The sequence below is a fragment of the Amblyomma mixtum genome, chromosome 2, assembly GCF_055824585.1.
Source record: "Amblyomma mixtum isolate Tamu chromosome 2, ASM5582458v1, whole genome shotgun sequence".
NCBI classification, from domain to species: Eukaryota; Metazoa; Arthropoda; class Arachnida; order Ixodida; family Ixodidae; genus Amblyomma; species Amblyomma mixtum.
Window position 1 is genome coordinate 58,800,359 of NC_143013.1, and position 288,358 is coordinate 59,088,716.

Here is a 288,358-nt window from a genome sequence, read left to right on the forward strand (position 1 = left end):
CAGGTTCCTGATAGACCCCAGTAAGTCCAAAACGCCAACATAGAATAGGTCAAGGCGAGGTATAACTTTAAAAGTACGGACAAACAGCTCATCGAGAAGCTAAAGTCCACGTACGTAGCTTCCCCCGCCACAGCGCATTACAGAGATTACAACGGACCGGCGAACAGCGAGCTTGACGCGCCCATAACTGTGGCAGAAGTCAGAGTGGAGCTGCACGGCCTAAAGAGACGATCGGCCCTCGGGCCGGACCTCGTTAATAACAAGATGCTCGGAAATCTGGACGACGAATCGATCAGAGCCCTAACCAGATACCTAAATCAGGTGTGGGAGAGTGGCCAAGTACCCAAAGAGTGGAAGAGGGCTAAGATCACCCTAATCCACAAACAGGGAAAACCACCGGGCTTAGAGAATCTCCGCCCAATATCACTAACCTCCTGCGTAGGCAAACTACTGCGTAGGCAAACTACGTACATCAAATCCAGGCTCCAAGAGGCAGCAGATATAATCAGCAAACACGGAGAGGACGTAGGTCTGTGCTGTTCGCCAGAAAAATCGGAGCTCCTGGTAATGACCAGCAGTAGCGGGAAGATAACTCCAGATATCAAAATTAAAGTCAACGGGAATGAGGTCCCGAAAGTAGATGAAATTAGAATATTAGGTATGATTATCAACCGCAGGGGTAGTAACAAATGCCTGATTAAGAAATTAAAGGACCAGACGGACCTCGTAGTTCGAGTTTTTAAGAAGACGTCCAACAGAAGGAGTGGCCTCACGGAGGCTAGTAGACTCAGACTCGTACAAGCTTTTGTCACGAGCAGAATCTGCTACGCGACTCCATTCCTAAGTATCAACAAGAGCGAAGAACGGGAACTAAACACCATAATTAAGAGATGCACGAAGTGCGCTTTAGGGCTCCCCATAACTACTTCTAACAATATTCTAGAGAAAATGGGGTTGCATAATGAGTGGAAAGAGCTGGCTGAGGCGGTCAGGATATCCCAGAGAGAGCGACTCGCAGGAACGACGGCAGGTAGACAAATCCTCGACTGGGTAAACCTACTAGCGTACGGGGAAGGCGAAAGTGTCAGGGAAAGCATAGATCGAGAAATCAGAAAGCATCTAAACGTCTGCCCCATACCGAAGAATATGCACTCCGTACACGACGAAGGGAGGAGGAAAAGCAGAGCTGAGCACCTCGCTAACAATTTGGACAAACTCCCGCCGAGATCGGTCGCCTACACCGATGCAGCGATCGGGAAAGAAGGCGACGTAACCTTAGTCGCCCTATTAGACACTGGGATCGCCATAGGAATAGACCTCTCCTCGGGTACGTCACGCGAGGCGAGTGACGTCATGGCGATGACGTTTCCGGCTCACGCCGGGAACCCGATGGGCAAAACAGTCCTCCGTTTGCGTGCGATCCCGTATAGTTTTGCTGGGCGAGCAAGTAACCTATCGCAGTGCGGGCGCTGGAACCCGTGCCTCAGCCGCCTAAAGACCCTTTTTTAACAGACCCGGCACCGCACGGTCATGAGCGTTTTTTTTTTCGCAATGGCTCTGAGCAGTGACCGCGCAGAGGGCACAACAGTTAGAGCAGATTCTCCCCCAACGAAGCGACAGTCAGCGTTCTCAGCTTCAGCCCCGTCGACAAGCGGCCGAGATCGAATCAGCGATGCCATGCGGCGGCGGTTGCGATACAGAACTGGATAACACAATCAAAATATAAGACCTCGCATGCACTAACACAATCAAAATATATGACATCCTACGCACTGCATTATTGTACGCTGACTTCACACGTGAACAGTATTCTGACGTGACGGTTAGCGTGTAATGCATTTCGAATCTACCGCATCCAATTATCTTTCCGCTGATCAAGGTAGCGTGTTAAAACGCTGTTGTTCGACATCACGCCGAACACTTGAACTTATTCGGCCATGCATGTGCAGTGAGCTGCCTGTACGCTTCCTTCTTCTCGCAAAAGCGTCCACGCTTCGTACAGCTCGCCGGTGGTCCTCTGCGACGGGGTCACTTTTGCTTTTAAAAAGCAGCACTCTAAACCAAAATCGGCTGCCAAAACTTGGCGCACGTGCCCTTCCGCTGCAAGAACGTACGCCTTCAGCGAACAGTAGCACTTCATGCTCTCAGTAGTGTAAGGGCCAGGCGTCTGAACGAGATAAACGTATATGTCGCCAAAATGCACGTTTGGCCACAATTTCGGGTCGTTTCTCCAGTCCTTCAAAACGAAGAGGTCAGGGTACTGTTTCCCGTCGACTTTCAGCTTTTCAACATATCGCTGCCGGGCGATTTCAGGCAGTGACTTCGCGTACTCTGACAGTTCCATCGCTTCCGAGGCACGTACGAGAGCGTTGGAAGCCAGCCGAAGAGAGCGTTTTGCCCATCGCCGCTAGGAAGGAGAGCGCTGCAGTCGCTGCACGTGCGTTCCGTGACGTCACGTTGTTTACTCGAGTGATTGAGTGAGTGAAAACTTTATTTGATCTTTCAAGGGATTCGCGGTTTTGAAGTCTCCGTCGTCTTCTCTGACGCTGGCGACTTGAGGCTTCTCGTCAGCAAGGGTGGGCCCCTATTCCAAGGCTCCCCTGAGTCGTGCTGCATCAGTCGCGTGCTGCACTAAGGCCCTTTGGGTCGCGAGCTCGCCGCTGGTGAGCCGACTCTCCCATTGCTCCGCACTCGGGTGTTCGTGTTGGTGGAATGCTTTGTTGCGTTCGCATTCCCACTTGATATGATAAAGTGTAGTTGTGGCATCGCACCAAGGGCAGGTGGCTCTGTATTGTGTCGGGAACATCTTATTAGTATGTGTAGGTTAGGAAAGGAGTTGGTCTGTAATCTGCGCCAGCCGGTCGCTTCCTCCTTTGTTAGGGCTTTGTGTGGTGGTGGATATCTAATTCTAGCTCCCCTATGCAAGTGCAAGGTCTCTGCGTATCCCCCCTCGCAAGCCTGCAGGCGGATAGGATAGGATAGGATAGGAAAACTTTTATTGTCCAACAGAAAGAGGGTAGCCAGAGGGCCACCCGCCTAGACGACGGCCGAAAGGTCTTGACTCTCGGCGGCGGCTTCGGCCAGTCGGACGAGTTGAAACTGAGTCGCCGGGTCGGAGCTCAGTAATAAGGTCTCCCACTGATCTTTTGTGTTTATACCTCGTCCCTCCCGGGGGGCATGAGGACATTCCCATAGTATGTGGTCCAAGGTGGCCCTAAGTTGGCAGTTTGCGCATTTTTCTGAAAATTGATCTGGGTACATAAGACTCCAGAGGGCCGGGTTTGGAAAGGTGTAAGTTTGTAACCGGCGCCAGTTGATGGCTTGGTATCTGGACAAGGATATATACACTGGAGGAAGTCTAGCTCGTTGCAAACGATAGTGTTGTGTAATTTCTCTGTAGGTCACCATGCGATCCCTGTCTGTAAAGACCACCTCGCTCGGGTCCGCCCGGAAAGAAAAGCCTCGGGCGAACTCGTTCGGAGCTCCGGAGCATTTGAATGCCCTGCTCGGAATGCGTTACCTCGAGCTAGGCTGTCTGCCCTTTCGTTCCCCACTATGCCCGCGTGGCCCGGGATCCAGATTAGGTTATGCCTGGGTTTCTCCTCGGCGGAGGTTACCCCGCTGAGTATTTTAAGGGCTGTTCTGCTGATCCTGCCCCTCGTGTAGTTCCTCGAGGGAGAGGTCTATTGAAAGAAACCGAGATCTACCGCCGGTAGAGGCGGAGGAGATTGCAATAGCCATTGCCATTGCATGACCAGGCGTGAAACACGTCGTCAGCGATAGCAAAGCGGCGGTTAGGAATTTTAACAAGGGTAGAGTCAGCAATCGTGCTGCCAAAATTCTGAATGAGTCGTCTCTCGCCAAAAGCGTGACTATAATCTGGACCCCAGCACACGCCGGTCTCGCCGGCAACGAGGCTACCAACATGCTCGCCCGCTCCTCATTACCTCGGGGAGCTGCGGACGCCTCCACAACATCATCTAAAAGCAAAGAAGGTTTTGGTACGTTTAGGGATGTAACCGAAAATCTAAAGAAAGACCGGAGGATATATCCGCCACCGGATAGATCCCTGAGTAAAAAGGAGTCGTAGACTGGAGAAGATTCCAAGCTCGAAATTTCTTCTCGCCCCTGTGGAGGCGTTTGATGGGTGCCAGAAGGTGGAAGAGGGACGGTGCAGAAACCGAAATTTGTAAATTTTGCGGCCACGTGGCAACATTAGATCACATAACTTGGAGATGCGTTCGTGCCCCAGGCCACAACGCGATTAAAACTAGCGATGAATGGGAGACCACGCTGAGAAGCTCCGACGAAAAAACTCAGCGCTTCGTCGTCCACCTGGCGGCCGAGGCTGAAGACCTCTTCTCCTAGACGGGGTCGGATGTCCTCCGGCCGCGGTGCGACAGACTGCCTCCCCGGACGCCTGCGTACGGACCCGGAGGTGGCTGCCGCGCCATATTCGGCGGAAAAAATTCAGGGGGCACTTTGGCTGTCTAAAGTGGGTAGAGGCGAAAGCGTTTTCCGAACCACTTTCGCTGCTTCTGTGGCACTGGTGGCGTCACATATAATTGAGTACTAATTACTAAGTGAGGACAAATCATTAATTACTGGGTAATTACTGATTAATGCTTGAATTCTAATTAACTGCTAATTAATGACGCTTAAGCTTCGCCTTTAGGAGTGGAACGCGACAGCGTGTTGTAGCGCTGCCAGGGAGTCCACGGAACGCCACCACCCGTTCGGCGCGATGCCTTGCCCTTTGAACGCAACGCTTTTTGAGGAAAGGAAATGGCGCAGTAATTCTCTGTCATCTCGGTGGACACCTGAACCGCACCGTAGAGGAAGGGAGGAAGTGGGAGTGAAAGAAGACAAAGAGCGCCCGTAATGAAGGAAATGAAAATTGTATTTGAGGAAAGGGAATTACGCAGCCACTGTCTCACATATCTCGGTGAACACCCGTCAAAATTCAGGGGGCACTTTTTTTACCTAAAGTGTGGTCACTGATGTGTGGTTAAGATGTTAAGCTTCGCCTCTAAGAGTGGAACGCGACAGCATCTTGCAACGCTGCCAGGGAGTCTATAGAACGCCATTGCCCATTCGGTTCTACGCCTCGCTCGTCGGTAAATTCGTTTTTGAGGAAAGGAAATCTATCTGTCTCTCATATCTCGGTGGACACCTAAACCTCTCCGGAAGGGAAAAGAAGAGGATGGGAGTGAACGAAGACACCGTATTCACTAAACGCGCCTTTGTTCATTCCAAACCATCGAGCTGGCATGGCGGAGTGGATAGCATGCTCGTCTCGCACGCCGAAGACCGGGGTTCGATTCCCGAGCTCGACCAATTTCCTACTCCGTTTTATTTATTTATATGGCCTGACTAGACAAGTTAATTAGGATAATTGGGCAATTAGGCAATGAACTAAGCTCAGTCCCACTTACTTGGAGCATCACTATACGATCCCTTCAATTGGTTGCATGGTTACTAGGGAAAGTACAATTGGCCCCGTTTGAAATTCGCGCACTGTGACGTCACGGCCGTTTCGACCAATTGAAAAGCGTGACATTTTCTGTCGACAACTGCTGCTTACAACGATGAGGCATTAAAGGCTTTCGCCTTAATAAATGTTCTTCCTCCTCCTCCTCCGACCCACCTTGGCCCCCTGGTAGGTGGCAGTTAATGGTTGATCCCGAGACATCGCTGACCGTTTCTGCGCTAACGCATGCAGGCTACATCTCTCTCTCTCCACCCCAAGTACCTATAAGCGCGATCCAGGCGTCGAGGGACCCAGGAAGCCACTTATGCGCACTTCCTTTCCTTACAAAAATTGGAGTGTAAAACGCTGCCAACGCCAATGAACACAACAAACGCCGACGGCCTATGGCTTCAGCGCGGCGTTTCTGGCAGAACGTTGTCAATGCCAACACATGCAGCACACATCTGTCACTACCGCCACGTAGTTTAAGGCACGATTGAGGTGTCCACTGTTCCAAAAGGGCAGTTATGCTCCTTCACTCTGGTTCAGGTGTCCACCGAGATGTGTGACAGATACTGCGACTTCCTCTCCTCCAAAACCAATTTGCCCGTAATACCCTCTGCTTTCCAAGCTCCCGCTCTAGTGGTCTCGCAGCTTAAAGCGCGGCTAAGGTGCCCACTGTTGGTTACAACAGACAACGGCGGCGGCGACACCGCGAAACGGAGAAACGGGTGCCAAAGTATAGTTAGTTTAGTTTACGTGGTTTAACGTCCCAAAGCGACTAAGGCTATGATAGATGTTGTAGTGAAGGGCTCCGGAAATTTCGACCATCTGGGGTTCTTTAACGTGCATTGACATCTCACAGTACACGGGCCTCTAGAATTTTGTCTCCATCGAAATGCGACCACCGCGACCGGGATCGAACCCGCGTCTTTCGGGTCAGCAGCCGAGCACCTTAACCACTGAGCCACAGCGGCAGCCGAAACGGGCGCCAAAGAGCTGTGCTCAAAAATAATTTATCGGCACGCGACCAGGAGAAGCAAAAGTACCGAGAAGCTGAGTTTTAAGTATGGTAGATTTTGACTGTCATAGATATTGCTTTACGAATGCTGATGATGAAACCATTTTAACTGTAACTCATAGCCAGCAGCGCTGCACGAAAGCATTTTTATATGGGAAAGAGTCTTAATCTTGATCCTTGTGTGCTCACCTAAATCAGCAATTTCCTTATCAATCGTCTCCAGTTTGTTGTCGCCAACTCCCTTTCATCCACTCTCTCCCACTGCCGGTCAGGTGTTCCCCAAAATACTGTAATGGGCCTCCTAATTTTTCTCTTTCATATTAGCGACCTACCGCACGACGTAATAATATCTAACATACGCCTGTTTCCCGGCGATTGCGTGATATTTTCTTTCATATGTAACTTATCTGATGTTATCGCCCTAGAGAACAATCTCATCGAAGTGGAAGAGTGGTGCGACATCTGGCTCATGAAACTAAATGTCAATAAACCCTTTTTAATAAGTCACACACCTATTCGGGTTCGGCAACACAAGCACTGCTCGAAACGAAATTATGGAAGTACTGCCAGAATCTGGCACTGTACAGGAATCTTCACCCGAAAGGGAGGCTGACTGCACACGTTAGTGCTCACAGTCTGCTGAAGCCTACTGGAGTGAGCTCACCAAACTCGCTTATAGCGGAATGGAATCCGCAGGGTTTGGCACTGAGGTTCATAACCTGACCGTGTGAAAATGACACTACAGCTGAGTTGCAAGTACTGTAAGTGATGCTAAATTGTCCCTGTGTGAAAGTGTAGCTTAGTGCATATCTACAAAGCCGTCTGAACCGAGGCTGCTCTCCGAAGCTCAGAGGACGAGAAAAAAATTGGGAGTGGCTTAGCTCGGCTATGCCAGGATATACGTAGCGAAAGTGGCACTCAGGTCTCTCCTCCGGCTGCTGTCGCTGCTGCTAGAGGTCGAGGCATCGGACGTTAAACGTGCCTGTCTAGCGGCGGCATATTCACGACGTTCAGCCAGTTGTTCGGCGCGCTGTTCTTCTGTTTCCTGGACGATTCGTTTCCTCTTCGTCTCGTTCCGAAGTCGATTTCAGGCCTACTTCTGCTTAGCAGACTTGTCACCGTCCATACTGCCGCCTCAGTTGTGGTTGCGGCGCAAGCGAGCTCTCTTTTTCAATCCTCCGACATGCCATCAGGTATGCGACACAGCTAGCGAAGCGAACGCAGGCGAGCGAAACGACGAGGCGAGCGGTGTGACGTCATGCCAGATGGCGCGGCGAGCGCGGACATCCGCCAGCTGCGGCGGTTGCTAGGCAACGGCTGAAGGTCGGTCTCTGTGCCTCCTCGAAGCACCGCCACATCGAAATCGCAAGTTCACTGCCAATGTAGCTTTCACTACAAAAAAAAAAAAAACTAACAGCGATTTAACTGCGTTGCACCCAATGGTAAAGCTAAAGCTGTTACTAGTCGCTTAGGCGAATACAGGTAGACGACATGCTTTTGATTCCGTTCAAATGTCAAGGCGTCTCAAAGGTCAAACCAAGCTCGAACCAACGGAGTGACTAGGGTTCAATTAGGGTAGACTAGACTTGGTTCAATTTCGAGGAGGTCAAGTTTGGGGTGTGGGCGGTCCAAATTTTTTTAGAGACCTGGGTCAAAAGTGCAGATTACCAAAATGAGAGATTTCCAGCTAGGGGGGCCGGCGAGTGCGAACGCGCTACGCATCGGCTCTGGAAAAACACGGCGATTTCTTGGAATTACAATCCACGCAGTGCCCACCTCTTCACCGCACCGTTCTTAAAGGTGGGCGCTACCATCAGTTCTAAATTGGTGGCCGACGGTGCATCCTACGAGGGACCACGGGCCGCAAACCGCCCCTAACCGACCAGCTGCCGCAGTAGGCCTCGCGCCACCCTGCGTTCCCTACCACCTCACCCACAACGAGATCATGGACGTCCACGTGCTCGGAGAGACCATCAACCCCAAGGACTATGATCCCAGGGACTGGACTCATATCCTGAACGTACCCGCCCGTCAAAAAGATGCGCCGAAGATCCAGGACCAGGCGAACGCCAGCGCCGGCTCGCGACCTGCAGATACCATACAACAAGCGTCCAAGCTGCGAGCGGCGCGTCTCGTGGCGCAAAGGTCGCAACGCCAGCCACCATTACCTGTGGGCGATTACGAGATTGTCTGCCGCTTCGAGCAACAAATTGAAGCGGCATTTACGCGCATGATGCACACCCTAGAGGTGAGCCTTGCACAGTACGACGCCCGCCTCCAAACAATAGAGCAGGCCCTTCCCTCGCTACACCTCAGTCTGCCACATCAATCCCGCCCACCTACCCCACTGAATTCCCCAACCAACCCACCTACCCTCACCCCACCAAAGCTCCAGTATGGCGGGGCCGCCTCCTAATTCCTTATCAATTCTGCAGTGGAACTGCCGCCGCTTGCGGGACAAGCGCGCACCCCTACAACTTCTCCTCCCCACAGTTCCCACGCCCCATATCCTTCTCGTTCAGGACACACATAGCTCTGCCACACTTCCTAGCTACACATCTGCTCACTCAGACGCCACGAATACACTCAGGGCGTCCACACTTATACATCGCTCCATTACACACCAAACCCATCGCATCACTTCAGAGACGCCCTGCGTAATCACAGAAATCATACAAGATACACACTCAATACGATCGATTTTTATCGCCAATATATGCCACCCACCATCTCACCCGATGGCTTCATTGGAAACGCTATTGCGTGATCTCCATCGTCTTGCAGGCAAGCATCCGTTGATTATCGGAGGGGACTTCAACAGTCAGCATGCTGACTGGGGCTACCGCACCACCACTGGACGAGGCCGGCGTCTCTGGTCCTTGGTACAAGAGCTGCACCTCACAATGCAAGACAACTTTAACACCCCCACGAGGATTGGCAAAAGTGTCAGCGCGGACACCAATACGGATTAGACAGTGAGCCGCAACCTTGTTGGTATCACGTGGACCACAACACGTTATACATTAGGAAGCGATCATTACATCCTCTCCGTTACAGTACCGTACAAACAAAGAAAGGCCCCTCACCTAACACACAAAATTACTAACTGGGATGCTGTCCGCTCCGCACGGGTGGCCCTCCCTGACGCTCCCCTTACAGACATCGACCAGTGGGTGGCATCACTTATGAACGATGTCTCCACACACACGCGAACCCTAGTAACAACATCACACACGCCCACCCTTGACACTCACCTGTCCTACCTATGGGAGGCCCACCATAGTATCCTAGAGCGCTGGAAAGGGCAAAAACTCAATCGGACTCTTAAAAAGCGGCTGGCCGCGCTGCAAACACAAATTACTGAGTAGGCTGAGGAGCTCTGCCGATAGAACTGGGGTCAGATTTGCGATAGTTTGGCTGGCAATCTGTCCTCCAAACGTACCTGGCAACTCCTCCGTCACCTAATTGACCCCACGCAGTCCAAAACAGCCACACAACACCACGTCACACGCCTTTTACACAAGACCTATCTTTCCCCGACGCACTCATCAATATGCTTAGAAAAACGCATACAACTCCCGGTACCTCAAACCCCCTGCCCCCCTACACAGGCGCTCCGAATGCCAACCTCGACGCAGAAGCAGAAGTCAGAGCAGCCATCCTGACTCTCCGCTCTAACTCCACCCCAGGCGTTGACCGGATTTCGAATACTATGCTCCGCAATTTGGACGATCAGTCGATCACCCATATCACGGGGTACTTTAACAAATGGTGGCAGGAAAGCACTCTCCCCCAATCCTGGCGTCACGCCAAAATCTTGTTCATACCAAAGCCCCACAAACCTCCTCTTACACCCTCAAACCTCCGTCCATTTCACTAACCTCATGCCTAGGCAAGCTTTTCGAGCACGTCGCACTCGTCCGACTCTCCCAACACATGGCGGAGCAAGATCTCTACCCGCACAGCATGGTGGGCTTCCGTCCCCATCTGTCAGCACAGGACGCCATGCTCCAACTCACGCAGGACATTTTCGATCGCCTCATTCCGAGTCACAAAAAAGCTGGCCTAGCCTTGGATCTCTCCAAGGCCTTTGATCGCCTAGACCATCAAGCGATCATGGCAACCCTGTCCCCCTTGAACATAGGCGAACGTATGCACACCTATATTCAAGCATTCCTTACTAACCGCATGGCCGAAATTCACTTCGGTCCCTACATATTCCACCCCATACACCCTTAGTGGGGTTGGCACGCCCCAGGGATCCGTCCTCTCCCCTTTTCTCTTCAATGTCACTCTCATTCCTCTTGCCCGCAATCTACAAACCATCCCTAACCTTCGTCATACACTTTATGCCGATGACATCACGCTATGGATCACCCATGACAGTGATGGAGACAGAAAATAAATACTCTACAATCGGCAGCTAACATCACCCAAACACGTGCGCGGAGTATCGGACTATCCTACTCTCCGGAGAAGTCGGAGCTCCTTATTATCCGCCCCACAACCCGAAACTGCCCCACAGCCCCCATCATGGTGACACTGGAAAACCCCGGAAGTAAACTTCCTCCGGGTACTGGGCCTCCATGTACAGAAAAACGGGAAAAACACACTCACCATACGGAAACTCAAGCAGACAACGATGTCAGTATCCCACCTAATCCGCCGCGTTTCTGCACACCACCGGGGCATGAAGGAGCATGACCTATGTCATCTCATTCATGCCTTCGTCCTCAGCCACTTTCTCTTCACGCTCCCCTACCTGAAACTCCAGGCCGAGGAAATCTCCACCTTGGATGCCATGATCCGAACAGCATTTAAGACAGCACTACACCTACCCTTAAATACTTTAACCGCAAACCTCCTCCAACTAGGCCTGCACAATACGGTAGGCGAGGTTATCGAGGCCCACCGAGAGGCACAATACATAGGTCTCGCGAAAACCACCACCGGCAGACACATCCTACACACTCTCGGTATCCGCCTATCAGCCACGGATCCCACACAGCTCCAGGTCCCCCGCCACATTCACCGCGAATTATTTATTAATCATCATCATCATCAGCCTGACTACACCCACTGCAGGGCAAAGGCCTCTCCCATGTCTCTCCAATTAACCCTGTCCTTTGCTAGTTGCCGCCACTGTATCCCCGCAAACTTCTTAATCTCATCCGCCCACCTAACTTTCTGCCGTCCCCTGCTACGTTTGCTTTCTCTTGGAATCCACTCCGTTACCCTTAAGGACCAGCGGTTATCTTGCCTTCGCATTACATGCCCTGCCCAAGCCCACTTCTTCCTCTTGATTTCAACTAGGATGTCATTAACCCGCGTTTGTTCCCTCACCCACTCCGCCCTCTTCCGATCTCTTAACGTTACACCTATCATTTTCCTTTCCATAGCTCGCTGCGTTGTTCTTAACTTAAGCTGAACCCTCTTTGTTAGCCTCCACGTTTCTGCCCCATGGGTGAGTACCGGTAGGATACAGCTGTTGTATACTTTTCTCTTCAGGGATATTGGTAAGCTACCATTCATGATCTGAGAAAACCTGCCATATGCGCTCCACCCCATTCTTATTCTTCTAGTTATTTCCCTCTCATGATCTGGATCTGCGGTCACTACCTGCCCTAAGTAGACAACTTGTGCTGTGTCAAACGGCTGATTCGAGCCGATTGTCACATTCTACATCCTACATCCACAAACACATCCACAAACACAGACGGCCAGACACTACATTGGCCAAACTCCGAAAGGTGGGGGACCAGGTGGGCCGTATGGTCCGCCGGGTTTCCAACAAACGCGGGGGGTTACGAAGTAAGGATACCTTGCGGCTGGCAAACGCCTTTGTAACCAGTCGAATTCTCTATTCGACTCCTTATCTCCACCTACGGAAACAAGAGGAGGATGCGCTTGAGGTCATCCTTCGCAAAATTATTAAGCGTGCCCTTGACCTCCCCATCACTACTTCAAACAGCCGGCTTATGGCTCTTGGGGTGGTGAATACTTTCCGGGAGCTCCGGGAGGCGCACCTTACAAACCAGTACACGCGCTTGTCGCTAACGGAGTCGGGTCGCCGCCTTCTTGCTCGACTCCATATCCAACACACCCCTCCAATGGAAGACAGGTTTCGCATCCCAGAACTGTGGAGACGTGCCCTCCACGTGCGGCCTCTTCCAGCAAACATGTCACACGAAGACCATAATGGTCGGCGCCTGGCACGAGCGGAAGCGCTAGCCCGACATTATGGCAACAAAACAGGTGTATACTACGTGGACGCCTCCGGTCCTCACCACGGGGGATGGTACACGGCCGCGGTAGTTCACAACAGCAAAACAGTTAACGGCCTCACCTTCAGAGCCAGAAGTGCAACACAAGCAGAAGAGGTCGCGATTGCTCTCGCGGCCTCACATTCCGATTCAAAATACATAATCAGCGACTCGCGAGGGGCCTGTCGGAACGTCGAACAAGGCTGCACTCCCTTCCTAGCCTATCGAATATACCAAAATTGCATACGGGATACGGACCCCGCACACCGTTACATTATATGGGCCCCTGCTCACCAGGGGTTGGCAGGAAACGAGGCAGCAGACGCAGCCGCCCGCGCGCTCTCTCACCGGGCTGTTTTCTCCCCACCCGATCAGGAACCCGATTTTAATCCGGTGTATACATTCAAAGAAATTACAGCCTACTATCAAAACAGTCATCGCCTTTACCCAAGCCCATGTAAAGGCCTCAAGAAGGCGGATGAGCGGCTCCTTCTCCGCCTTCTTACCAATACATTACTGCGCCCGGCAGCACTAAAGCATTTTGACCCCTCCTGTAACGGCAGCTGCCCGCACTGTAGTGCGGTGTCTTCTGACACCTATCACATGGTGTGGGCCTGCCCCTCCAACCCGGCTATTCCCCCCATCCCCAACCCAACCCGGGAGGACTGGGAGGCGACCGTGCTCGGCTGCCAGGACTTACAGGCCCAACAAGCCTTAGTCGGGCGCGCCCGGGCGGCGGCCACCGCCACTGGGGTCCCATACTAGGGACCTCCACCTAGTGTTTGTAAGGATCGGTCCCTTACGGGCTGATCCAAGCATACCTCCTGTCCTTTCTTAATAAATGTTTTCACCACCACCACCCCATAGGTGAGTACCGGTAGGATACAGCTGTTATATAATTTTCTCTTCATGGATATTGGTAAGCTACCATTCATGACCTGAGAGAACCTGCCATACACGCTCCAGCCCATTCTTATTAAACCTCTCCCCAAAAACATGTACCCCACCTACCACGAACCCCACCGCACAGCTCGCGCACGGGCACCCCACAAACACTATGGCACGGAACCGTATGCTGTGTTGTTGTGACTGAGAGAAAGATGAAAAGGAAATTGCACGGGCCTTTCTACTGGCTCGAGCCAAGCCACCACCGCTGCCACGTGTAGATAGAGGAGAGTTAAAAGATCAGAGGGAAGAGAAAAAGGAAAGAAAAGACGCGCGTCGCAGCAACAACTGCGTCCGCCGGAGCGGACGCTGCTGAAAAAACAGATAAGCGGCCGAGCGACAGATACAACTCCCGTGTTTAAAATGCCGTTTGGGTGGATGCCGCATCCACGGGCAAGGACACGGTTGTAGCCATCACGAGCCTCTCCCTCCAACCGATTGCCACCCTTCATATAACCCCTACTGCCACTTCGGAGGAGGGCGAAGAGGCCGCCATTGCCCTGGCCATCACACGCACGGAGGCCCGATATATTTTATCCGACTCTAGGGGACGCTACATGGCGGCTCAAGCAAGCGGACGCGCGTCGCATCGGTTCCGCACATTTTGACCAAATTCGACCGGACCGAATCATTCTCGCCACCAGATTTTCTTCGGAACGGAAAGATATCAAGTGCTGGATCCCCAGGATAGAAATTTGAAGCGGTAGGACCAGTTTTCGGATTTCTACCGGACTTGAAAGTTATACAGCGGGCGCCGGCCCGCTAACCCTAACGGGCCACCCAGCTCGACATCGTGAGAGCATGGGCCGCTAACCTTCTCGACGACGCCGACGCCTAGCATCGACGCCGTTTCAACGACAGACCAAATGGCGGGGCCCAGCCAAGACAACGATGTGCCACTACAATCAGCAAACGTCCTTCTCAACGAATTCCAAGAGATGGATGAAGACGACTCCGAAGACGCCGACTTCGGAAGTGAGGACGAGATCCCGTCCGACTCCTCGTCGAAGCCAGCCGGGTACAACAACGATGCCAGCTGGGAGCTTGCACAATCCAAGCGCCAGAGAAAACTTCAAAGGCGAAAAGAACGCAAAGGCATGGGAACGGGCCCGGCCGCCAAACCTCACGATGGAAAATTACCGGGTGATGCGACCGGCTGCAACAACAATGGATCAAGGGAGCAGAGCAGGCCTAGGCGAAGAATGCCGCCACTCCCCAGAAGCGACTACAAGATCATTATTCGACCTAAGAAAGGACTCAAGGTGAAGTCCCTCACCACCCACCAAGTAGCGCGCTCCATTGTCACGGCGTGCGGCCAGCAATGCAAGGACGATGACCTACTTGTAAGGCTTCGCACCGGATCCAATATCATTATCGTTAGCACCCCGCACGAGCAAACGGCACAGCTAGTGCGGCACATTACCCGTTTCAAATTCGACGGAAAGACTTATGAAGTAAACGTTTACGTGGCAGCACCGGAAGACGTCCTGCGCGGCGTGATCCACGGTGTAGACCCAGGTACCCCTCCTGAAGAACTCAAAGCACACTTACGAGTCAGAACTCAAGGAGTGACCATACTTCAGGCAAGGATGCTCGGAAAATCCAAGACGGCAGTGCTCACGTTCGACGACCCGGTCTTGCCGAAATTCGTCATATATTACGGAGGAGAAGTACCATGCTACCAGTACCGCCCCACTAGGCAAGTGTGTTACGTCTGCTTCCAGCAAGGACACCGCTCCGACGTCTGCCCCACACCGAACATTATTGTGTGCGGACTGTGCGGAGTTTCAAACCCGCCCGACGACCACGAGTGCGCGCCCAAGTGCATAATCTGTGGCGAGGCACACCGGACCGGATCCAAGGAGTGCCGAGAGAGATTGAAAAAAGCAAGGCCAAAACCCACAGGAGGAAGAGGACGGAGCGACCAACGCGGGCGACCACCCAAGCGCTGGCTCAGCTCAGAGGGAGAGACATCGAGGAGCCGATCGAGGTCCAACTCCTTCCCGACTCTACCACCAGCCGGCCCACAGGAGGGGGAGAAGCAAGAGAAAAAGAAAAAGAAGAAGCTTTCCCAGACAAGCGGCGGCAAGGTGAGGCTTCTACCACTGCTTCGCACTCGGTAGGAAAGGGTAGCGACATAAACAATACAAACAACAAAGACAGTCGTGTCACAGAACCGAAGGACGCGAACAGCGATGCGCTCAGACGCGAGCTAGAACTGGCTCGAATCAAACAAAGCGAGCTCGAACGCAAAGTTGAGGAACTCACAAAAACACTAAAGGAACAACAGCGGGAACTCGACACGACTAGAGCCCTTCCAAAACGACAACCACAGGCATCGAACGAAGGAGACCTTGAAACACGAATGCAACAGATGATGCAGCAGTTGATGCAGGATATGATGCAGCAAATCCAATCGCAAATGCAACATATGCAAGTACAATTCCAAGGGCAAATCTCAGAGATCAGAAGCGCTTTTCGAAAACAAATACCGAAAACATTAGGGAAAGGGCGTACAACCGTCCAGCGCTAACAGCTTTCGCAAGCGAACAAGGCAACAGCAGTAACGCGTAAACATGATCAATACGTATCGGCAAGAACAGGAATACTTAGATATTAAGGCGAAAGCCTTTAATGCCTCATCGTTGTAAGCAGCAGTTGTCGACAGAAAATGTCACGCTTTTCAATTGGTCGAAACGGCCGTGACGTCACAGTGCGCGAATTTCAAACGGGGCCAATTGTACTTTCCCTAGTAACCATGCAACCAATTGAAGGGATCGTATAGTGATGCTCCAAGTAAGTGGGACTGAGCTTAGTTCATTGCCTAATTGCCCAATTATCCTAATTAACTTGTCTAGTCAGGCCATATAAATAAATAAAACGGAGTAGGAAATTGGTCGAGCTCGGGAATCGAACCCCGGTCTTCGGCGTGCGAGACGAGCATGCTATCCACTCCGCCATGCCAGCTCGATGGTTTGGAATGAACAAAGGCGCGTTTAGTGAATACGGTGTCTTCGTTCACTCCCATCCTCTTCTTTTCCCTTCCGGAGAGGTTTAGGTGTCCACCGAGATATGAGAGACAGATAGATTTCCTTTCCTCAAAAACGAATTTACCGACGAGCGAGGCGTAGAACCGAATGGGCAATGGCGTTCTATAGACTCCCTGGCAGCGTTGCAAGATGCTGTCGCGTTCCACTCTTAGAGGCGAAGCTTAACATCTTAACCACACATCAGTGACCACACTTTAGGTAAAAAAAGTGCCCCCTGAATTTTGACGGGTGTTCACCGAGATATGTGAGACAGTGGCTGCGTAATTCCCTTTCCTCAAATACAATTTTCATTTCCTTCATTACGGGCGCTCTTTGTCTTCTTTCACTCCCACTTCCTCCCTTCCTCTACGGTGCGGTTCAGGTGTCCACCGAGATGACAGAGAATTACTGCGCCATTTCCTTTCCTCAAAAAGCGTTGCGTTCAAAGGGCAAGGCATCGCGCCGAACGGGTGGTGGCGTTCCGTGGACTCCCTGGCAGCGCTACAACACGCTGTCGCGTTCCACTCCTAAAGGCGAAGCTTAAGCGTCATTAATTAGCAGTTAATTAGAATTCAAGCATTAATCAGTAATTACCCAGTAATTAATGATTTGTCCTCACTTAGTAATTAGTACTCAATTATATGTGACGCCACCAGTGCCACAGAAGCAGCGAAAGTGGTTCGGAAAACGCTTTCGCCTCTACCCACTTTAGACAGCCAAAGTGCCCCCTGAATTTTTTGGCAATGGAACTGCAGAGGCTACCGCAAAAAGCAGGCCCTCTTAAAACAATATATAAACACACAACTCACACCTCCTGATGTAATTGCGCTCCAAGAGACCGGAATCAAGCCGACCTTACAAGGGTACGAGGTTTACGAGAGTCAAAACGAAGGTAAAGCGGCCATCCTAGTCAGCAAAACCATTACCGCCATCAGGCACGATACCATCGCCGACACCGACGTTGAACACGCGCTTGTTGAACTTATTCCGAAAAAGCGAAAGGGACGCAGCACGTTCTTAATGAACGTGTACAGCCCGCCGAGACAAAGAAAAGCCAAACTCTTCGAACTGTTTTATGGAGCGCACAAGCTGGCCAAAGAAAATGCACTCATCATCGTAGGAGATTTCAACGCCATGGACAGGAGTTGGGGATACCAGAAACAAGACATCAAGGGAAGAACATTAGTGGAAGTAGCGGAATACTTTGGCTGCAGTCTAATCACAGATCCTGCGACCCCCACGAGAATCGGGAATAGCGTGAGCACGGACACATGCCCGGACCTCACCTTCGTAAGGAACAGCAGGGAGTCACAGTGGGAAAACATGATGGAAAATCTAGGCAGCGATCACTTTATCCTCCGGACACGAATAGCATCCGACACCATAAGACGCCAGATTGGACAGGCGAAAATCACTGACTGGAACGCGTTTCGCGGGGCTTGCAACAAATCTGAAGGCGGTATCCAATCACTGGAGGAATGGAGCGGCATGCTGAGAGAAACGGGACAACGATGCACAAAAAGTCTAAGGAGAACGACAGCAACGCCTGAAGTAGACGCCCACCTCCTCAGACTATGGGAAGCGAGACGCAGTCTCACCAAAAGATGGCGGAAGCAAAAACACAACAGGAAACTAAAACTAAAGATAGCAGAAATTACGGCAAAGGCGGAAGAATACGCGATGCAACTCGCGAAACAAAATTGGGAACAACTCAGCGACTCACTTAGGGGAACTCTAGGCGCGGCCAGAACCTGGAATCTCTTAAGGGCACTAATCGATCCGACCAAAATAAAATCAGAAAACAATAAATCCATCCACCGGTTCATCCACTCCTTCGAGGGTTCAGACATCGCCCTACTGGAGAAGGCACGAGAAAAATGTTTCGGCGATCACAACCCCCCGCGATACCAAGGAACGTATCGAGGAGCCGAAAACGATAAACTTGACCGCCCCATAACTGTGGAAGAGGTTTACGCGGCCATATGAAACACCACCAGAAACACGGCAACCAAGTTTTCACAAAACCGCTCCTGTACCCTCTGCCACCAACCCAAAGCCACTCTAGACCATATTCTTTTCCTCTTTCCGGCGGATCTTCCTCCACGGGGCCTGGAGCATCTTACCACTTGGGGTCTTGGGAGACCCTACTGCGTTCTGAGGACCCGGCCGGGCTGCCAGCGTCATGAGCCTCGAGTGCATGAACGTTTGAGTGCAGTGGGGCCGTGCGGGGGCCCACGGACCTGTGTGTCCCAAACTCCCCAGTTGTAAATAAAGTTTTCGCCACCACCACCACCACCATCATGACGCCCTTTGTTAAATTCGTCTGGACATCATTTCTGGTCCAAATCGAAGGAGCTTAAATTTCAGTAGCCGGCGAAATTTAGGCGCGGCACGAGTCGCATTTCGAGACTACCATCCTATGGTACACATTCAAATTAACTGGGGCATCGATTTTGTTCTACATCGATGAACATCAGTTTTCGAGTTTTCGGTGGGCTAAGTTTTGAGAGCAGCCCCGGTAACATTTGGAGACTACTATTGTACTGAGCAGATTCAGATTAGCATAAACATCGATTTAGTTCCAAATAAAATGAGATCAGATTTTGAGGGTGGGATGGTGTGGTGGGTGGGTAGGATGGCCAACATTTTTAAGCGACCCGGATCTAATTTCGAGACGCCATCGCAAAGGCAATAAAGTGCGCTTCGGCATCTGACTTAAGGCTGCTGATATGAAATCGCTGAGTTCGATCCTCACTTTAAAGTCATATGTGACCAGACTGAAAATCTAGTTTTGCACAGAGTAGAGGTATCGTTCTAAATACTTATATTCGTCGCATTAGCTATAGTTCTAAATTCTTGAATACTTCTTACAAACACCTAAAGGTAATCAGAATCGAAACAAAATGTCGCCTGTGAGCACCAACTCTCGTTGTGTTAGAGAAACTTCATTTTCATGCGTGTGGATTTTGAGTTAGAGCGTTCGCAATGGCTTCGATTCCTGCAGTTTGGAAAATTTATGTACCAAGCGGCGATATTTCGAGCAACTATTACGCTATCCTCCATGATAATGGCTGCGTCATTAAATGCTTATATTACTCGAACAAACTGCAGCATCTCCTAGACACAGGAAGGACAGTGGGTTTTAATGTCTGTAATGTTGCAAGTTTTGTTTACTGAAAGAACACTTTGCGCCAAAAAAGGGAACAGTTCACTGGATGGCATTTCTATTGCTCAAACATTGGCCAAGCAGCACAAGTAATTAGCCCAAAAAAATTCAGAGGGCAATTTGACTGTCTAAACTGTGTACAGGTGAAAGCGTTTCACACGCCACTTTGACTGCCTCTGTGGCACTGATGACGTCACACATAATGACGAATTACTAAGTAATGACAAATTACTAATAAATTGCTAATTACTGATAATGACGAAACACTAATTAACTTCAATTAATGACGCTTAAGCTTCGCCTTTAGGAGTGAAGCGCTACAACGTGTTATAGCGCTGCCAGGGAGTCCACGGAACATCACAACCCGTTCGGCGCGATGCCTTGCCGGTTGGAAACACCTTTGAACGCAACGCTTTTTGAGAAAAGGAAATGGCGCAGTAATTCTCTGTCATGTCGGTGGACACCCAAGCCCCAACGTACAGGGAGGGAAGAAGTGGGAGTGAATAAAGGCAGGGAAAGAGGAGCCGTAATGAAGAAAATGAAAATTGTACTTTAGGAAAGAACATGCGCAGTATCTGTCTCACATATTTCGGTGCACACCCGTCATCCGTTTGTACAGGAAGGAAGGAAGTGGGAGTGGAAGAAGAAAGAGAAAGAGGAGCTGTTATGAAGACAATGAAAATTGTATTTGAGGAAAGGAAATGACGCAGTAACTGTCTCACATATCCCGGTGGACACCCGTCATCCGTTTTTAGAGGAAGAGAGGAAGTGGGAGTGAAAGAAGAAACAGAAAGAGGGGACCCTTCATCCGTTTGATTCCGTCAGCTCCGCTAGATGTAACGCCGTCGGACGGGCGGGAGAATGAGCCATTAAAGGCTTCCGTCTTAATATTGTAAATGGATAGGTTTACCGTGGTCCTCTGTAGGACCAATACATTTCCAATGCTGGGTAGATAACCAGTGCTGCTTGGGCTCTCCTATATGAAAGACGCACCGCTCTTTTATTGAATGTGGATATGAAAAGTAGAAAATGTCTGCACGAATATTTACATCATTCACAGCAAAGCAGGTGAAGAGCTGAGCGTCTAAGAAAAGAAGTTTGCAGCGGTTAGATCCGCAATTGTTCCGCAGCAGTTAGCAGCACCCTGGTTTCATCATGCGCCATAGTTGACTGTGTGTCCCCATGAAGGGAAGCTCAAATAAATCATTGCAGACTTTGAAATTTTTCTCTGATGCTCTGAAACCAACCTAGACTTTAAAAAAAAATTCAGGGGGGCACTTTGTTGACCTAAAGTGCGGTGAGGCGAATGCCTTTAGCGTGGTACTGCTGCTTGTGTGACTGATGTGTGGTTAAGATGTTCATTAAGTACCCAATTGTTTTTGAATCTTAAATGCCGGAGACACTGGAGGGCGTTTGGGAGACATCTGTCAGATTCGCCGCCTTTCTACAAACACTCTCCAGCGTCCTAGACAAGAACTACATATGCGTTGGCAGGAAGTAGCATAGCCATTAGCACGCTCGGCTGCGGAACGGAAGCATGGTGCTTAGCATCCCATCGTGCACAAACATTTTTTTTTCTGGTCTGACTAGAAAAAAGTGTCACACCTCTGCTGACAACCTTGTGCTGACAATCTTCTCTCGACAACGATCAGGCATTAAAGGCTTTCGCCTTAAAAGAAGCTTCCTGAGGTTTTCGTTGGATAATTCTGTATAATATTCTTACGCGTAGCTACATTCATATCACAGGAAATGAAAACTATTGCCGATGGGGCTTTATTTCTCCTATTTGTCGATTCATTATTAACATACAATACTCATGACTTCATGCGTTGTATCTGTAGCAGTAGATTTAGCTCAGACGAGGGGGAAGCTTGCGTCTGTGGCGATGCCGCAGTGGTTGTTCAAGTCGCGAGAAAGGAGGAAGTAGCCGTTCAGACCCCAGTCTTGACCCCAGCTGGAAGGAAAAGATAGGAACGTTTTGTGCAACAACTCCATGACTGTTCATAAAGGTTGTCAAAGTCAATAGAATAATTAAATTGGTTCACATTGCGTTTCGAAGCGACTGCAACAAAGTAATTCTAGTTTAGGCCGACCATAATGAGAATAATTAACGAAAGGCAATCACCGTTAATTCTGGCGATCTGAGGCACAGCGGTGCTAGCTCGTCTTTTAAAAATACAGAATAGTTTATTTTGACTGCATTACGGTAAATACTACAGGAGTGTAATAGTTTGCATGGCGAAAAGCTTTACTTATGTTGGGGTGCCCGCTGCGCCGCGGGTTACAGCGGGGCGCTTGTCTGACGCATTTTGCCTTCGAGAGAAAACGTGGTTGGCTAAAACTGAGATGTGTATCAATCTGACAAAAGTGGTATTTTGTGCTCACACTAGAGTATATTTTCGCTTTAACCACAATTTAACGCTCTGCTGACGGCGAACGGCATAGGCTATGGCGCTCTTCTTCCTTGTTCAAGGCTATCGATGACTTAGTTTTAAGCGCTGCTATTGGCCGGCGTCTGCAAACACTTCGGAATTCGTCCGGAATTCGTCCGAAGCTCGGCGTCAATGCGGCCAGTCCAGATAGGCGGTGGCCGCCCCAAAAACGCCATTATTAGGAGTTCGTCCCTTGTTCATTACAAGTTCGTTTCACTTGTTGAGACCACATAACCTGGTCGTGCTATCAGGCTTTTCATAATGGCAGCGCAGAAAAGTACCATTGAGCTATACTGACTATACTAACCTTCATCTTGCTCACGACACTTAAGGTCGTCAACCGGCCAGTTAAATCAGTTGACAACCTCGTTTTCGCTTCTTACTCATGGTGGTGAAAATATTTTAATAAAATAGTTTAGAAGGCTGTAGCGGCGGTTGGGGCTCCCAGTAAGGAACCCCATTGGCGTAGGCTGCTGTCCGGGCTCTTTCGATGAGTTGCTTTTGACTCGTATCGTCCGAGCTGGTCAGGGCTGCGTTCCACCCCTTCTAGCCGGAAAAGTTGGTTCAAACTACCCATGGTGTGGCCACTCCATAACATAAATGCGTCGCTGCAATCGCTGCAATTTACATTGTGTATAAAGGACAAAGGATTAGGTAAATATATTCTAGGCTCGAAACACACCGAAGTCCGAAAAATACTAACCCGGACGTAGTAAGAATAGTGGACGAGCGCTCATGCTGTTCCCACACTTCTTACGGGTTCGTACTTTTTGATCTCCGATCTCTTTCTTGAATATGCAACAACGGGTCCAGCTACAAGTACTTATAATACTTAGGCAGCTTTAGAAGCAGCAGGAGGCGAAATTACATGTATTTTCCCCCCATATTACTTCTTTAACTTTAAGGTGAGCTTCAGAGGGGCTTTACCTGTTTTTGACGAGCCAGTATCTCCTGCCATCCTGGACACCGTAGCCCACGACTAGCACAGCGTGGTCCACATCCTGGCTACTGCACATAGGTTCGTAGTGCACACCTGCGATTTAAGCGCAAAGCAACTGTAAATTGCAGAACAGCTACAGATCAGACGCCAGAAACAAAAGCTCAAACTTCCGCACTAATTATACTCGGTAGGCATTGATAAGCAAGAACATCTCAAATCACATCGCTTGGTTTCAAACAGCAGGAACCACACTCTTAATATACCTGAAATTACCTGAAAAATAAACACCATGAAGTGCTTGTTTTTCTGCGTAGTATTTCTTAGTAGTATCAGTTCCGGTAAAAATTGTCAAATGTTCATCCTGATGTGTCATCAAGGCTTATCGATGATTTTGATTGCACTGCTCTCGTACAGCACTGATTGTAGACTGAATTTCTTGTTCTTCCTATTCTTGCTTACATTTGCATATCGCCATTCTTGACGTATTGCTGATTTGTACGCCCTGCCTTTTTTTCGTGTGATTTTACCTTTTGGCTCGTAACTTTGTTTTTGTACCCACTACCCTGCGGAAATGCTTCAGCGCTGCAGAATGTACTGAAGCTACAGGGCGATAAAAATTAGCCTTCTACGATGTCTGCAAGTTACACACTAAGGGGTGTGTGAAATTCACCTATACGCGTAAGCTATTCGGCAAGAGGGACAAAAAGTAAGTTCATAATGTCCACTGCCAGGCGTCTCATTGACTCAAATAAATTATTCACCTTTTCAGCCATCACGGCTGGAGTGAGTCTTCATATCGCAAACATAGACTCTGTCGTATCTCTAGACTACTCCATTCAGGAGGATTGTTCCAGAGCACGCGCTTTCCGAGATATTCGCCCTCAAAGTTCCCACTCATATAGCGTAATTACGAATGCACGGCGGTGGCGGCCGACGCGAAGCCCTTCCCTATTGTGACAAAGCTGTTGTGTCGGGGTTGGCACCGCTGAAAGAGATAAAGTAATCTGCTTCACCGGTTGCTGTACGCCGTTAGCAGGGAAAGGAGCAGTTTCGCACCAATTGTCACTGGCTTGTATGTGCAATTACGAGGTTCGAGCTGAAAATTTGGGCAAGAATATCTCGTAACAGAGGCGTGCTGGAGAATTGTACAAAACAGAATTGCCTAGAAATACGACGGCCTCTTAGTTTCCTTCATAAACATGCCTGCTTACTGGAGGAAGTAAAAATTCAATAATCGATAATATTTAATAAGGTGCCTTACAGTAACAATGATTATGTCACTTTGTGTCCCCATGGTCGCATAAATTATATGCAGAGGCGGATCTCCAGCACTAATGCATGCCTAGTTATAAGTAATCATTAAGCTTGACTTTGAACGCCCTATCTCAGTAGGTAAACCAGTAAATCTCGAGCTTTTATTTGTTGCGTTCAGAACCTGCCCCACAATATACAGTAATTTAAGCTGCTGGGAGAGCAGAAACAACTTTTTCAATGAGGTTGCACTTTATGCAGCTATCTTAAGCTTAAGGGATAAGCTCCCTGACTGACATTAAATTATGAAGTGCAATATACATGTACATGTTTTTTTTTTTTCTCTAATGACTGTTGCGTGTAGAATCAGCTGCAATTGTGTTGTGGGAACGTAAAAAATTGCGATGCGATCGCCTTCTGGTGCACTTTCCAGCTGAAGACTGCAATTCTCTTTAACGAGCCTGCAGCGGGCAACCTCAGCGTGAGTAGAGAGACAGGAGGACAGGAGAGAACGACACAGGGCACGCAGCGAGTACAAGCGGCTGGTACAATCAACGCCAGAAAGGACAAGCGGAGAGTAGCTGAAGAAAAAACAAGTGCGAGAAATATTTCGTTTCTATCACATTTTTGTAGCCTGTCAGAGTAATACGAGTGCAGTTAGCGACTTAAAGTTTCCCTCAGAGTTGATTGAACAGTTAAACCCACAAAGGCGGGTCATCAGTTTTGGTGTTCGGCTGCTGATGCAAAACAAAATGTACCGAATCCTAGCCGCTGTCGCCCTAATTCGATGGGAGGTAATTACAAAACGGCTCTGCGTTGTGCGGTGTCAGCGCAGGCTATAGATACCGATGGGGTGGAAATTTATCCAAAACTTCTCCACTGCTGCGTCCCTCACGACCTATATGTTATTTCGGGACGGTAAACCCCTATTTTATCATCTGCATAACACCTGTAGATTTCCATAAATATTTCGGCTGTTTACATACTTGCTTTGTATTCTTTGTAAGGTTAGAATGTGTGCGAAGACCATAATATTTTTCGTTTTGGGGGTGGGACGGGGGCGGGGGGGGGGAGTCGGGTTCTAAATCTGTGGAGAGCGAACTACCGGGAGGAACCCTAGATGCATTTTCAACTGACCAGTTTGCCTTCTCTAGTTTTTTTTTCTGTACTTATGGTCTAGTTAAGGAAGAGTGTTATGGAAAAGCTGACTTTGTTCTCAATATGACACGAAGCATTTGTACTCGCCGCGAACGTTTCTAAATATGTGTATATCAGCCTGGAATGAAGACAGCATAATGTTGCGTATTTTACAGATAGAGGCATACAGAGGCAAAGTTTTTTATGGTCCTTTTTCTTCCTTTGAAAGAGATCTAAGGGACTAGGCATCATGAAAATGAGCCTAAAACACGAGTTATCCGCATAAAAAATTAATCACAAGTGGTTTTGTACAAAAAGATTCGGCCTCGGTCGGCGGTAGCCCTTAAGTGTACACTGAGGTCATGCTAGAACGGGTAAGCTGAACTAATGCATTTCTGATTACGTCGATGTCGCCGGAAAGCTTTGGTTTTTCACAGGCTGCTTCGATGAGGCCTCAGAATTTGAGGCTAGTCCATTTTAATGCCCCTGAATACAGGTGGAAATGCTGAACGGATTTTCATAAGGCATTCAGAAGCATATTGAATAGAGTACAATTACACACCTGTGACTGAAACTTGTTAGAAAGCATCTCCTACACCCTTGAAGACATCATATTTGTTCGCGTTTGTCATTTTGTATCGGTACACTTTATGGAAACGTAACTGCACACAGTATTTTAAACCGATGAGAAGAAAAATCTTTACCTCTACGGTAAAACTGGAAGCTAGAGTGGTTCGCATCGATAGCAGCAGAAATGGGACCAACAATAGCCACCGCCATCTTCAGGTAGTCTTCGGAACCACTTGGAATGACGCTGTGCCCTGTGCAAGTCGCCGCAACATACTCTCTTCTGAAAAAGCAGGTTTGTTCCTGCGCGAAAAAAATGTTCGCTTTGAATAAGCCACCACTTTCGGAGCAGTTTTGCTGTTCAGAGCAGGAAGCGCAGGAAAGCAATGGCGGCTTGCGTGGTAATTCAGCGGACAGTGGTCATTCAGCGGACGCAGTGTTCGGTTGCTGAGCAAGATTTCGGGGTTTTAATCCCGGTCACAGTTGAGCAATTTAGGGGGTGGAGAAATGAAAAAGCACCTGTGTGTGGAGGTTTGCATGCACCTGAAGGAATCTTAGGCAGTCGCAATTATTTCGAAGTCATCCACTTCACTCCAACCGACGGTCTGCCATGCTACGTTGTTGCGTGAAAACAGCAACCACTCAGTAAATTTAAGTGTGCTGATCGAAATCAACATAGCTAGTTTCGAAAGGATAATTCTTTCGTTGAAAGCTGACTTGTTTTCAAGCACATAAATGTCATTTACTGCCCTGCTAGTTTTGGAAGGGCAATTTTTTCGTTGGAAGCTCGCTTGTTATCGACCACATAAATGTCATTTAGTGCGCTAAATGCTGATATTGGGTGGTCACATAAGTGAAAGCAAATGCGGACACCGACTTTCTCTAAAACCCTGTAATGCAAAACCGTAAAGTAAAAGTGTCTCATAGATGCCCCGAATACCTCCATGCAATTTATATAACCTATGAAAGACCGTCGTTGGCTCTCTTTGGTCGAAACGTTGGTCGAAACGTTGGCTCTAGCAACCTGAGGTTTTCCCCTCCCTTGTTCATATTGTGATCTCTTTGGTGAAGTTAGTTTAGCATACAGCCGGTCTTTGCTTAGTAAACTGCCCTTACATCTCCTCATCCCTTAAGCAATCTCGTCTTGTTGCACTGTGTATTTTTATTACCCGTGAGGTGATTAGAACCGTGGCCGGAACTTACCATGCCCACGTATGGGTAGCTTTCATCGCTGTCAATGCCTCCGTTAGCGGCAATGTGCCTAAAAGAATTGGTCATTTTGCCTCCATCGCAGCCGCGGTTGCCAAAGAAGCGTGAGCAGTCGACCAGGTTTTGTGCACTAAGTGAGACGAGGTATCCAGTCTTGCGAAAATGCTGGCCTTCCAGAGATCCGGCCTGCTTCGCGAAAAAGACAAAATTGCAATTCAGATATTTAAAAGGTTAGAACAGTTGGCCGCACATAGCTAGTGTGCACGAAACCTCCCTGGTGAATTCTATTATAAAAACAGTCCACAGAATGCCATCCCAACAATGTTCAAAAAGGACAACTTCCAGTGCGCTGAGAAAAACGATTTTATTTAGACTTTAACAACTGATCCTTCGTCGTGCCTGTCGCGTTAATAAATGCTGCAAATGGACTTCGCTGTTAATGTATAAATCTGTGCAATGCAGTTTCAGTTTGCCTACACCTAAAGTTATCCCCACAGCAACTTGACGCACACTTCACCTGTAGAAAGCCCTATAGTGCATCGATATCATGTCAGTTTGGGTACACCCATGGTAAGGCCAGCATCCATTCAGTAGAGCCCTGCCATTATGATGGGTGCAGAATAAATATGTCGATGTCTGGCCTACTTGCTTACGCTGGCATTCGTCTAACAATGGCTACCAATATGAGTTGCTTCTCAAGCAGAAACGAAGTTATTCTTCTTTCCATTGGGCATTGGGAAGCCGAATGGCTTTTTTGGTATAATAATCTAAATAACATAATAATACCATCCTCATAAAAGAAGCCAGCAGTCAGCGCTGCTGGCTTCTTTTTTGACAGTCTCCTAAAACATATTGGTAAGTATTCGAAAGCTGCAGTGCAGAACACAAGCAACCTTGCAAGAATCTCAAAGGGGCAGTGTAGTACTGGGAATAGTGAAACATTACCGCGCTGAAGGCCCAGCAGGAGCCGCAATGACCTTGGTTTTGCACGGGAGTCACGGCCCCCATTGCACGCCAGTCAACCATGACGGGAAGGCCGGTGTCAATCACATTCGCTGGAGGCAGGTACCTTCTTCTTCTTCTTCACCGTATGAAAATGGCCAAGGTACGGTGGTGAATGCCAAGGAAAAAAAAGCGGGGAAAAAAAACTAAGTGAAATAGTACAATGTTTGAAATTAGAAAATATGTATGAATTGTTAGAAAATTTTAATAAATAAACATATTAGATATTTCAGGAGTAAAATAACCGAATGTCCAAAAAAAAGCAGGTACCTGGCCCCACCACTTCCTCTTCCATTTGCGCGGTAGCCATTCATCCTCTGAACGAATTCCTCCGGACGCTGCGACGAAAGGATAAAAGTTAAACTTTAAACCTCAATCGCTTTATTCCAAGCAAAAGGTGTAGCCCAAGCGAAGGCTTATAAGGCAATCAGTTCGGGTGTTCATCGAGACATGTGAGACACTTACTGCGTCACTTCCTTTCCTCAAAAACTAGCTTTCAATTTTCAATTTCGATGGCCTCTTTGTCTTGCTTCCTCGCGCTTTATTGTGCATTGATGCATGAATAAAACGGTGAAATTGGGAAGGCTAATCACGACAGCGCTGCTGGTGTAAACTAACGGGCACGATGTGGCATTGTTATTTATCTTTACTGCTATAACAATATGTTATGGCTTAAGCCGTGAGGTAGAAGCACCTTTTTAAACAGCACAAACAACTTTCGGTTACACTCTACGGAAGTAGTAGCCGATATCTTCATAATAAAAAAAGCTTGTTTATTTTTGTCCTGCTATCTTTATCAACCTGCCCATAGAGTTTCCAAGAAACCTGTCCCTTCCAACTACGCGAAGAGACCAGTGCTGCAATTTTTTTTCCCCAACATTGTACATATATTCTTTAGAGAGAGGGCAGGTAGTTCGGTTTCATGACAACAAACCACGTAGGGTGAATGAATTTATCCGACGTCGATTTCACAAACTCACGCGGTGTTTTTACGAGCAGCAAAGACTTAGCCAGGTGTATGTGCTCTGCTTTTCGCCCAATGTTTAAGCAATTCGAGAATTTAAGCCTTTAAAATCATGCAAAAAAAAGAGAAGACCGTCTTCGACACATAACTGTTTATCCTTTGGTTCTCGGGTGCAAAGTGTGCAGAGTGTAACATTTGTATTGTTGAAGATGGGCCACGAATTTGCTTTGACTAGTTTCACAAGTAACCCGGTGTTCCTAGTGCACGCGTACGTGTATACTTTATTTATGGACAAACAAAGTCAAGGTCAGCTACATTCTTGTTTTTGTGTTTTCATTTCAGCCTGAACTGCACATGAGTATTAAAAATTTCAGTTGCGCAAGCATATGCATCAAAGCAAACACCCCAGCTAATACACAATCTGGGGCCCTGTTGGTCCCACTTGTGCAAGTACGGGTGGCACAGCCCCTTTAATAACTACGTCAGTCCAATGGGTAATACTTCGGACAAGCACCCTGTTGATTCTACACAGGGTCATATATCGGTATCGCTAGGGCTAACTCCGACCATTATCCTGCCTCATCGGTCTCTTGTAGAGAACTTCAGGGCGGATGCAACATAAACGTCGGCTCTATGTGAGAAAAATTTTCTAAATACCAAATGCGGCTGCCCACACTAAACTGCTTTGGATACCGCATCGACCGTGGCTGGGCTCGAAAATGAGCGTGCCCACCTGCTGCCCACATATTTACCTTTTCGGCTATTTGAAGGCAGGTGCAAAAAAATCAGGGGGCACTTTGTTGACCTAAGGTGCGGTGAGGCGAACGCGTGGTAGGCGCAGTGCTGCTGCTTGTGTCACTGATGTGTGGTTAAGATGTTAAGCTTCGCCTCAAAGAGTGGAACGCGATAGCGTCTTGCAACGCTGCCAGGGAGTCCACAGAACGCCATCGCCCATTCGGTTCTACGCCTTGCTCGACAGTAAAATGGTTTTCGAGGAAAGGAAATGTATCTCTCTCGCATATCTCGGTGGACACCTGAACCTCGCCGTAAAGGAAGGGAGGAAGATGGTAGCGAACGAAGACGCCGTATTAGCTAGACACGCCTTTGTTCATTCCAAACCATCGAGCTAGCATGGCGGAGTGGTTACCGTGCTCGTCTCGCATTCCGGAGGCTCTGGTTCGATTCCCCAACTCGACCAATTTTCTGCTCAGTTTTATTTATTTATATGGTCTGACTAGAAAGGGTATTTAGGCTAATTGGCCTTCACTATTGCTCTAATGCCATCCATCATGTCCTGTCAAGTGATGGAACTGTCTAGAATGTTCGACACAATGTGTATAAACGTCTAGAAACGTCCAAGTATTAATGATGGTTAATGATAGTTAAGCATGACTTGCACATTTCCTGATACTAGTTAATGTATGGTTAGGGTTAGTAAACGTACCCTAAATAGTACACATATTAATTAGTGTCTGCTAGGGTATACCCTAACAAAGCGCAGTGCACGGTCCCACATGCCACTTCTTAACTACTACTAATTACCAAATAGTCATTAAGTCATTAGGCACAATGATATAATCGTGAACTCCCTTTATATCATGCTACAATCTCTTTCGATTGCACCCGATTAAGTATCGATTGGCTATTGATTGGCATATGCCCACATAAAGCATGCATACGAAACGCGGGCACATTTGCTAACACGTCACGACAGTACGAGGCATTAACAGGCTTCTGCCTTAACAAATCCATCTCTCTCCAGGAAAAACCTCCTCAAGCCCAATAAGGGCTGTTCACAGAAAACCGTTGTAGGTACCGCATGGCCCGGGCCGGAGCTGCAAAAGGCGTGTGCCCACATTTGGCTACATCGGTCTTGTCGTGGATTTCATGGCCGATGAAACATAATCACGGGCTGTATTAAGTTGGTTTTGTTGTTGTTGTGACTGAGAGAAGGCACGGGCTTGCCTACTGGCTCGAGCCACGCCACCACCGCTGCCACGTGCAGATAGAAGAGAGTTAAAAGATCAGAGGAGAGAGAAAAAGGAGAGAAAAGACGCGCGTCGCAGCAACAACTGGGAGCCTCGGAGCGGACGCTGTTGAAAAAACAGATAAGCGGCCGAATCCGTGCTCGCCGAAGCGAGAACCGCTGTATTCAGGAGTGGCAAGCCGATATGGGGCAGCGGATGCAAAGCCCGTCCCGAATTAGCAATAGCGGAGCTGCACGCTGAGATGGGCCTTTATGCGATCATACATGCGTCCTTTCATTTTGCAAATTTGTATTCTGCATGCTTACAACTTGTTCTTATAAATGTGTTGTATAAAAATATTTGGCATCTTTATATGACTGCAAAAATTAGTGTGGGTATAAGTTTTGCCCTCCCGTGAATTGTGAAAAATTACGCGAACATACTCAGCCACAGCTGTGCCACCTTAGCATGTTGCGCTGTACTACCAGCGAGTCAAAATATTTCTTTCTATTTTTTTTTAGGAGCGAGCACGGCTTTGGCCACTTATCTGTTTTTATTGCGAAAGCAATAATAGTTGCACTTTCAGCCGGTCGCGTAGCGAGGCCGGTAGCTACCAATGACCTTTAGCATGACCCCCTGCTGTGACGTCATGCCATCTGCCCCAAAACCAGGGGCCCAACTCGCGCCGTCGCGTAGCGAGGCCGCAGCTACCAAGCGCGGCCGAACTCCCGCTCCTGCCACGCGCGGCGCGCTTAGCGCTCTGACGTCATGCCAACTGCCGCAAAACCGGGCGCGCAGCGCGCCGGCGGCCAGACGTTGCAATGCCGCCTACCGCGAAAGCCGTTCGGCAGAATGCAAAGAGGAAGCAACAGCGAGCTACAGAATCCGAAGAAGAGCGTGAACAAAGACTTTCTAAGCGGCGTGCCCAGTATGCAGCTCGGCGACAACGTACAGCCTCTGTGGAAGAAGCCGTTGCAGCCGGTGCCGGAACAGCAGTTGCGCACTCTGCATTAACCCCACCAGCAACCAACTACATCAGTGCAGCCACAGCTCTTCTCGCCTCGCTACTAGTGCATAGAATAACCAGGTAACACCTTTAATTAAAACACCATGCCGTATCCAGATTGAATCACTGTATAACCGATGCATCACCACAAGTCTAACCACAACTACACTACCAGCTGAGCCATGGCGTAGCTACGGATATTGCTTTCGCAATTACCGGGCTTAACGAAGCTAAGCCACAGCCATTTTATTTTTGAGCCAGCGTCCGCTTCGGCGGACGCGGTTGTTGCTGCGACGCGCGTCTTTTCACTTCTTTTTCTCTTTCCTCTGATCTTATAGCTCTCCTCTATCTGCACGTGGCAGCGGTGGTGGCCCGGTTTGAGCCAGCAGGCAGGCCCGTGCAATTTCCTTTTCATCCTTCTTTCAGTCGCAACAACAATAACCACTATATTTTAGGTGGTGGTGGGGTATCTGTTGCAACCAGTGCCTCCGCATAGGCGGACGCGGTTACACGTTTCGCGTCTTTTCTTCTTCTCTTGCTATCATATATTATGCGAAGCATATTACTAGACCTTCACTACAGCCCGTCGAGCGCTGCGGTGGAGCTACCATTGACCTTTAGCGTGACCACGTGACACCACGTGACAACATGACGTCACAGCATAAGAGAGATGGGCTGCCGGCTCGCGCGGTTGGCCGCGGCGGTGAAGGCTCCACATCAGAGGCGCGGCGGCTGACCACGTGACAACATGACGTCACAGCAGAGGAGAGATGGGCTGCCAGCTCGCGCGGTTGGCCGCGGCGGTGGAGGCTCCACATCAGAGGCGCTGCAGCTGACCACGTGAGGCTACAGCAGCGGTATAAAGCTGAGCAATCTACGCGAGACAGCCTCTACAAGCTAAAGTTGTGACTCCTCCACTACCGATGGAACGAGGAGAAGCTATGTGTGTGGAGATTTCAGCCTTGGACTTGGTTGTGTCAGGTGTATATATCGCACCCCAGATGTCCAATGAAGAAGTATTCAACCAAGGAAAGCCATGTATTACCAAGCCTAGCCATCAATATGCTTCGCATCTGACTGGGCTTAACCTTAGCTAAGCCTCAGCCATTTTTTTCAATTCTCCTCTGTCTGCACGTGACAGCGGTGGTGGCTCAGCTGCAGCCACTCGGCAGGCCCAAGCAGTTTTCCTTTTCATCCTTCTCAAGTCAGTCAAATTCTCTTGTGTCTGCACGTGACAGCGGTGGTGACTCAGCTGCAGTCTGTCTGTCTGTCCGGTCTCAGTCTTAGTGAGTCATGTTTTAAATTTGAAAACGAGTGGGGAGATTTAAATTTTAAAAGGTGTGGGGAGATCTTGGGATATTGTTGTTTCAGCCAGCGCCCCCGTTTCGGTGGACGCGGTTATGTCGACGCGCGCCTCTTCTTCCACTCTGACCTCTTATCTTTGCCAGTTATAATCTTTTAACTCTTTCTCCTCTATCTGCTGCCCCAAAATTACACATATCGGCCACGTGTGGGAAAAATTTACGTAAGAACCGGCATCGCTCCCATTGCATTATTGGAGGGGCTAACCGATTTTACATCTTCAGTGGCTGCGCATGTCTGACCAAAGTAAGACCACAGGGGAAGCTGCGAGCTGCCCATTTGCGTAATACAGGTTAAATAGGATCAGCCCAACATGCAGTACCTGCATCGATCCCAAATAGGACAGGTAGAGATATTTGTGGGCAGCCCACTTTTAGACCCATAGGAGTCCCGTTGCAGAATCCACATTAAGCCCATAGGGGCTTGTCAGCTTTATCCACATCCGACGCACTGGACGCCACACTTTGCAGCCCCCTTTGCGCTACTGGGGAAAGGCTAAACATTTCAGCTTGCACAAATGGTAAACCTTAGGTTTTTGAATTCGAGAGCGTTACATATCCCATTAGCACAAAAGCCTGCGTCAGTCGCCGACCATGGCTAAAAATTCTCCAATGACGTCACCATGCTCGAGAGGGTCGTCACCAGTCTACCACGGCACCTACAGCAGAGAAAAAGTCTTAAGGATTCGAAACCATGAGTTTAGCCTGATTGGCTAATAGCTTTGCTGGGTCGTCGGCACATCTGGCGGCGATATTACACTCAGGTTATACTCTGATCGAGATTCAGCTTATCTGATCCCTTCGCCAGTAATATGCGTCTTGGGGCTAGTTGATCCATTCTCAAAGATCGTATTGCACACACAATGGCGGCACAATTAGGACAAGGAAGACAGGCTGGGGTGTAACTTGCGACTATTTTATTAACAAAAAGAAAGGTTATATGCCTTCTCTTTTTCGGTATATAAGTCGTCTGTTTTTTTTTATGAATACAATAGTTGAAAGTTGTGCCCTGTCCTGTCTTTCTCGTCCTTATTGTGGCCATTTTTCGTGCGAAAAAAAAAAACTCTGGCATCATTTCGCACCGCAGATGGAAGGTGAAGAAGGCGACGATGTGCAAAGCACAACGCGAGATTCGAGAGTTTTAGTATAGCGTACGTAAGCATACGCAGAGGCATAGCGAGCGCTATAAAAAGCTTCATTCGTACTGCGCATGCACCAAACGCTATTTCAAACCGATGTTTTACGCGTCACGTGCGCTATTTTTGGAATTTAGCGTGCGTACTGTAGCGAACGCAAGAAAAAATAGCGTTGTCAATATGGCGGCGCCCACGTCGCCCGCTGCGGGGAGAAATTATCTATGTTATTGGGTTTTTAGACATATTCCTTGCCTTTAAATTAATTAACCTCTGACGTAGCAACCGTCACGGTGGACACCTGAACCGCTCCGTACAAGAAAGGAGGCAGTGGCAGTGAAAGAAGAAAGACGAAGAGGAGCCGTAGTGAAGAAAATGAAAATTTTAATTGAGCAAAGGAAATTACGCAGTAACTGTCTCGCATCTCTCGGTGGACAACCGTCATTCGTTTGCAGAGGAAGGGAGGAAGTGGGAGTGAAAGAAGGAACACAAAGAGGGCCCGTAGTGAAGAAAATGAATTAGAGGAAAAGAAATTACGCAGGAGGTTGCACAACTGCGTGGAGGAGAGGCCACAGTTGGCACGATTCCAGCGCAAGGACGGACACCATGAGCATGGACGTACCTCGCGGGACGGACGCCGCGAGCACGAACGGACACCGCGAGCAAGAGCCATTAAAGACTCATGCTCGCGCCATTAAAGACATTAAAATGAATTAGAGGAAAGGAAATTACCTACAGGCGCTAGTGACATTATAGCGTGATGTCATACCAAGAGGGAGAGACGGGCTACCAACTCGGCTTGTCGGTTACCGGCGGCCGCTTGCCACGGCGCGCCGCGCTCCTCTCGCTAGAGGCGGTAGTGACGTTATGGAGTAACATCATACCAGGAGCGAGAGACGGGCTACCAACTCGGCTTGTCGGGTACCGGCGGCCGCTTGCCACGGTGCGCCGCGCTCCTCTCGCTAGAGGCGGTAGTGACGTTATGGAGTAACATCATACCAGGAGCGAGAGACGGGCTACCAACTCGGCTTGTCGGGTACCGGCGGCCGCTTGCCACGGCGCGCCGCGCTCCTCTCGCTAGAGGCGGTAGTGACGTTATGGAGTAACATCATACCAGGAGCGAGAGACGGGCTACCAACTCGGCTTGTCGGGTACCGGCGGCCGCTTGCCACGGTGCGCCGCGCTCCTCTCGCTAGAGGCGGTAGTGACGTTATGGAGTAACATCATACCAGGAGCGAGAGACGGGCTACCAACTCGGCTTGTCGGGTACCGGCGGCCGCTTGCCACGGCGCGCCGCGCTCCTCTCGCTAGAGGCGCTAGTGACGTTATGGAGTAACATCATACCAGGAGCGAGAGACGGGCTACCAACTCGGCTTGTCGGGTACCGGCGTACGCTTGCCACGGCGCGCCGCGCTCCTCTCGCTAGAGGCGCTAATGACGTTATGGAGTAACGTCATACCAGGAGCGAGAGACGGGCTACCAACTCGGCTTGTCGGGTACCGGCGGCCGCTTGCCACAGCGCGCCGCGCTCCTCTCGCTAGAGGCGCTAGTGACGTTATGGAGTAACGTCATACCAGGAGCAAGAGACGGGCTACCAACTCGGCTTGTCGGGTACCGGCGGCCGCTTGCCACGGCGCGCCGCACTCTTCCCACTAGAGGTGCTGCATATGCAGTATAAAACACCTGCTTTCGCAACCTACCAAGCTTAACCAAGGCTAAGCCACCGCCAATTTTTTTTCAAAACTCAGCGGGCTTTTGTTTTTCACGAATAAAAACGGCCACGCTAAGTCTACCTCGTTGGAAGTGCCTAGGTTGGTCATTATTTGTGGAGCTCCACAACTTTCCTATTGATGCCTGAACGTTTCAAGCTATATTTAACAAGCTATAACAAGCTATATGCTCCAGAAGAGGGGGCAGTGACACGAGGATTGGAAGTAGAAGAAGAAAGCGATCGCAGCGGGTAGATGTAGACGACGCTGAAGTTTAGGTCGGTTTCTCTGGTGCCCTCATTCAGCCGCTGCAGTTCCTTTTCAGTGTAACAACTGTGACAATATTACAAAAAAAAAAACGTTTATTACTTTTTAGCTAGTATAATTATCGAGCTATTCGACGCATTTATTGTCCGTCTTGCCGTACAATCCACTGGCATAATTTATTTTTGCCGCCGCGGTGGCTCAGTGGTTATGGTGTTCGGCTCCTGACCCGAAGACGCGGGTTCGATCCCGGCTGCGGCGGCTGAATTTCTTTGGAGGAGAAATTCTAGAGGTCCGTGTACTGTGCGATGTCAGTGGACGTTAAAGAACCCCAGGTGGTCAAAATTTACGCAGCCCTCCACTACGGCGTCTCTCATAGCCTTCGTCGATTTGGGACGTTAAACCCCATAAACCATAAACCAATTTATTTCTCGAAGACTTCGAAATAAAAATCTTTACCAGTAAAAAATTACCGCATATAAAAAGCCACATTTGCGCCTACTAGGCTTGTAACTGCGGTTGTAGGAACTGACATAATCCTTAAAGAAATCAATGAGGCAGTCTTGCCTAATTAAAACTTGTACGCTTTTCTGAGCTTCTGTACGTTAAAAACGGTTTGGCAAAGGTCCTGCGTTTACTCACCATGTCTCCAAACTCGTTCATGGCGAGTTCAGAGGAGACTTCACCATTTGCAAAGTTTTTGTTGTGGCCATCGAATTACTTTTTGTTAGCAGCAAATGTCATGTATTTTTCTTCTTCTTCTGCAGCAGATTTGTATTTGCGTCCTGGAAGTAGAGTGAGCGGAAATTTCTGTTCGTTCACTTTCATCCCCTTAGGGCTGCTGGAAACTAAAATCATTGGACGAAATTATTTTCTTCATGGAATTTGCGTTTTTAGGTTTGTACGTAATAATGACTTGAGTATCTTCAAGTGTCTCATTTGGCTGTTTAAAAAGATGATGATATTTGCAGATATTTTACTCGCTTCGCACTTGTGCTTGCAATACCTTTTTTCTTTTCATGGGCCATTCTTGCATAGTTGATGGGGAAATAAAACATTTGTTTATGTTCAGAGGAATTTTATACTGTCATTGGCTGAGAACTCAATGCATATTTGAAGAAATTTTTAGGCTTATGCTTGCTATTTCATGTAGCGTATAAGAAGGTAGAACATCGGCAAGTTTTTGTTCATTGGCGCAGAGCTCTGACGGTATTTGCCCTTTGGCAGCAGTAAATTGAATTTAATCCTATTAATCTTCCCGACGGTATCATTGCCGTAGCTATCGAAATAAATATAATTATGTAGTGCGAAATAAAGTACTCACCGTATTTTGCTTTGAAGGCCTTCCATTCATTTCGCATAGCTTCGTCGTCTACAGAATAAGCAATGGAGACAATAGGCAATAGGATCAATGGATGCATCACGTTGAAGATGATGGAGCGAGTTGCAAATAGGAAGGGCGGACATATAAAGATTTTCCTATGTTCGCAGGGGAATTAATTATTGCGTAGAGTTTTCCACAGGGCAAAACGTGTATTGTTTTAGCATGATTTTATTTCGGTCTTTTGTTCATCGAAAAGAACTTCCTTTGAAAAAATTTATGATGTACCTTCAAATCGCGTGATTTTAAATCTTTTTAAACTTTTCTCCTCAGAAACGAAACTCACACTTTGTATTGCTGACCACATCACACTTTGGAAGAAAAGAGATTTGCGACCTCTTAGGATTCTTTCTCATGTTGCTTGGTATTCACGACATCCTTGCTACATTTTCGATCCATTTAAGTTCTCGCCATTGAACGTTTATGCCAGTACGCCTGTGCACAACGCTAAAGTCAAGAATTACAAATGGCGCCCATTAGAGCCTCAGACCCTTTGGGTCATTAAAGGCCGCTTGTTCAGATCTGTCTGTAATTCTCTTGAGCGTTACTAAAGGGGTTGTACACTTAGCTTAAAGGTGGACGAAAGAGGAATCTGGAATCGTCTTTTTGCCGCGAAAACTCCATCTGCACTCTCAGAGCATTCTCGGAAACTTCGAATTATTCTCCTGTGCGGCCGATTCCGCTCTCAAATCGAATTAAACGTCCCTGCTCTCGTCTTTTTTTTTCCGTTTACTCAACTTCGATAAGGAGAGGAGTCAGCCAACGCGTGGAGTTCCTTTCATCCAGTCGTGTGGCGGCATCGCTTTCTCTTTTAGTTTGTTTTGAGGTTTCCATGATTTGCTTCAGTCGCAGTCTAAATAGCCCCAAATAAGGCCCGCGGAAATAAAGATACGCGTGGAGTCATTGCTTTCGCCAATCCCTGCGTATCACTCCGCCGATGGCAGAGCGGAAAGCTGCCACGTGGCTGACTGAAAGGCCCTCCACGCGTTGGCTGACGAAGATGAGTTGGAGAAAAAAAACGAAAAAAAAAACACGGGAGCTGAGTCGTTTAATTCGCTTTAGTAGAGAAATCGGCTGCACATGACAATAATTCGAATTTTCTAAGACTGCTCGGAGCATGCAGGTCGAGTTCCCGCTGTGCAAAGACGAGCTCAGGTTCCTCTTTATGGCATCTTTAAGACTCAGACCACCACGGTCCACAGATAAAAGCGCACATGTAAGCTCCAAGACTGGTACTATTTCATGGTTCTGATACTAAGTTTTTCAGCGAAAGAAAGGAGGGTTTACTTCCAGACGGCTCTTTGAGTGGCCTTTCGCTTAAGAAAAACTCTAGTACTCATGCACGACACTCGAGCAGAATTGCTTTAATCGCAAGGACGTGTTTTAAGTGTATTTCTGCACTATAACAAGTGCCGTTTCCACACGTACATGAGTTATTCGCTTGCTTTTAAAGCACAGCGAGAAGCTAAAATTTCTTTGGACTGAGCTAATATTGGGGGAGTGTGATCCACATAACATGCCCAGTTTGCGTCACTTCATGCGTGTTCTAAATTGTTCAGCACCACAAAATAACCGCAAAATACGCAAGCACCAATATCACAGGTAAGGTCAAAGTTCGGACAAAGCCAAAATAGCACAAAAATAGAAAAAATTGTGTGAACGCAAAGAACGGGGATTCAGGATACAAAAGCCGCACCGAAAAAAAGAAAAAACGAAAACAAGAGAGAGAGAGAGAAAGGGACGAAAAGGCAGGGAGGTTAACCAGGCGATGCCCAGTTGGCTACCCTACATTTGGGGAGGGGAATAAAGGGGAAAAAAGAGCGGCAATGAAATGAATTTTCTAAGTGTCCAGCGACCACCATGTCACGGGGACAGAGGGCGCGCACTGAAAACTTAAAGATTATAGACGGGAATTCAACCCCGAGTCCCTTAAGAATCTCAGGAGCGGTTTCACTGCTTTCTTTTGTGAGGAAGGTTGTGTCCAATGCCCTAGAACGTTGGAGCACAAAAAAAAAAAATGCCCCCCCCCCCCCCCTCCCCCAGAAAAAAAAGAAAGATTGGTTGGTTTGTGCGGTTTAACGTCCCAAAGCGACTAAGGCTATGAGAGACGCCGTAGTGGAGGGCTCCGGAAATTTCGACCACCTGGGGTTCTTTAACGTGCACTGACATCGCACAGTACAGGGGCCTCTAGAATTTCTCCTCCAAAGAAATTCAACCGCCGCGGCTGGGATCGAACCCGCGTCTTTCGGGTCAGCAGCCGAGCACCATAACCACTGAGCCACCGCGGCGGCAAAAAAAAAAGAAAGAAAAGAAGCACATTTTACCTTCTCACAGACATATCACATTGTGATGTGTGTACACCGCATTTCTTTAAATTTATCGGGTTCAACTTCGGTACCAATATCAGATGGTTGGTTATTCCAATCGATTGTGGTTCTGGTTATGAGTAATTGCGCGTAGAGCTGATCGGTATGCTCGCCGTTTGTCATTGTAACCGTGGTCACGGCGGGGGAAATTGGCAGAGGATGATTAAAAAAATTGTTTGTGATTTGGCCAATGGCCATCCCGAGTAGTATTGCGGAAGCAACGGCGCGGCAATCGCAGCGGCGGCGGCATCTCAGGGAGCACTTTGACTGTCTAAAGTGCGTAGAGGCGAAAGCGCTTTCCGCACCACTTTGGCTGCCTCTGTGGCACTGGTGACGTCACCACTGGATGTAGTCACACATAATCAAGTAATAATTACGAAGTAATGGCAAATTACTAATTAATGGGTAATTAAAAACTAATTAACTGGTAATAAATGGCGCTTAACCTTCGTCTTTACGAGTGGAACGCGACAGCGTGTTGTAACGCTGCCAGGGTGTCCACGGAACGCCACCACTAAGGCACGGCCCCATTCGAATACTCAATGGAGCTGTCGGGGGCTCCGGTCCCGCTCCAAGTGGGCCGACGTCCGGCTTTTCCTTCCAACCTTTGAGCATTTGCCAGCCGTGGTTGCCCTCCAAGAGCCAGGGAAAGGCGCCATACTAACAAATTATACGACGTTCCAGCAGGACCCCTCGTCTTGCCTATGCGTCCACAGAAATTATACAGCCAACCAGGTCGACTTAGACATGCAACTTGAATACTCCTATGCAATGGTGATCCTCTTCCCACTTCGCAATCATGACCCACCGTAACACATGCACAATGTGTACTGCAATCCGAAATTGCCGAATGTATCACTCGCGGGCCTCTTTAGCCGCGCGCTTAGAGTTGCGAATTGGGACCCCCTCCTGATTGTGGGCGATTTCAACGCTTCCGCTCGGATGTGGAGTTACTTCCGTGAAGAGAAGCGGGGATGCAATTTGGCGGAGCTTGCGTCAATGCTCGGCCTCACTCTTCACACTGACCCCGTCCCCCCAACTCGTATAGGCTACTCTGGGACTAAGGATACATGTCCGAACTTGACCTTCACCCGCAATATTCAGTGTGCAGACTGGGTCAACAGCGAGGAAATCCTCGGCAGCGACTACTGCCTCCTGAACACTATGATTAGGACCCATCCCTTCGCGCGACCAGCAACTTAATCCTGACTCCCAGATTGGACCATGTTCAGGCAAAATTATAACACTGCTCCAACCATACAGGAGCAAGGCTACGAGTCTTGGTCACACCAATTGGTCTCTGGCCTTCGCACCTCCGAAACTCGAATTCAGCTCTCAGAGGCGGTCTTGGGTGTGGACAACCACCTTCTCCACCTCTGGGAGGCCCGGCATTGCCTCGTCCGTCGGCGGCGCCGGAAAAAGCACAACCGTAAACTTAAAGCTCTCATCGCCGAGCTCACTCAACGAGCGGCTGAGTATGCGGGCCAGCTGGCCGACTCCAACTGGGTAGTCCGATGCAATACGGCCGCGCGGCAAATGTCAATCCGGAACACGTGGCGGCTCTTTCGCGCCCTAATTGACCCAACGCAAACACGAACCGAAACTCAAAAACACCTCAAAGCTGCAATACACAGCTTTCAGGGCAACGCAACTGAGTTGGCGTACAAACTCCGGGACCAGTACTTGTGGACCACCCAGGACCCCCGCGGGCCGGCGTACTTTTATTCAGGCTCTGAGAACGTTGAGCTGGATCAACCGTTTTAGCTGCATGACCTGAGGGTGGCCCTCGCAGAAATGAAACGTGGCACCGCTCCGGGTCGGGACAAAATTACAGTCAAATTGTTAGCCAACCTCCCCGGCCTCGCATACCTGTCTTTATTGAATTACATTAATTCAATCTGGCTTGGGAAAGTGCCACCCCCCTCCCCTGGAAGACCGCATCAGTCACCTTCAATCCTAAAGCTGGCAAGGCCATCAACACGGACAACCTCCGCCCGATCTCTCTGACTTCCGGTGTGGGCAAACTCATGGAGACGATTGTGCGCGACAGGTTTTCTGAGCTCATGGAATCCAAACACCTTTTCGCAGACACCATGTTCGGGTTTCGCCCACACAGATCTGCACAAGATGTCCTGCTACAACTAAATCGGACTGTCCTCGACACCGTCGAATGCCCTCACAATAACAAGGTCGTACTCTCCTTGGATTTGAAGGGAGCAGTCGTCCAAGTGGACTCTCTGCCACGGTGAAGTGGGCCATGACCAGCGATGAAGCGGAGCTGGTGCCAGTTCGTTGAACTACTGCTGACACTCTTGACATTTTTTTACCTGTTGCTCCAAGTCGGTGTCAATGCCCGGCCACCAGTCTTAGCTCCTCGCGAGTTCTTTGCTTCTCGTGATAACCGGGTGACCCTTATGCAATTGTTAAGTAAGAAATCCCGTTATTTTGCAGGCCCGACTACTCTCATGCCGTACATCAAACAACCCTGATAAACTGTAACCTCCAAGCGCTTTTCAAAGAAAGATTAGAAGTACTTTTCAGAGACGCGCACCGGCTAGGCAATAATTGCGCATTGCAGTACCTTGTGGAGCAAAGGGTCACGCCTAGTTTCACTAGCGATGTCTTTCCCTGTGACAGCCAACGCTTCTAAACGAAGCGAGTACAAAGTCTCGCTTTCTGCTGCCGCTTTATTTTTATTGCTGTCGATCGGCAACCGCGATAAGCAATCCGCTTCCGCGTTATCGCTAGATTTCTTGAACTCAAGGGCGTAGTTGTAGGCGGACAACGTCACGGCCCAGCGTTGCTTGCGCGCCGCTGCCATCGCGGGAATGCCTGCTTTCGGCCCAAAATTTGCTTGTAGTTGTCTGTGGTCGGTCACGAGCGTGAAGAACCTTCCGTACAAGTAGAAATGAAACTTTTTAGGACAAGGGCTTTTTTCTTGATTTGACTGTGATTCTTTTCGGCAATTGTTAATGTGCGGGATGCATTGGCGACTGGTCGCACCGAACCATTGCTCATTCTCTGCGAAGGAACTGCCCCTATGCCGTACTAAGATGCATCGCAGGCGACTTGAAGAGGTTGTCTCGAATCATAATGAGCTAGAACTGAAGGGGGAGCTATAGCTGCTTTTATATCTTGGAAAGGAAGCTAGCAGGACTCATCCTAGGACCATTCCGTTGCTTGCTTCAGCAACCTGTATAAGGGGTGTGCCAAAGTAGGAAGACTCTGAACAAACTTTCCGTAATAGTTGATTATCCAAAGAAATGACTGCAGTTGCTGCCTATCCCTTGGGGCCGGTGCATTTAGCAGTGACGATACCTTCTTGGGGCACAGGCGCCGCGGTGACTCAGTGGTTATGGCACTCGGCTGCTGTCCCGAAAGACGCGGGTTCGAACCCGGCCGCCGGCGGCCGAATTTCTATGGAGGGGAAATTGTAGAGGCCCATGTGCTTTGCGATGTCAGTGCACGTTAAAGAACCCCAGGTGGCCGAAATTTACAGAGTCCTTCACTACGGCGTCCCTCATAGCTTGAGTCGCTTTGGGACGTTAAACCCCATAAACCCTAAACCCTAAACCTTCTCGGGACATGCACAAACACCATCGGCGTTGAGAACATGGCCCAGATAACGGAGCTCCCGTTAAAAGAAAGAGAACTTATCGCGCCGGATACGGATACCATGTTCTAGCAATGTCCACAAGACCGCTTCCAAATTGCGGAAGAGCTCATGCTTTGTCTTGAGTGTGACCAGAATGTCGTCAAGATAGCAACTGACGCCTTACAACCCCTTCAGCATGTTGTCTATGATTTTCTGAAATATGCTTGGGGCGGACAACATGCCGAAACCCAGACAGTTCATGGTGCACAAGCCCTTGTGTGTGTTTAGCATCAGTAGCTTCCGGGAACTCTATACCATAACTACTTGTTGGTAGGCACTACTAAGGTCAATTTTGGAAAACTCCGGTTCCCCTGAAAGAGCTGCTAGAAGGTCATCTATCCGAGGCAGCGGGTAGCGGTCTACTTCCAGACGGGGATTGACGGTGGTCTTATAATCGCCACACAGCCGAAGCCTTCCATCCCTCTTCACTACCGGTACCAAGTGTGTCGCGTAGTCGCTTGTAGCCACAAGCGTTATGATGCCAAGCTTCTCCTTTTTTGCAACCTCACTTCTACTGCGCCTTGTAGAGTAAAAGGAACGCTTCGTGCCTTTGCGAACTTCGGCTACGACCTTTCGCGAAGGACAAGCACAGCCCGCTCTTCCGTGCATGTGCCTAGCTCATCCTTGGAAAGTTCCGAATGGCTGTCTAGCAAGGCTTCCAGCTTTTCTTGCCAGAACCTCGAATTCTCTTAAGGACTAAGGTGCTTCACAAAAACGAGGTTTTCCAGTCCAGCCATACCTTGCAGCCATTCACTGCCGAGAAGTGCAGCTCCTGAAGTGTGCACGACGTATGAGGGTAACTCCACGGTCTGGTCGTTGTGGTTCAATACCACTTTCGGCTTACCCTTCGGTTTCCGCATAGCCCCAGTATATGTGCGCAGCTTCAATGGAGCTGGATGAAGTTGCTTATATTGAAACAGCTTCTTGAATTCGTGCCACGATATCAAGGATACGGCTGCGCTGGCGTCAAGCTTTATAGTTAGCAGGACGCCTTCAACGTTCAGAGGCACAGTAAATGGGGCAGACGACTCGTTTCGAACGGACTCCAGCATCTTCACTCGTTTCAGAGGCTTCATCTCCGTAGCTTTCCCATTGCGACTGACGCGTTGAATACGCCCTTTGCGGTTACATTTTTAACATTTATCTCCGCTATGAGGGAACGCTTCGTTTGGATGATGGGGGGATCCGCATCGGAAGCAGCTTCGCAACGTCGCTGGATCTTTTTCTCCTTGTACTTTGTTCACTTCTGATACCGTGAGTATGCTTTTCTCGTTAAACGCTACGCTTTCTGTCACGGTTTCCATGGCTACAGCTTTATCTACAGCCTTCCGGAGGCTTAGCTTTTTGTCTTCCGTGAACAACACGCGCTGAATGTCTTCGTGGAGCAGGCCGCAGATGACACAGTCCCGGAGCGCTTCATACAGGAAAATTCCAAATTCGCAACTCAGCACCAGTTTTCGAAGCTCTGCGACAAATTCGGCACATGTCTTACCACTTCTTTGTGACCGCTTGTAAAACTTCACTCGCTCTGCGATGACAGACGGCCGCGGTTCCAGGTGATCGCGCAGGAGTTTCAGATGATCGTCAAACTCTCGTAAGGTTGGTGCGTCCGGTGCTGTCAACGGCTTCAGCAGCGAGTAAGTCTTCGCGCCGATGAGACTCAGGAAAGCAGAAACTCTCTTTACTACGCAAACGTTGTTGGCGAAAAAGTAAGCCTCCAACCTTTCCTTGTACGAGGGCCAATCGATCGTGGTCTCGTCGAAAGCTTCAATGCGGCCGTTATGACTCATGACTCACTGGAAACTTCCGTCGGCGCGATGGCGACTTCAGGTATTCCGTGGCAGGTCAATCTTCGAGGCAGGACGCTCTTCGCAATGAAGACAGTTTCCTTATGCCGCGAATTTCGTACGGCGGTAATCCCATCCACGTCGCCAATATGGTCGGGCTGCTAACAACTGGGCCGCGTACACTTAGCATCGAAGGAACGTTTATTTCTGCTACTTGGCAGGAATCAAGCAAGTTATACTTAGCGCGGTTGGCGCGTGCAAGTGATATTTTAAGGCCAGCACGGCTATCAGATTAGCGATAGCCGAAGACTGGGCTTGCAGTACGCGATAACACGATGACGTGATTTGGCACGCACATAGCATCCGGCGTTCCTTCTCTTGCCTACCCCCTCAGCAACGAGGCGTTCAATCGCTTCCATAAGTTGATATATTTTTTAAATATTTATCGACTGTGCGAGCATATTAGTAGCACCATGGTCAGTTCTAATTTGCACTTGTGCCAGGGGAATGGATTCCATGCGCCCACTTACGTCTGGTGCACCAGGGCTTTGGGGGATCCCACACACCATCCTGGCAGCTCAGAGGAGCTTCTTCTCTGCCCGTGCTTCGAAGCGACTCCTGTGTGAAGTGATACCCGTCTAGGCATTTCACAACGAGGCTGTTGTCATGTTCTCTCACTTGGGTATTGTTTTCTACAGGCCACTGAAAAAAAAAAAAACAAAAGAAGGTAAGAGCACGCGTCTGCTGTTCTCAGTATGCACCTCGATCTGTTGCCTTCAAATCAAGTACGCCTTTCATCCTTTCAACCTCAACCCAAGAGGCTACTCCTATTGGATGCATGGTGAACGCTTTTTTTATCAGCGGAGTTTATAATAGCAAACTTGATAACACTCCGCTCTTTTAAATGTTAATACTTTGAATCACCTGAAGAATTTTAAAGCTTCACTATTTTTTCTTTTTTGCATGCATTGTACACTTTTCTCGCAGTTCTCACACTGACCGTTGCTCGTTCCTTGCGTCCACTTGAAAGCCATGTTCATGACCAGTCCACGCCAAAGGTGCCACAGGTGGGCAAATGCACGCATTTCTGCTTTTGCTTCTTTACTTTTAAAATCTTGTCTCTTCCTCACTCTCATATCGTGAAAAAATATCTCGCCTCCAACGTCCGCACCCTGTCTGTGAGAAGCTTTCATGGACACATGAAAGCTTTTGGACATATAAGTAGCGGTGAAGCCAGCCAAATCACAATTGGTTCGTACGTGCCCTCAACAAGTTCATGCGCACTCCATATACACAGGCATCAGGTTTATTCTGCGGCCAACTATTCAGCCCGCGTGCCTCCTCTGTCGCTCTTTCTGGGGAGATCCGTTTACTCTCGCGACCGCAGGAGAGGAAGAGAGAAAAAAATACAAGACGGCGGAGTTTCTCTAAACCAAAAAGTACGAAGGCAGGGTAAAATTAAAGCGAGTGCGCACGGTACGCCTCGTGAAAGGTCCTTGAGCATTATGACAGTAAGCTTCTTACGAAACAATTTTGAGCGCTGTAACCACTTCAAGAGGGGCTGCCGGAACTGCCTCAAATGTCGGTTCCCAATGGCATCCCGTACAGTCCAACATAATCTCTAAATGCGGTGAGCTTCCTTCCCATACTCTAATACAAAGGGCTCCTAGATGCCTCATGGCGGCTGATGTGAAGGCCATGGAAGGTGATCGCGTGTAGCTGACGTAAAATAGCGGGCACATCGAGACACAGAATTTCTAAGATTCGAAGCACGATTTCATGCTTTGCTAAGGAAAGAGGCTCCTAGGATTGTAACCTGGGACTGTAGTCTTGCAATATTGTAAATCGCAAGCAATGATTCATTTATCGTTAGACCAGCTACAGCTATGGGAAAGAGATGAATCCGCGAAGCACATAATTTAAATGTTTGCAATTTTAGTAGCGGCAGCCCTTTCAGGACCGGGAGAGCAGTTTTTTGTCCATATGGCATAAGATAAACGTGATTACCTGTGATGAACGTTTGTGATTCATATCAAAAGTTCCCAAAGGAATGCTGTCAAGAACAAAGCGCGCTTTGGAAGAGATATTTTTGGTTGTTTTGCTTTAAAAATAGTTCTTAAATACATAAAAAAAATGTGGTTTAAAACAAAACTACACTGGCGACTGCAGTGAAGCGCATATACTGCCAGGTTTGCAGAGCTACCAAAATTATAAAAAGAAAGAAGACGTTTGCCTGTTTCTCACGGTATCTGCTGACAGCAACAGCAAAATGCTAAACGCCTATTTGGGGCTTCTGCTTTCGTGCTTTTATGACTATAGCCTTCGAACACAATGCAATGGCACTGAACACTACGGCTTTCAACAGCATGTTTCCTACCCTTCGATTGCAGGGCCAAGCAGACATAAAGCCCGTTGGTGCTCATCGCCGAAATAAAAGCGATACATACGGTACATACTGTCTTGGATTCATAAAGAGGCCAAAAAGAAGACAGTCGAGGGGGACCAGCTCACAGAGGACACACACATTGCATGATGCTATTTCGTGCCTCTAGGTGCTTCGTACGATGCTAGTTATGCACACTGTTACGTACAAAGTAGTCTTCACCTTCGGAACTATAACTGGTGGAGATATTAGCACCCCGTCTGCTAGGGTGGTCTGACGTCAGAACTGTGCCGCCGTCTGTGCATGCCTATTATATTGAATTCATGTTCACATTTTTACCCGCAATTGGACATATTTCTTAGTATGAAAAATAGAAGAAAACAGGCTGCCACTTTAGGATGAACGGCTCAGGAAAACAAAGCATGGCTATACGCAGATGTAATCTGAGGGTTTATCTTAATTCTAGCTCCCGTTAATTAGGGCGACTATGAAAAGCAATACTGGAAGCGAAAAGTTTGTTTACCCGTACCCGTGATCCACAAGAGGTGTTGCGAAGGACATGAAAGCCGGGCCCAGTGCGTATGACACATTTGGCTGGAATGCAAGAAGGGAGACATTAGTCTCTTTGCTCTTTCTTCCCGCACAATGATCCCTTCGCTCGAGTGTTTTGTCACCGCTTGTGCAGTTACCCAAGAGATTATTCACTGACTACCATTACAGCGGATCATGTTACATATTACAAAACATTGTATTTGTTCTATTCGCCTACAATAACACTGTTTTAAAAGGCTGTACTCACCAAAGACCTCACTTCTTTTGTCATTATGCACGGTGACAGCAATCAAATGTAAACTCAGTGATTACCCTCTTAAGACGTCGAAAGCTGTGCTACTATTTAGCGTCTTTACAAATAATAAAGTTGGAACGCGGAGTCGTTTTCGTGTCGCAGAAAAAATATTAGGCTGCAGCAAAAGAAGAATGGTTTTTAGTTTTTGACGTCCCTTAACGACTCATTTATAAGAGACAGAAGAAGTGGAATGAAAAAGTGAAAAAATGCAAGCGTCACATTTGTAAAAAATAAAAAAAAATGTTTCGCTTCTGCATCATAATTATTACTGATACAGCGACAGAAGATTTCTTGCATTTACAATAGCCAAAAAATTGCCAGTATGCTTCAAAAGCTAGAATGCTTAAACGTCCTAATTCTCCTGGAACGCAAGAAAAAAAGGGCCTTGGGTGTATTTGCTTGAACCGGCGCGAATTCAACCGCGCTGCCTACATTACCTAAGATTCATCAGCCTGAAGCGTTTGGGGACTCCACTATCATCATGAGAAACCGCTTTCTGTCTATGAAGATCAAAATTCTTTATAGCAGCGTTGGCTGAGAGCTCTATAATCAGCTTTTGCTTTGAAGCATCCGTGCTAACGCCTACAGCCCCTTTCTTGCGCAAAATCAAGCACTAAAAATAAGCCGTCCAAAGCAAACCTAAGATCTTCGTATTGTATAATGTCAAAAATAGAAAACGTCATGCTTATGCCGCCTCAAAAGGACCTGTTTTAACATATTTGTTGAGAGAACCACTGCGTGAATTTGAAATAAGCTTCGTGTGTGTCCACATAGATTAGGCTGCACACTTACCTTCGCAATGCGGAGATTCACCGGACCATCTGCCGTCGGCGTCACAGGAGCGTGTGCTGTTGCCGACCAGCGTGAAACCTCGGATGCACGAGAATCTGGCCTTCGAACCGAGCACAGTTCCCGAAAGGCGCAGAAAACCGTTAGCTATGCCTTCCAGGTCACCGCAATCCACGCCTGCGCCAGAGAGCATCGGCTGAGGTCTAATGCAGCAAGGTTGTAGCAGCTTGATATTTCAATTGCGAAAAAAGGGGGTCACATAAAAACTTTCGCATGATAACAGTGACTCACCGATGAAACGCTCCAGCCCAACTATATCTACCGCATCATCAAACAATGTGCTAATTTCTTTTCTTCGGATGTTGGAGCTAAGACCACAAGCCTAAGAAACATATTATACGATAATTAACGGTGCAATGTTAGCTGCTTAAAATCGAGAGGAAGCAATGAAGCTCAAAAAAAAAACTTAAGAATGCGGCCCATTTCATTGTTGCGTCAGTCATCTGATCCTCTTGCAGAGTAAAAAGGCAAGAGTTATTTAAAATGAATTTTCAGATCCCGTTTGGAGAAGTGCAAAAAACAAAGTAGGAGGAAAAGGGGCAGGAACAAAGAGCAACCAGCATTTAAGCGGCCATGGCACTTGGATAAAATGTATGCACTAATATTCGAGAAAAGCGAATCAGACATCACCAGAAAATAGAGATGTAAATAAAAACAAGCGTCGGTGGTCATTCAGTTGCCATTCCATTCGCCAGACGACCTTACGTTTTACTGGTTAGCCAACCAGTCTGTGTGGTCGCACACAAATTTTTCTATGTCTTATGTTCAGCGATTCAGCTCTTTCTGATTCCCTTAGTGTACTTTAGCTTTTATATGGAGCGCACGCTTTTTCAAACTAAGGCAATCACAGTCGCATACTATCAGCCTAAATGGCCTCCCATAGCGCTCCTTGTGGTATTATGCCCTTAGTCCAGCATTCAGGAATTCCCTCTCTTCGTAGATGCACCTTCTTAGCGAAAAGATCCAGGCTGTATTGACCGCGCAGGAGCAGTGGTGCTGCGCTCGCTGGCCCTCGTCGGCTACGAGCCTAAGCGATCGAACGCCCTTCACATTTATATATATTTCCGTGAGTGTCGCTCCTTATTAGCAAGTGTCCTTTTCGTGTCTATATATATTTCTTTTTCTCTGGGGGGAGGGGGGGGGGGGGGGGGCGGGGGCGCTTTCCTCTGTTTTACGACCGTATTGGCGGGTGACCTTTTTTTGCTCGTTAGTCGGGCGACGAGCTTTTTTGGCCTTGGTCGACAGCCGAAGCGCGGACTCAGATGCCTCCGGCCTTTCTTGGAAAGTGTGCTCCTGCATATATGCACGCCTCTGTGTGTGTTTGTGCGTTTCTTCTGTGTATGTTTGTTCTTTTTCGTTGCTTTGAAGCGCCCAGCTGAGAGAAACCCGGACAGCCGCATTGTGCACGGGAGAGAGACGAGAAGGAATGTATGCTCGCTGCTCGACTTTTTTAGGGTGCGAGTGATATGTGCGACTTTGTCAACGCGTATTCCAGCCCTGTAAACAACATTTTGCTCAAATGGAACCTTTTGTGTTTTTCCACCTGTGCGTTTAATTGCCTCTGAATCTATGAGTACCTGACACGAGGATAGCGCGTGTCACGTGAACTTTCGCCCTCGCTTTCTTCCTCTGAATGATACTAAGTCGCCTGACTGTAGACCGCCCTCCTTGCTGTAGACGCCCGAGCCATAGGCCGCGAAGACGTGTGCACTACAACATAACGACCTCAAAGTATTCAGGAGCGACTGCAGGGGGAGGAAAGCGCGAGCCGTTTCCCTCCAGGCTAAGTGGAGAAACGTGCTCTAAACCCGTAACTTCGTACATGATCCGTTGTGAACGCAGCTGAAGGAGGAATTAGCGCAAGTGTCTTTACTGAAAAGCGAGTACTAAATGCACGAAGTTTCAGACAAGAGCAAAGATCTCCCTCTCTCTATCCGTTTTAATCCTCTGACCGGCGTGGTGCGTAGCTCCTATCATTCTCACGTATTTTTTTAGTTGCACGTCTGCCGCACGAAAAAGCTTCTCTGCTGTTTTAGTTCAGCACGAAACTTCGCATGCAGGTCAATTTGACTGCAGAAAATTGGTCGTGCGCCGTGAATTCTGCGACTGAATTGTGGTCTGACGAGGACGTGCAGCGTTCCTTTGTAGTTTATCACTATAACCATGACAAGAGCAAAGACTTCATCAGCAACCTGAGAAACTGACTTCTGCGCATAAGAAGTGCTGTCCAGGTTTGGTTAGGAGAGTGACAGGTCATGTCCTTCTACAGTTTAGAAAAGGCACCGACTTTCTGGAACAGTGGTAGCTGAGTTAATCTTCCTTGCCGCTTGAAGTCATATTTAGATTGAATGCTAAAGATGACTATTAAATTGCTAACTGCTTTGGCATCCTAATAACAAACAGAATCTGCAATAGCATCTGCAATAACAAACTATTTCCAAATGCATTTGAAGACCCTGAAGACCCAAGACCCTTTCCTCGTACGAAGCTCGCTTCAGGTTGCTGACGAGCTCAAGAAAGGTTTCTGGTTAACCACTATAGCATCCTTCGGTTTCTTCATTGACATCAAGGACCTTTATTACTCTACTCCACACAAAGAATTATTTAGATCTGTTAAAAAATTAGTAGGACGTTTAAGCCTAGCCTTAAGAGTAGACGCGATAGCGCAGGAACCACATTTTTGGTCTTTTTACCCTTTAAGACACCAGTACAGTTACTATATCTTCAAACGTGTTTTAGTTCTGCACATTTAATTGGAATGTACACCGATTTTTTATAAAAAAATATATTTATGCTTGTATTCTCTCACAGCAGCGGGCAGCGGCTCTTACGCTTTCCTCTGACTGCCGGCTACTGCCGTTCTTGGCCGGCGTATCTCGTCATTCAGTGATTTCGTTGAGTGGGGCTGCTTGCCTTTCATCAGCGTTAATTTCAAGTACTTGGTTATTATTTCTTCTCGTGCTACGTTCTCGACGGCTACATGTGCGCGCTTGTTTTTTACCGTACGGGCCACAGTTCCAGACGCATGGTTTTGATGCTGTTGCCTTCGGAAAGATTGGTTTTATGGTTTTATGGGGTGTAACGTCCCAAAGCGACTAAGGCTATGACAGACGCCGTAGTGGAGGGCTCCGGAAATTTCGACCACCTGGGGTTCTTTAAGGTGCACTGACATCGCACAGAACACGGGCCTCTAGAATTTCAACTACAAATAAATTCAGCCGCCGCAGCCGGGATCGAACCCGCGTCTTTCGGGTCAGTAGCCGAGCGCCGTAACCACTGATCCACCGCGGCGGCTCCCTCCGGAAAGACGGTGTGGATCGAGACTAAGAGCGCACCGCAGACGAACAACTGGCGCTCCGTAGGAAAGTGTCAAAGGGAGAACTGCTCCGCTAGCATCACGCTGTAACGGCAGAGTGTTACAGTCGCTCTGGTATTGTGGTATGCCGTTGCTACTTAGTGCCTATACCAGCTAGAAAGGTGTCTTTTAACATATTTGTGGGAGGAGTCTCATGTGACTTTCGAATGATCGTTGGGTAGCTACTACGAAAACGTATGTTCCGTGCTGAATTCAGTTAATTCCCTAGTCCCGCTGTGCGGCTGAACGATTGTGTTTTATGTTGAATGCACTGAGTGAAATATGCCGTCAGTATTATATATCCTCCTGGTGAGGAAACGATATGATCAACGTGCGCTTGGCAGTGATTTGAAGAGTATATTTGCTTTACACCCCTCTAAATACTGGGGAACGCTTTAGTAGTGCAGAAATCTAGCTCCTTATTCTTTGCTAACACGAAGTGAATGCAGTCTTGAACGTTTATCGAATGCACATAATAGCGAGCACTAAAGATTGCAACTTAAAAGAATTTTCCAGAAATTGATGGTTTGTGGTTTATGTGGGTCTAACGTCCCTAGCCGACAGTGAATATGAGGGACTTTAAGAATTGACTTTTGCAGATGTTATGTTGATGGAATACTACCTTTTTATGTTGCTTTACTAGCACAAATCTACGAAGAGAGTGTTGTGTGTCACATGCTATAGCCTTTACAAAATCTCGGATGCTCAGGTGCTTTTCAATTTGCGCGTTGGGCACAGAGCAGTCTGTAACGAGATCACTTGTTTTATCGAAATCTTCTCTGGTAACCTCCTGAAGCATCTGCTTGCTTGACCGTTTCCTCCTGCTTCAAGGCGACGATTCGTATTTGCTCATTTCTCCATACCTCCTCTTACTTCCTCATTGTGCGAGTTCTTCATTGCGTGTTTCGTCTGGTCTGCGTAGGTTTCGATCGTATTGATGGAAATGTCTCCCTCCATAAGTTCTAAAAGGCAGCCGTTAGATTACTGGCAGAGTGCTGCGTTTTTTACAGCATTCTAATTTAATTTATGCACAACAAGAAACCAGCTTATCCTCTGCACATGCAACTTGTATAGTGTGTTTTCTAGCGGGTTAATCATAGCCTAAGTTTATGTTGTGCTATTCAACGAATAAACAGACTTTTAAAGCAAATATGAACTGTTGTCTCTTTATGTGAGCAAAATTCCATCACTTCATCAACACAATTGAGTGACAACACATTGCTCGTAAACTTCGGTGCGGAAAAAGAGCTCCCAAGAAAGCCATAAATAGGCCTAAAAATTAACCATTTTGGTATTAAGACAAATAGCTGGCCCTGTTGAGACGTTCACACCTTTCAACTCAATGTCGCAGACAAGGCGAGGGCAAAGGAAGAATACACAACAAGAACGGACAACCGAAAATGGAGTTGGAAGTCAGCGCTTGACGTGTCTTCTTTCTTGGCCCTTATCTCGTGTGTCGTAAGGAACCTCGAGGCGTTCGAAGATTTACTTTTACCTACACAGAAAGCAGGCTTATGACGTCACCGGATTTATTGGTTTTAGTTAGGGCGTTATTATTTAAATCGCCGCACCCTTCGAGGACGGCGCTGGCTTCGCACAAAAAGCCGTCATGTTTTTGACGCATGGACTTCTATGCAAGCAGGGCTACCGCTCTACATCTACCTTGTGTAACTAACACCTGATTTTTATAATTTAACTAGAGGCTCGAAGAAAAAGCAGGAGGAGCCGGGAGTCGATGCGCTTCGCAAAATTCTCCAAGAACCTGCGGAGTGTGTGAACAGGCCACCGCCCAATTTTCTCACTTCGCTTGGTTATCAGTTAAGATTAGAAAAGCAGGCTTGTTTGCGCAGCCGTGGAAACAGCAACTACCGCAGCCTAAGCAAGTGCACGCTCCAAGTACAAACAGCAAGAAACAAGGATAAATGTTGTGCCACTTACTGGTTTCTTCGCAAACCGCTCCTATGGCGCATAACACGGCTGCCATGGCGAGAAGTAATGGGGTCTTCATGCTTTTACGTGGACACGCTCCGTGAAGAGGAGCGCCGCAAGAGTTGGACACGAATGCGAGCCGCGTTCCTTGAGCGGTGTTTCCCCCGTCAGTCTGCGACTTGAAGCAGCGAGACTTGACTCTTCACCTCGGAGCGGAGATGACGAATGCCCGAGGGGATGTTAAAGCCACGTCGACTTTAATTTTAGACAGTTGGTTCCGCTTTTGCATCGAGCAGGCTGGCAACATTTTTCTGCCCGACCGCCGCTATTACGACGCGGAACTTTTTGTAAGAGCAAGCTCATGGCAGTGTTTTCCCCGACGGTCTGCAACAGAGAGCAACGAAACTTGACTCTTCACCTCGCAGTTGAGATAATGAATGCCCGAGCGGATGTTAACGCCTCGTCGGTTATCATTTCACACGGTTGGTCCAGCTTCTGCATCGAACAGGCTGGAGATATGACCCTGCCCGACCGTCTCTTTTACTGCGCGGAACTTTTTTCTAAGAGCACGCTGACGGCCTCTTGACTTTCAAGATGGCTTGAAATCTTACGAACTACATCGAGTCGGTTCCGACTGGCCAAAAATTCGCTTTTTGTAAATATTGGTACAATTCAAACATCACAGCACTAAAAGCTCAAGTAAACTTTCTTGCTCCAGCGTCACGCCGTAGGTTAGCCCGTCTTAACCTCTTCCATAAGTTTTTCTATCGTTGCCTCCGGATAGCCCGTACATAAAAAGAGCCCCACGCACCGCACATGCAACAACTGCAATACAGAGCAACCCTCGAAAACCCAAAGCGAAACTTTTTACCACTCTTTTTTTTTTTTGCGCACAGCACGGAACTAGAACGGCCTGCCCGCCTAAGTTGGCACCATCTGTGGCCCACTAGAATTCAAGCGGCTCATGGAAAACTTCTCAATGCAATATTTATTAACTGCGTTTGCCATAAAACGCCATCCGCTTCATACTGTGACGCCAATGAAGATGCGGTGCCTATTCTATTTGGTCGACATCGCTGACTACGCAGAAGATGAGGAGAGCGAGGTGGATGTGTCTCGTGCTCGACATGTGGACCCAGCTGGTTCTCGGTCGCCCGTCGTGGTCTGAATACACCCCCTGGTCGTTACAATATAATGCCCCTATAGGAGACATTTTAGGAAATATATAAATAAAGCTCACTGTGCTGTAATCCTGTCTCCTTGTGTTATTTCACTCATTTTCCTTTACATTGTCAGTTTCTTGTCCGCAGCACATACTCATCATTCCTGAAGAGAGCACGTGTTACTCTTGTATTCAAGTACGGCGACTCCTCTCACCCTTCCAGTTACAGACCTATCTCTGTACTTAGTGTTATTAATACCATATTCGAAAAAATTCTTTACAAACGCATTCATCAGTTTCTTGAGAAGTATAACATTATATGCTCAGAGCAGCACGGATTTCGCCCACAGTACTCCACCAGCTCAGCAGTCATAACTCTTACCTAGGAAAATAATAATGCTCTACACGATAACAGATTCGCAGAAGTTATCTTTCTGGACATTAAAAAAGCCTTCGACACAGTTAACCATGACATTATGCTAAATAAAGTAAAAATATATGGACTTCGCGATAAGGTGCTTGACTTTTTCTCTAGCTACCTCACAAACCGCCAACAAATTGTTTCAATAAAATCTTTATCGTCATCCATTCTGCGCCTACATACAGGGGTACCACAGGGTCTACTCTTGGTCCGCTGCTCTTTTTACTGTACGAAACTGATCTGCCCAAGGTATTAACTTCATCCAAAGCCATTATGTATTCTGATGACACTGCCATTGTTGTTACTGCTCATCATATGGTCGAACTGGAAAGCATAGAAAATACAGAACTGGAAAAAATCTCTGACTGGTTTCTCACAAACAAATTAACAATCAATGCTAAGAAAACTAAATACATGCTGTTCCACTCAAAGAAAAAATCAATTCTTTCAACTGAATTTACATTAATTATTAACAAGATCCAGCTTGAGTCAACAAATACTTTTACTTACCTTGGAGTCACACTGGATAAACCATTACACTGGCAACATCATATTGACGCGACTTGCTCTAAGATGGCATCCGGTTATTATGCTCTTCTACAGACGCGCGAATACTTTGATACCAATATCCTGCGCGTCCTATACTTCACATTAATACATACTCACCTTTCATATTGCATCGAGTCGTGGGGCTGGACGTATAGTACTTACCTAGAGCCTATTAAAAAGTTGCAAAAGCGAGCACTGAGAATAATTTCATTTTCTAGTTACACTGTACGCCGTAAGGCACTATTTACTAAACTACGCGTATTACCACTCAATTTACTTCGTGAGAAAAGAACTGCTGAATGTGTCCATAATATAGTATCAAAGAACCTCCTGTTCGATATATCAATATTTAACATCCCGCCACTTCCAACACGGAGCTGCACGTACGGCAATTTTAACTTGCCAGGAAAAACAAATGTATATGGAGAGCGTCTCCTGGAGTTTACAGGCGTAAAAATTTGGAATAACCTACCACATGACCTAAAGACTACCTACAACTTTTCCTTTGGAATAAAAGATTATTACCTCAAAAAGAATGACACGCTTTGAGCTGATACCTTCATTTTTCATTAGTCGTCTTAGGTATTTACCTTATATTATGTCCATCTAGCCGAATACTGATACCTTGATTTATTTATAGATTTATACATTTGCGTCTATTGTAAAACTGCTTTCCAACTAAAAAGTGTGTACTGAAATCTGTTTATCCTCTTCTCGTGTGCTGTACTTTCGTAATGCTTTGTAAAGACTTACCAGTTATTTTCCCCTAGCTTTTTGTGATGCCTTTATTCTTGTGTAAGTTCTACGCGCTTTGTTTGATCTGAAAGTTTTTCGTTTATATAATCTTTAATATATGTGTTTCTTTTGTTGATGCTGTGACAAGTGTTGAGAGTGATGTTGTGGGCAATTCCTCTGCGCGGGGACGCACAGGCAGTCACTCGAGGCAGGTCTTTGTACAAAACGGTTTATTCTCACATGGCAGGTCGGTCGTCGTTGGGGCAGCGGGGTCAGGTGTCGGGAGAGCTGGTCCAAGAGAGAGAGGCGCGGGTCTTCATGTTTATAAAACACTTTGCTCAAACTTTCGCACCCTTTCGACTAAGCATAGCTCCCTTAATTAAACTTAGAGAAAACGTGCTCGCTACTTTGTAGTTGTGCGTTTTGCTTCAATTACTCCAACCGGCGCCAGCAGTGCCCTCTACTCCGGGAAATATGAATATTTTCTGCATATGACGACAAGCTACTGCTGCCTGAGCCCTCGATGAAGCAACTGCCGCCATAAAAAGACATTACGACAAACTTTAGCGGCTAAAGTGCTGAAAGGCGAAAGCCTGAGTGCTGCATTCCGCTACACGATTGTTCAGTTCACATTTTGTTGGTGCATTAATTAACTGCCAATTAATGACGCTTAAGCTTCGCCTTTAGGAGTGAAACGCTACAGCGTGTTATAGAGCTGCCAGGGAGTCCACAGAACAGCACAACCCGTTCGGCGCGATGCCTTGCCAGTTGGAAACGCCTTTGAACGCAATGCTTTTTGGGGAAAAAAAATGGCGCAGTAATTCTCTGTCATCTCGGTGGACACCCGAACAACAACGTACAGGAAGGGAGGAAGTGGGAGTGAATAAAGAAAGAGAAAGAGGGGCCGTAATGAAGAAAATGAACATGCTATTTTACGAAACAAAATGACTCAGTAACTGTCTCTCATATCTCGGTGGACACCTGTCATCCGTTTGTAGAGGAAGGGAGGGAGTGGGAGTGGAAGAAGAAAGAGAAAGAGGGGCTGTAATGAAGAAAATGAAAATTGTATTTGAGGAAAGGAAATGACGCAGTAACTGTATCACATATCTCGGTGTACGCCCATCATCCGTTTGTAGAGGAAGTGGGATGAAAGAAGAAACAAAGAGGGGTCGTAATGAAGAAAATGAAAATTGTATTTGAGGAAAGGAAATGACGCAGTAACTGTATCACATATCTCGGTGTACGCCCATCATCCGTTTGTAGAGGAAGTGGGATGAAAGAAGAAACAAAGAGGGGCCGTAATGAAGAAAATGAAAATTGTATTTGAGGAAAGGAAATGACGCAGTAACTGTATCACATATCTCGGTGTACGCCCATCATCCGTTTGTAGAGGAAGTGGGATGAAAGAAGAAACAAAGAGGGGTCGTAATGAAGAAAATGAAAATTGTATTCCTATTTTACATCCCCCATTCCTGTTAGTTACTTAGAAATGTTTATGGTACTTCTTTAATTGGCTCGCCTTACATGTGTCATGTGTTCTTGTAAATGTGAATGTATCTAATAACCTTGGCATGTGTACATATGTAAATAAAATTTTTTCTAAACATGAAAATTGTATTTGTGGAAATAAAATTGCGCAGTAACTGTCTCACATGTCTCGGTCAACACCCGCCATCCGTTTGATCTCGTCAGCTCCGCTAGATGTAACGCGGTCGGACGGGCGGGATAATGAGCCATTAAAGGCTTCCGTCTTAATATTGGAAATGGATGGTTTCACCGTGTTCCTCTGTAGGACCAATACATTTCCAATGCTGGGTCGATTCCCAGTGCTGTTTGGGCTCTCCTATATGAAAGACGCTGCGCTCTTTTATTGAGTGCGGATATGAAAAGCAGAAATATGTGCACGAATATATAAATTATTAACAGCAAAGCAGGCGAAGAGCTGAGCGTCTAAGACAAGAAGTTTGCAGCGGGTAGATCCGCAATAGCTCCCCAAGAGTTAGCAGCACCCTAATTTCATTCTGGGTCATAGCTGACTGTGTGTCCCATGAAGGGAAGCTCGAATAAATCATTGAAGTCAGATAGTTTTCGCTGATGCTCTGAAACCGACCATAGCGTTTAACAAAAAGAAGCTTCCTGAAGTTCTCGTTTGATAATTCGGTATAATATTCATGTGCGTAGCTACAATCGTACCACAGCAAAATCAAAACTACTGCCGATGGTGCTTTATTTCTCCTATTTGTTGACTCAATATTAACATACAACACTCATGCCTTCATGCGTTGCATCTGTAGCAGTAGATGTAGCTCAGACGAGGGGGAAGCTTGCGTCTGTGGCGATGCCGCAGTGGTTGTTCAAGTCGCGAGAAATCAGGAAGTACCCGTTCAGACCCCAGCCTTGACCATAGCTGGAAGCAAGAGATAACAAGAGATAGGAACGTTTCGTGCAACAACTCCATACGTGTTCATAAAGGTTGTCAAAGTCATTTGAATAATTAAATTGGTTCACGCTACAATTCGAAGCGACTGCAACAAAGGAATTCTAGTTTAGGCCGACCTAAATAAGAGTAATTAACGAAATGGAATCACCTTTAATTGTGGTGGTCTGTGGCGCAGCAGCGCTGAGTCATCCTTTAAAATTTCAGAATACTTTATTTTGGCTGCATTACGGTAAATGGTACAGGAGTGTTATAGTTTGCATGTCGAAAAGCTAGACTTATTTTGGGATGCCCGCTGCACCTCGGATTACAGTGGGGCGCTTCTCTGACGCATTTTGCGTTGGGGAGAAAACGCGGTAATTTAGAACAGAGATGTGTATCTTTGTGACAAAAGTGGTCTTTTGTGCTTAAACTGGGGTATATTTTCGCTTTAATCCCAATTTAACGGTCTTCTGATGACATACCGCGTAGGCTACGGCGCTCCTGTTCCTTGTTGAAGGCCGTCCATGACCTAGTTTTCAGCCCTGTTATTGGCCGGCGTCGGCAAGACTTCGGGATTCGTCCGAAGCTCGGCGTCAATCCGGCCAGCCCAAATAGGCCGCCCGACAAACGCCATTAATCGATGTTCATCGCTTATTTATTACAAGTTCGTTTCACTTGTTAAGACCACATAACCTTACCGCGCAATCAGGCTTTTCATAATGGTAGCGCTGAAAAGTACCATTGAGCTATACCGACTATAGTAACCTTCATCTTACTGAGGATACTTAAGGTCGTCAATTGGCGAATTAAACAAGTTCACAACCTCGCCTTTGCTTCTTACTCATGCCATGCTCTTCCGTAAGCCTGCTAAATTCACTTGTTGCGCTCAGGAGTTTTTCTTTCTTCCTTCTCCGATGAAAAAGATCTGGTGCAGTATAGTTTTCATCTCTCTGCTTGTTCAGCTTTGGTCTACATTTTGTAATACTTACTGGTTCTGCGGTAGATACGTTCCAGGTGCCTGGGGTTTGTGGAATAAGGCCTTCTAGGCATCCGCTGCTTTCCTTTGGAATTTCTTTGTAAGTACGTTCATAAGTCATTGAAAATCTGATCATGACAAATATGGTGGCAAAAAGAAGGTGGACGAGCACAACAACTGGAATCGCCAGGGAGCACGCAACACAGCACATGAAGAAGCACAGCAGCAGTCGCTGCTGTGCTTTTACCGAAGTCGCTTTTACTGATTCCAGCAATGCAATGGGCCGCAGCCTTCAGTGCGACGATGTAGACAGAAAAGAGACCGTGACTACTTTCGATTTTTGCCTTCGCTGAGACGGCTGCGTTGTGCAACTAAATTTCGCTCTAAGGACTGCGCAAATGTGGAGAGAGGTCTACAAGCGCGGAGCGCTCACTTCAGTGAGTGGCAGTTTAATGAATGCCTTCGTACTGCACCATTTAGTCAGAGTTTTTATAATTCTAGTAATTTTTCATGATGCAATTACCTAAAAATGGGCTTCCCCCTCAATTAACAAACAAAGGAGATAAAAATGTTTCCTGGTACTTTTGCGATATTTGGCCGCAATCAATGATGAACAGTCAAACAAACAGTTATGATGCCTGCTAGTTGAATGTGCTTGTGTTTTTTTTTTTCTAGCCGACAAAGTTGGTTCAAGCTACCCATGATGTAGCCGCAACTTCATAGCATAAATGCGTCGCTGCGATCGCCGCAATTTGCATGAGTAGAAAGAACAAATGATCAGGTAAATAAATTCTCGGCTGAAAAGAAACAGAAGCCCGAAAAATATGAGCCCGAACGTAGTAAGAAAATAGGACGAACGCTCGTGTCATTCCCACATCTCTTACGGGTTCGTATTTTTTGCACTCCTCTGTATTTCTTGAATATGCCCCAGCATGTCCTACTACAAGTGCTCATAGAATTTTGGCAGCTTTAGGAGCAGCAGGAGGCGAAATTACATGTATTTTCGCCATATTACTTCGTTAAGTTTAAGGTGAGCTTTAGAGGGGCTTTACCTGTTTTTGACGAGCCAGTATTTCCTGCCATCCTGGACACCGTAGCCCACGACTAGGACAGCGTGGTCCAAATGCTGGCTACTGCACATGGGTTCGTAATACACTTCTGCGATTTAAGCGAGAAGTAACTGTAAACGGCTGAACCGATACAGATTAGACGTCAGAAACAAATGCTCAAACTTCCGAAGTCAGTATACACAGACTCAGTAGGCATTCATAAACAAAAACATCTCAAATCAGATCGCTCTATTTCAAACAGGAACTACCACACTTTTAATATACCAGAAAGGCCCGTCAAATAAAATACATGAATTGCTCGTTTTTCTCCCTAGTATTTCTTAGTAGAACCAGTTCCGGTAGAAGTTGTCAAATGTTCATCGGGATGAGTCATTAAGGCTTATGGATGATTTTTTATTTACACTGCTCTTCCAAAGCACTCATTGTAGACTGATTTACTGTTGTTCCTACTCTTTCTTACATTTGCATTTCGCTCTTCTTAACGTATTGCTCCATTGTACTCCATGCCTTTTTTCTTGCGATTTTATCTTTTGTCTCGTAACTTTATTTTTGCACCCACTACCCTGTGACAATGCTTCGGCGCTGCAGAGTGTACTGAAAGTACAGGACGTTCAAAGTTGTCCTTCAATGATGTCGGAACATTAGGCACTAAGCTGTGCGTGAAATCCACCCATACGCGTAAGCTATTCGGCAAGGGGGAGAAAAAGTAAGATAATAATTGCCACTGTCAGGTGTCTCATTGAGTGAAATAAATTAATAATATTTTCAGCCATCGCGGGAAGGGTGACTCTTCATATCGCAAACATAAACTGTCGTATCTCTAGACTACCCCATTCAGGAGAATTGTTCCAGAGCACGCGTTTTCAGAGATATTCGTCCTCAAAGTTTCCACTCATTTCGAGTAACTACGATTGCGTGGTGTTGGCGGTCGAAGCAAAGCTCTTCCCTAGTTTGACATAGCTGTTCTGGGTGGATTGGCTGCGGTAAAGAGAAATAGTAATTCCTTCACTGGTTGATGTGCACCGTTGGCAGGGAAACAGCCCCGTCACACCGGAAGGAGTTTAACACCGATATTCACCGCCTTTTATGCGCTATTACGGGGTTCGAGCTGAAAATTTTGACACGAATATCTCGGAACACAAGTGTGCTGGAGAACCTACAAAACAGAATTGTGTAGAAATACGACTGTAGCTCAGTTTCCATTATAAACATGCCTGCTTACTGGAGGCAGCAAAAGATCACTAATCGATGTTATTTATTTAGGTGCAACACAGTAACATTGATTACGTCACTTTGTGTCCCCGTGATGGGAATAATTTTACGGAGAGGCGGATTTCAAGCTCTAGTAAATGCCTAGGTATAAAAAGTAATTAAAGTTTGATTTTGAAAGCCCTGCATTAATACTTAAAACTGTAAATCTCGTGCTTTTATTTTTTTGTGTTCAGACACTGCCCCACCCTATGCAATTATTCAAGCTGCTGGGAATGCAAAAAAAAAACTTTTTGAATTCGGTTGCATTTGATGCTGCTATATTAAGCTTAAGAGATAAACACACTCCCTTACTGACATTTCTTAATGAGGTGCCAGCTGCACGTTCTTCCTCCTCTAGTAACCGTTGTGTGTAGAATCAGTCGCACTTGTGCTGTGTGAACGTTATAAATTGCGGTGCGATCGCCTCCTGGTACAACTGCCTGCTGGAGGTTGCATTTCCCTTTAACGAGCCTGCTGGCGGGCAACCTCAGAGTGGATAGAGAGAGAGAAGAGGGCAGAAGAGAACAACGCAGGCAATCGCAGCGTGCCCAAGCGGCTGCTCCAATCAACACCAGAAAGGGCAAGGGAAGAGAAACTGAAGAAAAACAAGCGCGAAAAATATTTTGTTTCTATCAGCTTTTTGTAGCCTGTCAAAGCAATACGACCGCAGTTAGCGACTCAAAAGTTTCGCTCAGAGTTGCTTTAACTGCTAAACTAACCATGGTGGCTCATCAATTTTGGTGTTCGGCTGCTCTTACAAAACTAGATGTACCGAATCCTAGCCGCATTCGCCATGATTCGGTGATGTGAATTACCCAACGGCTGTGTCCTGTGCGATGTCAGCGCAGGCTATACGAACCGACGTGGTGTAAATTTAACCAAACTTCCCCAGTGCTGCAGCCCTCGCCACCCATATGTTATTTCTAGACAGTAGACCTCTATTTTATCAGCTGCATAATACCTCTGGATTTCAAGAAACATTTCTGCTGTTTACATACATGTTTGGTATTCTTTGTAAGGGCAGAATGTGTGAGAAGACCGTGTTTTTTTTTTTTTTTGCGGGGGGTGGGGGGGGGGGGTTGTGGCGGGTTCTAAAACTGTGGAGAGCGAACTACTGGCAGGAACCCTAATGCGTTTTCAAAGGACCAGTTCGCCCACTCGAGTTTTTATTTATCTACTTATGGTCTACTTAAGGAAGAGTGCTATGGATAAGCTGACTTCGTTCCCAATATGACACAAAGCATTTCTACTGGACACGAACGTTTCTAAATATGTGTATGTCGACCTAGAGTGGAGAGAGCATAATTTTTCATTGTATACAAATAGAGGCATACAGAAGCAAAGTTTTTGATGGTCCATTTTCTTGCTTTGAAATAGGTCTAAGCGACTAGCAATCGTGAAAATGAGCCTAAAACAAGAGTTATCAGCATAAATAATTTACAAACGGTTTTGTACAAGGAGATTTGGCCTCGGTCGGCGCTAGCCCTAAAGGGCACCATTAGGTCATGCAAGACCGAGCAAGACATACTAACACATTTCTGATTACGTCGTTGGCGCAGGAAAGCATTGGTCGTTCACAGGCTGGTTCGGTGAGGCCTGAGCATTTGGGGCCAGTCCATCTTAACACCCTTGAATTATACAGGTGGAAATGCTGAGCGGATCCTCACAAGGCATTCAGAAGCGTATTCAATAATGTTCAAGTACACGCCTACGGCTTGAACTTGCTAGAATACTTTTCCTTACACCCTTGAAGAAATCATATTCTTTGTTCATGTTCGAGATTTTGTATCGGCATAGTTTACGGAAACGCAGCTGCACACAATATTTTAAACAAATAAGAAGAAAAATCTTTACCTCCATGGTAAAACTGGAAGCTAGGGTGACTCGCATCGATAGCAGCAGAAATGGGACCAACAGTAGCGACCGCCATCTTCAGGTAGTCCTCGGAACCACTTGGAATGACATTGTGCCCTGTGCATGTCGCCGCGACGTACTCTCTTTTGAAGGAGCAGTATTGGTCCTGCGCGACAAGTGTTTGCCCATGAACAACGCACCACTTTCGGAGCAGTTTTGCTGTTCAGAGCAGGAAGCGCAGAAAAGCATTGTCTGCTTGTGTGGTAATTCAGCGGACAGTGGTCATTCATAGAACGCAGCGTTGGGTTGCTGAGCAAGAGTTCGGGGTTTTAATCCCGATCACTGTTGAGTGATTTCAGTGGAAGCGAAACGGAAAAGCGCCTGTGTGTGGAGGTTTGCATGCATGTGAAGGAATTCCAGGTGGTAGAAATTATTTCCAAGTCATTCAGTTCATTCAACCGACGGTCTGGAGTGTTACCTTATCGCGTGAAAACACTAACCGACCATTAACTGAAGTGTGCTGATCAAAAGAAACATACGGGAAGAATAATTTTTTTCATCGGAAGCTGACTTGTTTTCGAGCTCTTAAATGTCAATTAGTGCCCTAAATGCAGACATTGTGTGCTCACATAATTGAAACCGAATGTGTACTCTGACCCCCTCTAAAAGCCTTTAATGCGAAAATGTAAAGTACAAGGGTCTCATATATGTTCCGAATACCCCCATGCAATTTATACAGCCCATTAAAGACCGTTGGCTCTCTGGCGAAGTTAGTTCTGCATACAGACGGTCTTTGTTAGATAAACTGCCCGTACTTCTCCTTATCTTCTAAGTGATATCTTGTTGCTCCGCGCATTCTGATTACCCGTGAGGTGATTATAACAGTGACCGGAACTTACCGTGGCCACGTATGGGTAGCTTTGTTCGGTGTCAATGCCTCCGTTAGCGGTAATGTACATAAAAGCATTGGTCATTTTGCCTCCTCTGCAACCACCGTTGCCAAAAGCGCCTGAGCAGTCGACCAGGTTTTGTTCGCTAAGTGAGACGAGGTATCCAGTCTTACGAAAATGTTGGCCTTCGAGAGATCCAGTCTGCCTTGTGAAATAGACAAATTTGCAATTCAGATATTTTAAATATTGGAGCACTTCGGCGCACACGAAACCTGCACGTGTGTGCGAAACCTCCCTGGTGAATTCTACTAAACACAGTCTGCAGAATTCCAGCCAAACAACGTTTAAAAAGGACAACTTCCAACGCGCTGACAAAAATGATTTCAGCTAGAGTTTAACAACTGGTCCTTCATCGTCTCTGTCACGTTAATCAAATGCTGCAAATGGAGCTCACTGTTAAGTGTAAATCTATGCAATGCAGTTCCAGTTTGCCTCCGGTCAATGTTATCCCCAAAACAACTTGACGCACACTTCACCTGTAAAAAGCACCATAGTGCATTCATATCATGTCAGTTTGGGTACACCCATGGTAAGGCCAGAATCTATTCAGTAGTGCCGTGCTATTATGATGGGCGTAGACTAAAATATGTCGAAGCTTAGCCTGCTAGCTTACGCAGGGTTTTGTCTGACAAAGGCTACCAATTTGAGTTGCTTCACAAGCTGAAACAAAGGCATTCTTCGTTGCATAGGGCATTGAGAAGCCGAATGGTTTTCTTTAGTATAATAATCTAAATAACGTCATAATAGCACCATCATAAAAGAAGCCAGGAGACAGTGGGACAGAGTCTCCCAAAACATACTGGCAAGTATTCGAAAGCTGCAGTGCAGAACACAGGCAACCATGCAAGAATCTCTGAGGGGCAGTGTAATACTGGGAACAGTGAAACATTACCGTGCTGAAAGCCCAGCAGGACGAACAATATGGACCCTGGTTTTTCACAGGAGTCACAGCCCCCATTTCACGCCAGTCAACCATGACAGGCAGGCTGCTGTGATTCACGTTCGCCGGAAGCAGGTACCTGGACCCACCACTTCCTGTTCCATTTGCACGGTAGCCATTCATCCTCTGAACGAATTCCTCCGGCCGCTGCGAAAAAAGAAGTAAAGTTCCAATTCAAACCTCAATCGCTTTATTCCAAGCAACGGACGTAGCCCTACCGAAAGCTTAAAAAGGCAATCGGTTCTCGAGTTTCCACTAAGTCATGTGAGACAGTTACTATGTTATTTTCTTTCCTCGAAAACTAATTTTCAACAATCAATTCCGATGGCCTTTTTGATGTGCTTCCTCGCGCTTTAATATGCATTGATACATGAATGAAATGGTGAAATTGGAAAGGCTGGTCACTACAACGGTGCTGGTGCAAACTAACGCGCAAGACGTGGCAATGTTATAATTTTTTACTGCGATAACTATGTGCGATGGCTTAACCCGTGAGGTAGAAGTGCCTTTTTAAACCGCACAATCAACTTTCGGTGACACGTGTCTGGCAACACCGTTAAGGAAGGAGTAGCGGGTGTCTTCATAATAAAAATGCTTGTTTATTATGTCCTGTTATATTTATCAACCTGCCCATTGGGTTCCCAAGAAACCTGTCCCTTCCAAGACCGCAAATAGGCCAGTGCTGCAAAATTTGTTTAGCCCAACATTGGACATATATTCGTGGTAGGGAGAAGACAAGTAGTTGGGTTACATGGCAAGAAACCACTTATAATGAATGGATTTATTTGACGTCGATTTCGCAAACTCAGGCGGTGTTTTGCGGGAAGCAAAGACTTAGCCAGGTGGTCGTGCTCTCCTTTGCGCCTGGCAATTAAGCAATTCGAGAATTTAAGCTTTTAAATGCATGCAAAAAAAGAAAAGGCAGTCTTCGAAACATAAATGTTTACCCTTTGGATCTCACATGCAAAATGTGTGGAAAAAAAATAACGCGATTTTATGAATCTTTTTTCTGACGCGATACTCCCAACCTTCAAACTAATATTTTCACCAGAAGGACGTTTTATAAACCTTCTCTGCTTAGCAGCAGTTTATGCGACTGCAGCACATGCAGTGCATAAATCATGAGGTTAAACAGATGTGATCACACGTGGTACGTGCCTGCCTTTCTTAACGGCTGCTTTCCTAACATGCAGCTCTTTCGTTGATTCTTGCTTCATTTTAATAAGCTTATATCCAAACTTTGAAGCAATATCTGCAACAAAACTTTTTTAGGAATGTGATCGTCGGTGTATCCTTTTGAGTTGCCTTCAAAATTGTCAGGTTGCCGATGTATCTGCGCTTTGCACGTCGTCCTCTAGCAAAAGACACAGAGAAGGTGCGAAAATTCAGCTTTATAAGTTCAAATTACAGATCGTGCCTGGTGTCCTGAGGGCGAAATACTCTACCAGAGGTGAAAAAGAGACAAGGCGAACCTCGGCCTTTACTGTGTCTAACATAGCGATGGACATTCATGGATACGATTAGGTATAATGGTGTGAAGCATATTCCACTGAAAGTCTCTCAAGACAATGTTCCCCGTTGTACGACGCCAACGTACAATCGGCAAACAAGATTTGACTCTAACATATGCAGAGTGTAACATTTGTCATTTGTATTGTTGAACATGGGCCACCAAATTGCTTTGACTAGTTTCAAAAGTAACCCGGTATTCCTAGTGCACGCGTACGTGTATACTTATTTTATGGAGAAATAAAGTCAAGGTCAGCTACATTCTTCTTTTTGTGTTTTCATTTTGGCCTGACGACTGCACATAAGTAGTAAAAATTTCAGATGCGCAAGCCGATACATGACTTCAAACAACCCTGCTAACACACAATCTGGGGCCCTGTTGGTCCCAGTTGTGCAAGTAGAGCTGACACAACCCCTTTAACAACTACGTCGGACCCCATGAGTAATACTTCGGACAAGCCCCCTGTTGATTCTACACGAGCCACATACCGATGTTTCTAGCGATATCTCAGGCCATTTTCTTGCACCAAGCCGACATCGGTCCCTTGTAGGGAACTGCAGGGCAGATGCAACATAAATGTAGACTCTATATGAGGAAAACCTCCTAAAGCCGAAACTGTACTCCCCACACCAAACTGCTGTGGGCCCCGCGTCGGCCGTGGCATGGCTGGAAAACAGGCATGCCCGCCTGTTGCCCACATCTTTCCCTCATCGGTTATTTGAAGGCAGGTGCAAAATAAATCCATCTTTCTCCAGGGAAAACCTTCTAGAGCCCAATAAGGGCTGCTCACACAAAAACATTTTAGGTATCACATGGCCCGGGCCGGAGCTGCATAAGACGCGTGCCCGCATTTGGATGCATCAGTCTTGTCGGGTATTTCATGCTGATGAAACATAAATCCGGGCTGTATGCAGGAGATGAAGTGGCAAGCCGAAATGGTGCTGCGAATGCAATGCCGCAAAGTCGGTCCCAAATTGACCATAGCCGGACTGCACGCGGCGATGTGCATATGTGCTATCACACATGCGTTCTTTCATTTCGCAAATTTGCATTATGCATGCTTATAATTTTCACTCATAAATTATTTGTACGAAAAATTTTTGGTGTCTTTATTTCATTGCGAAACCTAGTGGGTTATAAGCTTTGCATTCCCGTTAATTGTGAAAAGTTACCAGAACATATCCAACAACAGCTGTGTCACCTTACTAGGTGGTGCTGGACTTCCAGCGATCCTCGAAACCATTATATTTTAAACATACACATGCTGGCTGCCGGCACTATTCCCAACATGAAGACTGCGCGGACTTTTTACACTGCCCGCATGCCTTATTATTTTGGCTGCTTGCATCTGACTAGCACACAAAAAATTGAAAAATTAATGATTGATCATTAGGCCTGAGGGCCCGATGTGATGAGTTTGGTCTGGGGCTGCCTCCAAACTTCGCACATCGGCCACCTATGGGAAAAATCTGGGCAAGCCCAAACTGGTCTTGCCCCTGTAGACCCGGCATCTGTTCCATTGTGTTATTAGAGGGGTTAAACGATTTTACCTCCTCAGTAGCTGCACACCTCTGGCTAAAAGTACGAGCAATCTGGGGGGGGGGGGGGGGGGGGGGGGGATCTGCCTATTTTCGCAACGTAGGCTTAATGAGATCAGCCCCATATGGGCTACCTGCATCGGTTCCAAATGGACCAGATGGATGTTTGTGGGCAGCTCACTTGAAGCAAGTGGGTCCCCTTTGCAGAACCTACATAGAGCCCACAGTGGCTCGTCTGCATTGCCCACATCGGACGCACTGGGGGCCCCACTTCGTAACCCACTTTGTGCAACCGGGAGAAGTGCTACCGTATCAGTTTGCACACTTGATAAACCGATTAGCTCGAAATCAAGAGTCAGTCGCCGACCTAGAAAAAAAACCAGTCCTGTTGTTTGTGTCTTCACTACTGCCCCTGTTTTTTGTGCTGCGTATACTTTCGTTCAGATGAGCCACCGACTAGCCCATACCAAAATTTTCATCTATACAAAAAACATGGATCCCAACCTCTATCGAGACAGAAGAGAAGCGAGGGCCGAATTCATCGAGAAAACATACGCTCCTCAAGCCACGACCGTGTATACAGACGCGTCTTGGAGAGGAGGAGATACCAAAATCGCTGTAGCGGCGGTGGTCGATTCGTCTTTACGCGAAATGACCAGCGCGTCTCTCCGAGGCTGCACAGCTGCAGAGTCCGAGGAAGTAGCCGTTGCTCTAGCGTTGGCGGAGGGCTATAGAACCGGGCGGTCACTAACAATACTTACGGACTCTCAAACAGCCTGCCGAAATTACATGAATGGCAGGATAGGTCGTCACGCGCTCCGTATACTCCTCGCAGCGAGTGACAGAATTAAAAACCGGGAAGAACAAAACGACAAGATCCGACAAAAATTGTGTGGGTACCGGGGCACACAGGGGTGGCAGGGAACCGAGAGGCCGACAGGATAGCTTGAGGATACATTACTTTCCGAGCTTCCGACGAGACCGCGGAACTCGCGCCAGCACCCAGGGAATACTCGGCCATACTACAAAACTATAGAGGCAGAAGAATGCGATATCCCCCACAGCACAAATCTCTCAGCAGAGAGGAAGCTGTCACTTGGAGACAATTACAAACAGGCTCTTTCCCAAACCTACATATACTAAACAAAATGCACCCTACGATATACACGAACAAATGTCCCTGGTGCAACGAAAAACCTACACTATACCACATCACATGGGCCTGCCAAAACATAGACGTGGTCCCCAAAATAGAAAACCCGAGTGCGGAGCATCTGCTGTCCAGCGACCGCTGCGAAGACCAACAAGGTCTGGTACAGCGAGCTCAACGGGCGGCAGTGGCCAGCGGAGCCCTGGACTGAGGGCAACCGACCACTGATTAGAGGCGGACGACTTCGACAGAGAAGGCTCCTGGGGGTAGAACCAAGACGTCTCTGAAGATGCCCCAAACCGCAGGAAAAACCATTAGTGTAAATAAAGTTTTCCCTTCCTTCTATGACACAAAGTTCCTCAGTGCCGCCACCATGGTCACGAAAGTCGCCACTAGTTGACCATGATACGTACAGCAAAGAAACTCTAGTACGATTTTAACCTAGCTAAACCGAATACACGTGCGAAAGCATGACTTTAGCCTGGTTGGCTGATGGCTTTGCTTCATTGGGTTGTCGGCACGTCTGGCGACGATAATAGGCTGAGCTTAACTCTCATCGAGGTTCAGCTGATGTGATCTCTTCGCCAGTAATATGCATTAAGGGCCGAAATGTTCCATTCTAAGAGAATGCTTTAGCGCACTCAAAGGGGACAAAATAAGTACAAAGAAGACAGGCCGGGGTGCAACTTGCGACTATTTTGTTAAGAAAAAGGTTATTTATATCCCTTCCCTAACAATGGTTGTTGTTGTTGTTGTTGTGGCTGTTGTTGTTGTTGTAAAATAGTGGAAAGTTGCACCCAGTCCTGTCTTCCTTGTCCTTATTGTGAGGACTGTGTGCGAAAAAAGCAACTATGGGATGTCTTCGCACCGCAGCTGGAAAGTCATGAAGACGACGATGTGCAATGCCCAGCGCGCGAGTGTGTTCCAGTTTAACTCGAGGCGTGATCGGCTGTGGCGATAGCATTGTCCTCTCGTGCAGCGGCCAGCGAAGCTGATCTGTTCATGCCGCCACAGGTTGGTAACCCAGTCGCGGCAATGTTTATTTTATTTATGCATCGAGTATTGCTGTGTTAGGTCGCCCATGGGTACCCCCAAGGTCAAGCTTCACACAATATCCTCGGTTAGGGTTGATCGTTTTAAGTACTGCCTTCGCCCTAAAATGTATAAAAGTCCTCCTGAGGTTGCAGGAAATTTAACGGAGCACCTTTATGTTTCGAAATGAGGACGCAACTTTTAGGCCACAAAACCGCATTACATGTTGGTGAATAAAAGGGAACCTGGGGCGTGTGTTTCCTTACGACTGTATGCTAATGAGTAGGTGCCTCATTGCAGAGAAAGGCATCATTAATACACCTCGCAACAGAGCTCACGGTCGGACAATGCTTTCGCATTCAATGCAGTCTAATTTCCTCTCCGTAATTTTTTTCATCACAATGTTTTTATTTTAAAAACTGAGATACGCCGATGCGCTTTATGCCGGGGAAGTTACAGCAACCCACAAATTAAGAGATACGTCGGTGCGGTCTATGCCCGCGAAGTTGCAGCAAGCCACAAATTATGTACGCGATATAGAGCCCAGTAATTACGCATTTATGTAACTTAAACAAACAAAAGATTTCATTTTCAATTTTCGCGGGCTATATTGTGCTGCTAGCGATGTTGAAGGCCGTAAAAACCAAAGGTGAGAGCTAGTGTTTGCATGTTCATAATGGCAACCTGGTTCGAACAAGTAAACCTCAAAATTACACATTATAAAGCATGTCAGTTTGAGTCTTTCCGCGTCGGGCGTGTATAAAAGGATTTTCCTTGAAGTCCTGATGCACAACACACCGAGGAGATTTGTATATATTATGCCGTAGAAGCAGCTAACGGGATTGGGTGAAGTTCGGAAAGCAGCAAAGCAGACTCGATGGACATTGAAACCCTTAATTTTTACGTTCAATATTTCTACCCCCACTGCCGGCAGAGAAAATACGAAAACTCAAGTCACCATCAACACTGACGGCCTTGAATTTCGCATAAAATCGTGCATCCGAAATATAAAATAAATATAAGTTTATTGGTCATTAACCATTATAATTATCCAGCTATATGACCCTCCTTATTGTCCCTCTCGCCGTACAATCCACCCACACGTCGTAATTCTCCGAGTTAAAAAAATAAAACTCTTCAAGAAAAAATCGCCGCATATAAGATGTCAAGCCCCATATGGCGTCATTAGGATTGTATCTGCATTGGTAGACATTAACACAGTCATGAAGCTAATCAACGAAGCATTCTTGCCTAATTATAACGTATTCATTTATCTAAGCGCCAGTGCGTTAAAGAACGGTTTGGCGAATGCCCTGTGGTTTACTCACCATGTCTCCAAACTCGTTCATAGCGAGCTCAAAAGAAGCTTCACCATTTGCGAAGTTTTTGTTATGGCCATCGATATATTTCTTGTTGGCGGCAAATACCTTATATTTCTCTGCTTCTTCGGCAGCAGATTTGTATTTGCGTCCTGGCAGGGGAGTGAGCGGAAATTTCTATTCGTTCACTTCCATCCCATTAGAGTTGTTGAAAACTAAAATATTTAACGAAAATATTTTTTGTCATGAAATTTTCGTTTTCGGGTTTAGACTTAGGAATGACTTTAGTATATTAAAGTGTCTCATTTGGCTGTTTATAATGGTAATTAAATATGCTCTTACTCCACTCTCTTCGCACTTGTGCTTGCACTACCTTTTCTTTTCATGCTCCATTCTTGCATGGTTGATGGGGAAATAAAACATTATTTTATGTTCGGGGAAGTTCTATACTGTCATTGGCTGACAACTGCTGCATATTTGTAGCGATTATTATGCTTCTGCTTGCTATCTGATGTAGCGTATAAGGAGGCAGAAATTCTACAAGTTTTGGTTCATTGACGCAGAGCTCTGACGTGATTTGCACTTTGCCAGCAGTCAATTGAATTTAATTGAATTAATCTTCACGACGATGACATTGCCGTAGCGACCAAAATAAAAAATAATTATGGAGTGCAAAATTAAGTACTCACCGTATTTTGTTTTGAAGGCCTTCCATTCCGCTCGCATAGCTTCGTCTTCTGTAGAATACGCAATGGCGACAATAGCCGATAGCATGAGCAATGGATGCATCCCTGTGAAGATTATGGAGTGAGCTGCAACTATGAAGGGCGTGTATCTAACGCTTTTCCTATGCTCACTTGGGGAGTCATTGTTCAGGGTTTTCTGCAGGAAAAAGCGTGTATTGTTTAAGCATGAAGGGCGTGTATCTAACGCGTGTATCTTGATTGTATTTCGGTCTTTTGGTTTTCGAAAGTAATTTCGTTTGAAAGAATTTATGATGTACATTTGAATCGCGCACTTTTATACCTTCTTTAAACTTCTCTCCTCAGAAACTAAACTCCAAATTTGTATTGTTCACCACACCACACTTTGGAAGAAAACATATTTGCAAGTGCTTAGAATTTTTTCTCATGTTGCTTGGTATTCACAACATTCTTGTAAGATTTTCAATCAATTTAGAGCTATCGCCCAAGTACGGTTGTCTTAGTACGCCTGTGCACAATGGTAAAGTCAATAATAAGAATTGGCGCCCATTACGGTTTTAGACCCTTTTGGTCATCAAAGCTTAGATCTGTCTATATGGCTCTCTAGCGTTACTAAAGGTGCTGTAGACTTTGCTTAAGGTTCACAAACAGGAATCTTAAATTGTCTTTTTACCGCGGGAACTCAATCTACACTCTCCGAGCATTCTTAGAAACTTCGAATTATTTTCCAGGCCGGCCAATTTTGCTCTCTAATCCAAATAATTGCCCCTGCTCTCGCCTTTTTGTTCTTTAATTCACCTTCGATAAGAGGAGTCAGCGAACGAGTGGAGTTCCTTTCAGCCAGTCGCGTGGTGGCTTCGCTTTAGCTTTTATTTTCTTTTTAGGATTCCGCGGATAAACAGCTTCAGTCGCAGACTACATAGCCGCGAATAAGGCGCACGGAAATAAAAATATGCGTGGACTGTTTGCTTTCGGCAATCGCTGCAATGGCAGAAGGCACATCCGTCGATGGCAGATGGCAGAACGGCAAGCCGGCACGCAACTGGCTGAAAGGCGCTCCACGCGTTGGCTGGCACCTCCTCTTTACGAAGGCCAGTTCAAAAAAAAAAAAAGGAAACGGGTAAGCCCGGAAGTTGAATACGATTTAATAAGGAAATCGGCCGCACAGGAATATAACTCTAAGTTCTTAAGAGTGCTCGGCGCATGCAGGTCGAGTTCACGCGGTAAAGAGACGACCTCGAAATCCTCTTGAGTGCACCTTTAAGACTCAGACCACTACGGTGCACAGATAAAAGCGTACTTGGGTACTTGCTTGTAAGCTCCAAGACTGGGAATATTTCTTGGTTCTGATACTAAGTTTCTCTAAGTTTCTCAGCGAAACAAAGGAGGTTTTACTTCCAGACGGCTTTCTGAGTGGCCTTTCGGGATGCAAATCATGCCGAAAAGGAGCCTCTTCAAAAACCTGCCACGATTTTACGGCATTCAAGCAGAAATGCTTTAATTGCGTGGACATCTTTAAAGTGTATTCTTACACTCTATCAAGTGTCATTTCGAGACGTGCAGGAGTTATTCGCGTGCCTTAAAGCACAGCGAGAAGCTGGAATTTTTCTCGACTGGGCCGATATTGGTAGAGTATGCTCCATATAACTTGCCTCGTTTGCGTCGCGTCATGCGTAATTTAAATCGTTCAGTGCCAAGTTAGCCTTCTGGGTACAGTAACCATGATAACTTCCTATATTTATTCAGATACCGCTAAAGGCCCTCTAAAAGGTGGTATCACGTAGCGTATGACACACGAAAAACACTCTGTAAAACAGTATGTGAGAATTCAATCAAAAACAGCAAAAAAGAAGGTAACAACAAAGTACGCTGACATCAATGTCGAAAGTTAGATCAAAGTTCGGATAAAAACAAAATAGCCCAAAATTAGAGGAAATTGTGTGAATGCAAAGAACGGGCAATCAGTATAAAAAAGTCCCACTGAAAAAAAAGAACAACATCAGAAGGATAACGAAGGCAACAAGGAGCACCAAGCGAAAATCTCTCTCTCCCCCTAGACAAAAACAAGAAAGAAAAAAAGCACCTTTTAACTTTCCACCCACATGTCACGTTCTGATGTAAGCACGCAGCATTTCTTGAAATTTGTCGGGATGAAGTCTGTACAAATTTCAGATGGTAGGTTATTCCAATCGATTGTGGTTCTCCTCCCTGCCTTTCCTTTTATTCCTCCTCCTCCTCCTGTGGTTCTGGGTATGAATAATTGCGCGTAGAGCTGATCGATATGCTGAGCGTTTGACATTTTAAGGGTGATCACGGCGAGGGAAAATAGGAGAGGATGATCGAAAAAAGTCGCGGTGCAAACAATCATGATGATAAAGTTTTTGAAAAGCGATAGGCGAGCGTGTTTCCGTTGTTTCCGCATGACAAAGCCCGAGGTCCGCACTGCAGCACCTGAGACTGCTTAACATTAACGCAAGAAGTATCGTTAAAAAGACTGCTGAACTTGAAAGTATACTGTTATTTCACGATCCCAATGTGACTGTAGTGACTGAAACGTGGCTTAACGAAGAGATAAGTGACCAGCTTTTGCATTGCAGATACCAGCTACCGCGCGGTAATTTCTACGCCTCTCCATTTTAAAAACGGCATACAGAAACCACATTTGTTGGGTATAGATGAAGTTATTCATATCAGGACCTTGATATGCACATGACTTCATGTCTTACAGTATCATGACTCTAATCGCCTGCACCACGGAACAATTTCAAGAAATTATGTTAGGCTGTAATATTTTCATAAACGTCATCGAGCAATGGCAAACAACTTGCAAAGGCTCTTGCAAAGCGTCCCAGAGTTTGAAAGCAAAACCGCCTCCTGCGCTCGTCCTCAGCGCAGAGGAAATGAGAGTTCTGTTCCAAGTCTTATGAAGAGTTTTATAAAGGATCCCAGTGGTTCAATCTTATGACATGGTGCTGCTGGGTTCTAAATACGCTGCAGCTGAGGTCTTGACACACATGTGTGCTCAATGGTTTCAGAACAGAAACAAATGAATGGTACTTTCACGAAACCCACTCTTCTTTTCACAAATGGCGGTACGAAACTGTATCCAGCGCCTGAAAATAGCTTTAGAGCATTTCAAACGCCAGTGATGAGTTATTCATCTTCACTACTCTCGCGTTTTTCGAGGCATTGGATTGGAGTCAGCTGTGTGTTTCTGTGGTGAATATCTTGAAGTCGGAAGACAATAAAGGTACCACGGTAAAGAAGCGGACGAAGCATTCAGTTGCTGAGGAAGAGTTCGGGGTTGTAGACCCAGTCGCTGTTCACCGATTTCCGTTGAAGTGAAATGCAAGTCCACCCGTGTGTTGAAGTTGCTTAAACGTGAAGAAAGCCCAGGTTGTTTAAAATCTTGCGCAGCATCAGGTTTTCAGTAATGCTGCTTTGTAGCGTGGAAGCACTAACCAACCGGCCCACTAAAATTCGCTGAGAAAAAAAACTGCTAGCTGCTTTCACAAGCGTAGCTTATTCTATGGTACTGGAATTCTTTTCCAGTAAAAAAAATTCCTGATCGGCTTCTAAATGCTGTCATTGCCTCGGTTCATGCGAGTAAAACAGTGGTGTGCACAATCTAGGCTTTTTTTGAATAGTCTTTGACGCAAAAACGTAGCTTGCACGAGCCTCACCGAATCATGCCCGGAGTTTCCGCATGGCATCGATACAGCGCATAAAACACAGTAATGTATATACTTATGCGAATGCAAGAGAGTGTGGAATTCGGCTTCATTGATCCGCCTTTGACGCAAAAACGTATTTTACAAGAGCCGCATCTCTTCACGGCTGCAATTGCATCATGGCGTTTATACAGGGCATGAAGCACCTTTTGCACTCTTTTTCCCAAGTTAACTTAGCATACGGCTTGTCTTAGTTGGTAAACTGCCCGCTCGTGTCTTACCTCCTGGCCGATTTCAGCTGCTTATATTTCTCATTACAGGCGGACATATGAACTTACCTTCGCTACGTATGAGTAGCTTTTTTCGATGTAAACACTTTACTTGTGTTACCCTTAATGTACTTAAAAGAATTGTCCGCGAGTTTTCTATGGCAGGCCCCATTGTGGAACTTACCGGAACAATCGACGAGGTTACGTTCCCTAAGCGAATTCCAGACTTGAGAAAATGGTGGCCCTCTAGAGATCCAGTCTGCGTTGCGAAGTCGATTAATTTGCAAGGCAGGTAATATTTAAAAGCCTCGAACTCTTGGCCACACATGAATAGTGTGCATGAAATTCTCCTGGTGAGTACGATTAAACAGTGTGGTGTTGTGCTCGGAATGCCCTCTCCCCCCCCCCCCCCCCCCCCAACATAGGCCTGGTTGTTATCCTGGTTGTTAGCGAATACTTCATCACCAGGGTTTCATTGAAACGAATGAGGAGAGGCGCTGTCAACAGAAGAGGGTTTCTTGACGCCAACACATATAAACATGGCTCCTCTTAGGCAACACCACCACAAAAAGGCAAACTCTGGCAAGAAGTGAGCAGCCAGAATTTTACTTCAGACTTGATTTCACAACTCATTCTTTATATGGCTTTATTCTCAAATAAGCCGGCACCGGCTCACCTTCAAGAATCCTGCCGTGGTGCGGTATACTAGCTCACTTATGAAGCGGTCGCTGCACAAACTTATTTCCGTTAGGTCTCGCTAAATATGCTCGTCAGAAAAAGTCGTTGCCTACCGGTAAAATAAGTTACCGGGACTGCGATACGCAGAACAGTCCAGATAAGGCAGTTATATGCGACGGCGTACGTTCTGAACGGCGTCACTAGCCGCGAACTCTGCGTAATACGTCCTTGAATGTGCAATGCTACATCTACAAATTCTGAAGTCTGAGAGCAACACGGGATCGGAACAGACTTGAAAATTTTCTTCGCATCTCGATTTCGGTTTAGCGCGCAAGAGTCGATTTCCCCTCCCCTTTTCTTGCCGCGCCTTGGCATGGGTCACACCTGCCGCTCCACGCCGTCAGCATCGGAATGTTTGCATAGCAGTCACATCTGTGTCACGTAGTTAGTATCGCCCCTACGATGCCTACGCAGAGAGAGCTTGAACTGTGACAGGACAAGGCAGGCATATATTCGTGCCGCTGCACACAGCACGGCCTGCTTTCAGAGCTTTCCGCCCAAGACAGTACACTCGCGCGAACATTTCAATTCACAAGGCTAGCGCGGCGGTCGGATCATCTCGCACAGCCATATAAGTTTTCGAGTGGCGCCTCCTACTGCCCATGAAAAATGCGAACGCGCTGAGTGGAGGTCAACGTTTTTAGATAAGAACAGTTGGAAAACTTGCGCCGGGGATGCGGCCCCGTTCTGTCGCCACTTTAATCTCAAAGATACGCGACCGCCATCTCAATGCTGGCGACATTGCCGCGTTCCTTTTCTTGGTTTTCTCTCGGCGCTTGGTCGCGTGGGCGGTTTTCTGCATAACAGGTCTACGCTGGCTCGCGCCTTAAATCGTCTGCGCCCAGGGCGGCTGCTTGTAGGCGCGCGTCACTACTGATGTTCACTGCTTTCATTTCGCCTACGTATTGCTTAGTTCGCGTATGCTCTGCGCCTGGTGTACGAGAGGGCCGGATGCTCGGAGTTGAGCTTTCGGTTGTACATCTGGGCCGCAATCGTAACGCCTTCTTTTTCCGTTGTTCCACAAGGTAAAATCGAAGAAACACGACGTGCCGCTTGCCCCCTCGTAGTCTGGCTTGATAAAATTCTTCACGTGGCTAACATGCTGCTGTGCAAAGTAGTTTGCATGTCCGCTTCGTCAGCCGTGTGCAGGCCGCATCTCTGCGGGCCGTTAATGCTTACCTTCCTTGTCTTACCGGTGATGTGAAGAGCAGCAACTCTTGCATGTCGCTTAGAACACCCCTAAAAATGCGGCTGAGGTCGCAGTAACAACAATAAATTTCGCGAAGTGTGGGCCCCGTAGTGCTTACCTTGCAGCACCGACTGCAACGGAAAGACGCCATTTTAGAGTACTTCCCTTGGCTTTCCTTAACACTTGTGTTAAGGAATAACAGATTGACTAACTGTTATTCTCAGAAGTAATTAAAGCATCTACAGAATCTTGCAGCCTCGGCCTCGGCGCAAACTCCTGTTTACTTCGTGAAACCACCTCGTTCAATACGAAATTCCCGTTTCGAATCCATCATAACCGGCTTGTAGGAGGCTGAACAAACTAATTTTCCCCGGCACGCATGCATATACGGTTAAACAAGCCCGAACAACGAGCTTTTAAGCTTTCGGGACGGAACACAGCATTGCCTGCCTATATCAGCTCCCTGAATGTTTTTCTAACGCGTCTTTAACGTGAATGGCTAAAGTTGTTCTTATCAATGATAGAAGCCGTTTTGTTTCATTAATACGAAAGAGGCTCATGCAAAAACTACGTTTGTACTCATTTAATAAGCTTTTGTACGCACGCGAGCGGCAATCTGTTCACACTACTGAAGCTGGAAGTAGGAGACAAAGCGCCCATCTTAAAGCGACCGTAACACCACCACCTAAGCGTCAATCGCGTGGCTCTGTTCCGCTCCGTGGCCCGCCAGCACTTTATTCCAGCTACTCCTATCTAAAAACATTGGTGGACAGGATGGTGATCTTGGAAATAGTTCCTGAAGAAAATAACTGGATAATGTATTCGCTATTGGGAGAAAATGCTCTGTGCTCTGAAAGGACATAAAATAAAGGTTAGGTTAAAATCTGTAAGTCCCCAAAAGAAGGCTGGAGTTGCTTGAAACAAGCAGTTCCGAAGCTGCTAAAGTAAATGTTGAATTGCTGTTAGACTTAACTATCATATCGAACTCGAAACTCACAAGAAGAAAACGGCTCCGCTCTCGGGGCTTTGTAATGTGCGAGGGACGGCATTAACACTTCTGCGATTACAGCTGCTAAGGACGACAAACACAATTTCAGTAGGAACAACCCGAATCCCTCCTCTAGAAGAAAGAAGGAAAAAATTGTAAAAATGAAAAGTGTCTTTAGTATAGGATATAGCGCTTCGATGCTCCTCGCCATAGCGTTTCTTACTACTTCTATTAAATTGAAAGTAAGCTGGAAGCGCTGACCTTCATCCGGAGGGGACGTGCGAGGCATGCCGGGAAGACGTGGCTTAGGAGTGACATCAAGTGGCTTGTTGCCTGTGCGACGGATTTGATTTCAGGGTTGTTCTGTTGTGTTTTCATTGATGTCTTGTGCCCTTTGTGGTGGTGTAGTTGCCCAGCTACGCAGACATTTCTGTTCAGATGCGACGGCGCTTGACTCGAAGTGACCTGAGCACAGTATATGGTGCCTGCAGGGCCTGCGGTGCGTTTACCTCATTCCTTGGAGCCATTTACGCAGCAAGCTGGCTTTAACCAACGGGAGCATGTGCATTTATAGTTGAACGAAGTCAGTACTGGGAGAAAGGGGGGTGTCTGACAGCGGTCGTGCTTAGCATGCAGAAGCCACCTCCACTTCATGAATTAATTCATGAAAATAGCCTGATGTGGCACTTTTGAACATGAACACGGCCGTCACTTACTTGTGGTAGGACCGGCTTCCGCAACCAGTTAATGTTTTTGTTTGCAACATCTGTAAGCGCAGCCTTCATACATGGTGAGAGACGATATTAAGCGCGCACCCCCAACATTCTGAAGGAAGGGTGAGGTTCAGGCAAGTTTCTCATGCTACGAGGGTAGGGCGCGAATCCGCTGTGGTAGACGACGCCAATGAAACGTTTCTAGCTCTCACAGTGCCTAAACGGGGGCTCATAAAGCGCACTATATTAAGCGTTATCAATTTCTTCAAAGCATATTGGCTTTGCTAAGTGACTCCATTAAACTCGAAAAATTGGCTTGGGCGGTTAGCTATATTTCGCGACATGAAGAGAAAGCCCCCTCTCATCGTGGGCATATTAGGTTGTCATTTATATTCCTCTGCTTTTCTGCTCATTTATTGCAATTTACACTAAGCATATTTAATTATAGGGCACTTTCAGTAAAAAAAGAAATGTTTCCTTGAAATATTTTTGCGAAAGGTTACATTTCTTTAGCCGTTGCTATGTTTTAGTGCTTTTATCAGCCAAGTCAAAGTAACCCTGTTTACCCGGCATTCCCGTGGCGGATGAAGTGCGCATTCACAACCACATATCCATTGTCGCCAGCTTTTTCTCTAGGTAATATATGGCAGCTCTGTATGCCGCGCCTCCGAGTGCTGGGTGCAAACAGCCTTTGGTGCACTCTTCGCCACCCTCGTCGCCTCCCTGCACCAAGTTGGTTCGGCCGCAGCTGAACTAACCATGCGCCGCGCTATGCGCGTTGTACTGTCTCTGTGCAGCGGTGTGGTGATTGAAACACTGAAATAACTGAGATGGAACGAAGTAGTACATATTTGTGCTTGTGGGAGTAACCTACTGGCGAAATTCAGCGTGTTTCACGTGCGAAGCAGTACCTGCGACAACGCGGTGATTGCCAAGGTATGGCTGTCTATTGCGGTGCGCGATGCACTGAACGCACTGGAAAGATGCAATAGCTATTTAGTGTTTCTTCCCCGACCCATCCCCCTTCCCCCGTCACTAACTTTGGACGAGCATCATATTCATCATCAGCCTGACTACGCCCGCTGCCGAATAGAGGCCTCCTTCAAACCTCTTTATTTACCCTGACCTTTGCCAGCTGCGGCCCCCCTTATTCCTACAAACTTCTTAATCTCTTCCACCCATCTAACTTTCTGCCGCTCCGTGTTATGCTAGAAGGGGCGGTAGAAAGTTAAGTAGGACGAAAATTTGTGCCCTAAAGGGTGATTCGTTGCTGGCTGATAGTCATAATCCTCTATATTTAGTTTCAAAAGGACGAATGGTTGTGGCAACGTAGTTCACCTCCGAAAGGCAAAACTTTTCGTAAAAAAGGACGAAAGAACGCTTATGGTCACTGCTGTGAATGTTTCTACAAAACGAATAAATTTATGCGAAACGGTATTCATTCAAACCACCAACGCGCTAGGGGCGGCGCTATAATTAATGAAGTTAAAGCTGCTGCTGTCGAAAGAGACAGCACTGATCTTCACTACAGGGCAGACATCACTGAGTCAGTGTTTCGACACTATCAGTCATGTTATATGCGTAGTAGCATCACCTTTTGCTACTTATGACAACGATAAAAACAGCGCGAAATCTTAGTTAGAGGGACGAGAGTTATAAGCCGCACCGCACGTGATTGGGCATGAAGACAGGGCTGGCTAAAGCTAGCTGAACCCTACAGCATCGCCCATTGTTGAAGGGGATTATCATGTAGATGGTAAGAGGTCTGAGCGCGCCACGCTAGGGGACAAACTGGACGGCTCTACACGACACAAAGCAGTTTATCATAGGTACTTGCAACGCATACGAGCCGAACTCTTACCAAAAAAAGAGAATGTGGTCCTAACCCTCTCTTGCGCAAAAGTCCTTATTAAGCAACACCTGAGTGAAAAACTTTACTCTCGCAGAGGAATTCTCTAGGTGAAGGAGGTGCCCTCAGACTAAGGTCTCAGTGGATTTTGCTGTCTTGCGAGCTCTGTCGACTAGTTTGAATAGTTCTTCAGGCTTCGAGTAAGACAGTGGAGCCTCTCATTGTTCCACTTGAAAAGATGCTTCCGTCAAACGGCGTCACAGCAGTGGCGGCAGGTGGAAGGGACGCAGAGAGTGGCAGTAGGTTAATGCCATGGCACCATGAACGCGATATCGACTGAAGGATCGCTCGCAGCGGAGACGACAGGAACGCATCTAGAAAGTGACCGCGTCGACATCGAGAGGCACAGATTTGGGGCCCGCGTTCCCAAGACGAAGGTGTACTGTGTGGACGCTGAAACTTCCGTTCCACGCAGAGACTGATCGCGACACCACGCTATCAGGGGTCGGATTGGGGTTTTTCGAAACATTAGTTATTTGTATACTCTTCAAGAACTGAGAACGTGTTCATTCATTTCGAATAATTTTTAGAATACGCTAATAGAAGAAAGTTATTATTTAGAAGAAAGTTAGAAAAAACATGAATGAAAACTCGTACGTTCATGTGTTTCTTCCTCGAACCATTTTCAATTGGCGCTGTTTCTAGTGAATGGCTTACCAACTCCCCCCAGCTTCTGTTACACTTGATTCGTTCATCGAACTGGATAGGAGAATATTCGATTCCGGTATTCGAAAATTTCGAATATTTCTATGGTCCTAGTAGGTAGGCCCGTCCTGTGTTTCAGTGCAGGGCGACCTGCTATGCCAACCTCGGTAGTGTTCTTCTCTGGGACCGTCATCCAGCGTCCGACCTCACCCAGCAAGCAGCTTACCGATTGAGCTGCAACTACCGGGACCCACGCGTTTACTATTTTACCTTCCTTATTTGCATTGTATGTGACGCCGTCTTCGCATGCTTGAGAAGGAGAGACTAACATCGAAACGAAGGAGCAGAGCAGAGGGAAGGATGAGCGCATTGGGTACAGCTATGTAACACATACGGGGATAAATATGACACATCGAAGGGAACGGCGCGCTGAAGCAGAGGAACGCACTCATGTCAAAAAGATATGAGCCGCGTCTGCAGCTCCTGAGTCGATTGCACACCTCACTCAGTGCTTTGTGCGGCTTCCGACAGAGGAAGTAATGCAACACACTCCTTGGATGCTACAGTGGGTTCGACCTGCCGCGCGCGGACAATACACTCCATAGTTGTGAAATACGTGTTTTATCTTATCTGCCTGCGTAGGCGCTCGGCGACGATAAAAATAAAATATCGTATTAGTCGCCCTATAGGAACAGACCTGTACGAGATGCTGAAGTACCCCTGGTCGGCGCTGGAAACGCCGAGCTGCAAGCTGTGCCGGTTGAACGCGGCGAAGGAATCGAACGGTAAGCTTCCAGCTACGGTCATTGCATGCAAATATTATCTCTGTACTGCATGAACAATCTGGTCGAAAGCGGGTCCTTGCATACTTCCCATCTCGACGGCAGTTCTGTCATAAAAAAAAAGAAACGGTGTAAAAGAGTCCGGTATTAGGCATTAACGCGAGAAAGTTACGCAGCACTATCATATGATGCCAAGCAAATATAAAGCTAAGTTATAAAGGGCAGGAAATATTTAAGCGCGTCAAAGTGTCTGATCAGCCAAGCTCTACACAACGCCCTATATGTGTCGTAAGCTTTGAGACTGGTTGGCACAACATTGATGTTCAACAGCCCAGAACAACAGAGGGACAACAAACGAGGACACCACACGACAACACGTCGCGTGCCTTCGAGCGTTGTCAAGTGCCGCCCTCGGGTTGTTTCGCGCATAGTGAAAATAGATCCAGTTTTGTGTGGCGTGTCCTTTTCTACGACATCTTTACTATGATCTCGTTCTGTCCGTTTCGCCATTTCGTTACTGAAAGGCGCAAGAAAGTGTCGGTTTTTCTCCGCATGCCTGTGTTTCAGTGAAGTTGCGACCAGCACGCATTGTTTTTCTCTGTCACCTGCTTCGCTCATACTAATCTCCGTGCTTTTCAGTAACCATCTCTATAGCTTCCCGAGTCAGAATGAAAAGCATGGGCCGCTGTTTTAGGGTTAAGCTCTGAAGTTCGCCTTTCTGCATGCAAGATAAGTTATGGACATTCTTACGAGCGGTACTCAGGAACGACCCACCTGCTTGAACCGCAATCGGCGATTAGCTAAGACGTAGCTATACAAGTTTCTTTTCCCTGCTGCTGTTTCCTGTGTTGTAAGAGCTATGACTGCGCTGATTTTACTGTTCCCAGAATTGTAATTTCTTATAAAAAGTTGCGTGTTTTTGTTTTGAATAGTCGTCTTCATGCCGAGGAAATGTCTTTCCAAACAAGACTGTAACGCGAAATTAGTGCGCACGACGTCCCACATTATTTTTCTATAGTGATGCCGTGATTTCTAATAATGAGCTAGCGTTACACTTCACGTTTGGAGCAAAATCAGATATTCGATACACAAAAATGCACTGATTGCTCGAGAGAGATCACGGGACCATGTGACGCCTGCCTGCCGTGACAGGTGTCAATCTGACAACCGTTTTTTGAGTAACCATCCCACTGCAGGTGCCAATTAAATTAACTATTGGTCGAAGGATGTCATGTCACACTGTGACGTCATCACAGTCAGCTCACACGTGTCACAGGCGGCATTTATCTTCCTCTGCTCTTTTTACCATTCACTGTTTTCTTTTTCAAGGTTCGTTAAAACTAGTTTAGTCAGGAATTCTTTTGCACCGGGTAAACGACGCCGTGAATACAAATGGCCAAATCGAGTTCACGATAGCAAATTCCCTCTATCTTTACTTTTAAATCCTACCGTTATAAATTTTAGATGAAAGCGTTCTCCATGTCGATCAGAGCGGAAATGGTGGTAGTGGAGTGAACATATCTGAAAATGCGCCATCCTCGATCACGTGGGCCAAACTGATTGCCAAATGCTGCATTTTTTCTTGTGGGAAGGTAGAGTGGTGTACTGCGGTAGAAAAACGGCTCCCACCTGTTGGCTTTGGGGAAGATAAGTCTGCTAGGTTTTGATATTCTTAAGAAGCTCTTTCTAAGACTTGCATTTTACTCCCTTGGATGCACAGGCGCCCAAACACTCAGCATGAGTCAATATCCAAAGCATAATCACTTCTCCTATATACTCGCGGAGACTGTTTTCATCTTTCAGTACGCAGCATATATCAGGCAGGACAAACTTTACATCTAGGAAGTTCTGTAGTTGCAGGTATATGTTTTAGCCACTCTTCAGTGCTGTCGCAACCTCCACTAAGCGATAACGAAAGCTGGTGTGACGCTCATATAGTAAGCTCCGCGGCAATCGCACTGATTGCTGCCGTAATCGTAGAAGGCGGAGAATATCAAAAAACAATGGCATGCCTCTAATAGCCTGCTTTTGGCATTATCGAAAATGCTTCAAGCCCTTTTTACTTATGTTTATTATTTACTCTAGGAACCGTCGTAACATCGTCGAAAGTCATCACCGGATTATGACGTGGAGGTGGAATTCGTTGGATAGCCATCACAGCCGGCGCCAGCGCAACGTGATTATCCTGCCAGCCACACTGCTGCGAGCGCTGATGTTGCTAGCGCCTGTGGCTTCTCATGATGCCGTTGTCATCAAGACCTTCCAAACTACAGAAGGACCCGCGCAAAATGTGTTATACATAGAGAAAAGCAACTGGAATAGTAACCTTGTCATCGTGGGCGGGAAAAATGCTCTGTACATGCTGTCTCCGACAAATTTCTCGGCAATGGCCATTCGCAGAACGGGCCCAGAAAATGACAGCGTGTTATGTCCACCGTATCCTGCGGCATGTGCTTACGATTACACCAGAGCGCCAACAGACAACGAGAACCTAATCCTTCTTCGCGAAAGATCATCGCCCCTTGTCCTGGCTTGCGGAAGTACATTCCATGGCCTGTGCCGATTTTATTATATCGCAGGTGGAGGGTTTTTTCCTGAAGATAAGCCATATTCCGGATACGACTATGTAGCTTCAAAGTATACCACCGTCGCTTTCATTGGATCCGGCCTCAAAGACGATGTGCTTTTTTCTGCCTCAACTTACGATGGCCGGCCTTCTGAATTTCACCCCCATGACGTATCGGCTAGGGTTCTACATAAAATACACGATTTGTCCCACACCCTTGAAAAGCCTCAAGGAACGCCTTTCCTAAACGTCGTTGACCAACTAAGAGCGTCCCATCGAATCTTCTACGTCTACGGCTTCAGTCACAACGGTTTTGCTTATTTTGTCACCGTGCACTCGGATGTAACGTCTCTGGACGTCTTGGAAACACGGCTGGGTCGTGTCTGTGAGACTGACATGTCCTTCCACACCTACATGGAAGTGCCCATTAAGTGCCCTCATGAGGAAGACAGGGTCCACTTTAACGCTACCAGCGCGTCTTTGGGTCCACCAGGTGCGTACAGCTACGCTGGCAGCAAAGTCCTGGCGGTCGGTTTCGCAAGACAAGTCAAGAAAGAAACAAACGCTAGCACCTTGGACACAGATTCAGTGGTTTGCTTCTTCGACATGGATAGCGTTGAGGATGCTTTTAGTGAGGCTACCAGCGAATGCAACGAAGGCAAGACCAGTGCACGCTTGTCGCCTGTCTATCATGAGAACCAGGACGATCTCACCTGCAAACCACACGTAAGTTTACTTTATTCTCACTTTGTCTTGCTCACGCTAATGCAAAACCTATTGCGTTGCAGGATGTTTTTGATTTTGCATGTCTTGTGAATTTTTTTTGTTTTCATTTTTATTTTATTTTTCTTCGATTTTATTGTATTGTTATAAAACTACCATGATATTGAGTGGCGTTAGGAAACGAACACACCTTTTTACATGTATAATATTCTGCAAACATACTCTCTACTGTACGAATATTCCTAAGCATTACATAGATGCTTGATAATATTGATGGCGTTGAAGGCACAGCAATTCATAATTCACTGTTCTGTGAGAAAGCACTACTTCTCGCGTGCAATCCTTGAAGGTGACGTTACGGCGTAGATATGTCCTTGAAGGGGTCTTAATTAACACAACAGAAGAAAATTTGTATGTAGGTCGGAATTGAACATGGCATGCGGCACGCGAGACGGAGATGCTTCGACTATGCCACGACTGCTTTTTTTTTTACCTTGTGTGGCTATTTGATTCTTGGGAGGGAATGAAGGTTCGTCTAGTGAATACACACATGTCTAAGAAGCGTATCTGCGAGATATATACCGAGGCGTGCATGAATAATTTAATTATGTGCATGAAAATTACAGATATCCAAACTAAGGGAATAGCGAAGTGTATGTTTCTGGTGAATTTCGTTCTTGCGTGTCGTGGAGGCGTAGCGCCACCCCGCGGAAGTCACTGAAACCTCGGCATGCAAAGTACAGCAATGGTTCAGCAGATGGCGCGCGTCTAGCGAATGCACGGATGTCTTAAAAACGTATCTTCGAGTTATGTACTGAGGCGTTCATGAATAATTTAATTATAAGCGTGTAAATTACAGATTATAAAATTGATTTAGTAGCGAAGTTGTCCGACGCGCACTCAACCTAACAGACACCAAGCCGTGTCTAGTTGCCCTATACACCGCAGCTTGCGCTCTCTGACCAGGTTCAACATTTTCTTTAAGGACACACGGTACTGTTTTAGCCACATTTTGTGTAATAAAAGCTTCAAATACCTTCTACGGCATGCCTGGAAAACCTCAGTTGATGCTGCTGTTACTGTTGAGCTGTTACCCGATTATTCTGGTCGATTTGGAACTTTTATAACTTTTAATAAATGTTATCTAACTCGGACAAAGGATATTTTTTACAAAAATTTGTATGCCATTATCTAGCAAATAATAGAACTGTAACAACATCTCGACTGAACTGCGCTCTTTCCAAACATATTTCTTTAACACTATCAGGCCTACTGATATATCAATAACAGGTAAATAATTATTACCAACTGAAATTTATAAAAATCAAAGAAACGATTTCCGAGGGCAAAAAAAATGGTCTTATTTTGATGCACTGTCCCGATACTGCTGATTACACGAATATTGATACTAAAATCATTAAACACACGCATTGAAACTTGCTGCATACGATAGTAGCCAGATATACCACGCATATTAAGCGTACGGAAAGGCCTGCCAAAGAATTTCTTTTACTATCTGTAGTTCCGGAAAAAAAAAATTCTGTATTGTTTAAGAACGCCTGTCGTTTTCTTACAGAGGAGCATATAAGAGTGAATTGAATGAACCACTTAAAAAGCGGAACTCAATAATTGGCGCAACAACTTCAGAACCGAAGCCGTAGTTACGGCTGCATATTTGGGGACATTTATATTTATGCCGCTAAAGAGCCAGCGAATGTATTAGGAATGCGAAGCGCCTGAGGTGCAGTGTGATTGGAGTGTCGCTGCGCCTTCCACAGCCCCCACGCCCTCTTAGCGAAAATAACACTTTTTAAATATAAGGTAGGATATTTATATTGTACTCCAAACGTACTCTGCATTCATTAATGCCTTAAAGATATGTGGGGGATTGGTTCTTCAAACTTCTTGCCTTGTGTTAGAAATGTTTAAAATTTGCCGAAAAAAACTTAACCAACACATGCCAGGAGCACGTTTCAAGTACGCGAAAAAATGTACACGTGGTTTGATTACGTAGGTAACATAATATAAGCGTAATTCGAGGATATGAAATGAAATTAATTAGACCGAAGTATACTTAAATTCGAAAAAATCGTCAGTCTTTATAAACATATGTGCGGCACAATTCAGGCTGTCGTAGTACAATGTAGTGACGTAAATCGCTTTTATTTGAGTTATATTTATGTGTTTGCTCGCTGCGTTGTCTTTAACTTAAAGGGATGCTGAAAGGTTTCCCAAAAAAATTGAGTGAAGAGATGCACTTTACAGTTTTCCACACTCGGAATTCGAATTTCTCATCCAAATTAGGCAAAGGAAAGCGCAAACCTATTTTATTTTGGCGAAAAGTGCAGCTGCAGCCTCGGGCCAGCTCGCGCGCCTCGTTGCCGCCTGTGATTGGTTGGGCGCCTCGTGACGTGAACACTGGCGTTGGCTCGGTGAGCCCGGCTCGGTCGCCGCCGATGTAGTACAAGAAGCGCGGCGCGCGGTGGTTCGGGCTGTAGGTTTGATGCTTATATCACGATGGAACACATCGAAGATTACCAGGAGGATCTTGGCGTCATCCCCTACATGTACGAACCAATCGCAAAGAGCAAACCGCTCCAAGGAAGCAACGATGCTGGCGCAAGCGATGCTTTTGGCTTGAACGAAAGCGAAGTGTCAGCATCTCCACGTGTTGGAAATGTCTTTTAGTAAGCACACTTTTCTAGCCAAACTTCATTCAGAGATACAATAAATTAATTTTGAAGCGAGCAAATATAGTATAGCGCTGCTCCACGAAATTTTCCTAATGCAATGTAAGCGGGATGCGATCGTCGGCATTGTTGTCTTGCCGCTTGTCGGTGCTGCCGCAAATCTGCTTGTAATCCACACAGACCATTGACATGTGCAAGAAGTTATCAGGCTCTTTTTGCACGAAAATTTTATGCTGACATCGCTTCATGGTCGCTGCGTGCCGGCTCGGTTCATAACGCGCGCGTAAAACAGAAGTTCGCGGCGCTTTGCGGCAGAACTTGTCGAGGTGACAAACGTGTGCCTCCCGTTCTGCGTGCCAACATGGGATCTGGCAGTAAATTGAAATCCTTGTTTCGGCGAGTTGCTTCATACTGCAAGCCCTTGTAGGAATATCTCCATCCGTTTGCGCCCACCTTTATCGTGCTGTTCTCAGATCAAGCGACCAGTGATTTTTTTCACTAACTCGATGGCCTCGTGCTGCAATCGAACAGGCCGAGTCGCAAGGCTGGCTGTAGCACACGTGGCCTACAATTATATAATAATATTATTAATGTATGAAGCCATGCTGCACTCGGCAATTTTTTACGACTACATGTGTTATCATAAATGTATTCCTGGCAGAACACTTTACTGGTATTGGCTGCATTAGAACTTGAACAGACTTGTCAGCCTTGCCATCACTTTTAAAAAAGCTCGATGCAGGGTCCTCAGCAGCATCTGCCAGTAGCATTCGACTTGTTGCACAGTCCTGATTTGTACTGCTCTTTGGTGTGCATTCTTGACTGTCTGGTGCGCAGCCTCCAGGTGCGATGTCATTTTCCATGCACTCTTGATTTGCACTATCGTCTGGTGTGCGGTCTTGATCTTAAAGCAGTTCGGCAAGAACCTGAAAGGCATAAGCCATATGATGTTATTGTTGCAAACAGAACAAAAGTGTGCTTCAGTATGAGTAAAATCTCCTGGTTTATTTCGCAAACTATTTTGTTGATTGGCGAGCTCTGTGGAAAGTGAGATCATTTATTTTATACCAGGTGTTTCTTTAGAAGGTCCAAAATTTATTTTTAAAAATCGGTAACTAACCTTGTATTAATTTTATCCCTGGGCCTATATTGACGGATATGGCATACACCAGTAATAGGCAGAAGGTTTCCAGTAGCTCACTAAACTGCATATCTTGATTAAATTTTTATTTTCATATTATGTTGTATTTGCAGATTTGGAGCACCTCCTACAAATACTGTAGCCAAGCAAAAAAAATCTCTATAAAAACTTACACCCTGACAGTCAACTTCACGCGCTAACACAGCGCCAGCGGGCGCGTCCGACGTAGATCGCTCAAAAAAGAAAAAGTGTACGCTTTGGCGCCAGACTGCAAGCGCCATGACTGCGCTAGAGATGTAAAATTTCATGAAATTTTGAATGGCGTGAAAAAAGCCATTTTTTTCAGGGTTTTTTTCATGAAAAATTGGAAATTTTGCAAAACATGACAAAAACAGATTTATTTGCAACAGCACGACGATCAGTAATAATGCTCCGAAGTTCAGTCGAATATGTAGTTATAGATGTCATATTGTGAAACAAACTTCTTTTTCTATTGCACCGAGAAGATAAATAATGATTTGCACTTCAGGCGAAATTGGAAATATAGATATCATATTTGTGGAACGAACTTCTTGTTTTATTGCACCGAGAAAGGGAACATGGAAACTGATCTGTAAGTCACTCCACATCGGACTCAGAGTCACTGTCGCTGGATGCGGCGCTACGCGCAGCAGCATGGATTGAAGCTGTGTCCACAGCTAGGTTAGACTGCACATACACGAGCTTTCGAACGCGTTCCCCTGAAAGCCTGTTGCGAATCCTTGTACGGACGTTTCCGAAACGGGACCAGTTTCGTTCGCAGCTGGCGGATGATGGAGGTATCTGCAGCAGTCGGCAAGCCAGGCGAGTTTGCGGCTGGTTGGTGCAAAGGCCTTGCCACCAGGTAGATGGGGCCACGTGCTTCGCTGAAGACCCCTGTCCTGGACCAAATTCCTGCGGATGTCCTGTACTCTGCTACGTTGGAAATCAAGAAGCTAGGCTTGTATTTGGCTAAAACCGCTTACGTGCACAGCAGCCTATGTTATTTATGCCGTGTGTGTAGCGCTGTAGAATTTGCAGCCATTTTGTTCAAACTATTAGTGTGTTTTAAGTCAAGCCTGGAGCTTATATGTGACCTGGCCTTCAACCCGCGTACTCGCAGCACGAAGGTTTTAAAAGCACTACCTGGCACCGGCGATGACGATTGCTCTCCAATCTTTTGACGATGCATGCTGTAATGGTTTTCAAAGCAAAAACAAAAACCTAAACTAAATGATTTTATGGCAAGCAGCCATAAAACCTTCAAATTGCATTTTGAAATTGAAAATTGAAATTTTCGATGTTTCTCTCCATTTTCCCTCGTCTGAAAAAAACGAAAAAAAAACAGTTTTTTTCCAAAATTGCAGTGTTTTTTTTCAGGCCTTCACATCTCTAGACTGCGGACATTGGGCGCTGACGAGGCAGCTATCAGCGAGGCCCCAGGCGAAACCAAACTGAAAACGAAACGCCGCGCGCCCGTATACCAGAAACATCTGCGAAGAGTTTTCGCGGCGCTCTGAGCCCGAAGAAAAATGTGCCGCGTACTACTCCCTATGTTCTTGCCACTAAGGGCTACGCATGAATCTTAGAATATCTGAGCTCCAACATAATTGAGTTAAGAGGCTGCATATAACGTCTTTTCACGAGCTCGCTTACCAAACGAAGTTCTCTGCTCACGCGCGGCGCGCAGTCTCCGGTTGTGAGGCGCACTTCGCGTCGCTCCACCTCTTGCAGTATTAGTAGCAGTTTAAGATTTTTATACAGCCAAACAATTTAGGGCCGAGCTCTGATATGAGTAATGCTGTACGAGATGCATGATGCATTCCTGCAAGCATAACTGCAAAGCACTTATTTTGTAAGCTGCAGTTTGCTGCCGTCCTGACGTTCTCATTCCAGCGCCGTTCATCTCACTACTACCGAAAGTCTTGCATCCACGAAATTACGCGCCATACACTACACAGAACACCGATTAGCGCAGTCAAATTCTCATAGAGTTAATACACAAATTCTTACCTCGAGCTTCCTCCTTTTCGCGAAAGCTGGCCTCGGTGGCGGTGACGAGCTCCTGTGCGCGAAGACAGGCGGTATTGCGCCGGGTTTCAGTCGAGCTGACTTTGTTGACAGGCCCAATGAACGCATTATCGACAGGCTCTGGTTATAGTCTTCATCATGAAAGTGGTCAGAGCATAGCACTGTAGTCTTTGAGGGCTTGAAATCCCTTCGCTTCACAGCAGCGACCCACCTCGCGGAAAGCTCTTTATTTTGCGGGAAGTAATGAAAGACCACATCGTCGCGGCCGCTGGTGTTAGTGCAGCCGAAGGCTGCGCAGAACGCCGGCATGGTGGTCCACCGCTTCACTCGATGCTGCACACGTTTCTGTACGTCACCACAAACATAAAAACGCACGAATACAGAAACACACGGCAGATCGAAGCAGCTTACGATGGCACGCACGCAGAAACAAGCACGGTCGCGGAGGCTGCGAGGCGGTGCAACACCAATGTTTACGTCACCACCAAACGGTTTCCGGTTTCGGCTCGCATCGTCAGTGTCATCAGCAGCGCTCGGCGGACAGCGGGGGGCGGAGCTACCGCGCAATTTTAAACGGCGATTACGTCGCTCCTAAGTGATTAATCTGGAAAAAAATTTCACCCGCATGATTTTTAAGGTTCCCACATCCATGCGTGAGCATCTTAATGAATTCGAAAATCTCTTCAGCTTCCCTTTAAGCTGAACTCTTTTCGTAAGCCTCCACGATTCTGCCCCTTGGTGAGTATTGGTAAGATACAGCTCTTGTACACTTTTCTCTTGACGGACATTGTAAACTGCCATTCATGATATGAGAGAACCTGCCATATGCGCTCCTCCCCCTTCTTATTCTTCAAGTTATTTCCTCTCACAATACGGACCAGCGGTCCCTACCTGCCCTAAGTAGACATATTCTCTTACTACTTCCAGCACCCCGCTACCAATTGCTTACTACTGTTCCCTTGCTAGGCTGTTGAACATTACTTTTTAGCCCCACAGTTCTGTTCTTTCTGTCTAACTCTGATCCTGCTTTGCTGTTCATGCCCTGAGTGGCTTAGCAAGGCAATGTCATCAGCGAATCGCAAATTAATCATGTATTCTCCATTAACTCTTATTGCCAACTGTTCCCAATTCAGGCCCGGAATGCCACCTGTAAACAGGCAGCGAATAGGATTGGCGAGATTGTGTCTCCCTGCCTGACACCTTCCCTTATTGGAATTTTGTTGCTGACCTTATGGAGAACTATGGTAGCTATGCAGTCGTATCTTACAATATTTTCACATAACACTCTTCTACTTCCTGATTCCGCAATGCCTGCATGACAGCTGAGGTTTCCACTGAGTCAAATGCTTTCTATTAATCAATGAAGGCTATATGTATGGGTTGGTTATATTCTGCGCATTTCTCCATCACGTAATTGATAGCGTGAATATGGTCTCTTGTCGAGTGTCATTTACGAAATCCTGCCTGATCATTTGGTTGATTGAACTCTAAGGTTGTCCTGACTCTATTAGCGATTACCTTAGTAAATACATTTAAGGTAACAGACAGCAAGCTGATTGGTCGGTGATTCTTGAAGTGCTGCACGTGTCGCAATATTTTCAGCTTTCTGACCTCGCGCTCGGTCGCACTTGTGGTGCGACGATATCTCACGGCTAAGTGATGTATTACCTTGCGGCGCCATCAAGCTTTTTTTAAAACGCCGCGTTTTCTTAGGGATGAGGCTGAGAATGCTTATCGCATTAAAAATGTCATCGACCAAACCGTCATATCCGCTGTTCAGTGATTCGTCACACCGTCGATCAACGCGAATCCGCCTTGTTCTGCGTTGGCTCAGGCGAATATATATATATATATATATATATATATATATATATATATATATATATATATATATATATATATATATATATATATATATATATATATATAGGTTGCGAAAGCGTGAGGTACTAGACTGCTTATAAGAATATATAGCGAAGTATACGCTTCGTTAAAGGAAAAATATTTATTAAACTCGACGTTTCGATCGGAAGACTGATCTTCTTATATATATATTCGTGTAATTGTGGTCATTCGTGTATCCACGAATGAGAAAATGAGAAATTGTGGTCATTCAAACCACTCTCTCTCCCGTTAGAGGAAAGGGACGCAAAGTCGGTATAAGACGCAAGTGCTCCAGTCCATTTAGAGGGAAGAGGGTGAGGGTTGCGAAGGACAGGGAAGGGGAAAAACATTTATACATAAAAATATAAAAATAAAGGAAGCAAAAGTAACATTGAAAAACAAAAATAAATATAGGAAGGCAACGGCAGAGGCTTGGGTTACAAAGCTATAGAAATAGATAGGGAGGGAACTAGTTGCTTCTCGGAAGGCGCCAGCAAGAATGTTTCAAGAGAAGCTTCCTTCGGTGTGGGTGGTGAACCCAGCAGACGGAAAAAAAACAATATTCTAATAAGGAAAGTACAAAGCAAAACCACAAAAAAAACGAAATACAAAAAGAAAAAAGAAGAAAGAAACAAGCGCACGCATGCATATGTATGGTACATTACATGACAGAACGGACCGCTTGTCTTAAACAGCTCTAAATGTTGTGGCTGACTCGTAACTCACGTTACAACGGTCCAAAACACCTGCACCGCTGGGGAGCGGTCCTTGTGGTCATTCGTGTGTATACCCTGAGGAAGGACGGTCCTCCGTTCGAAACTGTTAGTATTAAATGAAGATAATCGCAAAGTTGTGACCCCTTCTTCTACAAGTCTACCTGGCCCATTGAACGACAAGACCTGCTGCAACTACTATATATGTATATATACATATATACCAAGTAACGCAGGTGATTTTTTAATATTTAATTTTTTGTGGTGTTGATCAATGAAGAATAATACTGAATATAATATTGCTTAAAGTTAATTGATTGCAAAATCAGAAAAAAAACAACCACATTCCGCCGGTGGGAACCCAACGTACGACCTCCGAATTACGCGTCCGATGCTCGTCCATCTGACGTACGGCGACGGCTGTCAGATCTGCTGCGCAAAACTACAAAAGATATAAATATTTAAAAATCCCCTGTCCTCCTTGGTTTCCGTGGCTGTTGGCTTCTCTAATTTGTATAACGAGCCCTTCAATCCCCTTCGCTTGTCTGCTTAACTACTTAACGAGGGCCTCGGTTCTGGCAGTCTTGATGCCTTAGGAAGCATAATAGGGTTCCCACACAGCTTCCACCCTCACCGTTCGATGACGTTCAATGTCACACCAGCAGTAACTCAGGACGTACTACGTCCGCCGCTTATGAATGTGGGTGGCGCAGATGAATACTGTCAAGTTTAGGTGACTTTTAAAATAAACGCAAATACGCCCGAAAGCAGCAGATCTGAAAGCCGTCACCGTAGCTCAGTTGGTAGAGCACCAGACGCGTAATATCGGAGGTCGTGGGTTCGGTTCCCACCCGGTATATATATATACACACATATTACTTTGCCATCTGTATACATAGTAGTTGTATTTTTGACAGCTTTTTAGGAATGTTCGAAGTTTTACTCCTAGCATACTTAGGAAGTATTCATTTTGATATCTAAATGTACGAACAAAATAACGCAAATTAATATGAGGAATATTGAATATGTCCGAAATGCATTTTTACCACGGTCTTTATTCGCTAAGTTCCCCCCCCCCCCCTTTCCGCATAAATTCCTCATTACTTAATGCCTACGCGGTCCTTCCTTCCTTTAGCAACAGACCTTCTGTACTTTAACTGCTGCCTAAAAAAACACGGACTAAATATTTTCATTAATTATTTCGGTAACAGAAATCGTCTGTTATATTTGATGATGATTATTACGTTATTTTCAGTGACATTCAAAACTATAGTGACGCCGATTTTCTCCAAACAGATGTCGACTGTTTTACTGACTGGCAAATGGTCCTAGACACAGTGCGCTTTCTACATAGCGCAATGTTATCACCGGAATTTAGGAGCACAAAAAATGCTTCATTAGCGCCGGTCAGGTCCTTTAAATACATAAGAGTTTTTCGGGCATAAAATTTATTCAGTAACCATCATATCACCTACATTACTGAAAACGCTAACCTCAAGCTGAACTACCTAAGAGGAAGCCTTTCTAGTGCATCCAATTCACGCTAACTCCATAGAAAAATGCCCAGATCTAAACTTTATAGCGTTGAGTACATATGGGACCCTGAAACCAAGTCGCTCATATACTTCTAAAAAACTGTTAGAAACCGCGCAGCTCGTTTTTTCTCCTACGCCTGTGACCGCACATAATGCGTTTGACTAATGAAAAACACATCGCCACTCACAGCACATTCACTGTGAATAGGCTTGTCAGACCTCTGTCTCTTCGCTAAGATCTACTACCTAAATGTCAACGGATAAATACATGGGTCATTTTACAAAAATTTGTTCCGTCACGCGCCGATCACCCACAAAAATTGGCATTCCACTTTGTCGAACCACGGAGGTACTCAATTATTTGATTCATGCTCCATCGTACCAGTTTAATTATTTGCCTGCAGATCTAGTGGTCACGCACGATTTCCTGCTCCTGACGTCGTTGGTTTTATTTTTGCTTTATAGAGTGTTTTTAGTCCTTCATTTTTGGCTGAAAGTTCCTTTCTTGTGTTCCTATTTTATTTGCCTTGAGGTTGCACATTTCTTCTAATCGGACATCTGTTCAACAAAGTGAAACGTATCTTGTCTTGCAATAAACGGCTGTAATCTCAGTGCATGTGTGGGTTGGGTTAATTATACTTAGCTTTCCACTCACCTGAGTAATGTCCTCAGGGGCACGATAATATTTGTAATAATAATAAACCGCGATAACCTGGTAGAAACTCAGGGACATGATTATATTTGTAGTTAATAATAAAACACCGATAGCCCAGCAGGAACCAGAACAAGTCTCCATAAAGGACACAAGTATGTAAGCGTGATACTCAAGACAGGCTGCACGTATTTATGTTGCGCTTGCATGCAGGCAGCAATGGACGACATGACTTGCACCCCTGGAAGCAACAAATACATTGAAAGCTTGGTCCCCCTCATTGGGCGGGCCGTGCTTACTTTCCCAGGAAGAGTGACAACCTCCCTCACCGTTATGGAGCAAAATGGCACCATCGTTGTCTGGGCCGGCGATGACCAGAGTTTTCTTCATAAGGCGAGTAGAATGTGCTTTCCTAATATGCTTCCGATTGCGGCCGTCGTCCGAGTTCAAATTCTTCCTAGAGAGCGGCCATTAAAATAGGAAAAAAAAATAGGGGCGACGAGTTGGATTGATGAGCAGGGAATGCCTGTGTCTTTCACTCGCCACTCTATTCTATTTCTGATTCTATTACAATCCTGAGTTTTCTTTCACTGCCCAATCTATTTCAATTCTCATTCCATTTCAATCCCGACCACGCAGCTACGCAAAATGTGCGACATTCATAGATCGCGGTGAGTGCTGATACAATTAACAACGCAGTCGCTCAGCGGTTGCGCTCAGTACCGCTGCACCGAGAGACAGCCGTTTCTAACACCGCCACAAAATAGACTAAAGTTTATGTGTTTGCAACGCTGCGTGGTAGGCAACGGAGCACTTTCGAAGTTTCCTCGCGATTCTCTGCACGACTCTGCGTATTTTTCCGCCACTTTGTCGTTGTTATACATTACACATGATCAAAGTTAACTAAATTCAGTTATGAACTTGCTCCAAATTTTCTTTCTTAATTTCTATTTTCTGTAATGGAAATTAAATCTTTGTGATAAAGGCGCAATTTTTCATGAATTCTGGAAGCTAAGAGTTTTTTCCAATATTCTAATGGTCTAGGCGCTTACGGCATATTAAACGCCGTTTAATCTTTGGCAGAACGGTTAGCCTTGAATGTCCTCACAGCGCTGCTCGTTCGCTGTTTCCGAAGGAAAGAACTCTTCCACGAAAAAATGCGTTTACTATTAGCAGTGCTGTAGGGAGACGCCTCCGCTGATGCGAACGAGACCTGATTGCGCGTCTTTTTTTTTTTTTTGCAGGTTGTGCTACAAAATGACTCACCTCATCTGCTCACATCGCTGGACCTTTCCGACTTCGGGAGCACGGGAATACGCAAAAGCACTGCCATTGATCAGACGGGAGCCTATGGCTATTTTATGACCGGCGAAATGGTATTTCTGAAATTCGCATAAAGAGCAACTGCGTATTCAGTTCCCATCCTTCCCACACTAAGGATATCCCGCTGTCATTATTTTTTGTTTCTTCACAAGTTTCGCGGTACACTTATTGCCCATCTTAGAAAAACAAATACCTGAGTCAAAAGCAAAGTCGGTCCCAAGTTGCGACAAAACCTTTTCACCCTCCTGGTGCAACAAATTTTCTGTAGTCTGAAGAAGACGATCACCGCAAAACTGGGCATGTCGCTACGGCAGGTACTGGGGAAACTTTGCCGTTAGTAGAAGAGCTTTTTGTTTCAACTACAACAAATTCTATTTGACGACAGAAATTTTAGAGTTTTGCTTTGCACTAGGCTTCATTCAAGCTTAGTAAAACTTGAGTGGTTTGAATAAAACCAAACTGCAAGAACATAGAAGAAGCCCAGAGGAGCCCACACAACTTTTATGTACGGATATAGCCGGATACTTGGATACTGCCTATAATGTACGGGGTCATACTTTTTATTAAAGAAGCTAAATAAGATGTGCTGGACTGGTTGTTGTGGCCACAGCGGTATTATGGACTGGAAGCTGCCAGAAGTACAGAGCATGCTGACAGCCTCTTACAAAGTCTGTGCTAAAGAGCCGGCAATTCATTATTCTCAAGAAGCTTAAAGATAAAATCAGTGCTGAGGAGTTGATGTATTTTACATGAGTTAAAGATTTTGCAAATTTCACAATGGTTTGCCTTGCAGATCATGTGAACCGAGATACAACGTACTACATTATCAGCCATCCGCTGTATCTGCCGTGCTTAGATAGGCGAAAATGGCTGCTATGATATTGTCCTGGATTCAGTGTAACGTCGAAAGAATGAATTTAGTATGTCACCAGGTCCTGCACATGAGTTCTCTTTAGCGTTCGTTCCCTTGATACGTACGCCTTAAAATTCCGGCTCATAGAACTGATGACAAAAAAGTGTTCATTGTACAATGCCTTTGGGAAAACACCGAATAGAACTAATTGTTCACAGTGTTAGCAGTTTTTGCGGGTTATGTAATAACCTGAGCATTGTTTGCTCTAAACTCGCAGCTTCTTTGGTAACGTAGCCCGAAAATTTGTCTGAATGATAATCATAAAATTATCCAAAGCTGTCAAAAACTAGCTACCTCGACTGGGTGATAAATTGTGCGTGGCCAGACTTGAATGCGTGTATGAATCAAGAATTTTTATTTTTCGCTATACTGCCCCTTTCAACCTCCGTCTTGTTGGTATAATCCTTGTATTGGTTTGGTTTGGTTTTTATGGGGTTTAACGTCCCAAAGCGACTCAAGCTATGAGAGACGCCGTAGTGAAGGGCTCCAGAAATTTGAAGCCACTGTCTTCTCACATACGCTTGTATTTGAGCACGGCATAACGAGAGCGAGGATATAATTACTTCACTCTTAAACTGCAGCCAAAGAAAGCTTGTATTGGTGTTCATTGTATTGTCAGCCAGATTCCAAAACTCACCAGGAAGGAATGGTCATCACCATGGGGGAAAATGTTTTAGCGTTGTGATTCGTGCCTTCTTTCATATCGCGCACTCATAAGCCAACATGAGAACAGCACTAGTTTGTCATCAAATACATCCACTTTAGTGTGTACTCCGTGTAAAAATTAAGGACCCCGAGTGGTTTACTTTTGGGTCACATAGTGATGCTCTTCTAGCACCTCAGCAAGACCTGAGTTTTACACGGGTGAGAACAAGAGCAGCTCTTATGTCTAGAAGATTTGGAACGATCGCAAACCACTTTACAATATAAATATGTATATATATATATATATACACACGTACCATCAGCGTGAATTGAAACGCGAACAAGCCAATTGAAACGTGAACAGCAAAACTCGCAGATATTATACCAGGGAGGCAATATACTTGAGCAGTTGAATTTTCCATCGAAGCCCAAAAGACCGCTCTTCTGAAATGTTAATAGCCCACGCCTGTATTTCATCTCCAGCCTCTAATATGCTCTATTTTTTGTGCTCGCGTTCTAGTTGTTTTGTTCGCGTTTCATTTGACGCTGATAGTACATCCTCACAATACAATGTGACGGCAAAAGAGTTTTGGTAAGCTTGAGCTACTATATGTAACACTAGCGCTTTTTGCCTTTTTTCTCCGTAGGTCCTCCAGTTGCCAGTTGGCTCATGCAGCATATATGAGGAATGCTCACTGTGCACGCAAAGTCGTGAGGATCCCCTTGTGTGCGGCTGGTGCGGAAATCGCTGCGCCCATTTTGCTGAATGCCCACAGGGCACAGCATTTTTCGTCGACCGCTGTCCCATACAAATTGACCACGTAAGCATTGTTTACGTTTTCCGAGTTTTCTCTACGCTCACGGTTGTTCAATTCCCTAGTTTTCATCAGATGTTGACGGAGTTCACTATACGTCCCTGAAAATGTCTTCCTTGCTTTTATCAGACGACTGGGACTGCATATCAGCCTGTAGGCTTTACTGGCATAGTAACAGTGTTGTTTGTTTCGGTTGTGCACAATAGTCTTTCACTTTCAACATTTTTGAAAAATTGGGCTTGCATGTTTCTTCCATTATTTCGTTATGATCCTAAGCATAGCCAAGCACTGGAAACTTATATTGAAATCATTCTGTGGCACGGATGCCTGCATTAAGTTAAAAAATAAAATGACATGAGAAATCAGATTGCATCTGCATACTCAGTTACCTGCATTCCATGTCTGCCAGTGGTTGCCCTCACTCAGAGAAGTGATGCCCGGTACGCATCGATCTGCAGTGAATGGTACTGTCCCAACACTGTCATTTTTGAGGGCTACAGCATATCGTAGAGAAGCCTATTTTGCTGGTTACGCTGTACCTTTCAATATACCGTCGGCAGTCAACTATTTGCAGGTAGCGCTGTAGCCTATATGTGGGCTTTCACCTCTAATTTCTGATTGCGACGATTCACGGGCTCCTAGTCACGACCCCCTCCCAATTCTCATGGCTCCCTCCACCCGATCGCCCTCCAGTGCTCGGCGGGTCCAGTTGCAATTCCTGTACGTCATGGCAACTCTCGGCATGTTTTCGGCGCTCATGGGGTAGAGAAATGAGTCACGCAGAGCACTTGATCACTCTTTTTGTCTTCACGAGGCGGCCAGCAATAATAATATTCTTTGTATGATGCCCACTAGGTTCTGGAAAACAGGGTACGGTAAGGTTAGCTGACACAAAAAATAAGGAGATATTGCTTATAACTTTCTGAGCTGATTTGCCAAAAAGTACCAGTATTTAAAATCCGTGTTATTCCCGTTATTGTATTTATTACTTTTTAATGATTATAAAGCCTAAGCGCTGTAAATATATCTAATGTAAACTTAATTAGACTATAATCAGTATGACATTCAAACTACGATTGAAACATAAGGACGTCAGGGTATTTATAATTACCGCTTTCTTTGCATCAGCTCGGGAAACCATTAAACCTATGAACTGATAGCGCAGAATAGCCTAGTACGCATGCAGCGTTAAAACGCGTAACACTGAGCAACGACAAGGAGTTAGCGCAACGGATTAGCACAGGTATCACAAAAATGCAACGTTCTAAAAGCAGTTAACCAACCGAAACTTTTTGTTCCCCTCTCTTAATGGCAGCAAACACATTTTATCGCATTGAAAAAAAATGCTTACATGTTTAAGGATCAGCCTCTTAGGCACGGATTTGCAAGCGCAAACGCCTGAAGGAACAGTAATTTGTCGTAAAAAATTCATTATGAAGTTCTATTAATTTAGCTAGACTTTATTGCTGGCCACCATGGATTTCTCGTCTTCGATAATCGGAGCCTCCGGTGCTGCAACCTTCGAAAAATTTGGCTGTGGCTCAAAATATGCAAATAAACTGTACCAGAAACAAACAAACGATGCCATAATCACGGTAAGTCAGTGTACACCTATGGGTCTGCATGCGTATCATTTTTAAGATAAATGTTATCTATCGTCTCAAACAATGGGGCTATATAGAAGCTGGGATGGCTAGCAGGTAACGCAGGAAAGCGTACTGCACAGTGAAAGAAATCCGTTAGTTATACGCTGGTGAATGCAATCATTTGCGCACCACTGAGCATACAGGGGTGTACTGTTCCGTCAGACTAGTTGAATTACTCAAAGCGAAGATAGTGAAAAAACTAAAACCGCTCTCTTATGCGATCACACTGTACATTCTAAAAAACTCGCGATGGAGTGAAAATAAGCTGTGGGGAATGCAGCATTATTCGATGGTTTTTGGTTGTTTCTTCATGACCATCTAACTATAAAAGTTTTTTAAAAGTAAAAAAACGTAGACCCGAAGCATCTGTATTAGCTCGCTTGCGTGGACACCTGTATCAACAAAACACGCCTCGCTAGTCAGAACTCTCAAAAACGTGAAAATAAAGCCTGATCGCATGAGCAGGCGTTACTTAACGACTAAGATCTGTTGGAACTGATCTTTGGCCCTATGTCCTCCGAGGACACATGGCCGTTTGCTGACTATATAACACCGCTTCAACAAGGTTGAGCAAGAATTTGAACACCAGAAACAGAAGCTATGCATGCAATTGTTCCAGGTGTATCCAGTGAGCGGATCCATATTAGCCGGCAGCCCAGTAACCATAGAAGGTGACTACCTGGGTACGCCAGAGCACAAGCCTGACAGCACCATTGAGATCCTTATAGGCGGCCGCGTGTGCGATATTCAAGAATGGAGTTCAAGCCGGTGAGTACGCAGTGCGCAGTAGACGTGTGATGCATCCCGAAATTGCAGACCACTGCGTGAAATGCAACCTGGCAAGTCGGCAGAAAAGCCTGCCAAGCTTCAGGATATGTAGTTGACAAAACGGAGGAGACACTGAAGCTTTAAGGGTACAGTGCCCTAGCGTTAATTATTTAGTGCACATACATTCCGAAGCGGTTATTCTGAAGTTTCAAGGATCTTTAGAAGTCCTCACACCAGTCCCGGCGCAGTGGTGCAGCAGTTCAGCGGTGCGCAACTGCCGTCCGATGGCAGGTACTGCCACCGGCGGGGCTTGTGCGAGCCAGGTTTTCTTTCCCTAGCAACTTCTCGAGATCTGTCATTAATTTGACTGCCACCTGTCATTGCAGTAAGTTTGCTAACAAACCGTTGGGCACGTTGTGATGACTGCACAAGGTCAGGTGACCAAGGTGGACCACCTACGTTGCTTCGGGGATTTTAATGCGTAAGCATTCTATGGCTATGTAGGCGATTTCGGCGTGGACTAGATAGTCTCGGCCCTTTAAAAGAAGAACTAGTTGGTAGATCGGTAAAAGAACGGTATTGTTGGATAGAGCATCGAAAGAGGATATGCAAATGACACAATGGTTAGGGTGGGTTTGTTACGTAATTAGTTAGAGCCAAAAATGTCTAAAAGTGGGCAGGGCCGGAGCAAAAGTGACGCCAAATTTGAAAACGCCGGACCACGTGACCGGAAGAGTGGGCGGAGAAAACGCTTGGCCCGAAATTTGAAAACGAACGTTTCAAAAGAAATTGGAAAACTGACGGGGGCAATTCATGGAGCATGATTAATTAAGACAGTTAATTGTAGTATCGATAAGGTATCGTTAGGTGATCGATAAGTGATCGATAACTGATCGAGAAGTGGTCAATAACTGATCGGTAAGTGACAGACTTCCGGTTTGACGGTCTAGACTTCCGGTCACGAGTCTCAGTTGACGTGCATAGCGTGAAAGTGTTACGGTGTTACGTCATAAGGTGTCACCTCATAAAATGTGACGTCATGCTTGCGCATTTCTCTAATGCGGGTGCCGCAGTGATCTCTAACGTTTTTCGCAAAGAACGGAGACGCTGATGACGACGGCGGATTTTCTGCTGGTGGCTATTTTAAAGCTGTTGCGTTAGAATCAGCCTTTTGCCTGGAATAAAAAAAAATCTGCAATATTGCTCCATCTGTTTATACTTGTGTTTGCTCCAAAAGGAGTGCTCTAATTGGACATTCCAGTAACCCATTTTTTTTATACAGGAGTATTCGCTTCACCCATCTCTTTAATTTATGGCCGTATGTCTTATTTAGCGTTGCGACGAGGAAGCAGAGTACGTTTCTTCAAACACTCTTACTTTTGTTTCCTGAGACAAATTTGAGATGTACTTAAACTGCCCACAGCCACTCATCAATCATGATGGTAGAATTACGAAACGGGGCTGCAAAATTTTTACCAAGGATCTACAGAGCTCGTCCTATATTTCGCTAATTTCTGCTTTGCGATAACCTAGCTGTCCATTCAAGGACATATTAATCGCTTGTACAGTTGACTGAAAGCCCGTTTCAGGAAGGGGTGGGAGCAGGAGTATTATTCTTCTTAGATATTTTTGACGCATAATAATCAAGTATGTACACTCTTAGACGGGCAGTGCAAGTGTCTTCATGCGGCGTTTACCGTATACGCCTCTTGTTAGCAACTAAGGAGCGGTGCCGACGCACAGTCTTGCATGTCGCAAAAAAAATCGGAGGATTCCAAAGCGAAGTATTGAACGAACAGAAAATAACATTCAGCACTACTTCATTAGTGCTTACGTCCGACATCGCCTCATTTGAGGAGTCATTTTTGAAATTTCGTATATGTATATGCAAAGGATACTCGACATTAGACCATATTCGCACTATCAATCAGGTGATGGAGAAATTTGCAAAATATAACCAGTCTCTATATATAGCGTTCATCGGTTACGAGGAAGCATTTGACTAAGATGATCCGTCAGCCGTCATGCAGGCATTGCGGAATCATGGTATAGAAGAGTCTTATGTGAAAATACTGGAACATATCTATAACGACTGCACAGATACCATAGTACTTCATGAAGTACGCAATAATATTCCAATCAGGAAAGGTGCCAGGCAGGGAGGCATGATCTCACCAATGCTATTCGCAGCCTGTTTACAGGACATGTTCTGAGGGTTAAAAAGGGAACAGTTGGGGGTAAGAGTTACTGGACAACACGTAAGCACTTTGCGATTCGCTGATGACATTGTCTTGCTAAGTCACTCAAGAGAAGAGCTGCACAGCGTGTTCAAAGAGTTAGAGGGGCAAAGCAGAACAGTAGGTCTTAAAATTAACATGCAGAAGACCAAAGTAATCTTCAACAGTCTCGCAAGGGAACCACAGTTCACAGTTGGTAGGGAGGTGCTAGACATGGTAAGGTAATACGTCTGCTAAGGCAGGTAGTGGCCGCTGATCCGGTTCAGGAGTGAAAAATAGCGAGAAGAATAAGAATAGGGTAGAACGCATATGGTAGGATCTCTCGGATCATGAATGCAAGTTTATCTATATCCGTCAAAAGAAAAGTGTACAACAGCTACATCTTACCGGTACTCACCACTGGGCAGAAACGTGGAGGCTAACGAAAAGAGTTCAGCTTAAGTTAAAGACAACGCACTGAGCTATGGTAAAAAGAATGATAGGTTTGGTTTGGTTCATGGGGTTTAACGTCCCAAAGCGACTAAGGCTAAGAGAGACGCCATAGTCGAGGGCTCCGGAAATTTCGACCACATGGGGTTCTTTAACGTGCACTGACATCGCACAGTACACGGGCCTCTAGAATTTCTCCTCGAAAGAAATTCAACCGCCGCGATCGGGATCGAGAAAAATGATAGGTGTAAAGTTAAGAGACCGGAACATGGAAGAGTGGGTGCGAGATCAAACGCATGTAAATGATATCCTAGTCGAAATCAAGAGAAGAAATGGCCTTGGGCAGGGCATATAATGCGAACACAAGATAAAGGCTGGTACTTACGGTCAACGGAGTGGATTCCGAAAGAGGGCAAGCTAGTATTTCACGGTAGTATTTCACTGCCGTGAATAGTCCTAACTTGCTTTCATCGACTCGAATGAGGGGATAAGGCCGCCCAGAAAAAGAAAAGGGCCTTTTTTTATTCTATATTGTATATGTAATTTTGCCACAGAAGTCGTTGTAGGGAGGTCCCTCTTCAGGCTGACGGTTTAACGACCCGCAGATATCACCGAAAATAGAAAATACAGCCTGTATATTACAACAAGACGCGCATCAAATATGAACAAAAAAATTAACTTATTTTCGCAATGGGCTTCAGAGCACACAGCTGGCCGATCAGTGCGTCATGTATACAGCAAAGCACGCAAAAGACACACAGGGATCTATGACTCTTAAGTGCAAAATGATGCATTTCGCGTATATCCATCCGTGAAAAACCGATCCGCAAACCGCAACCAAAGTGAAAACTGAAGTGCCAACGCACCTAATTCGCCTTTAGCCTAACAACGCAAATCGACTATTTCTTTACCACTCTTCCTATCTCGAAAAAAAAAACCGTTTGTCTGAGTCTCTAAAGCCAGCTAGACCTCGAGGAATATCATAAATAAGGCCGCGATTGCGCACCTTTTTTTCGAAGCCGTGGCGTCGTGAACAGATCAGCATCACTGGCCACTGTACGAGAACACTACGCAGTCGACACAAGCGATCACCGCTCGTGTTTAACTGCCACTCTCTCGCTCTGTACTATTTATCTCGTCGTGTTCACCTTCCATCCGTGCGCAATGGATCCAGAACACATCGCTTGAGCAGTGTCCTCTTAAGTAGCGTTAAACTTCCCCAAAATTCGCTACAACAAAGTTCTCCAATAATTGATCTCTTCAATCTTTGCGTTAAGCCTCAGCTGAGGCCCAAGCCTCGAACCAAAAAGGAAATGATACACGGCGTGCCAGGGCATATACTTCGCATTTGGCCAAGCAAGCTAATTCGGCTGAATTTTTTTTGTCGTTTTCTTTCGGAGCGGTCTCTTAAGGCAAAGAATGCCAAGCCATGCGCATTTGTCGGGGCTTTCAATATTTTGCCTCCGTACATTGCTTTGTGAAGAAAGGAAAGGCTTAATTACTGTCACGTGTAGTTAAAAAAGAGTCTTGAGCTAGACTTGGTTCACCCCAATAGAATGACGCAGTGGCGTTACAGAATCTCTGCGGTCGCTTGGGGGTCCCCTGGCGCACCTTTTTGCAGACACTGACACGCTTGTTGCCATCATATAGTGCTTTCTTCGACATCATCGTCCGTATTCCTTGGGACGCTAATTACTCACCTCTGTTGACCAAGTGCTGCTGTAATGCAATTCTCCTCTTGTGCTCTCTGAACTGCTCGTACAAGGCCTTGATTTAGTCAACTGAACGAGCCTTCCGCACTGATGTAGAGAGCGTGCACAGCTGCCGACCAAAAGCATAGCGGGGCGACTCTGCTTGCTCACCTTTTAGTGCGAAAGCACTGCTATCCAGGGTCAAACCTAGCGAAGAATCTTGTGGTTTGCATGATAATTAGGGTGCAGAAATAAAATATACATTGCCGCGACTGGGTTTCGAACGCCCGGCGGCGCGAACAGGTGATCTTCGCTGGCCACTTCAAGAAAGCACTATGCTGTCGAGCAGCCGATTACACTTCGCGTTGAGCTCCAACGAACTGCCTCGCTGTGCATTGCACACCGTCGCCTTCATCAAGTTCCATCTGCGGCATGAACAAATCGATCAGTGTAACGTCGATCTCCTCTTAATGTGAGATTAATATCATCGCCAGAGGTATTGATGACACAAGAAAGCAAGTACGTGAGTAAAGCAGGCTAACGCATCCTTTCGCATGTCTACTCGGTTTAAATACGCTAGAACCTTAACACTTTTTCATGTTTAGCGAAACTTCTCTTCTACGTTAGTACCCTCTCGTCCAATCAGAAATTTCCAATCACGGCAACTCCGACGCCGACGTCGTGTTCTCTTTCGAAGGAAACCTTAAAAGCTACAGTGTAAAAAATGAGTATTGCTTTTGAAGAAAGCAAAAGTACGGAATGCCTGCCTCACTTCTGATAGCGGTTAGAAGAGAGTGCAAGCCGGAAGAAGAGAGAAATGGCGTAATGGAGGTTTGCAGAGTAATGTTGCATACTCACAAATTCTGGAGAAAACAGTTTTCGAGGGGAAAGGGTTTACGAGCGCAATTTTTCATGCATGCTAAGATTTCTCTATAACAATCTATATATCCACGGATCTAACCTCGGCAGCCTAGCATTTTTGAGCAGTTAATTTTTTTTTCACGCCAATAACTATTCCTATTAGTTTTCTATGGCAGTCGTGACTACTCGATGCGAGCGACGGGAAAATTTTACAATAGATCTGGGCCTTCAATATCTCCATGACTGTACCTTACAATAGCCGCCGTAGTGCCTCAATGGCTCTGGTGCTTGGCTGCTGTCTTGAACGGCGCGTTTCAATCCCGGAAGTGGTGGTCCAATATGATGAAGGTGAAATTCTAGAGGCCGATGTACTGTTGGATGGCAGTGTACGTTAACAACCCCAGGTGGTTAAAATTTCCGGTGCCGTTCACTACGGCGTACCTCATAGCCTGAGTATTTTCGGTACATAAATCCCGCTCAGCCAGTACATTACAATAACGCAATATTCAAAATTTGTGCAAGAAAGCAGCAGTTTAACCACACCGTCAAGAAAAGGGAAAGGAAGGTGTGCACGAAGAAAGAGAGAAAATAATGCGTTGTGGAGAGCTTCGAATTATATCCGATCTCCGGCCGCTCTGGGTCGAGGCTTCAAACTTTCGTCGACGAAGCCACTGACGCTGCCACAGGACAGTTTTTTTCCGAAACGGGGGGTACTAACGTTATCGGTTTCAAAACGCAAAAAATACGTTATGTTATATCAGACATTTTTTCCTCTGTGTACCTAGGTTTAGGTTTATGAGGTTTAACGTCCCAAAGCGACTAAGGCTATGAGAGACGCCGTAGTGGAGGGCTCCGGAAGTTTCGACCACCTGGGGTTCTTTAACGTGCACTGACATCGGACAGTACACGGGCCTCTAGAATTTCTCCTCCAAAGAAATTCAACCGCCGCGGGCGGGATCGAACCCGCGTCTTTCGGGTCAGCAGCCGAGCACCATAACCCCTGAGCCACCGCGGCGGCTCCTCTGTGTACCTATTTGCTCAACTCTTAATGTGCTATAGTAATCAGATACCGAAAATTCAGCTACAAGGTGGAGCTGTGGTCCACCGTAGGCTGATTTCTGCGCTCATAGTATCGCAACATCATTCACAGTGTTTATATTTTTCACTTCAATTCCTTCTGTTTGCTGCTTTTGAACGAGAAAACTTGCAAACTGATCTTCATTTCGTCTTCCAGAGTGACCTGTAAAACCCCTGCTGGGCTGAACAGCTCGATTGTCGACTTGGTTGTATCAGTGAACGATACGCGCAGGAACGCCGCTAAAAAGTACGACATTCTTGACAGTCGCACCCTCCAGCCTGGCTTCGTCTACAAGGTGAGTTTAGTTGCACTAAAGGATTACATTCTAAGCTGTATGCAAGTAACTCCCGTTCAAGTAACGCGACTTTAGTTTTGTGACACGTAAACTCAAAAGATTCTCGGACTGTGCCAGACCGCGTTTTTAAAACAAGCAGTCATATTGCTTCCGGTTTTGCAGAAAGTGTGGTTTTAAGATGCTTAGTGAAACTTTCTTGGTGGGCTGTGGTTGCTGCTGTCGCATAAGGAACGTGAAAGTTGCCGTGAGTCATTGGAAGCAATGTTCGCCTCAGCATTAGATCAATGTATCTTCTCATGGAAAGTAGTAGAGAAGAAGCTTCGTTAAGTGAGTAGGAACAATGGCTGAAAATCATTGCACAAGTTACTGCTGTGGTCTCATGTGCTTGTATTGTAGGCTCTAGCGCAGATATGCGGTGGTCTAGCAAACACGTTCGCCTAAAGGGTTACATCACTGAGTGGTGTGGAGAATTTCAATTTTTATCACTCTTTCACACAATGTAGTCACATTTTTTATTTGTGCTTATCCAACAACCCGGCGTTTTTGTTATCTGTCAACGGTACGGCAAAGAATACATTTTTTTTTTTTTTACCACAGGGTACGGATTCATTGGAACACAAAGTGCTTATTGATATGCTTTTCCTCGATGAAAAACCATTTGCTTTTGGTACACAAATACATCCAGCTCATTGTTCGGGTTTGTTTTATCATTTCTGCTGCGTTGTAAATGTGTTGATAATATTTACTTCTGTTTTTCCGTAGGCCGTGAGGTACAGCAATGTGACGCCAAATTATCGTCCGGCATCTGGAAAAACTAACATCATTCTCAGTGGCGATGACCTCGACGCAGGGTCTGAGCGGATTGTAAAAGTCGGCGATAAGATATGTCGGATGCAAAGGTAACTAAAGAATTTTTTTTTGTGTGTGTGTCTTGTAAACCGGCTTTATTGCAAGCCTTATGAAAAGGCTTTAATACGAATGAAAGCAACTAGGATTGCTGCTGAAGGTAATTAGCGGTATGCGAGGCATACTGAATTTGGCTGCCCGTCCCTAGGTTCCGAATGATGCAAACAAATGGTTGGCCATTTATTCCTACTACACACAAACCGACCATAAAGTAAGCGGCTGAGATTGTGAAATGGGATAAACCATGGAGTTAAATATTGGGTGGCATCAGAAAACAAGCTTTGTGTTAGTACGAATGCGGCTCTAAGTTCTTAAGATGCTTCCACTCTAGAGTATTTGCGGTTATTTTACTTGCAAGAGCTACGGACGTTGCTTTCACTGTACATGTTGGCAAGGTGCATCAATCAGCTTGCTTACAACAGGATAAATGCTACATTCTTGGAGTGTTCACCGGACGCTGTGGGCGGAGATGAAGTGGACCACGAGATGGAAGTCACCTTGACGATAGATGGTATCAACATTCCTTTTACTGGAGTCGACAACTCCGAATCCAAATTCACCTTCAAGCGAGACCCAGTGATCGATGACATCGCACCGAAAAGGTCAACCTTCAGGCAAGTGCCCCTTAATACACCTGATCTAAGCTCAGTAGAAAATAAAAATTGGCGGGGGCTTAGCTTTGGTTAAGCCTGGTAGTTTGCGAAAGCATTTGTTTTATACTGCATATGCAGCGCCTCTAGTAGGAAGAGCGCGGCGCGCCGTTGCAAGCGGCCGCCGTTAGCCGACGAGCCGAGTTGGTAGCCCGTCTCTCGCTCCTGGTATGACGTGACGCTGTGACGTCACTAGGCATGGTATGACGTCAGAGGTCATTCTAAAGGTCAAATGCGGCAAGTGGCCGCCGCTACGCGAAAGGACGTTCTTGGGAGTAGTATTGCTTTCGCAATAATACTTCTTACTTCATGCCGGACGAGATTTTGTTGGTATTTCACACGAACAATCGGGACCTAAAGTAGATCCTACTTGAGTTTAGCGCATGCTAGTCATAGACTGTATGTGATTTCTACAGGTAATTTTACGGGGCTCCTAAGCCTTTGCACCTCAAAAGTTTTTTGAAAGGGTAGCGACGGCGGGTAGCGATACATGAGTAGCGGGTTATTTTTCCCAAAGAAGATTTCTTGTGCTTCACCTGTGGCACACAAGAGCAGGCACATAGTTAGGTCTGAAATCTGTGGAAGGCTTCGAGTGTGCACCGCAAGATGCGCTTCTTTCGCCAACCTAGACCGTGTCGCTATAGTGAATCCGACATCGTGCGATGCTGGATATAATTATTCAACAGAAAACAAGCTTGGTGCATCTAATCGCGTACGAAGCGAAAATCAATTGGTGTCGCATTAATTCAAAAGCTATAATGTATAGAAAGATGTGATTGCATCTGTAAGAACGCAAGCATAGTTCAAATGAATCTGGCGTTCAGCAATAAGACATCAGAAATCGTCAAGATACTGTTTAGCATTGTAAAACCCTCTACGCGATTAACGTGATAAAACCTAGCCAACGTGAACTATTTTGCGGATGCATTTCTGTATATAGTTCTTCATGTTGCTCATGAGCGATGAGGAAAGCGACCTCAGGTTCTCGACCAAGCGGTAGGAGTCGCATCTAGACAGTGACCCCTAATCTCAAATCCCGCCGAAAAGATGAAGCTGAGAGAGGAGGTGCTTAAGCATGTTCATACTCCATCAGCAAGTTTCAAATGCCCGGATGAATCCGTAGCTGCCATAAAAGCTAACGAAACTCGACACAAAGCCATAGCAATTAAAATCATTGGAATTGAGAACGAATTTCACGCGTGAACCCGCGAGTAGTAAAGTTGTTTTCAGAACCTTTAGACCCAGAGCGATATGATAAAAGCGTGTTTCGAGCAAAATATTCGAAACTGAAGCATGCGACTTATACACAGTTCTGTCAAATTTTTTAGTCGTGTCAATACTGCGATTTAGCTCCAAAACACTTCCTGTTTGAAGAATTTGGACGTGTGCGTTTTTCGAGCAAGCAGTAAACCCATGGAAAGGAAGAAGCATCGAAACCTGGCGCGTCACTTGCGCCGGCGCCTTATTAAACACTGTGCAAAATGCTTCCCTTTCCGCGCTGCCCTATCAGTACCAGCCCGGCGCGCGTCGTCTGCGTTAGCTCTTTTTCAAGCGCTGCACAACAGGCGTCCTCTGCAAGGGGCGAAACTTTTCAAAAGGCGTGCCATTGATACGGAAAGTGCTCTGGATACAGCATCACCATCAGCATTCATAAAAATGAACAAGGGAGGGGAAAACCTCAGTTTGCTTGAGCCAACGTTTCGACAAGGGGACTTGTCTTCGTCTGGGCAAAGCGTTCATCATTGGCAGGGATTAAATAGGGCCTTCGCTCCGAGGAGGAAGGCCCCGGGGGCGGGGAAGGAAAGTGGTGTCAGAGGGGATGCGTGTCAGGAAGGGGAGGGAGGTGAACCTTGATTCGTTAAGCTGCAATAGTGGAAAAACTTATATCCGGGGGGTGTGTAATGAACAAAGGCTTTGAAGGGGCTGCGACGGGGGGAGGCGCTGTAGGACCTGAAAAACTCAGATAAGAGGATTAGTCAGCGTGGTACAGGGAAATGAGAAGAAGGCAAACTACATAGGCTGGCACTGGAAGGAGGGGCATTTCCACGCCCACAGAGAACTTATCAATTTTCCTGAACAACTATGTTGCAGATATTCCTACCCACCTCCCTTCCTTTGTCGAGGATACACCGCACTTTCTCCGCATAATAGAGTCTCTGAATCACGCTTCCATTATCCCAGCAGATAGCATACTTGTCACACTTGACGTCGCCGCTTTGTACACAAATATTTTCATAAATGAAGGTATCGACGCACTCTCCAAAATTCTAACTCAGCGTCCTCACCCGCACGAAACTGAAGTGTACCTCACGCTACTTGAATTGGTACTAACACTCAACTACTTTGAATTCGATTCTTCTTACTACCTTCAAGTATTTGGAACAAGCATGGGCACTCCCTTCGCACCAACTTACGCGAACATTTTTATGGGGCTACTAGAATCTCAACTTCTAAATTCATTTCTAAAAAAACCACTTATATACCTGCGTTACATAGACGACATTTTCATGATATGGGAGCATGGGGCTGAGACCCTAAAGACATTCGTCACACATTTCAATTCATGCCACTCTAGCACTAAATTCACCTTCAACTCCTCGAAAACGCAAGTCAATTTCCTTGCCACCACTGTCCGTTTAGAAAATAGCAAACTCAAAACCACACTTTACAGGAAGCCCACTGACCGACAACAATACTTAGATTTCACTAGCCATCATCCAAGACACTGCAAACAAGGTATATTCGTAGGACAGGCAACGAGACTAAGAAGAATATGTAGCGACGACGACGACTACCTGAAACACCTACACTCGCTAAAAAACACACTAATGACCAGAAACCATCCACAGACAACCCTCAATAATGCGTTCCAACGAGCAACCACTTTGAAACGAGATGTAGTTCTTAAAAAACGAACAAAAGCTAACAGTCAACGACCTCCTGCACTTATAACGAAATACTCAAACGCGCTTCCAAACATAAACAATATCCTGCGGACATACCACCCCATTTTAACTGGTAACGACCGTCTCAAGAAAATATTTCCCGACGCACCAAGGGTAACATACAGACGCAACACAAACCTGAAGGACATCCTGGTGCATGCTAGGCTCGGCAAGGAACCACCACCGACAGTAACTTCATGCTCTCGACCTAGATGCAAGACATGCAAACATTTACAAAGGGACACTACGGTTAAAAGTACGGCAAACGATTTCAGTTTCGATATAAAGACTAGTTTTGACTCCACATCGTCCAATATTATCTACATGCTCCAGTGCTCCTTCTGCCAGAAACAATATATCGGGGAAACCGGGCAAACAATGAGTGCCAGATTAAACGGGCACCGGGCTGACACAACACGGAATGAACAGAAGGCAGTGTCGGCCCATTTTAATCAACGCCATCACAAATTCGACGAACTCAAATTGTTCATTCTTCAGTCAGGCTTCAAATCGACTAGGGACAGAAAATACAGAGAAGCATTCCTAATCCACAAATTTAAAACACTGCAACCAACAGGGATTAACATGTCTAGAGGAAACCTGGAATCTCTCAGGTACATTCCAGGGTTAGCATAATTTTAAATTAACAAATGTCTTGCACGTGCTCAGACCATTTCCTAGAACCTCGCATAAGTATATTATCTTTTCAGGAGGACACAGGGGCGGGATGGGGGGCACGGGCGTGGAGGTAGACAGGGACAAGGGCTTGTCCCTGTCTGCTTCTATGTCCGGGTCTTTTGTTGCGCCCCTGTGTCCTCCTGAAAAGTTATGAACCAACACGGCCAAATACAAGTACTTCTGAGTATACTATCGCTCTTTGCACCCTTCCCACGTCATATCCCCCCCCCCCTGCCTTGTCCTTCCTTGGAAATGCCCCTCCTTCCAGTGCCAGCCTATGTAGTTTGCCTTCTTCTCATTTCCCTGTACCACGCTGACTAATCCTCTTATCTGAGTTTTTCAGGTCCTACAGCGCCTCCCCCCGTCGCAGCCCCTTCAAAGCCTTTGTTCATTACACACCCCCCGGATATAAGTTTTTCCACTATTGAAGCTTAACGAATCAAGGTTCACCTCCCTCCCCTTCCTGACACGCATCCCCTCTCACACCACTTTCCTTCCCCGCCCCCGGGGCCTTCCTCCTCGGAGCGAAGGCCCTATTCAATCCCTGCCAATGATGAACGCTTTGCCCAGACGAAGACAAGTCCCCTTGTCGAAACGTTGGCTCAAGCAAACTGAGGTTTTCCCCTCCCTTGTTCATTTTTGTGATCGCAAAGGACCATCAACAACACCCTCTCTCTACCATGGACATCAGCATTTATAGTTATTTGTGAACGATAAAACCGTCTGTAACAAACTCCCCTGCGCGTTGATCTCCTCAAAGCGGCCTACGCTAGCATGGCTTGCGCTAAATGAATACTTAAAGCCGTCCCCGCTTTCTGCGTTCCCCTTTTTTTAATACATACGCTTTTTTCTGTATAAAATCTGTCCCTTATTATTTTTTCAATATGCTCTGCTGATAACAACCCTGCCGTCCTATTTCCCAGGCATATCTTATTTACGCGCTAGAAAACATGTAATTTAACGCGCGCACAACGAATTTTCAACCATTCCTTACTTCCACTCCGTATACAAATGGCCTGAGAAGAGTAGGTTGAAGCTGTGCCACCGAGACACGAAGGGAAGACCGAACGCAATTTGCAAGCGCCCCTACAACGCACAAATTACTAAAGAAAGAAGATATTTGGTTCGTCAATGTAGAAAGAGAACAGCATAGCGTAAAAACGCTAAGGGGAGTACTTGGACGCCTGTCAGACGCCGCAGGAACTGCTCGCCATCAAACCTTATTCTATATAAGCTTTACTTAGCTTAAGAACTGAATCTCGTCCTCGATGCGCTTTCGCCCCGCTCATCTCGAAGCTGCGAGTTATTAAGAAACTTTCGGCAGATTCTTCTCAAATACCGCAAATCCAACGACATTTTCACCTGCGCGGAATGCTTCCTATGTTTGCAGCGGAAACTTCACTATTGCTGTGAATGGCGCCCACCTAGAAAGCGTCTCGAAGCCAACGATTGTTACTCGAGTGGTCTCTTTGGACGGGACGAAGCAAGAATACAGGAAGAAGGTGAGTCTTAATTGTAGCAAGGGTGAATTAATGCCTTAAATTATTGAGATTCGGCCGCAAGATCTTTGAGTGATTAGACAGTTTGAATCAGTGCTGTGGGTGTCCATATTTTTGACGGCGGCACATGTATCAGGGATTCTTTACAGTCGCCGTCTCTGTAGCATCATTATGAGCAACACGAGTCTTAAAGTTAAAATCTACAAGACAAGGCATTAGTAATTTGTTTTTTAGTATGCCACTCGTAACCAAAAAATTAAGGGGACACGCGGTTCTATGTGTCCCCGCGTGGCTCGAAAATTTTTATTATTAAACATAACAATTTATCTGTTAATTGTGCACAATGGTGAATAAATTCCTCGCGGTAAATTCACTGAAATAGGCTTACATGTGATGAACACGCGGTAACGGTTTTTTCAAATTACGTGTTCCTGCTTTACCTCACAGCACCGAAATACTAAACAATTGTTCTTTTTGTTTTTATCAAAGTTTATTTGAACTGTTCGTAACGCCTTTTTTTAACACTTTATAACCTTACGGATGAAGTTGAAATACCGTTTCCAACAAGAATTCATTTGACCAACATATATGCCTCCTCGCTAAATTGTTAACGCATTTGTACACTTTCCTCGCTAAAATGGTAAAGTATTTGTGCACGACTAGACCTGCGAATTGCGACCGCACAAAATTTCATACAGCAATGGGCAAAAAGTAATGAGGCCGACGCATGAGCACTACAATCCGGCACAGTTACTGCATGAAACTCATACGTTTACCTTATAACACACGTCATGGTATAAGGCTTATGCAGCCAGCCGTGTAGACTGTCGCGTAAGTGGAAGTCGTGAATCAGTAATAACGAATTCAAATTTAGAGGCTGTGCATGCGATCTCTGGCAGGAACCACCTAAGATAATTAACTGCAACATTCTCCTAATTAAAAAATATTACTGCATAAAGAAACGAAAGAATCTGTGTCATGATGCTTCAAATCTTTGATAATACTTTATGGTTAACAGTTAGACATAATAATAGCATCCAGACCATTACCAAATGAAATTGTTCTTTGAACACGAAAAATATGTCTGCGATACAGTAATGAAGATAACATGTTGAAGTATTCTTAGCATTAATATAAGCTTGTAATGAAAGAAAGAACGTTACTTCGTCTTATACAAGGCGTCTTATACAAGGCCTCTTATAGGAGAGGCAAGGCGAGAAAAGCAACTTCAAACTAAACATAAGCAAAACTATCGAAAACTGGATCAGCGTGCCTATCTGTGATGGCGACAGGCAGACCACTTAAATTGGACCTTTGGCCACGCGCTCCGCTGCTCGCATATCATTTGACGCCGATAATACTTCACGAAGACGTGGAACAACGGTTGGGCCACCATGCGCGTGTGGCTACGTTCTACGGGTGGGATTGCCAGACGAAACTTTGTTGCGTATTCGTGGTCCTGAAGAGCTCAGCACGAACCAGGATCGATAATAATCAGAACTAATTTTCAATCTGGGATAGATTTGAGAAAGAAGTCTTCAAATCATTCACAAAGCATTCAAAGCATTCTTCAAAGCCTGGAGGCCCGTGTACTGTGTGATGCACGCTCAGCGATGCGCTGTGCGATACTGCACGATGCATTGTGATGCAATGTGAATGAACGTTAAAGGACTGCAGGCGGTCAAAATTTCCGGAGCCCTTCACTACGGCGTCCCTAGTAGCCTGAGTCGCTTTGAGACGTTAAATTCCCAAAAACCAATAAACCAAAAAATCCGACGAAGCCGCCATCGCCGTAGTGCAGAGCACGCACTTTCGATCCCGCCGCTAGCGAGATATTACCGTATTTATCGAATTTAGAACCATGCTTCCCGGATGTAGACCTTGAACCTGAATGCGTTGCAAACCCGCCGCGATGTCTGAATGATCAGCACGCTTGGCTGTGGAGCCCGAGTACCTCTGTTCGAACCCGACCATGATGGCCACGGGTTGTGCGATGCCAGGTTACGATAAAGATTTCAAGGTGGTCGAAATTATTCCGGCTACCTCCACTACACACTCTTTCTCCCTTTATTCTTTCACTCCCTCCTTCCTCTTTTCTCTTAAGGCGCGGTTACGGTGTCCACCGAGAAGTAAGACAGTTAATGCGCGATTTCGTTCTCTCAAAATTCACTAACCATTAATGACACTGTTGCGAGGATAAAGATTTGTGGTTTGTGGGGTTTTAACGTCCCCAAGCGACTCAGGCTATGAGGGGCGCCGTAGTGAAAGGCCCCGGAGATTTCGACAACCTGAGGTTCATCGCGTGTTATTACTCGCAATGCTTACTGCACCCGCACCTTTCATCAATGTTTTCCGCATACCTCTATACCTGCACAGGCATGTGAAGCCATGGAGAACGGCGAGTTGATGTTGTGCCCTGGAACACCGTTGGTGGAGTTCTCCGTGATCAGTAGTGCAGAGTTGGATGCGGTCGATTCTGACATTCAGGCGCTGATCAGCTTAGAGATGTACGGGCTGCATCTGCCGGTCGACCTGTTTGGCGAGAGGAGACACTTCGAATTTAATTATCAGCCACCACCCGAGTTCCACTCATTTACTCAAGGTGTTCAGAGCATTGACCCCAACGATGCATCATTTGAAATCACGGTAAGGAGTCTCCTTCTGACTACACCCTCAGCGCCATTTGCTTAAAATCTTTTCTTTCCGGAACATCACATCAGTACTGGGTGTAACAATGCCATCAGGTGATGGTATTTACAAGCTGGCCACTCAATCCTCCCAGTCTGGTTAAGCGTTTTGTTCTGGGGAGGAGGGATGTTTTTAACTTGATTAGACTACCGTTTATTGTCAATATACAACAGGAACTAAAGCATCAAGTGGCTGCCATCGCGCAGTGGGCATTTGATGGGTTGGCTGCTCGAGCATCCACCTGCCGAGAATGACAGGAACACCATACTCAACGCTCGAGGATTGGCCGATTGTCCTTCTTTTTTTTTTGCGGTCAAGCAACCGAGTTATAAGGCAAGCAACATTAACAAAATTACCCGCAAAACTTTTAACTAGTGTGAAATGCTAGCTCTTATTGCTTGAGACTGTAATTCCACCCTGCATGACTGAGCAGATCACCAAAACAGCGCTTTTAGAGAGCAGCTCATCTACATCCGGCGGGCACTGCCTTTGAGCCAGAAAAGAATTTTACTGTTGAGTAGTCACTAACTTGTGTATTTTGCGTCGTTTCATGGTTTCTATAGAGATCATTTTGCTGAAAATGGCATATCAACAATACGAAAACTGCACCTCGCAATCTGGCTATAGTCAGCGTTTCTGTTTGTTGCCCCTTGGTGTCTGGCTGAATATTTTGACCAGCGCTTCATCCCTTTAACTCATTACCAGCAATTTATGCCACCTACCTGCTAACTCTGCATATCTATTTTGTTCAGGGGAAACACTTCGAAATTCTCAGAGGCAACGAGCAACTATCCGTCCGTGTCAATGGGATGGATTACTGGTGTGAAATCAACAGCATAAGTAGTGGCTCATTTCTCTGCAAGCTTATCAGTGATGACCTTCCCATTGGGTACCCTCTCGCTTTTGAGGTAAGTACGAGACGGAGAATTCTGCAGAGTTGCATTTTGTTAACAAAATTTATGGCGCGTTATAACACCATGGCCATGTTGCGAATAGGAATCGGTTCAGTGCTGAAGCACGTGCTGTTAGTCGCTAACAGCAATCGGTGTGCAATACCATAAAATTGAATGTAACTGAAATGGACACTAATTCATTTCACCGAAGATGTCAGAGGACGCGAATGGTGAGTGGATGTTAGCTGTCAATGGATAAGAGTGAATGTTAGTGCACCAGTGTGGTGAACGATGTTGTGCGAGCATGTCAGTGGTAAACATATGTTAGCAGATGTGAGTGATTTTGAGTGATGAGTTAGTGGTGAGTTTATGTGCTTAGATGTGCGCGGTTCAGTTATGAGTGATGAGTGAATGTCAATGGATGAAAGGAATGAGTGGTTTTGTGTCGTGAGCGTTAATGGCGGTAGTGGACGTCAATGGACGGGAGTGGCGAGTGTATTTCAGAGAGGAATAAATCAAAGTGGATATGAGTGGTTCGCTAATTTCAGTGGACAGGAATCATGAATGGACGGAAGTGGTGGGTGCATTTAACGGCGAATATATGTAAGTCAATACGAGTGATTCTGACTGATGATCAGATGTCAGTGGACAGGTGCGGTGAGTATATATGAATGGCAAATAGATGTGAGTGGGTGTTAGCGGCTGTTAGCGGTGAGTGGAATCGAGCAGCGAATTGTGAATGGATATGAGGGGCGGGAATAAGTAAATTTCAGCAAGGCTGACGAATGGGCGAGTTGGTACAGAATCATTTTAATACCAGCCAAAAGACTCAACACAGTTAGGAGAATAGAAGAACACGTGACAAGGCTGCACTAGCAACTGAAATCTTCAAAGGCAAATGAAAGCTCGTACAGCGATGTTCGCCCACATAATCCAAAACAGTGAAAGGGCAAATAACAAACGATAACTATCGTTGGCAAGTACACCATCTAAAAAGCAAATTCCTCGTCGTGAAAGTTGACAAACAGCTTTGACACACACGCGTCTTTAGCCTTAGCGATATAGTACGCCTCTGCTATATCAACACATATATGTTTGTGACTTCCATACATCACCGAAGTGTCAAAGAAAACGGGCGTGCAAAATGTAGCGTCGTCCATCAATTTACATTCGCGGGATTGGCAGTGCCGTGCCAGATTTGATGTCGCCTTCACCACGAATGACTTAAAGGGCTCATTCAAGCGCACATATTGCAGACTGGGCATTTTGGGCTTCTCAATCTTGGGTATCTTGGGCATGCGCATAGTCTCCTTGCCAACGTTCACCCATGGCGAACCCCGCAAAATGGGTATCAAACTCACTATGCACGTGTTATTTTAAGAACAGCGGTTTCTCGACCAAAGACGCGACGGACAGCGGAAAAAGAATTAAATGCTGCGAAAGTACCTTTTATGCCAGCTAAGATGCACTTGCTATCTCTGCACGCTCCAGCCTCGAGCAAGAACACGCGATCTGGTTCTCAGGTGTCGTTGAGTCAGGCATTAATTCGGATGCCGGCCGCGTACTGCTCGCCAGGCGTGAGCATGAATCAGTTACGCACGCATGATCTGACTGCAGGAAGCCGGCACTCTCCTTATCTACACCGTAAAGAATATAGAAGAGGCTGTTGCAAAGTGGTTTATAATGGCTCCTCCCTCCTGCACTTACGCAGGGTCAATCGGTGCTTGCGACTAGGGGCCTGTATAGACAAACTGCGTGTCTACAAACATGTGGTGGCCCCGAGAACTCCGGTATTGGCCGGTTCCATCTTCTGCCCGTCGTCGGCTGCGGCGCATGGCTCGCCTACCATGCGCCATGCGGCGCATGGTTCGCCTAGTTTCACAACTTTTACCTATATGGAGCTATCTAGGCTGTTTAGCTTGAAGGGTTAAGTTGGGAAGCGTCGGGCCAGTTTAGCCAACGGGATGGTGACGTTGGCCAACTTGGGGGAATGATATGAATACTTCCGCGACTAGATTTCGAACTCGCGGCGGCGTAAACGGATCAGCTACGTTGGCGGCAGCGCGGGAGCACTATGCCATCAATGCAGCCGATCACGCCTCATGTTAACCTGCAGCCCACTCTAGGGCTGCATATTGCACAGCGTCATCTTCTCCAACTTCATCTGCGCTGCGAACAGATCTGGTGAGCGTAACCTCGATCAAAGCTTAACCTGAGTCTAGTATCATCGCCAGACGTGCCGACGACCAAGCAAAACGAAACTATGAGTCAACCAGGCTAAACACATGCTTTCTAACGTCTACTCGGCTTAACTACATTGAAACAGTAACAACTTCTCAGAAATACTCGAAAATGGTTAACAGCGGGTACCTTTAAAAGTGGACTGGTTGACGATGAATTGAATTCGTTGAATTAGTTTTTGTCGAAAGAAAACGGCGCAGCAGCTGCCTCACGTATTTCGGCGCATACCCGAACCACGCCGTAAGGTAAGGGACCATGAAGGGAGTGAAAGAAGAAAGGATGAAAGAGCTGCTATAGTGAAGGTCTCGAATAATTTCGCCTTGCCAGCTGCGGCCGCCATATTCCCGCAAATTTCTCAATCTCAGCGACAAGCCCCTGCTCTGCTTTCCTTCTTTTGGAATGCACCATGTTACCCTTAAGGAAAGCAGTTATCTTGGCTTCGAATTACATGCCGTGCCGAAGCCCATTCTTGATTTCGACTAGGATAACAATAATCCGCATTTGTTCTCTCATCCACACTGCCCGCTTGCGGTTTTCTGTCGTTAAACCTATTATTTTTCTTTCCATACATCGCTGCGTTGTCCTTAATTTAACCTTAAGCCTTTTTGTTAGCTTCCACGTCTGCAATTGATTACGTTGCTAAGTCAATCATTGCATCACCTGCAAACCATTACTAGGGAGTTATATGGGCAAAAAAAAAAGGTGGATCTAAAAATTGATATTCAGAATACTAAAGTAATGTCCAAGAGTTCCGGGAAGTGACTGTGGTTTACTGTTGATACCGACGCGTTGAAAACGGTAAGGGAGTAGGCCTACCTAGGGAAAGTAGAACAGAACGAGACCATGAGATTAAAACAACTGTCAGAATAAGAATGGGGTGTAGCACATTCGACAGACTCTCTGAAATTATGAATGGGAGTTTATGAATATCCTTCCAGAGAGGAGGAGGAGTAGGTAGAAGAGGAAAGGCAGGGAGGTTAACGGGAAAAATAACCGGTTTGCTACCCTACATGGTGGGAAAGGAGTGAGGCGATAAAAAGAAAGAGAAAGAAGAGGAACAGAAAATTTAATTCAGAGAAAAGAATAGAACATCAGTATTTTAGTCGTGCTAACCTCTTGGGCAGAAGCCTGCAGGCTAAAGAAGACGATTCAACTTACATTTAAGACAGCGCAGCAAGCAGTGGCAAGGAATGTTACAGGTGTCAAGTTAAGAGAAAGGAAAAGAGCAGAATGGGCCAACAAACACGGATTAATGACATAGCAGTCGAAATCAAGAAGGTGAAAAGGCCGTGGATGGGGCATGTAATACGAAGGCAAGATAACCAATGGTCATTAAGGATAGCGTATTGGATTCCATGAGAAGGCAAGCTTAGCAGGGGGTGGCAGAACGTGGGGTGAGCAGATAAGTGCGATGTATGTGGAGATCGCATAGGGGCGGCTAGCGCAGGACCGAATTCATTCGGGAGATACGCTACGAGCCTTTTTTTCCTGCAGTGGGAGTAGTCAGCCTGGTGACATTGCAGAAGTGGAGTTTAGTGGTTGGGATTATGAATGCCCATGAGTGTGAGTGAGTGCATGTGAGCGAGTGGATACGAGAGTGACTGGGTGGAACGGAGTAGATATTGGCCTGCCTGAGTGGGTGTGCACGTGAGTATGAATGAGGGGATTTGAATGTGACTGAGTGGACCAGCCAAAACTTCATGCATCGTACAGAAGTGCAACTCCTATACATTGTTTATAAAAAGTTTTGAGGGCAAAAAGAGAGAAGTTTAGCAATATTTTTTATGTAAGCATAGCTTTCCACTGGTCTGCAAAATTCCAAGGCTCTCAAATGACGGCAAAGTTTTATGTTAAAAATATGGAGGTTATTCTTATTGACATCTAAAAAATGCAACAAACTTCTTGAAAGTAATCAGAGATGGTTGGGCGCATACTTTGGTTGGCATAGAATCACCTCAATATGAGTGCCCGCTAGTGTGAGCGGATGTGATCGTGACTTTGAGTGAGCCACCTACCATAGGGCTGGGGTGTCTGAGTGGTTGTGAATAGACGTGAGCGTGAATCAATTGCTAACACTGAAGGTGCAAGTGAGTGTGAGCTATACGATGCGGGCTTGCGTGTTTGATCACACGGATCCGGGCTTTTGTGCGAAAGGGCCACCTTCCATGATGCCAAGGTATCTGGTTGAGTAGTTCTGAGTGGTGAAGAGTATGAGCGTGAGTGAGTGGATGTCAGTGTGAGTGCACATGAGTGTGAGTAAGTGGATGTGAACACAAGATGATAGATGCGTGTGTGAACCACTTGTTATCGTGCCGACATAGTTCCAGGAATCGGATGTCAGTGGGAGTGCAGGTGAGTGCGAATGAGAGGATGTGAGCCTCGGTGTACGTGATTGTGAGAATGCCACTTCTTATGGCGTCGAGGTTTTGTGTCAGTGGTTGTGAGAATACATGAACTGAGTGAGTGGATGTAGTGCAGGTGCTCGTGAGTGTGAGCGAAAGAATTTGAGCTCGTGCGAACTTGAATGTGAATGAGCCGCTTTTCATGGTGCCGAGTTTTGTAAGTAAGCGGTGCTGAGTGGACATGAGTAAGGCATGAGTGAATAGATGTCAGTATGAGCGTACGTTGCCGTGAGCGTAGAGATGAGAGCGTACCTAGGTGTGAGAGTAGACTTCATTATGAGCGAGTGTATGGCAGTGGGAGTGCGCGTGAGCGTTTGTTATTGAACGCATGAGTGGCAATGAGTGTTAGTGGATGTAACCGTCACTGTACATGAATGTAGGTCACCTCTCACAGTGCCTAGGTATGTGAGCGCGTGGTTGTCTGTTGACATGTCAATGAGTGGACGCCAGTGTGAGTTAATGTGAGTAAAAGCGAGTGAAGGCGAGCGTGAGTGAATGCGAGTGAGTGATTGAGTGGATGTTAGCGGGAGTGTAAGGGAGAATGAGTGAGTGGAAGTTTTGGTCAGAGTAAGTTTGGGTCAATCTGAGTGAGTGAATGTCGTCATAAGTACGACTTGAGTGTGAATGGGTGGATGTCAGTGTGACTGCACGTAAGTGTGAATGAGTGGATATGAAAATGAGTGGACATCAATGTGAGTGAACAACCTTTGGCGGTACCGAGGTATGGTGCAACGGAAGTGATTTGTCGAATCAGTCAGCGTAGGACACTGTGTGGAATATGTTGCTTCACATAAAATAACTCGGTGATTTTAATGCGGTACCTTTCACTCTGTCGCCGAGGAAAAACACTGGTTTTATATTGTTACGGGACGGCGGGCCCGCGCAGAGAAAGGCACAGAGAGTCAGACACAGGAGACTCGGACACAACCGGCCGCGGCGATTCTCTTTTGTTCTCTACCTCACGCGCTAGCGCCGCGCGCTCTCCCCTCGCGCTCGCCCCGCGCCTCTTCTTTATTTGTATACCGCAGCGCGCTCTTGGTTGCGAAGGTCGTATGCCGTTACATCTTTCCACCGGGGGGGGGGGGGGAAGAGGTGGAAGATAAGAGTCTCTTCCAGTCTCCAAGATAAGAGGGGGAAGACACCGCTGGTGTCCCCTAGCGCGTGCTTCGCTTTGCAGGCGGCATCGAACTCGTCCCGATGAGCCCGGGCTGAGGTTCTTCGCACCGGCGCAGCTTGGTGCGCAGGAGGCATCGTCACGTTTTGATGACAGTGTCGGCTGACACGAGACGGTCCCGGTAGATCCCGGGGCTGCTTGTAGGCGACTCCTCGCCGTACGAAAACTGCGAGGGCTTCTCGCACCGCGGGACTTGGGATTGCGTTCACGGAGCAGCGCTCCACTTAAGGGGCGGCATTCAGGAAGGGAGGCCTGGTGCTGGTACGGGAGGGCGGCACTAGGGAGGACGTGGGAGCCAAGTCGGGATCACGGTGGGTGCCGGAGACATAGCTCTTCATGTTGGAGACATGTTCCGGAAAAATGTGGTGTACACCGCGTGGTCGAAGCTCGGGGAGGTCTTCTAGACGGTACGTAACGGGGCCGAGCCGTGCAACTACACGGTAAGGGCCGCGGTATCGGGGCAAGAGCTTCGCGGCACGGCCAGTCGCGCGGATGGTGCGGCGGACGAGGACCAAGTCACCGGACCGAAAGGAGGGAGGTGGTGGTGCTGCAGCATTGGCCACTTGCGCACGCGCATGGGCCGTGAGAAGGTTGCGCTGAGCGTCGAGGCGGGCGGAACGAAGTCGTTGGGCGCAGTCAGTCGGTGACGCAGTAGGATGGCGAAGGCCCAACTGCGCGTCGAGAGGGATGGAGGGCGTTCTGCCATAGACGACTGAGAACGGCGTGACATGCGTTGTTTCTTGAGCCGCAGTGTTGAGTTCAAAAGCTGCAGTAGAAACAAAACGATCCCAGTTTGTGTGGGACGGAGCGACGTAGGAGGCGAGTATATCCGTAAGGGTGCGGTTGACACGCTCCACGAGGCCATTGCACTGGGGATGATTGACGGATGTAGTGGAATGCGCAATGCCGAAGGAGCGGAGGGCACGCTCAAATTCTTGGGACATAAAGCAGCTCCCGCGGTCCGTGATGAGGCGTTGTGGCACACCATGCCGAAGAACAAGATGTTGTTCCACAAACAAGACGGCATGAGCGGACGACGTGTCGGGAACGGGCAGTGCTTCGACCCACTTGGAGAAGTAGTCGACCGCAACCAGAATATACCGGTTGCCGGCGCGTGTCTTCGGGAACGGGCCCAAATGATCCAGTCCAACCAGTTCGAAAGGTGAACTCGGCGGCGAAAACGCCTGCGGGGGTGGCTTTGTTACTCGTGTGGATGACTTCCTGAACTGGCACGTCTGGCAGGACGCCACGTGTTCCTTGACGTCTCTGGACAAATTAGGCCACCAAAAGCGCTCCGACACTCGTGCGTAGGTTTTGCTGCGACCAAGGTGACCAGCCGTGGGAGCGTCGTGTAGGCCGCGCAAGATTTGCGACCGCAGTGTTGCCGGCACAACTGGCAACCACACGGGTGGTCGACCACGGAACCACTTCACATGACACAAGAGGTTATCCTTCATTTGATAGACCCGGCGCAGTTTGCGGAGACCTGCGCCGACGGCGGTGCCAAGGGAGTGGATTATGGCAGCAACGTCGGGATCTTGCGCTTGCGCAGTCCTGAGGTCTGTCAAAGCTGTCACGGAACAAGGGTGGCGAGAAAGGAAATCGGCATCCTGATGTGCAGAGCCGCGCCGATGCACTATGGTGAAATCATACTCTTGAAGTTGCAGGGACCAGCGTGCAATCTTGGCATTTAAGTGTTTGGCAGACTGCAGCCAAGTCAGAGCGCTATTGTCCTTGACGATGGTAAAGTGACGGCCGTACAAGTAGGGACGGAACTTCTCGACGGCCCAGACAACGGCGGGGCACTCGAGTTCTGAAGAGTGGCGGCGGCGCTCAACGTCGGAAAGCTGGCGGCTGGCATAAGCTAGGACTTTATGGTCACCAGACTCGTCTTCCTGCAGAAGGACAGCGCCGAGCCCATCTTGGCTGGCATCCGTGTGAAGGACGATGGGGGCCGATTCGTTGTAATGGGCCAACGTAGGAGGCTCGAGGAGCGCGTGCTCGACGTCAAGGAACGCGAGCTGTTGGGCCGGTGTCCAACTCCACGCTGCATTCTTCTTCAGTAGGGCGGTCAACGGAGCGCTTCGCTTGGCAAAGTTGGGTATAAAACGACGGAAGTATGAAGCAAATCCGAGGAAACTTTTGAGCTCCTTGGCAGTGGTGGGAGCTTCGTAAGCCGTAAGCGCTTTTAGCTTCTCCGGGTCGGGACGGATGCCATGCCGGCTCACAACGTGACCCAAGTACGTGACCTCTGCGAAACCGAAGAAACATTTCTTTGGTTTTAAGCGAGGCCCAGCAGAGGTAAGGGCTTCGAGGACTAGTTTGAGTCGCCTTTGGTGTTCATCAAACGTGGCCGCATAGACAATGACGTCATCCAGGTAGACCAGCGCCATAGTCCACTTCATATGGCCTAAGACGCGGTCCATGAGGCGCTGAAAGGTGGCTGGAGCATTTGAGAGACCGAACGGCATACGGTTGAATTGGTAGAGGCCGTCGGTAGTCACGAATGCTGTCTTTTCCACATCATCGGGGTGAACAGGCACCTGCCAGTAGCCCGAGAGCAGATCTAGGGTGGAAAAATAACGGGCCCCCTTCAGGCGGTCAAGTGCATCGTCGAGGCGGGGCAGCGGGTACACGTCGAGACGAGTGATAGCGTTCAACTTGCGGTAATCTACGCAGAAGCGGAGTGTTCCATCCTTCTTGCGCACAAGGACGACAGGCGAGGACCAAGGGCTACAAGAAGGGGCGATGATTCCCTGGTCAAGCATGTCGCATACGTGCTGCTGGATGACTCTCCGTTCAGCTGGCGCGACACGGCGAGGTTGGTGATGAATAGGCCCACGGTTTTCGGTGTTTATCCGGTGTTGGGCCCAGGGAGTGCACCCGAGTTCACTGGCGCTTAGAGCAAGGCAACTGCGATGCTCGAGCAGCAAGGCCTTCAGAGAGGCGAGCTCCGCGCAGGTCAGGGTGGGCCCAAAGTTAAATGCGTCCCATGATAGGACCGCCGGCGCTGGAGTGTGGTGAGATGGTTTTTCATGCTGCAAAGACGCAACCGGTGATACTGAGTCCAAGACTGACGCTGCACCCAATTGCGTGCCGGGAGTCAGCACGAGCGGTGCGCGGCTGATATTAAGCATTAACACGTGGGCCTCTCCATTGAGCACCGACAGAAGGCTTCGAGGGGAGGTCATCTCTCGGGCCGGAGCCGAACACCGGGTAGGTTCGAAAATCACATCCGCTGTGATCGGATTGTCAGACTTGGCATGAACCCAAGTTGCCGCACCCGGTGGCAGAGTCACGGCGGTCGCCACAGTCACGGTAGTGACGTCGACTGGCTTGACTCGACGTGGCCACTTCGTTCCGAGGTAGCGCACAGATCCTGAAGCACGCTTGGTCGCCGACACCAGGGACTGCCACAGGGTGACCCCGACGCTGGAAATCCAGCTAAGCCAACCCGGCCCACACAGAGTTTGGCTCGCATGTGGTTCTGTGGTGGTAAAATTGAGAACGACTCCGGCTTGCTGGCACCACCCGCACCCGAGGACGACTGGCCAAATAGGGCTGTCCGCGACAACAAACTCGGTGGAGATGGTCTTTCCGAGTGCTGTCACGTTGACGGTAACATGTCCGACTTGCTCCACCGGGGCGCCGTTAAAAGCTACTAGCCGGGTTTTGGCGGCTGGAAGAAGCAGGTGGGGCGCGTTGACAATAAGCGATTTGTCGAGCACATTAACAGCCGCTCCAGTGTCGACCAAGGCCGCTACGTGCCGATCAAGCAGGGCGACGTCAACGAGCACGTAGGGAGCTTCCGTTGTCATCGAAGCCGACGAAAGAAGGGGACGCGGCGAACTAAGGAGTGCGGTGACGGTCTTTATCCGGGGGCACCGTTCCACCGAATCGTTTTCCGACGTCGGAGGGCCAGCACAGTCCCTCGCGTAGTGTCCCCTCAGGCCGCAGCGGAAGCAGGTCGTGCGGGTGTCATTACGCCTGCGTCGGGTAGAGGCCGCTGTGGGGACTGAGAACCGAGAAGCCTGCACCGAGACGCTGTGCTCGGAAGACGGTGGCGACCCCCGCGTGGCCAGCAAAGTCGATTCCGCCTCGACGGCGAGCGCCATGGCGGCGCGGACGGACTCAGGACGCCCAGAGCGGACCAAGCGCTGCACCTCAGGGAGTCGGATGGCGTCGACGAATGCCTCGGTGCCGACCAGGGCCACGGCGTTCTGAGGCGCCCCCGGCAACGACTGCAGAGCCAGGCGTTCAATGGCGGCGGCGAGGTCCTGGTATGTCTCCCCGGGCTCTTGACGGCGGACTCGCAGGCGGTGGTACTGCACACGGGGGTGACCTGAGGCACTGTAGTGGGCGGCGAGGAGGCCCGCCAGGACAGTATAAGAGCCCAGCTGGTCAGGCGGCACGTTCTGCAGCAGCTCAGTCGCGCGGCCTCTCAGTTTGGCGACGAGCATCCGTGCCTTCATCTGCTCGTCCCAGCCTCTCGCCGCCGCAATACTGTCCAGCTGGATGCGGTAAGCATCCCACGAAATGGTGCCGTCGAACGTGGGCAGCTCCACGACGTCCAATGATGCGCCCGCGCCGAGCACGCTATTGGCTGCTACGACCGCAGGTACAGCGACGGCAGAGCCGGGTACAGCGGCGGCGGGGACGTCCAGAGGCACCGGACCCGTGCTCGGGTTGACTGGCAGAAGGCGACGGAAGTCGCGCCGGATCGCCTCCATCTCCCCAGCCTGGGCGGTCAGACGGGCCTCCCACGCGTCCATCCGCCGATTGACAATATCCAGGAGGCGCTCAATACCGGCGTCCAGCCGCTGCGGAGAACCGACCCTCGCCGAGCGCCCAGGCCTAGCGGTGCCGGCCGCTGCGTCGTCGGCGCCGTCGGCTGGTGGCGGAGTCCTGTCGACTGGCGCGTCGGGTGCCTGATTCTGGGAGCGTTTGAGCGGCATGATCCCACCGCTGCCACCAAATGTTACGGGACGGCGGGCCCGCGCAGAGAAAGGCACAGAGACTCAGACACAGGAGACTCGGACACAACCGGCCGCGGCGATTCTCTTTTGTTCTCTACCTCACGCGCTAGCGCCGCGCGCTCTCCCCTCGCTCTCGCCCCGCGCCTCTTCTTTATTTGTATACCGCAGCGCGCTCTTGGTTGCGAAGGTCGTATGCCGTTACAATATGTAATAAAACTCAGTGACTGGCCAAGAGAATATTGACGTCGTAAGTGTTGGCACTACTACCTGGAAGCACAAACGTAGCACGGAATGCAGTGTCATTTGGGCGGAAAATGTAACAAGCAAAAAAATAAAACGTGGTATGGCTGTGGGTGTGTTTCAAACCAGAGTGGAGTCGCTAACAGATCAGCTTGGCTGTCTTAGAAGTACTTAAATTTGGGCGAGGTGCGTGTCACTTTAGACGTTATTGTTTCCTTTATCAAGCTTGCCTCGGCACTGCATTCGATTACTACGCCATTGTAACAGCCGATCATCCGCATGCTCAACAGCTAGTCTCTCTCGCTGTCCTTTGAATGTCGTCGTCTTCATCCGCTTCCCTCCTTGCGCAATTAACCTCGAACAGTTCGCTCTCGTATTGCCGTCTATGGGGAGTTACGCTGCCCTGTAATTGTATGCACTCGTTTAAAAAGAGTAAAACTTTGCAACGATATCCATACATAAATAATTAGCTCTCGAACATGGCCTATGGTGCGCGAGGTGTGAAATCCGTCAAAAGAACTCCATATCCCTTGCATCGCTTTTATTTCGCGAAAATATTTGATATTTTTCAGTTTTACCTGCAGTAATAATGGTTCGGTACATATTTTCTGTTAATGCACTACGGAAACACTTTAGAAGTGTGTTTATGCACGCATTTGTCGATGAAATCCTTCTTGAATGGCACTTTCTTGTGCATCTCAGTTTCATGACTCATTTACCTACTAACCTTGCACTCTGAATGCATTACTGATTGAAAATAATGTAACGCGGCGGCCAGCCGAAGAATGAGGCGTGGTGAACGATGGCTATGAGATGATTTAATGGCCGCTTGCCTAGCGCGGGCGCTCCGACCCGCGCCACTGCCAGCTTCGTCTTCGTCACACTACCCGGGGCCTCCGAGCGATCGTCCCGATCGGTGACAAACAGACGGCGAAATGGAGATGGTCTTGAGTGAAGGATCGAACAATATGTAGAAGATGGTGCAGTGCTGGCCGCCACGATGAGAAAGATGAGAGAATGAGTCCCGGTCCACGAAGCGTCCGCGCCGTAGGGTGCCAGGAGCTGACGGCCGAGGTCTCTGGACGCACCGAACGGCGGGGCAGGGGGGCGGTGTCTTCACGTTTGGGTGTTGAGTCAGTGGGGTCTTGGTTCGGTGGGGTCTTGGGTCGGTGGGGTCTTGGGTCCGTCGGGTCTTGGGTCGTCGTGTCGTGTGGTCCGGGCGGGGGACGGGGCTGGGGTGAGCGGCGAGGTCGGTTCAGGTCGGGCGGGCTGGGGCACGGCCGTGCGGCGCTGACCAGGTACTCACGGCCGACGTCCACGGCAGGCCCAGGACGCCGAAGCTCCGTGGCCAGGATGGCGATCAAGGGACCCCAGCAGCTCACACCAAATGTAACGCGGCGGCCAGCCAAAGAATGCGGCGTGGTGAACGATGGCTATGAGATGATTTAATGGCCACTGGCCTAGCGCGGGCGCTCCGTCCCGCGCCACTGCCAGCTTCGTCTTCGTCACAATAGTCACGCCCCTTTTGCGGTGACGCGAGGCAAACTTTTCCATCAGATATCCAGTCACGCTATGTTCTTGAGGCACGATTCAGGAACGATGCTGCACATTTTTTTCGTAAATACAGCTGGACTGTTAGGCTTTATTATTGTTCTCCTTTTCACAGGTTATTTATGCCGGCCAAAGCTACTCCTTGGGTGAAGTGATGCTTGTGCCCGAAGATGCCAGCCATGATATGGTTCTCATCTCAACTGCAGTGGCCGTCGTCCTCCTGATGTCGGTTGTCGGAGTCGGGATATTCTTGATTTGCCGACGAAACCGTCGATCCAGAAGTACTTCGCAGTCCGCCCACTTCGTCTCTTTCGACAAGTACCACAACAAGGACCAGGTTCGGATTAGTGAGAGCAACAGTGAGAGCACCTATTTATCTTCTATTAGCTAAATGTCCCTCACTGAGATTTTAACCCATCTCTCTTGCTGAGATTAGTTAAGACGCGAGGAAGGTTGTACGAGGAGAGAGCACTCACGCCTCAAATAAGAGCCTCTATAGAATCGTTTAGATACAGCATTTATGTAAACAAAGAGAAGGAAAAGACAAATGGCCTGGACGCGAAAAAATTCGAAGGTGACGAAAGTACACATAAGAACAAGATACAGTTTAGGTCTCGTATTTCACATGGATGGCAGAGACAAATACATGCCCATACGTGCATGCTTACACAGATGCTTATATAAGCATATACATCCATGTCAACATACAAGCATACATGCATAAATACGCACATACTATCGAGAGCAAAAATAACAGACCCCTGCCAGCGCGTGCCGATCCGCTCCAAACTGCATGCGAGCGCCGTCTGACGATGAATTCCTGGTGCCGAGACCAGCGCAGTGGCGTGCGCCCATCTCGAGGGGCGCTACGCATTGCGCGCGCTGCGCCAGTCTCGGCTCCAGGAGGGCTTCGTCAGACGGCGTTCGCATGCAGTTTGGAGCGGATCTCACGCGCTGGCAGGGGTCTATTTTTTTTTGCTCTCGATAGTGCACGCACGCGCGCGCACGCACGCACACACGCACGCACAGACACAGACACAGACACACACACGCACGCACACGCACGCGCACACACAAGCACACGCACGTACACACGCACGCACGCACACGCACGCACGCACACGCACAAACATACGAGGTATTTCAGGGAAGGCTGAGTAATTTTCAAAAATTGGCTTTTTGGGGTAAAAATATGGCTTTTGCGGCTTGGCATTACCAGTGCGGGTGGGCACGGAAAAGGCGGTGAATTGTCTTAGGTAGCGAAATAGTTAACTAGTTTCTGCTATTCTACGTTTTTAGTATCGCAGCTAAACACATGATTGCAATTAATTTCTAGGCGGTCGTTAGTAATAGATATATCGGTTTTTAGAACTTAGTAAGCGCGATTATCCACGCAGGTGTGCGCCGAACAAATTTGGCAACATCGTGCCGCAATACATGCGCTTTCAGTGAGCACGCAGGAAAAGCAACCTTTCCGGTGTAGGTAACTAGTCTAAAACGCCAAATTTTGTCGAGCCAAACAGCCAAATCTTTTCGCGCTTTCGAAATTCCAGAATCTGATATGGCTATTACTACCGACCGGCTAAAAATCTATGTTTGCGACTAGGCGCCTAACTCTACTAGTAAAAAAGTTAGTTATGATGCATTAGCTAACCATTTTAGTAATTTAGAAGATTCGCCGGTTGTCTTGTGTCCGCCAATGCTGTTTAAACTTTGCTGAAGAAGCCATATTTTTACCTCCAAAACCTATCTTTAGAATTACTTAGTCTTCACTGAAACACCTGGTTTGTGCATGCACCTTGTCATCATCGGCGTCATCGTGCCTACTACAGAGAAGTCGCCCCTTCCAAATCTCTCCATTAACCCTGTCTTGCGGCAGCTACGGCCACTCTATGCTAGCAAGCTTCTTAAACTCATCTGCCAACCCTTCTTTCGGGCACCTGTGCTGCATTTGCCGTGTATTCAAATCCAGTCCGTTATCCTTAACACGTACTTTCTTAACAATTCCAGCATCTCACTACCAATGGTAAACTAGCGTTGCCTTCTGAGACTTTTGAACAATACAGACACACTTACTGAACGTATTACAGACTTACTGACACACTTACTGAGACACTTACTACACACTTACAGACATATAGACACACTTACTCAACGACACACTTACTGAACGTATTTAACAGCGACAGGCAGCAAGATATCTGAAATGAAAACATTTTACGCCTATTGCAGCTGCATACATTGAGATGACAGCACAGACACCGAGAAGGATAGAGCGCCTCCGTGGGCATACTCTACAGTAACAACAAACAACACGACCAAGCTCCTTCGCAAACCAAAGCCGACAACTTAACCAGCGGTTGATATGAGTCCAGGAACGTATATAGGTTATCAGACGCATCGGTCATAGAAAAAGGCTGAAGAACGGTGACTACTAGCTCTACTCATTCTGAGGTAGTCACACATCAGGATCACGGACTATCCGGACCCGCTTGTGATGGAGCTCTACGCAATCCGTTGTATGATGGAGGGTATAAATAACCTTTCATTTCTCAGAAAAGCCTAGATCTACGCGTACTCCTCAGTGGCCATTAAACGAATTGATAGAGCGACGAATACACTGAGCATCCCAGACGAGATACAGGCTTCCAACATTAAAATAATTAAACGCATCCAGCTACATTGGACACAAAACGTATGTCGAATGTTGTCCAGAGGAAAGCAGACGTTTTACACACCTAGCCCCTAATACGAATGCCTCTCCACTAGCCTCCCACTAGACTCACCTAGAACCCCTCGGCTAACAAAGCTAACACAAGAGTACACTAGAGGTCCAAGCTCGCTCTCACGGCTTCCCGTAAATGCGCGAATCCTGACCTAGAACCGCATAACAAGGTGCCACTTACTCTTATATAACCTACTTCGCTAAGGTCGCGGGGGCAGGTGGTCCTGGCCCTGCGCTGGGATGCGTTCACAGCCGCGTGTGCCTTCGGCAATCATCGGGAAAGTTCTTTTTCTCGCCTTATTTCGGCGCGCGGCGCAGACGCCTTGCGATCGCTATAGCAGCATTACAGATATATGCAGACCTTGGTTTCATTTTGCGCATTTCGCAATAACCTAATTGATAGTGCGAATATGGTCGACTGTCGAGCAGCGTTTACAAAAGCCTGTCTGGTCATTTTCTTGGACGAAGTATAAGGTTGTCGTGATTTTATTAGCGATTACTTTAGTGAATACCTTTTAGGCGACGGACTATAAGCTGATTGGTCCCTAATGTATCAAATTCTTCACGTCCTTTTTCTTGATGATCTAGATATTATAGCATTTTTCCCAAGATTCCGACACACTAGAGCTCATTCAGCATAGCCTATAGAGAGAAGCTACTTTTTCTAGCCCAATTACCCACCCTTCGCTCAGCAGATCTCTGGTTACTGGATCCTTACCAGTTGCTTTCCCCCTATGCATTGCGACTAAGACTGTGTAGCCAGTAAACTGTGAAGGTCGACTGCCACCCTAAAAATGGGCTGAAATTTGCTTTAATGAAAGTGCGTAGAATGTAATCCTTATAAATTGCAGTTCTAGCCTGTTTGATGTTATTTCGCTTTTACGAATAATAACGCTGCCTGTTAGAATGCTTACAGCGGAAACGAAAGATTTTGTTTAGCTGCTAATTGCAATGCAATAATTCCTTTTTGAAGAGCAGCTTCCACTGGTCGAGGGCGGAAAGAAATCGGGTTTTCCTTGTTTGCTTTTGTTTTTTTAGGGCGTTGATTAGAGATCATTTGGAGGCGGTGGTGGATGAGGGTGGGATTGCGCAAATGTGCTTCTACTGCCAGCATTGTTTAGTCACTTAGAGCACTCCACTAGTGTAGGAGTGGATAACCTCCAGCATAGAGTCACGCTTTTAGGGTGATCCTGTTTTGAACCTTGAAAGATCTTATTAACGGCTTCTGAGTACGCAGTTCTTGATGAAGATTGGTGTTATATGTTGCCCCGTATCTGGCGCTTTTCTTACAAAGGTCACGAGAGATTTAGAGACGTCTTTCCCCGTGACGTCACCCGTTGTGGTGTTTAGTGACTCTAAGCGGACGTTAATTCTCAACCACTACAAACCAGGTGCGGCGCCTTGCCCGAAGTCGACGCTTCGCCGACGAAGTGCTATTACCCGAAGTCGACGCTTAGCCTGAACTTACGACTTAACGAAAATGTGTAGAGGGTGTAGCTTGTCTGTTAGCAAAACTATTCAGGCGCACCTCTTTTTTGTTCTCCCACAGACTACGTGCAAGCAAGCAGTGCTTCTGCCCATCAGCCTTTAATGGAGTTCGCTTTCGAAATGGATGATGAGACTATGGCTATACTTCAAGGCGACAAACTCCTCTTCAAGAGAGAACTACTCGAGCTGGGCCCCATCATCGGCCAAGGTATCTTGAATTGCTCATTTTACACTGATGATGCTATGTTAGTCAATTGGGCTACTATGAACATCTGCGATTGCCGTTGCATCATAGACGCAGTTCAGCTGGGAGTTAAGAAATATTTCTCATAGCAAAAATCAAGTTCATCTTCTCGATAGCAAAAATCCGATATTTTTATGAAAAACTGTTTTCTTTGGATCTGGGCACCGAAGGTCTCCTTTCAACTCCCTACTTCAATTCTTGTGAACTAACAGACGCACTTGCAGTGTAAATTATAAGCAACACAACGAGCTCATGTGGACTTAGCCTTGCTTAGCAGATATTTTCGCACTGGAATTTTCTCTAGATCCAGTCACCCATTACGCTGAAGGGTTGCTTTTGGACCCCCCAAATGGCTGTGAATTTTTTCATTTAAAATTCCCTGTATTATCATTCCCTGCACCAAAAGGGCACTTTGGTTGTGTCTACCGCGGTACTTTGAAGGCGGCAGGCAGAGGCACAGTCCAGGATGTCGCCGTGAAAACTCTTCGCAACGGTACGTAAAATGTCAATTTTTCTGCATTATGTGCTTTTCGTGGTATTACATATTCGGCATTGCAACAATAGCGTGTCCGTGAACCCACCGCAAAGGTTTTTCTTTTGCGTCACAAACACGGCACATTACAGTCAGATACAACTTGTTTGAAATGAGCGCCCACATATCCGCCGTGACACAATGCGATCTGATGTTAAAGATTTTATTTTAGCTAAAGAAGAAAACAACCGCCACATGAAATTATTTGCACAGAACTTTTTACGCATGGCTCTTGTTTCGTATAGTGAACCATCAAAAACCTGATTTTGTCTCCTGTTGTGATCGGTCAGTGGAGGAATACAGGTCGCTGCAGACCACGGCCTATTGTTACCAGCTGCTGTTTTTTCTGAAGTTGCTCCTGCCATAGTCCGGTTGTCGCACGCTTTTTAGAAATGCGACAACCATAGGAAAGTTTTAACTGTACTCAGAAGTGGTTTGTTTTATTTATGTTCCTTTCTTTTCTTTCTTGGAACAAAGCTACCCTTGACCGCAGTTGTTACTTCGGGGACCAAAACAGTGCGTGTCACTATTTCTTTAACCGCGCACCTACGTGCGATCAATAGTGAGATCAGTACTCCAATTTTACCGAAGAGTCATTCGTGTATATTCAATGTCCATTATGGAAAAGATTCATGGTGAGATTTTTCGCAGTAAAACAGTCTGGTAGCCCCGGAAGCTGTGTGCCTTTTCGAGTGTACGGGAAATATACGTGTTAAAGCTAATTGCAAGGGCGTCACTCGCTCCTCGTGCTCATGGCATGATTGTTGGCATGGTTGTTGGTAGGTTTGATGGCAGGTTTGATGGCAGGTTTGATGGCAGGTTTGATTGCAGGATTGACGGCAGGTTTGATGGAAATTCTCTCGAGGAATTTCAGGCCATTCTCTATCGCTTCTGCTTTACTACCTACTGAACCATAGCGAGGCCCCTTCAAACTGTGTTTAGCACAAGTACTCGAAATTTCTGCGCTAAAATGATTGCTGTCTGTGCTGGCTGCTTGTGTTAACATCACGATGTAGGCTCTCGCGGGGGCGAAGATGACAACCGTTCGTTTCTCAAGGAGGCTCTCATCATGAAGGACTTCCACCACGTCAACGTGCTGCCCCTGATTGGGCTGACAATTGATCATAGAGACGGATTCATGGTGATTACACCATACATGAAGTACGGGGACCTCCTCTCCTACATACGAGACGAAAAAAATGTAAGTGCGCCTTTCTAGTCTGCATTTTTCAGCCTCTAGTCGCTCCCCCTTTATGATGCACAGGTTTATCCGCATAAGATTAGGCACGCTTCTTCTTACACAGCATCATGGCTGTCTAAACAGATATAAAGAGCAAAAGCGCTTTCTTTATCAGCCATGTCAGCTACTCGCAACCTATGAAGCGTCCAACCATTCATTGTATAGCGCCTAGGTGATAGGTTCATTCATCTACACACGTGCACTCCTATGTGCGCTCAAGTCTTCCTCTGCCGTATGTCGCTTACCTCCGTACGCTGGACAAGAACCTCAGCATTTTTAATCCTTATTATAGGTATTTATTAGTGATATTAGAAATTTTGTCCAGGCCTGCAGAATTATTTCAGAAAGTCTTCCTTCACATTCGCTCTCCTGCAGCGCCCAACAGTGAAGCAACTGATAACATTTGGCGTTCACGTGGCTGAAGGCATGAAGTACTTGGCGGACATAAAGTTTGTGCACAGAGACCTCGCAGCTCGCAACTGCATGTGAGTGGAGACACCCTTTTGTGGATTTGCCTTGTAGAGTACCTTACACAATACACTCAGCCGACTGACTGACTGCAGGATTAACGAAGATTTTGTGGTACGAGTCGCCGACTTCGGATTGTCACGTGACATTTACGAGAAGGACTACTACAGTGGCGACAACAAGACCAAGCTTCCCGTGAGATGGATGGCACCAGAGAGCTTGGAGAAAGCCGTCTACAATTACAAGACAGACGTTGTGAGTCTTGCACGCAATGCAGTTTTCCCGGCGCTGCACTCGTAATTTTTCCTGATATAGGACTTGGAACTTCCTCGATGAAAGCCTACGGTTCCTTTTTCCAGTGGTCTTACGGGGTCCTTTTGTGGGAGCTGATAACGCGTGGTGTGACGCCATATCCAGATGTGGACAACTGGGATATCATCAACTTTTTGAAGCAAGGGCGCCGAATGCAGCAACCAGAATTCTGTCCGAATGAGCTGTCAGTTTGCTTTCATTTTTTCTTCACCCAATCACTGATCCCTGTTCCCAGCTTCAGCTGTTCCAGGCTCTGTGTTTGCTTCTTTATTCCCAGGTACAACATCATGCTCCAGTGCTGGCAAAACGACCCAAAGAAGCGACCTCCGTTCAAGAACCTCGTCGCCGAAGTGGCGGACGTGATCACCAAAGTTGGAAAGAGAAAGAGGGACACACGAGTCAGCTTAAACGTCACATACATGAACTGCCCTCATGCTGACAAAACTTGCGTTGCCGAGCCGTCCACCGGATCATTTACGAATTCGAAGCCCGTCGCAGCAGCCGATGCCAGTTCTGAGAATCGTCAGTCTCACCCGAGCGATTCATGACGTAACTAGTTTGCAAGGATCACACATTTATGTACCGTAGAAACACAAACACTACTAACCGCCGTGTGACAGTACTTTGTGACTATGTTTCTGCTGCAGTCAGCTTACCTAACTTCAAGGTATACTGTCTGTCGCTAAAGTTACGAGCACTTGTAATCTTGGCTGAAGTGAGACTAAAAGAACGATGCGAGCTGGCTAGTTAGCGATCGTAAATAATTAGACGGAACAACGCAACTGCTATCAGGAAAAGCATTGCGCGTCATTTGAATTACGCACAGGGACGAGCAAGGAGATATCAGACGCGAAGCATCATGTTTACTTTTTGATTATGCCACCATATGGTCGCTAATTTAAACACAAACCAATTGTCTCATTTCAGTCAGTGGCCGTGCTTCAAAAAAGATGAAGAAATGAAAACCGATGTGCTCATGTACGGTGTCAGAGCCAGGTCAAAACATTGACGAAAAAAACTTGCGCAACATTTCAAATTTCTATGGAATTGCCCATTGGTATTCGTTATCGCAAAAACTGTTGACTGGTTGTAGGCAGTGTATTGCCTTATATGAAGACGGGCGCTTTGAACTTTCAGCTTTTGCCAAACAAATGCAACTGAAAGATATTCTGAAAAGGCCTCGAAACTCTCTAATTAAGAGTAGTTTGTACTGCTTCTCACTTGCTGCATGCAAAAAACTAAGGGAAATATCTTGAAGACACGTAAATTGCAGACAGTATCGAGAGCTTATCTCAGCAAGCAGAGGTTATCTCAGAGTAGAGGACGCCGGTTAGAGATTTGGTTAAGAACAGTGGTCTTGGACTCTGCGAGTCACGTGGCACCATCTGACTACCCGGTGCGCATCGCATTTGATCCATTCAGCGACTCACGCCTTTGTCAAGTCGGCTGCTTTAGACACTAACACCATCCGCCAGATAAAAACAGGCGCTGGTCATATTAAGGCGAAAGTTAATGCCTCATCGTTGTCGACAGAAGGCTCTCAGCAGAAGCGTGTCAGCAGAGGTGTCACGCTTTTGACGTAAGGCGAAAGTTAATGCCTCATCGTTGTCGACAGAGGGCTCTCAGTAGAAGCGTGTCAGCAGAGGTGTCACGCTTTTGACGGGTGTCCACAGAGATGTAAGACAGTTACTGCAAAATTTCCTTTCCTCAAATACAATTTTCATTTTCTTCATTACGGCCCCTCTTTCTCTTTCTTCTTTCACTCCCACCTCCTCCCTTCCTGTACGGTGCGGTTCAGGTGTGCAGCGAGATGACAGAGAATTACTCCGCCATTTCCTTCCCTCAAAAAGCGTTTTGTTCAAAGGGCAAGGCATCGCGCTGAACGGGTGGTGACGTTCCGTGGACGCCCTGGCAGCGCTACAAGCTGTCGCGTTCCACTCCTAAAGGCGAAGCTTAAGCGTCATTAATTAGCAGTTAATTAGTATTTAGTCGTTAAGTATTTAACTTTTAATTAGTAATTTGTCATTACTTAGTACTTAGTAATTAATTATGTGTGACGTCATCCAGTGGTGACGTCACCAGTGCCCCAGAGGCAGTCGAAGTGGTGCCAAAACGCTTTCGCCTCTATGCACTTTAGACAGTCAAAGTGCCCCCTGAATTTTTTTCCCGAAATGTTCGCACAAAGCTTTTCTACAGATTCGCAGTCGAACTTGCTTTAAAGCTTGAGCATGTGCAGTCGAAGCTAAATGTAGACATAAATTCAATTTTTGCTGCTGTGTGCCAGGCCACTTACAGTGACAGTGACACTGAGACCTATATGAAGTGACTTATATGGTCTATTCTCATATTCACATGGCTCGGTACAACAGAAAAGGAAGTTTTTTAAACATTTACAACCTTTATATCCTCATTTTAGGTTAAATTATTTGCATTATATAGCTGTTTTGCCATTAAGAAAATAAATGTAAGCTGCTTTTACAATGGCTTTCGTTTTTTTTCAAAATTTTTTTTCTTTGTTCTAGAAGAACATCAAAAACCAACTTCTTTTATCGCTATTCCATATTTCCGCAAATTTCGCACTTTTAGCCCACCGAAGGCGGCGTAGGTATTTCTTTCGAAAATGAAATACGGAGTCGGAAGGAGAAGCCGCACTTTAAAGACCACTATAAATATCAGAAAGGCGCTTTGTTAGAGAGCCTAGCTACTACAGATGAGGGTGAAGAAAAGATGAAACGAAATACATGGTCTGTTCTGAAAGTAGTAGGACTCATCTTTTTAAACAAAATTTATTCAAGAGAATAGTACAAACGAATACAATTTTTCAAGGTAGCACCCTTCCGCACCTACACGCTGCTGCCAATGAGTTTTACAGTTTTCGTACGCCTCCAGGACCGCCAGGACTGAAATGCTGTTTATCTCCCTCGTCACGGCCTGTTGAACCGCCTCTACCGGTCCGTGATGTTTCCCCTCGAGCGTCGATTTTATTCTCGGGAATAGAAAAATGTCTGGCGGGGCCAAGTAGAGGCTGTAGGGTGGCTGAGGCAGCGTTGCCGCCTTGTGCTGGACAAAAAATCGGGGTCCTCATTCAGATGATGATTGAGGACCTTTTGCTCCTCTGACAACACTCCCGGCACCAACTTCGAGCATGCTTTCCTCATGGATAAGTTTTCTGTCGCGATCCCAAAAACTTGGGTTTGAGGAATGCTCAAGTCATCAGCAATCATTCTGATACTCATTCCACGATCACTGTTCAGTAAATCTTTCCCTCGCTATAGATTTTCGTGGGTCTTGCTGGTCGAAGGGCGCCTGAAGCGGTCGTCTTCCTCCACTCTTTCCTTACCTTCTCGGAAAAGCTTGTGCCACTCAAAGACACCTGATCTACCCATGGAAGCGTCACCGTAGGCCTCCTTAATCATGTTGAGAGTCTCTTTACCCGTTTTATCAAGATTTACTCAAAATTTGATCGCGTATCGCTGATCCAGTAAACGCTCGACGATTCTGCGTGACGAGACATTTCGACAGGGGTTCACAGTACAAGCGACCTCCTCTCTTCAACGGCCGAGAGCCGACTACCGAATTTCCCCAGCATTCCCAATATCCCCCTTCAACGATCCTGCACGCGCAGACCACCTCTTGTCCGCCCGTTCGCCCAGGAAAAAACCAGTCCTACTACTTTCAGAACAGACCCTGTATATTCAGAAAAAAAAACACGCTCCCATTCGTACATACGCACGTACAAACAAAAGGAATTCAGGGGGTTCATATCAGACCCGTGTCCTTACGAGAATTTGGCAAGGCTTTTGTTCATGTGGAGCTAAAACTGCGTGACACGAAGGACCTAGTAAGTGCGCCAAGCATACTGTACAGTCGGATACTCAAAAGCAGTGCCCAGTGCTTTAAGGGATGTTGTAAAATTTAGGTAACTAGAGACCAAGGGTTCAAGGTCATCGCGCACACCACATGTCGAGTACAGTTGGCTACTGGAGAACGCCAGGTTGTGGAAGAAGTATTGATGTTTGTTGTTTGATACTACTTGTGTGTTAGTTTATGAAACCAATATTTGCTCTGAGAGCAACTTAGAGTCCTCTCATTGGCAAAAACTGTCTTAGAATATAGATAACCATGCTGTGGTGATGCAAGTTGCGCCTCGGTTTCAACGGAAACAGCCATTTTTATGTCCCGGCTCGTCTGACATGAGTTCGTCGGAAATAATGCCGAATCTCCGCGTCCAATTTCTTTAGGTGGACTTGCATTAGGTGGACTTTTCTTGCCAATGGTAAACTTTGAAATCGTTTAGAAACCCGACTGCTTAATACCAGACAAAGCTGAAATGCAAAACTATCTTTACAAATTACACCTCTGCCTCCCCGGTGTGTACTTGTGGGGAGTATTTCACTGGCCTTCCTTAAAGATTATTTTCATAGCAGTAAAGAAGCCTTACCTATTCAGCCATCTAATTCGACCGCGAAGTTTCGGTTTGGTTTTTGTGCTCACTAAAAGCTTGAATATTTTTTTTTTATGGGGTGGAAGGTACCTCATTTTGGCCTCGCTTGTCCGCACCGAAGCCACAGGAGGCACTACCTTGCAGACACATGCACAGAGTCGCCTTGTTCGTAGGATAAAGGGTCTTTAAGAGATCATTTTGGAACGCTAGAAGCTCAAAGCACAGCTATATCATTTCGCGCACCTTTAGTTTCAACTGAATTGAAATTTAATGGAAAAGGGAGTTGAAGGAAACGAGCGCGCACACGCTTCGGCCCGAGCTTTTCTTCCCCGAAATCCTTCTACGTCCTCCCTTACTGATTCAGGCTCCCACTCTCCATTAACAAAATATTCAGAAATATTGTCAAGAGACAACGACGAAGACAGTGCTCAGAGCGCGAAGAGGACGAAGTGTGTTGTGTGCGCCGTTGGTACAGTGGCTGTACCCTATTAATTCTCCTTTTCCTCTAAAGCTCCTAATCATTCCAACAGTTCACCGCCTGTGTCTTGGCCACTCCCCCGTAGTGGGTATGTGCCATTCTACTCGAGGCCAACCAACCAACCAACCAGTGGCTGTACCGTTGGCCGGTGGTGGTGGTTCGACTGAGCTGCTGTCAGCTACCTCTCTGTGACTACGCCTACTCCTCGTGTGCGTACGTCTACGTAACAATATTACAACATTTGCGCCTTGAAAGGCAGACACTCCCGAGACCCGCTAAGGGTCTTAGCAAATCAGAGGAATGTCATCTTCGCAGGCTACAAGCTATGTCTTTCAATAATCCAGCTACGCTTCACGCCATTGAGCCCGAGTCCTTTTCGGCACAGTGCAAATTTTGTGGCCAGAAGGAAAATGTATAGCATATGGTATGGGCTTGTCAGAAAAATGACAGCATTCACATCATAAATCAGCCAACGCGGGAGGGCTAGGAGGCGGCCCTGTCCAGCTCCGACCTCGAGGAACAACGAGCCCTCGTCGCCAGAGCACGGGCAGCGGCTTTTACCAACGGTGTCCCGGACTAGGGACCCGTTCAGCCTTCCCTTCTACTAAGGCATTGTGGCTTTCAATAAATGTTTTCATCAAAGCGTTTCTTACAAACCTGAGTAAGATTCCCTTGAGTCGACACATTTCCTCATCATATATAAAAATTCAATTGAATTTAATGAGCTAACTAGGGTGAGAAGGTACACCTTCACAATAAAACCATTGGAGGAGTTTTTCCTCAGTTTGTCCACTATTGAGCACGAAATGCACACGATATGTGGCAAAGTTCATCGTCTCTCCCACTGCTTACTATACGTATATACATAACTTTCGAAAGAAGTCATCCTGACGGCTGCAAAGAGCTATATTTCACCCGAGTTCTCTGCTTTACGCTCCAGCGTTTTGCCCTATTTTCTATCGTCGATCGTTGCTAATCCCAACAACTACGTTTGTAGGTGTTTCACAAACCCTGTTCTAAACTGATACCATGGTAACACCAGTGAGGCTCAGAATATCTTTTTTACAACTTTTACACAGCATTTCAGCGGCTAAGTGCTCTCGAGTTGTAATCGCCGGAGTATGAAGCCTCTGGGCTCATACGCTTCGGCTTGGCGAAACGTGTGCTCACTTATGGCTTCTTTAAGAAAATGTCAGCATGGCCACAACTTTTGTTGCATCACATGCAATATATAAGGCTCCTTCGTTGTGGTCGACGTATAAAACTCTTGACGAGCCTACAATGGACATCAGACAAGATTTCAAACAAGCAACAATTCATTGAGGCTGCTCAAAGATATTCGGCTTCACTTGCTTTATTTACACGACTGTCTCTGGAGAAATCGTTGATAAACGTGGTCTTAATTTTATCGGGTAACGTGTTTCGAACATACGGGGTTTGACGCTGGCTAAAAGATTTTCCTTTTACCTTTCTGCCCCTGTTGGGGTAGCACCGAATAAAAGAAGAAAAGGTTGAAATTGGCAGCAACGCGTTCAGAACAGAAGCTTTTATTATCGCGTCTTTGTTTACCGCGTCGAAACACTTCTTCAACCTTTGTTGACCCAGGCTGAAATTAACCACGCCAATAGCAGATCACAAATCAACAGCGGACTTGTGCTTATTATCCCGGGCAGCCAATAAATCCACTCTTCACTGAAGCACCATAACCTGTGCATACGCACGAAGAAAATGCGAATTTGCGAACATGTACATTGTTTTCGAAAATGAGACACCTAGAAGTATTTCCCCACAGCCATCATTATTTACGACGTAAGGAATACAAATTTTGTTGACCGTCAGTAGCATTTCACTGTCGCGCGCACTAAAGGGAAACAAAAGATTATTCCCGTTACTCGATCGTGCAGCCAGAAACGCAACGACGGCGGTGATGTCATGTGGGTCTTAATGTGAAATTATCGATGCTCTTCACAGAGAAAGCAGAGAACATCTGTGAACTTTGCATGCGCATTCTTTACGCTGACCAATTTCTGGTACGACGATTAGGCGGGCTGGTTGGTTCATTTCGTACTTCGTCCTACATCTGTGCATTTCTTATTCCCTGGGCTCTTTACTTCTTCAGAACAAGAAACAAGCAGCACTCTGTTTTGTGAACCTGACTGCCCTGTCAACTTGCAGTCCTGAGTCTGTGCATTGTCTTTGCTTATGTGTGCTTTTCATACCGTTCTTACTGCGCAGTTTTACTCGTTGACTATACATGATCCACCACAGTTATTGCAGCGTCGTGATGCTTCCGCTCTCAAATTAACTTCGTGAGTAGCTGGATAACTACACCACTATAAAGCGCATAAAACATCTACGTAGACGAAACTGAGCAACCAAGAAAGCCCGAAGAACCGTCAACAAGCTATCAGATGCCATTTCGAAGCGTTGTCTTCCCGGCGTGCCTCGGCGTCCAGGGTGAATGAAGTGCTGTGTCGCCAGCTTTCCTTCTAACCTAAGAAACTTTGTTTATGCGTTCGCTCAGGCCATAGTGGCCTCACCATGGTCAGTTTGCGCAGGCCGCGAAGACGGAGCTCGATTCCAGTCTACAAGCAAGCGCCAGTGACCTGAGTTAAGCTATGGGCCTCAGGCATTAAAATGATATGAGTAGACGGACAAAAGAGAAAAAATAATTGGTTACATATTTTTGGCTTACAGCCACTGAAAACACCGTTGCAATTCCTGGTTTCTAAAATATTTTAGTTGTGTGCAATTAGCTGGAAAATACAAAGGTTTTTAATACAGAAAAATACTATTTATGACCGCAATGGGGAGTCGCCATCCACCTTGACTATCATGCGGCTTTCTTGCTTGCTGCTATCTGCCTTGTTTTGCATGCCTCGTTGCGTGCGGCTGCTCAGTATTTTGTTAGCGTTGGTTTCAAGTGCTTCGTTAGTTTTCTTCCGAGCTCGTCGGCTTCATGTGCGCGCATGCTTTTTTGCCTTAACAGCCACAATTTCAGTCGAACTGTTTTTACGCTGCTGCCTTCGGAAAGACGGTGTGGTGCGAAGCGAGGAGCACGCACAACTGGAAGAACTGATGCTGCGTAGGAAACGTTTAAAGTGAAAACAGCTCCGCTGGCCTAACACTGCGAAGTAAAGGTATTAGAGTCAATTTGGTATGCCGTAGTCACTGGGCGTTGATAACAGCCAGAAAGGTGTCATACAACACCTGTCTAAGAAGTGTCAGGTGTCACGGTCGGTTGATCGCTTGGTAATTGGCACAGAAGAGGCTTTTATATTGTGAATGCTGTTCATTTCCATGCGCCTGCAGTGGGGCTGAATGGTTGTGCTTTGTGCTGAACGGATTGGGTGAAATAATGCATGACAATTATTTGTGACCAGCGAAAGCTCGGCAGTGATCTGAAGCATAAATATACTTCATACCACCGCAAATGTCGAGTTCTGCTTTCATAAGACAGAAATTTATGGCGCTATTTCTTGCCAATATGAAGTAGACTCTCACTCGAACGTTTACGCTACTTGTTGGTTTCTTACCCAGTTCTAAAAAATGAGAATCAAAGAGATTTTATGTACATTGAGTTTTGAATATATCCTGAAGATATGATACAGCCCTCCTATTCTCTTAGATCAGAGAAAATAGTGCTTTATGCCCCATGTCATGGCCTGCTCACGTTGCGAAATCTGCCATGCTCATCTCCTACTTTTATTTGTGTGTCAAGCACACAGCAGTTGTTTATGAGGGTGTTTTGCTTTTTTAATCTTCCTGTGTAATATTCTAGAGCAAGTGCTTGCTTGAATGTTTCCTGTAACTGGAAGCTAACTACTCGTATTTGGTCATTGTTTCATTCGAATGTCTCTCCTCTATATGTTCTAAATCTAATTTCACTAGGAAACTTCAGCGCATTTTACAGCACTGATATGTCATTTATGCACATCAGGCAACCAGCTCGTTCTCAACGCACGAAAATTTTAACCTCGTCTCGTGAGTTAGTTCGGTGTTGTGGTCCTAAAGTAATAAATTATGACGTTTATAAAAATTCGCCGTATTGTTTCTTCTTATTTAAGCTAAACTGCACCGACACAATTGTGTCAAAATCCGCAGCTCGCAAATTCTGGTGCTCAAGAATAGCTTGCCAACAAGCAGCTATAACTATATTCGTAACGGTATATCTCGGGAATATAGACCAATTGTTCAGCTTCTTGGTACGTTAACACCTTCAAACTCAGCACAGCACACGAGGCAAAGACGAAGGAAGAGATAGCGAGCGTTATATATCTAAAAATAGCGTCGGTAGTCTCCACTAATGGTGTTTTTCTTTGTCGAAGTCTGGTGTGTCGCGGTGAGGAAGAGGTAAACTGTAAAAGAAGAGGTCTTAGGGGCAGACTGGGGTGATGTCCCCTCCCCGCGGTGGGCTCCTCTTCTAGGCCGGACGCCAGGTCGCCGACCGACGATGTCGTTCGGCGACCTCTTCGGACCATTCTGTGACTCGAAGTTCCACCTCCGGGTCCGAGCTGAGCAGCGCGGCCTCCCACTGAGACTGGGTAGGGAGCTGCAAACTCTGCGATGGCATGTCTTGATTACATGAGTATAGAATGTGCGGTGTATCTGCCTTTTGGTGCCCACAGAGAGGACAGACAGGGCTGAACATCTCTGCGAACCGTATGGAGTACATGCACGGATTAAAGAAAGTTTATGTTTGGAGCTGGCGCCAACTGAGTTGTGCTTTACTTCGAGATCTATGTGGTTCTTCGAAGATTTGCCTCTCTTTCTTGAAATGGGTTGCAATTCTTTTGACGGTCCACTCCTTGGTCGACCTGAGCTCGGGGTAGCGCACCTCCTGGTTAACTACGAATCCTCGGGCAAATTGGTGCGCCACCTTGTTTCCAGGATGTCGCCCTTCGGGAATTTTTCCCACGGAAATCAGGGAGCTATGACGTCACAGATTTAGTTTTTTAGTTATCGCGCCATTATACAGCTTGCCACAGATTTCTAAAAAGGTGCTGGCTCCGCACCATAACTCATGTTTTGAAGGTATGGGCTCTCAACCTCTTCCTCTCATTAAAATTTCTTTCTCTCTCTTGAAGGTATGGGTTTTTGTGGTAGTTACGCCAGCACTCTACATATGCCTTGTCCTTACCGTCTACTGGCCTCACCTTCACCACAGAACGAGGGGGGCATTCATACCTTGTGCTCCTGAAGTTGTTGTCCCCGCTGGCGAGTGAAACAACTTGCAAAGCAGGTTACCCTTCGCATTATCATACCACGACAGTGTTCGCAGCGAAGATTTTTTCGTGTTTGGTCAGCGCTGGATCCTCAAAATAATGTTACAATTTAGGCATGAAGCCGTCGCAGCGGGATATGAATTCACTGCTACACTTGCGCTTCAATATTGCTCCATAGGTAAGCCGCCGCTGGCTGAGTGGTTATGGCGCTCGGCTGCTAAACCGAAAGACGCTGGTTCGATCCGGCCGCGGTTGCCGCGTTTTGATTGACGCGGAATGCTAGAGGCTTGTGCGCTGTGCGGCTTCAGTGTACGTTAAAGAATCCCAGATAGTCCAAGTTACCTTGAGCCCTACGCTAAGGCATCCCTCACAGGCTGATTCGCTTTTGGACGTTAAGCTATATCAACTAACAATTTCTAGACAGGCATCGCTACCGGCCTTGTGCATTTTTATACGGTAAAGTTTGATGGGGTTCCAATATTGGGACTGTAGCCTGAGTTCAGTTGGGCTTTCTATTAGTGATTGTTTTCAAAATTTTTCCGTGGTTCCTGTCTTGCGGATATTTCTCTTTTGCCTGAACACTCTCGTAAATGAAACTTAGAGAAACGTTTCCTAACGCTTTCTAAGGTAAGGCATGAGACTGAATAAGCTTATACTTCCTAATTGCTTGCACTTTTCTCTTTGTCACAACAAGCTTTCAAAGTAGTTACGCACATTCGTGTAAAGTATATTGCAAACGTATTTTAGAAGCTTTTAATGTAGGCTTTTGCATGTTACACCCATTCGCTATTGTAGGGTTCTATATCTTTGCGCAAATAAAACTTGAGCGGACAGTTAGGCTCCTGTTGAAAGGTATGACGCGACAGCGTCATTATATTAATGGCCATGTACGCCTAATTGGTCTTCTTCTAGTTTACATTCATAGATCCTTAGTAGTCCTCATTTCATTTCTGGTGCAGTGCTAGAGCGGTTAAGCGATGCGCCATTGCTCTGCGATGCTGGTGCTGGCACCGGTGGGGCTTCTCAGGCCTATATTGCTCTTCCCGTGCGCCATCTTGCCACTTTCCACTGGGGGCAAGTTTCTCACAATCCGCTGGAGAGGCTATGATGACGTCACAAAGGTCACGTGACCAAGCTGGGCCACCTGCAACCTAGTTTTTTTCCTCCGAGGAGTTTTCTGAGATTTTTCGCTCACGGTGAAAGACGCTTACACGAACGCCAACACCGACGACGACGACGGCTATTTTACGACACCGGGCCGCTATCACGTTAAAATAGTCCCTGAATCACTTCTTTCCCCTACATCAACCGCAGTAATTAACTCACCTTAGGATTAGAGTTACTTATACCAAGGAAGTGGGATCGAATCCCAGCCCCGGCACCCTCTATTCCTATCGCAGCAAAACGCACAAACCGCCGTGTCCTGTACGCTTTCAGATGACGTTAAAGACCCTCGCGTGGTCGATTGATTCACAGACCTCTAAAAAGGTGGCCATGGTAGCCTGAGTGTCGCTCTGAAAGATAACCCCATACTCCCTTTAAAAATGCTGGTTTCCACTGCGTGAAGTCAGTAACCCTTCAAATTTTTCAGACTCCACTTTTATGAAGCTTTCTAAGAGCGCCGCCGTGGTGGCTCAGTGGTTATGGTGCTTGGCTGCTGACCCGAAAGACGCGGGTTCGATCCCGGCAGCGGCGGTTGAATTCTTTGGAGGAGAAATTCTAGAGGCCCGTGTACTGTGCGATGTCAGTGCACGTTAAAGAACCCCAGGTTGTCGAAATTTCCCTAGCCCTCCACTACGGCGTCTCTAATAGCCTTAGTCGCTTTGGGACCTTAAACCCCATAAACCAAACGAAACCAAACCTTCTAAGAGGCAGAAAAAATTGAACGCATAAACTCGCGAGCTTTACCGCTGCGTTATCGTGACTAAATGCACTTGACTTGAACTACATGCTGCGTTTTTATTTATTGGCCATGGCTTAGCATTGGAAAATTTTGTGACAAGTTCAGGCATTTTTCAGTATAAGTCCTCAAGACTAAGAGAATAAAAACCAACGTGACGTCTCAAAATCTGTTTTCTTGTTTTACCTGTTCGAATATTTTCTTCCTGAATGCGTAAAAGATAGCAGCGAGCATAAAATAACAAACGGTTTCGCTCCCACAGATCCTGAAACCTTCACGAGAACTTGTTACAGGTTCGCTTGACATCTGGATTCCGGTAGTTCTCCTCGAGGAAGGCGCTCAGCCTGATCAGGAATCACAGCCGTGACCAGCGACCACCGATCCACTGGTTGTCACACTTTGTGTCCCTGCTGTCGTGGAGGACGTCGTATACAGCGATGCCCAGCTGAACATCTGCCACGCCGTTCCAGGCATCACATATCTGTGAATGGTTTGTTTTGTTAGTCACCTTGCGAAATACTTCAATCGAGATTTCCCAAGCGGTAACTAGAGAACCAAATAAATTGCATATTGTTCGATGGCGGTCAAAAATGCGGCAATGCACGTGGATAGAGCTGAAGGTTAGGTCAAGTTAGGCGAAATGGAATCAAATTATCAAAAATAGTACGAGGCTTATGAGAATACGGTGTGATGTGTTTAGACGCGCCGTACCCGCAGTGCCATGCATGGGTCTTTTGCTACTGCACTGGCGGCCTTTACACACTGAGAGGAAAATACATCTATCATTTGCATAACTGCACAGGTTTCGGGACTTCGCAGATTGGCGCAAATATGCATGTAATGACTGATGCGCTAAACTAGTTCAATCGCACGTGAGAGCGACCGCAACACATGCGCAAAACAGCCAGTCTACGCTGGCATATTCATCACAACAGAACAGGCTTACGGTTTTGAAATGACAGTTTCTTCCGCTCAAGATACGCACGCGCACAGAACGCGTTGATCTGACATTATCTGGGTACAGTGAGTGATGTCGCAGCAGAAATAAATTAGTGGATAAATATTGTGGCACGCTGGGCGTCTGCAGCCCACGAACCACAAAGTGGGAGAGAACTGAAACAGGAGGTAGGCGGCAGAAAATTTTCTCATAATTCTTTGCATTAACTTCGGACACCCACCTCACTCATTGCGGCTACACTAATTCAGGAGCATCTCGCGTGTTGGTGGCGGCATCGGCTCGTTTAGAGCGCAAATTATATATTCAATGTCTCGAAATAGCGCGAATTTAAATAACTAAACACGATTCACGCACGATATTGAATTTCCCCAAATCCGCTAAATGCCTTAAAATTAAAGCCTCAAAATTTTAACATTTATTGCCAACTATAGAGCGATCCCTTAGCTGTCTACTATGATGTACGTAAATGCGCATGTTGTCAGCCATGCCGCTAAAATCCGTATACAAAGGCCACGATTTCTTATCATCCTCAGCTTTTTGAAGGAATTTTGTGTACTGTTTAAAAGAAAAAAAAAACGTGTTTTCTTGCCTCTACGAACTAGCCAGAAGTGCTTGATATAGTGAGTACAACCTACACTTCAGCACTCCTGTAAACATTTCCTCAAAACAATGTGCAGAAATAATATATTAAGTTAGTTTTACTCGTTGCTTTGCCATTATTTTCTATCAGATCAAGCCCTTATGACTGTGACGCCGAATGATTGAGTACAAATAATAAAAAAGGGTAAAAAGAGTTTGAATGCCACCTCTCCAGAAGACTGCCTGAGGGAGCTACACCAAATCATAATAAGCAGTACTAAACGGATGTAGTTTGCTCACTCATATACTTAGAAGGTTGAACATGTTAAGAAAGCGGATATTTAATCAGCAATGGCATATCATTACTACTGAGGCCCCTAGAGCTCGTTTAATCGAAAACACAACTTCGCTCTGTAGTACTCATACCATCTAGCGCTATCAACGCCTTAAACACTTCTGGAGGATCGCTCACCTTTTCGAGCAAAGACTGCTCATTATCGAATGTAAAGATGTATCCCTGATTTTGATTAAAAGTGATTACAGCCTTGGTGTCCTTGTCGTATGCCAAATTTCTGGCGTACGGGTTGTTGGGGTCGTCGCATATCTGAAAAAAAAACAATGAATAAGGACTATAAAGTTGTAAAAGCAGGTTCTCTCGTGAGATTATCGCATCCCTAAAACGCTTTCCTACAGGAAGGCATTCACATCTAGAGTGAGCGTCTGGCTGTATGACAGAGACGTGATCTCTGCCGCTCGCGACTTTTCTTGCTTAAGTTCCCCGGTAGAATTCCCCATTCGGCCAAGCGCTCTCCCCGGCCAGTTAATAAAGCTGTGATCACAAAGAACATCATGTCGTACATAACTGTGCTCCGGATAAAAGTAGTCTGCAGTGTGAATTTTTGTGGGAAGCTTTTAGGTACAAAGCTTTAGTGGTTCCTTTGATAAAAAGAAGTGCGGTGCTCAAAGTATTCTTTTAACATTGTTGAAGAAAAAATTTCTTATGAGTATAAAATATGGCCCCATTGAAATGGAATGACGAGAGAGATGTAAAGGGCGTGGTAGGACGCAGATTTTCAATAATGCGCAGTTTTTTCCAGCTTCCAAATACCACGAAGTTAATTTATCCTCTGACTTAACCTACACTCCGCAATGAAACTTCAGTTAATGTGGCCACAGAATCGGCAAAGGAAAAACCACGGCTGTTGTGTGAAGCCATAGCGTTCCGTTTCAGGAATCTTTCCTAGGGGAGTTCCTGACGACCGTAAATTTCGGTTCTTCCCGGTACAGGCCCCTCGAACACCAAAGCGAGCAACCAGTTTGCATGAAAGGGCAGTTTTTGGTTCTTTGTCAATCTAAGTTTAAACAATCTTCTCGATGTGATAGGCCAATAGAAAGAATAGTCAGGAAAGAGAAAAGTGAACATGTCACATATAGTTAAAGAATAATGATTAATTGAATGCTCAAACTTTGTTGCGTTAAATACTGGAAAGACCTTTGGACGGCAGCTAATGAGGAAAGCTAATACTACGCAAATAGGACGGAGACAAGAGGTAAAAAAATGAACACAAACCTTTCTGTTTGCTTCTGTCCTCATTATATTCGTGAAGTCTCGCCTTTCCCCGAAATGAACCACGTTCCCCCAAAAGCACGCTTCACCAACGCTAATAAATATTCGCTAAAACATCTTTAGTGTTTCACTTGATGCATGGCATCGCACTACGTGTTGTATTGCGGTCAAATCGTTATGATATCTTAATAGTCAGAGGGAGCACTGATTAGCCCAGCTCACCTCCTGTGGTTCATCCATACGTTTTTGCGTTAAAGCAGACTGGATGAGTCATGACAGATAGAATGGCTCCGAAAATATATTTCTGCAGCACGCTTTGATGGGCGTCAAAAAAGATGCAGATACGATAGTGTTGTCTCGTTTAACGCCCACTGAAACATTTCCGCCACAGTACAGAAGGACACTCACCGAGCCTAAAGCTGCAACTTCTCTGTAAGCGCCGCTTTGACATTCATCGTAGAAGTGCACACTGACGAAGCTGCCCTGGCCGGTGAAGCTCTTGGGCCGAGACCAGCGTCCTCGCATAGTGACCGACACGGAGAAGTTGGTGCGTACACCGTGTTGCCGGAGGCACTGCATCATATGCACTGCGTCCCGCTGCACAGAGCAGTCACGGGAAGTGAATAAGGGTGAAGCGTGTTTGGGATTAGAAAACTGAGAGCCCTTCTTAGCCACAGTCTTAGAATATAATGCGATAGAATTTAAGTTAGCTACTATGACTTCTACAGTAAGCGTCTAATGTTGTAGCTCTTCCACTTTCAATGTGTCAACCACCACGTCTTCTTTTCAAGAGCCATTCTATGTGGTGAGCTATAGTTTCTAGTCGAAACTGTGGTTGTAACCGGTTCTATTCACCTATATGGTAAGCATGAATTATCACCTTCTAGATGTTGGGGTACCTCGCATTCGTTTTATATGCGGGATTAGACTAATCGAGGCAGTAATTCTCCCTAATTCACATTATTTCATTTTATATTGCGAGCCTAATTCTAATCTTCTTGGGGTTCACCAGGGTGGAAATTTCGGCAAGTCGGTATTGATCCATAACATAAGAGTAGCGCAAAACCAGGACGACGGACAAAAGGGGAGAGAACACACACCAACAACACAGGCGTGGGGTCATTGGAATTTTGTGGGTCCTCAGATTTTCAGATTTGGCGCTGACCTATGGCTGCTCCAATGGTGGTCACGTGGTTTCAAAGACGTCACTTCCCTCTCAATCGAATTCGTACATCGTATGGATTCCTCATACGCCTACAGGTACAGTGGTGCAGCGGTTACACGATGAGCTACCTCTCCGGCAGGTGGCTGGTGGAGCTTGTGCACCCCAGGTTGTAAGGTCCTTTGAGGCTAATGCGCAGCACCATGATGAGGAGGAGGCAAATCTATGGAATTAATCCATTTGTTAAGTGCCACGAGAGGCAGGCAGCTCACAGCCCATGGGCAGGTTACCATCCGTTACTAAGTGCCACGAGAGGCAGGTAGCTCACAGCCCATGGGCAGGTTACCATCCGTTACTAAGTGCCACGAGAGGCAGGCAGCTCACAGCCCATGGGCAGGTTACCATCCGTTACTAAGTGCCACGAGAGGCAGGTAGCTCACAGCCCATGGGCAGGTTACCATCCGTTACTAAGTGCCACGAGAGGCAGGCAGCTCACAGCCCATGGGCAGGTTACCATCCGTTACTAAGTGCCACGAGAGGCAGGTAGCTCACAGCCCATGGGCAGGTTACCATCCGCCTCGGCAGGTAAGTTATGATGGTCTCACAAGGTGATGCTACCTCTTTCAATGAATCAGGAAATTGCGTGGCAGAAAAGCCGGAAATTTTGTGAGAAGACAACATAAATTCTGTCCCATTAAAAAGCCAAAAACGATGAGCGGAACCAGAAGGTGTCGAAAAAAATGCTTATGTGCAAGACGAAAATAGTGGGTAAAGAATCCTTTATCAAAGAGAATACCTTAGGGCGCGAAATGAGCGGAATCTTTATTCTGCTGTTAAATATAGTTTGTTTTCGCAGGAAATGTGGGACAAAAGCGAAGAACCACGGCATGTGGAGGTCTGCAAAACTCGCCTGTATAGGTTGTGGTAACTTTCCTTGCAAGCGGGCCCTATCCGCCATAGCTCTACTATAGGTATAGCTCTACGTCGCAACGCTGTTCGGTAGGAATTGCTTTTATGCGCCTATTACTGCGTGCAGTGATTGCTGCTGCAAAAACGCCTACCGACGGGGATGTGCAAATGGTACCCCCTGAACTACACCATCCTACATCGGTATGTTTGAGTCAAGAAATTCATAATGATATTTTTCAACCATCAAATAAAACTGTGCGTTGGACTGGCCCTATCATAGACGAAAAAAAATTTGCATGCCGAGAAATGCTCCAAATATTGTGGAAAAGTAGCCTTTTCTGCGCTGTTCGGTTGCTGGCATCGTGAAAACTGACATATGGTACACGAACAACATCAGCCAATCTTTACGCCATGAGGCAATGTTGTGTGTTGGCGACTGCTTGCCGTCATTGGAATCTCTGAAGTAGCCGTAGCGCTGTGGTGACCTTCGCACGAAACATAGATATTCCACCTAGCAAGCCGTTTCAGTGCACTGCATTGTGCTGCATGGTGGTGCAGGAGAAGGAGGAGGAACAAAATTGGTTGGGACTACACGTAGTTAAGCCGAGTAGAGTTAGCTATTTAAAATGTTCGAGAATGGCTGTCTTATGCTACAGTTTAGACACGAAAGGCGTATCCTAAAATCTGATCACTTCGGAAGGCTGTGCTAACGCAGGCCGCTGAGCTGTGTGTAGAGTCCTAGGCCTATTGAGAGAGAGCGTCGATGTCAGCTTGAAGATGCTTTTGTTTCTAGTCGAATAAAGTACCGGTAATTTCGATAGAAATATAAGATAAAAAATTGGTAGGATTGGCTTAGCGCTGACAAGTAAGGGTTTGGGTTAGATTCTTTACTAGCGTTCATTTTAGAGCGCACAGACGCTACGAATTACGCATTGCTAGTAACCCCTACAAATGTTGCACTAGTAAATTATGAGAAAGTGAACAGAGAAAGCATTGCTTACTATGCTGTGGCCGTAGTTGACACCACCCCGGAAGTGCGGGTCATGGAAGTTCGTGGGTGGCAACACAGCGCAGTCAGACCTCTCTGTGTCGTGATACGAGAGGTGACCAAGTACGATGACGCCGGCTGGAGTGAAAATTGACCTGTGAAGCGAAAAGAACCGTGGAAACCGGCTCAGTATGGACTGAGCTATCACACGGTACCAATGCTACTCCAGCCCTTGAGCACTTTAGACTTTTTTTTTAGGATACGCTCGCTTATCCAAATCTGAAACCATAATCGTAGCGAGCACTGGATTTGTCCTTGTGTATACAAAAATATCGTATTTGTACCCGCTAATGCGACAAGGGTGAATGATGGGAAACATAATATATAACGACTAATACTACCACTTAAATTGTTCTTATTGCTCATCATGATATTCTCTATTGTTTATATTCATAATCTGCCGGTTAACAATAGCAAGAGAATGTTATTCATTATAAACAATAAGGATAACACTACAATCCCGCACCTACTTCTGGACGAGATAAAAGCTACACCGTGGTTAGAAATCGAAACATTGCTCTACAGGATTGAAAATAGGCGTTCGGCGAAAGGTCTGGTCATATAAGTTTGAGGTAGCACATTCTTTAACGTAATTATTTACTTTTTGATCATTTATGTTATCTCATTGTTGCTCCAGTCGAAGCTATCGTAGGAGGAGAAAAAAGTACGCATAAAGTTGTAAACAATTATGATAGCGACCACGAATAAAATTATATATTTACGGAACCCAATATTTGCTAGAAGCAACATGTCAAAGAGCTTGTTGTAAATTTCTTTGGTTTCAGAAATATTAGCTGCTTCGTTTGAAAGCTCTCATAAGAAAGATCTCTGCTCCCTCATATAGTGTGCTAAATCTGTCCCAAATAGCAGAGTTGCCGCCATTTGCAGATCATTTTAAGAAAACACATCAGTTCACTATACGGACGATTCCGTACGAAGAATCGGAAAAAGTTAACCTTAGCTCAATCAAGAAAACGATCGTGGGTTCAGTTAGTTGAATTAGAACACCGGTATGATAGGGGGCACTGAGCGATATCAATATGATCTGGACGTGCTGAGAGGACAGAGCGAGGTCGATAACTGTTTTCGGTAACAGTAATTTGTAATCCTCTTATTGCCCTGATAGATAAAAAAAAAATGAGCTTAATCTGGATGCGGGAGCATATGCAGTTTTGTGCACGGTGATGAACGGTCCTACTCATTGGCTGGTTGGGGCGCAACACGCTTGAATGGAATGAACCCATTTAAGTATGCGCGTTTTGCATACACGCCTAGTTTCATAGAAACATGATAGGAACTCAAGCAGCTGCTGCTACTTAATAGCGCCAACTTCAGAAGCTTTACGTTACATGAAACAAATTCTGAAGAGCAGCAGGGGCGGCCTACTGACAGTACTAAAACAGTGAGTACGTATTCAGATGAAGTCTGCTCTACGACTTTACCTGTTTGCCTATTGTCTCGTTATTTTCTTTTCCTTTTCACTTACATGGAAGGACAATAAAAATAAACACCGCTGTTTTGGGTGGCAACGTTTCTTTTGTACCTACAGAGGTGATGTTCAATCCCAGCATTCTTACTTCATGTGCTGTGCAACCTCGGCGCAGATGGAATCCAATCGAGTGTACATCCCCAGGAACATGAACACTGGATCGTCCCTTTTCGACTGCAGGTATTCTTGCATTTCCTGGGATATGTGAACAGGACTTCCATTAGCGTAACGTTACAAAAACATCTGGCGAAATTATGTAAGGGCCGTTATGTACTAAGCGCTGTCTAGAGTACAACCCGACGCGCTATGTTAAGCGCAAAGTGCCTCCGAAAAGAATACCAATCACTCTTTTCATTGCATGAACCGCGCTTCTCACTAGCATTCAGACTTCCAAGGCTGCATTACCAAGTATGCCAAGCCCCCAACATGTGAGTTAGCTGTCTTATAACTTAATAGACTGAGGTTTTTTGTGGAGCATGTAATTTAGCCAGTATTCTTTCATTACACAAACTTTTTGAAGAGTATGCTTGTAAATGATTCTCATTAACGCGCCTACCCGGAATCGTGTAAGGTGTATGCAGTAAACAAATTGTAATGTGAAAAGATTTCAATAGATGGAAATAGTGCTGAGACTATGAACTGTCGCTAATTTGTTCAAAATAAATCCTCGTTATTTGTCCTTTAAGGCTCTGCGTATTTTTTAAAGGTCCTATGAATGAAACCTCAATAACCCTCCACTTAAATATTTTCAACATGACGCTCCAGTTTCCACGGTTCCAGCAAGCAAAGTTGGTGGCTTAATTTGAAGGACCGATGAAGTCCTTGAGCGACCTGGGTACGCGGAAAATATAGCAGGATCATAAGCCCGACGCGCTGAACCAAACGAAATACGAGAGAAAAGTTGCGAATTTTTTATTTCCGCCTCCATGATCCCAAAAATTTGTCAACTCTTAAGGGCATTAACCTATCACACTTTATGAGCTTTGGGCTTCAGCCTTCAGTTTGCAAATTGAAATTTCGAGCTTGAACTCCTGTGCAGGTAATTTTTATGCTGTCTTTATAAAATTCAGCACCGTCACAAAGAAACAAGATGACATGTATTCCTGAGTGATTCACATTCGAATTAGTCGACGACAGCTGACGTGCTTCAACGTGCCTTAATCGTATGCCATTGCATTTTTCTTTCTTCTTCATAGGATATATATTAGGCATTATAAACAACAAAAAGGGCAAAAAGGCAAAAAGGGACGCGAGAGAGGCAGGCGATAGCAGAGGGCGGCAGACGACAAAATAGCGCTGCTCCGTCCTGCCCTGCGTTGTCGCCTGCCTCTGTGCAGTCTCTTTATCCGGTTATTGTTCTTTATAATGTCTCACCAACTGGATTGCAATCATACCACTCCGCCTGCTGCAGATCCCCATGTGTGGACTTTTCAAGCCCACGTTGGCTATCTCTCTACCGTCCCCAAACACGGTTGCTTTTCTGCTGTTCTGGTGTATTTCTTTTCACAGTTTTGCTGGTCAGCCAGTTCCTCTTAAGCAGCCATTATGCCTGGACGAGATTTATCAACCCCATACCAATACTCTTTCCACTTCTTGCTCTGGTTCCCTTCACCAGGCCTTCCTCCTTGAAGTGAAGAGCATATTTAAACCCTGCCAGCGATGAACGCTTTGCCCAGACGAAGACAAGTACTCTTGTCGAAAAGTTGCCAAGGTCCCTGGAGCTCCCCCCCCCCCCCCTCCCCCTTGTTCACATAGTGTTTGCAAGAAACCCATTTCATTTCGTTTCATTTATTTTATCCTCAGGGATTTCGCATTACAGAGGGGATGGGGAAGTCCCATCTAGCTACCCTCTCTCTACAGTGAACTACAGGAAGATAGTAGTTCGCAGCGTCAATTCTTTCCCTCGCAGCAAGACCAACAGTGGGTCTCGACGTGGCTGCTCAGCCCACTTGGCTGTGAGACGCCAAGCGCGGGGCTAGAAATAACTCCACGCTGCGGCTCATTATTCTCCAGTGTGAAAGATGTACATACGTGCGTAGCGATCGGCATAGCATTGAGAATGTCGCAACTGAAAGCGTTCGGAAAGCGCTGCTGCTATTACACACCTCCCGCTGAGTTTTGCCAGCCACGCAGCATAGTGTAAACATTGGCACTTTAAAGCGAGAGCTGTATGTCTTATGGTTCCTACAATGGCCTTCTGGCACAAGCTTCAACGAAGCCGCTCCAACTAGACAGATGCGCCGCCGCCCGAACTCTCAGCGGTACTTGATGCCTGGGTGCAAGTTGTTCACTGCTTCCAATGCATCATTGGTCCACCCTAATAGGTACTCATCCCGTGCACTTTTTCAATCCCCTTCTGTCGCTCACATCTGGTGACGATATCGCGACCGGGTGCGAGTGGCTGCTTGTCCGCGAAAGCGTGTCGGCGCGCGCCATCTTTTTATCGGTCTCTAGGCCGTGGTGGCAGCTGGAAAGGTTAGAAGTGCCGCTTGCGATGAGGCGCCGTAGTTATTGGCGGTGGGGTGTTTGAATGGGTGGTTGCGGGTCTGTGAGGGGCGGCATTCGTCCGAACCGGGAATTTCGAATCAGTCGGCCAAGTGCGTAATCCGAGCCTATTGGACAACCTTGTCGCGCTGTGCATGGACGCTTACAACTTCGAGGAAGGCTGTGTGTTCGAGGCCTGTGTGTGGGAGTCGCTGTTGGGAGCGGTTTTCCGTGAAGACGGCAAGCAGGGAAAAAAGCACAGCAACCACCTACAATCCGGTCCTAATTGTGGAAGACATGATATAGTTATCTACTTTTAAATCGAGACCTGTGTATCTTGCTGCTTAAGAGAGGTTTGGTGAAGCAAAATTCAGCGAAGCTGCCGAAGCCATCCTGAAGGGTGGCGGCAGCTGCTAGTTTGTCAACTTCGTAGTAGAAATCTGACTAATCGCCATTTGGTATGAATGAGTGGCAGCAACCGCACTAACAGGAAGAGAGCAAAGAGGGGGCTCATTATTGCGACCGCAGACTTCAGCGCAGAGTAGACTATCTAATGCGTGCAGCTGAAAGCGATTGTAACCGTCGCTTTGACTAAACAGAATGCCGACGTGAAAAGAAGGCCGCATGACAACGTGAACGTCATAAGCTCCACCTAGAGTAACCTACCGTACCGAGGCCTTCTGCCGTTCCATACCTCTCACCTGCTAATTCCTATCGCTGATTACTACGCTAAACCGCTAAGCTTACCTCTTCCAACTCTTTTTCTTTCTCTCTATCGAACACTAGATGAGCAACATATCTGCGGAGAACATCACGTTGCCCCCACGGCTCAGAACGTTGGGAGGTGCACACTGCAACAAAGCCCTTTCAAAAGCTTTATGTGGAAGTCCTTAGTTCGTTCCATAATAAAGGCTGTCAGTTTGTCCAAAGTTAATATTGAAAAAAATATTTCAATTTTACTAGAAAAACGGAAGGTGCTGCCAGTAATAAGAAAACTAAAACTATGTGACTTGAGGAGGGGGGGGGGGGGGGGGGAGCGCGGGAGCTGTTAACCTAGGAAAACAGGTTTCTACAGGATACTTGCTTTACTTAAAACTTCTGTTGACTGTTTTCAAATAACATTTACCAACAAGTGCTGAAAACAAAACGCTATTCGAAGCAACCCACAGACGCTCGCGATGACATTCGCTGCCTGTCGACGAGGTTAACCCCGCTATCACATATCTAGCCTAGGGCAACAACGACGAGGTTGCTAAAATCTGCCTTTCTGCGATTTCATAACCTTTAAGTCCATCATAAGTTGAGGAACCACAGCGAAATGAGTTCCTTCTTAAGAACGCTAGTGAGTTTTTTGGTACTCTAATTTTCTTATTCAAACTCATTACTGATCCGCGGCGGTTGCTCAGTGGTCATGGGACTCGGCTGCTGATCCGAAAGACGTGTTTTCGATCCTTGCAGCGGCTGTCCAATTTCGGTGGAGGCGAAATTCTAGAGGCCCGTGTACTGTGCGATGGCAGTGCAGGTTAATGAACCCTAGGCGGTCGAAATTTCCGGAGCCCTTCACTACGGCGTTCCTCTCAGCCTGAGTCGCTTTGGAGCGTTAACCCCCATAAACCAAACCAAACCAGCAATACATGTCATCACGTTCAGTTAACAGAACCAGACAAGATACTTATGCTAGCTTTGGGAACACGTGGATGAAACTACGAAAGCATGTACAGCCCCCGTCAAAAGTATACAGCCCAAGGGGTTTGATTCTAGGGAGTTTAGCGGGGCTCCATAGCATATCTAGCAGTCTAAAGTTTGGCAAGATTGAGGACGCGATACCATTCCTCATTCGAGAGGTTACGGTCGCTGAGGATGCATAACAAGACATGTAGCAGGCTTCCCAAGCAAACCCCTTGGGTCGTATCCTTTTCACGAATAAAACCTTTCCACCTTTCCGCGAATAAAACCATTTTCAGTTTACACTAAGCAGAAAATGAATTTTCGCTTCGCGCTTAGTTAAAATATTGAAAACGTTTAGCGTCGTTGCAAAATTCAAGCTGTAGCGCCAACCTTCAGGACAGTCAGCGCTGGCCCTATTTCACGACCCTGCGCTTCCGCCTGGAACTCGTCGATGAACAGGAAGCCCCAGTCGTAAATGCGGACGTTCCAGTAGCTCTCGTAGTCTTGCTTTCCTGCTGGAGTCAGGAAGGCCCTCCGAAGGTTTGACGCGTCACTGTAAAGAACGGAAGCGAACGCGTAGTGCAGATTTTACACGAGGCAGAGGATTAAGGGCACACTACAATGTAAAAGTTAGGATGTTTAAAATGAGACAGTTTTCAATGTAAAGAATGGCGTCTAAACAGAGATGCAACAGAGTGCGGACGCTGAACCTGGCAATGATTGACATTAGACCCTTAAGAAGTGAGACAAACGCAAGAGTGTTATTCGAGGTTAAAGGGCAACTGAAGCGGGTTTAGAATTCGATGATTTTATGGTTGCCGAATGTGCAAATGTGCAAGTAAAGCCTACGAAATTGTTTTAATCTAGCACTTGAAATGGTGGCGTAATCGCCGAATAAAGTCGTCGTCGGTGTTCAGGCTTCCCTGAAGTGCACAGCGACGGGCAGAGGACCCGATAATGACGTCACGTATGACGGCACTACGTTTCCAGCGAAGAAATGGTTATTCCACAGAAGGAAACCGACGCCATCGAAGATGAAGCTCACGATGCATTGTTTGGCGCCATCTGACGACACACAGCAGCATGCAGGCGTAAGCAGCTGACATCTGAAATTTCGGCAACAATGACGTCACTGCCGAGTTTCCTCGCACTCCTCCTACGTAGTGAGGAGAAGCCTAAACATCGTCGTGGTTTTAATCGACGATTATGACGCCAATTAAAATGCCAGTGCAAAATTACTTTTCATGCTTTATATTGATAGATTTTAGCTTGATAGATTCGAATTCTTGAATAATCTCTAATTCTCAAAAAAGTGTTTCAGCTTCCCTTTAAAGGGGTTATTAAAAGGGCTATTAAAAGAGATGCAGTTTGGTTTATTAAGGTTAGGAGGACCGATGAAGCGTATACAGCGCTAAAGGGCGGGCACGTGCTCTGAAATTGTGGCTCAGCCGACCGGAGAGAGCCAAGTGTAGGATTCCTGATCAATAGGAATATATCTGCCATCACTATATGAAGCCTTAAAGAGAGATTATCATTTTCCGTAGAACAGCTTAATAAGAGATACGAACTTGACTGTAAAGCCCTACGCATCTACAGCTACTCATGATGATGAAATAGTAGGTTAGGTTCTATGAACAAATAAAATTCGTAGTGAGTACAGTAAAAACTCAGTACGTTGTCCTGATGGGCAACATCAATGCCAAGGTAGCCAAGAACGCAAGCAGGTAACCGTGCAGTGGCAGTCTATTGCTAGGCTTTAGGAATACCAGGAGGGAGTTATTGGTAGAGCTAAAAGAAAGAAATAGTATACGGGTCTCGTATATCTTCATCTGTGAACGGAAGAACCGGAAATTCACTCCGAAAATCCTTGGTGGCAATACTAAAAATGAAATAGACTTCGTATTGTGCGCTCATCCGTGGATCATGCAGGATGTAAAGGTGTTCTGCAAGGTGAAATGCTTTGTCCGCGGGACGGTAAGGTGTTGATGTTTAAACGGAGCAAATCAGTAAAGAAGTGAGCCTTGAACGATTAGGCCATACGAACGAAATTAGAGGAATTTAGGACATCACTGCGCAATTTTTTCAAGATGGAATATTTACTGGTCAAGCAATGGATAGTAATCTTACAATTATTATTATATTGTGCAGACTAGAAATAAGGGCAGGGTAATTACAGGATAGGGGCAGCCTCGCTAAGAACAATAATCTGATTAAAAATGATACAGCATGAAAGCAAGAACGTGTGCAATTCGAAAGCTAATCGATTAGCGCAAGGTAAATGGCCAGTAGCATATGATGAGATTCGAGGGTGCTCTAAAAAACAAAGTAGCTAAAAGACTGTTGACGGGAAACTTTGTATAGGCAAGAATAGAGACAAGCGTCATAACAAACATAGAGAATATAGTTAATGCAGGCGAGGAGCTCCTCGTAGATCTACACATTAGCCGAAATAATAATGTGTTTAATGACGGCAACAGTGATGTGTCAACACATGTGTCTGTCTCTTCTTTTGTCCCGTCGGTCAGCGATGTTTCGTCGTACCATTCAACATGAACCAACCAGCCGGACTGAGCCCGCTCCTTGGATGTGAAGGAATTAAGGCATTCTGCAGATAAGGAAAGTACAAGTAAAGAAAGCTATACAGTCAACTCAAATAGGAAAGCTGCTGGTCAGAATAGATCATCTAAAAGCAGATCAACTGAAGGACGCTGGGGAGATTGTGGTAGAAAAACCTGCCACCCTGTATACGAATTGACTCTGCACCACGACTACACCACAATTTTGGAAGAATGCTACCATTATCTTAAACCAAAGTGTAAGGAGCACCAAGTAGTTCAATAACTACAGACCGTCCAGCTTATGATCCGTTGCTTACAGGGTATTTAACAAGATAATCGCTGATAGAATTAAAGGTACTAACTACCGGAATGTGCTAAGTAAAAAGATGATTAGTGATTTTTGTTACTTACCAGTACCAGTGCCAGTATTTTACTGTAAATAGCTTTCGCCGCGGTCGACAGTTTTTTCGCGTCAAGATTTTCTTTTTCTTTAGACCACTCAACCTGTAGTAATTTATTCAAGTTCGTTTAAACACCTATTATGGCGCTCGGCTGCTGACCCGAAAGATGCGGGTTCAATCCCGGCCGCGGCGGTCGAATTTCGATGGAGGGGAAATCCTAGAGGCCCGTGTACTGTGTGATGTCAGTGCACGTTAAAGAACCCCAGGTGGTCGAAATTTCCGGAGCCCTCCACTACGGCGTCCCTCATATATCTGAGTCGCTATGGAGCGTTAAACCATTATAAACCATAAACCTGTTAAAATTTTCTGTGATCATTACCCGAGTTCTGTTCCGAGAGGAGTTCTCTCTATGCGCGATAAGTGGCACCATTAGTACAGCCACCATCTAGCACCTAATGAGATAACCTTCGAAACACATAGGGTGCGCTGCTCCGCAGCGTCTGTATACGTGTATAATGTGTCTTCACCAACTACGATTGTGAAAATGCGGATGCCAAGTGGGGGTATTAAGTAAAGCGGACTGAAGCGCAGAAAAAGTTCCAGGCTCTAACTTGACGGTGATATCACAGGTGTGCTTACACACTGGCAATATCGTTCGGCCCACAGACCATACCTTCCTGGCGGTTGTCGCTTGAGTTCAGGAGTCAACAAGCTATGCAGAAGAATACGGCCATATTTCTGCAGTCCGGCGCATCACCTGATTGAGTGCATGAAAGAGCAGTGAGAAGGAGCGCGTGATTTTCCGAGCAGTAATAAATGCAGTTACTTGCGTTCTAACCCTGCCTCACTGTTTGTATTTAAGATATGGAGTTATTCTGCACAAGAATTTCAAAAGCACTTTAAAGAAGGCGTCATATCAAAGTCCCGGCTTTCAGCATGTCAATAAAACTCCGGCACCTGCCACGTGCAGATCACATAATGAGTAAACCCCTATTAATTGGCATTTCATTTCGAGCAAGAATAAAAACAACCGGCCGCCAGCTCTCGAGTCTCCTGCAAAGCATACGCATTAGCAAATTACTGTTTTGAAAGCTTCCCAAAGGTGGCTCGAATTTTTTCTGTGACAGAACTGGTTTTAATTTGTAACAATTCGCGTTAACCGTAGGCAGAGGACAAGACTGAATAAGCAAGATAACGGTCAGTGTGCCTATAAGTAATATTTGTCGCCAAAAACCCCGCGAAACATTTCGAGCACTAAAGCTATTAGAAGGGCCTCCTTCCTTTTTCTTTTGCCTAGCCGGGCGCATTTGAAGGACGCCACAGTGACACATGTACTACTGGCGGTATAAGACAGATATATTACCTTCCGCTGAATGTCCTACATTTTTAAGGTGAATTTCCTTTGGGAGCGATAAAAGTAACGACTTCTTTAGGTCTTGTAAAGCTCTCGTACGATCTGTCTGAAATAAAATAACAGCAGTTATTGTAGGTCAAAAATAGTTCACCTTGGGACAAATATTATCTATGCATTATACGACATAATTCAACCGCAAGGAATAGAAGTACTTGTAGAAAGGGCTCCATTTCGAACACATTTCATGTCTTCGAAACATGGAGTAAAAATGTATTTGTAGCTAACAGGAAATGTTTGTATTAGGATAGAGGTAGTTTTCAGCGACTGCAGGTAAATGTTGTTGCTTATTAGAAACCACTGTCATAAATCTAGATTTGAAATCGGTCCGCCATTTCAGAAGTATAACATTAATGTCTTAAAATCTGTAATGACCAAATGCGTCATCTGTTAAACGAACAAGGTAAAGAAAAAAATGGCTGAGGCTTAACTTGGTTAAGCCTGGAGAATGCGAAGCATCATCGTGTCGCGTAATTTGGAGGCGCACAACCACAGCGACGGCGCGAGGTGGGCCCCCGTTTCTCCACTGCCGTGACGTCATCGTGTCACGTGGTGTGACGTCATGTATCACATGATTTGGAGGCGCACAACCACAGCGACGGTGCGAGGTGGGCCCCCGTTTCTCCACTCCCGTAACGACATCGTGTCACGTGGTGTGGCATGGAATCATCGTGTCACGTGGTGTGACGTCATGTATCACGTGATTTGGAGGCGCATAACCACGGTGAAGGGCTAAAGTGGTAGCTAAAGTAGTATGCTTCGCATAAAAGTAACCAAGACCCACCTCAAGTTGACGGACATGCCGTACCGCGTAGTGGAGGATTGCTGCGCCCGGTCGAAGAAAGGTTGCAGGGTGGCGTGCTCTTGAGTACTGAAGGTGTTCGTGCTTCCACTGATGCGCAGCGGGTGGTAGAACACAAAGGAGCACACGCCTTCCGCAGGAAGCAAGAAGGACTGCAGACCACCACCTTCAATGGTGCACACCTTGGGCATCGGTACGAGTGGTGCAGGAGAAGTGGTCGTGCCTTGTGATGAGACAAAAATTTTCGCTGTAATAATTTTAATTCACAGCGTGCTATGACCCCTTTAAAAAATTTGGCACCTCGCGTATTGTGATCTGCACTCTGGACAGCTCTGGCTGCGGACTTCGGTTTGCAAGAAAGCGGCCATAACAGGCACGAAAATATACAATATGGTAACTAGTAAGACCATCTTTCGGGGAAACTGTGAGAGCGAGCACTGCTTTACAACGCAGGGGACATACAACCATCCCCTACAAAATTCTTGAAACAGAGGCGATACCTCTCAATAACTAACTACGGTTTCTGTCCGGTTTTTGTGAGAGAGACGTGTGTGCTGAAAACTAGAGTTACGGTATAGTTTCCCAGAGTTTCAGGCTTTTTTTTCCTGGCCGCTCATGCCTCTGTTAGCCAAACGCAATCAAATGGTTGAAAAGCCTACACGCACTGCGGAGAAGCCAATTGCTCCACACTGTTTCGCACTAAACTTCTGCTGCCAGTCCATTGGTACAGCTAGTTTTTTCGCCATGTGCAGCATTTCATTCTGTCCTAGTGCATATGTTTATTGAAAGCGATGTGTTATATGACAAGAGTACAATAACTGTTAAGGAAACGATTGTGAGTTGTGGCGTTTGCAGCAGATGGCGCCTCTCATCAACATAGTGAGTATTTTATTCATACGTATATAACTGAGACAAGTCATTTTGCAGTAGACGCATAAATAGCAAGCAGCGTTTTACTTTCTTTCCAGTAAAGGAAGCTGGACAACCAAAAACAAGCCGATAGACCCTGCACTCGCTCTAACCGGTTCACCAAGTCTGCCTTCTGCACGCATGAGTAGTGGCTTCTCCTCATTGCTTGGATGCTTGCGAGAGCAATTTGACGGATCTACGCGCCTCTCTGCAAGTTACACAGTAACTTCACTGAATGCTCTCTGGTGAGCGCACTAAGATCGCATGCAGGAACGAATACTCAACTACCTGCAGTTTTATCACGTGAAGCTCCGGCGAAGGCCATCAACAGAGGATCAAATCTGAATACGCAATCTGCATGGGACTTTTCGCGAAGGGTGAGAAATTATTTTTTTGTTCCGATCTCATATACTTTCTGGCGCAAGAAAAAACTAAAAGAAAACATTTATTTGTGCCCAGATTGAGGGCACTGACCGCTGCCTTCGTGATTGCTGTGTACTGTGCAGCAACTTGAATAACCACCATCCCAGCGAACGCCGTGCAGGTGAAGAAAGACTAGCAGAGGACAGTTGCCCTGATCAGCGCTTCCTTACTCAAGCACTTCAATGCCATCCGAAGTAGCCCAGGTAAATGGCCAAATATTGCAAATGGCTGGCTTCACTGTGGTCCTTTGTAGGCCCAGCCTTTGCGAATACATTTCTAATATTGGACCGATTAGCTCTGCTGCTGGGGATTGGGTAGATAATCAACGCTTCCTTCCTCTGGCTGTTCAATGACATTGCGTCATCAATCATATCTCCGCACTGTAACAATACCAATGCGAAACAAAGCTGAACCGCTGCTCTGCTCCTCGCGCGCGCAGACGTTGAAGTCAAACGCCATGACAAACATTCTCTAAGTCTCCGGAATTGACTTTACATCACAATTCACTCACTGGTCGACGTCGACGGCGAAGGCGTCGTAGAAGTAACGTACACCACAACGTAGGATGGCCTGACCATCCCGTCGTCCATCTCGTCCGCGTCTTGAGTGGTCAGACCATCTGCGAAGTGAGTTCACCTAAAGTCAGAAAATGTTTTCACACTTTGCGCTCTCCTATCCTGCGATCGAGTCACAGCAATAGTTTGGAGCGCCGTCGGTAGCCATGAAATTTACAGCAGCCAGCCTGAGGACCCTGTTATGACTCAGCTTGCGACCCGCCGTTTCACAAGCCGACGAGCCCAAAGAAAGATGCCGCGCTGGGCGAGCGCCAGCGGGATTTCCTTACGTTTTTCAGGGCGGAGATGACCTCCTGGAGAAGGAGGCCGCGAGCAGCGACCGACGTCTGACGGAGCCAAGGGCGCCCTTTCGGGGTAATAAAGGGACGGAACTATCAAGAAATTGCCAGTTTCTGTCAGGATACGGCCCCGACGTAGAGATCTTGCCTCAGTTCAGTCCCGCGGCGTTGCAAGGGCCACGCGTGTTGTGAGAAGCAAAGCCACAAAACTGAGGCAGGCGAAAACACAGGGCGACAACACAGGGCCCTGTGTTGTCGCCCTTTGTTTTCGCCTGCCTCTGTCCCGTCCTGTTTTGCGGTTTTGCTCCGCACGATGTCCTACCAAATGGCCTACAACCATGTCCTTCTAAGCAACACGTGTTTTCGGTGACACGGAGCCGCTTGGAGCACTCTTGCCGCACTACAGGAATTAGCAGTGGACTTGCAATTTCTCCTCTGCCGTTCCCACTGGTTGACTCTGCAACCAGTGACTCCGCCTGTTACAGTGCTGGGAAACTTTATTGGTGCCCATATCGGGGAAAAGTAACTCGTGTTGGATTGGCCTCCACCTGAGGAAGGGGCAGAATCTTAGGGAATTTGAGGACGGTGCTGAGTGCGAAAGAACGTGCTGGGCCCTGTCGGAAAGGATCATCCAGTCACTCGACACTATGAACTTTTAAATCATATATCCTTTGCTCTTCCATCTTGAGAATAAAAAAAAGTTTTATAAAGGTGCCATTTAAGCCCGCTTGTTTTCATTTCCGCCAAACTTCGAAGCTTCAGTATGAGCCCAGGTTCGACATATTCTGTGCGCCACGACAGCCCCAAGTGCTATGCGCGCCCTAACGGCACGAGGAGAACGGCCAAATAACTAAAGAGCATCCAATACACGCTCAATCTGCGGCCATATTTGTGACGTGTCATTGCATTTTTGTTTTGGTTCAGTTTAGTCCTCCGCGTTTGGTCGCGGACCCTGGGGGTGTAGGACATGGCTGTTCGTGCCTTGCTGGCCATGAAAAAAAAATCACGTTAATCATGACCGTTATTTCAAAATGCGCGTCCCATTTTCGTGCTACACTGCCAGACCGGCGAAGAGACCAAGGAATGGCTCACTGCACAGCGACCAGTTTCAGACGCCTTACGAGCATTCTACACGCTAATCACGTCTCGGGAAAGTAATTTTTGTGCAGTCACTCGACGTATTCGTAGACGCATGCATGCAAGTGGCTAGAGGATTAACCACGACCAAACAGGATGCGCGCTTCGCGATCTGCGGATGCTTTCGCCTCGATTGACCTCACGCCTAAAGGAATCGGTAGCTAACAGGAGCGCCACAAAATATGGCCTCCAGATTACGCTGTCTTGTACTTAAAGGTAAGTTCTCCGTAAAAATTATCGTTTTGGTAACAAGGAACTTTTTTTCACGAGGTGAAGGATATGCGCAGCAGACACAGCATAATGAGACAGGGGCCACGGTAAGCTATTTTCTCATCTTTCTTTGTCATGTTTGTGTATACTGTTATGCACTCCATTTCGAAGTTCGAGTTTTTGGTTTAAAGCGAAAAAACCTACTGAAAACCTGCAAAAAAAAATCTGCTGAAATTCAATTTTCTCAGTTCGATTTTAATCAAAAGTCATTATTTTGCAACATGCGCCCACAGTTAGCTGGATATCGAAAAGGAATAATATGAAGTCAAAACCGACAATAAAAAGTGCGGAAGCCTGGGTTGTAATCATGTGATGTATGGTTGTATCAACAGTGCAATTGAGTGTCTTTTGGCATCGTTTCGTTACCTCATACGCATCTGCATGCGGGGGGACACTACCTCGTCGCTATACATCTGTTGGCGTAGAGCTCATTACAGCCGTAACCTTCTTACCGTAGGTATTTGGTTAGCGAGGAGATGAGATACCATGCGTCAGTATCAAAACAGTGTCATGTTTGGACACTGTGACGGTTAGCCTAAGTGGCAGTTTGATACCTGTAGCTCACCACGTGAACCTACGCCCCCTGGCTCATATCGGGAGGCAACCCACGTTTTAGAAATTACCCTTCACTTCCGCTGTTTTTTATTGGAGGTAGAATTTACTTCTTCACACACAGCTGTAGCACTTTAGCAGTTTTAAACAATAATCAGGGGGTTCAATAGAGACAAATTTACTTCTGCAACAGAAAAAAGGCCAAGATATACTGAAATACTTCATCACACAAAAGTACTGCAACTTCTTACATAAAAAAGCGTAATTCATTCGCAGGAAATAGTGCTCGCAGAAATAACACTAAATAACATCAAGAAATCTGCCTCAAATTCAGAAAACAACATAAATGTCCCACCCCAGTATATGCTGCAACAAAAGCCTTGGTCAACAGTCGTACACTTTTACCAGAAATTCAATACAGTAACATCATGCGCTATCATGACTGTCTGCAGTGAAATATTATCAGCAAACATGGACATGCCCGCGAAAATTTCGAACAACAGCAGAAACAAGAAACATGAAAAATTCCAAATCAAAGCAAATTGTTTTTGAACAGATGCCTACTGAAACAAGTAACTACTGGAAGAGGGCGACGAATGCGAAAGAAAAAAATTCATCTGATTTCAGTAAACGCGTTAAAAATACTTTCTATGCAAAACTGCTTCGTTAGAGCTTCATCTTTACTTATTATCCAAAAAGACGAAATTCTTCAATTTTTTGAGTTTCTTGTTAAGGTGATCAGGCCATTTTTTCGAAGCATGCAAAAAGTTGGCTCGCACCTCCATTAAAAAAATTCTTATGCAGGTTTATTTAGAAGCGGATTCTGTGGTAACCTGAGATCTCAAAATTGGTTGTCGAATGACCCATCGCAGTTTTACATTTTCGATGGAAAAGCTAGCACTGTAACACAGATTTAATTTCCGGGAAAGCTTTCTCGAAGCTACGCATCAATTTTGGGATGTTATTGCGTCCTAGAGAATTATGACTGTCTAACCCAGTTTCCCGAAGCTATAAAAGTGACTTCGGCCTTATTTTACTGATCAGAAGAGCTACTGTCTTTCCCAGTTTAAATTAGACGATTTGCGCACTCAGAGTGACCAAAGCCCGCAGCAATAATGCCTCAAGCACTAACGAATTTGCAACGACCGTAGTTTCCGATTTTGTGCTTGCATTTCGTCGCATAATCAACTAGTATACCGAAATTCGCAGAGGCAGACTAGGCTGTTTTAGGCTTGTGCGCTTTTTTGATTGCGTTGTGATCGATGACTGACTCTCAAGACAACGTTTTTAAGTCACGCTTAGAATGTTTTCAGCGTGTAACACCTATCCCTACTTGAGCAAAAAAAATTTGCTCTTGGTCAGTTTCGCATCAATCCTAGAGCGTCAAAGTCTTTCTTACTTAGACCTTTGAATAGAGCGAATAAAGCCAGAAAATACTTCACGTTCTGCTAACAGCATGTAAGGAAAAAGAATTCCTTTTCCCAGTTAAGTAATATTAATGCGATATGCCTTTGTAGTAAAATAAGATTCAGCCTGCCAGCATCAGCATCCATTTCTCTGTTAAATTTTTCATCACTGCTCAGCTGATTAAAATATCAGAAAGCTATTTCGTAGACTAGCTTGCAAGGTGTGAATTTCGCAACATTGTTTTCGTTTAAGTGAACTGTATTTAATGCTTGCCAATCGTAAGAAAACGATTTATTTTTTAACCACGCGACGAAGTGCACATCCTCTGCCGTACGTCCTTCCAGCAGATGTGGGGTGCTAGAGCCTTACGTGTGACGGCAATTTGCAAAACATGTGATCGAGGCCCTGCGCACAGCAATATAATTTTTACTGTCTTAGCAGCTTGACTTCTTTTGCTGTTGATTTTTTTCCTGACAGATATCTCTCCCTCTGTTTTAACAATACGCCTGCTTCTTCAATTCGCTCTTTTCCGTGTATTCAGAATGAACCTGTTTGCAGTTTACCTGTAACTTACCTGATGACAAGTTAGCATAGTTAGTACCACATTAGCTGTCTAAATTATCGCAGGCCGTGAAGTGTTTTGTAGATACGCTGTGCTTATGTTCCATTTTTTGCCTTTTCCTTGAGATTCTTGCAATGAGGTTCCAGCGGGCTTCTGTCTTTTTGCCTCAATAAGAATGTCGCATGTGTAGAGGTAGCGATATTTTGTTTTTTATGGCTATAAGTAACTTGCGTGGCTTTTACATTTACCTCTAGAGGTGCGGTATTTCTATTTCATTGACACCTCTATAATTTTTACAGTTCTTTCCTTGCTTTTTATGGATTTTTAGTGCGAAAGTACCAGATTGTCTCTGTCCTTAGCTTCGGAGAGCAAAGCTTAGTCCCTCTAGAAGCAGCACCCATCACCCACTTCTCGACCGTACCCACACAGCTAAGGGCCTGCCTAGCCATCTACCACAAACCTCGATAAACCGGCCGTCTTCGCCCACCACTGGAGCCGTCCAACATTCACCCGCCCAACTCTATACTCAAGAAGACCCACCCACCATCAAGCTGTGTACCTCTATCCTCCAGAAGGCCTTCACCAGCCAAAAGACCACCCTGCAACTGAACGAAAACGACGATGAAATCGAATTCGCTGACGCGTTAAGTAAGCTAGTTGCCCTCTGGAAGAAACCAGCAACATCACCACCACCCTCCCCAAGCTTGAGGGGCTGGCTACTCACCTGCCACCTCCCTCAACCCACATTCGTCCCCTGCACCCTCCAGAAAAATTCTGTGGCGTGTGTGATGCCTCGCCTTCGATTAAAATGGTTCCGTAAGAGTAAAAGCTTTTGTGCAGTCATCGAGGACAAACCCATCGTCTTTCGCAGAATTGTTGCAGCAGACTTGTGATCGTCCCATATTTTTCGTATCTTCGCACCGCAATAATTCTCAAAACACCGCAGAAATTCTAGCCCCTTAAAACTAAAAATAAAACTGCTACAGGTGGTCTCCTTCTTCGCACCAGATGACTAAAAGCATAAATTCTGTGAATGGTAAACACTGAACGCCGCTCGAAGCCACATCTCTGCACCCCCTCAGAGGCACAAACCAAATGTCTAATGAGTTTCGAATGGGGAGGACGAAACGCTCAGGCCTTGTTATTAATGCGGCGTTGCCAGAAAAAAGAACAAAAACAGCAAAGTTTTAGCTCACGCTTTCGGCTCACGTCAACACGTTTTTCTTTCTCCTAATAGTGCAGCTTATTACCTACATTCATACTCAATGCCCATGCAGAACCCGTGACCTATTGTTGCTATTTGAGTAGGTGCAAGTAGTCCTATGAAATGTAGACGGTGTCTGAATTTTTTTTACAAACTTTAAAAAGAGCAACTACATTAATTGGAGGTTTCTCTCTTTGATGTCATAATCAAATAAATTTATCCCTGCTGGTAACCGAGACCGAATGGCTGTGCGTTCTTTTTCAGGAAGCCGACTAACATGTCGCTAGGACGGCTGCAAGCCTCTTTCTACAATCACAGCTGTAAAAAATGGTGCCACACTGTTTGCACGTGCCGCTGCATCTCACAGCTACGGTAACTGAGCTAATATAGCATTATGGCCTTTGACTGCTGAGTCCTAAGCCACGGGACCAAATCCTTGCCACGGCGGCCGTTTTTGTATGGAGACGATACGCAATACAAACGCGTCCTAGTGCCATGTGACATCATCATCATAATCAGCCTGATTACGTCCACTGCAGGGTGACAGCCTCTCCCATGTCTCTCCAATTAAACCTGTTGTTCGCCAGTAGCAACCACCGTATCCCCACTAACTTCTTAATCTCATCCGCCCACCTAACGTTCTGCCGCCCCCTGATACTCTTACCTTCTCTTGGAATCCGCTGCGTTACCCTTAAGGACCAGTGGTTATCTTGCCTTTGCATTTGCCGTGCTCAAGCCCATTTCTTCCTCTTGATTTCAGCTAGGATGTCATTAGACCACGTTTGTTCTCTCACCCACTCCGCCTGCTTTCGATCTCTTGACGTTACACCTATCATTTTTCTTTCCATAGCTCACTGCGTTGTCCTCAACTTAAACAGGAATCTCTTCGTTAGCCTACACGTTTCTGCTCCGTAGGTCACTACCGGTAAGATAAAGCTTTTATATACTTTATTCTTGAGGAATATTGGTAAAGGGCCGTTCATGCGACATCAGTGCTCGTTAAAGACCCAAGTCTTCGTAATCAATAAAAAGCCATTCATTGCAGTGTCTCCCGTAGACCCCATGTGCAGCACAGGAACCGCGCATACCATGGCATCCTACCATGACAGTGTACAAACATAGATTCATAGCCTGAGAAGTTTGGTTTGGTTTAATAGGGTTTAACTTCTACGAGGGACGCCGTAGTGAAGGGCTCCGGATATTTCGACCGCCTGGGGGTCTTTAACGCCCACTCACATCGCACAGTACACGGGCCTCTAAAATTTCGACCGCACCAAAATTCCACCGCCACGGCCGGGATCGAACCAGCGCCTTTCGGACCAGCAGCCCAGCGCCGTAACCACTGAGCCACCGCGGCGCGGTCCTTACAAGTTGCAAAACATCGCGTTGTTTAAGAATAAGTGGCAGAAGGTGTTAACAACGGCCATGCTTACCGTCGCCGGCTGCGCTCAGAAGCAAGATTAGGCAGGTGACGAAGAGGCAAAGGACGACGGCCATGAAAGCCAGGACGTAGCACCACGCCCAAGACGACCCTTTCCCTCTGCAAGCAAGAAACTATGGTGAGTGGATCGGAACTTCTGGGCTTCTGTTCAGAGCTGTTCAAAACAGTTGATCAGACAAGGACTGAATTGAAGGCTTCTTCTAAAAAGCAGAATGGAAACGCGTACGCAAAGGTACTCAAACTGATTATTTAGGCAGGAAGGTAAGAAGAAATTTTTTTCCCTGCATTCTTTTTTATAAACAGGGGCAAATGTTTTTGTTACCCAAGACAGAATAACTTTCGTAGCGAGAGCTACACTACGTCAGCCGCTTGGCGAGATTAGCGTGGCTGTGCGCTGAGCCGTGGCTCCACCCTCCGCCAGCTGTGCGCATGCGCGGAATGACTTCAGAGCACGCAGCTGGTGTGCGCGCCGCGTGCCTCGCCGCAGCGCCAACGGCGGAGCAGGCGCCGCCCGCCTCGTCAGTTGTGCGCAAGTCTCAGTACTTTACTGACCACCGGAGAGTCTTCATTAGTATAAAAAATAAAGTTCAAGCCATTACGTAAGCCGTGTGTCTAACTTTCAAGCGAAAACTTAGCGTAGCCAGGGGTTTGTACCTCTCGCTACTCTTCAAGGTTTAACCAGAGCTAAACCACAGCCAATCATTCAGCATATTTACTACGAGGCATAAACAAGGAATGCATATTTCATATATAATGACGTGAGAGCTTTTGGTGCGGCCATAAGAATTCAGAACGTATATGTACGCCACATTCTCTACTCTGTGTAAAATGTAGCAGCGCACGCACAATGTCTCTACTATCGTGCTTAGTTTATATTTTATTTACGATGACATCTACCTAGAGACTTCTTGCGTTTATTGCATCTGTTCACTACCCGCCCGATATGTATGGACACCACATCGCCACTAAAGCGGCACAGATTTCCGCAATGCTCAGACATTGAGCGCGCGTAATTATTTTCTGAAACATTATAAAAGATCCCACGATTCCGAACAACAGCGTGGAGCTATGCAGAAATTTTAAGCATCGTTTTCAAAATCTCGGGCTATGAAAAAAAAAGAAATACGTTTACTTACCTTGCTCCTAAGCAGAAAACATAAGCCAAAAGAAGAACATGTTAAAACACATTGTTCGGGGTCATTCTATGCTCTCGCAAGTCGTGCAGGTAATGAGCTAGGACATTGGAGGTATAAAGAAATGAGGTTTGCAAGTAGCACTAATTGAGGTACAAAATTTCTAGGTTTAACGTCTTTGAAAATCTGCATGTCAATTTTAAATGCGAGAGAGCCCATTTAAACTAACAGTGATGAAGGCTCCATCGAACACTTCATCAATGTGGACAGTAAGCCCATTCGGCCTGCGAAAAACCAATACTGCCATTATGGTTGTATGCAAAAAGGCAATTAGTAGCACACTGTCATTAACGTGAAGAAATAAGCTCGTTCACCTGGCTTCTGAATTGAAGCCAGGCTGCATTTCTAATGTCAACGATATCGATATTTGCAATATTTAACCATCTTTTTGACATCATTGCAGTTTTTGCTACCACTTTGCTTGTGAAAATCTAACATCCTCATCTTGGTTTGGTTTGGTTTAAGGGGGTTTAACGTCCCAAAGCGACTCAGGCTATTAGAGACGCCGTAGTGGGGGGCTCCGGAAATTTCGACCACCTGGGATTCTTTAAGGTGCACTGACATCGCACAGATACATTGTCTTAAGGCAGTTACTTTCATTGTAGACAAAAACAACTTTGGCCCGAGTATTCGCATCAACATTTTCTAAATTCTTAATTGAATCAGGTGAAATTCCGAACACAGTAGCATTGTGAACGTCACACATATATGTGGAATTTAGTAGGCGCTAATTTCTTATCGCGAGCGTATGGCAGCCCGCTAAGCAGCATTTCTGACAGACACGACAAGCTTTTTTTATCTAAATTGGCAGCCTTAATACCGTTACATAGCAAATTGGCCGCAGGCAGTAATAAATATGGAGAATTCCATGGCACCTACAATATTTATGCTAACTTTAGAATAAAATCCACCTGACCTAGAACAAATGTTTCCATCAGATGCTACAGTGTCACGCGTCCGGATTAATTATCTGGCCTTTGAATTTCACCGATCACAAAGACCTCCATGAAAGTTTAAACATAGTCGCTTAGAAGACAGCGGTAGAAATTGTTCCTAAAAATCAGTTTTTTTTAACAATGCTTGGAACGTGATTCGCGAGAATCTTCTTTTTCAGAACACCGAGAACTCGCTTCTCTATAAATCTTGCATGCGTATCTAAAAGAAAAAAAAAACGTTGTCGGCCGCAGCCCACGCCAATCGACTTGAAAATTTCAGACAACCTTTCTAAAGCGGACACACACCTAGGAAACGGCTGCAAGCGTTTATTTTAGCAACGCGCTTAAATCTGTTGACATGCAAAATCAGCAAAACTTTCTTTGTGGCATGTATGTTGTACAAAGCCTGTTATCGAGCTCACTAGCGAAGGGATGTCTCTTTAATTGTGATATAGTTGGAATGGCAGCTCTAGCTGTGACTGTTGCGCTGACAGCAACCTACAGATGTTAAACTGGCTTTCGCGCTCATCGAGCTTATGCTCTCCGTTGTCTGTTGGATTCCTTTATATATATGCGGCACCGAGCTCCTTATTTCCCTGCAGCTAGTTTGAGCAGAAGCCGCAGCCGTGACGGTTGCGCTAACAACCAACAACCGAAATAAAATTAGCACTTGGGCTCTCGCTGGGCAGCTCTTTCTGTCCAACATTCTGTAACTGTCACAGCAAGTGATACTTGTAATAGGGTCTTACAGGTGAACTTTTAATCGTTCTATATGCGCTCACCTACACGTGAAGTCCCTTCACGGCAAACCGTATTAAAGCAAGAAATGCCATTGTCCGGAATTCTGGTTTTCTACATCCATGAAAAAGGCACCATCTCATTTTGCGACACTGAGCAACGCAAGGCACGCAGGATGACAAGGTGAGTACGAAGACTGCTTGAAATGAATTCCAAACAAAATATCATTAGAACCTAGCGCTTTCAACCTGGTCACAAATATTGCACAGGCGTGCCAATATCTACCCATCTTTCCTCCTTCACACAGAACAAAATGGTAAACAACATAAAGATGTTTGAAAAGGTGAGCATAGAAGGTCAGTGCTGCTGTCGAAGAGTGCACGCTGAAGAAAACAGAGCCCACTGATGGACGTTCAGTGGTCTTCTCTACCAATCACAAAAAAAACGAGAGGACTGCAAAAAGCACTCGTGAAATATTCCTACTACACTGCCACACCTATACCTCAGTCAAGAAAAAATTTACACGCATCAAAGCCATCCGTGCACAACATATGTGCCGAGTTTTTAAATGCCGTCACAATGGGAAAAAATAAACTTACCGTCGTATGGTCCTGAAAAGACTGAAGAAATTATTTGCTATGAGACTACGAAACTGTGCTACTGAAGCTATGCGATATTCAGGTTTATAAAGTACTCAAAGACCGGAAATCATGCGAAACTACCGCGTGAGTGTATCGCGCAGACGCATCGCCAGTGGCTCTTTGTTCAGGATTGTTGACTAAAAAACTTCGAGCAAGCCGGTTCTTTCAGAGACCTTTTGAGATGACAGAAAACAGGTTTACAGACAAATTACTTAAAGGTGGTGACTGCGCATGTTTACAGAGTCATTCGCTCTATCGATCTTAACCGCATGTCCACCAGTCTACATGAAAGCTCCGTAGTGGCAATGATGCTGCTCAATGAAAAGTTGGTACGATGTGGACTATGTGAGGCTACTAGGACTCTTAATCAGCTTTAATTTAGGCTGGCGTCTCAGAAAAAACAAGCCTGATTCTCAGTAACAAATTTCGTGATAGGTCCAGACGGTCTGAAGTCATCACCAGCGCCAAATTAGAACACCTGAGGACTAGAATTCTCTATTCCCTACCATTGGATTACCATATGAGACAATAGTAGCATGACGCACTCTTCTACTTTACTCCGCATACTAATCCACCGAATTGTTCCAAATAATCACTATTAATCCATTTAATTCACCCAGTAATCTTCAATCATCTGCCATAATCTATTTTTGGGAGTAACCCAACTTTGAATATTTAGGAGGAGGATTGGAATATCTGGGTGTGGGCCAAATTCCAAATGTTATGGCATATTCTTCTTCAACAATGTAACTAGGACTTAAATTTTTACCGAGCATTCGCTCGTCCATCAAACAGGCCACATAGGGCGAGAGCCTTCTATCACCCGTTAGCAAGAAAACTGGAACGTCGTTGTCGGCGTCCAAGGAAAGTATTTTAGGAAACCACCAATGAAGTCATTAAAGTAAAATTTTTTTCTCGGGTGCTTGGAACTGAACTAAGAACCTCCAGACTGCGAGGCGAGCACGCAGCCCACAGAACACAAAGCCGCGTTGCCTCTTGGCGAATAAAGTTGAACATTGTATATGCGTTGCCTTACGACTTTGTGCTAATTAATGGGTAGGTGCGCCATTAGGAAAGATGAAAAATATAAATAAAATTTAATGCTTTTGCAATCAATCCCCATCAGTAGTCTTAGGTGCTCTACATAATTATTTTTCTGCACTTCGCCTGCACCGAAATGCGATTGACGTGACCGGAAGTTGATCTCGCAACCTATAGCTCAGCATCCAAACGCAACAGCTATTGTCCCCACGCCACATCGATCAGCGAGAAATGCTTATCTCTTGCCAGAGAAAAGATTAGCCACCGTTTTAGGTCGAGTATTAACATTTAGCTTTACTATTCCTCTTAAGGCTCATTTATTAACACATTTCCTGGCATAACAACTTATTATAGCTACAATATTAACTATGCATTCGTTGTACACCTGCTAGAAATTGCGTACGTACTACATGAGGGTAGAAGAAAGCTTAGCATGTGGTTGAGAGTTTTATTTCTTTTTTGTTTATGGAATAAAAATCTAATAGTTTCTTTTTTTCAATCCATATTTGTGGTATATACACTGCTTATCCAGTCGCATATTCATTCGAACTTGAACAACTGGCAGACAGAGGTGCTTTAAAATCACGCTATGTGAAAGTGCTGTCGCTCATCTTCCCATCTGCCTTTCGCCTTCGTATCTGCTGACTCATGACGTCAGTTATAGTGCACCTCCCTTTAACAGTGGAAGCATATGCAAAAGTACCGTCTTCAGTTTACCAAAGATATTATTTGAGCACATAATTTGTTATCCCTGAGTGTCCTCTTCAGCATCTTTAGCTGTCCTCGAATACCAGAACTCCTAATTTCGTCAGTTCCCTCAAGTGCAGACTGTAATATTGTAGCAAGGCTGCTTCGCTGTCGTCCGTTCCTCTCTGCAGCACGGTTTTGCTACATTTAAGACTACTGGGTGATTCATTCATTGCACTAGATAGGTACAATATCTATTGCTGATGATAGGATCTACTGAATTTCAAAGTGAATCGGAGAAATCACAAAAGGAGTTCCTGTGGGCTCCTTTACCATATGCATCTCAAGGGCTAAAGCTAATAACCCGCCACGGTGGATCAGTGGTTAAGGAGCTCGTCTACCGACCTGGAGTACTCGGGTTCAAACCCGACCGCGGCGGCCGCGTATTGATGGAGGCGAAACGCAAAAGGCGCCTGTGTGCTGTGCGATGTCTGTGCACGTTAAAGGTCCCCATGTGGTCGAAATTATTCCGGAGACCTCCACTACGGCACCACTTTCTTCTTTCACACGTACCTTCCTCCCTTCCCTTACGGCGCGGTTCAGGTGTCCACCAAGACATGCGAGACAGATAATACTCAATTCCTTTCGTCAAAAACCAATTTAGAAGTTTAGCAGCATAAATTCTTGTACGCATTAAAACAAGCTGTTTTAAGCTGTTTTTCCTGGGCGTACGCGCCCATCGTCGGCGCTGTTGGCGTACTCCAGAACCGGTCTGCGCATGCGCACTGCAGGAGACGCCGATATCTGCCCGTGCTAGATATCGGCGCCAGCGCACGGTCGCTGGCGCACGCGTCGGAAGCGGGGTCCGTTTGAGAACAATCGGAGGACCTCGGGGCTCTCGGGGACTCTTTTTTTTCATGGCTTCGTGTTCCCCGAATTTTTCTTCGCGGTTTAATTCGTCCTTTCAGCGCCCCCCAAACCCTACTCTTCACGGCTTGAAATTCTTTCCCTCGACTCGAGAGGGGGAGCCAGCCAGCACCGGGGACATGGAGATGCAGGCCCCTTTTCGACGCCCGTTCCGGCGTACGCCAAGAGCGCCGACGCTGGGCGCGTACGCCCAGGAAGTGTTGTTGGAGTTGGGGCTTTATGCTTATCGAGGAATCCAGACCTATACAGGTCACATCCTGATGAAGTATTGATCAGAAGATTTATGAAATGATTTAACGCTGTTTCACTTGCGCAAGCAAAATTCACTTCGGCAGTCCGCTCAGAGATAACCATTTACGGCAATGACACTTAATTCGTCCTTTGTGTAAGGTTGGGAGAAGAAAGGAAGAAAAGAATTTGTTTTAAACAATTGACGCTGAAAATCTTGCTTGTTGATAAAGCGACAGTAAGTCCAAAAGCATTGCCAGTCCTACAGTAAAAAGGAAATTTTGGTAAGCAGAGAATATTCTGCATTGTTGCGTGATATCAACCATTGCGCCAAAAGTAGCTCTGTCAAGACAATGGATTATTTCGTGATGACGCAAGTTTATGTAGAAGTTTATTGTACAAACATTTTTGCAGCAAGAATTTCTCTACCAGTGAGTGATTAGTCACGCTTTTATTAGGTTGTCATGCTATGAACATTTAATTCTAGCGCGGAGAAATGTTTGCTATAATCACCGAAGCGGACATTTTGCAGTTGTTATAGTCCGGAACGGAGGCATGAAACGTACACTGCCACGTCGACCAGGCGGGTGATGTCTGTGTCAAGACGGTGCCACCTGTGGACGAAAGGAAAGAGACACTTTAGAGAGAAAATTGGAGTCAATCATTGCTTGCAAAGGACGCTGCGTTAATATGGGGCTTTTCTAAACCTAAAATTTATTTCATGCGAAGTCCAGGTAACAAAAGTCGCCAGTTGCTAAGTCTGTACCCTTCTGTATGACACCAGTTACCGTCCAGCCTATCGCTGTTCAAAGAAGCGCTGCTGTGTCACCTGTAGTCTGAAGTGGTCTCCAAGAAGGTTTATTCTTAACTGTCTATCAAGGCTAGTACTCCACCTTGTCACGACTGTTGATTTGAGGATACAGTTGGACAACTACTTTGGGACTGTCCTCCAGCATTATCAAAACTTTAATACCGAAATACGCACATTCCAGCAGTCATTGTTGGTTTGGAAAGTTTGAGCAGTCATTCTTGGTAATCTGAGTATAAAAGCATCTCGAACTCATGCCGAAGTTGACATGACATCTAAACAACCACCGAAACTGGTATGCAGGGACAAGGTTTGTTAACAAAACTTTCTTTGCGAATATCATGTAGTATATCAGTAAAATTTCACATCTCTACGAGCAAAAGTAAACATTCTCATCCCTAAGATGCACCAAATCCATTGCAATTGGTATATAAAAAAATCATCACCGCCTGCTAGAGACAAAAATGGCGCAGCGCTAATTAATGGGGCCACCTAAAGTGTGCTATTGACTGCCACGTGAAGTCACAGGTGAAGCTGGCTACTGCACTTAGAGGACTGAAATCTGCATTGGTCACTATTGCCGTTGTCACGCTTGAAGTCGCTGATGTTCTTTCCGCCGTACGAACAAAAACTCCCACGGCGCTTAGCACTCTCTAAGGTGAAATCAAGCGGCAGCTACTTGCAGTTCTAATAATGAGATTTATTGTTATTTTTTTCATTATTAACTTCCAGTTGCGACATCAGGGTCATGCTATGCCTGTTCTTACGGTTTCCCCTCTCTTTACAAGCTACAGATTAACGCCACCTTCGACGGCGTCAGGACCAAGTAGTGCCAGTCGCCGAAGCGGATGCGTAACGTAGGCGTGCACAAGGTCCTTTTGTTCAGGCTGCTGAAGAAGAAACGAAGCCAAGAGAGCAGAAAACATCAGGAGTTCCAGCATCTGAACCATAGGTGCAGCTAGACGCTAAGAAGATCCAGCCGTTGGCGATGCAGACGCTGATGCACAGCGCGGCGACGAATTTTAGGCTTGAAAAGCTTTTGTTGCGATAACATTAGAACCCCATGTCAGAAAAATCCCTCCGTCTGTCCGCGTGAAGCCTCAGATGGCAGGTGGCAAAGTGGAGAGAGTAAAATCCCCTTCTCCACTATCAGGGGCTTAAGGAAGTGGGAGATGGAAGCGGAAGAGAGGGTGGAAGTACGACCGGCTATGGGTGGGGGGTCAGTGGTATCAATAGCATCAATAGTATAAATAGTATGCAGATTGGTGCAAGGTGAAGAAACCCGCCCGGCAGGAAAAAAACCACGCATTGCTGGTCCTTTAATGATGTCGAATGATGGCATCCTCACTCGGAAGCTACGCTGCTGGCAGGCATGGAAGTCACGCAGATTTTGTGGGTGCATTTCCATACGCCCCAGCTCGGAACTAAACGAAGAGACATAGCGCGTCTACAAAAAGATTGAGGCCGTTGGAATGGTTCTGTCCTGCCACAGAGTTTTGGCGCCTAGGAAACTCCACGGAATGCACGGCTGTGTATCACTCAAGGCAACATGAGAGCCATGCTTGCCAGACAACAAGGCAAAGAGAGAAACGTACCAGAGTGCGCACTCTGGCGTCCCAGTCAACCTGCGATTGATATGATTGCGTCTTGCATGAGCCAGACGTTGAAACGAGGTGCACTCTGCCTCGGGATGCGAGTGATGTCAATGTTCTGTTACCTATGGCATCTCTGTGCTGGGAGCGCTCAGCGTGGCGCATTCCAGTGATATTAAGTGTGATGACACTGCATGACGAAAAATCAGCGTAGCACTGTGCCGCTACTTTGATCTACACGCCTTGCCTCGTCGCAATACGTTGTGATACGCCGCCAAAATCGTTCACGGTGGAACTTGACAGACGCATGACACATAGTGTAATAGTGCTGAAGCAACCAGTGGTAAAAAGAAATCGGCAGAGACACCTGACACTACTTACGTCTGGGAAGACAAAATCATTAAAGCGCTGAGTGGGGAAAAAAGCTGCCCACCGGCAAGCCGACTGACGTTCCTACGAGACGCACAACCTTGCCGCGAGGGAAGAAAGGCACGAAGGAGGTAGAAAAATAATGAAAAAAGATATATGTGCCACACTGTAGGTATCCGGGTGAATTTTGACGCTGGAAGTTGCTCCAGCCCTGCTGACAACGCAACACAACTGGGCGCAATATGCGCTTCGAAGAAGTATAAGCACGGCAGCTGAGGATCACATGAGGAGGGAGAGGCGGAAAGAATAAGCGCGGGGAGTAGTTCTTCGAATTGGGCAGATCGCGCTCTGAAAGTTGCGTTCACTATTCGTTACTTCAGTCACTTCCGCCTTCGTGCGTCCTGCTTCACACGTGGATCAAAGACAACATACCGCATCTGTCGATGAGCAAATTCCTGCTGATTTGCCGTGTTCTTTCATATTAATGCGAATCACTATCATGTCCTTGTTATATTATTTTATTTTTATTATTCAGAGCCTCGGAACCTGAGAGTGTGTACACATGCCTCCTGTTTCAAGTAATCATATGAATAAACGACCGTATATTGTATATCGTCCTTAATGTACTTAATAGCCCATCAATACCATGGAGTCACGCAGAGCTGTTATATGTGTATGCCAATACTTAACTTGCTTACGGTTACACTGCATAGGTTCTTGCTGATGTGTCACGCATTTAGTGATACCTTTTTATACGACGCAGGTATTGAAATCCATCCGCTGTACTTTATTTTATTCCAATTAGAGGCAAATATGCGGGTTAGCTTTAGATGTATTAGCTGAAGATAAGGCGCTCTGCAGATGTATGTTGCATATTTGTTAACTCCTTTATGCTCTATTTATGTTAACCCCTTTAAGGACACACTTTAAACAGAAATGGCACCAAAATGGTCGCTTAATACAAGTGATGTCATCTGTCGACAAACCGAAACTGCTTTCGACGAGCCCCACCTGCCTCAAACTACTCACAGACTGCCAGAAAGCACTCGAGAAGCTCTACTTGTCATGAGCCAGAAACATCAGCCGACTTATGACGCGCCTGGCTAATCCAAATCTGCTACGGCATTAAAGTGATTTCACACGTTATGCGCGAGAGGCGAAGTTCATTCTACAGACTTCAAAGTTTCAATCAGGGTTACGACTGCTCTATACGGATTGCACAGAAACTTGAACACAAAACTTTCAGCAGTAATTACAATTGGCCGCGGACTGTCCAGAGGCTAAAACACGTGCTGTGGCACGGCACGATCTGGTCAGTTCTTTTGAGTGCACTTCTATTTGATGGCAAATTTATTCCACCGATCATAGAACGAAGGTCAATTCCGTTGAGTACTCTATAATATAATCTGCAAGAAAATTTGTAATCACAAGACACAAGCAGTGCGTGCGAAGATAAGAAACGATTGCTCACGAGTCATTCCAGTTTGCGGGGCTGAAACCAGAGGAAAAAAATAATTTTTCATTGTGCCTTTGTAGGTGAAATCCATGTACGGAATCTTAGAACTACTGTCTGCCAAGTGCAGCTAAAGCTACAAGGGGTTTAGCATATTCATATTAGCTTACGGTGTTTGATATACCGTTTGCTTTCAAAATGGAGCGAACCGATATAGCCATGGTGCTTAATCGGCAAGAAACTAGGTCCCTGCGAAGCTGAGAAGGTTAAGAATAGGGAAGAAAAGGCATACAATACAACCTATCATTTAAGCAATGCTCTAGCACTCGTCACGACCAAAGGCACAGCGAGTGCGGAGAAGCAATTGGGTTCAACGCAGGAAAAGCCTGCATTTAAAAGCTTCACCCTGAGACTGCGTCTTTAGTTGTGGCTTTCAGAACTATTTCCACGCGTTCCCAGTGTGAAGACTTAACTGAACGGAGTAGGGAGGTGTGTTCAGCTTATACTCATCAGGGCACGGAACGAAATAAGAACATATCTTGTGCTTCAGTATCTTCATTTTTTCGAAACAATCTCTTCTTGCAGATAAGCCACAAAAACTACAACCTTTTCATAATTCTCCCGTCCATCCAATATGGTGAGAAATTAAAGCAGGTCAAAACATCTATGCCCAGTCAAGCTCTTTTAAGACTGTGTTTAAGCTTCTCTTTTACAGGGCTCAGATTGCTGTGAAAATGTAACTACCAACTTTTGATGCAGCAAACTAAGTACCCCTTTACAACTGCATTCGTTCTAATAAGGCACGAAACAATGCATCGCTCACTTTTGTGAGGCCTGCCGTTTACAGACTTCAGAATTTGCCTATATTCTGAATTTCTGAAAACTGCGTGAATATACGTGACCGTGCGTTAATTTGCCCAAATTCAAGAAAGCATATACCATCACCCTGTCACAGAAAGAAGCACTTGCACAGGACACACAACAGCCCGTCCAGCCCAAGCTTTGGCAGGAAAGAAGCAAGTGGTCACATTAGCCTTGGTAGCTGTTCTCTGCACCGATTAAAGCCTTTACAAGGTCATGCTCTACCATTCAGTTACGTATCACTACATTTACCTGCACCTCGCCTCTAAGCACTGGACGCGTAGATGAGCGGCACCGCTGCCTAAGCTAGAGATTTAACTTCAAAGGAACTGCATGGCTCAGCGCTACAGCTTTTACGTTGCTGTGAAACATTGTCAAACTATGCTTGAAACGCAATTGGTGAAAAACTGAGTGGTACTCACCCATGATAGTTTCAAGTGCAGTCGCTCACACTCGCAAATGTCTTCTTCTTCTTCTTCTTCACCTCTTTATAATGGCACATACCCATGCGGGGGGATTGGCCAAGGTGTAGTGGTATACATAAGAAAAAAAAAGAAGACTGACTTCAGTTTCTTCGCCTTTAGCTAGTACAAGATAGCATCCAGATGACACAAAATGAAGAAACTTGTGTTATTCTATAGGCAACATTTTTATATCCCGCCAAATGCAAACGTGTACTCTAATTATAAAGCACATTATTAAGTCAAATTATAAACAAGTAAGGTACAGCATCTAGAGAAACATGCTGAGGTGCGAATATATTCTTCGCACCCTGTTTAAATGAAAAATAGGGATTACAGTTACCTTGATAGGAATAATGACTGGAGGCAGTTCTCACTGTGAAGTAAGCATCTTGCCTAGTTTTTTTGCATACCTTGCTCGGTATAAACGAAAATTGGCACAATCTGGGCCGCTTGCACCCCTTTCCACTGCTGACATAGCACTTACCATGATAAAGAAGACAAGAAGAAATGCGAACAGCATGCCTTTTCTCTTCGTATTCGACGTCAATGCACGTTCCGCACTGTCTTGCCTTCAGAAACCCGGCCTGGAGAGGTTTTTAAAGGTGAAACTGTACACTGAAAGCACCATAAAACATGATAACAGACACGTGCGGCCATCCCTTTTTCCGAATGGTGCGTTCACTTATCCACGGTACATGAATACATTTTGAACGTTTAGGTCGTTCCCTAGGGCATGCAGCTTCATTCATAGCATTCTGGATGAGAGCCCGTACTGACTGATTACGTAATAATCTACCTCAATAAAGTATATTCAGCTGGTTATTTTTTTTTCGACGTGAGTGTATACGAATAAGCTTTGCAGACTTGAATGCAATTCTGCGTGATTACACTCACAACATTTTACGAGGTCGGCACCTTTGCAGGCTTTAAAAGCTGCACAATAGCAACCTCTTCCCTACTGCTTACTCAATATTTATTCGACGCTCTCGGCCGCCCAACTATATTACTCATCTTCGCGGCAGAGGAGAATTTCACCATTCTCCAGGCAGCACAGTTTTGGACAAGTGCGGTTTTAACTTTAGTAGACGTTTCTTAGACCTCGAGGATTGTACGAAACGCATGGTATGTTCTGCGATGCGCTTTTCTACGCTGGAAGGGCTCAAGCTATTTCTGAGAAATCGCGCACAGGGTTTACTGGGTACGTGACCTGGAAAAAATAGGAAGGTAATAGTTTGCGCGAGTATGCTTGCCCGTGTTCTAAAGCCAGTATTCAGCACGATTGTAAAATTGTCAGATCAGTTGAATGCCACAGCAAAAAAAAAAAAAAAACAACAGATCAGTGCCAAACGAAGGTGGTCAGGTTCAGGTTGACGCAGATTCTCATGATGTTTTTTTCTATCAGTGTTCTAGTAGACTGGTCACCGACATATGGCTGCTGTCGGGCTGTGGTTCAAATAAGCGCTTTAACACATTAATAAACTCAGCGAAACCCAGCATTTCTCCCACCACAGATTAAAATAAAAAGGATGAAATGGGATAAAACTTTTCGCAACACAATATTGCGACATCTCGCACCTCAAAACAGAACAAACAACAGAGGAATAAGCGACTTTTTAGCGAAGAGGACTTAATGCGTTAATTATTTTTTTCTCCAACAAGATCTTAGGCGATGAAGTATCCCGTACTGTGTCGAGCCAATGGTTTACTACATTTCTGCTACTACAACGCTTTTCAATAGCACTCGCCAAGTTTAAACCTGTGTTCTCACACAGCAAGCTCCATGTATATACCCTTGTCCCAAGCCCAAACATCACCATGAAAAACCAAGATTAAAACGGCCTCAAGACGAAATCATTACCTTTGCTAAACTGCAAGAATCATGTGTGTTTTATAACTTGAATCGAATCTGAAGAATAAAGAGTTTAAAGAAACTTTGCAATTCAAGACTGTTAAAGAGGAAGAACCCTGCACGTTTAAAAAAAATACAAAAACAATGAACAGCAATAAATGGGCTGTACCAGGTTCGTCTTTCGCTGATGCCAGATGAATTTATAGAGCGGAAAACACTACTCCTCCCATCTGAGCCTGTAGGTCACCTGGCTCTTAGATTTGACCTCTCACGGGAGGAGCGTCGCCTGTGCAAAATCATGAGTGGCAGTTGCCTCGATCTTCATCTTCAACTTCGTCACCACAGCTGCGCGCTTGGCACTCACGTCCTCAGCTGCGCTGGCTGCTGCTCGGCGCTCCTCCTCGCCAGCTGTGACACGTGATGTGTCACGTGATTAGCTCTTGCGCTTGGCAGTCACGTCCGCCGCTGCGGACGCTTCCCCTCGCCAGCGGTGGCATGTGATGTGTCATGTGATTAGCTCTTGCGCTTGGCTGTCACATCCGCCGCTGCACGGACCACAGCTCTGGACGCTGGATCTTGCACGTGCGGTGGTCCAGGGACCCAAGGGGGGTCTAACACACTTGCCATAATAAAGTTTTTCTCTCTCTCTCTTACAATATGAGCTTGCAAAATGAACCAAACCTGTACCGTGTTTAAACATACTTAACATAGCTTTCGGTTTGTATATCCTGGCTCAGCTCAGCTGAGCCACTGCCACTTTTTTCTAATTCATAGTTGGCTTCTGCCCATTTTTCATTTTAAATAGCATTAAAGTCTTGCAGTCAGTGGCGCATGTAAAAGCATTTACTCTTATGTTTAACGCATCACTATAAGATCCCTGCTACCATGGCGTCCTCGCCATGGCAGCATATTTTCCAACGTCAGCGCTACCCTCAATCGTGTATGAATTTATGTTTAACATAGCTATAAATGTGCAGATCCAGTGTCACACTTTTAACAAACAAGCCACTATAAGACTTCCACTGTTTTCTGAGGAACGATAATTCTATCACTAAACGAATTTCCTCATCGCAAGAAGCTTCCGGAGCGTCGTTTAATTTTTGTGGCTCCTAACATCAGAGTCTTTTCAAGCGATAGCGTTAAGACTACCGTTCTGTAGAAAATCCGGTGTCGTCGGTGCCGTCGTCATCGGCGCTGGCGTTGTGAGTAAAAATGCAGGTGGCCCACTTGCCACCATAGTGACGTGACCTTGTAACTTCATCACAACCTGCCCATCTAGAGATAAGTGGCAACCTGCCCAGAATATTGTCAGCGTAGTTCCCACCTTGGCAGGTAGCAGTTAAAATTTTGGCAGCGAGAGGTGCTTGGCAGGAGCAAACCGAGCACCGGCAGGTGGCTGTGCTTGTAATCGTGAGAGTGAAACAAAGAACAACATCCTCGTCTGCGAAGCCATGCGCAAAGAACACCCCGAGCCGCTCAAGGCACGTATTATCGACAACGTGTTGTCCCTTAATACGGAGCCTAACCGTCCCCTCAAGCATTCTCCTGAGTACTATGAACCGCATTGTGTTACCTCTGAAAACATTTTCTGAACCCATTCGAATTGTTTTTACGTCCACAACCTCATCGGCGTTCCGAATTGCGCGGATTCAAATGGCGTTACCGGCGTTATAAATGAGACAAAAGGCAGGATAAGAGTTTTTGTTGTAAGCGACATGGTATCTAGTGGAGCAACAAGCAAAGTTCGGCGCATGTATCCCGACCGTTTGGAAACCTTTGCCATAAACCACATTGTGTTTTTAGACCATGACATTAGATAGGTGAATATAAGGCCGCGGCAGCGGTATTTCACAACTGGTCTAGGCAGATTTTCTTGAATGAATGCATGAACAAAGATTGGCATGTGCACCTCGAGAATGAAATCAATACATTTTATTAGAAATTCTTCATGTTCTGCTGTTTTAGGGTGCATAAGCATCTAAGGCTGTCATGCGCCAAGCTCAAATTCATTAGAAACTAACCCTCAAGTGCATGTAGCCCGTCAACATAACAAGTACAAAGAGCATCCACCGTAGTGCAGCTATTTATTTGTTAAATGTCTGACCACGTAGCCCAAAAGAAAACTGTGGGACGACGTGCTAAAGAAAGACCAGTCATAAAACACCAGAAGTCGTCACGACACCAACAGGCAGTTGTTCTGGTCTTCAGGCCGCTTGTAATAGCGCTCGATGAAAGCGCTCAGCCTGAGAAGTAATCTAAGCCGGGCCCAGGAGCCTGTGATCCACCGGGCTTCACATCTGGTGTCCCTGTTGTCGTGATTTACGTCGTAGATAGCCACGGCCACTTGGATGTCTGTCACACTTTCCCAGGCATCACAAATCTGTGAACGAATTAACACGTTGAGTCACAAGACGAAGTTTGCAAGGAGGCGACACGTGGAACATGAGGGCATAAGAAGCTCAAGCATAGCCCATGGTGCAAGCATAGCCAGTGCACGTGCCTCTCTGAAAAAGGGCTTCCTTTCGCGTAAATAACGGATTCCTCCATCAAAGAGCCCTGTTTCCATAAAGCATTGGCGACATCTAAACGTACCTGAGACAAGCCACTGAAGTTACGTTCATGCAGCAGTGCTGGCAGCCTGCCAGTCCCGCCGCATGAACGCAGGTGACGCCTACCGGCACTTCAGCAATCTCGCACTTCTTGGTGCTGACACAGAAGCCTCAGGCAGCGTTCCCGAAAATTAGTAATCAAAATTTTATAGCGATCACTGCGTGAGGGAATTTACTTGGTGAGCTGTGGCTGTGACAACGGGAACATCGATTCTCCAGCGCACACTGTTTTGATTGTGAGCAATTTAGATGAATTTTTATGGTATAGAAGTCGGCAATAACTGGGATACTGATCAGTTGAAGCTTCTGGTTTTGCTTCTGTAAACTTTGAGGCAGCGTTCAGTCCAGCAAACCGAAACGGGATCTGTTTGCTGTCCAACATGTTTACTGTTCAACATGGAATGAGCTAGACACTCTCGTAATTAGAATAGAAGTGACCCAGCACCACTCTGTGTATCAGCATAGCCCAGAACTTTGTAGAACAAGCATGAGTGGCGAAGAGCGGTCCAGCCTCTCTTTCGGCCGCCATGTTCACTTGAGATGAAAGCTGTAATACCATGCACCTAGGACAGCACTGCAAGGAAAGTGACTTAGAAAAAGAGATATTTCTTATGCTGAGCGCCATACTACAGGACACAGAAATAAAGTGCATGTGCAGAAAGCGCACTTGTGAACAGCGTCGTGAAGCTTGGTGCCGTTCAAAAATGACTATTCAACAACTAGTAAACAGATGGTTATCAGACTCGAGCACGTTATCAGCTTTAACGCTTGGACCTTTTGAACTCTTAAGAAATAACCTGACATGACACAAAATCTAAAATAATGTATTTGGTATAATCTGTCATCCTCAGTACTTTTTCTACGGCTCTTTAAGTTTTAAATGACGGGTGAAAAAAAGTGTGTGATAGAGTGGCGCTTCAATAACTTAGGGAAGTCACTGACGAACGTTTAATTCGCTGCACCTCCACTTTTATGAGTGCGCTACTGCCCAAACGACTAAAACAAGCTGCGTCTGACAAAAGGAGACCTCAAGAGCTAACACGAAATGTTTCCAGCTGATCACAGCCGTTGAGAAAAGTCAAAAACATTTAGCGCAGAGGACGCTGGTCACAAAAGGACAAATATAATGCCCTCGGTTCGTTTATGCGGTAGAGAGCAGGCATGAAGCTTAAATGTCTTTCCTACAAGACTACTAAATCCGCAATACATTCTTACACAAGGAAAAATGCGACAATGAGCACGATATGCTAAAGAACTGACCCACCAGATTGGAAATGCGTGTCCTTATCCCCGACCCTAAGTAATCGTGAAAACTTCATATTTGGCTGCCTTTTCATCGGGTGGCGCTAGCGAAAATGGTGGCTATGAAATGCTCAATCCGGCACTGTGAAATTCAATTACCGTCTGCTTGTCCCTCTCAGTGTAGCCTTCGCTGTTAATATTTAGTAACAACAATAAACACTAATAAAATGGTTATCAAGTTCTACACATACATACCACGCATACTCCTGGACGTCCATGTTCGGTTCAACCTAAATTGGTGCTAGAAGAATGCTTTTGAAATAAACGCGCAGATGAGCATACAATCCGCGACGAATTGGGAGTACCCTTCCAAGGACAGGGAGATAGCCCGGGGAGAGAGTGCGCGGGCGGCCTGATCGGCCTGTTCGTTTCCCTGGAGTCCCTGGTGACTGGGGGCCCAAATCAGGTTGCGTGGAGTTGGATCTTCGCATCGGCAGCTATATTCCAGTATGCGCCAGGCAAGCGGGGGAGCCCAGCCCAACTCGTAGTTCCGACAGGCCCCTCGCGAGTCGGTGATGATGTGTTTCGACTTGGGAGTAGTGAGAGCAAAAGGCCTTGGTTCACCGGACGCGGGCGGCGTTGCTTGCCATTGGGGCCCCGGAATAGGGGCTCCACCTAGTATTGTTAGGGGAAAGGGCCAATAGGGCCTACCCCAATCACCTCTCTGTAAATATTTATTGCATTATAAATGTTTTTCACCACCACCACCAACGAATTGCTCTGAAGCGGGTGATTGCTGCTTTAAAAGACATTAATGTATTTGAGGAACAAAACAATATATGGGAAAATGAGCGCGCCCCTGCTAGCAACGCGAAGTACTTGAGATGAAGTGTATATAAAGGAGAGGCACATTCGGGGGCTCATTTTGATCGTGAAGGCTTGTCTTGTTTTATTTATGTTCCCTGGAGGGGCCACGCACAAAAAAAAATTAAGAGCTGTTTTCTTGTTAAAGATGACATGCCACATTACTTACCTTTTCTCGCAGGGAATTCTCGTTGTCAAAAGCCAAGGCGAACCTTCGAGCTTCGTCAAAAGTAATCACGGCCTTGACGTTGTTGTCGTAGACCAAATTTCTTGCGTACGGACCAGTGGCGTAGTCGCATATCTTTGAAATAAAATAGCGAAAGACAAAGTTGTTAATGCTTTCATGCCACACTATAAACTGCTTCCATGCCAAAGCGTTCGCGACCGTAGTGAGTGCGAGTCCCCGGAGTAAGACAACGAAGTGATCTCTATCACCATCTGCGTTTGTTTGTTTGTTTGTTTGTTTGTTTGTTTGTTTGTTTGTTTGTTTGTTTGTTTGTTTGTTTGTTTGTTTGTTTGTTTGTTGAAATATACATAAGGTTGGTTTGGTTTATTGGGGTTTAACGTCCCAAAGCGACTCAGGCTATGAGGGACGCAAATGTACAGAACACCTCCGTTCCCTCAAAGGCTAACGCGAAGGAATGTACCCATCCATTTCTCTCAGATGCTGAAGCGACCGGACTTATGCCTGGGACATGAAATCCGATGCATTTTTATGAGTTTATGGTTTAAAGGCTCCAAAACGACACAAGCTATAAGGAAAGCCGTAGCGACGGGCTCCGGCTCGTTGACACCACCGGGAGCTCTTTAACGTGTGCTGACATCGCGCAATACAATGAAACTATAACATTTTTCTTCCAACGCAATGCTATCTCTGAAACCGGGTCTGAACCCGCGACCATAACTAGTGAGCCAGCGCGGTGGCTTCAGGTGCCGTTTTGCAACACCTGATATGGACAGTGCAACATCAGCGCAGACTTTTGCTAATGAAGACAGCTATTCAGATTAAAGAAACCAACGTACTAGCTACTTACATCAATATACCATGAGTTTGTGATAAATATCGGAATGAACAGGCTCGCGCATCACATTCGAGGTTTCGCGGAGGTTTATAATGTTCGGCAAGGCACATACTTCTGCTCCGTCCCGCGACACTGCCTCCTTACCATCATCTTCTACGTAGCACAAGTCCGTGCTTTCGCTCCGATTCGAATGTAGTAAACATTCTCGGCAGTTTTTTTCTGTGGCTCCGGCTTCTGAAGATGCTAATACGTTGTATTTATATTCAGGGGCCTTGTTCTAATCCCCAATATTGGAAGCTCGGCGATATGGGTGGTAGGCAACTGACCGATCACTGCCGCGTCTGAGCTTCAGCCGCTCTGTGAATAATGGAGAGGCTGCATAAAAAAGACGCAACCCCCCAAAACATTCTGCTGGAAAGTGTTTGGCGGCCGCATGCTTAAACGTTGTCCGACTAGAAAATAATGCACCTGGGTTGCAATGTAATTAATGCCATAAAAAATCCCTGTTTATCTGATCTTCCGATCGTGACACGTATTCTCAAATAAATGCCACTGTAATCTACGTCCTTTACTGTGGTGATTCACTATATTCTCCCAAACCATCGCCATGTGGTGCTGCTGGTAGAAAGATGGAAGACCGGAGTGTCCCCTTTGAAACTGGGTGGGGCAGTTGCCATCTTGCTCGGAATTTTTATTACATATTTAACAGTGTTATCAATTGGTCTATAAAATTCGCCATTATATTTAAGTACATTTTTAATCCGACAGTCTTAACTTTACGACACGTCTCTGCTTTTGAGCCACCATCACCTAATCGTTTTTCCTAACTTTTACCGCAGAGTCACTCACATGACCATTCTAATTTGTAAAAGCTATGGCCTCAGAGAGAGAGACTGTGCCTGCATTTACATCCGGCTGGATACCATCGCACTGCAATATAAGATTTTAAATTGTTTCAAAAGATTTAGCACACACTGCGCATGTGTCATCTTCTTGGTTACATTTCTTTTTGTAGGTGCGCATTATAAGACACCCTGTTCTAGCTTCAAAGAGTAGGGCCCTGCCTCTTGAGTTAATATAGAACGATCCCTTTCTGGTATGCCTTTTCCGATTTCGATATAGTTCTAAACTCTGCTTCTTTTCCATTGAATGAATGAAGCTTTTAGCTTCTGCGCATTTTACCCTTCCTTTAGAGCTCTCTATATGTCTATCCTTGTGTCCTGCATGCTTTCTGGTTGGTTTCAAAGTTCTTTTACCGCGATTCTGAATCTACACACTTTTTGTATGATATTTAAATCCCTTAGTTGCTTTTATCGTCCAATTTCCTCAGGCGTTCCTCATACACTATTCTACTCTGATCTTCACGTGCTAGGAACTAAGCCCAGCCCATATCCCCTTGTACTGCCTCGCTTGTGATTTTAGCCGTGGGCACCTAGTGGTTCTCTTTCAACAACTCTCTAGTATAGTTGTAATCCAGACTGAACTTGTGCCTTAAACGCTAAAACATATCTCCGAAAGTAAGCCCTGGCACCATTATTCCTTTCCAAATACCTCTCAGTACTTCATATTTATTCTACACCAATAATTTCCAATGCTTCATTATCCTGGCATCTCTAGACCTTTTTTTGCCTTAACGGTCGGTTTGTGCTTTTCCGCGTATGTCTTTCCTTTACTCATACCTTGAGATACTTCTATTACGCCAGTCTGGGTATTTCATGGCCTTGTATTGTAAGCACCTGGTCTGTTGTGTCGTTGAAAATCATCAGACCTGGCTTAATTGCGCTAAAACTTGACCCTAAAGCGTCTATTTCATCTACGCAACAGTTAAATAGTTTGTATACCTTCCCGGCTCTCTGTTGACAGTACAATAACAGTGCAATGCACAGCGTCGTCTGCGGAAGGAACGTAAAAACTGGAACCCTCTCCGTTGCACACTCTGCTTTCGTCGCAGTATTCTCGCACGATTTCTTCCACGTGTAGCGATCGCGAATACGGGAGTGTATCACCTGCACTGCGGCTTCAAGAATATAGGTCAGATTGACGCGCACTTAAGCAAAGCGAACTTAAAGAGATGAAACTCGTTAGTTGCGTCTGCTTTGTCTAGCAGGCCACCGACAACGACGAAGCTCGTTTGATCACGAACTGTGTTTCTGAAGTCAGTGATCACAACGTGTACGACGGGTAGCTCGTGGTACAGCCGCTATTTAATTAAATGCCTAAATATGCAAAGTACTAACAGCACTCTGAAATAATGCGGCGAAATTGTTGATCGCAGTTGGTTGCTGCACAAAACATACTGCTCCAATTTTTAGTGTACATTACGACCTTACTAAAGAAAAAGCGTACATTATGAGAAATACACGCAGGTTAGAAAAAAATGTTTGTTCACGGCTGATCACGCTAGCCGAAGAAAAACCTTGAAAAAGTGTGCGACATGCGTGCTGCGTGCAATGGGACACAACTCATTCGCTCTGTAATGACGCAGATGAACTTTAATCTCGGCGAAACGAGGCGCACTAATCCTCTCAATTATCTCGATTCTAACGCGATGCTTGCACTTAATTTCTGTGAGAACATTTTGCACTCATAAAACTTGTGGCGCGAATGTAGTGCCCCGTCTGAATGGTGCCGAACCACCGCTGCGCTCTTATATCACGCATGCAATGTCGGGGAGTAACCACTGGGAGAGAACTGAGTAATTTATCAGCGCGATTTGCAGGTTAATACCGAAATAAGAAAGTTGAAAATCAAGTCAACCGCCCAAACACACAATTTATTGCCGCCGCGGTGGCCCAGTAGTTATGGCGCTCGGCTGCTTATCCGAAAGACGCGGCTTCTATCCCGGCCACGGTAGTCGAATTTCGATGGAGGTGAAATTCTAGAGGTCCGTGTACTGTGTTAGATGTCAGTGCGCGTTAAAGAATCCCAGGTTATCGAAATTTCCGGAGCCATTCACTACGGCGTACCTCATAGCCTAAGTTTCTTTGGGACGTTACACCCCCATAGACCATAAACACAACTTTAACCCTCAAAAATCGCACTTTGAAGCGACAACGTGGCGCGAAAGGAGACAGTCGACGAAAAACGAAGAGTACGAGGGGGTACCCAAAAGAAACCGGACTAAATTTTTTGGTCGGCAAAGCTTCTGTGGTACCGCGTTTTTCCACTAGGAGCGCATAGAACGAACATTCCAGAGTCAGTAAGCCGAGTGCCGTCGTTGAAGGAGGTCAGACTAGTTTAGGCAGAGTTTTAGAGTGACGACTGTTTTGTGTGAGCGTCGTTTTTGCAATGGCTGATTTTCGTGAACAGCATGCGCCGGTGAAATTCTGATTTTTGCTCGGAAAAAGTTGAATGGAAACTCTTGAAATATTAAAGACGTACAAGGACGATGCTATGGGGACAACTCAAGTGTGTTCCTGAATCAAATCCTGAATCAAAGCAACAATCATGCCAATGGAAAACTTCAAATTCACCTCGCCTCAAGAAAGCTCATCAGGTGAAACCAAACCTCAAAACAATGCTGATTTGTTTTTTCGACGTGAGAGGAGTCGTCCATTGAGAATTTGTTCCGCAGGGTCAGACAGTTAGCCAGGCTTTCTACTTGGATGTTTTGAAAAGATTGGGCAACAGTGTGTGGTGGAAGCGGCCAGATTTGTGGCGGTCGCGCGACTGGTTTTTCCATCATGGCAATGCCCCTGCTCACACAGCCCTGTCTCTACGACAATTTTGGACCAGAAATGGCATGACCCCTATTCCTCAACCCTCATACTCTCTCGACCTTGCCCCGTGCTACTTTCTTTGTTTCCTAGAATGAAAAAATAGGTGAATGGAAAGCGTTTCGCTGATGTTGCTGAGGTGATGAAAAAAACGACGGAGGCACTGTCCAGCATCACAAAAGATGAATTTAAACAATGTTTTGAAAAATGGAATGAAAGATTCGACAAGCGTATCATTGCAAGTGGGGAATACTTTGAAGGAGGTTGAAGGTCAGTGCTTAAAATGTGAACAAATAAGTTCAAACAAAAATAAGTCCGGTTTCTTTTGGGTACCCCCTCGTACACTCTACAAGCGCTGTCCCTCGTCTACTGTGCCCATTCGAGCTTGGATGTCGCTTAAAACGAACGACCACCCACGCGACCTACTTGCCGCCCTACTTATAAAACCGGCTTTCCAGGCGTTTACTGAAAAATTACAGAAAGCTGTGGTAACGAAGCTTTTGTTAGATAAAATAAGGGCAAGAAAAAGCGATATTGTTTCTACGTGGCATCGTAACAGGACTTATACAAAACATCCTACCGGCAGGAGGCAGCGATTCCGAGCATTAATTACTGCAGTCATCGCGTGCTTCCTCTGTGTTACTAGCTGGGTTATTAGGGAGTCAATAACGCAAACGACTGCAATAGCCACAGCAGAAAGCGAGATAAAACTGTCGGGAAATACTTGATTGTACTAACTGCGGTGACCCAGGCTTGTTGCCGTTCTTTCTCGCACAACTTCGCCGGGAACCGGTACAGAGGCATAAATGGATCTTATTCTTTAGTGATCGCCCACTGCTGTGGCAATCCACGACACAACAGCACTTCCTACCTGCGTTTTGCTCCATTGGACAGCTTCTGTCATGGCGAAATTACTGCTTCGCGTAGCTCGCCTAACGCACGAACACACGAAGCTAGCAGAGCCTCTGCTCCGGCGTCTTCTCGACATATCCCAATCCGTAACCAGGGGATAAATGCAGAGCGGCCGTCGCACGACTGAACTTATGCTTTCTTTTCCTATTGATGATTAGTGTTTGAGAGCACACAGCGGAATCTTTCTTTTCGAGCCGAAATAATCCATAATTTCTGCAGATTTTGTTACAACATAATCGCTACTTCCAAATTTATTTTCTAAACTGACAATAAGATCCGCTTCTCCACCGAAGAATATAAAACAGCTTCACATAACGTAAAGGCGCTGTTGATCCGAATAAACTGAAAGCGCTGTCTGCTAGTCCTCATATAAACATTTGCACGAAAGTGCATCACCGCTCAATAGTACTCAATGAGAGTGTTTGTTGAGATTGATTACTATTCTTTCTTTTCGCTTATTGTACAAGTTGTCTTAGTTTACCAACAGGCTGATCAACGCCATAAAAACACTGTCAGGGATGTCGGCTTCAAGAGACCGTTGCTTTAATAGCTTTTTTCAACAAGTAAAGCGAGAAGAACTAGCCTTCACTTCTATTTTTCCTATGAGGGAGCGTGCGCTATGCTAAACCACTCTAAAGCAGGAATGAACACTGCGTTTCATTCCTTGTGGAATCAGAAGAAGTAATCAGCTACTACAACAAATTAAACATCTGTCATAGGGAGTACAGTAAGCTTTTCACTGCTACTTTGCTGCGTCAGCATAAGGGTGTTTGCAGCCATTAAGAACGCGTAGTTAAGCGATTTGGGTTAATTATTCGGAGCATCAATGACATGGGCGAAAGGCTTGATGACAGTATGCATTCTTATTTCGGCACCCTGTCAACTCGAGCGGCAAAGTCAGTTAGACACTCACTGCTTTCAACGCTGCATCTTCCCGATAGGGCGTATTCTGGCACTGGTCGTAGAAATCCACACGGACGCTGCCGCTGCGATTGGCGAAACTCGTGGGATTGGTCCAGCGACCTCGCATGGTGGTGGAAACGGAGAAGTGCGTCCGTACACCGTGTTGCCAGAGGCACCGTACTAAATGCAGCGCGTCACGCTGCATGAAACATGTACTCAGATCGGTGAACTCGATGTGGGAGGAGAAGCAAGAACAATGAATAAGATTGGAAGGAAAGCTACACGATCGAATTAGAGAAACAGTGTTGTCCCATGCGTTGAACATAAAAATGGCATGCTTCGCGCGGGACACTAATATATCTTAATATCGATTGCAGAATCGAACATAACCGAAAAATTAGAACGAACAATGAGGTTGTAAAATGTTTTTGCTAGTGCGACCATAGCTGTCGGCCGAAAGTGGCAGTCAATTGTTAGTTTGGTACGCCTAATATGTGAACTGAACCTAAATAACATGATTACGGTAGCACTGGACCAAAAAAAAAAGGATGGGTGGTATACGTGCTCTGAGTTCTGAATAAAAAATTAGCAACGCAAGTGAAGACAGACGTCCACAGCTTTTTTCATGAATATTCTCACTTGCTTCCAAAGAAGGCGGAAGAATGAACGGGAATGTTATTTGCGAAATATTCAGCGCCATGGGAGGCTGCAATACGATGGATATTCGACGAAATTATGGGCAGTGTTTCTAACCTCTATGATATTTGGAGTCGAGTTGAGATAGATAGGAATTGTGCACGTGGTCAGTATCTGAGAAAGCTCGAAAAAGAGCGTTCGGAATCGTATCGAACGGCAAATAATAGAGACAAGGAATTCCAGATTAAAAACATTCAGCCAACTCTGTACATACTGATTGCATTTCTCCAAGGGCTTTTGATGAAATTAGTGAGAATTACCGTCTTCTTAGCGTAGACCTGTTGCTAAACTGTTTCTAAATGCTCACTTACACCAGGATCTTAAGAAAAAAAGTGATGAGTGACTTCCAAATATTTTCTGTCGTTACTAAGGCCACGCCTCAGAAGTAACTACAGACTGCATCGCTCACTAGGCTGTGGCCGTATTGGGCTCCCTGTAGACGGGGGTCTCTGATACTCGTGGGTGGCATCACACTGCATTCAGGCCTCGATGAGTCGGAGTACGAAAGGTGACCAAGAGCGATGACGCCACTCGGAGTGAAGATTGTGCTGCGCAGAGCGGAGAGTGTCGTAAGCATCTCAGTTGAAGTCTTCTGACACCATGTCGTTACGAGGAAGTAGTTACGATTGCGCTCAGCATGTACGATAAATTGGTTTATCAGCTAGTCGGAATTCGGGGCAAAATAATTGGAGATTGTAATTTTCAGTGCATAATTATGTTCGTGCACCGCAATAGCAGCAAGTCACACGAGATGGTGATCTGGTATGCAATATGCTAAACATGACTTTCAGGTTCCCATCGTTAATGGCCATAAACACAAGTTTAAACGTAAATTAAAGCATAAGATGACAAAAAGGCCATAAAGAAAACAGATATTATTTATTTATTTGTTTGTTTATTATTTATTTATTTATTTATTTATTTATTTATTTATTTATTTATTTATTTATTTATTTATTTATTTATTTATTTATTTATTTATTTATTTATTTATTTATTTATTTATTTATTTATTTCCTGCATCGTCTGTTTCAGGCATAACAGCAGGGGAACATCTTCGTAAAAAAATAACATCGAAATCACATGCGCAAAACGTGGTAAAAAGCGTTACTTGGCTAGGACAAGTTAAAGTAGGTTATGAAAATAATGCGGCAACCAGTGGGTTCGAATCCTTCACGTTTTTGTTTAGAGCAGATAAGAGCAGAGAGGGATGTTCGGATAATGCGCGTGGACTTTGTGCACGCGGGCAGAACGCGGTGGTATCAAGGGAGCCGTCCTGGTGACTTGGGTTCTCAACGGGTCATTACGATAAAAATTTGGAAGAACGATGTGAGGCGAGATATCTTCGTGTTTTTAGATAAGGGAAGAAAGAATTGCATGTTAGGCTAGCACTCCGATGATGGTTAGCGCTAGTTAGGAAGAAACAAGAGAGCAACTTTACAAAACCGTCCAGATGTACGTCTTCGCGATGTATGTCTCAGGCGTATAAGTTAGGAAGAAGAAACATAACATATAAAGACTTTTTCGGACATGATGGGGAGAAGAAAAATTTATTTTTACACAGCCAGCAATTTTATCATAAATATGCAACGAGTGTTTCCATGCCAAATTTTCGTAGTCTACGCTGTTCACTGTGTCTAACAAACAACTGTGAAGAAAATAATAGAGATTCCTAAGGTAAAACGGTCACTGTTTTTCAATAATAAAATATATTTACAAGACAACATGATAGCAGTAGTGAAGATATTTATAAATGATTGAGTGAGGCGTGGGGACAACAGACTCATTTGTTATTTTTAATTTAAAGCACAACAAATTGCATACAACCCACATACAAGATGAGATAGTAGTTTGCAAGTGGCTGAAGTAATTAATAAGAGTAGTTGCCGAAAAGAGAGCCCAGAGACATACCAGAGAAAACTGGTGTCCTCGACTATTCTGTCTCATTCAGAGTTAATTCTCTGAGAGGTTGGAAAGGTTCTGAGTAATATATAATAGAAATCGTTCGGTATTTTGGTGTTTTAGCTTTAATATTCGAAACTGACTGTTAACCTTCCCAACTGGTTTGGCGACGACTAAAAAATTGCACTCGCTTATGAACCCAAAATTAGTGAATGCCACAAAGTCATTGCTAAATCAAAATTTTTAGGTTTCACGTCAATTCTATTTGGGAAAGTCGCGCTGTGATGTGCACGAAAATATTTACTTTGTAAGTTGTTAAAAAGAGGAGTGAGTGTAACAAGATCTAGTATTTTATGTGCTATAGATGTTAGGTTATCTGGGTGGTAATAATTCGATTATTATTGCCTCTGCATTTCTAATGACGAAGAACCTTATCTGTTTCCAGGCAGCGCGTAAAGAACTTTCATACAGTGATTGTGTTAAAATCGCGTTTATACTAAAGAACGACATGCTGAAATTCTTGCAGAAACTTGCAATTAATACCGTCAACACGACCTGCAGACGATCTTTTGAGTGTTTTCAAGAGCGGCTTGTATACCGGTTGCGTGAAAAACAACCTTACTATTTTACGCACAAAGAACCCAGTTTTTTTCTATTTTGAACCAACAGTGAACAATAAGTTTTCGGCATAGCAATTGGCTATTGTACTGGATTATTGGTGATTTCATGCAAACCTATTTATTTATCTCACTCCACTTCACGTCATAAAAAACACACACAACAGGACCACCTGTGAAGCACTTATTAAGGCGGAAGCCTTTAATGCCTCATCGTTGTAAGCAGAAGTTGTCGACAGAAATGTCACGCTTTTCAATTGGTTGAAACGGTCGTGACGTCACAGTGCGCAAATTCCCAAACGGGGCCAATTGTACTTTGCCTAGTAACCATGCAACCAATTGAAGGGATCGTATAGTGATGCTCCAAGTAAGTGGGATTGAGCTTAGTTAAATGCTTAAATTATCCAATTAGCCTAATCAACTTTTATAGTCAGGCCATATAAATAAATAAAACCGCGTAGGAAATTGGTCGAGCTCGGCAATCGAACCCCGGTCTCCGGAATGCGAGACGAGCACGCTACAACTCCGCCATGCCAGCTCGATGTTTTGTAATGAACAAAGCGCGTCTAGTGAATACGGTGTCTCACTCACTCCCATCCTCCTCCCTTCCCTTCCGGCGAGGTTTAGGTGTCCACCGAGATATGAGAGACATACAATTCCTTTCCTCAAAAACCAATTTACCGACGAGCGAGGCGTAGAACCGAATGGGCGATGGCGTTCTATAGACTCCCTGGCAGCGTTGCAAGACGCTGTCGCGTTCCACTCTTAGAGGCGAAGCTTAATATCTTAACCACACATCAGTGACCACACTTTAGGTAAAAAAAGTGCCCCCCTGAATTTTGACGGCTATCCATCGAGATATGTGAGACAGTTACTGCGTAATTTCCTTTCCTCAGATACAATTTTCATTTTCTTCATTACGGGCCCTCTTTGTCTTCTTTTACTCCCACTTCATCCCTTCCTCTACGGTGCGCTTCAGGTGTCCACCGAGATGACAGAGATTTACGGCGCCATTTCCTTTCCTCAAAAAGCGTTCAAAGGGCAAGGCATCGCGCCGAACTGGTGGTGGCGTTCCGTGGACTCCCTGGCAGCGCTGCAACACGCTGTCGCGTTCCACTCCTTAAGGCGAAGCTTAAGCGTCATTAATTAGCAGTTAATTAGTATTCAGGCACTAATCAGTAACTAACCATTGATTAGTGATTTGTCATCACTTAGTAATTAGTACTAAACTATATGTGACGCCACCAGTGCGACAGAGGCAGTCAAAGTGGCGCGGAAAACGCTTTCGCCTCTACGCACTTTAGACAATCAAAGTGCCCCCTGAATTTTTTCTTATGATGCAAACGAAATGCCTATAATAATCAGCTTTTAATGATTTTTTTTTTGCACTGGCAACGCCAGCGTTTATGGAAGGCATTCTCACTTCATGTACTGCGCAATGTCGGCGCAGATGATATCCGATCTCGTGTAGATGCCCAGGAACATGAAGACTACGGCGTCGCTTCTTTGTGCCTTCAGGTATTCCTCCATTTCCTAGGAGACGGAAACGAGATTTTCTCAAATGTCGCGTCAAGCAGCGGCTTAAGAAATAAACTGGCTTGTTGTTTTCTCTTCTCAATGTGTCAGCATTCAAGCTGTCGTCACACCGAAGCACCTTTGATATACAGTGTCATGAAATGCCCTGATTGGTTAAGAGAGATCACGTGAAATTGTGACGTCATCTCAACCTGCCCAACGTGGCAGGTGGAAACCAGGCCGCCGCATTCTAAGAAACTTGGACACTTTGGTAGGTGGCACTTAATAAGTGGTCGAACGAAGTCACCTGTCCTTGAGACGTCATCATAAACTGCCCATCGGGTTGTGAGAAACTTTGTTTCTAGACAGGAAATCGAAACTTAGAAAACAAATGGGATATATGACAATGTCGCGACCGTCACTGCAAAGATACCTGCTACTGTGACTAGCAATCCGAAGATAACGTTGATGGACCGACAATTGCGAAAACACTCACGCAAACACACATAAACGTTGTAAAAGAAGCTGTCAAATGTTTAATGCTGTTTAAATCTGTTTAATGCTATGGCATACGACACTTCAGGTGGCTATAGCGTCCCCATGTTTTTTTTTTAATTCTGTTGAGTGCAATCAGACGGACTTCTTATTAAGAGTTCAAAAGCCTTTCGACGGAACGCCAAGCAAACACTGCAGTAGCGTATGGGCATTCGCAGCAGTGATTCTGCGAGTAGGAGTAGATGCGTGTTTCGAAAATCAGAGCTGACACAAGAAGTACAACGCTCCTGTATGTTCTTTTGATTTGTCCTTTTCTCCGCACTGATTTCTCAAATGTGGATAGCTGTATCTTGTGACAGTTTACATGATTGAGTGTCCCGAGCCACGAGAGCCTTCGTCAGCTCTTGTGCTAGGTTGTAAGTTCATAAGCGCAGACATTAGACTTAAAACTTGATTTGTGTCTTTTTTTTAAAGAGCAACTAATGTCCGTGTACTCGAATAAGCTCGACAAAAGGCACTATTAGAATGTTTGTCTCAGTACAAGCATGAACGCAATGTGAGGCTTTCAGCTCATACTAATATTTATGAAATGATATGCTACTCTGAACGATAACGATACATGTATATTGTGATTGAGTGTAAAGAGCGTCATTCTGCTCCCCAAATTAAAATTTTATCCCACTTTTCTGTTTCAGCTAAACGCAGTCTCCCACCGCTTCAGCTAATGTTGATGAGTTTATTTATTTTCGCCACGGACTTGTTTTACAACGCTGACAGAAAGAGGTTTAATCCTATTATGAAAACAAAGCAAGTTATAGTCTGAACACTAAAGAAAAGAGCAGCAGTTACGAGATTTCTATTCGTAGCATTATAAAACCGGATTTATTTCATATCCTACTCGCAACACCCAGTCGTCCTCCTCTTTTCCAATATTGCAGTAAGTATTGAAACGAATTGTCTTTCTTATAATCATAAGCATATGCGTAAGAATGTGTTCACCGTGAGTAGACACAAACGCCGTCGTCGTTTTTTTTTATTACAGGCAACGCAAAAATTTTTTCATATTGCAAAACTAGCAAACCGCCACTCAAATCTTTGATCATGAGAGCTACTGATACAAAGTAGTACCAATTTATGACCAGGGAATGCTCGTCACCCATTGCCCATCAAGAGGTCTAGCCATCTAGCCTTCATCAGCGATCGAGATGCTCATAGCATGTCAGTATTCAGCGCTTACGCCAACGCCGCTGCCTCAATACAAAAATCGCAACTCAAGCGCGCATAGCATCTTTAGTGGCTCTAACGATTCATAAATTGCTTCGAGAGAAGTTAGCGCATAAACAATGACTATTGATGCAGAAGCATATGATATTTTCCTTCCAAGCATGAATACTTTTCAAATTTTTTTTTGAATGCCGCAATGGAACAGACACAGGAAGGCACAGCGACAGAAAGAGTTCCTGTCTTCGCGTTTCTGTCTGCGTGTCTTTCTGTGTTGTTTCATTGAGCGATTAACAAAAATATGATGAAACAACTAGCCCAACAGCCAGTGCTTCTGCAATACTTTTCAAAGTGCGCAAGTTAATATGCGACCGTGCATTAATGTTATCACTGTAAGCAGCCTTAAAATGAAATTCTTAAGCTAAGAATAAAACTTTAAAAAATAGGGTGTCGGTACCAGACCACAGAAGCGTAGAATATTGTTTTCTTTCTCAGCGCATAAGAATTCTGTCTGAATGGCCAGTATCGACATTTGGAATGAAAATATTCAGCTGTCTTGCCAACTTTGAGTGACAGCTCTGACCTTGAGGATTCTCAGTGCGTCCGTGATTCGCCGGGCTCCAGCCTGAGCCTGGAACTCATCGATGAACAGGAAGCCCCAGTCGAAAATGTTGTAGTGCCAGTAGCCTTCGTAATCTTGTTTTCCTCTTGTTGTGAGGAAAGCACTGGAAAATCTTATGACGTCGCTATTCAGAAAGAAACCCAAAGGTAGCATTGATTTCGGACGAATTACAGAAAACACCCTTCCCTGCCGGTTGCGAGAACCGAACTGTAAAACGCACAGCTCACTTTTATGAAGAACCTAGCTACTGCTACATGTCAGTCCAACACTATTTTTTTACTAAGGATGTGACGCATAACTCATGATTAGGACTACTTGTTTAAGGTGCGAATAATAGAACTGAACAACATGGGCAGAAAAACACCGCTTAGGCCGGTTCCTAAAATGTGGAGTTTGCGTGTATGACTCAAACAAATTAGCAACAAATGCAACACTTGCATCTAGGTGGAGTTTCTCAGAAAATTAGAAAACGTGCATGCTTTGATTTGAGCTAGTTGGTTGTAGCATGACATGTTTACGCATAAAGCGTACTGGCGCTAAAAGACGAAGACAAAACACACAACACACAGGATGGCGCCAACTTCCAACTGAATTTATTCACTGAAAATACCACTTAATAACCACACGGCATGCTGTGTGGTTATTAAGTGGTATTTTCACTGAATAAAATCAGTTGGAAGTTGGCGCAAGTCCTGTGTGTTGTGTGTTTTGTCTTAGTCTTTTAGCGCCAGTACGCTTTTTGCGTAAACATGTTGTGCATGCTTAAGCTATTGATCTTCAGGAGGACGCATCAACAATCCTTAATCAAATTTAGTTGCCTGTGCAGCACTGGTAATGTGAATGGATCTATACGAAGCTACCCACGAAGCGCAAGAAATCCATTTCTGATCGTGTTCTGGGGGCACTGCGCTAAGTAAACCAATTTTAGTGAGAAATAGTAAACCCATTGCCAAGCGAAGATCTAAGCTCTCGTATGAGTATTCAGAAATGAAATTTAGTTCTTATTTTGTGCAAATTGGCCTTCTTTGACAATAAATGTTATGAAGTATTTTAAGAGACATATAGGTCATGGCAACAGTCGCGGTGGTATGGCACTCTCTCCTCTCCTCACATCACAAATTACTTTTCGTGTATGACAACAATTCCAGCCGTTACGGCACGATGCCAGACATTGTTTGCCGTACTTCGCCATATATTACGTAGCACCTGGTTGTAATATTCAATACCACTAAGACAACCATTCCAAGCAATGAAGGTAGGGCAGAAGGCGCGAAAGCGACGCAAGAAAGGGGAGACAGACCCACCTGAAATTTACGGACATGCCGAACCGGGTGTTAAAGGAGTCCTTGGCCCTATCGAAGAAATTCTTCTGGTCCGGGTGGTCTTGGGTGCCGAAAGTATTTGTGGTGTGCGTAATACGCAGCGGGTGGTAGAACACAAAAGAGCACAGGCCGTCAGCAGGAAGTACGAGGGGCTCCACACCAATGTCTTCGACGGTGCAAACCTTGGGTATCAGAGGGATTGGTCGAGGCGCTGGAACAAATTACAGTACGCACCATATCACTCCTTTTCTGTGCGAAGGATATTGCCATGGCCACTCTACGTGTATTGCCGCATGGCGAGATATAAGATAGCATTCTCACGCCTCCAAACAAGCATGAGTCCTAGGCAAAAATATTGTTTGCCTTCTGATAAAGATGTTAGCGCACGAAATACATGCTGCTTTAAGGCCAGTATTGATGAATTTAAATATTTATCTTTTTAATAACCGCTGAGCCGACGAAAATGACAGTGTTAGAAGGAAGGATATATCTCTTCGCTAAGAATTCTGCTTTTGCTGTGTATCGGTGCGGTAACTAGGTAGGTGGAAAAGAGCTTTAATATATGATACGTGATGAATGCACTACTAATAGAATCAAATCAGGCTTCTGCGTGCAGATTTAATATTATTCAGGTTGACTACACGGCACAAAAGTGTAATCAGCGCTCCTTGAAAGGAAAGATAAAAGGTACTCGTGAAAACTACGTTGTCTTGGCGAATGGTTTGAATGTACCCAATGTAGTGAGTGCTCGAAGCAATAAATAACGCAGAAAAGACATTAAACAAATACACGTGATCACTGCCGTATTGACAAATACTGAAGGAGCCTTACACACGTGGGTGAACTTTTAGTTCACTTTGCAAGCGCCGAAATGAACACGCCTAGGCGAAAGCAGGGCAAGGCATCCGAATGCTGCGTCGATGGACAACGCCTTGCTTACGCTCACTCAGGTGGTCAGCACATTGCAGTTACTCCCAATTATGCTGTCAAAAAATGCCGCGCGTTCGTCCTTCACACTCCTTTCTCAGCAGCGGTCAATGTTTGCTACGTCGATTACCGTTATTAGAGCGGCTTCGCCGAACCAAATAATAAGCAGCCCTTGCTATTGCTAAAACACAAAGAAATTTGTTGGACTCAGCGCTTTTGATAATGACCGCATTTGTTATCCTAGTAGGCTCTTCATCACAAACATTGTCAACCTAACTACGCCCGCTTACATGTCGCACTAGGTGCATTCAGCTATAAGGGGGATGTACGCAACTTTTCGCAACAGTATTATACAGAGTCGTATGCCACGAAATCTGCTGCCATTTGTACAGCACAAGGAGATACTGTCAAACGCCTTTTCCATGATATAAACTGAAAGCATGAAACAGCTTACCCCAAGCTCATTTAGATCCACTAGGACGAAGTTTTTGTCATTAGCATACTCCCATGTGATTGGACGCGATATCATTAGGTTCTATACCTCACCCCCCCCACCCCCGTTCCTTTTTTCTTCAACTAATAAAAAGCAACAATTGACTGCGCGATTCTAGTGAGTGCAGTGTCGGATATTCACTGTTCCTGCACACAAATGACGAAGAAGAGGTCTTTTGCACATTGTCACATTATCTTAGTCCTTGAATGATGCCGCTTCATCAACATTCCTGCCTTGGTAAGCACTAAGCACTCATGGTGTCTAGTTTCCGTGGCTGGAACAAAATAATGATACGAGCAACACATCCGTGCATCAAGACACTTCGACAGCAATAAAACGCATTTTCAGGTACCCTCCGTCGACAGCAAGCCACTGCTCTGCCTACTAGTGACATTTCTCTCATCCGTGCCCCCCCCCCCCCCCCCCCAACTAAAGACTAGCGCTATGCAACGTGTAGCCCCTGCAATGTTATCATCTGTGTCCGCACAAACCCTTGCGAGGATTGCATCGATTGGGAATAGGCCAACTGCAGGACTCCTTACCAAAACGCAGTGGAGCCACTTCCGGACGGACATGTTGAAACAAAACTTTGTTATCTTTTCTTCCAGACGCAATCTTAATCGGTTCTCATTACTCACGTACTGGGTGACGTCGCTCTTGTCGTCGGAAGCGCACTCGGAGGGGCGGGATTTAAGATAATCGGAACACTGGGCGGCAGAGGCTTCATGCCGCTGCTTGCGTCGCCTCCGGCAGTTTCTGCGCCACCTCCTCCTGCTGCGTTAACAAGGGCGAGAGATCACCCCATGAATATTCGCTCGCCTACGGGGCGATGGCGTGAAGCGATATTTATACCGTGCTCGCTACGCCAACTATGGTTCCTCCATGCCAACGCCCCCATTTAGGGCGACGAGAGCCACAGTTTGGTGTGGACACTCCATTTTATTTCTCATGAATGGCAAAGACCTCTGGCAAGGACATAAAGATTTAAAATTTCTACCCTAAATAACATGCTTTCCACCTGCACTGTACTAACTTCTGGCCCAGAGAGCCGAAAAGCGGAGTTTTTAATTAATGTAGTGGCGCCGAAAAATGAATGACCGAAAAACGGCGTAATTGTCAAGGGAAGATAGCATTATCGTAGCAATGAACTGCACTGGTGTTACCTGGAAAACGTAACGACATATGCCGCATCGGCATATCCCCCAGAGGGCCCAGTAAATGACTACTGTAGATAACACTCTTATTTGCCAGCAGGTGAGTATAATGAATTTTGGTCACATTGGCGCCTTTTACCGCTGAACATCTCATGCATGGTCATCGATGTAAACAGGGTACAACAAAGGAAGAAAAAGCATCAGCTTTAAAACAGCGCAGAGCATTCCTGGATGGTGCCAGAGCTCCCCAATGCTGACCAGGCTTTATTGCGAGCTTTCTGTCTGAACACTGCCGCGCAATCGGTGTTGCGAAAATAAAATGAGCGTTTGCAACCAGGCCATAGAACGCCCCCCCCCCCCCCCCCCCCCCCGCTCCCGACACTGTGGAACACCATATATTACCCAGCATTCCTTATGAAAGCACAGAATCTCGGGCAGTAAGCTTTCTTGAGAAATAATGAGCACAAGAGGCAATGTTTCGAGCGCATTTGTCCAAGCACCTCTTTCCTGGAATGTAAGTAACATCGAGCGCTAACTACGCAAGTGCAAATTGTAGGTGTTCACCTGACTCTCTCGCTATTGCTGCTCCCATCGAGCAACAATATTGGCGGAAATATTACGCATCAGAAGAGACTGTTGCGCACTATTGCATGGCTTGTCGGTGGCACAAACAGACCATGCAAAACTCATCTCTTAACTTATGAGAGATGCAGCACCGTTCGAGAGTAAAAATGCGAAGAATCATGCCCCCTGTAGCATTCTGCAAGACTGCGACATGCGTGGTGTTTATACTGCTGAAAATATTGAAGTGCATCTTCAGAAGAAGGATTTGCTTCCTTGTGCAGCCTACCGCATGCAGTATAAAACAATTTATTTCGCACGGCAAGCTTTTGAATCTTCCTTATTGCGATCTATTGTTTGCAGGTACTAAATCTCTAATGCGAAACAATAAATTTCCTTCAGAAAAATATTAGTGTGTTCAGATATGAAAGAGACTAAGGTGCGTGATTGAAAGCGAAGTAAAAACTACAACGTATAGAAGTAATAAGAGCCCAGAGTGATGCAGATGCGTGGAAGAAGGAGCCTTCATGAACAGACTGCATAAAATTCGGTATGGCTTGTGGTGACTGTGATTTCTAATCTTGAAAATTTCGAAGAATTTGTGCGCACGCACTGGATTAATTGTCCCGTTGGTGTGTTCTCGTCTTTTAAAAGGATTGCGGATAGTTCGGAGTGATGACATCGTGTCAGATTCAGTTTTCAGAAATAAAATTCAAAGATCAAAACAAAGTTTATGAAAGAAATTTCACAATTGAAGTATGTGACCCAGTGGTTTAGATTCTGAAATAAACTGTTAAAAACTATACCAAACAAAATAGGTCAGCGCAAGGGTAAGACAGAACGTTGCCCTTTGGGTAACCTGGGGACAGTTTCCTCCAGCGGATAAGTGGGTGCAGCGAGCTCTTTTTGCTTTTAGGGACGAAGATAACACTTCACAAAGTGGCTGAAACACGTTTCCCAAACACGCCCGCCGCAGCAACTTCCACGCGTCCTATAGATGGTGCTGAGATAAGAATACGGTATTCACTTACACCTCAATATCCTAGACCTTCTCAAGATATACTAGAGCTGAACTTGGTCATTATGAAGACCATATGACTAAACGGATCGCGGACAACATTTTCTCGTTCTTCGTGCGTTCCCCCTTGTAATGCGCGTGAGCTACCTCTGAGCTTTATTGAACCAATCGTGCAACGAGCGCCGAGCGGAGCAGCTTACCGTCGTCGTTGCCAGAGGTGAGCGTAACGATGACAGCAGTGAGGGTGATGCACAGCAGCACGGCGGTGCATGCCATCACATACCACCACATCCAAGGTGACTGCTTCTCTCTGCATTCGAGGAACTTTTTATTTCATCGCCTCAAAATAAACACTTTTAATGAATAATAAATAAATAAATTTTCACACACGATTCAAGAGTGTCCCTTCATCCCGAGAGCGGGGTAACATCTGGCGCAATTGCTACCAGCGGCAGTGTGGGCAAAGAGCTCATGTTTGTAAAGAGCGCATCCTGTGCGGACCTCATGCTGCATACGTGTAGAACATGTGTCGACAGTGTCACAGAACGCGCACAAGTTGAAGGAGGGCTTGTCATTAAAAGAGTCATGAGACGAAAGGAAGTAGTAGGCAGCGAAAGGAACGAGGGCGCTAGCTTGGGCACAGATATAATGGGGACTCTTAGCAAAGCGCGTACTGCTGCCGCTACCGCATGCCGCGCCGTCAGTGTTCACGCCCTGGCTGGCCAAGATGCGTCAGGGGTGTGGCTCCCAGCTAGCCGGTACTTGGCGTCATCTGAAGCCCTCACGGAGATTCTTATGTGTATATACATAACCTGCGAAATTAGTGAACCGAGCGCAAATAATCTCGGAGGCTATAGTCTAGCCACGGCCGGACCCGAGCGGCGGCGGAGCGCGACTAGATGCGGCCGGCAGTAGCCTAGCTCGTGGCCATGTGGCGCCATCTGGCACCTTAAAGGCGAACATTGAAGTTTGCGCCACGGCCGCTACGTACCAACAACGTTGTAAGAAATAATTCTTACACCGTGGTACGGACCAAGCGCGGCTCGCGACTATCCTTGCTACTATCCCAGTTGGCTCAATATTGCGGAAAATCTGCGAAATAATGCTTGTTGGAAGAAATGAAACAAATGGCCACGCTCCCCTTTATGTTGCAGCTTTTCACTAAAATATTTTTAAGGCTGTTTGCATATGTCTATCGGCCACCCCTGTTATAAGCGGCCGCTGTATTGCAGCTTTTCACTAAAATATTTTTTAAGGCTGTTTGCATATGTCTAGCTGGCCACCCCTGTTATAAGCGGCCGCTGTCGGGTCGTTTCATTAAAATAATGCCCTATGTGATGCCGTGCTTATCTGCCTTGGCAACCTTGTTATAGTAGGTGATAATTTCAAACTCCGCGATATTTGTACGACGCTAATGCACGCTATTTCTAACTAACAGTTAGGAGACAAACGAAACAAAGTCTCAATCCTTGTTTCGGGAGCAACTTGTCCCCATAGGCGATTCCTTGAGGCCGGAGGACGGGCGTTGTGAGGTGGACGAACGGAAATTGTAGAAACATTTGACGGTAAAAAGTGGCCATTAAAGACACTCTTGCTTAATTAAAACATTATTCTTATTCATTAATTTGAAGCTACCTACGGAAGTGCAAGTGCTGTTTCCATCGTCAACTGGGTGTGGTAGAAAAGATGTGCAGATACTTACGTGGTAACTGCGATGGAAGTTAAAAAAGAGACTTTTTATGTCTGTTTCCGCACACCATTTAACACAACGAAGGAGCAGACGATCACAGATATGAGCCGCACTTCAGATCAAGTTTTACGTGCTCACTGTTTATTGAGTTGTTTGCCTTTCCGATAGTTGTAGAATTATCACGGGTTAAAACTTCCGTAGGATCCAGATTATCACTTAGCTATAAACAGTGTAAAAAAACAACAACAACCTTGTCTGGTAATTAAGAATCGAGTAAGAATAAAGCGCTCATTTTCAGATGGATAGAGCGCTTGACAACCAATCACGATAAACAAGGAGCATTTCCAAACAGTCTTCCCGCGTATGAACATCGGGCTCAAGCAGCACATCTGCAGCTCAAGCAGCAAGGCCGCGAGCAGATTAGTTCGTTTATGTGAATGTAGATTAAATATAAGAAGCCACTTTAGCGTGCTGCATGGATTTCTACGTCCTCCTAATACTCGATGCAGTGACTAGCGTGCTGATGCGTTTTGCTGCCAGGTAAATGGATTTAAATCAAATCGTGAGACCCGCAAACGAGCCTTTGACGTGATGTTGCATTCTGCGTCAAACCGTCATCGTAGTGGCCGAATTTCCGAATGAACTGAATAGACCTTATGCCAGCTTTTTTAGCTTTCCTCGAGCTAACAGCTCACCCTAGGGTTACTCCTATGCAAGTCTTATCTGATGTATCATGTTCAGTGTATACCCAAACAGGTTTACATGTCTGCTAGGAAATATGGACAAGCATAAAACAGCTACGTGGTACAAATATTCAGAATACTCTGACAACAGCAGATGTGTCGATCTCTGCCTGAAGGCTGAAATGCCTGAAGACTGCGTCATAGCTTCCACCTATCAAGAGTTAATTTCAGCCACCTACCCTTCCTTTCGGTCGCCTCGGCTGAAAGAGAAGAAAAGAGAGAAATTTCTTTTTGAACGGGTTGCAGTTCAATGCAATCTGTACGTCAACGCGCGTCGCATTTGAGCAGTTGATGGAAGATATTTTCAAAAAAACGACAGACAGTGTTTCCCAAAATGCGAAAAATTGTGGCATTATACCGCAAGGATGTGACTAGAGAAAATACGGAAGAACTGTCGCACAACAGCGGCGACAGCATTTCCTAGAAACTGTTTTGTGACGGCGGCAGTTCTATTTTGATGAGGGACGACCTTTCATTCCTACAGAAATTGTTGTCTATACAAATTACCAACACTAAACACTGCACGAGATTTTTTTTGTTTTTGTCTATTTTCATGAGGAAAATTTATGCGAACTCTAATTCCACCCTCCTCAGAGACAGGCCGATGCACCTTTGTACAAGCAATCGGCCTTTCTTCTAGTTTTTATAGTTATCATTTACCCACAGCGCCAAATTGGCATTGCAGGGGAGGGCTTGCTACATATAACATAAGACATAAATGCAGGTAAATGTAAGATTCCATGGTTCCAGGGATGAAACTCACACTGATAAGTCGAATAACCGGATGGCCCTTCCGTGTATTGCGAGGCATCTAGAAACAAAAAAAAAATAAACATATAAGAGCAACGTTCAGATGGAAGTCAGGCTTGAAGAAACGGCTATAAAGCTATATTGTGATTCTGTACATAAAAAGAGAATGCAGAAAATAGTTTTCTCTCAGAGTTTGTGTTTAGGTTTGGGTTTCTGGGCTTTAACGTCCCGAAGCAACCCAGGCTATGATGGACGCCGTAGTGGAGGGCTTTTCTTTTAGAAATTTAAGAGTTAAGTGCGGCCGAACATTTATTTTGTTTGGCATTACCAGGCGGTATCGAGACTCCCGAATCAACAAAAGGTCCGAACGTTCAAATATGGCCTCTTCGAAAGCAGCATTTTCAGCAAAACTCCAAAATCATAACCATGTAGGAAATTATTACATGGAGCGATTTTTTAAAGCTTTTTTTGTGCAAATGAATTAACGAGCAGTTGTTCAATGTTATTCAAGGTCTAAGGACTTGCTGTAAGGTGTTGCTGTTAGCAATAACGCATTTCACAAAAAGTTCAAGTTCGCGCATTGTCTTGTCGTTTATTTCGTACGTCCCAGCTTAATCGATTAAAACATTCATTCTGATTTGAATCACCAACTAGCTCGCCTACTGTGTTAAGTACGCTCATAACACCTGAACAACAATTTAGCTACTTGTATTTAACCCTTCCTTGCCAGCCCCAGAGTGTCTACATCCTCTGATGTCTCTTGTTTCTTATGCAAAAGTAATGTCTGCGTTCATATCCGAGACTTGGCCTTTAATAGGCGGAACTTCCTTTGATGGAAAAGCATTAAAAAATATGCATGCACCCCTATGATGAAATAGATTTTATTCGAAATGAATGTCCGCAAAGTATGTTTCATAAGCTCAAAAGCGAAAAGCCGAATTAATAGCTTCATCAAATGGCTACGAGGGGCGTTCAATAAAGAATTCCCCAGACTCACTTCTGTGAATTGCAGGATGCTGAAACTGAGCATGTGTAATGACTTAAGTCCCTATAGGCCCGTGCCAATGTGCAACTCTGATCTAATAACGGTCTTCCTTTTACAGGTGCTAGCGTGGTGTAAGGTGTGATAATGGATGCAGTAGAACACAGAGCAGTAATCAAGTTCCTCTACTTGATAGGCCGCACTCCAAGGGAGACGTTCGATGAGATAAAAGCGGTTTATTGGGAGGATTCCCCGTCGTATGATGTTGCGATGAACTGGCATCGTCGTTACAAATGTGGTCAGACTTCGGTGGAAACGGCTCCGGCGACCCCACTCCGCTATCTATGAACACATCATCCAGAACGCGGAGGCCACCATTTTGAAAAATCGCAGCGTAACCGTTCGAGACCTAGCCGAAAATATCAAGATTAGTGTGGGGTCCGTGGAAAAAATCATTCAGGACCATCTTCACGTGCGTAAGGTATACGCCCGCTGGGTTCCCCGGCTGCTCACATCTTTCCAAAAGCATGAACGAGTCGAATGCTCCCAACCTCTTTTGACCATGTGCCATGGAAACAGGAGGACTTTTCAACAGACTGATTTCACAGGATGAAAGCTGGGTTCATCACTATGATCCGGAGACTAAAGTTCAGTCGATGCAATGGAAGCACTTACTCACCGCCTCCAAAGAAGGCACGCAACCAGCCCTCGGCGGGCAAGGTCATGCTCACAGTCTTTTGGGACCAACACGGAGTCGTCTTAACGAATTTCCTAGCAAAGGCTCCCACGATTACTGGGGCATACTATGTTTCACTGCTGCGGAATATGCGGGAGGCCATCAAAAGCAAGAGACGTGGCATGCTCACCAAAGGTGTCTGCCTTCTGCAAGACAACGCCAAGCTCACAACTCACATGTTGCCCAGGTGGAAGCACGCTGCTGTGGCTTTGAATTTCTACAGCATCCCCCTTATTCACGCGACCTCGTACCATCGGACTTCCAGCTCTTTCCAACATTGAAGTCATATTTGAAGGGCAAGCATTTTCAGATGATGAGACTCTGATTTCTGAAGTCACAACATGGCTTTTGGAGCAACCTGTCGACTTCTTCAAGCGAGGTGTTTACATTTGCAAAAAGAATGGGAGAAGTGTGTGTCTCTGGGTGGTAAGTATGTAGAGACGGACTAATAAATCTGCAAAGTTTCGTCGCTCTCCGTCCACAGGAAGTTGGTCAGGGGAAATCTTTATTGAACACCCCTTCCCATCTTCAGGGCCCTCAGTTACGAGCCTCAGCTACGTCTCCTGACTTCCATTGAACACTTACAGACTTGAAGTGGAGTAGTTCATGACCATAGATAATATGTAACTAAACACTTCCAATACAAGTGCACCAAATACCATTAAATTTAATCCGCAGACCCACTCTTTTCCACGTGGAGACGCGCAGTCATTCTTGCTGATGACTTTTAAAACATAGCGGAAAAAGACACGGACGAAACAGATGTTTACGGGACGGGCGTTAACTTGCAACTTTATTTTAGAAAAGCCACTGCGTTAAATACATAGGAGCCGATCGTCAATATCAGTCGATGAGCGTGCGCAAAGAAGGGCACAGTCAACAGAACAGCGCGTGGAAATCAGAAAATCACGGTGCCGGGGGGCAAACAAACAAAAAGAAGACTCCGCCTACTCAAACTTAGTCTTCTTTAGTCTGTTTTCAAAAAACTGTTACCAACTAGCCCAAACCAAGCTTCTTCTGATGATGAAGCACGTTTTGCAAGTTTGGACCGTTAAGCGCAAAGAGTGCACCGTCACAAACAAAAGGGTAGGACAAGGCAAGTGATGATCCTACCTGCTTTTATCCCTCGTTTCCTTCTGGTACGCTAATACGCAAACAGCCTTATAGTGAGCCCCCGATGAAGTCTGCCCTATCTATCACAGCACCGCAACACACACGTAGTGAGAGGAGCAAGTATTTAGTTAGCGCACCCGTAGCGCTTTTCCACACCACCTGCCTACGCTGTCTGCATGAGCTTCCAGCTACGTCGACGAGAACCGACATGCGTCAAATTATTCATCGTATTTTAGAGTACCTTAGAAAAGCATCTTGGCTGCGAAAAACAAGAGAAATTATTTGATCTCGATCCCGTCTTGTGTTTCATGCGGTAAAAGGCGGCGTCGGAAGCAGTTTTTTTAGGAGGACAATGAACGAATTGCATCACAGACTGGGTACCGCAGGTTTTCTATTACAAGTGCTAAGATATTACTATCAGGGTTGGTATTATCAGTGTGCAAACGCTCACCAAAGCGTGACTTAGAACTCAAGCCTCGCAGTAAAATCTTTCCTTAAAACTGATGATCATAATGAGGCAAACCACCAATTGTTAATTCAAGCTGCCGAACCTGGACTGTAACTTTGATAGTTCGCAAACGGCTTCTAAAACTATGAATCTGTTGGCAGGAAGGCGAGCTCCTGTGATAGCAGTACTGAGTCTAAGGATGTAAGACATCATGACCTTAAGAAAGCAAACGTGAAAAAAAAATACCCTGTGATGTCGTCTGCGAAACGTCGCCCTGAGAAGCATACATTACATTTAAAAAACGTGGTGTGTCTAGGCAGCGAAGTGGTGAGTAGGAATATTATTATTCCATCTTTAACAACTCGGTAACACTAAAATATAGCGTGCTATCCACGTTTCATTTCAGGGGAAGGTGGAAGGATGCAGCTATAAGCACTCTCTCATGGACAGTCCATTTGCGAGAAGTAGTCTTGTTTCCTTTGCTAATTACAAACACATCTTGACTAAATGAAGTGCATCGCAATCCTGCCAGGTTCAGTACAGTAAAAAAAGAATGCCGTCATACTGGTGTTGGAGGTGAAGTAGCATATAAAGGTTGACGACAGCTTTTCAGCAATACTAACTGAACCTTTATTACTGTAATTACCAGGGCATGCGGTGCTTATAGGCTGTTCCATGGTATACGCAGCCAGCAGCAGCAATGGTACTCACATGTATATGCTGAGAAATCCGTCGGAAACTGGCTCATCTGGGTAGCAGCTGTGGGCAAGCAAAATGATGTGCGTGCCAGAGGACACGCCATTTGTTTACATTATTTTTTAGTCTGAATCGATCAGGGGCCGCAAGCGTTAGTACATATGTGGCTATCCGATAAATATACTGCGAGCAGCAGGAATCATACTCACATGAATACCCCGAGTAGTTCGTAGGAAATTGGCCCGCCTGGGTAGCCGCTATTGGCAAGAGAAAAGACAACGGTGCCAGAGGGCACACAATTTGTTTCAATTTTTTGTTGCAATGATTTTACTATGCGCCGCAAGCCTGGGCGCAAATGTTGCCTTCAGCAGCATTCATAGCGGTCATTGCAGATCATCAACGAAGGATCATCTGTGCCATTCTCGCCCCTATTACAATGCACCAATTTTATTTGACGTGAAGTCAAGCAATAAAAAAGTATGTTGCTCCAATCTGAAATTTACGTACCATAGGGCCTAAAAAGATAAGAAGAGCAGCAGTGACTTAACCCCTTTTATAGATTCCTTCCTGTAATATCAGGTATTCGTAAATATATTATTTCGCAGAGCAGGTGGGCGCAAGGTTTCGGAGTACAGCCTCTCACGCAGCATCACTAGCGCAGCATTATACACACCCTTCCTTCTAAGGCTACCCCAGTCCACTGGCTCTCTTCTGAAGGTACACCTCTGTAATGACTAAAATCGGACATACTTTTGCACTGGTGCTGTTTTGTTTAGTTGGGCACTGGACGCTTGAATGGCATATTGATCATTGTCGGAAGATCTTGAAGTCACACAACGGAGGCTTCCTTCACTTTACTGCATAAATCTGTTAGAAGTAAACACTGCGAGCTAAAACTTTATGCTGAATTTGTAGTAGGTAGTCCACCCAAGCAAAAGGTACACAGCCGGATTCCTCATCACATACTGCAATGTTACGCCTGCGCTCCTGCCAACGCAGCTGTTCACTTGATCTTTGTCAGTCAATGTTTACCAGCATAATTCACATAAAACTTGTGTTAGTTTTCCTTGTGATGAATGTCACTGAAGTACATACCTAGTTTAGTAACATTTCACTCATTCACACCCCTTAGCTACGCAAGCTACTGACTTGAACATACGAGGCCTACGGCCGTCGGCGTCAGGTACAAAAGTAAGAACATTCCACAGCAAACAATCGATCTGGTATATGTCCCTAGCGCTATCCAGACGTGATGCAATCATGAGTAACAAGAAATCAGTAGGGTGTACTCACACATTGAGGCGGAAGCTGCGGGAGCTGGAGCCCTTGCGAAATCAAGAATACAGACTTCAACTTCTTCCCCTTCATTTGGTCTTAAAAATAACCGTAAAGAGGTCAAGGGTGATCATCAGACAGGTTGTTCCTCTCCTTGCATCACTTTTTTGCTACCAGTTCATAGCACGGATAAAAATTTAAAACTGGTAATTTAGGACAGTCATGGGAATATTACACGTACCGAATAGTGTTTTTCAGATGTGGTCACAGAAAATTTTCTCATGACCGCTGCCATGACAACACTGACCTGATCGTGCTTTTTATTGAAGTAAACATTGTTTTTTGTACTTCACGACACAAGGAAAATATATTACCAGAACGCCGTTGAGTTTAGTGCCCAGTTGTAAATATTACATTTACTTCAAAATAATCATAAACGTAATGCTTATTACTTAAGGGGGAACGTGTCTATGAAATAAGAAAAAATCACAAAAAAATTTTGTTATTTAACAGTTGAAATATTATTCGTAAGCCTCGTTGCCTACACTGCTACGACGTTTCTATGCAGAAGCTTACAGGAAAGCAGTGAAAAATTTATATTTATTTTATCAACCGCTGTAGTGCAGGCTGCATGCCTTGAAGGGTACAAAACTCGGCGTTATTGCGGCCCCTTTGCAGCCCTACGACCGATTGGCGCTGTCTTGTGCTCGATAAAAAGGGTGCTTCCTTGCCTTCAAATACGGCGCCCAAACTTGACATCCCATTTAGAAGCAATCATACAAAAACAAAACTTCAAAGGTTTTCACTAACTAGAGCCGCGCGTCAGCATTGGTTTCCTCCACATTTGCCACTAGCATCCTCTGTATTCTAAGAGGGAGCCCGTGAAGCGGCGTCTAGTGCTGGGATTGGTTGGCTACGCTTGCGCAATCGTCACGCATAGTTTTGTTTAGAGGTTTGCCATAAAATATCGGAAGTACTCATTTTGGCGTCGAGTTTATGCGATCCCAGACGGGTGCTCTTTTAAAATAAGTACAGAACGGTGAATTGTTTGGACAGCCGGAACCGATAGTGGCGAACATCAAAGAATGGTAAAAAGATTTCTCGGTGGGCTGTCACTAGTGTAACCGGGAGCGCGTCATGGAAGCGCATCCTAGCTCTTCGGGCTCTCCTGGCAGTGCGTGTGCGGAAACTTTTTTCAATGAACGCCAAGAATATGCAGCCGAGTTCTCGGTGCTGTTTTGCTATCCTGAATAAGCGATAACAACCCGGTGAAAGAGAAGCGTATCGTGTCATCTTCGATGAATTTTCCTTTTAGAGTGTCCTACGCGGAACGTGTCATGGCATAAACTATATCGGCATGGAAGGTGCACTTTTAAGCATGAAATGCTTTTAGCTCCCGTTGTCGGCAGTGTGGTGACGTCACGCCGAGACCGAGAGCCAACATCCGGGCACTGATTTCCACTGATCCGGGCACTGAATTCCACACATCCGGGAGCTGAAACGAGAGCATCCGGGCACTATACGAGATTTAACGAGACTCTCTAAGCCCTCCTACAGAACCGGTATACAAGCGCCGGTAGCTTCGCGCCGAACGGGTGGCGGCGTTCCTCCCTTCCTGTACGGTGCGGTTCGGGTGTCCACCGAGATGACAGAGAATTCCTGCTCCATTTCCTTTCCTCAAAAAGCGTTGCGTTGAAAGGGCAAGGCATCGCCAAGTCATTTTCCGTTGTTCGTTTCACGTCCATTCGGTTACATGTCGCTTATGATTCAGATATGACCGCTTATTTCAAGTGTCTGAGGCAAGCGACCCGGCCTGTTGGGTCGCTGTCAACTGGGACTCACCATTGGCTGAATTTGGCTGCAATACGGAACCATGTGGCGAAGTGCACAGCAGCGCTCTGTCAACACCAGGCGACCGGACCTCACCACTGGCTGCCATTGGCTGCGATAGACAGCCAATACTGGGTTCCGGTCGCCAACCACCCAATGGCCAGGTCGCTTGCATAGACGCTTGAAAGACGCTTGATTAACCACTGAATGCGGACCCAATGGAAGCGAAATGGCCAACGGAAAATGGACTTTTAGAATATCTCCCCTGAAAGCATCCCGTGTGACGCGGGCTTAGATTGTAGCTCCGGACATCGGTATTGTGCTTGTCTTTCAATGACAGCAGGGCAAGTCGTCAAGCTTCTTCTGCGTGCTGCAGGTAGGCGGCGATGGCCACATTTCCTCGCGCTTCACGTTCGGCAACATGGTGTCGAGCGAGGTGGTTGCCACGCTGCCGTAAACCAGCCTATACAATGGCATCTGGGTGGTCTCCTACACAGCCGTCTTGTAAGCAAAGACGACGAAGGGGATGTGGCATCCTGGGTTTTGTGTACAGCGTCCACACACATGGCTAGCATGTCGGTGATAGCTCTGTTCAGACGCTCGTTAAGTCCACTGGTCTGCGGATAGTATGCAATTGGTCGCAGGTGGCGTGTGCCTGCAGTTCAGATTGGCTTGGGCAAGCTCGGCCGTAAACGCTCCGCCCCTATCCATGATAAGAACTACTGTGGCGCCGTGGGATAAAATTATATGCTCGAGGAGAAATTTTCCCATTTCCGCTGCAGTACCACATGGAAGGGTTTTGTTTCGGTGTACTATGTCAAGTAGTGTGTCGCAATGATGATCCAGTTTTCCCGGTGAGGACGTTCGGAGGGGGCCGAGGAGATCTATTTAACTCTGTTGGAGAGGCCTGCTCAGTGGTTGTATCCTGTTCAATAATCCAGCTGGTCTGACTGGTGACGTCTTTTGCTACTGCCACTCGCAATATGTTTTGACGCAACACGTGACCTAAAACACTAAGCACGGCCAGTTGCATTTGCCTTTGTTTCGCCGGAGCGTGCGTTTGAATCTTCAATGTGCATCTTCCATGTGCATCTACAATGTGAATCTTCTTGTAGTCTGACGCGTGAAGAATTTCCGCTAGAATACTTGAAGACGCAACAAGAAGGCATGCGGTCTTGTAAGACGCGAACTTCTGCACGAGGACGTCGATCTGTACGAGGAGGGAGGACAGTTGGCTCTTGAACACTTCAGTGTGTAAGGGGCTGCTTGCATAAAGGTACTCGACAAGAAGTTGTAGCTCAAGGCCTGAGTGCTACAGGCTTACGATTTTGACTGTGCTTATTTATCCCAAGAATGTGACGTCATAGTAACCTTGCGGTATTGCGTCGACGAGGACTCGTGACAGGCAGTCTGCGTCGGACAGCGTTAGCCCGGACTGGCCGACTGCCGTAATGCGGAAATCTGGAGACAAAGGTTTTCTTAAGACAGGTGACCGGAAGATTCTTCAAATTGGCAAGCCAGCAGAGCGCGTAGTGACCACTGACTATTTTGAAAAGGCGTCGATAGAGGTATTCTTTATTTATTTATGTATTTACAATACCCTTAAGGAGCCTCGTGCGGGGGCGTATCACATACGTGGGGGAGACACAGAACATATTTGATAAATTGCAGCAAAAGCAGACTAAATAAAATTGTCTGATACAGTCGGAACACAAATATAACTTATTTTGCACATAAAGAAAAGAGATAGATATAAATTAATTATGTACAGTGGTGCATCAGCCGCTTCACAAAGTAGCAACACATTTTAAATAAAAAATATTGTGTTGTGCAAAGGATAACAATATGCAATGAAAGTACGGCGGAATTCGATGTCGCACAAATGATGGCGAGGCACTTTTTTTTCGAAGTTGAATAGTTCGCCTCTGCCTCTGACAACGACCGGCTTACGCAGATAGTTGCACGCTCTAGTCCGCCCTTCCCTTGGAGGAGCCAGGCGCCGAGGCCCGAGCAGCTTGCGTTAGTGTAAATTTTGGTTTCCGCTTCTTCATTGTAGTGAAGAAGATTAGTAGTGCTTGCAAACGGCCCTTAATTCTCTTGAAAGCTTCGACTGGCGGCGTTTCCTATCAGAACGGAAAGCCTACTTTGGTGAGGTTAGTCAGGGGCAGCGCAGTGCTAGAGAAGCTCTTTACAAACCGGCGGTAAATATGCGCACACTGCCAAAGGATTTCAAAGGTTTTTTTTTTCGGCAGTTTGCGAGAAATCTGAAATGGCAGCTGTCTTTCTTGGTTCGACGTGCACTACGTCCTTGCTGTCCTCGTGGCTGAAAAATACCAGTTCTTTGTAAAGCGGCATTTTTCTGGTTTTAGCGTAAGTCCAAAAAAAAAAAGGATTGCGGCCCGAACTTGCTTTATGTGTTCGTCGAGCTCGTCGCGAAGACTACAATGTTGTAGCGTGCCATCGTGGTCCGGCAGCCGAAGACGACGACTGTCCCTGGCGAATTCTTCGAGCCCTCACCACCCACGCCTGCTGACGTCTCAGATTACGCCTACCGCCTACGTAGCGCTATGAGCAGGGTAGTTCCACCACGTCAACGCCAGTATTCCCGTCGTGTCCACGTCCCCTCCGACCTTCAGCGGTGCACTCACGTCTTTGTTCGCCACGACGCCGTACGCCCGCCCTTACGGCCACCATACGATGGTCCGTACCAAGTGCTCCGGCGTGCTCCTCAGCACTTTCTCCTGCTCATCAACGGCCGGCAGGACACAATCTCAGTTGACCGCCTTACACCTGCTCATCTTGACACCGACGTCATCGCTAACTGTGCCGCTGCATTCCCTCACGACCGTGCCAGTCCTCGTCGCGTACGATTTGCGCCAAGCCTATCCGCTTTTCGCCATTCACACCTCGCTCATGGCTTCATCGCTAGAGGGGGGGCCCTGTAGCGTGCCATCGTGGTCTGGCAGCCGAAGATGACGACTGTCCCAGTACGCCTGTCAAGCACGCGCAGACTGGATTTTCATGGCTGCTTAACTGCAAGGCCGGCGCAGCGCTGTTCCATCCCAGCCTGGCTGAGCGCGTCCAGCCGAATATATTTGTGGAGACCTGACGATGACTGGTGCCCACGATTCGTCTCCACAATGTCATCTATGTAAACCAAACAGGTTTTCCACTTGTGGTCTGCTAATACCATGTCTATGACCGGTTTAAAAGTAGCAGTGTGCGTAAGAGCAGGAGTGGCTGTATTCTTAATTACGAATTTCTTGTGCTTCAAGAACAATTTTTTTAGAGGAAAAAGTGCAGGTCCTTTCCTTCAGTCACATGGCTATGCCTTATAAAATTATTGAATAATCCTTCGATGTCAACCAGGCAAATATCACATATGTTAAATTGCCCTCTACAGCCCGCCAAATTTTCCAGTAACTTGTTACTAATGCATATGACAAAGAACTAGTATCCGCTTCACTATAAATACCTTAATGTTCCTACAGGGAACCTGAAACAAGAACTGTAATCGAACGTGGATACAAATAAATTTCAGAGATGATATAACAATGGGGTACAGAACGGAAGATAACACGGTGAAACGCAGGTGCGAAAACCACAACCGAACTTGGTACCTTGGTAACAATGTCACCACGAAACCTTGATCTTCACCTGAACATTACTTGAGTGGACGCTGCGGCCCTTTCCCTTTTCTATCAACCAAGGGAAGTGTTGCTGTCTAGTATAACACTGTCAATAACACGTTTGTCAATAACACAACAATGTGTGCATGGTTTAACACCGCTTTCAGGCTGCTGCGTTAGCGGTCGCCCAAATGAATAGTAGCAGGAACGGTTATGGGACGAGACAGTATAACGATTCTATCCAATTGCGTTATATTTCTTGCGTTCTCCGTTGCTCGACATTGGTTGTAGCGACTCAAAATCCTGCCATGACTTCGCATTTTCGCTTCAAGTGTGGTGATTGAAGGAACGTACCGTAGCCTAATTTAGAGCTCAAGAGGAGCAGCAGAAAATACAATACTCATCTGCCCCTGTTTCTCGCACTGCGCCTTCCTGCCGCAAGGATGCAAAAATTTGCACGGTTTTTTTTATCTCTGCCTACTGTGTACGATTTGGTTTCCTTCAGTGCGGAGACAATTTATTTCAAAAGAGCCACTAAGTGCGGCATGTTGAAATCGCTGCTTTCATTCAACCTTTATCAATATGCGTAGCACCGTTGAACGTTCCTCGCCGAAATCTTCGCACAGTCATCTATTCGCCACCTTCCGAAAAGGCATAGCAGCTGGCAGTAAACCGAACGTTACACGTAAGCTATACGCGCAGAACATGGCCAGGCAGCCTAACTTCGTCCTACATGTACAGAGCGTATACAGAATGAAAAACCACTTGAGGAATGACACCAACTACGCTGCTCGTGGGAAGACTAACTCAGCGGCTGTGCAAGCTCTGAAGAAGAGGATAATAATTTCTCAGGAACCATAATTATAAGCGTGAAAACTATTTCAGGTTGATCGAATGCACTACGCAATAAAGATGCCCATTTGTCGTATCGAACACGCAATTGTAACCAATTGGCAGGAGACAGTTTACATTGTACTTTGGAGGCACTTCTCACTGTTTTCCCTTCTTGGCATCTCGCTGTCATAAAACTTGACTATGGTGACCCAGTATTGAATGGACGGCAAGAAAAACGCAATATTATCTCGTTTGGTCCCCATTCCGCTACTGAAAAGGTACGACAGCACATGTAAGAGAGCAATGTTGCAGATTCAGCAGAAAGCAATACAGGTTTGGTTTGGTTTTATGGGGTTTAACGTCCCAAACCTACTAAGGCTATGAGAGACGCCGTAGTGAAGGGCTCCGGAAATTTAGACCACCTGGGGTTCTTTAACGTGCACTGACATCGCACAGTACACGGGCCTCTAGAATTTCTCCTCCAAAGAAATTCCAGCCGCCGCGGCCGGGATCGAACCCGCGTCTTTTGGGACAGCAGCCGAGCACCATAGCCACTGAGCCACCGCGGCGGGCAAAAAATACAGAAAACGCTAAAACTGTGCACAAGCTGACAGAAGTTTATTTTTCTTATGTTCCAAAATATCTTTTATGCGAAGCATACTACTTTAGCCACCACTTCAGCCCTTCACCGTGGTTATGCGCCTCCAAATCACAGGATACATGACGTCACACCACGTGACACGATGACGTCACGACAGTAGAGAAACGGGGGCCCACCTCGCGCCGTCGCTGTGGTTGTGCGCCTCCAAATCACGTGATACATGACGTCACACACGTGACACGATGACGTCACGACAGTGGAGAAACGGGGGCCCACCTCGCGACGTCGCTGTGGTTCTGCGCCTCCAAATCACGTGATACATGACGTCACACCACGTGACACGATGACGTCACGACAGTGGAGAAACGGGGGCCCACCTCGCGCCGTCGCTGTGGTTGTGCGCCTCCAAATCACGTGACACGATGATGCCACACCACGTGACACGATGACGTCACGGCAGTGGAGAAACGGGGGCCCACCTCGCGCCGTCGCTGTGGTTGTGCGCCACCAAATCCCGTGATACATGACGTCACACCACGTGACACGATGACGTCACGACAGTGGAGAAACGGGGGCCCACCTCGCGCCGTCGCTGTGGTTGTGCGCCTCCAAATCACGTGATACATGACGTCACACCACGTGACACGATGACGTCACGACAGTGGAGAAACGGGGGCCCACCTCGCGCCGTCGCTGTGGTTGTGCGCCTCCAAATTACGCGACACGATGATGCTTCGCATTCTCCAGGCTTAACCAAGTTAAGCCTCAGCCATTTTTTTTCCTTCGTCCGTCTACGGGTCTTTGTAATTATTTCCAAGAAAGAGTACATTTTGTTTGGCATTTTCATTAGTACCGCGGAAGATACAGAACAGTGCACAAAATAAAATACAAAGCGCTAAGAAGTAGAAGCCGTAAGTGACTGTACTTATTCTCAGTAACCGTTTGTATATTTGGTTTGACTATTTATCTGGTAGCTTTGGTAACCGCATATCAATTCATCAGCCTATGCTGACGTCAGGTAATGCGCAATTTAAACTATACCGAAATTAACAAACGCTGTGGTTGGTGAGTGTCTATGGCACTGAGCTACTAAACGTTACGATGGAGGCTATATGCAAAAACACCCGTACGCTGTGCGATGTGACGCCAGGTTAAAGAAGCCCATAGCTTTAGAATTATTGCGGAGCTACCTAAAACAGCTGCGCTCAGACCCCGTGTTCTGTACCGGTACGTTGAAGCCTACATATACAGAGGCCATGGCACCTGGAAAAGGGATTCCAGGACAAAAAGAAAGCATTTATTTCATCAATGGAAAAAAACTGGGTTGTCTCGAGTCGTTAAGCTTATTACCAAGACGTCGAAGAGCTGAACAAATTGCTATCCCGCTATTGCGTTGATCCACCCTCAGTATCGAACGTGCAACCTTTTACTTTAGGTGACACCTCTAGACACGACCATATCGAAGTATCGTGTCTAACCGGGACACACATCGCACCTGCACGCGAGGCGCAAGCTCGAGCGGGGTTCGCTCCAAACGACATTGAAGGCTTGCCCAAGTAGTGTTGCGAAGCTCGTGATTTGTGTTCTCCCACTTGTTTATACTTCTTTGCGCTCCTATAGAAGCTACCGGCCTGGTCGGGCCTTGTCTGAGGCGTTAGAGCTCATTTGTGTGTTCGTGCAACCAATCGTGCTTCACACTATAGTGCTAGGATAATAGTTTTATACTCTTTGCCTCTGAATTTTTAAATTCACTTCCTGCAAACAAAAACAATTAAAATCATGCACCTGCTGTACCTAGACAGGAAAGGTAAAAGTCTTCGCGTGGAGCTGCTTTCAGAATGCAAAATTAAAATCTCAGTCTTTCTTCTTTTTATTTTCTTTCGTTGCGAGGTATCGCGGTGTTTATGCGAGACCAGTTGGCATGCAAACTCCTGCTGCTCGAGCTGCGACGCGAATATATTTACTGCCAGCTGACAAAGGTGGCGTGTTGTGATGAGCGCCTTTCTGTGGAAGCGCGAAATGCTTGCTCCTAGCGAACGTGCAGCCGACGGCGCTACAGTCGATACATCGAAAAATGTTTTCTATGCACGATGTCACATTCGTGTTGGTAGCCATTTGCCTAGCAGGAAGCGATGGATACGTGGCACAGGCGGCCGTTCAAATTACAAATGGTGAGTGCGGAAGTTTTGTTCCTATGTACTGTTCATTTTATTTAATGGAGCAGAGCCAATAATCTAAGATTACGGTCCTTATTAGCAAATACGCGAGGCGCATCATTGGGTACCCAATGATGAGCCTTGCGTATCCATAATCCATAATCCATATAAACGATCCAAATATACTGCGAAATTTTTGAATATGTTATATCTACTTCTTGGCGTCTCCTTACTTTCTTTGTTTGACAATCGATAGTGAAGGTAACTGGCTCTCTGCTACGTTTTTAGAGACGTTGATGTATTTAGCAAGGCAATATATTGGCCGTAATAACAACCTCAACCTGCTAATTGCCTCAGTTCTGTTTACCCCAGCCAATTAAAGACTAAAAAACATTAGTTTAGAACATATTCCCCCATCTTCTTCATCACGACGAATAACACCGGCTAGGACCTGTTATTCTGCAATTTTCCTGAAGGTAAAATCGAGAGGATCCGTGTTCCGAAATAACGTGCTCTTGAAACTTAATGCATACGTTGCATGTCAAAGTGGTTGCCTAACTCCTCGTTTTTCAAATCCGCATTACTGCCGAAAGGTTCTCCAGCTTAATTTATAGTGGAGCACCAATAGAAATCCCAAATAATATCAAAATTCTGGGTGTTACATTTTCTCAGAGCATGCTATGGGATGGTCACATTGATGCTGTTTTAACCAAGTTATCTTGAGCAGTTGGCATTATTTCCCGTTACAAAGCTTTTCTTCCGTATCAAGTGAAGATTCTGCTTTATAATTCCCTGTTTTCCTCTCATCTTAATTACTGTTTTTTAATCTGGGGCACAACCACGTATACAAATTTGCAAAAGATCTTCATACTTCAAAAAAAACTTATCAGAATACTTTTCAATCAATCATACAACAGTCACTCGCAAGGTCTTTTCCCAAAAGAAAACATAATACCAGTATTCAATCTATACAATTATAAGCTAACACTTGCATTCCAGCGCGAATTAAAAAATCATCTTGAATCTTTGCATTAGTTGTCTTTACTGGAAAAAAGAACTGTTTGTTACCCTACCCGTCATAAAGACGAGTGGATTGTACCAACTCCTAGAACCAACTATGCAATGGAAAAATTATCCTTCACCCTTCCAACACTATTAAATAACTATAGAAAATCCGGGACTGACCTGTTTAATATATCTAAACGCGAATTACGACAGCTTCACTGCACACACTCCTAAAAATTGTACCTGTGTTCCTATGATATGTATATTTATTCTTTTGTTTATTGTACCTCTTTGTGCCCTCTGTATTTATTGCATTGTTGTTGTTTTTTCTTCTTTTTTTTCTTTCTACTGTACTTTATTTTGGCTCTGCTAAATCGCGAAGAGTTTAGATGTGTATATTTATGTTGTTCCATGCCTTGCTGCTGTTGCCCTGTAGAGGGGGGCTGCGGGCCTTTGTCAAGCTGCGGTTTACGAGCAGCTTTTACCCACAACCTCCTCCATCATACCGATGGAAATAAAGATTATTATTATTATTCTTATAAAAAGCATATCGCCAAAAACCCCACAATTGACACATTATAAATTTTAAGTCGCTATTATCTGAATGTTTCGCTACGGGCTTCAGCGTTAAAAACCCAGCTAGAAATTCTTCCTTGTCTCTACAACCTATACCTGCTATTCTGCATTTTGAGAAATACTTTTGTAATGGAGGTGTGTTCCTTGTAGCAAGCGATAGATTTCTTTCCGCAATGACAGCTGCAAATAGTGGCAAACTACATATAAGCACAGTAGTGAGCTACTAATCATAGTTCGGGGGCCTTTGCTCCTCTGTGTCTTGCCTAGAGCGCGTTCATTTTCTTTGGTGGGAAGGCGGTAAAATGCACCAGTGGTTTGGGGCACTGAGAGTTTTTCTTGCTCGTTCTTATGTGCCTGTTAACCGTTTAACCGCTGTGGCGGATGCGAATCGTGAGAACTGTTTCTAGGAATTATGTGCAGGGGTATAGGAAATCGTCAGTTGTTAGCCATTTTTTTTGTACATATCACAGTGAATACGGGAAGCTCAGACCCTCTTCTGCTAAAAGCAAGTGGGAAAAAAAGAGATGGGAGCTGTAGATTTAACCCAAATCGGGTTTGTTTTTAACCTCAAGGTTTGTAAATTTTCATCGTTTCCATAGCGTTCCATTATGTAAACTGTGAATGCTTTTCGAACAAATACTAGGCGAGGAATCGAAACGCTGTCGTCGTTGACCTCTGCGGGAGATCGCCTAGAATCTAAATTGTGCTAGAAAACACAACCTGTTATCTGTGCGATTTACCATGTAAAGAAAAAACCGGTAATTCTTTTATTCAAGGTGCACAGGCCGTTAGGTTTCAGAGCACTTGAGATCGGCTGTCTCAGATTCCTAATGACACGCTTGTGCGGCGTTCTTGAGCAAGAAAGGCTCTGGGCCCGTTTTCGTGTCCATTCTAACAACTGGATAGCGCAAAGAGATAAGCGTGAAGTACACAGCACTGGAGCATCATCGCCACCAACATCATCATCAGCCAGGCCACGCCCACTACTGCACAAAGCATGCTTCGATTTCTCTCCAATTAACCCCGTCTTGTGTCAGCTGCAGCCACTTTCAAATGGCAGCCTTTTCCAAGCCGGGCTTTTTTCTACGCCGGCACGAGCGCTGCATTCTCTTCGCACTCTTGCTCTGCTGAGAAGAAATGCAGATAATAAATACTAAATATATTCACAGTTAAAGCATCAAAAAATCTCACCAGGGGGACTGCGTTTCGTATGAAATGAATAATTTTGACCAGCATTTACATTAACGCCGCAAAACGTTTCTAGCCGAGTGACAGCAGTCAGCTTTATATATGAATGGTATTCGTGTTCCTACTCAAGAAAGGCGTTGAAGTAGTCCTCTAAGATTCGTCCCGCAATATCAGTGTTCTTGTCCTTGCAGGCCACTGCCACTACGAGGGAAAACGAATTCCGGTCAACAAATCCATAAGCCTTGAAAAACCCTGTGAGTCGTGGGACTGCGACGGGCTTTCCAGCGCGGTCATGATCACAGGGTAAAGTGATTTCCCTTCAGGGATCATGGAATCGTGTTTCCTCGTCCAACTGAGGGAATAGATATCAACTTCATCATCATCAGCCTGACTACACCCACTGCAGGGCAAAGGCCTCTCCCATGTCTCTCCAATTAACCCTGTCCTTTGTCAGTTGCCGCCACTGTATCCCCGCAAACGTCTTAATCTCATCCGCCCACCTAACTTTCTGCCGTCCCCTGCTACGTTTGCTTTCTCTTGGAATCCACTCCTTTACCCTCAAGGACCAGCGGTTATCCTGCCTTCACATTACAGGCCCTGCCCAAGCCCATTTCTTCCTCTTGATTTTTACTAAGATTTCAACTAAGAGTTGATGGAGAATACCTGAGTAATTTGCGATTCGCTGATGGCATTGCCTTGCTAAGCCACTCAGGATATGAACTTAAAGATACTAAAAGTAATGAGTAAAGTTTGTAACTGTTGCCCATCTAACAAGTAAGAGTTGCTCACTCTGACTAATAGCACTTAGAAGCGAGCTCAAATTTTCGGTAACTCTTTGTTACAGTCATTCTATTAATGACGACCGCGCAGTTTAGCCTGATCCACAGCGCCCCAACAACGATTTCACTACCTGTATTTCTACCTTTGTGATAGCTTCCGGCAGGTAGTGATGATAACTAAGGGCGACACAAGGCAGCGCCTAATCTGTCCGATCACCGTGGCGTACTTATTCGAGGTCACAGTTGCAGAAAAAATAAGGAATTACAGGCACGAAAGAGAGAGGACCCAAAGCGCTCCCGACTACGTGACTAACGTACCCTAAGGAACCTAAATACGCCTCATCCAACAGTCACCGCTGCATTACTGCGAATTCCTGCGAACAACCTGGTAGCATGGTAGCATGCGAACAACCTGGTAGCAACCTGGTAGCCCGAATGAAAATCGCTCCGAGTGGCGAAGAAATTAAGGAGAAGGCAGCCCGCCCGCAGTAACAAACAAAGCAGGCATTTTTTTATGCAACGATTAATAAAACAGACGAGAACACACGTAATCTCCAAAAAAACAACCATGAGTGCCGCTTGAGGCATTACAACCCTTTTATGGTTGCGTGTCTCCCATTGCGTATTCTGAAGACTAATTAATCTCGTATACACTCGGCTGTAAGCCGGAAAAGAGAGCCTGATGCTACAAAAGTGGCTGCTTTACTGAGCTGTAGTGATTATTTTGCCAAACGAAGGTTAGAAAGTAAATGTTTCATCGATATCAACGGCGCCGAGGAGTATCATGAATTGTACATCCTTAACGTGAGACAACAAATTTTACCGCAGATGCTAAAACAAAGAGAAAGGAAGAACAAAGCCGTGTCTAAGGTGATGTTTAAATCCTATTCTGGTGTATATCGTCAAGCCGGATATATATGCTGGACACTTCTAGAGGTAGGCAATGCTCCTGGTCATGATGTTTTACATAGTTTTTAAATGTTGATGCAAGTTAAAGGCTATACATGTCATTTAACCTTAAGAAATGACTGAATACGATTGTTGAAGCAGTTGGAAAAATTAACGGAAGAAGTGCAGCGCCGCCTAACACAAGATTACATAAAACAAAGGCACAAAATAACATAGCTCTGTACGCATATGTCTGTCATCTCACTTTAAGTATGAAGCTATTGCATCGACCATACCATGCGCTCCTTCAGCGATAGGCAGGCCTTAGATTTTGTAGCACCATTGTGTTGACTTCGGTTACGCAGGTAGCTTACTTTAGTCGAAAAATGAAAAAAACTAAGTTCATCTAAAGTTGCGGTTGGGTGGGGTTGCAGACGAAATAAAAGCTGAATATTTGCAGTTTTGCAACTCAGCAAGACCCTGTGGCATGAGTCTTTACCTTGTGTGTACGATGTGTAGGCTAGTTGTGTTGAAAGTCGCGCTTCCAATTGACCCCACCTGTCATTCCGCCCTTCGTTTCTTTCTACTCTGCGGTCATTCTTTCTCCATGCTTTAATGCAAGCTCGTAAACGCGCCAATAAAACTCACATGTAAATTCGCTCTAGTGTCTATATAGCCCTTGCCTTTCCCGTGCGAGTTGCGCCGCGCGCTGTCACTGTGCGTAGTGTGAGCAAAAATTCCATTGCAATCATTATTCTGCCCGAGACCTGAGCTCTAAATAAAGCTGGGCTTCGTTTGGTATAACGCCAGTTTTGTATAACGTTTTAACGCTTCTCAAAAATCGCAGTGTAATTGACATATCTTCTTGAAAACTGAGCTTCCTCATCGTACCTAACGTCAAGCATATGTTCTTGTAGCATATGTGACGACATAAGAGAAGACGTCTGAGCAGGTAATGCTGTGTTCCCGAGTGCGGCATGGCAGCCATACTCCACTCACCCTAACAGAGCGAACACGCTGCTCATGGTACCCTGCTATTGGGATGCCCTTTTAGATTAGCTGCAGAAAACGCGGACTGCTGGTACCGAAAACCTCGTTTATAAAACACGATATAACACTCCTATCATAGGCTGGACAGGGTAGACGAACACCTAGAAAGGTGTCAAAAATAGGATCAAAACAGAAATAGAAACATCGATGCTTCACGGCCGCTGCCGTCCGTGAAAAATTAGTCCCATCGGCTATGAAAACAGCAAGATCAAAGTCTTTGGAAAATTTCACTCCTCTTTCCCTTTAGTGTTAGTTATTAAGGACCGCAGACTCAGCAACAGCAATAAATTCAGGGTGTGTACAAAAAAAGACGAACACAATTAGAATTTGCTACCTCCAATAACTTTCCTTGTCCGCGCAAGTGCTCTTTGGCACGGTAGATTAAATTAAACAATGACAAAGCTTCAATTTTTTGAAACAAAAGTCTGTACACATAAATGTATTAAGGGCTGTGAGCTTTACGGGAGGAGCAATGCACGAGGAATAAACACTTACGTAATAACACGTCGTAATATCAAGCGGCACATTCTAATACGTTCCTCTTTATGCACCCCCACGCTACGTTTACAGGTGTTACGATTACTAACCAGGCCACTGCTGTAGGTTTCTTTCCTACCATAAATAATTTCTGCATATTTGGGATTTTGTTCGCCAACCATCTATAGGTTGCTGAACTTGAACCTTCATATTATAAACCACGAGGTCCAGACAGCAATTCGTCCCTTTCTCACGTTGGGAAACTTGAGTGCTAAATTCACAACCACATTTTTTTTGCCCCCAGGTGCTCTCCGATACACGCCGGGCCAGAATGCAGGCAGGTAAAGGGAAGAGGGAGATTTCCCAGCTGCTGCAAGCGGCCAGTGTGTGACGGCGTTGCGATCAACGAAAGAAGGACGAGTCAGTCATCGAGAAATGCATGGGCAGGGCGACTGTGGAGCGCTTGAACAATTGTTTTCTGAATTAAAAGATGCAGAATGATTGACCCGCGTATCAATAGGCTGAAAATAAGATGGTCTACAAAGGTGCAATGTTTGGAGAGACGATGGTGGAATCCCGGATCATTGAAGAAGACACCCATAGTTCATCGGTGTACTTCGAAAAAAATACGACTACTGTAACTGAGAGAAATTATGGATGAAATATTTCATAATGATCGGTAAGAGCAGTCAGGCTTACGGTGTGATCATCCACAGTTCAGGAATGAAATAAACTGACACAACAGATCTTCGGTGCATTAAAAGTTACTGCGAATTTCAGCGTGGTGACATTTTTCTAGTATTTGACGTGCTGTGAATCGTAACCATTAGGCGAATATGCGCTTCTTTGGGTGACTGCACGCAACACATTGAGACATTTTGTAATGTTTGGGCTAATTGCAAAGGTTCCGGCTGACACCACCCCTGAAGCATTATGACTGCGAAGCATCACAACACAAACACCCAATCAAGGGTGATTGTCTTGGTTACGTTTTGATTATTAATTTCATTAACTTTACAGTCATGTCATTCCAACTAGCACCCCAAAAATCATTACCGTGGTTCCGTTAACACGAAATATGCCCTTACTGATCTATGTCCGCCTCCTCACGTAAATATACACCATGCTTTATACGCTTGCCAAATCAGCAAGAAGCCTCGGTGTGTAATGATCAACCGCTACAAATCTACTGCTGTGCACGTGCTAACTTCATGCAGACGCGCTGCCTAGCTGCTTATTTCATCATGAACAGACTCCACTCACAATTTCTTGCTGAATTAAGTTTCATTCATTTAGTCACCAACGCCTTCGGCGAGGGCTGGCTGAAGTAGGCAGCGTCAATCGCGATATTACTTAAGGAATGGAAAGAAAGAAATGGAGAAAGAGGAAAAGCGAAAAAGAAAGAAAGAAAGAAAGAAAGAAAGGAAAGCAAGACCGAAAGGAAGGAAGAAAGAAAGAAAGGAAGAAAGGAAGAAAGAAGGAAAGAAAGGAAGGAAGAAGGAAAGAAAGAAAGAAAGGAAGAAAGAAGGAAAGAAAGAAAGAAAGAAAGAAAGGAAGAAAGGAAGAAAGAAGGAAAGAAAGGAAGGAAGAATGAATGAAAGAAACAAAGGAAGAAGGAAGGAAAGAAGGAAAGAAAGAAAGACAGAAAGAAAGAAAGAGAGGAAGAAAGAAGAAAGAAGGGAAGAAAGAAAGAAAGAAAGAAGGAAGGAAAGAAGGAATGAAAGAAAGGAACAAAGGAAGAAAGAGAGAAAGAAAAAAAGAAGGAAGGAAAGAAAGAAAGAAAGAAGGAAAGAAAGGAAGAAGGAAAGAGAGAAAGAAAGGAAGAAAGAAAGCAAGAATAAACTAAAGTAAAACTCCTCAAAACCACATTTCCCTATAAGTAGCATAAACGTGCTGTTTGAAGGAAGTCCGCTGTACTGAACAACTATCATCGTCACTGTGCTGCACTCTTCCGACCGAGAGCTGAACTAAAGCGTTAGAAGTTTGATCGCTTTCCTCCAGGTGCCGCAAAGAGACCAGGAAGCTTAGTCGGTGAAAATATTTTCGCCAACTCTAAAGTAACTCAGGGCGCCTTGACGCAGCTTGTTATCATCCTAAAAGAAACGAAAACGGTCATATAAAGAGAGACACGCAAAAACGCGATGACTGGTCCTTTCCCAAAGCAGACAAGTGAAATTAAGTGGACACGCGTTTGAGAAAAACGCCTTTTTTGTCGAAAAGAGGTGTGTTTGTTTTTTTCTTGTATATACTATGTGTAAGTCTTTCTGTTTCTTTCCAACAGTGGCAGCGCCGAATACACAAGCTAGGGTATTCAAACATGTGGTGTAAATAAGCCAAGTGGCAGAAAAACTAGCGCTATTGTACTTCTTTCACAACACCGAAAATTTGAAGAGTGGTGTTTCCTGCCATTTAGGTGCTGCAGGCAGGTAGAAGAAGCTTTCTTATTTCGAATGCATCTTCGGGCAGTTTACCAGGTGGAAAAATAAATTGACACTAGCGTGTCTTTTTTTCCCAGGATCTCACTAACCATTTCCTTATTTAATCTCTAAGTGTTTTTACATTATTGCTTTTACTCTCGTTGTAGCGCAATTAAATTTGGTATCAACATGCTTCACTAGCTACATAATGCAGCCATGGAATTGTTATTGCAATTTGTGGCCGCGAATGGGATGCATATTTGTTACAAAAATTGAAGTCGCACCAGAAACAAAAATTCTAGCCTAACAATGTGAGAGCGTCCACGCAAAAGCTTATGGAACTAGGAGTATTCAACACGTATAACGAACACAGCGAGGCGGCCACATTCTTTAAGAAAGTCAGGCTAGCACAATCCAAGGTAGGAAGGCACCTATTAACGAGACTTGGCCACCGAGATGCAATAAGAGAGATCAAGAATTCGACTGGCACACCACAAAACATTAGGGAAACGTTCGCGGTCAGCCCTATACCAAAAACAATGAGCCCCCTGCACAACACAGGGAGGAGAGAGGCTAGGGCAAGAGCTCTAGGCCGAAGCCTGGCAAAGAAATCAAACGTCCTCTACGTAGATGCTTCCACGTACAGAGACAGGAAAGCGGCGGTCGTAGCCGTCGCTAACAACCAGGGAAAAGAAATATCCAGCATGTCAATTGGGACTGGGGATATAGACACGGCGGAGGAGGTGGCAATAGCTTTAGCCATCAGGGAAACAAACAAACAACAAGAGCTACACAATAGTAAGAGACTCACAGGCTGCATGCAGACGCTTCCTAAGGGGAAGAATAAGCAAGCAGGTCGGCACCCTCCTCAGGGAGGCGACAAAACTCAAAAACAAACAGAAAATGGTATGAGCACCTGGGCACGGAGGAGTGGAGGGAACTTTAAAGTCGACGCGATAGTTTCAGGTTACACAAACCGATCGAGCGACGACAAGGGGGAGACCAACACTACTCCGAACAGCTACGGAGAGCTCACCCTGTTTTGGAAGTCACGACGCCGTAAATACTCGATTCCCCACAAGACACTCACAAGACATCAGGCAACTGCATCAAGACGGCTACAAACAAACTCATACCCAAGTCGCTACATATACAGTAAGATTTGGCCTATGCAATAGACTCCAGAATGCGTGTGGTGCTGAGAGATAGCCACCCTCTACCACTCCACCTGGAGCTGTCAGGCGAGACCGATAGAGCCCAAAATTACAAACCCGTCAGTCGAGCAGTGGGAGGAGCTTCTGCCCAGCTCCGACCCGCAAGATCGGCTTGCGCTGGTTGAGCGGGCCGAGGAGGCAGCAAGAACCAATGGGATTCTTTACCTAGGAATACCACCTGCAGCTGCAAGACTCCAACCCCTAAATCCCGTCCCATTTGGCGGAATGAAGTTTTATATTACTATACTGCTACTTGAAAATAAAAACTTAGTTACGAGGCAAACGTTTTTCCTCATTGCATTTAAGGAACGACAGTGAGCAAATTCAGATAATTATCAGCGCTGTCGTTCTTATATAGTGCTGAATACTAGGTACAAATAAATGTTCCAATATTTCGCCAGCATTATAGAAAAAGTATGACCAGGCAAGAGCGGCGAAAATGGACAAAATATTACGAAAGAACTCACAAAAATCTCTCGACTTTGAAATTTTCTTAACCGTCTGGCACGAAGATTACAAGAAATATTTTTTCTGGACCCTGTCGCCTTGAAGGCGTCAGCAGAAATCGCTTTTTTTTTGGAAACAGGGTTGAGATCTTCCGCTCCCTGTGCTGGAGTTTTCACTACAACTCACTAGGTTACACTGATGGACTCATGGTTATGTACCCCGCTATGAGGGGCTTCTCATGAGTGTTATTATTCACTAAAGCGCTCTTGTTTAATTTTCGCGCTATTTCTGCGGCGTATGGAAGGCACAATTAAAGACGTTTAACTAACAAATTTTATGCGCTTCTCTGCACCACCACTGGAAAAACAGTGCAAAAGATTTCGTACTTAGCACTTCAAATATTCTTGTTTGATTTTTATGGTCATGATTTGAACATATCAATATTACTTACAATTTGCTCTAAAATATACCTCATGACAATATGCGAGTCTAAAAACAAAAGCGGGAGTCCTTATCAAACAATTCCAGGAGAACTTAAGTCTCCTTAACATGCGGAAATACGAAAGCTGTGCGTGGTCCGCCACCTGCGCCATCTGCTGGGGCAACGCCGTACATTGGGAGGGGGTTTTCAGTGGGTACCGCATGATGGCGCTATGACTGCACCCCAAACAGGGAGGAAATCTGCCGGAAAGGGAGGAAATTTGACTCTCTTGACTGCGACATCTGTAATTAACATGCTCATGGCCCTAGTACATATCTCTAAAATACGTTTTTAACTTTATCAAAACTTCATTTTGAGCTAGTAGGTGCATTTTGAATCTAAGAAAAGTCTAAGAAAGAAGAAAAATCTAATAAATTTAAGAAGAGAACTTAAGAAAAGAGTCAGAGCCTGTGGCCTGTTGTTTCTTCTGTGGCTACATGCTTTAGCGCTGATATTTTTCTTAGGTACGTTTTTAAGAACTGTGCATTCATTATACGCCCCTTTATTCAGCTTCAGTACCCGCCGTGGTGGCTCAGTGGTTAAGGCGCTCGTCTACCGAGCCGGAGCACCCGGTTTCGAACGCAAAAAGGCGGAACGCAAAAATGCTCCCGTGTGCAGTGTGATGTCAGTGCACGTTAAAGATCCACAGATTGTCGAAATTATCCAGGAGCCATCCTCTATGGCACCACTTTTGGTCTTCTTTCACTCCCGCCTTGTTCCCATACCTTAGGCGCGGTTCGGGTGTCTGCCGAGGTTTCATGCACTTACTGCGCCATTTCCTTTGCTCAAAAATCAGTTTTTTTCTTTACATCGCCGAGCGCTACCAAACGTAGCAGAAGGCCCTGCTACGCTGCGGGCGAGTGTTTCGCTATCGAAGTATGCTAAAGACTCCTATGGTAATGAACAACAGGTTTGTCACTTAGTTCCGAACATAGGCGCTTATTTGGTTGAAATTATTGCTGGAGGGCTAAATTACCACTCGTCATCTTTTACAGACGTCAGCAAAACCAGAAAGTAAATCTTCGAGTTATTTGATAACGCGCTTTTCCCCAGAAAAAAAAAAGAAGAGAGGTACAATTATTGTCATTACAGGGCAAAGACGAGGAAGAGACGCGTGCACAGATACGACTCTGCCAATTATGTTTGGTTGGCTTATTAGGGATTGACGTCCCAAAGGGACTCAGGCTACGAGGGACGCCGTAGTGGAGGGCTCCGGAAATTTCGACCACCTGGGGTTCTTTAACGTGCATTGACATCGCACAGTACACGGACCTCTAGAATTTCTCCTCCATCGAAATTCGGCCGCCTTTTAAAATAAATGAAACCTTAGCTGACAGTCCTTATGTTTCGAAGAAAATGTCGGTTGGAGTTCTAAACGAAGACGCTACTTGCTTGAAAGTTGCACAAAAACGAGGCGAGTCAATTCAAATCTCTGTCTACTGCGCACTTCCTCTCTCTCTGGTGCGCGCAAACAATGCACGCCTGAAGCGGCCGTGCATAATACATGAGGGGAAAAACCGCGAGGCGTGAATGAAGCCGAATGAAAATTCACCCGACACTGCACTTTCAGCTCGAAGTGAAATACATTATGCATGCGACGTCACTGCCACCTTTTGTGACTGAGACTCGTCTCCATGCGTCCAACAGGGCAAGCGGAGAAGAAGGGACGGTTGTGTGAAATGTGCTGCTCGAGATGGTCGCTGCGACTTTATCTCGCTTCGAGGGTCGAACGCTGTGCGGATCTTTGTGTCTTCATCGTTCAAATCTCATTTTAAGAGAGGGAAGTAAGGCTGTCGATACCCCGGATAAAACACTTGGCATGTGTTACGCTCTTAAGACAAAGCGTATGTTCTGCAACTTTATCGGCAAAGGTTTGAAAAATTCTCCCGCCACAACCGTTGGCTCGTTTGTGGTGAAACCGCGCACAAAGCTTCCTTATTGTTGTCCGTTTTAAGCCATAGTAAGTATAAAAGTGGTACTTACCAGGTTTGGTCACGCGAGATGCGAAACCAGAAGCACCCGCGTTGAGATCGAGCCGCCGTCATAGAATTTCTGCCGAAAGGTACTGGTGGCGCCATCTGGCATCGCTGAAGGAAAGCGCTGCGACGGAGGCGCCGAGGCGAGCGCTGCAACGAGCGCGGCGGCTTGCTTTGAATGTTGTACCGCCATTGACTTATCATTGTTTTCCCGTTCAAACGCCGGCATATTCCCCTTCCGACTACAGAGCATGCATGCCGAGAAAACGCAATGTTCTCGTTCTGCTACAGTGCTCGAGAAGACTAACGCATGCTGTTTACTTTTATTGCGTAAATCGTCATAGATAAGCCTGGAAACGGTCTATGGTTTGCATTGCCCGCATTGTAAAGCACTATAACATCGATACCTGAGACGACATGGCCCGAACGACGCATTCAAAGCAACCGCGGCAGACGGTGCTCCGGAAGTATTGACGCTTGACATTTTGTACCAACCACCAGTGACCTACCCCTGTTGTACTCTATTATTCAGGTATAGGGTTCTCTGAATGGAATGTAAGTAATAAAATTCTGCAGAGTCGAATGTCGCTATTTTCTTCGGAAATTTTTATCGACGCGCTGTTCAGTTGATTTTTCTGAAGTAAAAAAAAGAACAACGGCGTTTTTGCCTCGAGTATATTCTGATAAGTACTCAGAATTAGACAAACATTTTCGTGAAAAATCGTATGAAACTTGATATCAGCTTCGCGGAAGTGAATAAAACGGCGAGATTAGCTAGAACAACAATCAGGATAAATTCCAAGAACGCCACATTGAATGCACAGTTCTTGAGGATTCACACTGATGGAAGGACCGTAATTACTCTCCTTAATCAAAAGCCCGTGCGGCATCTGCAGCCAGCTTCGCCCTGATGATCAGCCGTAGCTGGTATTCAAGGTCGGATCCTTCAAGCAACACAATTAAGCTTCTTCATTCGACATATTAACGAGGCTATCGACCGCACAGAGGTTGCATGGGTGGCGCGCTTTCTGAGAAAATGCGTAGGAAATATAGTAAGTACAGTATTCTGTACGCGGGATTTGATGAGGTTGAATAAAGCATCCAGAATTCTCTCTCCCAGAGCAAAAGTTTACTCCGGAGAGCTACCAGCCTGGCGTCTACCACTAGAACCCCACGATTACCTCTGCTTTGTCGCACTCATCTGAAACAGTAGCAAAAGCTATTTCATGGCTTTTCGATGCTGCTTCGTTTTCGTCATTACGGAGATGTGGTCTGTCAGCAATAACCAGCTGCTAATCTATCAGGCGAGGATAGCTAGATTATTGTTAAGAAGTCTGCTGTCTGTATTTCACGTGATTGATCTATCTAACCCGAGAGTTCCCTGCTTCGTGACTGTAAATAGATTTTTGAGGAGTCTTGGCACAGACCACTCGGGCTAACAGCTGGTGTGCTCGAACTCGATTAGGCACTGAAAGCGTCCAAAGCTTCTCTGTGAGTGACAGCTGACCCATGGTGCGGGATGTTGAGAGCGTTCCCGGTCGTTCGAGGGGGTGGTTAGACGGTGGTCGATAGCACTCTTAGCCGGAACGAGGACAGCGACTGGGGATGCACACACCGCGCGCTTGTCGCATTTAAACTCCATTATAGGATGATGTAGGGACGACATTAGGCAATGCCCGACTATCTCTTGATTTTGTATTCAATTACATAGTCAGTTTAATAAAGAATCTTGGTTTGGTTTATTGGGGTTTAACGTCCCAAAGCGACTGAGGCTATGAGAGACGCCGTAGTGAAGGGCTCCGGAAATTTCGACCACCTGGGGTTCTTTAACGTGCACTGACATCGCACAGCACACGGGCCTCTAGAATTTCGCCTTCAAGAAATTCAGCCGCCGAGGCCGGGATCGAACCCGCGACTTTCGGGTCAGCAGCCGAGCGCCGTCACCACTGAGCCACCGCGGCGGGGTTAATAAAGAATGTACAAATATGTGAGGTTTGCATTTTTTTATTGCGAAGAAGATAAAAAAACTGTGAGCTTCCGCCTTGCAGTCAAGAGTTTAAATAACGGTAATAGCTTTAGCTTACGCTAATGGTGTACCTGTATGTGACACCATTTGCCGAGAAAACCGGCCTAAACTAGTCGCAATATAGAGGAAGAATAGGTTTTAATGAATGCAGACAAGTAATGTGGCAAAATTCAGGGGGCACTTTGACTGTCTAAAGTGCGTAAAGGCTAAAGCGTTTTCCGCACCACTTTCACAGCCTCTGTAGCACTGGCGACGTTGTAGAGACGAATCGTGGGCACCAGTCATCGTCAGGTCTCCACAAATACCGGGTGTTTTTTTTTAGAAGGTCCAAAATTTTTAAGGAAAGGTAAATTTCTTTAGATTTATTTTAACCCTGGGGCTATACTGAGATCGTCTTCCAAACAGTCCAGCCAAGAAAAAAGATTTTCAAGAAAAATTTTTTTGCGCGCGTAACGAAGCGAGAAAAAGTCACCCTGGTAGGCAGCTTCACACTGTAACACAGCGTCTGTGAGCGCCTGCGACGTAGCTCGCTCCGCCCTGCGCTTTGTGTCAATGCGTTTTTGTTCCAGCGCGGCATTCCGTGAGGCCGCGGAGCGAAGCGAGATAAGCAGCGATAGCGCAGCCCGCCAGTCCGGGACGCGTGACGCAAAGCGCAGGGCGGAGTGAACTACGTCAGAGGCGCTCCCGCCGCTGCGTTACGGTGTGAAGATGCCTACCAGGGTGACTTTTTCGCGCCTCGTAACGTGCGTGAAAAATTTTTAAATAAAATTGTTTTTTCTCGGTTGGACTGTTTAGAGGACGATCTCCAATTCTGCGAATAGAACATATCCCCTAAAACAAAAATTAGAAAAGTTAATTAACATATTTAGTTAATCAGCGAACTAATTAAAGCAGTTTTCCTCTTGCCTGGCGCCCTCCGTAGCCTCCAGTATAGCCCCAGTGCTAAAATAAATCTAAAGCAATTTACCTTTTTTAAAAAATTTCGGACCTTCTAAAAAAAACACCCTGTATATTCGCCTGGACGCGCTCAGCCAGGCTGGGATGGAACAGCGCTGCGCCGGCCTTGCAGTTAAGCAGCCATGAAAATCCAGTCTGCGCGTGCTTGGCAGGCGTACTGGGACAGTCGTCGTCTTCGGCTGCCGGACCACGATGGCACGCTACAGGCCCCCCCTCTAGCGATGAAGCCATGGGCGAGGTGTGAATGGGGAAAAGCGGATAGGCTTGGCGCAAATCGTACGCGACGAGGACTGGCACGGTCGAGAGGGAATGCAGCGGCACAGTTAGCGATGACGTCGGTGTCAAGATGAGCAGGTTTAAGGCGGTCAACTGAGATTGTGTCCTGCCGGCCGTTGATGAGCAGGAGAAAGTGCTTAGGAGCACGCCGGAGCACTTGGTACGGACCATCGTATGGTGGCCGTAGGGGCGGGCGTACGGCGTCGTGGCGAACAGACGTGAGTGCACCGCTGAAGGTCGGAGGGGACGTGGACACGACGGGAATACTGGCGTTGACGTGGTGGAACTACACTGCGCATAGCGCTACGTAGGCGGTAGGCGTAATCTGAGACGTCAGCAGGCGTGGGTGGTGAGGGCTCGAAGAATTCGCCAGGGACACGGAGAGTAGTGCCAAACGTTAGCTCTGCTGCACAGGTAGAAGAGTCACTGCGAAGTGCAGTGCGGAGTCCAAGCAGGACGAAGGGTAGGCGCTCAATCCATGGCGAAGGAAAAGCGGACGCCATAAGTGAAGCTTTCAGCTGCCGGTGAAAACGCTCAATGACACCGTTGGAAATCGGGTGGTAAGAGGTCGTCTTGATGTGATTGACGCCGAGGAGCCGAGATAGGTTAGCAAATAAGGTGGAGTCAAATTGACGACCACGATCAGTCATAATGGTGCAAGGGACACCGTAGCGCCTTATCCACAGTGTGATGAGTGCTCTTGCGATCGACTCCGCCGTTATGTCCAGAAGGGGCATCGCTTCAGGCCATCTCGTGAACCTGTCAATGCAGGTTAACAGGTAGCGGTGGTTCCCGCAGGTAGGAAGGGGACCGACAATGTCGACATGCAGATGGCTGAAGCGGGCGTCCGGGGACGGGAACGTGCCAAGCGGCGTCGCAGTGTGTCGATGCACTTTGCTTTTCTGACAGCTCAGGCACGCGCGCGACCAGCGGCGAACGTCGACGTTGATGCGAGGCCAGACATAGCGAGCCGTGACAAGGCGCTGTGTTGCGCGAATGCCAGGATGGGCCAAAGAATGGAGGGCATCAAAGACGGTTCGTCGGTATGGTGGAGGCACGTAGGGGCGAGGGCGACCGGTTGATGTATCACAAACTAGGGGAACGGCGCAGTCAGGGAGCACGACGTCCTGCAACACTAAAGAGGTGTCGCGCGTGCGAAACCGTTGCAACTCGGCATCGGCTCGTTGAGCAGCAGCCATAGCCGTGAAGTCGATGACTGGCCGTCCATTGTCCGTCGCATTGACTTCAGCACGAGAAAGAGCGTCGGCAACTATGTTGGACTTGCCGCTGACGTGACGAATGTCGCAGGTAAATTCGGAAATGTAGGCGAGCTGCCCGATTTCGCGAGGAGCGTAGGAGGTACTGCTGGATGCTAGCGCGGACGTCAGAGGTTTGTGGTCAGTGAGGATATGAAATCTGCGTACCTCGAGAAAATGTCGGAAGTGCTTCACGGCTGAGTATATTGCTAGCAGCTCTCGGACGAAGGTGCTGTAGCGGCGTTCAGGGGGCGCAAGCTTCTTGAAATTTCTAGAGACGAATCGTGGGCACCAGTCATCGTCAGGTCTCCACAAATATATTCGGCTGGACGCGCTCAGCCAGGCTGGGATGGAACAGCGCTGCGCCGGCCTTGCAGTTCAGCAGCCATGAAAATCCAGTCTGCGCGTGCTTGGCAGGCGTACTGGGACAGTCGTCGTCTTCGGCTGCCGGACCACGATGGCACGCTACAACGTCACCACTGGATGATGTACACATAATTAATGTCTAATTTCTAAGTAATGGCAGATTACTAATATATCACTAATTGCTGATTAATTGCTAAATACTAATTGACTGATAATTAATGAGGCTTAAGCTTCGCCTTTAGGGAGTGCAAGGTGACAGCCTGATGTAGTGCTGCCTGGGAGTCCATGGAACACCACCACTCGTTCAGCGTGATGCCTTGCCCTTTGAGGGCAACGCTTTTCGAGGAAAAGAAATGACGCATTAATTCTATGTCCTTTCTGCGGACACCTTAACCGCATCGTACAGTAAGGGAGGAAGTGGGAGTGAATGAAGAAAGAGAAAGAGGAGCCGTAATGAAGAAACTGAAGATTGTATTTGAGGAAAGGAAATTACGCAGTAACTGTCTCGCATATCTCGATGGACGCCCGTCATCCGTTTGTACATGAAGGGAGGAGGTGGGAGTGAAAGAAGAAAGAGCGGCCAATGAAGAAAATGAAAATTGTGTTTGAGGAAAGGAAATTACGCAGTAACTGTCGCACACATCTCTGTGGACACCCGTCATCGTCGAAGAGTCACCCCAGGGGCTGGACGTAACGCCGACGGACGGACGGGTGCATGAGCCATTAAATGTTGTTGCCTTAATAGTTATCACTGGATAGAACGGCTTAAAGTTTACTCCTAAAGCCCAGTATCACTTTCTTGACATTCAGTGTGCGCTCTTCCTGCAGCAAAACCAGTCCAAGTGGAAGCCGGCGGTTGTCATATCTTGGCATACTAGTTAGAGATCAGGTAATGCAAGCAATGAAAGTAATGTAAGCAATGAAATACGAATCAGTAGGACTGAAAATAAAGTATGCACCAAAACAGTAAAGTGACACAGGCAACCATGAAAACTATGAGCAATACACCATGCGTATAACGTCAGTGACGTTTGTAAGATGTCCCTATTATTGGGGGTTATTTTATTTCAAATAGTTCGATGAACGAAGGAGTGCTCGGACAAGTTATTACCGGCAAGGAAACGAGTTAACCAGGTCTTAGTTATGTGGTTATCGCTATGTATACTCAGACAAAAAAAAATCAAATCTGCGAGTTCAGTTCTTTAGTGCCCTTTGATTATCAGGGATATTAAATTATATCAGGCAGAACGATTTCACCCAGTTATTATCGGCAGGCCAGCGTTAATTAAAAGATGTGTTACTGATGTACTTTGATCTTTGTTATATAAGTACTGGACAGCCCTCTCTTGAGCCCTCTCTTTCTTGTTAATGTTTGTCTTATAGAACAGGTCCGAAATGATAACACCTTCGCTTAAGGTAGGGAAAACGATGGCTTTGTAAACAAGATGGCAGAGTGATGGGGTGGGCAATCTCATTGCGCGTCATAAAGGGCGGGGTGTGATGTGACAAATTCGATATGTGAACGGCCCGAACCAGCTAGTAGTACTGGGACATGAAAGATTTGGTATTTGTAAGCTCTGCGGGTTCTAATTCAGTGCTCCCAAGGCATCATGTCGCGGGTTTGAGAGTCGCCTTTGATAGGCGCTGACAGTGCACCTACGAGGGCATACGCTAAACGCCTTTGCAGATATGTTCTTTTGAAAGCAGTGCTAATCACGATGTACAGGAAACGGTGATGTTTAATAGGTTAAAAACAATTTTCCAGGAACGACTCAGACAGCACCAAAATGTCTCTCCTGAAGCACTCACAACGTGGAAAGAAGATAGCTGTAAATTATGTCAACTTTCAAACAACCAAGAGCCCGCCTTCTGGTTTAACCGCCTTAATTACTCGTAGTGATTTTGATCGTACCCAAGATAATTTACTCGAACTTAGTAGACGACCCACTGCAACCTCTTTCTTACAAGTTCCTGGCAGGAATTCGCTCACTTTGTTGCGAAGAAAACGCCTCCCCCTCGCTGTGAAACTGCGTGTTCTAGCCTGAGCTCTTCTGATAAAACCAAGCGTGGTGCTCCACCTGTACACTGTATGATCGTATGATGGTGTGTTTGAATGAACCCTCTTTAACGTAAGTAGAAAACCCAAAGTGTCGTTTCTTTATTTTTTTAGATTTTAAATACAGAGGAGCGCATCTTGGAAAAAGACAACAGACAACTTTTTCCGAAAAGACCAGCAATTTCAGGTTCGCAGTGAGCTCGAGGAGTTACTTTCTACCTCGACAGAGTGCTGTGTCCCTAAGGCTCTAATTACCCGGGCTCAAAGGCTGCACACCAGAGATTTCACGTGGTTTTTCTTTTCTGAAGTCGTGTTACAAACAGCATAATAAGGAAGACACGACGACGAGAAGAACCAGACCATAATTAGAAGGATGTGTCCAAGTTTGCTTGCCAATGCTGGCAATCTCATCAGTCAGGACCAAATGAAAGCCAAAGAAAAAATATGACTCTTAGCAGAGACATGGTAAGCTGAACTGAAGCGTCGAGGGCATGGAGGAGGACATCAAAGAAGAGAACATGTCGGTAAACAAGAGAACGCCGGGCACTTGGCCCGAAATGGATCTCTTGAGTTGCGACGATGGGATCTAGCAGGGTACTAAAGTGCTATCGACCGACTTTTTTATTGCGCCTATTCAACCGCATGGTTCCGTGATTAACAATGGTCGTTATCTTAGATCCTGAGTTGTTTAAGGCCGCATTCTTATTAAAAATTAAGCCATCGTGTCAATTTACCAGTATGTATTTATTATTTTTCGTACATACTGCATTGCAATGGAACGCTACGGCACGAGTGTATGAGTAAAAAACTATACAATAATGAGATAACATGCAACGCAGTGTTTAACATCATAATCTGCTCAGAATAAACATGTACAGGTTAGAAACTACATCCGTCAAACAAATAGAAAAAGCATTGATGCACAGGGAGCAAAATCAAATTAAATACAAGAAGAAAAAAAAAAGAGGAGTAAATATTTATAATTGGGTGTTAAGCTTGAATGAAATGGTTATGTTTGTTCGATGGCTCTTGCAAAGCTTCCAAAATAAAAGGAGCGAATGTTTTCAGGTAATGCATTCCATGGTTCAAAAGTGCATGAAAAGAAACTGATTTTGAAAGCGTTAATACGTTCGTAAAAGGAGTCAAGCTTGTGATGTGATCTTGTTGATGTTTCTGGAACGAAATTACAGTAGTTGGATGAGAGCGTAGTCTAAGAATTTATTATGCAATGGGCATTTTAATGAGTGTATGAGTACGAACGAATAAGTGAGAACGTTCCACGTGCCAAATTCTTTTTGATTTGCCAACAGAAAAGTCCAGCTCTTTAAAAATTATTGTGCCTTGGAGAGCCTGAACATTAGCGGAAAAGTGCTGTTTATTTTGCTATCTAGATCCGCTGCCATTATTAGTTCAGGTCACGTTCTGGTTGTAGCTGGTTTTAGTCACCTCTCGCTTGCGTTGTAAAATTTGGATGCTTGAAAGAATGTAAGTTTATACAAACAGGCAAGGTGCAAAGAAGGTCTAAGAGCATGACAAAAAGGCACGGATGCCGGAGAAGTGTCAGTCCTCGCTCCTAAAAACACACACTAGCCAAGTATAAGGTGTAAAAAAAATGCAAGCATAGGTTAACATACACTGAAGGCAGAATGCAAAAGAAACAAATATCACACAGGCACTGAAAGCGGAACTCGATAAGAGGGTAAAAAACTTTTTCACGCAGTGAAAGCTGATTGAAATAAAGACATTTTTTTTTCTCAAAGGAAAAAAAAAGATAGGCATTCAACTTTCTTTTCAACATTTGCAATGGACGATGATCCATTTACATTAGATATGAGAGAAGGGTGGTGATTAAAAAAAACACTTATTGAATTATTGCTTCTGCGTACCATGGTTACGGTGCATCTTGCCCTTGTAGTAAGTTGATAGCCTGTGCTGTAGCCAGGTTCTTTCGTAAGGCATTTTCTGAAAAAGGCACCTTCATTAAGGCTTACTTCTATGAAGCTAGCAATGGTTGTTTTTTTGTTTATAATCCTTTCTGTTGTTAATGCATTGTTATTGTCACTGCCTGCCCTCTTTGACACTTTAAACTACTTTTTCCCTATATTATCTTAACCTTAGGCTTTTTCGTTCTGCCCTTGTTTTTCTAGCCTGTAGATAATCCGAACCGCTGTAGCTTTTTGAAATTGTTTCATGTTATTCCAGAATCATTACATGGTCCTTCCTTTGACCTGTGCCCTTTGTTTGATCTAGAATTTCTGTTCTTCCACTTCAGAGAGTAACCATCACTGGAGCTTGCGACACTGCGAATTATTTTGCTCGTCCACGGCTTTAACACTTGATCACAACGTAGCGAGCACAACTGTATTTTGCGAAACGAGAGAATAGCAGTTACTTCAAAGCATAAACAAATGGTCACGGTTTGCTATTCTCGCAGTTTCTGGTACTTACATGCCCATAATGAATATTTCAGGCACTGCGGCTTTCCATTCGCAAGAGAAAAATTACCTTTTCAGATTCACATTCCACATTTGAAGAAGGATGCCGCATGATTGCTTGTCTGCTAGAAAGCTGTCGTCTATTCGTCCGTCATCATTGTAACGTTAATTCGAAGTGCGTACGAAAAGGGACGGGCCTCCTTAAAGCAGAGAACACTAATGTTACATGCGGGGTTTAACACCTTGAAGCTGTTCGAGGGCTATGCGGAAGGCATAGTTTAGGGTCGGGATTAGTTTCGACCCACATCTGGTTCCGCGCATTGGCGTTGCACAGCATACGTGTGATTTTGAATTGCCGGGACTCGATTCCACTTCCTCGCACTCATGAACTAAACCTGATACCTATGAGCCTTCACGGCCGGTGAAAGAAGCTTATTATTTCTTTATCCAAGTAAAGTTTTCTTCGCAGTGGCTCAACAAAGGCGTTATAGATCTCAATGACGCGTTACTGCAGTTATTTAGCCCATCGGCATGTTCTTTGAATTGGGATGAAAAAAAAAAATAGGCTGTGGTTTAGCTCTGGTTAAACCTGGAGGATTGCGAACGCAACATCTGCGTGTAGCCACATATTGTTGGGTGGCTACATTGCCCACAGACTCGCCATTTCGCGTGCTCTTGGGCGACCATGCTGCGCATGCGCGAGGAGCAAGTGTCGTCACAAAGGAGAGCTAGCGTGCCGGGCCGCCGGCACGCCAGCTGTGCGCCGCTACTGCGCATCGGAGAGGAGAAAGAGATAGTTCATGGAGAGCGCGCGGCAGCGGCGGCGGCCCCGACTCGCTAGCTATGCGCCGCTAGCTATGCGCCGCAAGCTATGCGCCAATCTTACCCCCGGAATATTGGATGATAAAGAAACATTTTTAGGAAACGACGTCTTTAAGCAAAATTAAGGTTAGGAAATGGTCTGCAATATATATTTGTAAGTCGTTGGACACGATGCAAGGGTAGAACTTTGAACGTCCACACGCACTTCTAGATCTTCTACAATATTATTGCTTTAGTTTTTCTTTCAAACTGCCGCGCACCTGAGATGCCAATGCCCAGATGCAAAACGTTTGTCAGCTTCATTCAAAAGCGCAGACCTCACTGCAGAGAGCATGGAGCTGCGTCAATAGAGAGCAAACTATCGAAGGCTCGCGACACTTCGTTGTGGAAAAAAGCAGAGAGTTTAAAAATGTTAAAATGCAGAGAGTTTGAAAGTCGGTCCCGTGGCTAGCCTCGAAAATTACACGCCTGCTGGTTATGTTTTAAAACAGGAATGTTCGATTTGGTTCCTGTTTTCGCCTACGTTCGCGTTAGTTTTGTTGGTTTGTTCAATTTCGCACTCCCTCTCGGAATCAAGGACGAACCTCCCATGGTGTCAAATAAATAAATAAATAAATAAAATCAAATATATTGTTGCGGGCAATTGATTTTATTTTATGTTTGCAATTGCATGAGATTGAGAAATACGTTCTGTCATTATGGCGCTGTGAGGTCCCCTGATCGAGCCAAATAGGATTTAAAGTTCGGGCTTTGGATCGACGTAACCAGTCGTTATCTAGTCGGTGCTAGAAACAAAGACTACAACTAAGTGTAGTAGTCCATGTCAATCATTTTTTATAATGAAAACCGAACTACTTGCTTTCCTGTTGCAATCTGTCTACAGTGAGAGGACTGCTTGACCGAACTTTGTAATGCTAGTTTTGTTTTATGTACATTGTGCAAGGGGGCCGGGGCCCTTGTCAGGCGCTCCGTCGCCTTTAGCCTCGGCGCCCTCTTGGACTGTGTCTGAGGAAACAATAAATAAAGAAAGAAAGAAAGAAAGAAAGAAAGGAAGAAAGGAAGAAAGAAAGAAGAAAAGAACGAAAGAAAGAAGGAAAGAAAGAAAGAAAGAAAGAAAGAAAGAAAGAAAGAAAGAAAGAAAGAAAGAAAGAAAGAAAGAAAGAAAGAAAGAAAGAAAGAAAGAAAGAAAGAAAGAAAGAAAGAAAGAAAGAAAGAAAGAAAGAAAGAAAGAAAGAAAGAAAGAAAGAAAGAAAAGTGCTGCCGAAATCCCTCTTTTCGCATTCGGAGGTACTGAGTTAAATGTTTCTTGGTATTTTCCTCCACCTTCCGAGCACTGTATTATTCGTCTGTGAAATGAAGACAACAACCTTGTTTAAACAAAACACTTCTGTTTGCACAAAGGTTTAAAGTATGGTGTCACTGATGTCAATTCTTCCGACCAGACCAATAGCTAATGGCCTGGAGCTCACGACAGTCGCCTCCCTGACACCGTAGGTGGCGAAGATTTTGAACCATCGTATCGACAAAAATGTGGAAGAGCTGCTGCGGCTAAGGATAATAATATGTGCCCGCTAAAAATATATGATTAGAGCACCTTTGCTTTTCTCCAGTGATTTTCCTTGCACAGATGCCTTTCAAATCACTGTGTACTACTTTAGCTGACAATGCTTGCGCAACGCTTCTTCCTCCAATCCCCTCTTTCGATTATCGACTGTGAAGTTTCTACCTCTGGTCGCTTTCCGACATCAAAGTTTCATATAATGCCCACACTGTCTTCAATAGGTAGTGTGTCCCCTTCGACCAAGCATGTTAGAAATTTAAACCACCCTCAGACTTCCCGAATCTTCCCCCCGCTCCCTTCAGGGTAACTAAATGGACGCCGCATCTCTCTATTCGGGATCTCGAACACACTCAGCACTGCCAAACGGGGTCACATAGGGTGGTCCACCCAGTTTCCCACCCTGTCCGTTGTCCGCAAGAGCCGACTGCTCTGCATCTCTCAATCAGCCTCCCAAATTTGCATTTTCACTGCATTGTCCGGCGCTAAATAGCCTTTCGTCTTGAGCCACCAAATTATCCACTAGGCAGTACGGCGCTCTCGTACGCTCTTAGGGAATGTTCCCTAGAAATTTCCGAGAGACACTGCGCCATCTGGTTAACGCGCATGGAGGCTATTTTCTTGCGGGTGGCGATATGTGGAGAAGTATACTGCACAGACAAGATAAAGTGAGAGAGCTCAAGTTGAAACCGTGGCACGACCGCGAAGGTAGTAAGATTTTCACTCTCTCTGTCTCCTCACCATCCAGATTTAAGTTGTTGGCATTTTAGTTTGTGGAACAGCGATGGCCCGACAGGAGTTTTCTTTAAAACAAAAAACGGAAAAGAGAGGGGCACTACGGGAGTAATCTAGGCAAGCAATTTTCAGAGCCATTCTCTCAATGAATGGCGCTGCGGGACTGCGAAAATGAGATGACCGAACTTGTACTCGACGAAAAAAAATTACAAACAGCGTTAAATTTGGTGCGAAGTGAAGTAGTTCATACAAACCTATTTTTCTCGGGAAGTTTTTCAGTAAGAAGAGTCTTTGTAAATGATTCTATGCTCGTTGCTCTTCCGAAAACAAACGACCAATCCAACTTGGCAATGATGAGCTAATGCCCCAAAAGGACAGCTGAATAGAATTTGTAGGCACCTCAAACAATAGTCTCGCTATGGCACAGTTGGTAAAGGGTTAGACTCATTCTCTGTAAAAATTCTTAATGCCTTGTGCACTGCACGGCGAGGGAATGAGGTGAGCGTTGTTCAAAAATTTCTCGAGTGCAAGAAATATGGAAGAAGTATGGCTTGAAGAATGTGAACAGTGTTCTACAGCGAAAAGCTTAAGCGAGTAGTTGCAGAACACAAACACACGCACGCACCTTGTCGTCCCTCTCGTTTTGCTCGGTAGTACGTGCGTTATAGAGAGCCAGTAAGGTTGAGTCAGTTACCTTTTGAAGAGCGAACTGAAAGACGTAGATGACAATATTGTTGTACAAAAGGTGATGAGTAGAAAGATGAAAGAAGGTGTCATGAAAACGTAAAATGTTGCGGCCTCTGTTCTCGTATGAAAGACACTGCTTTGTTGTCTTATTTGTTGCACGCGAGTCGTCGACCTAAGGAGGTTGGCGGTTGTGCTTGGGTAGATGATATATTCGTTTCGACGTGTCTGTTATTGCTAGGTAATAAATTAAGCCATTGATCCACTGTATGTTGTCCATAGCCGAGCAAATTGTGGAATCTTGGGATTTTGTTTAAACAAATCTTTATTTGTGCCAGAGTTTTCTGAGTGTTACGAACGCAACCAGACAAGCTTTCATGGATAATGTTCACGTTACAATCACTCACTCACGCACGCATATTCCAGGCCATTGTTACGCACTCAAAAACTCATCATGAGCCTGCAGCCGTTGTGGGAGCCACAAAATCTTTAAACCTGGCGAACATTTCAAGCTGTCCGATGAGCTTCGCAGAACAGAAATGCGAAAGTATAATTTAGAAATGTTCGTTGCGTTGTCGCCTAAGAAGATCCTGCTGCCTCGAGTAAAGAGGAACAGAATACAGGCGGAGACGAAGATTGAGGTTGAAAAATAAAACGTTCGAATGTTCGAAACAATGTTCGAAGGAAACACGTTTATAAACAGCTCCTTACTTTCCTACTGCTCCCCAGCACAAAATTTTCAATTGTGAGCGGAGAAAAATTTATAGACGTAATACATGCACAGTGCTTACTTTTGAGAAAGCTTAGAATGGTTTGTCCGCGATATGCACGAAGGCACAAACGCACACTATGGGAATGAAAACTGGTGAGGAGAACCAGTCACAGGCTGAGAAAGGTTTATAATCTAAACACGGGTACCTTCATGCGTCTTCAAAAATTGTAATAAAAGAAACATTGTTTTACAAAACAGAATATGAATTACAATAAAAACTTTTCTACTGCACCCGAGGAAAACGAGCCACACGTCCCCAACAACTTTCACAGAAAATGCGACAAACGCGGCACTTTCTACCCCAATATCAAGAGGTCAGGATTTAAAACATAAGTAGAGTGCGTTGCCTATTTGTTACGACTATAGTGAGTTAGCAAGTTTGTCTCATAAAAAGAAAAGGGGTGTTATAGGGGGCAGTAGAGCACGTTCTGGGGAAAATTGGAGGCGTCTGTCTTGTGTTATTCTTTGTGTGCTGTCTTTTGTGCGCTTCATCTACTCGTTTTAGGTTGTTTGCGAATAGAGTACAAACTTTATCGGAGCTTGTTGCTGCTACGTAAAACTACAATGTGACTACACATGGAACTTATCAGGTACCAACATAAAAAGATATGTCAATAATTTCATTATCGCATAATTTGTGCTGGTGAGAAAGGCAGTAATTAATTTATATAGCTGTGACGACGCATCTTAAATACAAGCACTTTTGCCGTAAATTGTAAAATCTCGCTCCGGAAAAAATCTTTGGGTTTCAACAGTTTGATAGGAAAAAACGTCTTTTGATACTAATTCATAAGAGTGCCTCTTGATAACTATAATAAACAACAAAGATGTGAAACTTGGCAGCTTTAAGGTTTCAAAGACATACATCAGCTAAACACGGAGGCATGTAAAAAGTACACGCCAATTTGATTGCTCGAATGTCATTACAAGAATTCCGGAAGGGTATTACTGACAGCAAGACCTCTGCACAATCATCTGCAAAATATGCCAGTATGCAAATTAGATAAACTATGCGTTTCTCTCTTATGTTTGCACTTGTGTTCCATAGTTCACGTCACTGCCGGCTATATAACTATTCGTTCATGTCTTCATTAATTTTTCTTCCACGGACAGTTTGCTGCGACCACTTATGAACCTAATGCTCTTCCATGGAATACTGAGCAGCCAAAGCTACTGCCACTTTCAGCAGAAAGAGGGCCCATTGGATAGCCAACAGTCTACAATTAGAACAGCACTACTTCCTTCTAACGGAAACCCAAAAACAGCGGGAGAGCCGTACGTTGAGCGGAAATAATTTTTCTTTTCGCGAGCAAACCGAGCGAGAAGTCGTAATTAGTTTTCGGAGATATTCGCACGCTGCAGCCGCTGTTTTTTTCTTTTGTAGTTGTTGTAGGCATTCCTATGCCGTGCACAGGAATACCTACTGCCGGAGCAGTTATTAATCTCTCCAATGCACGGGAGTTCATTAGATCCGCGCCGCTCTCCGGAAAGGCTGGAATTCGGCCGACCCGGGCATTTCATGGGAGCTTAGCGCATGTATACGGAAGTTCATTTAGAATTATGTACTCCTGAGATACTGTTCCTAGAGTGAAGCTTTTAGAGAGAAGTACTCAGGAATATTACAGACTCTTGGAGATTTGGCATCCGCGCATGAAATAACGCGTATTAACACATATATTGACTCGCGCTCAAACATGTGTCATATGGATTGCTGTGTCCTAAATTACGTGACGGCATCAGCAGGACGACCGACTGGATGAAGGCAGTCGCGTTTTCTATGCCCTTGTTGCTCATTTGAAATCGTCTATATGTATTGTTTAGAGCGCCGAACCTGCGTGCATTTTTGGAACAAATATTTCCCCTCGCTTCGCGTTGTGTATATCCAAGAACTAAAAGAACGTGAACACCGTACTTACGCTAACAATAACAGTATGACTGGTGCAATTCGAAGCTAAAATGAGTGCACCGCTTTTAGATATCACCGCTGACTCCACTTGGACAGGTTAACTGAAACTGCGTGTGCTTCTTCCCATCATGGTTATCACCTGACTGCGTTGTTTTTTTCCATTAAAGAGGCTACGTACTTTTCCTACTGAAAGCAAATATCGAGCGTTTCAACTAACAATTTCAGGAAGACCAAGGGTAGGGGTCGTGCATTATAAAAAAATATCTTGTGAGAAACAGGCTGTGATTCGCGCCAAATGTCATTTATATTTAGAGCAATACTAGTTTTTGGTGAAGAACTAAAGATTACTATTTATTTGTTTCATTTGCCAACGACTGGTGGTTAGCGGCAGTGATGAGTTCGTAGTTATCACCCAAGTGATGCAATATCAGTTTTTAAGCAAAGAAAACATCTGCATCTAAAACATTGGAGCGCGAGGAAAGGTTCTTTTTTTTTTCCCACACATAACCGAACGGAGCGCAAGAGGTGTGCAGGGAATTGAGTGCAGAAGTAACGTCCTTTGGAGACGTGTCGCACAACCTACGCCTCCCCAATTCGAAGTACTTCTGCTATTGTACCCCTTCATGAATTTTCTTTTGAGTCATCACTCTCAAATAGACTTGTACACACACTTCAGCTACAGCCCCGGTAGGGCTGCGCTATCTAACGTTGAAAATAAATAAATATGACGGCCCCGGATGACTATAATTTTTCTGTTACCAAGCGAGGAAGCAAACAGAATTGCATGCGGTGCTAAAACAGCGCTGCCATTATGAATTTGGCGCCTTATGGTTTGCAGCACTCCACCAGAAAACGTTCTGTTTGCATTGAACTTCTTGTGATCCAGGTGGGTTGTGTTTCAGTTTCATGCAGAAGACCGCACCAGAAGTAAGCACACTCGCCGCGGATGACAGTTTTCTTCTATACACAATAGCTTCCTATTTCGAACATCCTATATGTAGAAATTTTATAAACTATTGGCTGAAACATTGGGTATACTAACAGCAACTCTGAAGCGTAAACTACGCTTTAATAGTAGGTAAAATGTTTTCTTCATCACATGACCCTGTAAGTGCTTTATCGTTACTCACCGAAGAGATGAAATAAATTTGGCAAGTATGGGTACGTTTCTGACTCTTACCTTAGGTCCAGTCTTGCGTCACGCTCTTGAAGCGCCTCAAACTGATTCTAGCAATCTGTAAACCTTGACTTGAGGTAGGGAGTTGTGGGCACCTCAGTAGTGGAATGCTTTTTGAAGCGCTACTAAGAATCAGTGGGTGCTGGAGGCTACTAGACGAGCTTGTGACTTATTTGGTAACTTTGATATAATCAGTTGGCTCTGTGTTGCATCTTTGAAGAGTTATAAGGAGCATCAGTTTTATATGGCTCATAGAGATGCTGTACTCTAGAACGAATACAACTGGCTGCGGTCCTAACTGCCATCACCGATTTTGTGACCAGCGTGACCTTATGGACCGAATGTAGTTTCTCCAGCACTGAGCCAGGCAATATGGACGTCATATAGTTAATAGCATACATTGTATTTTGAGTATTAAGTGAAATGTAGGTGTTAAGAAAAGTTTCGAATACTTTTTAATACATATTGAATGACGCTCAACGTGCCCCTGAAGCTGTTTCAGTAGATATGACACATAATTAAATTGAATTGTTTTACTTTATTTCTATTTCCGGAGCATGTGACCACGCTTAATCGTACTAGCCAATGTATTTGTGCCAGTTATGGATCGTAAGCTTTCACCAGCAGCAACGTCAATATGACGAGCCTTGATCGTTCCAACGGCACCTACAGTGAAGCCCACGATATGACTACTTACCAATGATTTGTGGGAGTGTTCAATCCACCAGTATGACAGTTTACTTGAAGCACGGAGATCGCTCGGCCGCTTTTCGCGGTACTGTGGCAGCAGGGTCAAAGTGTGAGTACGCAGCCGCTATACTTTCATGAATATCTGTCAAACCGACTACTAAGCTACGTGGACATCCCTCAACAGTACTGGGTGACCAGAAGAGTTTTCCTAAACGTAGCAAAAATCTCAATTAGAGGAAGAACACGTAATTAGGAGAACACAAACTGACATTCTTCCAAAACCAGTCACTTCCAAAAAATGCTGCTCAGACATATATGATCCGGCGTGTCCATCATGCAGGGAACGGGACACAGTGTTTCATATGACAGGACTTCACCAAAGAATCTTCATCTCAGTAGAAACATTTGACCGAACCTATGAGGGTTCAGAAGCCACCCTCTGCAGCGAGTACCCCGCTGTCCAGAAGAACCTGGCGGAAAAAGGACGAGCAGCCCTTCAGGTCATTGGGCTCACGAAGTGAGACGAATCAACTTTTAAGCTTTCACTAAATGTTTTTGAGCCTCTTCCTCCTCTTAACTATACGGTTCGGGAGCACACATTGCCTAATTTCTCTTTCAGTGAAGGAATGCTGTCAACAACTTTTTTATTCCTGGACTTAGTGGTGCATGCCACACAGAGGTGAGTGTGTGTGCTCCGGAGCATAACACTCGGTGACGGGCTACTCGAGAAACCGCATTCATTCCTGTACCATTGTTGGTTAAACGAAGATCGAAAGTGGTCGTCTGCCTGCACCCTTTCACCGAGGGCAAGAATGAGATCAGTGACCTTAGTAGAAGCTGGGTAGAATGGTTAGCGATGGTTTTTCACAAGCTAGGTGCAAAAAAACCGTCAACGTCTCTCGCAATTAGAAGTCGTAAACGACTTCTTCTCGCGTCTATCAGGATAAGCTACAAAATCTCCGCAGCTTCAGTGTGCTCCTCCCAGCACGGATGATGGCCTTGACATTATCCTCAGGCACCTGGAACTTCCTGCAGTAATCTGTTTCTCAAGCGTTCTAATGTAGCGCAACTGTTCAGTGAGATGAACTACACTGAGCTTCACCAAATTGCTATCACGCAGCCGGAGCTCCAAGCTGGGTTTAATTGCTCCTGAACCTCTGAGTCAACAACGTGCCACAACAGCACAAAAACTTGTAGAGGGAACTTAAGCTGCGCGTTAAGGGTATGGCGCGGCAACGTTAATGGGTTAAAAATGCACATACATGCAGAACTAATAGTTCTCGACTTTCATCATCATCATAGCACTCCTGGCGCAGTGGTGCAGGGGTTGTTTGTCACTACCTTGCGATGGGCGATTATGTCATTGGTGGGGCTTGTGCGACACAGGTTGCTCTTCCATAGCGACCAATCATTAATTTTGCGGCCACCCGCCACTGCGGCCTGTTTGCTCACTATCCGGTGGGCAGGTTGTGAGGAAGCGACAAGGTCACGTCACCTAGGTGGCCAAACTGGTTGCTTCTCCGGGGATTTTTCGCTCACAATGCCTACGACGCCTGATTTTCTGCAGAAAGGGTGCCTCAACGCGATAGCGTTAAGACCCTGACAGATGAGGTCGTATCGTGCCAGTGTCCAAGTCAGGCTTGTCTGGTATGACATACCGTGTTATAGGCCTGAGACTCTGGCCATTTGCTTTGGACACACAGAGGAAAAAAAGGCTGACATGTCGGACGTGGATCCCTCTCAGATTCCACTTAATACCTTAAGGTTGTGGCGCAATTTGTTCTATAGCCGGATACAAATGCAAAGTGCAGCAGCAAGTGCCTTTCAAAGCTGGCCCTGCAGCCAAAACCGTCGACCATTTCCCATGACGTCGTGATTGCGCTGCAGCAGAGGCTAGGTAAAAAATAAAAGAAGAGGGTCCTTTGACCCAGTGCGATGAGGCATGGGCTTCTAAGCCCTCGAGACCCTGTACACTCTCTCTTACTTCCCCTCTCCGCTCCGTAAACACGAATCCCCTCTCCCCTCAGGCGCGGAAACAAACCACCGTCTCCTCTTCTTTCTTGCCTATCATCATCTGCATTGCAACCGCGACGTCATGGGAAACGTTTGGCGCCATTGGCTGAACGACCTACTTTGACTTCACTACAGCATTGATATAGTAGACTTGAGACGACTCCACCGCCTGACAGTGTTTGTCATCCCAATATGAACAGTTATTTGGATAACACGACACAACAAGAAATGCTCGTTGGAAATATGGTACATCAGAAACTGCCTGAGAGGTCGATTTTTCTTTATGACGGCGTGTGAAGGTGTGAAAGGATTAACTACCACGTTGTTGATCGCATGTGTACAAGAGGAACACTAATTACCGCATTGCTTTATCGTATTCTCAATGGCCATAGCAAGCAACACACGTGCATAGTTAGAACACTTAATCACGCACACTGGCATATAAATCTAGTCTCTCATCTATTGTTCAGGTTAAAAGGAGGTCGCAAAGTAGCTGTGAAGCTGAGGCACGTACACCATGGAAAATCTCTCTTAAATGGCGAAAGGATTAATTTTCGTTGATACGCACTAGGCAGTGAGCAGGTATCGAGTTAACACCGACACTGAGAACATGCCTTGCGTCTGTCGCCCTTAGCTTAGGTTTTAGGACTAAACATTCACAGTGATTCAGTAGTCATGAACCCAAGAGTTCTGGAAATCGTAAGTAAGACTAGACGACAATGGTGAAATTATTCGGCGTATAATTTTCGGTGGTAAGTCACTGAGTCTAAAAAATAGTTGTTGCGGCATCAGGCCTATCTGCTCGTTACCTTCTATGAAGTGCACCAACGTTTCTTTAGTGAAACTTCAGCGCTATACCTCGACATGCGTTTGCGTACATAATGATAGGAATGAACTTACCAAAAGTACTTTTCACTTCGCTTCGTGCGCCATACTTTTTATTGTTTGCCGAGCGAGTTAGGGGGCCCAAAAGAACAAACATGCAGTGGCGTCGCTAATTTCGAAACAAGAAAATCGCGACCTAAGTACACATCAGTTTTTTTTTTCAGTTGACTTTTTCGCATCACTGATTTCTGATACTGCCCTCTGAGCCCTAATATTGTGGTAGAAGCACATAAAAGAAGCGTTGTTGGAAATACTTCGTTTACCTTAGGTTTCACTTGGATAGGTCACTGCAGGTGATATTTACAAAGCATGCGTATTGATGATGCACTAAAAAGAAATAAAATCGAAAGCGGAGTTCAAATAACCAAACATTAAATATCATATAAAGAAAGCAACTTGTTGTGAGTTTTAAAAGCAGGCTTGGTTTCTGTTTTATGAAGTTGGAAAGCTTCAACGTGTCAGCAGCGGGCTGTATTTGAGTATTTACTCGCCCTTCTTTCCTCTCACTTGCATGTAATTGTCAACTGGCAGGCCTGCTCAAACAATACCTCAGCATATTTAGTTTTCCCTTATCCCATGATTGAAATTCGCTATTACTAACAAGCGGAATTAGCTTTACAAAAAGGAGAGAGATATTTTATTTTTGTTAAACAAACCATAGGTCTAGGTAACTAGCGGTCGTACCGCTAAGTATGAATTTTGTCACATCGCTCATAAGATCAGAAAGGCTGATTAAATCAACGCACCTTTTCGTCGTCAACTGATTTTGTTACGCCTTTAGCTACCTTTTAAATTACCAATGAAATAAAGCATCATTCCTGTACAAAAAGACACTGCAAAGCTAACTTGTCCTTCATGCAGGCTTTCAATGGTCCGTTCGGCAACCAAGTCGCTCACTTAAGATCGAAACTAAAAGAACGCACACGTGGAACGTTTGTGTCATTGTTCCAAGAAGCCGCCGTCAGCCTCCTCCTGAAAGCCAAGCTCGCCTCGTTGACAACGCTCAGAAATGGAAGGGAGTTGAGAAAGAATGGAAAACAACATAAACCAAAAACGTCACTCAGTCTGACACGGAGGCGCCTCCTCTTGGACGCACCGTGAGGCTTCGCAGGAACAGACTGCAACTGGCGGCAGGGAAGAGAGAGAGAAAGAGGGCGTCCGGGATGCGGAGAGAGGATGGGGATCGAGAAGAGATGAGCGGGGGAGAAGTGCAGTGGAGGGAGTGAGGAAGAGGGGTTGAAGCCGGGCCGGCGGCGTGCCGTTCAGCTCCGAACGCACTCGGGCTGGCAGAGAACTGTGGCCGCGCGTTTTCACGCAGAGATGTCTTGCAGTGTGGTCACGCCGTCGAAGCGGCTGTTCGCGGCTTATGGCGCTCGCACCACCACCGCCACCGCTGGGACCAACGCTGCTCTCCGCTCGTGCGGTGAGCGCACCAGAGAGCACCGGCTGCATCCCACCTGCGCGCTCACCACTTGCGCCTGGCTTTTCTTCGTAAGGCAGCTGTAATTTTACTCAAGCCTGCACGGAGGCCTTTCTTTGTGTGGCATGATTGCAACTTAAGGAATCAAGCACTGAAACTTCGTCGGGTCGACTGATTTCAAGCGGAAGCACTATTTATGCATTGGGCTTGGTAGAACTGCGAGGAGCTACTCATTTGAAGATAGGTAAGTGCTGCATATGATCGCTATACTTAGACGACATAATGAAACACTTTCTGTGAGATGGCTACTGATATATTCAACCTGCGGCAGGTTTTTATAAAAGGCTCTCTGCTGTGCTTTAGTGGGCATCATACGAAGGAATGTGTTCACTATTTTCCTGCCAGAAAGTTCGGTTCCCGCGAAGCATCAACTAGATAAAATACACTAACACCAACTCATGTCCGACCTTTCGAATGAATACTATAAAAATGCTATTGCAGATTTCAAATTAAGAGCCGCTTGTATTTACCAAAATACCTTATAATAGGTAATAACGTGAAATAAAAATGTGCGCAGGCTAGCAGGATAATGTTTCGTTCCTGCCTTGAAAAAATTCGTCCTTTTGGCTGAATAAAATAGTTTCTTTTCTTCGAAGACCTGCCTGAACCTTTCCACGTTAATTCGTTTCGCAGAATGCACAGAAAAATCTTGAGTTTCTGACACCTTCAGTTTGGTCGAAACAAGATTATGTGAAGACTGTTTAGGACTTTTTTACGTGTCTTTATTGTCCTCTAGTTCGACTCTGCACCAACAAAAACGCAAGTTGTTGACCCGGTTTTGAATGAACAGAAAGCGCTTCACCGCTTTTCTTTCCGAAAGGCAGAAACGACTACCTTCTTCTAACCCAAAAAGCGAAGCTTCTGAACAATATATGATACCAGTCCGTCTAACCTGAAATAAAATGCAGGAAAAAAACAGTTAAAATACATTCGGGAAAAGATTTGCTTCAGCGAGGCGTCATTGGGAGTGCAACCCACTGTACATGATGTTCACTCTAAGGGGGCACAAATAAGCTACACTCTTCGAAAAGTATTTTTAGCGCACTACGACAGCTAAAACTTCTGTGTTCAATACATACTAATTTCAATTATGCGCAGTTGTTCATTCCTGTCTTACGTTACTTGAGTAACGTATGAGAGTTTACAGTTTGTAATTGCAGTCTCCTTAGGTAAACACTTAGGTCCGCTTTATTTATAGTATATCCACTGTCCCTTAGGCATGCGATAATTATGTTATTAAAGCCACTTAGCTTTGCAGCCAGTCAGTGCCTGAATGATGCAAAAATTTCATATATGCAGCAAGTGAACCAAAAGAAAAGGCAGGAACGCGGAGGATGTTTACCACTGTGTAATGCGAGATTAAATCACAGCTGTTGGTGCATTTCGACACTGCAGAAATTGATTTGAGCGCGAAATGCTTCTCTATATAGGTACCTTTAGACACCGCTCTTTTTATCTTTCCAGACATTGTAGCTCTACCAACAGCGGTCCTCTCTCTGTCCTTGACAGTTAAGAAGGAGGCCGCGTGAGCTGAGAAGTGGCAGAAGATACTTTGGAGGCATTGGAGCAATTCCTGATTCTGAAAATCGAAGTGTCTGCATGTGTTTCAGAAGGTCGTCACAGCAGTGGGAGGTATAAGCTGTTGCACGAGACGTCACTAATTACGTGCCCATCAGAGTAGTGCATTGTCATGGCGCGCTTCAGTGATGTTAATTGTGACGTTAGTGCAAACTTCCCCCTTCCCGAGGTTACCACCTACGGTTACACCGACTACTACTACAGCTACCACAACGCAAAACCCAGGAAACCGGCCTTTAACACCTGCCTCTGTAGAACAAGTACGCGTTCCCAGTAAGATAGAACACCATGCTATAAAGGTTCACTGCGTTTTGTTCCTAATATTTTCATGAGAAGGAAGCGCTTCATAAACCCTGAAAACGGAAATTCAATTATGAGAAACATATGGAGACAAACAAGTGTGGCATGTCGGTAACATAACTGAAATTATTAAAGAGAGATAATATGTGAATTCGTGCAGGATTGGGCGTTCTTGGCAATAAAGCGCGCAGAAAAAGGTGAAGGCGAGGAAGAAAACACAGACAGCGTCAAAAGGCATTGTGCCGTGTCTCGTCTTGGCTTTTGTCTTTTTTTTTTGCGCTCTTTGCTGACAAGAATTATTAACACAAATACAGTGCACGAAATTGTTGAAGCACCAGGTGACAAAAGAGGATTCTGAATTTCTATTCTTTAAGATAAAATGAACTGCCGATCATTTAAATATAAGCGCTTACCTGAAAACGAAAGAAAAACATAATATAACTGCGTTTGGACATCCGCAGACAGAATATTTTAGACGGAAAGCTCGAGTACTCGCGGTACAACTCAGAGTTTCGGCTGGCTTTGCGAGTTTGACCGTGCTGCCCGACCAATGTCAAGCCAAGCACACACCCGCAAGACTAACATTGTATGACTATGTGTCTTGCTGCGCATAGCCATGATATGCCTGTTTGGTATCGTAGAGCTAATTACCGGCAACCACGTGATTGATGACCACCTTTGACCTTGAACTTCAGAGCTGCGATTCGCAATCGCCTGACTGGACGTCATGCGATGACGTAGCAATGATGCGACACCATTCTTCGCTATCAATACCGCCGGCTTTGCTTTCGGTCCTCTGCTAGGTTCAGCCGGGTTGAACGTCAGCCAAATTTTAGTTGGTTGGTTGGTTTATGGGGTTTAACGTCCCAAAGCGACTAAGGCTATGAGACACGCCGTAGTGGAGGGCTCCGGAAATTTCGACCACCTGGGGTTCTTTAACGTGCACTGACATCGCACAGTACACGGGCCTCGAATTTCTCCTCCAAAGAAATTCAACCGCCGCGGCCGGGATCGAACCCACGTCTTTCGGGCCAGCAGCCGAGCACCATAGCCACTGAGCCACCGCGGCGGCTCCAATTTTTAGTGACCTTGTATCTCGTTCTCTTAATACCGCTTTCGGCGAAATGTCAGAAAAGAAGAACAATTTTTTGTAGCGTGCGTTGCCTGCTAAGCGTTGCCCACGCCATAGCCGAACACCCAATGAAGCCTTCAGTCTAGTGAGAAAACGCTCGTAAAAACGTCCAGGTCAGAGAGAAAGCCAGACAACTTGAGTAACACTGCGGCTTGGTAGTGTGGGCTAGCTTGAACATTGGGTCATGGGTATAGCGAGACCCATCTAAACTGAATAAGTAATGCGTCCTGAATCTCTATACGGCCATGTCATAATGCTCAAGCTGGCCCACCAAAACGGATTCGCACCAACTAGTCTGAAAACATTCCATTCTGTGACATTAGAGCACTCGCGAATATAAAGTTCCATGTTTGTCGCTCAACTATTCCATAAGGGCTGTGCTAGAAATTTTAATAAAATCCAGGCAATCTACGTGCATGCCATAACAGTAATGACGTGAAAGATGAGGTGAACGCCTTTAGACAATTGCATAAACTCTCGAGGTAGTGCGCGAGCCACTTATATTGAAGGAGCATTGTCATCGACGTCTGGTCAATTTCTTTTCAATTATTTAATGTTATTATTAAAACTTGAGCTTCCATCGCAGTCAGCAGGCGTTTCCTGTAAAGCATGCCATAGAGCAATCAAGGAATATCTGAAAGCCCGATGGCAAAAGAGAGGAGGTTAGGTGAACATGATGGTCAGAAGCTGTCACCTGTAAAGCGCGCTTTGTTTCATAAAGTGTAATAGTGCAAGAAAGCCAAATGTCAGTGTAAAGCAGCCGGGAAGCAGCGTGAGGCAGCGTTGTCTGTAAAGTGTTCTCTGTTGCATAAGCACTCCTACTGCCAGAAAGCCGAAAGGCCGGAGAAATAGAGCAAGAAATGAGAACTGCGGTTGCGATAAAACCAGGAGCGATGACAGAAGGGCTAGTGAGTAGCTAGTTTACATACTACACTTGAAAACAAAAAGAGGCGAGAGAAAGTCGACATTAGCTCACCCTTTTCAGGGGGCTGACTTTATGACAGTAGGAAATGAGACTGCGGCAAAAGTGCATATTAATTATTCCGCATTTATTTAAACAAGAATCTGACATATCTTACACAGCTTGATAGCAGTACTTTAACTGCGCGGGAGGGGGCTATTAAGCATAGGTCATCTTATAATGGTCTAAAAAAAAAAACGAGGACAAACTAACCACCAAAGAGAAGTGCATGAAAACACTGGATTTTTATTTGATGTGCTCGTTGCATATGCCATAACTTCATAAACCTCCAAACTGCTTTCTATCCGAGCTTACACGGTTCAAGATAAGCTTATTTAACTCCTTTGTTCTCTCGTAAAGCTCGCTTGTTGCAGGATTGCTTCTTACATGTGCAACGCGTTTGTTTTGCAAAATTTCTTGCTTAAACCTACATATGTATTTTAAACAGAAACCTAATTATCACTTTATTTATAGCCATTTCCACGCAGTACCTTGCATGTGGTGAATGATGGCTAATTTCTGTGCACATGTTATTTTGAAATTCAGGACGATAACAATACGTTTGGTTTGAGGGGTTTAACATCTCAGAGAGACTCGGGTTATGAAGGACACCGTAATAAAGGGCTCCGAAAATTTCGACCAACTGGGGTTCTTTAAGTGCACTGACGCACAGTACACAGGCCTCTAGAATTTCGCCACCATCGAAATTCGACCGCCGCGGCCGGGTTCGAACCCGCGTCTTTTAGGGTCAGCAGCCGAGCGCCATAACAACCAGCCACTCCGGCGGCTACAAAGACAATACGTGCCCATCAGCCAAAACAGTGGTGTTATTCGAAGCTGGCGATAACATAACACCTAGCCGATTCATCACTCGGCAAGTTTGCTGATCCCCAATTGTATCTTCCGAAGTTTAGACGCGAAAGCCCCTGGACCTCTTGATATCTGTGCGCGGTTCATCACTTTCTCAAGGAGCTAAACAGAACCATCGATTGTTCAAGATAAATAATAAGGATTAGACGCAGGACTAGCCCATATGTAAAGAGGACATCATAGTTGCATTAACTGGGGTTGCATGAATGCTCGTATGCGCTAGCGCTAAATATAGATTTCGTAATTACAGCACAGAGCAGCGCCATAATATTGAATATCCTTAAAAATTATCTCAGCAAATCCTTTATAAACGAGGATACTTGTGGATGAAAATGTGGCTGAAAATATGCATGATCGTCAAAGCTTTCAAAGTATTTGTGAGAAAGGAGAGGCACCTCAGAAACTACCGTGCTGGCTTAGTGATTTCATATTTGGTAGGATGCTTTCAAAATGCAGTATTTAATGCTTGCAATCATTGCTTAAATTGACGGGCGTGTTGTATTTTTTGTTTAGTGGTTAAAGCCAGAAATAGCCGCTGGTGTCGCAGCTTTGCAGTGTAAAGTTGGCAATCATTGTACATACGTGCCCAGAACATGCGACCTTTTACCATGCCAGATTAAATAACCTTCTAGGGTGATGTCTACCATGTGGGAAAAAAGGGAAATAACCATGCCAATAATGACACAAAATATTTGTTTCTTTGTAATGACAGACCTTCCTGTTGGTTTGCAGTATTTCTCTGTAGAACTGTAGTTGTTTTTTTCTGTTTACTTTCCTGTTGGGAATAATTTGGTAGCACTTTTCTGTAGTAAGTACAAAATATTCTGTTACTACCGCAAACATTTTGTTGACCAAAGACTAGAAAGTTTTAGACAGAAACATTAGACAAAACCTGTTGTGAAGACAAAACTCGTTTTCGTTTTTTTTGTTGGTGTATGAACCATGACTGAGAAGCAAGAACGGATAGTGTAGTGAAGATAGGAAGGCACACTTCTCAAACTTTTTAAACACAATGTCTTTGTGATTTTTGTGCCGTTATTTTTTTTAATCTAATCTCACTGAAAAGAAAAACCACCACGGAAGAGTTCACTGCTCGTAGTGTTACCCGCTTAAGTAGAATAGAAGCGCCTAAACGAACACGAAGAGCGCGCCTCAAATCGATAGTAAAGCAGCTTCGTGCAGAATCTTTTCCTGGCATGCAGCTACGTCTCAGCTTCATGCAAATTGGGTGTCCCGGTTTATGGAATGGTGGAGCCCACAGCATGCGTTTTTTTGTTACCTTACCCTGTCGTCTCGGTCTGAGCTGCTTGTGTAGTGGTTCTTGCATGTTTGTTCACAGGGGAGAATAAGGACTTTCTGAAAGCCTTTGCATCTCAAATTGAATGCAGTGTGTTTTTTCTTACACAGTACGGAGCCTCCGTACAGGCTTAGCACTTGCTCTGCTCAGAAGACTAGAACATGCCAATAGTCTATAGACTGTCTAATGATTGGTATTTTCTGCAGACTACTCAACACGATCTCTATATTAAGATTTTATTGACAAAAGCCTATGAATAGCGTATACGCTACCTAGAGAAACGTTTATGAGGACCCCGAAAAATCTACAACCGCGTCTGAGCAACCAATGACAGGACACTTTCCGAATGGCTTCATTTACGATGTTCCCCACTGAAAAGGAGTCATCGTTAGATCAAGCTGTTCCTTCGATGTTCGTGATTGTTTACTCCATGTTCAAGCGATAGCAACACATTTGGCGACCAATATCGGCACTTCCATCTTAGCCTCCTTAGCTACGGCGACAGCTGGGGTACGACTTCGATGCAGCCCCGTCCATCTTCCATCTTAGCCTCCTCAGCTATGGCGACAGCTGGGGTACGACTTCGATGCAGCCCCGTCCATCTTCCATCTTAGCCTCCTCAGCTATGGCGACAGCTGGGGTACGACTTCGATGCAGCCCCGTCCATCTTCCATCTTAGCCTCCTCAGCTATGGCGACAGCTGGGGTACGACTTCGATGCAGCCCCGTCCATCTTCCATCTTAGCCTCCTCAGCTATGGCGACAGCTGGGGTACGACTTCGATGAAGCCCCGTCCATCTTCCATCTTAGCCTCCTCAGCTATGGCGACAGCTGGGGTACGACTTCGATGCAGCCCCGTCCATCTTCCATCTTAGCCTCCTCAGCTATGGCGACAGCTGGGGTACGACTTCGATGCAGCCCCGTCCATCTTCCATCTTAGCCTCCTCAGCTATGGCGACAGCTGGGGTACGACTTCGATGCAGCCCCGTCCATCTTCCATCTTAGCCTCCTCAGCTATGGCGACAGCTGGGGTACGACTTCGATGCAGCCCCGTCCATCTTCCATCTTAGCCTCCTCAGCTATGGCGACAGCTGGGGTACGACTTCGATGCAGCCCCGTCCATCTTCCATCTTAGCCTCCTCAGCTATGGCGACAGCTGGGGTACGACTTCGATGCAGCCCCGTCCATCTTCCATCTTAGCCTCCTCAGCTATGGCGACAGCTGGGGTACGACTTCGATGCAGCCCCGTCCAGTTTAGCGAAGCCCAAAGCCAGGAAATAAGCGTGAAGCCACCTGCCACGTTTCGCTCACGTCATGGCTCCACAAACACAAGTCAGCGCGTTGCTCCCAAATATTCGCCGGCTGCTGCCCGGCCCCGACCACGCGTATAAAACCCAGGCGTCAGTGCAAACAGGCAGCGAGAGACGACCGGAGGCAGCGCAACAGCCTCCGCGAGCAGCGAAAAAAAGAAAAGAGAACAACGAGAAGGACGCAGAAACTCCGCTATACCGGCGCCAGCAGTTGTCCGCCGCATCGGCGTCCGCAGCCCGCCCGCTCTTCCCCCTCTCGTCCTCCTCCTTCCTCTGGCACTGAGTAGTTGATCCACCCCTTCCCCTCTCACTCTTTCTCTCTCGATTCGGCCGCCCTTTCTCTCTTCCCTCGCCTAACCACACGGGGCCATTTCCGCAAGGCATTGAAGCCGGCCGTTAGGGCTCGTGTTACGAGGCCACGGAGCGGTGGCCATTGCGTAGTCCTTGTGCGTGCGTGCGCAAGCGCGCCCCCGATCCGCTTCCTTGTGCCTGTCCAACCCACCTAACCTCCTTTCCTTGCCGCATTTCCTCTTTCTTTAGCCTTTCCCCCTCCCGAATAGCGGGAGCTAGGATGGAAAGGAAAGGTGGTGCGGGCCAGGCTGCTAGGCGATAAGCCTGTAGCGCATTGCTTGGTCACTCAGGATAAGAGCGCTTTGTGGAATGAAGAAGCAGCTGATTACGAGAGAGGTTCTGCTCCCCTGTTGCCCGTCTTGCTGTCCGCTAGTTAGCGCTGCACTCGTTGGCCTACTTTTTCTCCCTGGCGCTTGGCCCTCCTCTCCGTGTTTTCCACCCCTATTTGTTGCTCCCCATGCTCTTTCCGCGCAGGAAAAACCAATGAATGCCAAACTTCTTTCCCTTAAAGTTTCCGGCGCAGCCCTCTCCTCCTATTTGTCCACGGGCTCGCAGCTTTCAAGCGCTTCCAATAGATTGGGGTTAGCATGAGAGCGCTGCAGAAAGGAAGACGTGCCTGTGATAACTGTAATAATGGATAAACTCTGCCACTTGTCCTTTTGCTTTGCGAGTTTGACGTCCTTTCTTTGCTTCTGCTCTCTTTTGTGTCGTCTGCGGCCAAGTTCTACACGTTGGCTGAGCCGCGGGGTTTTCGGGGGCTCTCTTTGTCTTAGTCATACACTTTCCTTTTTGGTCGCCTTGAAATATTTGTGGTTGCTGAAAGATAGCGCCTTACTTATCCAAAAACTTACGAAGCTCGGTCTTATGGTTCAGCCACAGACGCCACAGTGACTGGCTGCATGATAGCGTCAACTGGAAGGAGAGGCAGTGTAAAGATGTCTTCTCTGAACGCTTAAAGAAAGCATAGAAAAAGCTTAGAAGGAAAAGAAGAGTTAAATCAAGTACCATTATTTCATCATGCACAGCAAGCTAACTCAGAACTAATGATCACAGGCCGCCGGGCATGCTTGGTGAATGGCGTTTATGCAACCAAACTATTACGGCTGTAGTAAAATCATCCATGTTGTGAATGGTGTTGTCAAAGCCTGGACAATCAGCACGTCACTATCAACTGCAATAAGCAATGGACAAGAAGTATAGCGAGAGATGAAAATCATGTCACTAAAGAGCAAAGCACATCTAGTGACCTTAAGTTAAACACAGAGCGCTCTTTTTAAAATCTTCGCTAGTTTGAGATCACGCTGTGGTCTGCGTTTTTCAGACTAAAAACTGCCCTCTCATTTGAATATCAGGTAGTGTTCTTTTTCAGCTGAGTAGATAGAAATAGCTCATTCGGTCTTACGCCACTTATTTCTAGCCGTAGTGTCTCGAGTGTAGTAAGCGCACTACTATGAATAAATTGAACAAACGGGGGTGCAGCACAGTTCGCTGTCTTTGAAACAAGTGACTATCGCAGTCTTCCAACACAAAAGCATGTGAGTGTATCATTTATCTAGCAATAAGGAGAAATACGGAAACATTCTTACACTGGTAAGCGAGCTCTTCGGTTACCCCATAATCAAAGCAGTTAAATAAGGAAATAGTTACTCATTAGCGCCTACCCAAGCACAACCATACGCCTACAATGGCTTCAAGAAAAATTTCGTAACTGACGAAAAATTGGTCCTGGTCCGGGGGACGAAACCGTGACCACCGCCTCACCGAGCAGTCGCTCTGCCGAATGAGCAAACCGGGACCGCTAGCATGTGGTACGCCGAAAGCGAAATGATCAACTCGATCTGTGAACAATGTTGAAGCAAATTCTTGGGAAATCCCCGAAGGTCGAGTCGATTTCTAAGAAGGAAGTAATTACTCGATAGAGTACACCAAAGCGCAGCCATACGGCCATGAAGGAAGGATATCTAGCTTTCACTGACACTTGGTCGTTGAAGAAGAAAATCTCCTGCTTCAGGGTTTGAACCCGGGAACACCGTCTCATCGAGGAAGTCTAACATCTGAGCTAACCGGGACTCTTAGCTTGCGGTTTAGCGAGAGCTAACTGATCAACTGAAAATGGAATTATTGTTGGTCCGGTGTTGGCTGTGCTTGAATGGATGCTTGTTAGCAATCACTCTAGTATTACAAATCTGGTCCACTTCAGGGAATTCCCCTTTACACCAGATCAGACCAGTTTAAGGAGATAGCCGTTAATGAGGACCAACCTTGAGTCGTCGTGTAGCAGCCCGCTGGAGTTGCAGTAGCCATCCGCAAGTTAGTGCAAGCTCAGCGAAGAGCCAAGCCATGAAAGAACGAAGAGGAAGAAACTAGAGAAGAGATAATGTCAGTCAAGGCAAGAGAGAGAAGAAAGAGGAGATAAAAAAGTTAGGTATGAAAGAAAAAGAACGCCGAGGAAATCGAGGGACATGACGGCTTCTGCCAAATGCTGTAACCAAACGATAGCCTTATTTATTCGTTAATATATTGTTGTTAGTTTCCCTTTTAAGGCTGGTGTGACGGCTGTAGAGAGAGAGAAAAAGAACAGCCGGAAAATTTTCAGAATCCTTGTTCTGTAATACCTTACATCCACCGATCCGATAGTTTCGTGGTAGCTTCAGGAAACAACTTCCCACGCACACAGAAACATATTTTAGCTGGAGAGACCGGGTGCTGAAATGAAAGACCACCACTAGTTCGAAACCGCTAGATGGACCGATCGTGCGATCGTAGAGTACATAGAAAGGCCAGCAGCGAGCGGTGCTTGCAGCAGTTAACAAGCGGAAGACGCCGGCGGCGCAGACAAGGCATCCGAGCGACCCGCACGGGGTGCTTTGGGCGCCTCCCACGCTCCTACTTGGCGTAAGGCGAACCCCGGCTCTGCGGTAACGAGCTTGATGCGACGGCGACATAGCGGGCCGCCTTTCGCCGGGGTCGCCGCGAATGAGCAGGCGGGTGCAATCCCTCACAAAGGACCTGGGCGCGCCTTCTTTCTGCGACGCGCGCTTGCCGTCGCCATGGCAACGCCGCGTTGCGCGACGATCCGCCGACGCTGCCACCGATTCCTGCCTGGCTACGAGTGCCGAGCCATTTTCGTTCCTGCACTCAGGGGAGTAGAAGATGCGGGCGACGTCTCCAAGACGCTGTTAGCCATCCAGACCGTTCTATAAAGCGGGTGCCCTCTAGAGCGGAAATTGAGACCTCTTAGTGCGTCGAGGGCATGTAAGACGCGTTCGCGCCGAACATTTTGCCTGCTTGGACATGACTGGGCACTGAGTATTTATTGTAGGCCTAGCTTTTATGCACTGACTAGGTGCAGGTTTTCTATGCTTTTCCTTCGGCGACCAAGCAGATAAAAAGTCAGCTCTTCTAGAAGTTATAGTTTTGGATAACGCAACTTTCGCTGTTTAATTAGCATCATGTTGGTGTTATGTTTCCATGGAATAGCCTTGATGTGCAATATTTTTCTGAGCAGACTATAAAAATAACAGGAAAAATACTAATATCTAGAATAAAAAGCGAGCATGAGCGGACTTGAGACATGGGCATCCATTTTCTTTAAGTTGAAAATTACTGAAATAATAATTTCCTCTCTCACGGCCAAGTTACAGAACTGCAGTTCTCAGATGATGCATGTTGCCGGATATGCCTTCAGTAATATTATCCCCCATGTGCATGCAATTACGCGCAGTAGAAAAGCGCAACTGTCTACGTGGTGGTCTGCAAATCAACGGTTTCACTTCTCGGTTTCCTACACACTCACTGGGCAGGGCTTGTTTGGATCTGTCTCTATTGCAAGAAACTCGCACTTTTTCTCCGTGGCCCGGCATATTCGCTGTCACTAAAAGACATCAGAAAATCTCCGGGATATTTAGTAGACTTAACCTTTGAGCAAGATGGAAGCAAACCTCGCGTGCTCTTGCTCTTCCTTAGATTCGAAGAAAAAATATGCAACGTCGACGGCAATTCGTCTGACCTTACGGAACTATTTAGTCATTCCTTCTGAGCGAGTTCGTGAATTCTGAATGTAAGAAATATAACAGCGCAAACGCAACGCTTCTGCTCTTCATCTCCTTTCTCACTGCCAGGCGGATCCGTGTCCTCCCTCGCGGGGTGTAGAACACCTTATTGCCTAGGAGGACTGGGTGACGGTGCGGCGCCCCGTGGATCCGGTCGTGCAGACCATCGCCACCAACCGAGCTGCCAGCATTATGGACCACACGAATATATGCTCTTCAGTGCAGTGGGAAGCTGGAGTGCTCAAAAGTCCTTTGTTTGATAATAAAGTTTTTGACGATGATGTCTGGTAAATCTTATCTCGCTCCGTGGACGCATGCGATGACGGAATTATAATGCATAGATTCCGATTTATTTATTTATTTATTTATTTATTTATTTATTTATTTATTTATTTATTTATTTATTTATACAAAGTACTTACAGCGCCCCCAGTGCGGCATTATTGTTTTGGGAATCATCACAATAACAGCAGACGTATAATACAGTAATATAATACAGTAAATTAGGCAAATGATGCAACGTACTGAGAAAGCCCATGGAATATTGGAGGAAAGGCAAAAATGAAAAGAACTTGCAGAAAGACAAACACGCGCACGAGAGACGCGGAGAAAATAACTCAAAATACAGCAATCAAAGTACCACGCGGCAATCCGGGAATGAGCAATATGTACAACACAATGCACTAGGACAAGAATAATTGCTACGCTGATATTAGCAGTCATATTAGCATTCATATTAACATATTATTACAATAATATTAACTGGTGGTCTTGAAAATTGGTTAAAAAAATTGCGGGAAGCTCGGCAACAATTTTTGCAGGCAGACTGTTCTAGTCGTGTATTCTTCATTGAAATAAAACTCTATTTCAATGCGTTTATTCGGGAATTGCACTCGCCCACTTTGAGTGAGTAGTCAGTGCGAGCGGAATGGTAACTTGGCTCATATATACCAGTTTTCCCACTAAGCATATTACAAAAGAAACGGAGTCTCAGGTATATCCCCCTCGTTTCACGGTACGGCCACCCCAACTTGTCGCGCAAATTGGAATCAGAATTGCCTCAGAGTGGGAAGCGATTGCAGAGGAGATTAAATACTAGAGCACAATTTAGCTATTAACCGTGGACTAGTTATGGTGTTCGCATGATTATAAAATATTGGTGAGCGATGACGCTTTGATTCTGAGAACCAATAAAATTCGTTCGGGGGGGGGGGGGGAGGGGGGCGGGGTTGGTCACGTGACTTATCTACACCTACACCGACACTCAATCTGCAAACGTGTCTTTAACAGCTCCTCTGTAAAAGCACGGGTGCCCAGCACATGGCCTGCTCCAGAGTCTAACCTCAAGGGTTGCGCCTAACGCTAGTAGTTTGATTTCGAGACCGAGCCTGGCGGCTTGTGTGATCAAAGCGTCCTGGTCTTTAGAATGGTCTTCCTTCCTCATGTGATCAAGCGTCCAGTCAGGATGGATATTCGGTACTTACCTGCGCGGAGAGTATTTGCGAAAATCCCGCAGTAGGAGCTGTAGACCCGATGCGGTTTCCTGGCGTAACGTGGAATACTGCTCGAAAGTCGAACTCAAGTGCTCGCAGAATATAAAACAGCAGAGAAACGCGAAGTGCTTAGAAAGCATCCCAGATGGCGCGATGTGAATTCCGCACAACACATTTAAGTTCCGGCGAAGACGAACCCAAATAATTTGTGAGTGAGACAAAAAGTTGAAAAACACGTATACGAACTGGAATAACAAGGAGCTCACTTCGTACAGCACTGTACGCCAAATTCTGAGTTCGTTATTTCGCATTGCACCAGCGGCATGTAGTTTTGAGCTACTTTTCGATCTATATTCAGCTATAAAGTAATTCGCCATTAATTCGGCATTGATCAACAAACAAAGTTAAACAAAAGATAGAAGCATTCCATTTGCTTTCTTTGATTATGGCAGCTATTGCATTCCTTCCTACGTATGTCATAAACGAGACCCTCTTTTCCGCGCCCTATTCTGCCCGTATATGCTATAAATCTTTCAAGAAGACCATCTCACATGTGAACTCTACAAAGGCTTTACTTTCCGAGGACGATTGTAAATTCCAGCCCTAGTAAAAAAAATGAGACCTGGTCACGTAAAGATAAACTATGCGTAGCAAGCGACTGCGGTCAGCCGCATCCAAGGGGAAATGCATGCTTTTCGAGACGGCGCCAAGGGTGTAACCACACCATCCATTCCTGCGGGACCTAAACGCAGGCAAAAGCTACCCCTGGTCAACCTCTGGCAGAGACAGCGGAGGATGTAGGCGAGCGCGACTCGCTCTCGCATTCAGGCAGCGACACAAAAGCACAAACAGAGAACACTAGTGAAAACGCGTGAGTGGGCGAGGGTAGGGGAGAGCAGAAGCGTTAATTTTGGTTAGCCAGCAGCCCCTTCTGGGAGCTCGCGCAAAAGAAACCAAAAAAAAAACCCTCTCAGGCAGTCAAAGGGTGCAAAAAGGGCGACTCTCTGGACTACTAAAGAGAAAACCGAGTAGAAAAGAAAAAAGAAACCAAAAAACGGAGGAAAAAAAAGCGGGGATTGCGGGGATGTTTGTTCGACACTCAGACCCCAGCGTCCTATGCGTACCGGTACGGCGTAATTAATTTACCGGACCCGCAAATCGTAATTGGTGGCTTCGTGTTCGATCGCGTGTTCCGTAAGTGCGTACCGTTTGCAGCCCCGAGGAGCTGGTTTTTCGATATCGCGCGCGTCCGGCGCTGCTCTCGCAGGAAGAGAGAAAGGAGGAGAGGTGGTTGTGTTGTTGGGGGCGCTTTCCTTTCCACTAACCACTCTTTCTACAGCCGCGCCGTTTCGCGCCTCGCGTTTCGACCCCCTGACCGCCAACGACACTACGCAAAATTGCACTGTCCTTCGAACGGCAGGCTGTTTTTTTTTTTGTTTCCTCTTCTCTCTCTAGCGGTCTGTGCGCCGCAGAGTTTTCGGGCAAGTGGTTCTCGGTTTCCCGCGGTTGTTATTGCATGGCTAGCGTCGAAGAAGGCCTCCATTTAATTATGCCTTTCGAAGACAGTTGCTAGCCTGGGGGAACACGATTGGAGCTCGGTGAATGACCGGATGATTGCGCAAGTAAATACTAACATAAAGAAAGCGAGTGCAAACAGCATTCCTTTGTTAATACTACTACTTACGCTTAGATAACAGTTTCAACGTATTCTTTATGCTAATCCTTACAATGTCATTCTAGTGTTGTTTTGTTTTGTATTAGAGTAGTGTGTGTACTTTCATTATTTATTGATGTCTCTCCTAAACATCATAGACTGGCTCCCGCTCGATTTTTACACACCAGCAACCACAGTCGGAAGGCGTAATTAAGCAGAACCATTTATTCCGCACGCGCGGCAGTATAGACAGCTATAAACCGAAAACAACTTGCAGAAAAAACACTGCAGCAAACTTCCAGACTAATAGCTCCAGTCAACTTTTTTTCATTCATTCATTCATTCATTCATTCATTCATTCATTCATTCATTCATTCATTCATTCATTCATTCATTCATTCATTCATTCATTCATTCATTCATTCATTCATTCAAAGTACGTTAGCAGCGGGCGCGATTTTGTAGTCCCTGCCCGAGTTCACCTTCTGTGTTCTACATCACTTACTGACCTCAACTCCGTTGCGCATTATCTTGCCGCAGTTAACGTTCCGGGCAGCTTCCGAGCAGCTGATAGTTGCACACCTAAGGACGTTGGATTGGCAGCAAGTGCCTTAATTCAGCACCGCGCATCTTTCCACTACACTGTAACTGCCTGTCATGGGCGAAAAAAGCCGTCGACCCACTCAGGAACAAACAGCGATGGAAATAGCCTCAATGTCTACAATTATTCCGTCGATAATGATAATCGTAATGATCTAACATCATCACGTAAACTTTTTTAATGCATAATATATTGTATGGCTTCGCTTTTACATTTACGTGTAAAGTTTTCTGTATCAGCTCATTTTTGTCCGGTCTCTCAGACGTACAGGCGCGGTTGCGGAAAGGTCAGCCTACCCCTGTTCTACACATGGGCCTACCCTGTGTGGACGCCGTATTGCGTGAAATGAGCCAGAGTGCCTTATACAGCAGGAGCTGAAATGCAGCAGCGTATTCTGTTACACTTCAGACACAGGTTGCGTCAAAAGTTTCCAGGCCAACAAGGCATCCTTTTGAGCAATATTTTCTGGCACCTAAAAATTCTGTAAACCCACTAGGGTACTCAGAGGTGAGGAGACACATCTGTTTTGCCCTACAAAGATTTTTAGGTTGGAGTGTGTCGTAAATTCCCTTCTACATAGCCCAAACAGGCATAGTGGTTTTTAACCTTTTGACTCACCCTATACCTTCTCTTCCCGCCTAATTAAACGGAACTCTTATACAGGCCCGCTTATTGTTCGAGGCTAGCACCTGTGCTTGTAAATGTACAGTTGCTCTTCTGTTATCCAGATGAGACTAGACCTGGAATGTGGAAGTGGGCTCCCACCGAAGCCTGCGTATTTCATGCTGTAGATCGTACCTTTCTCCACTGCATTCCAAATGGTAGGGCAATCTAGGGGCACACAGACTAGCATGACAGCTTTTAAACTTCTTTTTCTGCATGTCGAGTGGATCACAAAACCTCCGCACGCATGCAATGAACGGTCAGAAGCAGACTTGGGGAAGCCATCGAAAGCTATTTTCCATGCAACAAAATTGTTCACGGAGCTTTGCAGCGCGGACTCTGCTCAGTTTAGCCAGCGACTGAGTCATCGAGTGAAACATTAGATGAAAGAGCCCGGGTGCAGTTCATATGCAAGTATAAGCGCCTTGGATAGGTGGAACCAGCTTTCCTGCTTTGCCGAGGGAAAATATCTGAACTATAGTTAAGATTGCAGGGTGAAAGTACAGAACGACACTATTAGTCGATCGTGTACAAAATCCCAGACTTCAAACCTCGTTCGTGCGATACTAAAGCCAGTCGCTGCCAGTAGCTCAATATGCTGAAATACTCTAAGTTTGGAACATTACTCTCAGGACCGCTAAAGATTCAGGAACGCCCGTATTGTCCTAAGCTAGTAGTCAGTCAATAAATGCATACAAAAAAGAACGTCAATAGCAGAATTCTATAACGTGCTCCTAGCAACGTCGACTCTAATCGTACGTGGTTGCGCGGAGATGGTAGATGCAAGAATGCGTGAACAGTGCAGTTTTAATAGATACGCTAAGATTCATGAAAGAAAAAAAAGCTCCAAGCACTCAGTGTAGAAAGCTTCTTGAAGGCATTGGCATATGCAGGCGGAGGAACCATCAGAGCATAAAAGTGATGCAATTTTCGAAACTCGATTCCGACAATCATGTACGGGCTTCGAATATAGGTGCTGACGACAAAATGAGAGTATGGAGGCAAGAATGGTATTGGGTGCATGAATGTACGAAAAAAAAAAAAGCCGTGCCGGATGGCGCCATTTGATGTCTTGCCTAGAGAATTGAATAGAGACATTGCTTCAGGCCGTTTGCATGCATCTCGATGCCTTCTTTCTTCACTGAAACTTCCTATGCGCATTTTGAAAGCAAGGGCCTTACCAAGGAAAGTAGACAAGCCAATAAATATAAAGTAAAGAAAAACGCCGGGCGCATTGATAAGAGGTCAGAAAGGTTCGCATTCGAGTCAGCAGGAGGGTATGTTCGCATCAGCTAACCTGGAATTCTGTAATATAAATGGAGCGAATTCCGGAGAAAAAAATCAATTCTCCCGAGCGCTCTCAAGTTCCAGCATTCGTGCGAACACGTTGCTCCGAACTGTGACACTTGTATATGAGCAAATAATTTTTTGATTTTTTTCATTGGAAGGTGTGTGTGAGAGGGGGGCGAGGCGGGGGGAGGGTAGCAAGTTACTAAAAAAGAAGAAACTGGTTCATACACTCCTCTTTTTCACTGCTTGTTAAAGATATTTTTCTAAACGACTATAAATCTTGCATCCCATAGAAATCCTCGCAAAGGAAGAAGCGAGCAATCTTCTGTGTGGCATTTGAGTTCTTTTGTAATGCCCAAAACCTCGATGGCCGCTTGTCGGATGAAAATTATTGCTGATATGGCGTGAAATGAGCCATATCTGCGTTTTCAGCAGATATTTCAACAAGAAAAACGGTGACACTGGCACACAACGGTCAGGCGAACTCTCGCATAGTTGACAAGGAAGTCATGTGCGAAAAAAGGATTAGCGAGTTTCATTGATGTGTCCTAAAAACATGGCGCCTGGAAGATTTATTTATTTATTTATTTATTTATTTACTTACTTTTTACGTATTTATTTATTTATTCTTTAAAGTCTTGTAAGGAGGGAATAAATGAAGAACAAGCTAACAAATGTATTAAATCATTAGTTCTCGACTGATGCCTTGCAATCTTCAGGAGCATTTTCAAGTACAGTTTCCGTTGGCAAGTCGTTCCACTCTGTGGCAGTCTTGCTGAAGAACGACTTGTTTGGCAGAGGCGGATGATCGAGGTGGATGCACGTATTTCGGGTGGCTAATACGGCGTAAATAACGACAGGCTGGAGTGAAGAAAGAAATGCTCAGGGGTGAACAGTACAATTCAGGGCAGGGGAG

General features: G+C 45.9%; 6 protein-coding genes across 6 annotated transcripts; 2 read left to right on the forward strand and 4 right to left on the reverse strand.

Annotated features, from left to right (window-relative positions):
- Positions 1 to 21,663: 21,663 nt before the first annotated feature.
- On the reverse strand, positions 21,664 to 28,489 carry LOC149359435 (procathepsin L-like). The gene is made up of 5 exons (XM_089571659.1): positions 28,376 to 28,489; positions 27,425 to 27,616; positions 26,359 to 26,524; positions 23,254 to 23,359; positions 21,664 to 21,848 (listed from the first exon to the last, which is right to left on the reverse strand). The coding sequence occupies exons 1-5, from the start codon at positions 28,454 to 28,456 to the stop codon at positions 21,749 to 21,751; spliced, it is 645 nt and encodes a 214-aa protein (XP_089427785.1). The 5' UTR covers positions 28,457 to 28,489; the 3' UTR covers positions 21,664 to 21,748.
- An 8,949-nt stretch (positions 28,490 to 37,438) lies between these two features.
- On the reverse strand, positions 37,439 to 55,589 carry LOC149359436 (protein lev-9-like). Its single transcript, XM_089571660.1, has 6 exons — positions 55,398 to 55,589; positions 50,048 to 50,221; positions 48,938 to 49,002; positions 46,556 to 46,727; positions 38,161 to 38,208; positions 37,439 to 37,621 (listed from the first exon to the last, which is right to left on the reverse strand). The coding sequence occupies exons 1-6, from the start codon at positions 55,465 to 55,467 to the stop codon at positions 37,554 to 37,556; spliced, it is 597 nt and encodes a 198-aa protein (XP_089427786.1). The 5' UTR covers positions 55,468 to 55,589; the 3' UTR covers positions 37,439 to 37,553.
- Positions 55,590 to 60,562: 4,973 nt separating this feature from the next.
- On the reverse strand, positions 60,563 to 75,038 carry LOC149359437 (procathepsin L-like). Its single transcript, XM_089571661.1, has 7 exons — positions 74,954 to 75,038; positions 74,274 to 74,416; positions 67,668 to 67,862; positions 66,725 to 66,916; positions 65,826 to 65,991; positions 62,703 to 62,808; positions 60,563 to 60,662 (listed from the first exon to the last, which is right to left on the reverse strand). Exons 1-7 carry the CDS (start codon positions 75,036 to 75,038, stop codon positions 60,563 to 60,565), a joined length of 987 nt encoding a protein of 328 aa, XP_089427787.1.
- Positions 75,039 to 85,792: 10,754 nt separating this feature from the next.
- Positions 85,793 to 142,936, forward strand: LOC149359438 (hepatocyte growth factor receptor-like). The gene is made up of 20 exons (XM_089567682.1): positions 85,793 to 85,875; positions 87,958 to 89,164; positions 100,039 to 100,218; positions 101,070 to 101,201; positions 103,354 to 103,527; positions 105,787 to 105,935; positions 112,388 to 112,526; positions 113,289 to 113,425; positions 113,855 to 114,046; positions 119,096 to 119,207; positions 121,581 to 121,850; positions 122,645 to 122,800; positions 135,485 to 135,728; positions 139,644 to 139,790; positions 140,233 to 140,319; positions 141,375 to 141,559; positions 141,974 to 142,083; positions 142,162 to 142,321; positions 142,426 to 142,562; positions 142,656 to 142,936. Exons 2-20 carry the CDS (start codon positions 87,995 to 87,997, stop codon positions 142,924 to 142,926), a joined length of 4,152 nt encoding a protein of 1,383 aa, XP_089423808.1. The 5' UTR covers positions 85,793 to 85,875; positions 87,958 to 87,994; the 3' UTR covers positions 142,927 to 142,936.
- Positions 142,937 to 196,111: 53,175 nt separating this feature from the next.
- Positions 196,112 to 218,107, reverse strand: LOC149359439 (uncharacterized). Its single transcript, XM_089569046.1, has 9 exons — positions 218,017 to 218,107; positions 215,726 to 215,857; positions 213,646 to 213,874; positions 212,303 to 212,465; positions 209,912 to 210,021; positions 206,379 to 206,517; positions 205,284 to 205,472; positions 198,890 to 199,021; positions 196,112 to 196,385 (listed from the first exon to the last, which is right to left on the reverse strand). Exons 1-9 carry the CDS (start codon positions 218,105 to 218,107, stop codon positions 196,179 to 196,181), a joined length of 1,392 nt encoding a protein of 463 aa, XP_089425172.1. The 3' UTR covers positions 196,112 to 196,178.
- A 17,110-nt stretch (positions 218,108 to 235,217) lies between these two features.
- Positions 235,218 to 241,729, forward strand: LOC149359440 (uncharacterized). The gene is made up of 3 exons (XM_089567683.1): positions 235,218 to 235,314; positions 238,260 to 238,371; positions 241,567 to 241,729. Exons 1-3 carry the CDS (start codon positions 235,218 to 235,220, stop codon positions 241,727 to 241,729), a joined length of 372 nt encoding a protein of 123 aa, XP_089423809.1.
- The last annotated feature ends 46,629 nt before the right edge of the window (positions 241,730 to 288,358 follow it).

Bases quoted from the DNA above. Each gene is read 5' to 3' on its own strand.
- LOC149359435 (XM_089571659.1), bottom strand. From the start codon at position 28,456: ATGGTTGACTGGCGTGCAATGGGGGCCGTGACTCCCGTGCAAAACCAA. The intron at 27,617-28,375 runs GTAATGTTTCAC...TTCGCGAAGCAG, and splicing joins CCTGCTGGGCCTTCAGCGCG to GCCGGATCTCTGGAAGGCCA. The intron at 26,525-27,424 runs GTAAGTTCCGGC...TTTTTCGCGCAG, and splicing joins GCTACCCATACGTGGGCATG to GAACAAACCTGCTTTTTCAG.
- LOC149359436 (XM_089571660.1), bottom strand. From the start codon at position 55,467: ATGAAGACCCCATTACTTCTCGCCATGGCAGCCGTGTTATGCGCCATA. The intron at 50,222-55,397 runs GTAAGTGGCACA...TCTCTGGCGCAG, and splicing joins AGCGGTTTGCGAAGAAACCA to GCGTGGATTGCGGTGACCTG. The intron at 49,003-50,047 runs GTAAGTGTGCAG...CTTGCATTCCAG, and splicing joins TGAATCTCCGCATTGCGAAG to CCAAATGTGTCATACGCACT.
- LOC149359437 (XM_089571661.1), bottom strand. From the start codon at position 75,038: ATGCTATCGGCTATTGTCGCCATTGCGTATTCTACAGAAGACGAAGCT. The intron at 74,417-74,953 runs GTGAGTACTTAA...CTCCCCTGCCAG, and splicing joins GGCCTTCAAAACAAAATACG to GACGCAAATACAAATCTGCT. The intron at 65,992-66,724 runs GTAAGTTCCGGT...CTTGTCGCGCAG, and splicing joins GCTACCCATACGTGGCCACG to GACCAATACTGCTCCTTCAA.
- LOC149359438 (XM_089567682.1), top strand. From the start codon at position 87,995: ATGACGTGGAGGTGGAATTCGTTGGATAGCCATCACAGCCGGCGCCAG. The intron at 112,527-113,288 runs GTGAGTTTAGTT...GTTTTTCCGTAG, and splicing joins AGCCTGGCTTCGTCTACAAG to GCCGTGAGGTACAGCAATGT. The intron at 140,320-141,374 runs GTACGTAAAATG...ATCACGATGTAG, and splicing joins CGTGAAAACTCTTCGCAACG to GCTCTCGCGGGGGCGAAGAT.
- LOC149359439 (XM_089569046.1), bottom strand. From the start codon at position 218,107: ATGTGGTGGTATGTGATGGCATGCACCGCCGTGCTGCTGTGCATCACC. The intron at 205,473-206,378 runs GTGAGCGATGCA...TGTTTCATGCAG, and splicing joins CCCAATACGGCCACAGCCTA to CGTGACGCGCTGCATTTAGT. The intron at 199,022-205,283 runs GTGAGTGTCTAA...TTTATTTCAAAG, and splicing joins AAGATGCAGCGTTGAAAGCA to ATATGCGACTACGCCACTGG.
- LOC149359440 (XM_089567683.1), top strand. From the start codon at position 235,218: ATGTTTTCTATGCACGATGTCACATTCGTGTTGGTAGCCATTTGCCTA. The intron at 235,315-238,259 runs GTGAGTGCGGAA...TTGTCCTTGCAG, and splicing joins GGCCGTTCAAATTACAAATG to GCCACTGCCACTACGAGGGA. The intron at 238,372-241,566 runs GTAAAGTGATTT...TTTTGCCCCCAG, and splicing joins AGCGCGGTCATGATCACAGG to GTGCTCTCCGATACACGCCG.